The 288,358-nt window shown below is 38.3% G+C and overlaps 1 protein-coding gene across 1 annotated transcript; it reads left to right on the top strand.

Annotated features, from left to right (window-relative positions):
- Positions 1–531: 531 nt before the first annotated feature.
- On the top strand, positions 532–200,423 carry ZNF804B (zinc finger protein 804B; the record flags this gene model as incomplete). The annotated part of the gene is made up of 4 exons (XM_083376835.1): positions 532–639; positions 165,080–165,223; positions 194,512–194,642; positions 196,925–200,423. 4 exons carry the CDS (start codon positions 532–534, stop codon positions 200,421–200,423), a joined length of 3,882 nt encoding a protein of 1,293 aa, XP_083232961.1.
- Positions 200,424–288,358: the final 87,935 nt, after the last annotated feature.

Genomic DNA, 288,358 nt, shown 5'->3' on the forward strand with positions numbered 1-288,358 from the left:
GAAAAGAGCCAGGGCAAAACGCTGCTCCCAAGATCTTCCCCTCTGGATGTCCGTTGTTTCTTAGAACCAGCTCTGGAGGAAAAGGACAAATGCCCAGGGTGAGAGGGAAGCGGGAGGTAGGAGGAGGAGGGAGGCTCAGTGGACCCTTAATCCTGCCAAGTTGAGCGCCAACGCTCTTTCCCCCGAATCTTCCGCGGAGCGATCCGGCGAAACAGTATGCGGACTGGCTTTTCGGCTCCCTCCCGTGAGCTCTGGCAGCTGCCGCCGCCTACACCTTTTACCCATCCTGCTGCTGGCAGCAGCAATCCAGGCGGTGGAGGAAGAGGGGGGAAGAGGCAGGGGGTGGGGTGGGAAAGGGGGGGGAGTAGTGACGGTGTCGTCGGGGCTGCCATTCTAACGGGGCGCAGGAGCAGCGCTTGGTGACTCTGGACGCGGCAGCCGCTATACGAGACGAGTCCGCTCGGTTTTCCCTCCGCCCACCCCGAAGAGCCGGCACCCCACTTGCCGGTTCTTAACCGAGTTCGGACCCGCATGGCGTGCTACCTAGTGATCAGCTCCAGGCATCTCAGCAACGGGCACTACCGTGGCATTAAAGGGATCTTCAGGGGACCGCTTCGCAAAGACGGCTCTGACACCGCGGTAACCGCTTATGCTTACCTACTCAATCGGCGCTATTCGGGATATGTAAACCTGGCAACAAACGTTGCAGTTACGCTGTGGGTAGATCTCTCTGGTTCGGACCAGGCTCGCCCCCCCACCCAAGGCTCACCGGGGAAAAGAGCTTGTTCTTTCCCCGCGATCTGATCCTGGTGCTAGATCTCGCAGCGCGACTTTTTAAAAGCTACTTGTTTTGTTTTGTAAAGTTTATCCCCTCTCCTCTTTTTTTTTTCTCTTTTTGAAATTGCTGGACAGCGAAGATCGAGGGGAGGAAAGGCTTTGAGTTGGTTGGCTTTGGTGGGGAGAAAACGGCGATCGGTATAGAGAAAGGTTCCTGGTTTGGGTATGGTGGTTCTATATTGCACAGGCAAGGTGTTATCCAGAAAAAGTTAATAGTGATTTTTGTGTATAGAAAATTAGGGGCAGAACTGTCCTTTAAAAGGCATTGAAAGGAATAAGGAAAAGTTGAGTTGGAAGCCTCGTGAGCAGCTGAATTACCACCAGAAAGATGGGATCATCTCAGAGATCTACATAAAAGTCAGAATAACCAAAGTAAGAACAGCAGGTAAGAGCATGTGGGCCAGAAGGAATCACAACAACATTCAGTAGAACTAATAGAAAGCTAAACAGATTATTAAAAAGACACACAGAAAAGCAAAATAAAGGTAATGAGGCAGCTGCTTCCTAACTTCACAAGAGGATTTGATTGTACTGTAATCCAGAAGCAATATACCTTTTAAGATGTTTGCTGTCTCAGATGTGCCTTTTTTTCTTAATTAGTGTGTTCTTCCTCTTCTCTTCCCCTTTTCTGGTGCTTTCTTCCACTACTACTAAACTTTTTTTTTTACTTAAAATAAGTACTCCAAATATTTTTCCCCAAAAAAAGTTACCATTCAGTGATTTTGCCCCTAGAAAATGAGGACAGATTACCAGTACCAAATCAATGTGTAGCTTACCTCTGCAAGTAAGTCCTGTTAAAATCAGTAGAGGTGGTTTTCCCACACATAACGGATTGCCTTGATGTCCAAAATAGTTATAAAATGAGGATATCCAAAGCAGAGAGACAGTTCAGAAATCATGTCCAATGTTTAATTAGAATAATTTAAGCTCTCTGAAGAAAGCCCATCTAAAAATATTTGTTTCTTTGTTTGTTTCTGTGGTTAATATGGCATTCCAATCCATTGGAATTTGCATGTGCATTAATATAAAATAATACTGTTTAAAAGTGGAGTGACCACATCATCATTGGAATCCCTGAGCAATTACAATCCCTGTAATTTGTAGATACATGCGTCATAATGCATTTTTGGAGAAGAGACATTGAAGCAATAAATTGTGGAAAAGACACTTAAGAGATTCAGGGCAAATGATGGGAAAGATGTCTGTCTGTTTGAATTTGGTTTAATAAATGGTTTAATAAATTATTAAATTTGGTTTAATAATGTTTGGTTTAATAAAAACTATTTGGTGAGGGGGAAAAATAAGCTGGAAACAATATAATGAAAAAAGGATAAAAAGATGTTGAATTACAAAGTTGAGACTGTACTTATTCAGTGAATTATCAGAATCATCATGAACTAACACTAAGATAGTTGGGATTCAGTGGTAATTACAAGTAGAAGGAATATTATGATATGTTACAAGGATAAAATATCAACATTATTTCATGCAGAATGTATAGAAATGGAAATAAATACAGGATATGAGAATGTAGTTCAATGGTAGGTGCATTTTCAGCAAGAGTAGCAATTTCATGCTTTTAACTTAAAATTGCTCAACTTTTGATTTGTGCGGTCAAGTATTAAGGTATTAAATATCAGTAAAATTTCCTTTTAGAATAAAAAAGTAGAAATTATATAAACTCAGTAAGAACCAAAGCTGGAAAACATGTGAAGTCCAATAAGATTATGAATATTTAGCACCTGTTAATGGATGTGGTTATTCTCAATTCTACTTCATTTTCTCTTACGTATTGTCTTACTTTATAATGTTAGTTTATTATCTTTCTCTTCTGAAAAATATTCTTAAATATTGAAAATTAGGTACAAATTCATGTGTTTCTTGAATTACAAAAAACACAACTTTGTAAGTACACAAATAATTTAGAGCCTCTACAAGCCAACTGCTAAATAAAAGGGTGGCTGAAAAAATAGAAAACATCAAAATATATATGCGATTTTATGAAAAGATTCCAATTTGAGCATATACAAACTAATTATAAATAATATATGCAATGGTCATTCCATAATATAGTCAGAAAATAGTTCCATATGATACTTGTTAGATTTGTAGCCCAATTTGATTAAAAATACTGAAGCTCAATCTTATAATTATCATTTATGAGTATATATGAAACTTTGCAAAGAAGAGATTAAAGAGGCTCTTATCTCAAGGATGAAAATGTGGTTATTTCTATTACATATATTTTAGATTTAGCTGACCTTTATTTCTTTCATTCTGAAGATGTGTAAAACTGAAAAAGCTCAGTTCTGAAAGACTTTTTTTTTCAAGATTTGTTCTATGTTTATGATACTGTAGGGCAAAGTTCTTTAATCTGGTGATGTCTATCTGCGTTAGTACAACAAATAATAGAAGTCCTTCAACACAGTAGTGATCAAAGCTGTTTTTCTTAAGCCACCATATATGTAAGATTTATCTTTGCCATGTTTCTCCCCCATCTCATAGCTAGGATTGCATGAAGTGGTATTCACTGAAGCAGTTGGTTTTGAGGAGATACCATTTCAAAATATTGAATATGAATCTCCCAACCACCGCTGTTGAGGTATGCTGCTTCCTCCAGCTGTTTTGCTTTGGCAGAATTATCTTGTATGTGTTAACTGAAGATTATAAAGGCTCAGCAGTGGCTAGTTCAACTTAACATCTTGTCTCCAATTTGGCACCTAGAAGCAGAGCACCAGTTGGTAGAACTGTATCAAAAGGATGCTCTGTGGGAACTTCTATCAAAGGATAACCCCGCCTTAAAACCTACTTAATGGCTGTTACTTAAAAAACAGCAAAATTCCTGTAAAATGCTTAGTTCAGCGGTCTCCAACCTTTTGGGCACCAGGGACCGGTTCCGTGGAGGTAGGTTTTTCCGTGGACCAGAGGATGCATGGTTTTGTGTGATGCCTGAATCCCACAGATAGGGCTTTGCTTGTTTGTGTGGACCAGCTGCTGGCATGCTACAGCCCGGTACTGGTCCATGGACCGGAGGTTGGAGACCCTTGGCTTACTTTATATCTACATGTTATTTAGTTTGGCCGTTAAATATTTTCATAGAGACTTGATGCCTGGGTGCAGAGACCAGGATCCAAATATTATTCTATTAATGCATCTTATTTATAGATATACACATAAGGCATTTTAATGTTTTGCCATGATAATTGACATAAGGGCTTCTGTTGCTAGCATTATTAGGATTAATAGGGCTCAATAATTTTGGCTAAAATAATTCAAAGTTCACTTTTGACCCTCTTATCTCAAGTACCTTTGAGGAAATTTTTGCCCTTAGTTTTTAAGAAACAAAGCTAATCTAAAAGATGTCTGATGGTTAGTGATTATTTGGAATGATATAAATACTCTTAAAAGGTTGGCTTGCATGCAGAAATCAAGATATTTCAAATGTTGATCTGAAAATATGTCTCTGTATAACACATCTGTATTTTTTTCACCCCAGAAAATATAAAAGAAGGGACATACTTTCTTTATGTGATAATCGCCATGAACAGACTGTCAGCCATTTTTGGATTAACAGATTTTCTTTATTTTTTTAAAAAATAAATGGAAGTATTTTTTGTTTTGTAAACTTTATCCTGATTTTATTTCGTTTTATTTTAGAAAACATTGGCAGATGTTGAAAAAAGGAATCATTGGCATAATTATTTGTGAGTTCCAAGATTTATTTATTTTTTTTATTTTTTAATTTTAATTCCATTTATATCCTGCCCTTCTCCGAAGACGGGCGGCTTACAAGCTTAGCAGTAGTCTTCATTCTATGTATATGCCTGCTTATTAGGGCTTTCACACACACACCCAAGCGGCATTATTACAAAGTCAGCTTAATTGCCCCCAACAATCTGGGTCCTCATTTTACCTACCTCGGAAGGATGGAAGGCTGAGTCAACCTTGGGCCTGGTGGGATGCAAACCTGCACTAATTGCAGGCAGCTGGTGTTACTTAAGGAGGCATTAGCCCACTGCTCCACCAAGGCTCTTTTTAACTTTTGAGACTTAGGCAGTATTTTGAAATTTCAGTTGAATGGTTTGTATATTTTCACATCAACTTAAATGTTCTATTTGAACCATTCAAGGATCCCATTTTGATGCACAGTTGATTCATACATTACACTGAGTAGTTTATATATAATGCATACTTTTTATATTTAAGGGGTTCTTTCATAACTGACCATGAAATGTCACTAAGCTTATGATTATGCTTTTAGATATGAGAACATTAATGAATATTTTAAATACCTTTATGAAATTTGACAGCTGAGTGAACAAAAAAATATCCAACTGGATATTTATGTGTCATTTTGTTTCTTTGCCAGGTATTTCATACAATAATATAATAGTTAGGATTAATTGAATTTTATAGTCATCTTTGCAGATATATATTTTCTACAAATTTCTAGAATTTGGGGCAGTTTGACATTTTTAATATGTACAGATCTAGTATTTATTAGTTTTGTGAAACTGGATATAATAAACTCATATATCATGGCTGAATAAGAATTTGGTCAGTTAAAGAAGTTGATTTTGGACCTCCTGATAATATGAAAGGAAGAAAAAATTCATATTTTTCAGAATTTTGAAACATGATTCAAACCAAGAAAATATATATAGAAAGACTGTATGTTAAAAAGTCTGTATGTATACAGTTTCCTATGGTAATTTTATGCATTAAAGTAGTTATATACAGCTGTTTGAGAAAAGAATACATGAGTATGAATATAGTATACTTGCAATCTTTGTCAGATTTTAACAAATCACAAAAAGAAAACTTTGGCAAAAATAAAGGGAGTATCACTCTTCTGCAGTATGGAAAATGAAAAAATATATATGATGGAATGATTTTTTTGTTTAAAGGCATGAGGGTGGATGCCTTATGTTTATCAAGCACTTTTCATTTAGACTCCGTAGGTACCTTCAGATTATATCTGGGATTGCTATGAATCCTGATTGCACATTGAATAACTGAAGTATGCAATACTTGAACATCTCAGTGGCATAGGCTACAGAATAGAATACTAGGCAAAATAGTTGATATTCAGACAGAAGTGCTAACAATGTTATTAACATTCTGGACTCATTACACAATACAACCAGGGCTTCTTCTGTTCCTTCTCTGGCTTCCTGTGCTTTTTTATTTTTTTTTTTAAAAAGATTAGATTGTTTTATGTTCAGTAAATGAGAATGCTATGGCTTCTTAGATAATAAGTTAGAGTTGTTAGCGCCCTTCCTCCCCCAATTACTGGAAAGAGTTGTAAATTTTGCCATGGGTCATCAGGAACATCTTTTCAGGTCACAAACCCCTAATTTTAGAAGTCCTCATAAGCTATGGAGGAAGCTGAGCAATGTTTTGAGATTTCAATGAATCTTAAGGTACCTTAGGTACCTTAGGTCTAGGACGGAATGTATTTTAAATAAGTGGTACGATAACTATTTTGTATCAATTATTTAATTTAAAAGACAGCCCTAGGAAGCATGGGAAGAGAGAAAAATTTCTGTGTCTTCATTTATTTGAACCAAATGGTATCTGGCATGGCTTTCTAATAATTGAGGTCCTCTGAGGTAAGAGTGTCCTATCAACAAGTGAAATTATTCTGTTAACATTGTATACAATATATAAACTATAATTAAATCAACTACAGTTAGCTGAAATGAACCAATTCCATAACTCAGTATGTTTAAGTAATTAAAGCTAACTTTTTTTTTCTCAGCTGGGATGAATAAAGCACTGGGTGGCTGCAAGAATTTTTGGATAAATATTACAATGGTTAGTTATTTGACAGCATCTTCAAGTATATGTTTAAGACAAATGTGCATGTTTAACAAACATTCTCTTAACATTTAGTCAAACAAGTTCATTTAAAATGTCTGAATTTTCAGTGAATGAACCAACTTACTTCTCGCTCTCTCTTTCATCCATACCAACATAAAAAATTCTCGGCTCTATTGTATATTTTTTGAATTGGGAATTAATTCAACCACCTTTTCTTTTGAACGTTTATTCTTATAGAATAAGAGTGATCATATCCTCAGAATCCAATCTCTGTATTTATACACTTTCATGAGACTAACTCATGAATAGAAGAAGAAGGAAACACTAGAGCAGATATTTAATAGGTAGCTTTTTTTGAAGGAAGGTCACTCTGATGCATCTCTGCATCTAAAGTGATTTATTAATGCAATCATATCTGAGGCAATGTTAGGGCAGCATTACCTTCTTCGGCAGATGATTGAAAAAGACAGGCAGAGTTTCAGCAGACATCCCCTTTAATAGGTGCACTTATATTTGTCTAATTATACTCAGAACCACAGAATTACAAATTTAAAATATCAAATATCCTTCAGTTCATCTATTTCCAGTGCAAAAAATCCTCTAGAATAGCATCCTTCTCAGGAGATTCAAACAAGAATGGTTTTCTATCAGAAATTCCTGATTAATTTTAATAAATTCTTCATTCCTATAATTTAAACCTGTTGCATTTATGTTTGCCATACAACTCAGCAAAAAAAAAAAAGTTCCATCTTTATGTCTATGGAGATTCTCATTCATCCAGGTCATGGTTGTCCCAAAGGTACTTTTTCACGAGGCAGCTGGACTTTCTTTTTTCTCTTTGAAGATGTTTCGCTTCCCATCCAAGAAGTTTCTTCAGTTCTGACTGGATGGTGGGGAATGGAAGAATTTGTATTCCTTGCAGACAGCTGGTCATTTGCATTCTTTTAGCAAGTTGTTGATGCTACCTGGAGGCTTATCTGTTTCGTCAGGGTCACCTGAGTAGTGCAAATGGGTGCGGAGCCTTCTTGGAACTGTTGAAAGAACAATGTGGTATATGCATTACAATGCAGTGAGCCATGTGCAGATCTGTACATTGGGGAAATGAAACAACCACTCCATAAACGTATGGCACAACATAGGAGAACAAACCCATCAGAACATGATTCAGTAGTCCATCTACATTTAAAAGGCAAAGGCCACTCTTTCGAAGACAGCAAAGTTCACATTTTGGACAGAGAGGACTACTGGTTTGAAAGAGCGATCAAAGAGGTTATCTGTATCAAAATTGAACAGCCCTTTCTCAATAGAGGGGGAGGGATATGACACCATCTATCTTCAGTCTACAACACAGTCCTTTCAACAGTTCCAAGAAGGCTCCACACACATTTGCATTACTCGGTCAGGTGACCCTGACAACACAGATAAACCTCCAGGGCATCAGCAACTTGCTAAAAGAATGCAAATGACCAGCTGTCTGCAATATAAATATAAATCCTCCATTCTCTACAGTCAGATCTGAAGAAGCTTCTTGGATGAGAAGCAAAACATCTTCAAAGAGAAAAAAGAAAGTCCAGTTGCCTTGTGAAAAAGCACCTTTGGGACTTCCCTCTTTATGATTCTTTATAGTGAACAAAAAAAGACAACATTTGTACTGTCTTTTAATTGTCTCTTCTCCAGAATCTGTATAATCTTTATTGTCCTCTTTTGCATATGTTCTAATTTATTCAGCAGAATAGATAACATAATCAATAAAGGAGAATATTTGTAGCTGAGGGTTGAAATAGGGTCCTTTGTGCTCTGTGAGCTTGGTTATCTTCATGCAGGTGTTTTAATATCCAAACTAGGTAACATCACCAGAATAACAGAATTGAAAGGGACCCTGGAGGTCTTCTTCCAGTCCCCTGTTCAAGCACAAGAGCCTATACCATTTCAGACAAATGACTGTCCAATCACTTCTTAAAAATCTCCAGTGATGAATACCTGCAACTTCTGCGATGCAAGTCATTCCCCTGGTTAATTGTTCTGTCAGAAAATTTATCCTTAGTTCTAAGTTGGTTCTGTCCTTGCGGGCTAAATCAGTGCTAGCATGGCGTGGGCTTTGTCTCAGTTTCGCCAGTTAAGAAGCTTGACTGATGAAAATAGTTTGGATAATGAAACATCTGTAAACAAACCAGCCAAGCTCAGAGAACACCAAGCACTACTACTCAGAGTAGTATAATTTCTTACTATGATATGATTATTGTAACCTATTGTCATGCACAATATTAGAGCACATTGTGTAACACATAAAGACTAAGACGGATGAAGCTTAGATTCAAGTCCATCCTTAACTAATGAATAATTGTGCTGATACTATAATTCCCTCCCAGGTTAGCCACCTAAGACTCCTAGAGAAAAGCAGAATATATATCTAAAAAAATAAATATAATTTTGTCTCAGTATTGTCTATCTGATCAAAGATGGAGTTACTGAAGCTAATGGCAGAGGTCTTTATATGACATGATTTCTAAACATTTAAATAGTCTGCTTATCAATGGAATAGTCCGCTTATAAAGATATTGTCCTTCATTTGTATAATGAAACATATGCTACATTCCTCTCTATAAAAAGATTCCTATTAGGTGTCTGTATTTAGATGAACAAAAATGTAATACAGACATGCCAAATGTCTATAGGGGTCATGGGGCATGGTTGTCCCAAAGGTGCTTTCTTTCAAGAGGCAACTGGACTTTCTTGTGAGGACTTTGTTGTGAGGACAAGACAATCCAGTTGCCTTTTGAAAGAAGGCACTTTGGGACTACAAATATGACAGTTTAAAATGCTGGTAGAAATTAAAAGGATAAGGGAAGGGGAAAAATCATGTAGGATACATATACAAAGCCAGTCTTCTCAAGTACACCAGACAGGAACCATGATCAGATAAGCTAATTCTAGTTTATTGAAAGGCTACAATAATAGATTCTTTCAAATCTGAAAAATACAGGTTTGTCATCTCTCCTTTACAGCCTGAAATGCTAGAAGAGCCCCTTCTGAGCTTCAGCTGCCCATTATCAGCGGAGGACTGACTATCCGCTCTGCTATCTGATTGTTTTTCAAGCAGCATCTTTTTGGCCCATCTCTTAAGGTCTTTCTTATATGCCATTATATCAGGGGAAGAGAATGCTTTTAAATAGCTGCACCAAGGAGATGATACTATGTACTTCTAGAATTTTAAAGTGGAAAGCATTGTAGAGAGTTGGTATCATGGCAAAGAAAGCTCACTTTGGAATAACTCAAAAAGGAATTATGTAAATAAACATGACTTTGATCATCTCTGTGATTGTTCAGGTCTATCACTGAAAATGATGAAGTTGTAGCCTTGCTACTGTGAAATTATACAGGTAGTTCTCAAAGTATGACCACAATTGAGCCCAACATTTTTGTTGCTAAGCAAGACAGTTGTTAAGTTACTTTTGCCCCAGTTTATGACCTTTCTTGCCACAGTTGTTAACTGAATCACTGCAGTTAGGTTAGCAACATGGTTGTTAAGTGAATGTGGCTTCTCCATTGACTTTGCTTTTTCAGACGATTCCACGACCCTGGGATACTGCAACCATCACAAGCATCTGAATTTTGATCACATGACCATGAAGATACTGCAATGGTATCAGGTGTGAAAAACAGTCAAAATCACTTTTTTCAGTGATTCATTGTCAAGAATAATATTTCAGATGCTAGATTTTATCTCTATAATTTTGAGCATCCAAGATCCCTCCTTGCTGAATGAAACATGTTCCGTATGCAAAACCACAGGTTTTATAGGGTTTTGTAAAGTTCTCTGAAGATTGCTTATGGCTATGAATGTTTTATGTTGACACTGGATTGTCTATAACTGCCAAAGGTTTTTTCTCTTATATCAGCAGTGACTATATTTAACATGCCTTGGCTATAAAACTACTTCAGCTAGTATCTTGCCAGGCTTAATCGGTTTCACAGGAACAAAGTTGTTCTGGGTCCTGCAGTTCTGCTGCTGATTCAGCAGATGGCCCTCCCTTCTCATCCCTTGATCTTGTGCAATTGGGCTGCTTGAGGCTCTTCAGTTCAGACATAAAATGAAGTCATTTTAGTTTTAATTATTAAAAATTACCTCATTTTTTGGTATATCAAAAGTTAAACTTGTAATTCCTGACAGGCATAATGTATATTCTTTTATAAAGTTTTCTTACAGAAGGATGTAGTGCTTGCCTCTTTCAGATATTTATTTTATGAATGATATATTGATTATATTCTGCATCAAAGAAAGGTTTGCTTCAAAGAAGATTTCAATGTTTTCCCCCCACTACAATATTTGATAAAGGATCCATAAAATTTCCTGGGATTCTGTCCTAGGATTTCTAATAAGATTTTCAACACAAAAATTGGTATGCTGTAATAGTCTTAAAGATATCATTTATCAAGAGAACAATAAGTTTCTCTAGTGAATGACTTTATATATAATTTTACCAGGTTGATTAGGCCATAGATCTGATAATACACAAATAAGTGAGATCAATGGCTTATGAAATCATTAAAATGATAAAAGAAAATACTTATCCTGTCAAGTCTACTAGATGCCTTTTTTCAATAAAAATTGTAAAAATGTGCATGAGTTAGAACAAGCTGATTGATTTCAGATGCATTTGAGTTATAGCATGATATGGATTAAGATAGCTCGCTTTCTCCACTGCTTTTTTATTTGATTTTGGGCCAAAATTTACCTACCTGCAGTACAAATCAGATTAAGTTGTATGAACTGTCAGTTGACAGAATGCCATGTGCCAGTGACATGAATTGCTTCTCTTAATTGATCTGTGTGCAGCTACATCCAGTCCAGTGAACCCAGACTGAATAATAGATTCAGAGCAAAGAAGACCACATAGATAAATTAGTAATCCACTCTGAATTTAAGAAATAGTTGTTTTATTCAAGTTATTTCATATAGTATCTTTACTACAATTACACTTTACTACAATTACACTGAGGACTGAGCATACATGTAAGTGTTTTATCGTTTTGCTATTTTGTTTTCAATTCACACAACACTTCCTAACTTGTCATCTTGGCATAATTTTCTTTTACTATTTTTTGTTTGGTTTTCAACTTGCTTTTTATTGTTTTTATTTGGGAGAAGTGTGGCTTTTTTGTGGTGCCGGACTATAATCCACTTACCGGTATTTAACCTTCTGTTGGCAGAAGCTTCAGTCACAGGAAGAGGAAGTTCTTACTTTTAGTCATAAAAAAATCAGTAAACATTGTACATATAGCACATTCCAATGTAATGTACAAAGAACTAAGCCAAAAAAAATCTGCAGGATCATAAATTTTGTCAGAATGATGAAAACAGCATTTTTACATTGTATCACTGGTTCTGCTCTTACATGTATGTGATGTCATAATATACACACAAAAGGGGTAGGGCTTCTCTCCTTGACTAGTTTCCATCCATTGCTTCTTGTCCTGCTTTCAGGTGCTTTGGAGAATAGCTTGGCTCCCTCTTCTTTGTGGCGGCCCCTGAGATATTGGAACACTGCTATCATGTCACCCCTTACCCTTCTCTTAAACTACACATACCCAATTCCAGCAACCGTTCCCTGTATGTTTTAGCCTCCAGTCCCCCAATCATCTTTGTTGCTCATCTCTGTACTCTTTCTAGAGTCTTGACATCTTTTTTACATCGTGGTAACCAAAACTGGATGCAGTATTCCAGGTGTGGCCTTACCAAGGCATTGTAAAGTGGTATTAGTACTTCACTTGATCTTGATTCTATCCCTCTGTTAATGCAGTCTAGCACTGTGTTGGCTTTTTTGGCAGCTGCAACACACTGCTGGCTCATATTGAAGTGATTGTCTACTAGGACTCCGAGATCCCTCTCACAGTTACTACTATTGAGCAAGGTACCACCTATACTATACCTGTGCATTTGATTTTTCCTGCCTAAATGTAGAACCTTACTTTTTCACCATTGAATTTCATTTTGTTAGATAGCGCCCAGTGTTCGAGTCTGTCCAGATCCTCCTGTATTTATCTTCTGGAGTATTGGCTATTCCTGCCAGCTTGGTGTCGTCTGCAAATTTGATGAGTTCCCCATCTATCCCCTCATCCAAATTGTTTTTTCCCCCCCCTCATCCAAATTGTTGATGAAGATGTTGAAGAGCACTGGGCCCAGAACAGAGCCCTGGGGCACCCCACTACACACTTCCTTCCATGTAGATGCAGTTCCATTGAGGACCACACGCTGAGTACGGCCTGTCAGCCAGCTACGAATCCATCTGGTGGTGATGCTATCTAACCCACATTTTTCTATCTTATCAAGTAGTAGGTTGTGATCTGCTTTATCAAATGCCTTACTGAAGTCCAAGTAAATTATATCTACAGCATTCCTCTGGTCCACTAGTTTTGTCACTTGGTCAAAGAATGCAATAAGGTTTGTCTGGCATGATCTGTTTTTGACAAACCCATGTTGGCTTTTAGTGATAACTTTGTTCGCATCAAGGTGTTTGCTGATTTGTTGTTTGATTATCTTTTCCAGAATCTTCCCAGGTATAGAGGTCAGGCTGATAGGTCTGTAGTTTCCTGGATCTATTTTTTCCCTTTTTTGAATATTCCAGGTGTGGCCTTACCAAAGCATTGTAAAGTGGTATTAGTACTTCACGTGATCTTGATTCTATTCCTCTGATAATGCAGCCTAGCACTGTGTTGGCTTTTTTGGCAGCTGCAGCACACTGCTGGCTCATATTTAAGTGATTGTCCACTATATATAGAAGAAAGAGCTTTAACCATGCCCCTTTAGCTAAAATGGATTATCTTAATTTTTTTTAGAAAAATATTTTGTTCGTATCTCCTTAGATCAAGAAATCTCCTGTTCCTACTCCTTTGTTATATAGAAAATAAAAACTCAAAAAATGCATTCAGCAATTTTTTATCTTAAATGTCATCTTGCATATAAAAGAAATGACTGTTTATATACCTGATGAACACACTATCCTAATGGATTAATTTCTTCATTAACAGAATCATAAGACACCATAAAGGCATGCTTGCAAAATAATCTGTCTTGTGGTAGCATAGCACTGAAAAACTCTATTGAGAAAATGACTGTTTTGGGTTCTGGACTATGAATCTCCTTCAAATAAAAAGTGTATTGACAAGGAGTCGAATTTCTGCTCAGAAATGATGAAATTTATCTTGTCATCTTATCCACATTGATCACTTATAATATATCTCCTCTTTACTTGCAGTAGAACTACATTTATTTACTGACTTACTATGTTTCTACCACACTTTTCCTCCTGAGTGTTCAAAATCCAATCTGTGGTTCATTTCTTCCTCCCTTTTATGACAAAGAACAGTACTCTGAAGTTACAGATAGTCCTCGATTTACAACAGTTCATTTAGTGACTGTTCAAAGTTACAATTGCATTGGAAAAAGTGATTTATGACCATTTTTCACACTTACGACCTTTGAACCACCCCGGGATCATGTGATCAAAATTCAGATGCTTGGCAACTTATTCATATTTATGACCTTTGCTGTGTCCCAAGGTCACATGGTCTCTTTTTGTGACCTTCTGACAAGCAAAGTCAATGGAGAAGCCAGATTCACTTAACTGGTTACTAATTTATCAACTGCAGTGATTCACTTAGCAACTGTGGCAAGAAAGGTCATAAAATGAGGCAAAACTCACTTAACAAATATCTCGCTTAACAACAGAAATTTTGGGCTCAACTGTGGTCATAAGTCGAGGACTACCTGTATTTAGGAGACGGAAGAATGACTCTTCTAAAATTTCCAAGTGAGTTTCAGAATGGGGTAGATTTGATTCTTTGCCTTCTCAGCTCTGGGCTGCAGTGTTAAGCACATTACAAATAGAATTGTACTGAATATTCTTTTTCTTGTTAGAAAGAAAATTCAGTGATAGTATATTTTATATTGAATATATAATATTTCTAGAAATGTATATGGAAAAGATGAATAGCATGCCTTTGAAAGAAATAAGATATTCTGAAAAAGTTCTGTCAGATTCCTGATTTTTTTGCTATCATAGATTAATATGACTGCCCTCCTATGATATTATCAGTGGTAAAGGAACCAACTGTTCCTATCAGAGCCCACCTCCCATTCTACGAACAGATTTATGAATATATTTTGACTATGTTCATTGACATGTCTAATGCATTGCAAGAATGATTTGTTTAAATAGTTTGCTTAAAAACTTCTAGGGAAAAAACACCAAAATATAAGATGTCACAATTTAAGGAACTATTATAAGGTACTTTGTTTCCCACAGGAAGAAAACAGAATATTGTTTCCATCTGTGATTTTATAACATGTTCTTTCTAACATCACAAATGAGCATTCACATAGTTGATTTGTTGAAACAGAGCTTTCTAATCAGAAACCAATAATAGAGGTACATTTTGGATGCAAATTGGTTTTTTGTAAGATCATTTAAAAGGGAAGGAAATTTCTGAGTAGCTTTTGTTAAAAAAAAAGACATGCACATTAGTCCACAATGGAAAGGAGTGAAAATATAGTTGTTTCTTAGATGCATGTATACCAAATTTATTCATCTATCCTAATATATATATTATTATTTTATTCAGAAGATATTGAGTACATAAAAAAACTAAATGTCCCATATGTCTTTCTTTTTTCCTGCAAGAGCTGAATATTTGATCCATGATATGAAGGGGGAAATTGCCCAAGCCACTTTATGTGTGGAAACCATACAGTTTACTTAAATCAAGTTTATTGAGCTGTGTGGGAGCCAGAATACAAAGTTGTCCCACTGAAGGAGGCAAAGCTTATGTGGTGATATTTTTTACAGGAAAAAGACAATAGCATCCCTTGACGTTAGAGCCCATCTGAACCCATTTTCATAGCACCCTTCTATTTTTAGCAGTTGATTTCCTTACTCAGCTAATATTGAGTTACAGTCAGTATCAAATAATGATAACTGGGTTTTATCAATATTTTTTTAGCATTAGGTTCTATGTTGACCTTACCTCAAACTTTATTGATGTTTCAGCCACAGATGTAATCTCTCAGCTCCACCCTCAAGAAATCTAAACAGTGCTGGCTGATTTCAAATAGTCTCTCTCCCTGGTTCATGTCCACTAGTGACTCATCCATTTACCTCCAATCTCTCTGCATCTAAGATGTTTGATCCTATGCATGAAACACTTCAGCATATCAATAGTGTTCAGCTAAGCCTTTTAGAATCTGGAAAGTTCTCAAAAGAATATCTCCATGGCTAGACTCTCTAGAGAATATTCATAGCAGACTGGTACATAAAGAAGGAGTCCAAAGTCTGTCCCTTTTCCACCTAAGATTAATATCTCTCATTCCATTGCTCACTTGGTTTTACAACAATAGTGTTATGTACTGGGCTCTTGAGGAATACCACGTGGGTTGCTGGAGCAGCTAACGGCTCTCCAGCAACCCAGACTACAAGTCACCTGTGCTGCAATTGGCTATCTCCAGCCAGCAATGGTTGATTCAAACCTATTGGCTGCCGCCTAGGGACCAGACCACAGGTCTGTAACCTGCAGCTCTGTAACCACATGTGGCTCTTTCAGCCCTCTCCTGCGGCTCCCAGTCCTCTGCCATGTGCAGTCCAAAAAAAGGGAGACTAAAAAAGTTCAACCAATCAATTCAAATATGCAGGGTAGGTGCATATCTCGCCTTGGCTCCACTCTTCAGTTAAACCCTGTTCTGCACATGTGCACATGTACGCACATGCACACATATTTTTTGCAGCTCCCAGTTTTTCCTTTTGTGAGGGAACCAGTTCCGAGTGCCTCTTTCACTGTTTCAGGTTGCTGACCCATGGGCTAGACTATATATTGCAACTAGTTGCAGCCATTTGCCCAGTACAGTTTCTGCACAAAATAAACTATGAGTTACCTTGTACTCAGCTATGCATCTTTTTCCTGTGCCAAAGAACCTGCTATTTAACAGTGGTGATGAAGGTGGGATCCTGCTTCACTGATTAAGAGTTGAAGTCTACGAGGGAAAGGCAGCGCATGCTTCGTAGGCAGTTCTCTTACTGAGATGTAAGGGGTGTGGTGTCAACGATTTTTGCGCCAACTGCAGATTTCGATCAGCCATGTGCAGAGCTTGCGGAAGGACAGGCCACATTGCTGTGGTTTGCAGAGCCCACCAGAGAGACCGGTGACCCAAACACCAGTCGGAAGAAATGACTAGGAGAGGATCTAGGGCCCAGGGTCCAGTTAGTGTGGGTTTTTTCAGAAGCCGTAGAAGCGTATGCCGCACTGGGGATAGACGCCCCCTCAAGCCCAAATTTAAATTCATGGTAGAGCTACAAGGAGTTCCATGTAAGATGGATTTGGACTCTGGCTCTGCAGTTTCAATTATTTCTCAAGACACTTTTAACTTCGTGTGTAGGTGCAGTAACAATTGGGCCAAACTAAGACCCTCAGATATAATCCTAATGGACTTCCAAAATGCTCACGTTAAAGTTAAGGGAGAAGCCACCTTGTTGGTAAAGTTTAAAGGGTTTTGGGGGCACCTGGATGTAATAGTAGTAGGAGGCCAGAGAACAAGTCTCATTGGACTCGATTGGTTTGATGCCTTAGCTATTCAGATTACTGGCATAAACCGGACACAAACTGCAGACCTTGCGTCAGTATGTGAGGAATATGCGGATGTTTTTGATTCAACCCTAGGAACATACACAGGCCTGCCTATCTCATTTAAGTTAGATCCCAATGTAGTTCCAATCAGGGTTAAGCCTCGTATGGTCCCCTTTGCCTTAAAATATAAAATTGATTCTGAAATCGATAAGCTTGTAGAACAGGACGTGTTACAGCCTGTTGGTGGTGGGGAGTGGGAAACTCCTATAGTCACTCCACTTAAAGCCAATGGGGAAATTCACATTTGTGCTGACTATAAATGCACTCTAAATAAAGCCCTCAAGCAACATGCTTACCCGGTCCCAGTGGTCAACCATATTTTAGCCTCCTTGCAAGGGGGTACTATTTTTGCTAAACTTGATTTAGCACAGGCCTATCAGCAATTGCCGGTTGATGAGGCCACAGCCATGCCTCAAACGATCATGACTCACAGGGCAGCTTTCAAAGTTAAACGCTTACAGTTTGGAGTCAGTGTTGCACCAGGTACTTTTCAGGGAATCATGGAGCGTACACTCAAGGGTATTCAGGGCATCTCCCCTTATTTTGATGATGTTCTTATTGCAGGAAAATCCCCAGAAGTGTTGGCCAATAGGCTCAGAGCTGTCTTGCAGAGACTTCGTGAAGCAGGCCTCAAATTAAAAAAGAACAAGTGTAGTATTGGGGTTTCTTCAACAGAATTCCTGGGTTTCCGAATTGATGCTAACGACATTCATCCCACTGATTCTAAAGTGAAGGCCATTGAAATGCCTCCTAGGCCCAAATCAAAAGGAGAGCTACAAGCATTCTTGGGCCTCCTAAACTTCTATCACACATTTCTACCTCATAAGGCAGCAATAGCAGAGCCTCTCCACAGGCTTCTAGATAAGAAAGCTCCATGGAAATTGATTAACTTACATGAAAAAAGTTACCAGGACTTAAAAGCACTATTGTCAGAAAAGTCCACTGTAACTCACTACAAAGAGTCTAAACCTGTATGTCTTATACGTGATGCATCTCCCTATGGGGTGGGGGCAGTTTTAAGTCACATAGAAAAAAATGGGAAACAGGTTCCTATAGCATTTTGCTCAAGGACGTTGTCCTCTGCTGAACGTAACTATGCTCAGATTGACAAAGAGGCCCTAGCCATAATTGCTGGAATAAAAAAATTCCATGACTATTTATATGGCAGGGATTTCACAGTCTACACTGACCACAAACCTCTGTTGGGACTTTTCACAACGGACAAACAAACCCCTCACATACTATCTCCAAGAATGTTGAGATGGTCTATTTTCATATCTGCATACAATTTTAAATTAATTCACAAACCAGGCAAGGAAATGGGCCATGCTGATGGCTTCAGCAGACTACCACTGCCACTAATGGATCCAGATCCGGCTCCAGCTGCTAGAATATTGTCCATACAGGACATACCTGAATTTCCCCTCCATGCAGGGGACATTGCTGCTGAAACTGCCACAGATAAAATACTTAGTTTAGTTTTAGTTTAGTTTTATTAAATTTTTATACCGCCCTTCTCCCGAAGGACTCAGGGCGGTGAACAGGGCATATAATAAAAATACAAAAATACAAAAGTTAAAATAGAATTAAATTAATGCCCAAAATAAAACAATAAAATATACAAATATTTTAAACCCTAAATTAACTCCCCATCAGGCCAGGCCAGCTTGTTCGAATAGGTGGGTCTTTAACCCGCGCCGGAAGGAGCGGAGATCCGGTGCCATCCGGAGCTCAACCGGCAGTTGATTCCACAGAGCCGGGGCACCCACAGAGAAGGCCCTCCCCCTGGGGGCCACCAGCCGGCATTCTCTGACCGGAGGCACCCTGAGGAGGCCCTCTCTGTGGGAACGCACAGGGCGGAGGGGAGTTGATGCCGGCAGCAGGTGGTCCCCGAGGTATTCCGGACCCATGCCATGTAAGGACTTAAAAACCATCATTAAGACCTTGAACCTCACCCGGAAGACAACTGGTAACCAATGCAGCTCACGGAGCAAAGGTGTAACATGGGAGTACCGGGAAACTCCCAAGACAACTCTCGCGGCCGCATTCTGTACCAGTTGGAGCCTCCGAGTGGTCTTCAAGGGAAGCCCCATGTAGAGAGCATTGCAGTAGTCAAGACAAGAGGTCACGAGTGCATGAGTGACCGTACACAAGGCCTCCCGGTCTAGATAGGGCCGCAACTGACGCACCAGGCGAACCTGAGCGAAAGCCCCCCTAGTCACGGCTACTATATGATCTTCTAAGGTAAGCCGCGAATCTAGGAGGACTCCCAAGTTGCGCGCCCTATCCACGGGGGGTAAAGACTCACCCCCCATAAAAAGAGATGGAACATTTTGAATGTCCCGGGATGCCGGAATGTACAGCCACTCAGTCTTGTCAGGGTTGAGTTGAAGTCTGTTCCTCCCCATCCAGACCCGAACCGCCTCCAGGCAACGGGACATCACAGCGAGGGCATCACTGGGGTGGTTTGGGGTCGAAATAAAAAGTTGGGTATCATCAGCATATTGATGATACCCAACTCCAAAACCACGAATGATCTCACCCAGCGGTTTCATGTAGATGTTGAACAGGAGAGGCGAGAGAACCGACCCCTGAGGAACTCCACAAACGAGAGACCTAGGGGCCGATCTCTGCCCCCCTGCCAACACCGACTGCGAACGTCCCAGGAGATAGGAGGAGAACCACCGAAGAACCATGCCTCCCACTCCCAATCCCCTGAGACGCCACAGCAGGATACCATGGTCGATGGTATCGAAAGCCGCTGAGAGGTCTAATAGGACTAGGACAGAGGAACATCCCCTATCCCGAGCCCTCCAGAGATCATTCACCAGAGCGACCAATGCCGTCTCCGTGCTGTACCCGGGCCTGAAACCCGATTGGTATGGATCCAGATAATCCGCTTCATCCAGGACCAGAGGGAGCTGATGCGCCACCACACTCTCAACAACCTTCGCAAGAAAGCGAAGGTTGGAGACTGGACGAAAGTTGTTCAACACAGCTGGGTCCAAGGCTGGCTTCTTGAGGAGGGGTCTCACCACCGCCTCCTTCAAGACGGTGGGGAAATTACCCTCACTCAAAGAAGCAGATATCACCGCCTGGAACCAGCCTCGTGTCCTCTCCCTAGCTGCATAAACCAGCCAGGAAGGGCACGGGTCCAATAAACATGTGGTGGAGCTCAGCCTCCCCATAATCCTGTCCACTTCATCAGGGGTCGTAGTAGAGTGTTGTTATGGGTATACATGGGCTGTTGGATAAACGTCCAGGCTCAGAATTTCAGAGCTATTTTGTCAGGAGACATGAGTTATCTGCCCATAAAGGGTGCATTTTATGGGGAAACAGAGTCATAATTCCCACTTCCCTAAGAGACAAGGTTTTACCATCATTACATGAAGGCCATCCAGGCATTGACAGAATGAAAGCTTTAGCTAGAAGCTACTTCTGGTGGTATGGCCTTGATAAAGCCATTGAGGCTCAAGTCCATGGTTGTTAAACATGCCAGCAATCTAGGCTTGGAATGCCACAGGCTCCAGTTCACAGGTGGGAGGAAATGCACACTCCCTTTTCTAGGGTTCACATAGACTACACTGGGATTTTTCAGGAACAGCTCTTCCTTATAGTAGTGGATAGCCACTCCAAATGGCTGGAAGTAATTCCAGTTCCTAACATGACTACTGCTAGGACTATCCAGGTGCTGAGAAAACTCTTTGCCACACATGGGCTGCCAGATGTCTTAGTTTCAGACAATGGGGCTCAATTCACTGCTGCTGAATTTCAGGCCTTTCTTAGAGATAATCTCATCAGACATGCAACGTCTGCGCCTTTTCATCCATCTTCTAATGGTCAAGCTGAACGCATGGTGAGGACAACAAAGGACGCACTCAAGCGCATTGTCAAAGGTGACTGGCATCACAGATTGGCAGATTTTTTACTCTGCCAGTATTCTATGCCCTGCACTGCTACAGGCAAAAGTCCTGCAGAACTACGTTGGGGGAGACGTTTGTTCACTAAACTGGACAAGTTGCATCCAGATAGAGTGGCAGCAGAAGCCTCTCAACCAAAACCCCCAAGGGGCTGCACATGGGTGATTGGGTTTGGGCCAGGAACTATGGTCATGGGAATCTTTGGGTTCCTGGTCAAATTACCAAGGCATCCGGTCCCCTATCTTATGAAGTGGGGTTGGAGGGAGGGCAAGTTGTCAGACAACAAATTGATCAGCTCAGGAAACGGTTTCCAGAATGGCCACTAAGTGAGGACTGCATCATAAGTCCCTCCCAAGGTCCTCAAACCTGCGGCCATGCCAGTCCTCACATGGACTATCAGGACTTTTCCTTCTTAACTGAGGTGGAAGTAGAAGGAGAACTGGGGAGCTCTGCAGTGCAACATGGACCCCCTGAAGGAGCAAGCCAACCAAACTTCAGCAACTGCCGTGCCTACTCTGCCGAACAGTCTGACTCTGGAGTGGGCCAACCTGGAGAGGCCAGCCAGAGTGCATCGAATCCCCTTGACTCAGGAGCACAAAGGGACACAAGTCTACCCAGCCCACTGGGTAAGCTGGTTGACCACAAAGTGATGGGAACTCCGAGACGTTCCTTTAGGGCATGCAAGCCTCCTTCATATCTTGCAGATTACGTTGTAAAATAAAGAGCTATATATTGTTGTAATTCCTGTTGCCACTACACTACAGTAACTAGTGCTATGATGTAACTGTCTAAAAGTGCCATTTTTGAAGCCTATTCATTGAGATGTTGTTTAATAACATTGTAACCTACATTGTTTAAACTTTTATTATTATCACTTTTACTTTAGTGTGTTTGGATAATGAGTCTTGACAATTGTTGAGACTAATTGGTGTTATTATGGTCTGTTCTAAGAGGGGAGGGGTGATATGTACTGGGCTCTTGAGGAATACCACGTGGGTTGCTAGAGCAGCTAATAGCTCTCCAGAAACCCAGACTACAAGTCTCCTGTGCTGCAATTGGCTATCTCCAGGTGGCAATGGTTGATTCAAACCTATTGGCTGCCGCCTAGGGGCTAAACTATATATTGCGGCTATTTGCAGCCATTTGCCCAGTACAGTTTCTGCACGAAATAAACTATGAGTTACCTTGTACTCAGCTATGCGTCTTCTTTCCTGCGCCAAAGAACCCGCTATTTAACAAATAGAAACAGCAACTTTTTATTTTCAACGACCTGCTGCTACAACTTCCAACTGGAGAAGAAAAATCAGATCTGATATGAATGTTTTAGTGTGATTGTATGGATCATCCCGAAATAAGATAATAGCAAACCCCTGGAATGGAGATACTCATGAAAGTCAAGGTTGACTCAGAAGAATATGCTGAGATTCCTATACCATGTATCCTCTTTTAAATTCATGATATTGAATTGTAGTTGCCTTTTGAAGTTGCCTGTAATGAAGCTGGAGTCTACTTACTGTCAGCTTTGCTTAGCACGATTCCTAGCTCCATCTGTAGAAAATTGGCCTTCCACCTGCCTCAGTAACTTCAGCTGTTCTCAGTTATTCATAGTAGTGTCCTACTGCTTAAGCTGAAGAAGAAAGAAAGAACAGACTTTCAAATTACATTTGGGATATTGTGTGTATATGTGAGAAAGTGACAGAAAAAAGGTAAAAAGAAAAGAAAAACATTGAAGATTTAAGAGTTCTGGGAGCCAGAATCTGTTAAAATATTCCTAAAATATATACTTAATATGGAAAGTTAGCAGACTTCATGGACATTATTGAAGACATATCTCTTTTCGCAGGCATGAATAATTCTTCTGAATATAATAAGGAAAGGAGATTACAGTCATTGTAGAAAATAAGTGAAATCCTTAAAATGAAAAGTTTTTTTTACTGTGGTGAAGAATATACATTAACATGGCTTTTTTTCACAGACATCACAAATTCCTTTTTATATAGAACAATATGCATTTAGAACTACCAGTATGTTATCAGTTCTTTAGTTCTTATTCAGCAATAACTGAAGTTTATGTAAATACAGCATCATTAAATGACTTCTTTTGAATTAATGGCTTAGGATTATATAATATTTCTTTCCCACATTATTCAATAAAAACAAGTGAAACCTATTACAGAGTCAAGTGGATATTCTGAAGCCTCAGCTTTAGGTAACAAATTCAGTCTGCTTCACCACAACAAAGAAGCTACTGTAAATACTATAATTTTCATGGTTGACAAAATATGTAAAACCTTACAGTATTTATATATATAAAAATCTCTTTCTTTTAGACAGCTAGGATAATTCTAACAGTTTAAATTCTGTGAAGCAGAACAAAGACTCCAAAAGTATCAACTATTATAAAAGGCTAGCTTTTTTATAGAAAACTCAAGTTGGCAAAGTACATTTTTAATAATTATGTCAAAAAAATTTCTCATGGTTAAATGCTTTCTCTAAAACTTTTGGAAGTGGTTGCTTTTTCTCCAGTAATAATTATTAGCAATATTATTTTTTGATTATTATTTTAGAAGAAAGTATTTTGTGGATATGGCACATACTGTTATTACTTCTTTGCCTTTTCATTCTGAAAAATTGATTCAGAAAAGTGCTATCAAGTTATATTTATAATCCAGATATTACTTGGTTAACAATCTTAATTGAGATAAAAAGTTCTGTCATTAAGTAAAGCAGTCATTTGGCAAAACATCACATGACCACACTATTTAATGATGGTAATCCTAGTCATTTAGATGAAGACTGCTGTTATTATGTGAGGACCTCACACTTTTCTAGCTCTGCTGTTGTCGTGGCCCAGACACAGTAGTCAGATTGTGAGCCTCAATTTGACCTAGAAGAAGCCTGTAGAACAGACATGTCAAACACAAGGCCCGGGGGCCGGATCCGGCCCGCAAAGTGGTTTCATGTGGCCCGTGAAGCCATCCTGGAAACAGTGAGGGAACGGCCCCCACTGCCTTGGCCCTGGCCCAGAGACCCTCCTCCTGCCAGAGACCCTCAGATCTGTCCCACTCCTGCCCAGGCCCCCATAGGCACCCTTGATGTGAACAATGTAGAGCTGGCCACGCCCACCCAGTAGGCCATATGCACTCTAGCCACGCCCACCCAGTAGGCCACGCCCACCCTGGCCATACCCACCCGGCCCCTTGAGGGCAACCGCAATGCTGATGCGGCCCTCAGTGAAATTGAGTTTGACACCCCTGCTGAGCCTTAGGAATCACATAAGGCTGATCAGACACAGGAGTCAACGGGTAATGTCAGAGCAGGATGACATAAAGCTTCCCAGTCCCCATCCCAGACAAGTAGAGAAGTGAGCAGAATAATAAAAGTCTGTTAAGTTTCTCGCCAATCAAAGGAGTAAACTTTTCGATTAGTGACAGCTAGTTGCAGCCTTATTTAAGAAACAGCTCTCAGGCAGGGTCTGCACTGGAAATAATGTCTAATTCCAATTCCAAAGATGCTTTTTACAAAAGGCAAATGGACTTTCTTCACTTTTTTTTCCTTTGAAAACATTTCATGTCTCATCCAAGAAACTTTGAAGAAGCTTCTTGGCTGAGAAAGAAATATTTTCAAAGAAAAAAAAAACCCATGTCAAATTGCCTTTTGGAAAAGGTACCTTTGGGACTGCGATGACCTGGATGATTGAGAGTTTCATAGATGTTCGACTTGAAGCTTTTATTCTAATCATGAATCTCTGACCTTTAGACTCCTTGACAATCTTGATTCAGCTCTCTAAAACTTGGACTGACTCTAGATGATTCTTCTGCAGCTCCTATTTCAAAGCAGCTCCTATTTCTGCAGCTCCTATTTCAAATGAGGCAAGGCTTTGCTTCATTTATATTCCTTTAATTCATTGTTAACTCTTCAACCTTGAAGTAAAACTGATAATCTTCCAAGGAACTGTGTGGTTGTGTGTGTGTTTGACACATGAAGCAGGGCAGCCATACTCACCTCCCCTTCAACTTCTCCACTTACCTATCTCTCCCCCAATTCTGCCCTTTTGGTTGCTCTGTACTCAGCTACCACCTCTGAACTGGTTGCTGTTTCCTTCCATTGCTGAGCAGGCAGTTGGCTGAGACAGCTATGGTCTTTAAGGAAGCCTCCATGACACTTCAGCACTTATTTCTGAAAATGTTTTTATAAGATTGGCTGGGTGAAAATATTCTAAATAGCATCCATATCCTCTCTTAAGAGCAAAATAGCAGCCAGAAAAATAACTTCATAAGTATTGAGAAAACAATGTGTGTCCTTTTGTTTTCTTCCTAAACTTTTCTGATTATAGGTCACTCTTTTTGAAGGTATTTGGTGCTTAAGAATCATTCAGAGATGCTGTATTTAACCTGAATTTATTTGTATTTGCATGCTATACTCATTTCCATTTTTTCAGTTTCTGAGATCTCCAAATAGAGCTGAGGAATACCTTGTATTAGTAATAAGAAAAGGAAATTATTTTACTGCAAGTTAAATGCCACTTCTTAAAATTCAGTATTGTCTGTGAAAATTTAACTTTTTTCACATCATATTATGTAATGATGATAGGTAGAAGCAGAACTAGAGCAAATTCATGTTTGGATATCGCTGTATAAATTGAAAAGGGAGAAAAGATTAATATATTTTACAATCATTTTAAGTCATTATTCTTGAGCTGGCTGGTTCAAGATTAATTCCTGTACACAGAAAACCTGTTCATGTTAAGTTACCCAGCACATGTACAAACTTGCATAATATGTTTCTAAAGTTCTGGATCTAACAGCAATTGTCACTATAGTTTTGCAAAATTATCAAGAACAGTGACATGCCATACTGAGACACAGAGCCACCAGACCATGTAAATGCTGAAATGTTAGTTATTGAGCTACATTTGGAAATATTAAATGGAATGAATGTACCAAAAAAGCCCATAAGTCAAATGTTGTAAATGAATTTTAGAGCTAACTCTTATCTCAGCATACAAATAGAAATTGCTCTCCAGAGAAGAAAGTAGTGCTTCATTAGCTAAAAAAGGGTATCCACATAAGGCTCATCTAGACCGTTGCCGTAACATGTTATCTTTTAAGTCTATAAGAAATTATGTTAACATAAATTGTACAAGTCTTGTGGCTATGCTTTAGGATGCCTCCACAATAAGTCTAGGAGTTGTTGCTATCCTTGCAGTTTTATTGCAGGACAGTTTCAGAGTATCAACTGGTGGATTCTCTGCTGTCCTTTCCCTTCCCACGTTGGTTCCTTTACTTGCAGCTGACAATATAATTTTTCTACTCTTAGGCCATCAAAAGAGAGCAAACGAGAAGAAGAGAAATAAACAGAAATAAAAAGTGACTGGAAACAGAAGAAACAGTGGGATTTAACTTAGATCAGACATTGAGAATGACTGCAACTTTCCCCACCTGACTCCCTTCAGATATGTTTGATTCTGCTTCTAGTGAGTTCTCTGGCTATACTGCTGGGGTGGTGATAAGAACTGTAGTCCAGCATATCTAGTGGGCACCTGGATGTGAAAATCTGGGTGGCAGCCATAATCTGTGACAAATGCTTTATTGTTGTTCACACTAAAAGTAGGCATCTGCTGATCATTTGGAATGGCAAACAGATCTATTGCAATGAACCCCTCAGATTTTTTTTCAATATGAAGCATGTTATCTTTTTAAGTAATTTCTTTCAAGTAAAAATTTCACACTTCTGTCTTTTAGCAATCTTCTTTTGAGGGATATCTTAATACTTGGTTTTCCCCTCCACATTGTGTCTTTTTGTGAAGTGCTTGGTGTGAAATCAGCCATTAAATAATTCCCTATATGTCCATGTGTCCATGTTTCTGTTAGAATATAGAATATAGAATCACAGGCTGTAAGGGACCTCAGAGGTCTTCTAATCCAAACCTTTGCTCAAGGTAGGAGATCTTATGCCATCCCATTTAAATGGTTGCCCAGAATATTTTTCACAATCTCTTGTAATGAACCACCCACAGCTCTGGGAGGCAAGCTATTCCATTAATTAATTGTTCTCACTGTCAGAAATTTTTTCCTTTTAGATTGGGTCCCTCTTTAACAAGGTTCCACTCATTACTTCTTGTCCTGGCCTTTGGTGCTTTGGATAATAATTCAATCCTTTCTTCTCTATGACAGCTCTTCAGGTCCTGGAACACAATTATCATGTTCCCCCTAATGTTTCTCTTTGATTGGCTAGACTTATCTAGCTCCCATAACCATTCATCATATGATTTAGCCTCCAGATCCTTTATCATCTTGGTTGCTTTTCTTTGCACTCTTTCTAGGATCTTAGTAATTTTTGTATTGTGGTGCCCAGAACTGTATGTAGCGCTCCAATATGGTCTTGCTAGTGCAGTATAAAGTGGTATTATCACTTGTCATGAACCTAAGACAGCAGGTTCAGCTTCTAGGTTTATTGAGGTACATACACCAAGGCAAGGCAGTGGGGTTACAGCTCCCTTATATAGCCCGCTGTTCGTTGGTTCCGCCAATCCCTGGACCCGCTGCTTTCCCGCTCGTCGGATGGGCCAATCGTCTGCGTTGGTTTCTGACAGCTCGGGTCCGCGTGTGGAGCTGTCAACGTTGCACCTGCATATTAGCTGCCGGCAATTTGACAGCTGTCAAATTGCCGCGTGCTGAACTGTCAATGGAGATTTACCTCACGAAGCGTTCTAAAACCATTTCAAACTTGATGTAACATAACTAACAAATAATGTCATTAACATGTGAACACTTAATACAATTAACAGATGAATACATATCACCCCTTACCCCTCCCCCGAACTGGTGCAATTCCTCTCCCTCTGTTGCTGTGTGTTGCCCCGCCATTCATAGTCTCGCAAATATGTTGGTGGTTGTCTCCTTCGGCTGGAGCGTCTTGGAGTTCCATCGTTCTCTTCTTCCCCTTCCCCCGGTGCTGGTTGGTGGAATGTGGGGATTTGACGGGTTCCGGTTGCTATTTGTGGGGGTGATGTGCAGGGCGGGGTTGGTGGCTGAATGTTTTGGGGTTGTCGGTTCCGTAACTGATCTAAGTGTCTGCGGATGTGTTCATTGGATTGAGTCTGTATAATGTATGAGAGTGGTCTTGTTTGGTCGATTATGGTGCCTTGCAGCCATTTTGGTCCTGATGCATAGTTACGGGCCCATACGGTTTGGCCAATGGAAAAAGTTCTAGATGGAAGGGGTTGTTCGCTTTCAATGTTGCCTCTGTCTGGGTGCATTCTATCCAATCGGGTGATCAGTCTTCGTCCCCATCGTAGTTCCGCCGGTGATTTTCCGGTGGTGGTGCATGGTGTGGTGTGCTGAGCGAGAAGATATTGGGAGAGTCTGCGATGCCAGTTGCCTTGTACAATTTTTCTGAGGGCCTCTTTGGTGGACCTTACCATGACTTCAGCCATCCCGTTGGAGGAGGGGTGGAAGGGAGCTGATGTGACGTGTTTAATAGAGTTGCCCCTCATGAATATCTGAAATTCGCGAGATGTAAATTGGGGTCCGTTGTCAGTAACAAGGGTGTCAGGGAGGCCGTGTGTAGCAAAAAAACCCCGTAAAGCCTGGATTGTGTTGGTAGTGGTGGTGCTGTCGACTGGGGCAATTTCAAGCCATTTAGAAAAACTATCTACTGCTATTAGGAATGTTTGCCCCTGGAATGGTCCGGCGAAGTCCAGATGGACCCTGGACCAAGGGTTCTTTGTTGCCTCCCATCTGTGTGGAGTGTTTTGAGGTGGGGCTGATCTTGTCAATTGGCAAGGGTAGCAGCCCGTGACATAATTTTCTATGTTGCTATCTATGTCCGGCCACCATACATAGCTTCTTGCTAGGGCTTTCATTTTTACAATCCTGGGGTGGCCCTCATGAAGTGTTATTAAGGTCTTTTCTCTGTGCTTTTGGGGAACTACCACCCTGTTTCCCCATAGAAGGCACCCTAGGTGTGCTGAAAGCTCGTGTCGTCTAGCATAATATGGTTTAAATTCCTCCCCCGGGCACGAGGTTGGCCATCCTGCGGAGACCCATTAATATATTCGGCTGCATATTCTGTCAGTGGCTGTAGCCGAGGAAATGTCCTTAGCTGTCAGGGGGGTATCTGGAAGTTCTGTGATTGCCAGTATACGCCCAGCTGGAGCTGGGTCTGGGTCTGATTCAGGCAGGGGAAGTCTGCTGAGCCCGTCAGCGTGTCCTAATTCTTTTCCTGGTTTATGGATTAATTGGAATGAATAAGCTGACAAGAAGGTTGACCAACGTAGTATTCTAGGTGAAAGTATTTGCGGGGTTAGTTTGTTCCACGTGAAAATGCCCAGAAGGGGCTTGTGGTCGGTGTATATGGTAAACGTTCTACCGTATAGGTAATCGTGGAACTTCTTGACCCCCGCAACGATGGCTAGCGCCTCCCTGTCAATTTGGGCATAATTTCTTTCTGCCTTTGTCAGGGTCCTAGAATAGAATGCTATAGGTTTTTGTTCCCCTGAGTCTAAGAGATGACTTAATACCGCCCCAATACCGTATGGAGATGCATCGCAGGCGATGCAGAGGGGAAGGTCTTCCCTGAATAATGTAACTGTAGAACTGTGGCACAGAGCGTTTTTGAGTTTGTTAAAACTGGCATCGTGTTCCGATGTCCATAGCCAGGGGCGTCTCTTATCTAAGAGGCGGTGCAATGGTTCGGCTAGAGTAGCCTTATGTGGTAAAAATGCATGATAAAAGTTCAAGAGTCCTAAGAACGCTTGTAACTCTTGCTTATTTTTAGGTGTTGGGGCAGCTTTGATAGCTTTGATTTTGGCGTCGGTGGGGTGGACCCCGTGGGCATCTATTTTGTAGCCTAAAAATTCTGTTGAGGGGACCCCTATTTGGCATTTCTGTTTGTGAAGTTTAAGACCTGCTGTTCTGAATCTTGTCAGAACAGCTGACAGGCGGTCCGCTAAATTTTCTTTGTTTTCGCCGGCGATTAGGACATCGTCAAAATAGGGGCATACCCCAGGAATCCCTTTTAAAGTTTTTTCCATTACTTCTTGGAAGATTCCTGGGGCTGCTGAAATGCCAAATTGTAAGCGTTTGACTTTAAAAGCCCTGCGGTGAGTTACAATCGTTTGCGCATCTGCGGTTTCAGGAGTTACTGGAAGCTGCAAATACGCTTGCGCCAAATCAAGTTTGGCAAAGATGGCACCGGACCTGATCGAAGACAGGACGTCTTTCACCGCAGGGACCGGGTAAGCATGTGCGTTTAGTGCCCGGTTTAGAGTAGCTTTATAATCGGCACATAATCTAATTTGGCCGTTAGGTTTTATAGGGGTTACTATAGGGGTTTCCAAGGTCCCACCGTCGGTGGGTTCTAGGACTCCTATTTTGACGAGGCGGTCCAGCTCGTCCTCAATTTTTTGTTTGAGGGCGAACGGGACCCTTCGGGCTCGCATTCTTATGGGAGGTACTTCTGGTCTTAGATTAAGGGTGATGGGGGGCCCTGTGTAAGTTCCTAGGGAACCGTCAAAGACGTCTGCAAATTGTTTGCAGACGTCTTCGAGGCTTGCGGCCTGTACCCTGTTGGTGCCTGTTAGTTGTATGCCAAGTGCCCTGAACCAGTCTAGGCCGATTAGGTTAGATCTGTTCTCTTGGGTCACTAGGACGTTGAGGGGTCCTCGGAATTTTTTAAATTCCACTAGAATTTTTGCTTGACCCTTCAGGGGTATTGGGGACTTCTGGTAATCCGCTAGGGTCACCTGGGGAGGTTTTAAAGGAATTTGCCTCCTGTTTTTGTGACAAATTTCCTTGAAGGTTTGCCCTGAAATGAGGGTGACTGCTGAGCCGGAGTCTACCTCTAGTTCACAAGGTACCCCTTGTAGTTTGGCTTTAATTTTTACTTTAGGGGTTAACTTGTGGCTGCCCCCCCTCCTACCGTTTTGTTAATAGCCTGTACTAGGTGGCTGGGGGGCCTGATTTTTTGCCTGGTCCGGGATGTCATACCTGGGGACGTTGCTTCAACTTCGTGTAGCTCCCCACGGTTGCGGCTTCTGCATGCTGTTTTGATGTGCCCTGATTTTCCACAGTTGTGGCACCGGGCGTTCCTAAATCTGCAGGAGGATCTGATGTGGTTTCCTCCGCAGCTGGCACAAGTGACTCAGGGCTCTCGGTTGATGTTCTTGGGTCTTGCCCCTTCCCTGTTGTCGGCTTTTCGACTTTGGAGCTTTTCGAATCGACGGTGGATGGCGTCCACGTCGGTGAGATCTTCTATTTCCCCTTGGTCTCTGGGGACTGTTTCCCCTTGATTCACGGCCCCGGTTTGGTTATTTTCGGCCTTGGCGAAGTCTTCGGAGTGGGTGTTTTCGTACGCCTGAATCTCCCTAGTGACTTCAGCTAGATTCAGGGACGGTTTCGCCATTATTTTCCTCTGGAGGTGCTCGTCTCGGAGGCCGATGACCAGTTGGTCCCTTATCCGGTCCTCCAGGTCCGGAAAGTGACACCATCTGGTGGCCTGTCTCACTCCAGCTACAAAGTCTGCTGCCGTTTCCCCGGGTCTTTGGCGACGCCTCGCGAACTGGACCCTCCAGTAGATTTCGGAATGGGTTGGCATGTAGTGCTTGCTGAGCTTTTCAGTTAGCTCAGCGTAGGTCACCTGCGCGACCGGCTCTGGGCTGCATAGACCGACGGCCACGTCGTATACCGCGGTTCCGCTGAGGTACAAGAGTGCTGCTGCCTTAGCCCGGTCGTCGGTTATCTTGCTAACCAGCAGGTAGCCTTCAACTTGGCCAAGGTGTGATTCCCAACGCTCGGGAAATCGAGTGTCAAACTCGCGTATCTGGCCGAAAGCTGCCATGCTGTCTCAGTTATCCTTCGGCTTGCTTGAAGTGGAAGTTACAACTTCCCGTGACTAGCTCAGAGCCTCCAGAAGGAAACCTTCCTAAGCTCAGTGACTTCAGCTTAGCAAGCCGTATCCCACCCTCGTCGCCAGTGGTAGATGCGTGGGACAAGGATTACGCGGAGACAGCAGGTTCAGCTTTTAGGTTTATTGAGGTACACCAAGGCAAGGCAGTGGGGTTACAGCTCCCTTATATAGCCCGCTGTTCGTTGGTTCTGCCAATCCCTGGACCCGCTGCTTTCCCGCTCGTCGGGTGGGCCAATCGTCTGCGTTGGTTTCTGACAGCTCGGGTCCGCGTGTGGAGCTGTCAACGTTGCGCCTGCGTATTAGCTGCCAGCAATTTGACAGCTGTCAAATTGCAGCGTGCTGAACTGTCAATGGAGATTTACCTCACGAAGCATTCTAAAACCATTTCAAACTTGATGTAACATAACTAACAAATAATGTCATTAACATGTGAACACTTAATACAATTAACAGATGAATACATATTACACTCTTTCTAGGATCTTAGTATTTTTTGTATTGTGGTGCCCAGAACTGTATGTAGCGCTCCAATATGGTCTTGCTAGTGCAGTATAAAGTGGTATTATCACTTGTCATGAACCTAATGCTATCCTTCTGTTAATGTAGCTAAGGACTGCATTGACCTTTTGGGGGGCTGCAGCACATTGTTGGCTCAGATGTAAGTGGTGATCCACTAGGACACCAAGATCTCTCACACAGTTATTACTGTTGAGCCAGGGTGCCACCTATTCTCTACCCATGCCTTTGGATTTTTCTGCCTAAGTGCCGGACCTTACTTTTCTCACTGTTGAACAGCATCTTGTTGGATAGGGCCCAATACTTAGGTCTGGTAAAATCCTTCTGAATCTTGAGTCTATCTTCCAAAGTATTAGCAATTCTCCCCAGCTTGGTGTCATCTGCAAATTTGGTGAGTTCCCCTTCTATCCCCTCATCTATATCATTTATGAAGATATTGAATAGTAGTGGGCCCAAGACAGAATTTGGAAGTACCTCATTGCATGTTTCTCTCAATGTAAATGTAGTTACACTCAGGGTGTGGTTTGTGAATCCAGTTGGTGGTATGTATTACATATTTTTCTATCTCATCAAGTAGGACATGGTCTATTTCATCAAATGCTTTACTGAAATCCAAGTATACTATGTCTACAGCATTTCTCTAGTCCATTAATTAGTCATTTTATTAAAGAAAGATATAAGATTGTCTGGTATAATCTGTTTTTAACAAACGCATTCTGGCTTCTAGTAATCACTTTGTTCATTTCTAAGTGCTCACAAATTTTCACTTATTTTTTACATTATATTCCCAGGTACTGATGATTGGTTTATAATTTTCTGGATCCATTTTAGCAGAATGACACCACATCCATTCTTTTTCAGTCCTCTCATAGTTCCCCTGTGCAGGGTTACCCAAGCATTTTGTGCTGTTTTTCCTTTTAGGACTTCTATCCTTGGAATGCTTCCTAATATCTCTTAGCTTATTGAAATCAGTTCTCTTAAAGTTTAAAACACTAGTCTGACTGGGTTCAGTTACCTGTAGTTGCATTATATTGAATTCAGGTATGACCTGGTTGGTTTACCCCAAATTTCTATAACTTTTACTCCTTCAACTATTTTGTCCCCATTAGTTAGGGGGATATAGCTGTCTCTCTTGTTCCTCTGCTACCTTTTGTGTAGTCAGCTAGGCAGGTCAGGAACCCATTGATCTTCTGCTTCTCACAGAGTTTGTTTCCCAGTTGATGTCAGCATAATTAAGGTCCCTCATTACCAGAGTGGTGTTTTTCCTGCACATCTGAGCTAACTGATAAGCAAAGAGTTCATCTGTTTTCTCTGGTTATTTGGATGGCCTGTAATACACACTTGTAGCAAAGTCATTTCTTTTTCCTCTAATATTTCCTCTAATACTTTTAAGAAGAAAGTATTCATCCCTAGTATGGCGTATTTTTATGGAAGTGTAGTAATTCCTTACATACAATGCTCCCTGCCTTGTACACTTCATTTATTGAGGTTGAAGATAAATATGTGCTTGACATTTGGTTTTTAAGATTTTCTAAAAACATTTGATCTATTTCTCATTAATATTGGGGGGAAATCCTTTTGTATGTTTAGACATTTCCCAGACAACTGGCAAGCTACATTACCTTCTATGTAGGAAAGAATATAAAATTGCATCAAGCTGCCAGTTGACTGCCATTTCTTGCTCAGCAGGATGATCTTATTGAAGTTTCCGACAAAATTTAACTTAATTAAATTGGCAAAACTCTTATTTTTAAGATGGCAGGAATGAAATATTGTAACGGAAAATGTATTTAAAATATTATGACTAAAAGATACCATCTTAGTATGTTACAATTTTGAAATTTTAAAAAGTAAAACTTTTTTGATCATTTAAATTTGAAGATACAGTATAAGAATTACACAAACTCTCTAAATAAAAATATGAAAATTTGAGATATAAGGCTATCCTCTTCACTCTACTTGTTTTCCAACTTTGGAAAAGCAATTCTTTCTAGTCCTCTTAGTCTTCTAAGCCTCCTAATTTATGTTTTTTAATGAATATATTATATTTAACTCATGATTCCTAGGATTATATTACCTCTGTTTCTGCTAGGCTATCGTTCCTTAACATTGACAGTTTTATTACATCAAGACTACAGCCACTTTTATCATAAAATGCTATAAAATGTTTCCAGTTGTGATTCAGAGCACTGGTTATGACCTATAATCCCAACATGGTATGGGATCTGGTTATTTATGATACTGCCTATCTCTTGGGATATCTTTCTGGTACAAGCTCTAGATTTTCATCGCTAGACAGTGTCAACTTTCAGGACCCAGGAAGCATGCTTTTTCTTCATGATACCAAACCTCTGGAATTAGGTCCTCTCTGAAATTTGTGTAGTTCTCTTTCTGATACAAATCTGAAAGGTTTTAAGGACTTTTGATGCTTCTCCTAGGCTTGGGATTAGAGTGAAGGGAGACTTTTGGGGGTATGTTCTGTCTGTGTTGTTGCTGGACCACCATCTTCTTGTTGTTCTTTATTTTTGTATCTTAGTCTTGTTCTTTGATTTTGTTCCTGGTTATTCATACTGTATTTTATTGTTACATTATGATCCATGAAATATCTAAATCGAATGAACAAAATAAAATAAAATTCCCCTTTATATGTTATCTCTCAACCCTTAATCCTTCTTTGTCAAAATAAATCAACACATATTGAGATTTTGCAAAGTGTAAATGCATTGAACTGCATTTTTTTATTTCATAAATGTTTATATTGCTAAGAATTGGGAAAATATTACTTAGTGTGACTTTCACTGAGCTTATAATAAAACTTTCTGGTGACAGAGATCAAAGCCACCTTCCTCACATCATTGAAAGAGTATAATAGGCAAGCCTTTGGAAAAAAAAATATGTGGAGAATTTAGATGGACAATAACATGGCATTCTACCTGATAGAGAATTCACAGACTACTTCAAAGGCAGCTAGTTCCTTTGAAAAGGAAGGAAGAAAGATGACTTTATAACTTCCCTTTTTTCAGCAAGAAAGGGCCTAATTCATCTGGTTGGACTTTTTATGGAAAGTTTAATCCTCCCTCCTCCATGAAATGTAATTTGAATGATAGGACGTCCATTTAATTATAAAATTTTAGTAAGGGCAAGCCTTTTTAAAACAAATCTCACAAGAAAATAATCTCAGTTTTAAAAAATTAAGTATATTCATAAAAAAAGTTGTGAAATGTATTTGCCCCTTGAGTGATAGCTTCTTATATACATTTAGAAAAATAAATTATCAATGAATCTGATCTGATTAGTGGAATATATAGAAAAAGCCCATGGTGTTTCTGCAGACATTGCAATGAACACAATGTCTGGAAGGAAATTGTATCTTATAGATCAGAATCTTTTGGGCCCAGTTGTGGTCATAAGCTGAGGACTACTTGTATTGAATAAAAAATAATAATAAAACAAATACTGTAGTATCTTAGCATCTATCCTTCTCCATCAATACAGGATAGTGATTGTGAACTAATAGAACTGAGAGTGGATTGAGAGTTCAGGGGTTTTTTTAGATTATTAATAATTGCCCCCAAATTTATGTCATCCTATTTTTTTTTCAGAGACATGGGATTAAGCTTCTGCTAAAAATTTAAGGAAATAAAATTTTATTATTCATTATCAATACAAATTATGTTTGAGTGCTTTGATGATATTTTATTACTTTATTTAGTCATTGGATCTAATTTAAATCAGTAAATTAAGTCAGTAAAGAAAGAAGAATAAAAAACTGAAAAAGGCAGTGATCTACAATTTACTACACTGGTGTTGTAAATTAAAATTAAAGAAATCTGATGGAGGTCATGTTGTTATTTTGCAGAAGAGGTAATGTAATAAAATGCAGGCAGATGGAAATTGGTTTAATTCAAGTGAAATTATGAGTTGAGTTTGAAAATTATTTAAATCTTTTTTAAAAAAAACTTAAAATGCATAGGTAGACACGTGGTAAGGACACTTAATGCACAGTCCAGAATTGGATTTAAAAATACAGTAATTTGAGAATCCGCTTGTGTGTAGAGAATAGGCATATAAAGATTATTTATAATCTGTTTACATGGAAAAATCTTGCTAGACTTTGAGATAGACCAGATAATAAGTACAACCAGGAATGTGCACTGCCTTCACTGTAAAGCTACACTGAGAATCTTGCAAAACTGAAAGGATTTCTTGCCTTTTGCCTTTTTGGTTTTTGGAAAACTAGAGAGGATCCTTTCTATTTCCCCCATCTGCAATCTGAATTGCTTGATATCAGGTCTGACCATAGATCTTCCTCCTGTCTCACAAGATCAGTCCAAACATTATCACATGTTTGTAACTGTGAATAAAGCCAACTTGTCTCTCCCAATGCTTTTTTAAAAAAATATTTTCACAACTTCTGATGATAGCTGGTATTTATGCAGAACTGTACAATTTATGTGGCATCAAATGAATTATTCAATCTTTATTTTGATCATAGATCAGTACAAAATGTATAAAATTACAACTATAAAAAAGAAAAAGAAAAAAAGATATTAAAACTATATAAAGACTAAAATAATGGTACAGTATGAACAACAAAACAAAGAGGCAGAAAATAAATGACATAAAAGTAGACTAATAATAGCATCAAGAGTCTAGGATGGTCTTCTAATAGATTTCATGACATAGGAAAATCCTAAATGGAATGATAGACACTGGAATTTAATTATAAAGCAACAGATTGGTATCAGTATTACATGTTTTGCTAACAAAAAACTGTAAACTAATAATACTAATATTGACCTATAGGTATAGTAATTGCTAGTAATACTAAGATTGTAAAAGCTGTTATGAAGCTGTAATCAAAAACGTTAAAAGTAGCAGATTATGTATACCATAAGGTATAACAAAAGTAAGAAATTATAATGCTAATATTAAATGAGTAATGTTAATGTAATTCAATCATAGTCCAAAGATATGGAAAAGAAAAAGGATAAAGGCAAATATAACTGTAATATACAACAATTAATCACCAGCCATCAACACACCCATCAACCGATAGGAATTTGCATTATATAAATATGATTCACAGAATATCCCAAAGCACATATTTCAGTAGAAAGAACTTCCCTAAAGATGGCCTCCAGCATAAGTCCAAAAACTTGGAAGAGTAAATCTACACAACAAAGGCTACACAACAACTAAATTATTAAACTAATTTTATTATTGTTTGTTTGTTTGGTTGGTTGGTTGGCTTACGAAACTAATTTTATTATTTACTTATTTGTATCCCACCTATATTAATTTTACAAATAACCTCAAGGTAGCGAACATGTTCAACACCTTCTTATTATTATTTTCCTCACTACAGGTGAAACTCGAAAAATTAGAATATCATGCAAAAGTTCATTTATTTCAGTAATGCAACTTAAACGGGGAAACTAATATATGAGATAGAATAATTACATGCAAAGCAAGATAGTTCAAGCCGTGATTTGTCATAACTGTGATGATTATGGCATACAGCTCATGAAAACCCCAAATTCACAATCTCAGAAAATTAGAATATTGTGAAAAGGTGCAATATTCTAGGCTCAAAGTGTCCCACTCTAATCAGCTAATTAAACCATAACACCTGCAAAGGGTTCCTGAGCCTTTAAATCAGGGGTGTCAAACTCAATTTCATTGAGGGCCGCATCAGCATTGCGGTCGCCCTCAGGGGGCCAGGGTGGGCGTGGCCTACTGGGTGGGTGTGGCTAGAGTGTGTATGGCCTACTGGGTGGGCGTGGCCAGCTCTACATCATTCGCATCAAGGGTGCCTATGGGGGCCTGGGCAGGAGTGGGACAGATCTGAGGGTCTCTGGCAGAAGGAGGGTCTCTGGGCCAGGGCCAAGGCAGTGGGGGCCGTTCCCTCACTGTTTCCAGGATGGCTTCGCGGGCCACATGAAACCACTTTGCGGGCCGGATCTGGCCCCCGGGCCTTGTGTTTGACATGTCTGCCCTAGCCTAAGCCTAAGTCTTTATAATTCTTTGGAACACCAACAGAGTGTGAGTTGTCTGGATCTCAGGGGCACTTCATTCCAAAAAGCAGGCACTGTGATAAAAAAAAGGCATGCTTCCTGTTTTGTACTGAGCGTGTGCTGCTGAAGAACTATTGGTTCTCCAGCAACCCAGACAGGACGTCTCCAGTCCTGGCAGCAGTTAACATGGTGGGAATAATGGGTTCAATCTGATTGGTTGTTCAGAGCATGTGGACTATATATATTGTGCAACGTTACCCAAAAGCCCCAGTACAACACAGTCTTAGTTACAATAAAGCAATGGTTCTTCTGTACTCATCTGCCTGGCATCTTTCCTGCTCTTCAGTACCCAGAACACAACACTTCCTATATACTGTTATTGTTTAATCAAGGGAAGTTAGAATATCCCAACCCTGCCAGCTCAAATAGGCAGGAAATAGTTGGTTCTTCAAGTAACCTGACCCTAAGTTATGTAAAGCACCTTGAATCACACCTGAAAGCAAAAGTAGCAATTGGTGTAGTTGTTTGAACAGAGGTGTTACTTGGGATTCTGAGGCATGCCCATAGTGTAACTGTATGTGGGTTACATTCTGGAATAGTTGAGATTTCTGAATAGCATTGCAATAATTGAGTCATGTGGTGATTAGGGCATGAAAAACTATCTGAAGAATTTTCCAATCAGGAAAAAGCACAAGTGGTGCCACCTCCTTGTTCAACAGTAGCCAAGATCAAAGACTTGGTCATGATAGAAGTGAGTCAGAGATGGTTCCTCTTTGTTTAGGCCCCAAAGATTCCAAGTTCTGGGGTAGGACCTTGACTTTCTCCAACTTTTCTACATTTAGTAACTGCAGTCTCTCTCCCCCCCACTTTTATTAGAGGGTGTATATAAACATCCTTAAAAGCTCAATTTGGAATAATCTGAAAGCTGCCCAGAAATTTTCATTTTCATATGCATGTATGAAATGGCTGAGGGCTTGAGTGCCAATAAAATACTTTCTTCTACACTGGGCAGGTAATTCTTTCCAAGTCCAAATGGAAGCACGGGAAGCATTAATCTGCATTAAGAGTCATGTTTTGTGACATGGGTGGAGGTGTGTGTGTGTGTGTTTAATAAATAAATAAATTAGGTTACTCTTTATTACGCTGTTTCCCTGATTTTTTATTATTCTTTACTGTTTATAGGTAAGAAGATTGATGAATTATTATTTTGAAATCCACTATCCTGTTCCTCTTCTTTTTTGTTGCTGTGTCTCTGCTGAGATAAGGATAGCTATAACTGTCTCAATCTGGGCTCTTTCTTTATTGCTTCTCTTGTTTCTTTCATTGATCCCATAACACTGTAATTGGTTATCCATATATGAACTTCCAGCTCTTTTTCTGTCATTAACAAAATTCATGCTTGAAAAGGATTCTTTAGGTCACAGGTGTCAAACTTGTGATGCCACATGTTGTGTCATGACGTATTGTGACATTTTTCCTATTGCTGGCAATGGGGTGGGTGCGGTTTTGGTGTGATGCATCTGGCCCGCGGGCCTGCAGTTTTACATCCCTGCTTTAGGCTGTCTATTTGAATTCCATCAAATTCTGCATAAATAACTCAAGAACCAGTTTCAGGTTTACAGTTTACAGTCACAGTTCACAACTGTTTAGCTGTGCAGAGATCAAAATTACAGTATCTGCAGAGAAGGCTGTGTGTAGTCAGCAAGAAGACTCTGTGCACAGAGAAAGTTGTGCCTGGTCAACAAGACAAGATCAGAGTTGTAAATAGGTGGTACAACATCATTTGGCAGGAATTTTTTTGCACCAGATATACAATCTGGGAGTAGCAGGACTATTGATTTAGCTCTGTCTACTCTTTATTAGTGTTGTTTTCATGTTCCTCATATAATAAATTCCATATTATTCTGAAAAAAGGGTCTGGTACAACATATTTATTACCTATTATAACTAACTACTAGACAATCCATTCTGCATTGGGTCAAAGCTTCAGAGATATTTTGTTGTTAACAGAATGATCACTGTGGAGAAATAAAACAATGGGAGCAGGGGTGACTTTTGATTTTCTGCCAGCATCCCCATGACTGCAGCAGTAGCCAGTAGAACTGAAGCACAACTTCCAAATGATATTTGGAAATATAATTTCCTCAGAAATCATGGGTCTCAGATTTTGGATAAGTTCTGTAATTTAGCTTATTTTGTTTAACAACACATCACTTACAACACATCACTTAAGGTCACATAAATGAGAATTTTTGCAGTATATAGATCTGGAGATCAATTAAAACATTTAAGATTAATTGGGTCTCGAGAAAGCACCTAACCTTTCATTTTCTGCCATTTTGAGCTATACGTAGGTCGAGCTGCATGATGTCCAAAATTCTTTCTGCAACATTGTTTTGGCTTTTCTTATTCGAGCAACAAGTATTGTAGCTGGACAAATTTCCATTTTTTTATCAGTGTAAACAGGATAAGAAGCTTTTAAAAATCACACTTGCAAGCAGACTGTCAAGTACTCAGAGATATTTTTTAGTGTAGAATCTGCTACAAAGGATGTTGCTATTTTAATACTTTCCCAAGCTTTTTCATAATTGTGAAAGAACTATATAACTATTAAATATATATGAAACTACTGTACTCAGGTATTTAAAATTAAATTTATAAAAATACTTTATTTTTTGTTGGAACAAAATTCTGCATTTTGTTATTTTAACTTCATCCAACTTTTTTGGATATGGCTACTGTATAATGCTCAAAGGCTAAATATTGCTTTCATTCTGAAAACAGTTGCACAACTATGAATATTCTTTTATATTACCCACAACCAAATGGCCCTCAAAAATATTACATATGATCAATGGTGGGATTCAGTCAGTTTGCACCAGTCCAGAAAAACCGGTAGCTAATTTTTTGTTACCGAGGTCCAGAATGGACTTCCAGAAGTGGCAGCCACGCAGAGAACCAATTGTTCACATATTTGAATCCCACCACTGCATATGATCCATGCAACAAATTTGAAATCATTGCTCATGTTTTAATGTATTCCCTGTCCCAATACAAAGATAATGTGGGTAGGAATAACACTACTCTACAAATTTTTACTGCCATAATTTGATCCTCTCCTGCTTTTAGTAAACAGAATTCTATATCCCCACGGTAATCATATTCCTATGAAAATATAAATACAGATGTTAAAAGGTTGTTTTTATAATATAGTTATAAATACTGTATCTGTACATTTTTTAAAGTGCAGAAAACTGATAAGCAATTCCATGCACAATGAAGTCAAAGTTTCCCTAGAGAAGCTGTGACCTCACCTTAAAGAAGGAGCAAGCTAGCCCAAGAAAAATTAGACACTACCCCACAATAGATTTAATTTTTTATGCAACTGCTTTCAATGCAAGGAAAATTCTTCCTCATATTACAGACTTGCATCAACCTAAAGGTTTATTCAGTTTTGTTGGAGTATGATCTATAAGGAGAGAGAGCAGTCTTCCTTATTGATTATGAACCTGTTAACTGTGAACACATAACTTTCTGTTTTCAAAGACACTGGAGATGATTAGTAATTAAGAAATTTTAAGAATGTATTTAATAAAGTAAACATTTAAACATATATATATATATATATATATATATATATATATATATATATATATATGTGTGTGTGTGTGTGTGTGTGTGTGTGTGTGTGTGTGTGTGTGTGTGTGTGTGTGTTAGGCTGAAACAGGAAATAAGATTTGTCCCATCTTAAAATCACTGGTCACTACTGGATTTCATCTATAAATGCTAATCTCTAAAGACTCAGGCTTTATTCAACAGCACTTGTTAAATCTAGAAGAGGCTTCTCTGCAGTATATACACACAGAAGCACCATATTCTGCCTTTTTAAGTGACAAGTAGAAGACTTTGCCAGGCAATAAAATGCTTTGTTGAAGCATATCATGTCTGTTTGTTTTGATAAAGAGAATCAGATCATCTTTGCAGTACAAATCTCTCTGTTGAGCTGCTTCAAATTTATCTTGCACAAGCCCAGTACCTATTTGGTAGAACACATGACTTACATATAAAAGTTCCATGTTTTATCCCTTACATTACCATGTAGGTTTGGAAATAATTCTGTCTATAATACTTGGAAAGTGAGCATAGATCCTATTGAGAAAGGTTAGAATTTCTGATCAATGTTATATTAGAAGCTGCCACATATTAATTGTGGAGAATAAAAGTAAAATAATAGAGATGTGTTTATTGTTTACATAAAATTAATAAGAGAGATCCATATTTTTGAGATGATCTTTTACTTTATGAAAATTCCTGATAGTCTCTTTACAAAGTATGTTGTTACATGACGATTACAAAAAAATATAATGTGACTTAATAACCCAGAAGACAGAAATAAAATTCAAAATAATTTTGACCATTCAGAGAACTATGAATTTAGTAATTACCTAAGGTCCTTGGGAAGGACTTCTTAAGTGGATAAAAATGCCAAATCCCGTCTGAAAAACTGGATGACTATGTGTTACAAACCATAATAGCTTAGAGATTCAAGGTACTAGTAATGGTGTTTAAAGCCCTACATGGCAGGGGGCCGGAGTACCTTAGGGAACACCTGCTGCCGGCATCAACTTCCCTGCGCCCTGTGCGTTCCCACAGAGAGGGCCTCCTCAGGGTGCCACCAATCAAGGAATGTCGATTGGTGGCCCCCAGGGGGAGATCCTTCTCTGTGGGCGCCCCGGAACTATGGAACCAGTTACCGGTTGAGCTCCGGACGGCGCCCGATCTTCGCTCCTTTCGCCGCGATCTAAAAACATACTTGTTCGAACAAGCCGGCCTGGCCTGAGGGGGATTGGTGGGGTTTTTACTGTCATTTTATTGGGGTTTTTACTATGTATTAATTGTTTTTTTAGTGGGCATGTATTTAATTACTTTTTAACTTTTGTAACTCTGTGTTTTTATTCTTGCCCTGTACACCGCCCTGAGTCCTTCGGGAGAAGGGCGGTATAGAAATATTAATAAATTAAATTAAATTAAATAGCAATAATAATATTATTAATTCAGAACTGAAGATGCTTCTTGGATGAATAGCAAAACATCTTCAAGATGTGAAAGTCCAGTTGCCTTTTGAAAAAGCACTTTTCAGATACTCAACTATTAGAAAAAAGAACTGGATGAGCAGTTCAAGTCTAGAACTAATCACCCAGACAGGAGATTAACTTCCACCAAGTGAATTAAAGTAAAAGCTAAATTGCCATCTGTTTGTGATGTTTTCCTTCAAGTTTTTTGCATTGATTAAGGACCTAGTACCTATTCTTTGCTTTTTCTGGTATTTTGACATTCTTGTAAATAGCAATATGTATCTAGATAAACTAGAGAGACATTAGAAGAACTGCAGTTTTGAAGATTTTCTTTGTTTAAAAGAAAAGGTCATATTTTAGCAGATATGCCCATTTTTATCTCTCAGGCTCATATCAGCAGAATGTGATTATTTGGCTTTATTTTATTAGGGTTGATGTTTCAGATCATGTCAGTGAAAACTGAATGTTAGAACCACTTTCCTGTGCCAGTACTTCTATAGCTATTTCATTGACAATGAATATCAAATACATACCTGCTGCATATGGCCTGAGGTATTGATTACTTTGGTGATAGCTGATTTCAGCTGTATTAGGAATCTCAGTCAGAGACAATGTCTTTCTTGCTTTTGCCTTATAGATGTCAAAAGGAAGTGTGTGTGTGTGTGTGTGTGTGTGTGTGTGTATGTGTGTGTGTGTGTGCGCGCGCACGTGCACTTGTCTGAGTGAAAGCTACTATTGGACTCTACTATAACTTAGCATTATTTCTGGCTATTAAGTATAGTTAATTTTTATCACTATCATTACGTTGGCTCTGCTATCTCTTTTGCAAAGAAGATCTTAAGACTGGGGGCACCTAATTGTTCTGGATGGGAAAGGAGTCCGGCAAGGCTGTATACTGTCACCCTGCCTATTTAACTTATATGCAGAGCACATAATGAGAAAGGCAGGGCTAGATAAATCAAAAGTTAGAATTAAGATTGCGGGAGAAATATCAACAACCTAAGATATGCATATGATACCACACTAATGGCAGAAAGTGAAGAGGAACTAAAGAGCCTCTTGCTGCAGGTGAAGAAGGAGAGTGCAAAAATTGGGTTGAAACTTAACATTAAGAAAACCAAGATCATGGCATCTGGCCCTCTCAATTCCTGGCAAATAGATGGGAAAGAAATGGAGGTAGTGACAGATTTTGTTTTTCTGGGCTCCAAGATCACCGCAGATGGGAACTGCAGCCAAGAAATTAAAAGATGCTTGCTCCTTGGGAGGAAAGCCATGGCAAATCTAGACAGCACACTAAAAAGCAGAGACATCATCCTGCCAACAAAAGTGCATATAGTCAAGGCTATGGTCTTCCCAGTTGCAATGTATGGCTGTGAAAGTTGGACTATAAGAAAGGCTGAGCACCAAAGAATTGAGGCCTTTGAACTATGGTGCTGGAGAAGACTCCTGCAAGTCCCTTGGACTGCCAAGGCAATCAAACCGGTCAGTCCTAGAGGAGATCAACCCTGAGTGCTCTTTAGAAGGCCAGATCCTGAAGTTGAAACTCAAATACTTCGGCCACCTAATGAGAAAAAAGGACTCACTGGAGAAGAGCCTAATGCTGGGAAAGGTTGAGGGCAAGAGAAGAAGGGACGACAGAAAATGAGGTGGCTGGATGGAGTCACTGAAGCAGTAGGCGTGAGTTTAAATGGACTCCAGAAGATGGTAGAGGACAGGAAAGCCTGGAGGAACGTTGTCCATGGGGTCATGATGGGTCAGACATGACTTCGGAGCTTTACTTTACTTTACTTTTATTAAATTTGTATACCGCCCTTCTCCCGAAGGACTCAGGGCGGTTAACAGGGCATATATAAATAACAATACAAAAGTTAAAAAGGAATTAAACAAATGCCCAATTAAAAATTACAATAGCAATAAAAGACCCATTAAAAAACCCTAACGTTCCCCATCAGGCCAGACCAGATAATTCAAATAAGTGGGTCTTCAGACCGCGCTGGAAGGAGCGAAGGTCTGGTGCCATCCGGAGCTCAACCGGCAGTTAGTTCCATAGCGCCGGAGCGCCCACAGAGAAGGCCCTCCCCCTGGGGGCCACCAGTCGACATTCCCTGACTGGAGGCACCCTGAGGAGGCCCTCTCTGTGGGCACGCACAGGGCAGAGGGGAGTTGACGCCAGCAGCAGGTGGTCCTCGAGGTACCCCAGACCCATGCCATGTAAGGACTTAAAGATCATAACCAAAACCTTGAACCTCACCCGGAAGACAACTGGTAACCAATGTAGCTCGCGGAGCAAAGGTGTAACATGGGAGTACCGGGAAACTCCCAAGACAACTCTTGCGGCCGCATTCTGTACCAGTTGGAGCCTCCGAGTAGTCTTCAAGGGAAGCCCCATGTAAAGAGCTAAGAACAGAACTATTTCAAAGACTCCATTACAGCAAAGTTTGCCCTCTTCCTCTTCTTCTTCCTCCTCTTTGTCTTCTTCAACTTCTTTTCTACTTCACCTGGCTTTCAAAAAGGTAAATTTTATGTTCTGGACTCAGGCATATTGATATATATTTTTCTTTTATAAAAGTGTGTGATCCTGTACACATTATTGATGTTTCTATTCTTAATGCCTCACTGCATTTTCATGTCTGATGGAAGATAATCCAATATTTGGTTTTCTGACTTAGAATAGACATATTATATCTATGATCTGTTTTAAAAGCATATTTTCCTTTAGATACGAATACTGATGCTAAGAACATGAATTATCTCATTTTTATCTAGATAACTATAACTGTGATAGCAGACAGTAGTTTGTAGTGATTTATCTACAACTATACCTTATTCTTGATTAATAAAAGAAAAGTTCTTATGCTTTCCAACTGCAATGTCACATTCGCAGAATTGTATTTAAAATATTACGAGCAGGGGCACAAGTACCATTGCCCCACATACTGTAGGATAAATAATAAATAATTGCAGCATTGTTGATACTCAATTTATATCCCAAATATAGGTTCTTCTTGCATGAGTCAAACTGGCAATTAGAACAGCAGTAATACAGTTTCAGAATGCATTGTTTTACAGTTCTGTGTCTTGCATTATACATTTAACTACCCATTCAGCTATACTTGGGATTGGCTGCAACTATCCAAAACTTCTCAGGATACAGTTGGTACCTGAAGGACAAATTCTTTAGATATTGATTTCAGTATCATTGCACATTGTAATGAAACACCAAGATCTTAAAATACTGCCCTTGAAATATAGCACTGTAATGAACACAGTTGGATTTAATAAAATGGTTTAAATTGATGGTCTAAACCAGAAGTGGGGAACTATGGCCTCTTAATGATTTGTGGACTTCAACTCCCAGAATTCCTAAACCAGCATGGAAGCCCACATGTTATAAAAGGGCGATACTTCCCCACCCCTGGTCTAAACTGATCCTAATGGCTAAAAGAATATTGTCCTTTACATGCATCCTATTTTGAACACTTTAAAAGAAAAACTGAATAAGAATGTGAAAATATTAGCATGGAGAGAGAAAAAAGTAGAGGTGGAGGTAGATTTATAGATGGCATTTCCTCACTTGCCTACGGCAATGTATGTCTTGGCAATGTCCTCACTTTTTTTGTCATATTCTTATGACATAACTTTTATTTTGCTCGCAGCCATATGTGAAACAGCTTTAAGATGTCCTTACCTATCCAGTATTGAAGTAACCTCTTCTCTTTAAGCTGGCCACAAGCCATGACAGCTCTGCTATCAGTGCAATTAGGTGTTTTTCACTGAACAGATGAATCAACCCTTGAGAAAGAAAAAGGAACAGCAAAGGAAAAAGAATCTTATTGTAGCATTATAGAAAAACATAAACTTTTCCCAAATCATTGCAATGTACATATTTTAAAGAATTTTATTAGCACCACACAACCTGAGAATATCTAGCCTGTAAGTTATTGCAAAAAAATTAATAATCCTTAAATAGTTTCTGTTCATGTCATAGTACATATTAATAGAATAAATGACAGCTATGGCCAGGAGGACTTTTTTCCCCCAAATAACTTTGTTAGAGATTACAGTTAAAAAGAATATAAATTATTTAAACTGATTTTTAAAAAATAGTGTTAAAAAAGTAACTTCTCTCCTTCATCCAATAAGTAGACACAATTTAAGTAGATTTATTGCCATCTCTGGTTACAATATATGTTCTCTTCATCCCATATTTAATCTTTTAGCTAAAAAACAAAATACTCATTCATTTGTCATCAGCAAAAATCCAGAAAAAATTATCAGAAATAGCTACGGTAATTATATATTAACATTGTTCAAGTATGTCAAACTTGTTTTTTTTCCGTATCCTTTTAATAATCTTTATTCTTAAACCTTCGGATCGTGTATTGCAGCTTAATTTCTTGTCATGGTTCTATATCCTTCTGTAAAAAAATCTTTCAGAACTTTAGCAAATCTCTTTTGTATACCCAGGAAGAAGAATTTGTCCTTTTCTGTCACTTCTCAGAAAATCCTTCAAAACTCTTAGCAGATTTCATTTGTACATCCAGTTTCTTTTTTTAAAAAAATCTCTTTTCTGCTTTAGTAGTTGTGTATCTCCTTTAAGCATTATCCTGTTTCATTTGAAAGTCCAGTACTGCATATTCCATTTCTTGCTATATTTATATCCATCTTCAGATTAATTTCAGAGTATCTTGTTCTTCTTCCATTACATCCTTCACTGTCCATCTAAACAGTCTCTGAATTTAACATTTCAAAGGGTCTTTACATTTAACATATACAGTACTTCTAAAAATGCAGATCAGATTACTGGGGATGACAATTAGGCAAGACTACATCATGCCGGAGCTTTAATCTCTGATGACAAAACTTTTGTTATTGTGTTATTGTTAGCCCCTGTAAATATTCAATGGATGAAAAGTTGATATATACATTGAATAAATAAAAAATAAAAGGAGAGTTATGTATAAGTATGTACAGGCAGAATATCTAAAATAATTTTAGAAAAATAGTAACTTTCAGTTGAATATTGTAGTTTGTTTGGGACCACACACACACACACACACACACACACACACACACACACATATTGGGTAGTAAAGTTGTGCAAAGTACAGGAATAAAGATGTGATCACATGATCCCTATTTGCAACCTTCCAATCTGGCTTTCAACAAGCAAAGTCAATAGGGGAAGGTGGTCACAAGTTGTAATCAAGAGATGTCTTGCTTAATGACTATGGCAAATTTTTTTATAAAATTTCTGAGGTCAGATGATGGTCAGTTAATGAATGCACTGCTTAAGGACAAATTTTCTGGTCCCAACTGACCAGGTCAGTTAAGGTCTATCTCTAGTGGCTAAGGCAGAATTCTAGTCCCACCTTAGGCACAAAGCCAATAGGGTGACCTCAGGCCAGTCATTCCCTTTCAGCCCAAGAAAGAAACCAATAACTAACCACTTCCAAAAAACCTTCCCAAGAAAACTTCAGAACAATCCAGATAGTCACTAGGAATCATTATTGACTAGAAGGCACAACCCTCAACCCCCAAAAAATAAAGATATAAAATATAAAAAAGGAATTTTAGTCAAATCTGGATAAGCTTAGGTAAATTTCTACCATTTCCATTCACTATAATTCTCTATATCTTTCTGTCCCTGCAAACCATTTTTGCCATAATTATACAAGAATTCTACAATTCAAGACTATTCATTTTATTATACATTTACTTCTTATAAATCAACAGAAGTACAATAAAGCTTCCTTTTCACATCCATACATTTCTACATGACCTGGTGAAGTACAAAAAAAACTGCTTTCTATGCCGTTTGCCTGGCACAAAGTTCCTGTTATATTTAGCTTGCTATATAACAATGGAATGTTCACAGTCATAAAGCTGAACTACACTTTCCAGATTTTGGTCATTGTCAGTTTTCTTATCCTTTTTATCATAATTCTGTCAAACACCTACACATGCTCTGCAAACAAATCCCCTGTAGATTTTGCATTCATTTCCCTCTGCTTATAAAAACAGTGGTCTCAATATTCCAATTGTAACACTGTGAACACCTTCTTTTTCAAAATTCTCACACTGTTTTATTTTTTTCTTGAACACCAACTTTTCTATTGTAATCTCTAAAATGCTTCTTCCATCATCATTTCAGCATTCTGCTGGAGCTCCATTTTTAGCCTCTTTTTAGCCCTCTTCATCCACTCCCCAAACTTTTTAGTTTCACTAAAAATACTTACTTTTTATGACTCCTTTAATCTTAAGTATTCCTTCCTCTTTTTTGATTACATTATTTGCAATTATCTTTCTCTACCTTTTATATTTTTCTCTCATTTCTGTTTTTGTAGCTGTCTCTTATATACATTTTTCTACATCCACCACATTTTTCATCCACCAAATGTCTTTTTCAAACTTCTATTTATGAAACGCCACATGTTTCTGTCTATTGGACCAGAAAATTCTTTTCACTCTCTTTCAAGTAAAGCATTCTCTTCATGAATTTATTCTACTTTCATTCTAGGTTCCCCCTCCACCCTCACAAACTTTTTTCTTTTTCTTCCTAAATAAAAAATAATAGAAGCAAGATTGGTTTAAATAAAATATATAAGCTCTTTTGGTTTCTAACTTGAATAGGATAATAAGTTTGGCTAAGTAGACATATTCTTTGATTTCAGCCAAGGACTTAATATTCAGAATCTTCAAAGAAATAAAACCATTGTCTAAATAGAACTAAGCTGATACACAAAGACTAGATAATTGGATACCTCACAATGGGTTTTTACTGTTGGATAAAATCCTCACATGAACATGTGTGGTAATAGTTAATAATGTGTTTGCAAATGATCAATGCCCAAATGCTGGAAATTAAAAAAGGGCATTACAGTTGTCTTTATATAGTCTATGATTTTTTTTTCTTAGCCTTGTGCATCACAGCTGAATAAAGCCCTCCATCCCTCCTAAGAAAAACCAGTTGATTTTGTAAGCGCTAGTACTGTGAATATTAGTTAGTTATTTGCTTTTCATTTAATGAGAATTTTCATGTTGCAAAGATATAAAATGTAACAATGCCAGCTGTTTGTAATGTGATTAATTTGTACATAGCTTCTATCTCTAGTACTTTTGTATTACAAAGAAATGAAGGATGGATTGGGTTAGGGAAAAACAGAGTAATGTATGATCACTGTTTTGCATACTAAAAGGTAATAAACAAATGAGTTATCAGTGCAAATAAACAGGTGATAAGATGAAGAGGTAATGTATATTCAGAAAATAGCCCAACCAACTATCCTTTTTCACCAGTAAGTCAATTGATTACAGAGGCAAAGCATATTGGGGTAAAGGGATATGACTTCCAGTCTATAAAGTTATCCATAGATCCATAATTTATCAGCATCTAAAGATTTATTACATTGTCAATTTGAGTAGAAGGGTTAATTAAAAGAGCCAATTTGAGTGCCAATACTGAGCATTCTACATATGTCTAAGCTCTACTGAATCATCAAATTATCAAACTTGGTCAATAAATTATTCTATTCTATTCTATTCTATTCTATTCTATTCTATTCTATTCTATTCTATTCTATTCTATTCTATTCTGTTCTGTTCTGTTCTGTTCTGTTCTGTTCTGTTCTGTTCTGTTCTTTTAGCAGAGCACTCTTGTACAAAAATAATGTCAGGTCTTGCAAGGTTATTGAAGGCAGTTCTGCAGTCATAAAATTGGTATGGTACCTGTATCTGGGGTCTTATATTTTTCTTCTTAAATTGCTCTATAATCTATAATCAGATTATAGTCAGCTATTGTTTCAAGATTCTTCTTAAAGATACCATTACAAAACCAAATGTTCTCCAGTCTAGACCTACAATATGACTTTTTGATTCCTAAGTGAAGAATTTCATGTTTGTTTCTGTTAAATCCTATTTAATAAATATCCTCATTTATCTAAGCTATTTAATAATTATAATTATTATTCATAATAACTCTACCTTCTGGCATGTTAACTATTCTATCCAATTTTGCATTATCTGACAATCTGATAAGTCTAAAGCTGTCAATACTATTTCCAGTTCTAACTGAATCAAATATTATCGCGTATTTTATCAGATGCTGTTATGTCTACATCATTCTCACAATCTATTAAGGAAGCTACCCAACCAAACATGAGAAAAGGTTAACAAAGCAAGACTTGTTCATGACAGCTCCATGCTGATTTCTGGTAACACTCGTATTGTTTTCAAGAGGCTTGTGTGTTGCTTTCTTTATGATCTGTTCTACAGGTATCTTTTTCTGAAACTTTCCTCCTCATTCTTCATTCATTTCTTTCCCATTTCCAAGGCCAAACCTTAGTTCAATTATACATATTTCCTAACCAGGTTTCTCTCAACATTACACTTCAGTTCTGCCTTTTCATCTGCTTTTCACATATCCTTTCCTTTTGAAGGGGGAAAAAATGCAAAAATGAGTTTAGATACTTTGTGTTATCTTTACAAAGCAGGTGATATATTGGTTCTTTTCTTTTCCTCCTATATCTTGAATATAGCCCCCACTCCCGCTTTTAGCATCTTTTGCCAGCCTCAGCTTATTATGGGTTTTACTTATCCTGACAACATTTTGACAGTTCTGAGCTACTTATATGTGTTTAATCTTCCTATTTAAACCTATTTATTTGTAGAGCAAACTTTTATTTAAAAATAAAAGTTAAACAGTATTACAATAGCATGTAAGAATTTCTATTTAAAGAAAAATACCAAATCATGATAATTATCTGTCTTGCTGTTATCTGAATCCAGTCAACTTGTTCTTTGTTTAGGGCAATTGCTTAGGATCCTGTCTCTCATTGATTTGGGCCACATACTGTACATATGCTAAGAAATACTCATTTTCCCCTTTCTTCAAACCATGAGAAGAAGAAAACATTTGTTTCTTTCTGACTAATATCTTAGCAATGTATTTCCTAAATCTATAGGTACAATTTGGTTTTTTGTTTTTAAATTTACTGAATTTCCCTATGAGGGATAAAAAAGACTTTGATTCAGGGTTGGTGGAAGGTGCAGAAGCATTTGTTCTAGATTATTATGGTATTCAAAGTCAAAGCAGGCCAGTATGTATGGATGCTCATCTTACCTGTCAGCAAATTCTTAAACACCTTTTCCTGGTCTTCCCATGGAGCAAAATACAGAAAAATACATTTTTGAGTTAAGGAGATGGCTATGGATAAAAATGAGATTGCAATTTGGATATAAAAATGAAATAGTTTACATTCCCATTGTTGGAAAAGACTCATAACACAGTCTTATAAATATCACTAATAAGTAAGTTCCATTGAGGATTGCAACTTCATTTTTTCTGATTAATTGGTCCTTCAGCAACTGCCTTTATTTCTCTAATGTCAACTACATTGAATGAACGATATATGGAACAGCGAGCTTTTTTTTTAGAAAGTGATGTTTTCTTATAAAGAATAGATAATTAAGGATCTGTCACAGAAGTGTTTTTACCCTGGCACAAAATTCTTTGGGGAAAGGCATGGTAATTAAATTGGAACAAACTTGGTCTTGTACCTAAAACAACAGCTGTTTAAACCAGAAGAAGCTTTTGCAATAAAATACTACATACAGTATGTGTTGAGAAAAAAAATGAAAAGGAATTTATTTCCCACTTAGTTGGCAATGAAGCCAGTGCAATTTAAGATTTATTTTATAATTCAAGCTATTCTTTCTGATTGTGGAAAGAAATGTACTTTACAGTGATATGATTTTAGTTTTGTTTGCAACGATTTATCTTCTAAGTGGACAAGCTGTATAATTTGGATTTATTACTATAAGTTTTAATATTTTTCTATTTTTTAAATTGTACTACATTTTACTGTAGTAATTTGAAGAATTTTGGAAGAATGGGAGTCAATTTCCATTATTCATTATAGTTCTTTGATTCTGTAATTTGCTTATCTTTCTAATTGGAATTATGTTATTTCCAAGATACACAATATACAGTATATCTGTACATTATTTGTTAATGTACAAATGTAATCTTTTATCCTGTTTCTTTTTTTCCAAAACAATGTAGATGAATTTTTGTTTATAAATTTTTGTTATAAATCAGAAAACAACAGAAATTGTTAGCAAATGACTATACGTTGTAGGTTAGGTTTTCATGAATTAAGTTCCACCCATAAACTTTTATAAAGGAGAATAAAAAAATGTAAATAACAGAACCAGTGATTAACAAATGCATAGACCACAACAGTTCTTAAATTTGTGTAAGATATACATAAATAGTAAGAAATTAATGATAACGTTTTGTGCCAAATTTTATCGTGAGAATATAGTTGTACTGTATAATTGATTGACTATTAACAAAATAATGACTCTTTTCTACTTTAGCAATTTTTCACTTGATTTTTAAAAAATCATTTTGTTGTTAAAGATTGCTGACATTAATTTATCACTGTGGGGGTCAGGGTGATAGGCAGAAGTGCTTTACAATCCATAAACCATGACCATAAGCAATACTCCATGACTATTATAATTCTACACCATTGTTAAATGAATGGTTGTAAGTCAAGGATGATCAGCATAAAGAGAGAGGTTTAAAAATCCACCACATTGATCATCTTTAGCAACCACCACCTTTTCCCTCAATGTATTTTCCATATGTTATACTATTTTTCCTCATTTGACTGGAAGACACAGAAGACACAGTAGTGGCACTGATTTATCTTCTCACCAGAATTTTTGGGAATTTTATTAGGTACCTTAGCACTAATATCCATCTGAAATCACTCATAAGTTGTCTCTACAAAAATATTGTGATATTACTCTTTTAAATATTTTCCCTGTGTTACTGAATTTACTAATAAGCAGTGCTTTTTTTTCTTAAAAAAAGGTGCTGGAACTCAGAGGTGCTGTCACTGGGAGCGATGCCGGTGTCTTGCTATGGTGTCCTTTGCACCCCCGACCCTGCGGCTCGGAGTCAGATGCCGTGGGGATTCCCCTCCCCACAGCCGCCGTGGGGATTCTTCTCCCCGCAGTTGCCATGCCACAGCCCATGCTGAGCCCCCACTCGGAGCTGCTTCGAACCCCGACCCAGAGCTGTGGCTGTGGTCTCTGGTGCCAAACAGCCTCTTTCCAACCATATCCAGAAAAATTTGTAACAAACATTGGAATTCTCAAGGCCATGTTTGGTATTTCCCAGCAATCTGTTACTGGAAGGAAAAAGCAATCCCTGCTGTGTTACTGATCCCAGAGAAGCATTTGCATGTATCTTTAGGGTGCCATAGGTATGGATGAGAAATATTGTTTGCAAAGTTGGCATTTCTGGATGTAATACAGATATTTTGGACTTATTTTTGTTTCTTTGCATGTTTGATATTTTTAAAAAGGCATATGCTACTGACTATGCTTATGCACATATGTAACATCTTTTGCTAGGATACATGACCACTGCTTGTCCAGAATGTGAAAAGTGAAAGATTGTGACTAAACAAAATTTTAATGTACAGATAATACCACCAGAAATTATTTTAGCCTTTTTAATAAATGTTGTTATTGATGTTAAGCTCACTATGGAAAACATCATATATTGTTATGTATATAATAGGTTAATTATTTAAAGACTGAAGTGCAACAAAACTAGATTTTAAATAATCTATTTTTCAAAACACACAACAGTCCAAACAGTAAAAGTAAAGTCCAAATTAAGAATATTTCATTCTTAAGAATTGTTTAATTTAAAGTGGTTTAGTTGTAATAGATGGTTATAGATTCAAAATAGTTTTCAAGAGAGTACAAAACATGCTATTTTTTTTCTAGCATCAGCTAAATTAGACATATTACATTGAGAAAAATGTTTCTCATTTCTTTCCTGTTACCTTTATTGATTTCATTGCAGAGATGTTAACATAGGAAATAGATTATTTTGTTATCTAATTTTACCTTCCAAAAGACAGAAGCAGATGAAAAATCTGAGGTTCTTTTCTGTTGGCTTTTTTGAATTAGCTGTTTTATATTCTAAAAGTTTAGTTCCTAAAGAAGTAACCTTGTAAATAATTTTAATGTCCTCCTCTAGTGCAGAGTAGGCAACCTTGGCTCTTTTATGACTCAAGGACTTCAACTCCCAGAATTCCTGAGCCAGCATGGCTCAGCCTGGAAACCTCTCTCTTTCTCCTCAGCGTGGCTGGTCAGGATTTCTGGGAGTTGAAGTCTACAAGTCATAAAAAAGAGCCAAGATTGCCTACTCCGAAAGCCAATAAAGGGAGCTTTTTTTTTTTTTGCAAAAAAGGTGCTGGAATGCTGTTCTGAGCATTCTATGAGAAAAAACCCCCTGCTAATAAGGATTCTACATGGGGCTGCCCTTGAGGACCACCTGGAGGCTTCAGCTGGTGCAGAATGCGGCCATGCGAGTCGTGATGGGGGTCTCCCGATACTCCCATGTAACACCTCTACTCCGCGAGCTGCATTGGCTTCCGGTTGCCCTTCGGGTGAGATTCAAGGTGCTGGTGATGACCTATAAAGCCCTAAATGGAGAGGGTCCGGTATATCTGAGGGAACACCTGCTGCCAGCATCAAGCTCCCTTCTTCCAGTGCGCTCCCACAGGGAGGGTCTTCTCAGGGTGCTGCTGGTTAAAGATTGCCGGCGGGTAACACCCAGGGGTAGGGCCTTCTCAGTGGGCGCGCCTGCCCTTTGGAACCAGTTGCCCGCAGAGCTTAGGACTGCCCCCGATCTCCGTTCATTCCGCCGGGACCTGAAGACCTGGCTCTTCGGGCTCTCTGGCCCAGGCTGAGAATTTTTAATTTTAACTGGGGTTTTTATTTTCTCTCAGGGTTTCATTTAATCTTTTTAAATTGTTTTAACTTTTGCATTGATTTTCTTTTAAATATCCTGCAAACCGCCCTGAGTCCTTCGGGAAAGGGCGGTATATAAATCTAAATAATAATAAATAATAAATAAATAAATGGTGCCATGATGACATTTTGCACAGACTATGTCAGAATTGCTTCATGGCTGATGATGGTCCAGAATTACAATGGCCACACAATAAGTACTTTATGACTTGCAGAATATTACATCACAATGCCTGTGGTGACATGACCATGATCTCTGTGTTTGGCAACCTTTTCATAATTAGAAATGGTTGCCAAGTACCTGTGATCATGTCATCTCCATTTGCAATCTTCTCTGCCAGCTTCCCCTGAAAGTCAATGGGGAAGCTGGCAGGGAAGGTTGCAAGCTACTGCCACCTGCTGCAAAGCTGAGATTCTATCCCAGCAGGCAGCCCTTTGAAAGACAAAATGGTTGCCTGCCAGGAAGTAATTTCAGCTGGGAGGGAACCTCAGTTCCACACTGGGCTTAAGACATATTTATCTTTTGGGAACAGCAACATTTATTTTTAGGACTTGTGGATGGTTATTTTATAGAAAGTTATTTTTTTAATAATAATGATGCACTGCTTTGAACTCCAATGGAAAGAAGATTCATAAATAAAATAAAAAATACAATATTTTTAAAAGTAGGACAGCAGTTAAGATGCCCTTATTCTCTCCTCAGTTTGAAAAGTACAAATCATAGCAAAAAATATTAGACTCTCAGAAAAGAAAAGTGTTTTGGTAATTCATTAAAGATTAAAGCAGCAATTGATGTTACAAATTCAAAATTGCTATTAGGTGAGATACTGTCTCCTATTTTTCATGATTAGAGTACAGTGAAGCACATTTTTCTTAGTTATGCCACTGGAAACCAATAGAAGCCAATGATTTTGTGCTCAAGTAGGCATATTAATTCTAATTAAAGAGTAGCATTGTTGGTTTAAACATATAAATCCTTATTTAGTTATTCTATATCTTTCAGCTAATGATTTTGAAAATGTATTTTCTTGCTTTGACAATATGAAAACAATAACTGAAAAGGGGTTAAATGAGCAAAAATACCAACTTTTTTGCCTTTTCTGTATTTTAAATCAGCAGGTAAGTATTTTTCCCCTCCATATAACAAAGACACCTTTTATGTTTAAATTCTGCATTGGCTGACTGAAGTAAAAACAGAACAAAGCCAAAACTGAAAATATCTATTATTCAGTGATACATATTGGCAGCAAGGTTCTTCATGCAAGTTTGGGGAAGGTTGATGATTTTTCATATATGAGTAAAAAAAAATCTCATTAGATCTTTTTTGAAGCTGAAGGAGAATCTTATATTTGGCTCAGGAGAAACCTGTTGTGATGAACAATTTAAAAAATGGTAAGACAAAGGAAGCTCAAATTAAGAATCAACAACTAGGAGAAACAACGAATGTTTATCCTTTTATTTGTCCCTTTTTGAATTCAAAGCCTTATCACTCTGTTGCTGGAAGTTTTCCATTATTACATGAGTTCAAAATACGGTGTAAAACAGTCCTGTTTCTCGAGATAACCATCTTTCACCAGTTGCAGTTTGTGTAAGTCACTAAAACTTTGGTGCGTAGGAATGGAGTCATATGCAGGGCCCTGAAATCCTGGATAGTGTCCACAGTGATCAATAAGAATTGTTATCAATTTCTAATTTTAAATGTGACAGAGATGGCAATTTTTCATATTGAAAATATTTCACTTTAATTATACTTAAATGTAACACAAACACAAATATATTCTCATATTATATGATGGACAGTGAGGATAACCTTGGAAGAAGAGCAGACAGGGTAGCACTCAGGCAAGAAAAAAATAGGGGTGAGAAAACATCTCAGAAAAGATACCCTAATTTTCTAGGAAGTAAAGGCAAGGAATAGGTAAAGTGCTTTCACTGTAATCTCACAGTAAACCAGTGATGGGATTCATCTGGTTTGCACCGGTTCGGCAGAACTGATACCATATTTTTTGTTGAGTTTGGGGAATCACTTATGATAAATCTGAGTCTCTACTCCTGGCCTTCCTGTCTCTGGTTTTTCAAAGTTTTTCTTTCAATCCGATGCTGAGATTTTCTTTCTCGGCTCCTCCCTTCAGCTGTTTGGGTCTTGCCACTCTCACACTACTCAAGGTGTTGGAGGAGGTTCTCCAAAGCATCAACTGAAGCTGATGCCCTGTTCCCTGCAAGCGGAGGGGGGAGGGGGGAAGACAGGCGATCGGGACTGCATGGCAGCAGCAGGCAGAGGCAGGCATGGGAAGGCAGGTAGGGGAAGACCCTCTGCACAGGCTCCAGACAAAACTCTGGGACTGAAAATGCAGCCATTGGAGCAAAGGGCTGTTCAAAGGAGTAGGAAGAAGGAGAAAGTGGGAGAAGTCACTACCGAACAGGCAAAGCACAATGGGTGTCAGGGTTTGGTAGGCCTGACTGCAGGGGCCCTTCGGCATGGTAAGTGATTGTGGGTTGCATGGGGCATCTCCCCTCTCACCCACCTGCCTTGTGGCAGTGCCCCCCCCGCACTTCTCTCCCTGCAGAGAACCGGCTGTTATATTATTTGAATCCCACCAGGTAGTTTTAGTCTCATAGTTTTAGTTACCTGTTTGGCCTGACATAATTCCTTTTCAGGATAACCAAATAATGTAAAGTACAAAAAGGAGTAATAAATCATAAATATATTAAATTAAAAGTATGAGATAAGAAAAAAAGGGAAGGAAATTAAGTATATAGTGCTACCATTCACAATATCTTCAGATCTCTTTCTGTCCTTGCAAGCTTTCCTTGCCCTTGGCTCTTTAAACTTGTTATTTTACTCATTGTCCAATTACTAGCAGCATCAACTGAATATTTATTGAATTAAAATCAAACAATTTTCTTCTCATAGAGGGTTGCTAGATTTCTCTACCTTTGCCATTTATTTTTAACCTGCATAGTTACAGGCTAAAAAGAAAATTCCAGGAAATATTGAAAGCACTGGAAATATTTATCCCTTGGAATTGCCTTAGTGTGTTATCATGCTTATTTCCTATTTTTCATAAGTGATGATTCTGTAACTTCTTTCAGATCAAATTGAAATACTTTCAGCCTCTTTTATAATGGAGAAACTTTAGCTTAGTAATAAAAACATTGTTTAAAATCATTGGTAATTTTTCCAAGAATGGAGATAAAGCTTAGTATTTTTTAAAAAAATTCTGAAACTGAATAGCACTGTCCTTTTCTGTAAATAAATAGGATTTATAATACATATATACATGTATGTTATTAATGAAAGCATACTCACCTTTTTTATTTTCAACAAAGCAATTACAACTGATCAAATTGGAATGAATTTCTTCCAAGGTGGAACTATTATTTACAAGATCATGTGTGAAATAACCAGCAGTAATGCAAGGGACAAAAATCAGCAGAGTTGGATGAATAATAAGTAAAGGAGAGTTAATTTAAAAAAAAAATCATTTGTAGGTATAATTATATAGCTTAAAGAAAACCTCATATTATTATTGTGCTATAATAAACAAAGTAATGATTTATATAGACAAAGTTGGAATTTGCTTCATCTGAGGGAAACAGATACAATGCGAATTAAATGTACATAAGGCAAATGTGGATAGATATAGTTAAGTGAGAAAATGAGAAACTTCTGCTAATATGTTACCTAAAGCATCCTCAAACTGCATTCAAGAGCTGTTATAAGAATGCTAATGTTTGGAACGTGGCTCAATATCCCAAAACAAACAAACTCACTTGGAATTCTAGCAACAAAGTTTTATTTAAAAAGAAGCGTTTGCAAAGGCTTGGTGAACTGAAAAACACACAGGAGTTCAGTCACACCTTAAACAGCTGTTTGACACATTTTGTATATCCTATCCCTGACGCAGATTTCCCCCTCCCCTATCGCACTCAACGCCCCTTCCCTAATCATCCGATAAACTATCCAGACCGCCTAAACTATCCAGACCGCCTAAAACCACTGTCCCAGAGCCTTGGTGGAGCAGTGGGCTAATGCCTCCTTAAGTAACACCAGCTGCCTGCAATTAGTGCAGGTTCGCATCCCACCAGGCTCAAGGTTGACTCAGCCTTCCATCCTTCCGAGGTAGGTAAAATGAGGACCCAGATTGTTGGGGGCAATTAAGCTGACTTTGTAATAATGCCGCTTGGGTGTGTGTGTGTGAAAGCCCTAATAAGCAGGCATATACATAGAATGAAGGCTACTGCTAAGCTTGTAAGCCGCCCTGAGTCTTCGGAGAAGGGCGGGATATAAATGGAATTAAAATAAAATAAAATAAATAAATAAATAAATGTTCCAGGAAGCCCCTTTGTACACATCCTATCTATCACCGTCTAATTTTCTGTTAACAAAGCTTGGCTCCTATAGTTATTTCTGTATTTCCTTTGCTTGCAGTTTAGGTTAGCTAGCGTTTTCAGCTTGTCACATTTGTACTTGTCAACTTTTAGATGAGATAGAGACACAATTGTTATTACTTAGGATTTTCAGGTGGCTTCTTCTAATGTCCTTTAGACTCATTAGAAATTTCTGAATAATATTTTATTCCTTTCACTAAGTTTCACTCTGAGTAGATAAAAACCAACCTCTGTGTACACAGACAAAGAATCCAATTGTTTATCTGTGTACAGGGTTTCTAACTCCTGCCATTTTGTTGTAAGGATCTGCTTACAGCCTGTTTCTCATTCTGGTCTCTGCATTGTTCCCTACCTTGCTAGCATTAGCCCTCTGATCTATGGGTCAAAATATGTAAAAATTAGCCTTGTGCTATTGTTAGGCAATACTACATAGGCATAGCTAAGAGTAGTAACCTATTATAAACATAATCTACCTAAAACCATAGGTAGTGATCATCAACCATACAGGGTGATCAATGTCAATATGAGCTATCTGGTGATAGCCCTAATGTAGATACGATCAGTAACATGGAAGGCTAGAAGAATAAGTGGTAAAGAAGAAATTAGGTAAAAGGTAAAGGATCCCCCACACATGCATGCTAGTTGTTTCCAACTCTAGGGGCCGGTGCTCATCTCCGTTTCAAAGCCGAAGAGCCAGGGCTTGTCCGAGGACGTCTCCGTGGTCATGTGGCCAGCATGACTAGATGCCAAAGGTGCACGGAAGGCTGTTACCTTCCCACTGTAGTGGTCCCTATTTTTCTACTTGTATTTTTATGTGCTTTCAAACTGCTAGGTTGGCAGAAGCTGTGACGAGTAACAGGCGCTCACTCTGTTACGTGGCACTCGGGATTTGACCCGCCAAACTGCTGACCTTCTGATCGACAAGCTCAGCATCCTAACCCACTAAGCCACCGCGTCCCTGATAAAGAAGAAATTAGTACTAAATAAATCTGAATTGAATACTAGAGTGAATACCAATACAAGTACATTGAAGTGGTTTAGTCATAAAGAACAAATTATTATTATTATTATTATTATTATTATTATTATTATTATTATTATTATTTGTTCTTTATGACTAAACCACTTCAATGTACTTGTATTGGTATTCACTCTAGTATTCAATTCAGATTTATTTAGTACTAATTTCTTCTTTATCAGGGACGCGGTGGCTTAGTGGTAATTATTATTATTAATGGTAATTATTATTATTATTATTATTATTATTATTATTATTATTATTATTATTATTATTATTATTATTATTATTATTATTTAATTTCTATAACGCCCTTCTCCCGAAGGACTCAGGGCGGTGTATAGGGCAATACAATAAAAAATACAATGTACAAAATTTAAGAAGGAATTAAATAGTGTAGCCCAAAATTACAATAAAAATTAATAAAATTAATATTAAAATACCCCACTCCCATCAGACCAGGCTGGCTTGTTCAAATAAGTAAGTTTTTAGGTCACGGCGGAAGGAGCGACGGTCAGGAGCCATTCGGAGCTCAACCGGTAAACAGTTCCAATGGTCTGGTGTGCCCACAGAGAATGCCCTCCCCCTGGGGGTCGTCAGTTGACACTCTTTGACCGATGGCACCCTGAGGAGGCCCTCTCTGTGGGAGCACACTGGACAAAGGGAAGTTGATGCTGGCAGCAGGTGCTCCCGTAGGTAGTCCGGACCCATGCCATTTAGGGCTTTATAGGTCATTACCAGCACCTTGAATCTCACCCGGAGGGCAACCGGAAGCCAATGCAGCTTGAGGAGTAGAGGTGTTACATGGGAGTATCGGGAAGCCCCCGATAAGGATAAGGATCAAATAAGGATCAAATTAGAAAAGAAATATATGAAAGAAGAATGAATGGGTTGAGAGGAAGGAAAGCACTTAGGGTTTTTTTTTTAGTGTTTGGATAAATTGAAAAAAAAATCCTCATAGCAGAGTTGTACAAAGTTTAAAAACGAATTTGAAATATATGAAGTGATATATGGCAGGATGGAAGTAGGGACTGTTGTAAGAATAGGAAACTATGGACCATTACTACAAATGTTTTGGCTACAGAAAGTTTTACATAGATTAAGGACTCAGAAAATCTTGAAATCTTGAGTTTTGAATATTGAGACTTTAAAATTAATTTTTAAAAATAAATGTATTTTCATGGGAAAGAAAAACTGTTTTCAATATTGAAGATACATCAAGACAAGTAGCTTATAATAGTGTCCAGAGACATTTTTGGTTGGGATTTTGGATCAATAATGTCAGCTGTGTTGTTTCTTTTTGGGAACAGTTTGTTCCCAGAAGAAAATGTTATAGAAAAAGATATGCAACAAGGTCTATCTAAGATCAACAATTTGAATGAGAATTCTTCATGAAAAATGGATGAGGCTTCAAATATAAAGAAGGAAATAAAATAACAATTCCAGAGAATGGAACAATTTCTTTTTGCTGTTTACATATCGAAAACATTTGAAACAAGAAATCATTGGGAATGAATGAAAGGGCAAGATTGTTTATACTGTATAAAAAGCAGTACGACAAAGTTTATTTGATCAGGGTAAAAATAGAATATATTATTTTTTTGGTGATTCCTTTTGGATCTGTTGACATTCGGACTGGAAAATGTTATGTATTGGATTTGCTTACAGTCAACATGGTTTTAAAGCTATTTTTCCTAATATTCCAGCCTGAGCTGGAAAAGACACCAAACTGCGCTGTAAGAAAGACCAAATGAAGAATAGAAAAGATAAATGACCAACACATTAAAAAAGAACCTGGAAAGCAAGCAGATAATAACATGAACTGGCAATGGCTAAGAGCAGGAATGTTGAAGATAGAGACAGAGGAGCTAATTCTGGCTGCACAAGATCAAACACAAATGCATAGAAAGCCAGAATTGAAAAGACAGCAATAGACATTAAATGCCACCTCTGCAAAGAAGCCAAAGAAACAGTGGACCAGGTAATTAGATGCTGCAAGAAGATAGTATAGTTTTACTACAAATAATGGCATGACAAAGTAGCAACAATGGTACACTGGAAAATCCTCAAGAAATACTATTTGCTTGCAAGCAAGAACCAGTGTTACCATAAAATAGAGAAAGTTTGCTAAATATTGTTTCTTAAATATTTGTTAAATATTCATCCAATATTGATCCAATCCCAACCCTAAACCAACCCTAAACCAAATCCCAACCCTAATCCCGACCCCACATTATCCCTAACCCTATAAAAACTAATAAAATTTATATAAAAAAGAAATAGAAAATAAAGAAGTTAAATTGCTTTGGGACATTAGACTTCAAATAGATAGGCACATGTCTTATAATACCCCAGACTTAACAATTGTCAATTAAACAGACCAAACAGTCTAGAAAGTGGAAGTGGCAGTATCCAGAGTCAACAGAAGAGAAAATGTTCTGGAGAAATTCACAGAATATATAGACCTGAAAATAGAAATATAATATAAACTCTGGCAAGTTTTTTGGAACAGCTTACATCCTGTAACTATACCCTTAACAGTACTGAACAACAATTTGCCTATTCCAGGTCATCATCATCATCATCATCATCATCATCATCATCATCATCATCATAAGTTGGAAGGGACCTTGGAGGTCATCTAGTCCAACCCCCTGCTAAGGCAGGAAACCCTATACCATTTCAGACAAATGGCTGTCCAGTCTCTTCTTAAAAACTTCCAGTGTTGGAGCATTCACCACTTCTGGAGGCAGGTTGTTCCACTGGTTAGTTGTTCTAACTGTCAGGAAGTTTCTCCTTAGTTCTAGGTTGCTTCTCTCCTTGACTAGTTTCCATCCGTTGCTTCTTGTCCTGCTTTCAGGTGCTTTGGAGGAAAGATAAAATAAGTGGACAAAGATGCCAAATCCTATCTAAACATTCTGTTCACTGTGTGACCAACCATAGGCAGATCCTCAAGGCCTACAAAAAATTAATAGAGTTGGAGTCATCCTCAATTTTGACAAGAGAATGTTCCAGAAAGTAGAGGTATGGAAGAGAAGGCATGACTACTAGTGCCCACAAGCTGATATATTCTTTGGCTGACAGCACATGTAGCATATCCAACCTGCAAATATATTGTGCTAATACATTCCAACATCCTACATTCTTGGGAATGAATGTGGATGAAGGCCAACACCAGTGATTTCAAATTGTTCTGTAAATAATAATTCTAAATGCTGGCAAAGAAGTGATGAGTACACCATGTTGGGGTTAAGCTTATTATGGTATACTTGTCCTTATGTTTAAAATTTATTCCCATTCGTCTGTGTTAAAACTGTCAACTAGACAGATAAAAAAGTCTGAAAAGTGCTGCTTTGAATAATCTTTAGTATGCAGTAGAAAGACATATCTTCAATGTAATGAATAATGCAATAAGTCCAAATGCTCAATGAGGTTATAACTATTCAGAAATTACTATATTGCAGCTGGATTGTGTAGTTAATGTCCCCCTCACTCCTCCAGGGATTTAAGTTATGAAAATATTGTATAATTCTGGAGGGGGTAAATGGTATTTCATTTTTGTTTTTACCATATTTCAAAGTATTATTTCATTTAGGTAGGCTGCTATTGATTTTAAAATATTTTGAGAGTTTTAATGTTGCTTTAATATGTTGATGACCAAATACAGCCTCCCTTTTTTTTCTTTAATACTATTTGCTACACTTTATTTGCATGGATAGTTATTTCATTCAATTATACAGAGACTTGTCATGCTCATTGTGCCTCTGGGATTTTCAAAGCACTTAAATTCACATATTTCTCTCTCTCTCTCTCTTCCTGATTATCGAATGCAGTGTTGGCTTTCCGCTCATTAAAAAAAAGCGATGAATTATTCCTTATGTATGAAAACATAAAGCTGGTATTATTTCATACACTTATGACAAGGACTAGTCTAAAGAAACAGATAAAAAGAATAAACATACTGACTCAGTAGAAAGTGATAAAGTGTAGTTATTGCCTGCAGCTATCACAGCATACAACAGCCATAACCTGTACATGAATTTTATCTCTTTTTGGGTATTTTCCTTTCCTTGCCTTTAAACTAGGTCACTAAGATATTCTGTGTTTCTGGAACAATTTCTGCACACCAATGATAAGCTTCTCACAGTTTGTTTGTAATGAGCTGTGGAGTATGGAGAATTCTTGCTTTGGGGCTGATGGTGACAAAGCTAAAGTCATTGTATTAAGTTTAAGAAGAGAAGTTCTTTTCTACTAGAAGGCGTATTTCCTAAACTGTGTGTTTACTACATGCCTAAATGCATGTCTTTTTCTCTTGGGAATTAAGGAACAGATTCTGTTTTAATAAATATTGAAAAGCACATACTGTAAATGCATGAGTACACTACGAAGAAGATTTTACATAAAACACATGGGAAAAAAATCCAAACAATTCCCTCTCCAACCATTAAAAATGTAAATTTAAATTCATCTACTTAAATTTTGATGTCCTGTAATAAATCTGTTGACAGAATCTTCATTAAGGAGATAGATTTGTTATGGTTGTTCTAGATTTTATTATGAGTGAAACTCATTTGTTAAGTATAAATTCCCTGGTCTTTTGAATTGAATTGATATGTGATACCAATCTATAAACAGAACATTAAAAAAGGAACCTCAAAGAAAACAAACAGTAAGGAACATTAAGAATGGGAAATGCTTTGTAATTACTTTTTTTTAAGAAGACAATGTGGATTTTAGGAAATTGCTCTGGTCAAGAGTGAAGAAATTGGAACTCATTTATATTGCTGATTCTAGAACAAAATCAGACCTTTTCGAGTTTCCTTCACAAGAAATGATGTTTGTTTTTTTAGAACAAGACACTAATGTTCTTGGGATCTGTAGTTGTCTAAACAGAATTAGTTATCTGAACACATACTTTCTTTCCCATGAGGTTGACAAGAAATGGATGCCTTTCTCTACTGACACTTTTCTGATTTTAAATTTGCTTTTTCCAATTATGCATCATTTTGAAATTTTGCTTCAAGTCTATTTGTTGCATGAAAAAAAATATTTTATGCACAAATTTCCCTACATCATGCTTTTTCTACTCATTTAAGTACTTGTTAATTCTAGGTTCCATAAATTTTGCCTTTTTAATATGCCTTTTCACAACTTCTGTGAATTATGTAAAACTCAAAAAACTAATTCTACTCTAATTCAGGTATTACCTGTTAATTAGCACTCCAACAGACAGATCTGTTCACTATTGACATAGCAGCATCCATAAGAAAAAAGGTGCAGCTTATTTAGTTCCCAAGAAAATGGTTTCATTTAAATAATTTGAGTAGTTTTCTCCAGGCTTTCAAAGGCTATGAATCAAGCACTTAAGCCTTATTAATTACAATCCTTCTGAAATAATAGATATTGGCAGTGATCCTTCTTTCTTCTGCACTCTTATTCCTATTCTTTTCTTCACCCAGTTTTTGTCTATTGAACTGGGTATTTTCCACTTTCAGTAACATTAATTTACCAGTAAATTAAATAAAATGAAAAAGCAAATTAAATAGAAAATATCATTCAATAATAAAGTTTAAATACTTCTAAAAGAGCCTGAAGAGAGGTGCATGGAAAAAAGCAAAAGCAAATACAAGCCGAGATAGTTTTGGAGGTCTTATTTAACTCTTATGAAAAGGAATATTCCTTCACACTTCCTGAAGACCACTTCTCTGAAAGGTAAGAACAATCTCTTCTAATAGTTCTGTTTCAAGAACAACCTTCTGGATAAAATTACTTAAGAAGTATTGTAACATAAATTATGTTTACATGATAAGAGAAATTGCATATTTAGGTCCCAAACATATAGCTTTTAAGAATGTAATATGGATAGAATCTGTGGAAAATCAACATCTTTCTTTTAGCTCTGTCCAATTTCTTGAAATATTTGAATTGTGACTATTGATAATGTCCTCACCCATGTGCTTCATTAAATCTTATAGAACCATGTTGGGCCTTTTCACCGAGATATTTGATTATTCTGAGAATTTGAGAAACTGAGTTAATATAGAATTGAGGTAACAATTCGATGCATACTGAAATGTAGATATTTAGGTTGGCTTCTAAACTCTCTCTCTTTCAGATTTTACTTGCATACAGCTTGGTCATTATGAGGCACTATTTTCTTAACAGGAGGAAATTTGTCATTTTAATTAAATACCAGAAGGCAGAGAATATCCAACAAGAGTTCTGATATTGCATATGATTGAAAGAAGCCTAGTGGTCTTGTTGAGACATTTTATTGCTCAAATACCTAGAAATTTCAGTATGTAGAACTCTAAATTATTTTTATCCATGTCTCAAGGAGTCACATAGAGCAGAGTCCCCAACAGTTTGGGCACCAGGGACCGGTTATGTGGAGAGAAGTTTTTCTGTGAACCAAAGGGAGCATGGTTTTGTGTGCTGCCTGCATCCCACAGATGGGGCTTTGCTTGTTTGTAAGGCCTGGTTGCTGGCATGCCATGGGCCGGTACTGCTTCACGGCCTGGGGGTTGGGGACCCCTGATATAGAGGACATTCCTAGAAATGCATGTAATTGAATGATCCTGTCTGATGCATTCAGTATAATTGTGATAATATAGATTCTGATTTTCTTGCTGAAGTTTAAATGTTCTCAAATAGATAATGATGATGATAATGATGATGATAATGATGATTTGAAAATAAATTAAAAGTTCTTGCTTAACTATATCCTATATCACAGGAGTCCCAAACCCCCAGGCCATGGATCGGCACTAGTCCACAGCATGCCAGCAACTGGACTGCACAAACAAGCAAAGCCCCATCTGCAGGATGCAGGCAGTATACAAAACCATACCTCCTCTGGTCAATGGAAAAACCTTTCTCCACTGCACTAGTCCCTGTTGCCCAAAAGGTTGGGGACCTCTGCAATATCAAGTTGTTCCAACTAATCTGAATTGTGTCTTCCAGGAATATAATATTATAATATAATTGTTTTATTCTATTACTTCTTTCCCTACATCTCACATCTGTGTAAATCTATTCTATCTAGCATAGGTTGCCCCATGCATAGTATCCACAGCACAACTACTTAAATCTTTTCATCTTTTCTTATTTAGACACACCTAGACACAACTTGATCCAAAGAAATCCCTAAATTTGTCGGCATGTTTCAGGCAAACTGAAGATCCTTCATTTTAAAAATAGGATTATAGGTTCAATAGCATTCTTGTTGTGAGTACAAGTCTTTTAAAAAACTCTTTATCTGTGTATTTTCTTGCAATCTACTCATCCATTTGCCATCCCACTTTATCTCTACTGTAAGCAACAAAAACTGTGTTTCCAAGATATCTGTAAATTGAAAGTCTTCATACTGACTTTGCTATAAACTTTTCTGCAATGTTTGGATTAGATGGTCTGAAATGGCAGCATCAGATCTATTGCACTGCTTATATATACTGAAAATTCTGTGTAAATAGAGCATAGCAGGCTTGGGAAAATTGAGCTGGGTATATGCTTTCTATAGTAAGCTTATTCATTTTTATAAGCAGGTGTGCATTACATGCTCTATCACACTTTAAAATTTAATACCCAGTAATTATAAAATATGAGATTAAAATAAGAAAAATATTCAGTTTAGAAATGTTATGTACCTCTGGATGGTGGGTACCTAACAATCCAGGAAATGAAAACAAGACTTGCTCATATTTGGCAATTTACCATCTGGTTGTGTATCAATGATCTGAACTATAATGGCAGTTTCATCATAATGATGGATGTCTGTGGAGTTTGGGGACAATAAAGGAATATTTTCAAATATGGGAGTGCAAGAATTACTTGCATAAAAATATTTAGCCATGGAGTAAATCCTACTGAATAAAATCTTTATATAAAAGCTTGTATTTGCTTTTCCAGAAATTATTTAGCCAATGATAATGGTAGTGATTTTTTTCAAAGGAATGTTAATGACAGACACAATAGTATAAATACAAACAGCCTAAAGAGCAAATTATCCTTGTTTTTGTAAAGACCAAAATGTATTGGGAAAAAAGTAACAGTAAAATATATTTTAGCACATAATTGTGGAAAATTGCACATACTAAAACTGTGAAACAGCAAATGACATAATTGAGCAGCCAGCAGTCAAGTTGATGAAGATGTTGGACTGGCACCACAGAGAGTTGGTGATAATTCATCCACAGCTGTGGAATTTCAGTGGCTAATTGCTTTCTCAGCCTTCTCTACTTCACCATGTTTTTATTGTAGAGAAAAATGAGGAATGCATACTTTGAATGATGCCTTGAGCTCCTGAATTAAAGGGAAGATATAAATCTAAGAAGTAAATAAATATTTAGGGACCTGGTATTGACAGTATTATTTTTCAGAATACTAGAAGGATATGACTATAATACACAGATTATTTTCAAGGAAAGCTAAATAAGGAAAGATTACATACTTTTACATATGGCCGTAAGAGTCAAATACTGTAATATTTCAGCTAGTTTTCTCAAAAACTGTTGTGATGAATTTGAAAAAAATTGCCACCTTTGTAGAGTCATGGGTAAAAGAAAATACAGTAATCTTCAAAATTATGAAAAAGGAAGGGGTTTGATTTGTTTGCTTCACAATCTTGCTCATAAAAAAAGATGAACATAATATTTAGAAGCAGTTAAATAAGATGACATATGGTATCCTAGCAACCATTTCTGATAGAAAGAAATAATCAATAAGAAAGAGGTTTGCACCCAGCAAGCAGATAGAAATGCTATAAAATCCTTTTTGGTGATCTGAGGAAGTTTGTAGCTTGTTAATTCAATTTTAAATTTGATTAACAACAGACAAACCAGTGCTTTTTTGTAAAAGAAAAAGGTGCCGGAACTCACACATGTCATACAACCCGCCTTGCCTATCCTACAAGGTTCCATCCAAAAAAGGTGCTGGAACTCCGTTCTGAGCGTTCTATGAGAAAAAAAGCCCTGAGACAAACAAATACCAGTGAATTCCTAGCTAATAAGTAAATAAAATAATTATATGTGTTGAATATTAACTGATTTCTGTATTTCAGTAACCTAGTCCAATCTGAATTGGTTTCAATGATTCATATAATCTGGACGCTATAATGGGAAAAGAAAGATTTCACTTTCAATTCAGTGGAAGTAAGATAAGTGGATTTGTTTGCTTGTTCAATATTTGATGAAAGTATTACAGCAAGATGGTGAGAGAGTGGCAAAAACTGACTTGTATTTTGTTTTGTACAACTAACATATTTCATAAGGATAGAAGAAAGAACTAGGGAAATAATAAATTATATACTATGTAATTCAGTATTCAATAAATGATTAGTCCAGTTTCTCTAATCTTGCAAAACCTATGAGATTTGATTACTTTTTGGCACCTGTAGTGTTTTTTTTAATTTTGTAAAATTTCTGATTTTTGCAGTCAAAAATCCCACACTGTATCTTTAGCTTCTATCATATTCTCTGCATGTTTTTAAGATCAATATATGATTTTTATTACTTTTCTACTGGTTATATAGTACATGTTGCAATGTAGGCCTACATCATATAAGATAATTAAAGCTGAATAATAAACAGGAGATCGTAAATTAGTTACTCTAATTTCCTGCTCATCTTATTAAAAAAGAGTGGTTGGTCAAGGAACTGAAGGGCAATCAATTTAAAGCTTATAAAAGGATATACTGGGGGTATGTAATAATAAATCGGCAGTTTATGGGTAAAATTGTAGTAGAAATTTGGGAGTGCTTATGTGTTAAATAATGCGGTCAAAGACATGAAGTGATCAAGGACACAGTGATTGATTGTTATTGATTATATTTATATGCCGCCCTTCTCCCTAAGGACTCAGGGCGGCTCACAACAATAAAAACTAAAAAAGAACATGAAAAGACAAAATTTAAAAAAGAATTAAACAGTAGATGTGTTCAATACATAGTAATTTAACCCCATAAAACCAAATTTAAAACCATAGTCAGTCCAGGCCCGATTGTTGAAACGGTGCATTGAGAAGGTCAAAAGATATCCCCTGAAATTGAAAAAAAGTATTCTGTTGGTAATCACTAAATATTTTAAGCAAGTTGACTATGTTTTAAAAATAGAAAGTTTCGTTTCTTTTCTTTTCTTTTCTTTTTTTCTTTTCTTTTCTTTTCCTTTCCTTTCCTTTCCTTTCCTTTCCTTTCCTTTCCTTTCCTTTCCTTTCCTTTCCTTTCCTTTCCTTTCCTTTCCTTTCCTTTCCTTTTCTTGGAATGTTCCTTCTTAATTGAAATTGCTTTCTGTTTTCTTTCTTGAAAAGTTTGGCAATTAATTGAATTGCTCAATTCCCTACTACCTCCAGTGTCCCCCAAAAACTTGCGATTTTTGTTGCTTTTATCCAGTGCTTACTGTTTTTCTATAGAAGAACATCTGTTTCTATATAGAAAATCAGTATAGCTTTTATATTATTAACAGTTATATTTTAAACTATCTTATTTTCTGTTACCAAGGAAAATAAAATAGTACAATTAATTATAATTAAATAATAAGTAGCTTCTGTCTTGAATGGTTACAAGAAAAGGTTTGATTCAATCTATTTTATGCTACTAAAATATAAGGGAACACAGAATAATAGCCACCCATAATTATTCATGAATTATAATTTAGTTAGGTGCTTTTACCTGTCTGGATAAATGATAATGTTAGGTATGTTTTTACAGCTAATGCTTTAATTAATTCTAACTCTAATCTCTATGAACAGTGCTTAAAAAAATAGAAAAAGAGTAATTTTAACCAATACCTCCAGATCTCTGACAAGTAACAATTATTTTCATCTATAGCTTTTAGCTTTCTTCTAAAGATTAGAAATTGTCAAAACCAAGAAGAGCAACTCTTTTACCATTTTCCCAGCTACATTCAATGATTTTCTGCAAGAAAACATAACATTTTTGCTTACAGAATTCAAGTTTGATAATTGTGTTTAACTTTATTCTTTTAGTTCTCTTTTCAAGTTTACTCTCAATTTTCCCAGTATGCCTCTGCATGCTTTTTTGTTTATAATCGCAATGAGATGAATATTTATGGTTTTCAGTTTGCAAATGATGGTGATGGATGAGAAGGAGGAGGAGGAGGAGGAAGAGGAGGAGCAGGAGGAAGAGGAGGAAGAAGAGATCAGTCCTTTGTAATCAATAAGACACAGTTTTCTGAGGCAATTTTAAAAAAATATAGAAAGAAAGCCAGCTATAGAAGCACCATTAAAAACCCAAACAGCTATAAATCCAATCAGCAATAACCTATATACCTTTTTATTACATAAAAATAATTTGAAGACTGAGTTGAAGAGGGTAATCTGAAGCTGCTACTGTTGTTGAACTATACTTGAACAACATGAAAGAATGGACATGTCAAAGCAAAAGTACAGATTCACACTCTAAATCTATCTTGATATGCTAGAAATTTAATCTCAGTTGATAGCCACTGAAATTATATTCTGTCAGGGAGGTTGTAGTTTTAAAGGTATATAAAACTCCAATAGGCAACAGTTACCATTGTGGAATTATCTGGGGTGAAAAAGGGATAAACCAAGATTAGATAATGCTACTGGAAGGAATTTGATGGAAAAATAAAATATGTGTTTGAAAATATATTGTAAGAATTTAGTTGATGAATGTCCTGAAAACCATAATTGATTTCTGGATAAAGTGTCTAATTTGGTTTTTGGCACTGCTCTTAATAATGTTGACAGACATTTTAAGGTTGTTTTTGAAAAATGCAATATAACAATTCAGAAGTAGATTGATTTTAGTCAGAACTCTACTGCAAATGTTTTGGAATTTAAATCAAAAGATCTGAATAAAATTATGTACATAGTCATATATATATTCACAAAGACAAATTTATCAATTTAATGGATTGCTTTTAGCAGTCCAAACTATACTAGGAATATTTAGCAGAACTATACTGGGTTATTTTGTATTTATTTTATTTTATTTATGCGTATTTCATATTTCTTAACCTATGTTAATAGTAAGAGAGATTGAAATAAAAATGAATTATGTAAAGCTATAAAACTTTGAATTTGCAAATTAACAGGAAAGTGGCTGGCATATAAATTATGAAAAGAAAGAAGAAAGAAGAAATATTACAAGAGGAAAATCTGTATTAATGGACAATTTACCCAGAACAAAACATTTCATTAGTATTATTCTAATTTGTATAATATCTCTAATTTACTAAAAGACAGTTATAGAACAATGTTAAAAATGTATTCAAATTTGGAATATTTGGAGCAACATAATGAAAAATAAGCTTCATTTATCTTCTTAGGTGCAGAGAAGGCCTTTAACAATTTGAACTGGGCATACATAAGCAATCTAATATTCTCCAAATGTTATGAACTACGAGCCTACTGTCCTTTGCTTTGGGCCGTGGTGGTTAAAGATTATCTGAAATGAAATCCAAAACACTGATGGGTAGCAAACTGCCTAATCCTTAAAAAAAATCATTCCCACATAGATACAAATAAACCTTATCTTAGATGGGATTGAGAGTGATCACAATGTCATGTATGTATTATATTTGGTATACTTTACTATTAAGTTATTGTAATGATTTAATGAATTACCAATTAAAAAAATAGTTATTTGGCATTACATTTTAAAGAGAGACAGGAAAGGAAATGTTTAATCTTTGAATGTCATCATAGCTAAAATTAAGTATTTTAACAGAAGCTAATGTAATGCATATATTGAATTGTTACTCATAATTTTATTAATACTACAATTTGTGATTCATTTATTCACCTTAATTTATACTTTGCGCTTCTCAGCAAGAGATGCTTAAATGGTAAAAGTTAAATTATATGTGCACATTATAAACAAATGTCTTTTAGTCTATATGCAGTTTGCTGCAAAAGTGTCAAAGTACTTAAAACATTATAATTTGGAATACCATGGAAATCTACAGCATAAGTATTCTCTTTGATGAAGGAGCTTGCATAAATTTTAGCTGGAACCTATAATAAGATGAACTATTTTTGCCTCTTAACAAAGATTATTTGAAAAGGAACCAAGGATTCTATTAATGGGATGCTGTACTATGGACTCAATATTTAATTGTATTTGTGACAGCAATTTATAAATCATTAAATGATTCATCAATTTACAAATATAACAAGTTTCTCCAGAGATGACCATTTACTATAAATTGCAATTTATAAAAGTCACATTATTAAGGCTTGTTGCACACAAAAACCACTGAGACAAAATAATTATTTTACAGTATTGCATCAAACCACAGGCTTTTAATGGTATTCTTCATTTCCAGCTATTGCTAGCAGATGTCTTTGGGAAGATAATTAAGCATCCTGAGCTATTACCATTTCTCACTACAATGAATTTCTTCTTGAAAGGTTCTGTTCCTCACAGCAAAGTACATTTGTAACAAGCAAAAATCTTCTATTCAAATCCTGGAAAAGCTTCCGTCTGATAGTCTGGAAAAGTGCCAGTCAGAGCCAGCACTTAGACACTGGGAGTAACTTAGATTGTACCAATAAAAGAAAATATCTGTTGCTCAGTGTTTAACTGTGGAGTCCTTGATGGTCTCTGAGCTTTTTGTTTTCATGCAGACATTTCAATACCACATTAGGTAACATCATAAGTGCTATAAAGGAGTGGGTTTGTTCTCATTGCTCAAACAACAAAGCTCAGGAGCACCATGGATTCCACTTGGCGTTTAAAGTATAAGATAGCTTGTTATGTTGTTGTATCTGTAAAGTCAGTTTATTTTATGTTTACTGAGGCCAGTGTCAAATATACTTTTAGTGAGGAAGATCTTTTGGAAGTATATTGTCAGCTTATGTAAAACCTGGGTTAGAATGAAAAAAATATTTATGCTCAACTCCAAGGGGGAGGATGAGTAAGTTTTTCCTACATTGCAAATATAGAAAGATGCATATTTTTTTTTTTACTAAATGGAAGATTGACAGGCAGTTATTTATATTGGAGAAAGTAAAGACACACACTTTTAGAACAAAATCTCCATTCTCCTGGTATTGTCAAGGCCTGGGGTACATTATGCACAAGGAAGCAGGTAAAATGATAAAATAAGATACACTATTAGAGTGAGCGCCTGTTACTCGTCCCAGCTTCTGCCAACCTAGCAGTTCAAAAGCACGTAAAAATGCAAGTAGAAAAATAGGAACCACTATGGTGGGAAGGTAACAGCATTCCATGCGCCTTTGGTGTCTAGTCATGCTGGCCACATGACCACGGAGACGTCCTCGGACAAACGCTGGCTCTTTGGCTTTGAAACTGAGATGAGCACCGGCCCCTAGAGTTGGAAACGACTAGCACGCATGTGCGGGGGAACCGTTACCTTTACCTTTATTAGATTTCAAAGTTATGGTAGCTATTGTATTATAGTTATACTTCATTTAAGCAATTTGAAATGTGCCTTAAGGAAGACCTCTAAATCCCTTTTTCTGTTTCACTGAAGCATTGGGACTTTTTCTTTATACATCTAAACTTTAATGAAAATCCACAGTTAGCCACCTGGCCATCCCTAACAGGATTTTTGGGATTTAGAAGAAGAGCCTTCTCTGTTGCAGTGCCTTCCCTTTGCAAAATCCTACATTCTTGGGCAAGATCTACCCTCACCTTCCTATCCTTCCACAGGAACCTAAAGACCTGGCCCTGCCAGTGGCCTGGGGACCAGATGAGTGAGTTCCAAGCTGGAGTTGACTGCTGAATTGATGACAGACTCCACCTTCTCTCCTCCCTAGCGCTCTTCTCTCCAACGATCCATCCTTTGGTTATCTTTTCAATGTATTTTCATTGCGTTCTTTTTCATTTTTTTATTTCTTTGTTCTATTATGTTATTTCTGGTTTGTTTACACTCTTTTAATTCCTTCTTTTTATTGTTCTAAGCCACCTAGAGTAGCCCCATGGTGAGATAGGCAGCAAATAAATTTAACAAATAAGTGAATAAAAACCAGCTATACTGAATGTTTTTATCAGTGTCTTTCCCTAGGCTACACAATTATTATATGATCATAGGAATAAATAATCTGAAACCCAGGGCTGCACAGAGTCAGCAAAGCCTTGGTAGTTTCATCACTGAAACATTTCTAAAAGTTGCAGAACTGTGATTATTAATGAGGCAGGTGCTATAATATTTTTTTTACCTTATTTACTTTGGGAAAGTAATCCTAAAAACTCAAAGTCAGAATCTTTTACATCTGCCTTTTCATAAAATAATAGCAAACTTATTATTTGAGCACAGATTTCTAAATTGCTAAGATATCATTATATTGTTCCTGTTGCTGCTGTTATTATTATGGTGATTATTTATTCAAGCATTCATGGATTCATTTCTACTCATGCATGATAGAGGAAGATCATCAGTCCTGGAAAAATGTCAAGAGTTGCAGAAATATATAAACTTTAATAATAAATAAAAGAAGGCTAAAAGAAAACAAGTTAAGCATCAGGCTAGAAACTGGGAACCCAGGATATATGCTAATACGCTGTATGTTTTAATATGCTAAAACATTTCAGTCAAGAATAAGCATTTCAGGGATCTTTGATATATTTGCAAACAAATATCAGAAAATAGGTAGCAATGAACTGAAATATCCTGTAAACGATCATGGTTTAATATGTAGAATCTCAGAAAGAAACAATCCATAGCACAGAGTGTTTTTCTAGATCCCACATTAATTTTCTAATGGATTTTATTGATTCAAAGTTGACTTCACTTGCATTGAACTCTACAGGTTTTAGATAATAGTTGATATTTTCATTAAAATTTAATTTTTTAATAGTCAGCTTAGACAAATGCTTGAAAACATATGCAACAAAATTTTGGCTTACAAATCATCTGTAAGGGACTATGTTAAATGATATAAGTGGAAATAACATTTTATTCAAGTCTAAAGGTTTTTTTTTTTTACTTGAATTAACTGAAAGTTTGATGTCTGTGAGGTGAGGTGGGGGGATAGCTTGAAGAATTTTATCTTCACTAAGGCTAAAGCACTGACTTCTCATTTGCATAATGCTTTGAAGCTTTATTCTATGAACTCAGATCTTTAAGCACTGTGTATTTTATATGCACAGGACTTTCAGCCTGGTCACCCTGGACATTGATGTCAGTTCCTCTGACTAAAACATCAATTCAGATTACTGCCACAATTTACTTGGTAAAAGGAAACTTCCTTTTTTTTTTAGTTTTAACTAGGAAGAAATAATGATGCCATCAGATGTCAATACACAAGCTTGGCCTTTGTTATTATATACAGAAGGAATATTTTTTTCTGAAAGAAAGAGTTTCAGTGGCCCAGTGAAGTTTAAACACCAACATGATAATGGCAGTTTTTGTAAGAGTACGAATAGTACAGGAGACAACTGCAAAATTAGAACACATTTCTCATATAATTTGAGCTGTGAGTCTGATTCAGTAGATATTTTAGATGATTTATTTAGTGATATAGATCTTGCCTTTTTATTACAGGTAACAGATAAGACCCTTTTTATACTGTAGCTTGAATTCAAGAAAATGTATAATATATAAGGGACGCGGTGGCTCAGTGGGTTAGGACGCTGAGCTTGTCAATCAGAAGGTTGGCAGTTTGGCGGATCGAATCCTGAGTGACGCGTAACAGAGTGAGCCCCTGTTACTCGTCCCAGCTTCTGCCAACCTAGCAGTTCGAAAGCACATAAAAATGCAAGTAGAAAAATAGGGATCACTACGGTGGGAAGGTAACAACGTTCCGTGCGCCTTTGGCATCTAGTCATGCCAGCCACATGACCACGGAGACGTCCTCGGACAAGTGCTGGCTCTTCGCCTTTGAAACGGAGATGAGCACCGGCCCCTAGAGTTGGAAACAACTAGCACGCATGTGCAGGGGAACCTTTACCTTATATAATATATGTTTGATTTCTATCCTGAAATATTTTTGAATTATTATTATCAAAAAACCCAACAAGAATGTCATTCCATAAACGTCATACAGGTAGTTCTTATTTAACAATCACTTGCTTAGTGACCATTTGAAATTACAATGGTTCTGAATGAGTGGTAGTTACAACTGGACCTTATTCTTATAATATCACAGCATCCATGGTCATGTGATTATGATTTGCAATCTTTCCTGTCAGCTTCCCACAATCAAAGTCAATGGGGAACCCAGCAGGAAGTTGATAATTGCAGTCACAGGAGGTCCTTACTTAATGCCTTGCACAGTCATTATACAACAGTGGCAACTGGGACTGCCTGAAGTGGGTTTTCTTTTCTTTCTTTTTTTTACTTATGACTGTTTTGCTTAACAGCTAGTTGCTGATCCCAATTAGCATCATTAAATAAGGCCTACCTTATTATCAGTGTTCATCCCTGGTAATATATGACATGGTAAAAGTTGGTGAAAATGGTGGATTACATCTGCCTGGATATAATGATCAAGAGAAAATAAAACAAGCCCATTCAAAGGATTTATGGTCTTTCAGTAATTAAAAATACTTTTCAGTGCCTTGAAGTTAAGACCATTTCCTGATTTAATTTACAGATAATCAAAGCATCGTTCTGTTTCTTCACAGAAACATGTATTTGCATTCTACTCTTTTCTTTTATTATACCAAAAAAAGCTGATGAGTTCACCATTGATACAAGTTCTGCATCCAGGGTAAGTCAGTGCTGATACAGTACAAAGCTTAAATACAGAATCTTTGTTATGTTGAGTGTCAGTGGTGGGATTCAAATATGTGAACAACCGGTTCTCTGTGTGGATGCCACTTCCGGAAGTCCATTCTGGGCCTGGGCAACAAAAAATTAGCTACCAGTTCTACCGGAGTGGTGTGAACCAGGTGAATCCCACCACTGTTGACTGTACATCTCAGGAAGCAGGGATTCAAATGGTATGAATTCTGGTCAGAAAAATGCAGAAATCAAATAATTTATATTCCTGGAAAAGAACAAAGGTGGGACTATAAGTGACTCTTAGATTAATATCTGCAATTTGCCTGTATAAATTCCACAATATCTGAGGGGTTATCATCAGATTCCTGTCCTGCAAAATTGTCTATGTTATAGACATATAACATTTTTCTGTATTTCAGAATGCAAGCTGATGCGAGAAGGAATTTTTTATGACATAACAGAATATGAAAAGGAAATGTCCTGGCAGGTAGCATGTTCAGAGAACAAAGAATTTTCACAATTTGATGATCATAATGACTGGGATGAACAGCATTCAACTTTATGTGAGAAAACATGGCCTAGCGAATGAGAACTGTGTGAATAACTATAAATAAGTGTACATTTCAGTTACATATTTAACTCATATGTCAAACTATTTTCAATTCAAGAGTTTAATTCAAACTATAATAAAGGTAATCTTAATTATTGTAGCAAAATATTATAGCAAATATTTAAGTATTACTAGAAAAAACAGTATATCTATTACTAAAGTAAAAAATATAATAAAATGTTACTCTTGTTTATCATCTTCTCAAACAATATAAGTTTGGGAATAAATCTGAAATGATACCCATAAAAGAATTTAATTTTTTTATGCTTGTTGTTGTTAGCTGCGAAGTCATGTCTGACCCATCGCGACCCCATGGACAACGTTCCTCCAGGTCTTCCTGTCCTCTACCATCTTCTGGAGTCCATTTAAGCTCACGCCTAACTGCTTCAGTGACTCCATCCAGCCACCTCATTCTCTGTTGTCCCCTTCTTCTCTTGCCCACAATCTTTCCCAGCATTAGGCTCTTCTCCAATGAGTCCTTCCTTCTCATTAGATGGCCAAAGTATTTGAGTTTTAGCTTCAGGATCTGGCCTTCTAAAGAACAGTCAGTGTTGATCTCCACTAGGACTGACCGGTTTGAATGCCTTGCAGTCTAAGGGACTCACAGGAGTCTTCTCCAGCACCATAATTCAAAGGCCTCAATTCTTTAGCACTCAGCCTTTTTTATGGTCCAACTTTCACTGCCATACATTGCAACTGGGAAGACCATAGCCTTGACTATACACACTTTTGTTGGCAGGGTGATGTCTCTGCTTTTTTGTGTGTTCTGTAGATTTGCCATGGCTTTCCTCCTGAGGAGCAAGCGTCTTTTAATTTCTTGGCTACAGTCTCCAACTGCAGTGATCTTGGAGCCCAGGAAAATAAAATCTGTCACTACCTCCATTTTTTATGCTAAAAATACAGATTAATTACATTGGTTGAACTGGGATGTATGCATACAGTTTAATGCAATCTTTTATTTATTGTTTATTGAATTTATTTAATTATTACATTGAAATAAAATATAATACTTCAGGACTGAATAGAGGAATCCTAGTGCACTATGAGTTTGGTTGCTGGTTTGCAGACATTTCATTACCTTGTTAAATAATGTCATCAGTGCTAGTGAATGTGGTATTGGTTCCCTGTTTTATTTGTCTTCAGGATGCACTTAACTAGAAAGCATAAGAAAAACTGTTGACACTTCAAGAAAATGCAGCTGATGCTGAATATGTGGAAGGGCAAGCTACTCAATAGTTCACCCCTGTGGAGAACAGAATTTTTCATTCCAGGCAAACTTTCTTGTTCCTTGAAGATACTCTGGGATCTCCTGGTGAGGGAGCAGATGGTATTCTACCACCAGTACTGAAGAGAATTCAACTGACAGACCAGTTGGCATGTGGACATGAAATATCCAGAAACCAGGGCTTTTTTTCCCCAAAGAACACTCAGAATGGAGTTCCGGCATCTTTTTGGATGGAACCTTGCAGGGTAGGCAAGGTGGGTTGTATGACATGTGCGAGTTCCGGCATCTTTTCCTTTTACAAAAAAAGCACTGCCAGAAACTATCATGATAGAACATATAATAATAGGGATGGAATGGACCTTGGAGATCTTCAGGTGTACTCTTGCACAAGATCCTATACTATTCTGGACAAATGGCAGTCTAGTCTCTGCTTAAAAACCTGTAGTGATAGAGCACTAATAACTTCTGGCGTAAGCCGTTCTACTGATTAATTGTTTTAACTGTAGCAAAAAATTCCGTAATTCTAGATTGGATCTCTATTTGATAAGCTTTCATCCACTTCTTGTCCTGTCCTCAGATACTTAGAAGAAGTCAACCTCCTCTTGTCTGTTACAATCAATTATTGGAAGACTACTATCATATCAGCCCTAGTCCTTTTCGTTAGACTTGACATACCTACTTCCCTTAATCATTCATTGTGGTTCTTTCTTGTCTTGAGCCAACACTGACAGATCATTTACAGACTTAAAGAGAATTCAATAAAATCTCAGCTGCAAAAATCCTTTTGCCATTTGTCAGTACAGCAAAGAATAAAAAATGAGTTGAATGATCGACAAACTGAACCTAAAAATCTCTTTCAAACACAACTGCTCTGTTATGGCATACAATTTCTTACACAATGGGTTTTCTAATTTGGCTTTTCACTGTCCCTTAATATTCATATTCATATATCGAAAATCCCCAAAAGCTATCATGAACAGGGAATTTGTTTCTCAGAAAATTTTGTGCTTGCTTTGTTGTCTCTCAGATTGCTGCTGTTCCTAATTGCCTTGTTGATTGATTTTTTTGGAACAACTGATTATACTAGTACATCTAAAATTGGCATATGGCATTTCAATATTTTTATTTTATTGTGCAAGTTATTTTGTTCTAATGAATGCCCAAGTCAACCCAGGCAATTTTTTTACATATAACTCAATGCAGGTGCATGAAAGCATGTATTTATTGTAAATACATTTAACCTGAATAATAATAGCCTTCCTTACAGATCATAGTATTTCCAACTTCAGGATATCAGTCATGCACAATAGTTTTATAGGGCTTTGTAATACTTGTAAAGTTCAGTACAATTGGAACAACCACAATGCCAACAGTGTCACTAATTATATCTGCTTATATGGATAGACAATGTCCAATGTTATTGTTAAAATATGGATATAGAACTAATTGTATTTGTCAAGAGCAAAATGATATCAAAAGCAGGTTTATTTACAGGTGAAGACACTGGATTAGTCTCTAAAGAAGAAATGGCATATAGGAGGAAGATGTAATTATCTGTTAACCTTACAGAGATGAAGAGTCACTAAATTTATTTATACAGTACTTATTGTAAAGAAGATTGAGAGTCACTTATTTATTTATTTCCCCCCCCTAATCTAATACTTTCTATTAGGTATTAATTGTATTGTATTAATATGGATATTGCACTATTGTCTTAGTTTGTCTTCACTTTCTGCCATTAGAGTGGTATCATCTGCATATCTTAGGTTGTTGATATTTCTTCCGGCAATCTTAATACCAACTTTTGATTCATCTAGCCATGCCTTTCTCATGATGTGCTCTGCATATAAGTTAAATAGGCAAGGCAACAGTATACAGCCTTGCCGGACTCCTTTCCCAATTTTGAACCAATCAGTGGTTCCGTGTCCAGTTCTCACTGTTGCTTCTTGGCCCACATATAGGTTTCTCAAGAGACAAATAAGATGGTCTGGTACGCCGTTCTCTTTAAGAACTTGACACAGTTTGTTATGATCCACACAATCAAAGGCTTTAGCATAGTCAATGAAGCAGAAGTAGCTTTCTCCATGATCCAGCGTATGTTGGCAATTTGATCTCTAGTTCTTCTGCCTCTTTGAAATCTTGCCTGTACTTCTGGTAGTTCTCAATCCACATACTGCTGAAGTCTAGCTTGTAGGATTTTAAGCATAACTTTACTAGCATGTAAAATGGTGCGATAGTTTGAACATTCTTTGGCACTGCCTTTCTTTGGAATTGGAATGTAAATTGATCTTTTCCAATCCTGTGGCCACTGTTGAGTTTTCCAAATTTGCAAGCAAATTGAGTGTAGCACTTTTACTGCATCGTCTTTTAAGATTTTGAATAGCTCAGCTGGAATACTGTCACCTCCACTAGCTTTGTTGTTGCTCAGCTTTTCTAAGGCTCACTTCACTTCAGATTCTAGGATGTGTGGCTCGAGGTCAGTGACCACCTCATTGTGATTATCAGGGACGTTAAGCTCATTCTTGTATAGTTCTTCTGTGTAATTTTGCCACCTCTTCTTAATCTCTTCTGCCTCTGTTAGGTCCCTGCCATTTTGATCCTTTATCATGCCCATTTTTGCATGAAACGTTCTCTTCATCTCTCCAATTTTCTTGAAAAGATCTCTGGTCCTCCCTCATCTATTGTTTTCATCTATTTCTTTGCACTGTTCATTTAAGAAGGCATTCTCATCTCTTCTAGCTATTCTCTGTAATTCTGCATTCAATTGGGCGTATCTTTCTTTTACTCCCTTGCCTTTGCTTCCCTCCTTTCCTCAGCTATTTGCAAAGCTTCCTCAGACAGCCATTTTGCTTTCTTGCATTTCTTTTTCTTTGGGATGGTTTGTACAATGTTGTGAACCTCTGTCCATAGTTCTTCAGGCACTCTGTCTATCAGACCTAATTCCTTAAATCTATTTGTCACCTCTACTGTATATTCAACAGGGATATGATTTAATTCATACCTGAGTGGCCTAGTGCTTTTCCCTACTTTCTTCAGTTTAAGCCTAAACTTTGCAATGAGAAGCTCATGGTCTGAGCCACAGTCAGCTCCTGGTCTTGTTTTTACTGACTGTATAGAGCTTCTCCATCTTTGGCTGCAGAGAGCAAATAAATCTCATCTGGTGGTGACTTCTGAGGATGACAGATGAGATTTCGTCAAAACGTTGTCCTGATACCTCCAATTCTACGTGGGGAAAAACCCGCTTCGTTCTTCTGGGAGAAGAATATATATATTATTTTAATTCCATTTATATCCCGCCCTTCTTCAAAGACTCAGGGTGGCTTACAAGCTTAGCAGTAGCCTTCATTCTATGTATATGCCTGCTTATTAGGGCTTTCACACACACACCCCCCAAGCGGCATTATTACAAAGTCAGCTTAATTGCCCCCAACAATCTGGGTCCTCATTTTACCTACCTCGGAAGAATGGAAGCTGAGTCAACCTTGAGCCTGGTGGGATGCGAACCTGCACTAATTGCAGGCAGCTGGTGTTACTTAAGGAGGCATTAGCCCACTGCTCCACCAAGGCTCTTACACACATACATACATACATACATACATACATACATACATACATATATACATACAGGGCTTTTTTGTAAAAGAAAAAGGTGCCGGAACTCACACTTGTCATACAACCCACCTTGCCTACCCTACAAGGTTCCATCCAAAAAAGGTGCCGGAACTCCGTTCTGAACGTTCTATGAGAAAAAAAGCCCTGCATACATACATACATACATACATACATACATACGTATGTATGTATACACACACACACACACACATACACACACACACATATACATATACATACATACATACATATATATTGCCAGTTAACTCTCCTTTGACTGATAATAGAAACTCATGTAGTGGGAACAAATGGATGTAGAACCAAAACAACAATTTGTCTCATTCAATCACTCTTGCATTTTACAATGGTTATGCAAGCTGTTTTCAGTTTATCATTTGTCCTTGGCTTTTGCAACTTAGGTGTCTATTCAGCCACAGGGAATATTGTTAAGTAGCTTCCTACAATGCATTAAACAGACCAGATCTCAGTATAGTGTATTAATGCCAGGAAATCTAATTTGAGATGCATTCAATTGGATTCTTATTGGTTTTCATGAGTGGATAAAGTATTGAATGGAACACCTTATCCACTCATGAAACCAATAAGGATTCCAGTATAGATTTTAAAAAGTATAGAGTTAAAAAGAAAGTGCTAACACAGAATAAATCAATTTAATTTTTATTTCTTTTCAAGATCTATCTCAGAGAGCACTTAAAACAGGGGTCTTCAAACTTGGCCATTTTATGAATTGTGGACTTCAATTCCCAGAATTCCTTAGCATGCCTGCCTGAGGAATTCTGGGAGTTGAAGTCCACAAGTCATAAAAGGGCCAGGTTTGAAGACCCCTGATTTAGAAGAATCACAAAATAACAAAGGCTTAGAGATCTCTAAATATATTCTTTAAAATGAATAGAAACCCTGTGTGGTAGTATCTAGGTTGAGAGAAAGTGACTGGTCCAAAGTTACCCAGCCAGCTTTCATACCTAAGCTAGGACCATAACTCACAAATTTCTATTTCTGAGTGATCGCCTATAAACTGGCTTTCTCTTTTTTTTCCATAGCTTTCTGAAAGGGGTTATTCTCGCATATTAAGAAAATAATCAGTAAAACTTGTAAATAAATAAATATCCTCATAATGCCATTCAGCAGAATAGTCCAACAGAGCCCCCAAATGTACTGGATTTTGTTTTTAGCAAACAAGTAATTTGTGACTGCTCATACCTCCACATGAAAGGATCTCAATGTTCTAATTACAATTATTAAGCCAAAATATTTGACAATTCCTGTTTTAGTGTAATGTTTGAACATTCCCCTGTCATGATTTGCAGCCATTCTTCTATTCTTGTAATTTCTTATCTGAATATTATTTAAAGGAAAATATAACAGCACAGATATTTGTTTCATAAAAAATGATGTTTTACCGAGGTCTCTATTTTCCCCAGCATATACTCAAAAAATAATCCTTTCTTAGACAATGAACAGACATGTAACCTGTAACTTCATGTATTCATGAGATTTCTGTTTTGCAGCAAGTTGCTTGCAGAAGATTAAACACTAATGAATATAATTACCATGCCTTCTTTTTTGAAATTTGTTCTCTGCACAATGTCTTGACATTAGAGAAAATACTGTCAACATTTAACATTAATAACAGAATTCCATATTTTTTCATGCCTTAAGTCTATGGATTAACATTTACAACAATAAGCCTATTTATGAAAAACTCGTTCCCATTTCAGCCCATATTTTAGTTCAGAGTGAGAAGCATCACTGATTCCATTTTTTTGAGAAAAAAAACCCCACTTCACCTATATAGAATTGTATTATGCTAGAACTTGCTAGCATACTGAAGTTGAAATATATTTTTTCTATGGTTCAGTAACTGGGATTTAATTACTCTGTGCATGTCTGAGGCAAAAACCATACTGTTTGTTTACTTGTTTGTTATATATTTTTATTTTAAATCAAGAAAAATAGAGATTTAAGCAAAATTGAATACATTTGTTAACCCTATATAGTGTAGATTGGTTCCAAGATTGATAAATATCAGGAAACTTTATATAAACCAATTGCTTAATCATCCAGGTCATAGTTATAACAAAGGTGCTGTTCAAAATACAACTGGACTTTCTTGTTTTATTCCTTGAAAATGTTTCACTTCTCATCCCAGAAGTTTCTTCAGTTCTGTAGCCATGTCTCAAAGGAATCCTTACGGCAATTCATTGTGAGATGCTAGTATGAACCTAGGCTTGCCTGGCTATCAGCTGAAATGCTTGGAGCAGCACTGCTGATCCTAGAAAAACACTGCACAAAAGGACCACGTAGTTGAGATGAGAGGGGCAGATCTAAAAGATTGAGGTCAGTTGAAAAAAATCAAGATTTGTAATATCTTGTATTAATAGGTTTCTGCTTCCTATTGCCTGCCATTCTCCTACATTTGCTTTCTGGACCATGTTTTATTATTTCTATGGCTTAATATAAGGTCAAATTTTTATCTAGTGATTTTTTTCCCTGAAGTGACAAGGAAAGAAGAGGCCAGAAGGATTATTTTACGATGTGCTGCAATAAGCATCCTTGAATTTAGCATGACATTCCTTTACACCTCTTTAAAATGAAGTTGGTTTTCAAGGCAGGATTATAAAGACAGCATTTGAAATGAATTTCATAGACTTGATTGTGCAATATATCTCACTTTTTTTCTACCTTCCTTGTCCCTGCTGAGTAAAAGTTATTTTTAAAAGGCCACCTTCATTGTGTATAATTAATAAGCAGGAACCATGATTGGAACACGACATAAGCTGCATCAGAGATAGCAAAAAGTAAAAAAAAAATTCTCATAACTCAGCAATTTGCTAAGGAAAACAAAGGAGACAGTTATCTTAAAATAATGATTCAAAGACTGCGCCAAATTTCATATATCTTTTTCCTATGAGAGCAGACATTTACTTAAAGAATAAAATAGTGTATTATCAGCTATTTTTCCACCTGTGGTATAGGTATAAGGCCACACATATATTGTAGATAGATTTTCTTTAAACAAGTTAGGGAAATATGTAGTATAATCCAGCTGGAATTTTTCAACTTCAGGAAATATCTGTATATTCATCCATGCAATAAGGTTTACACACACACACACACACACACACACACACACACACACACACACACGTATACTGTACATACATACACACTGTTCAGTTGTGTCTCATTCTCAGAAACTGCCTGGATAATCCCTTGGCAAGACTTTTCACAGGTTTACCATTGTCTCCTTTCTAGGGCTTAGACAAAGTGGCTGGCCCAAAGTCATCCAGCTGGCTTTGAGCCTAGGGCCATGGTGGCAAACCTATGGCACCCGTGCCACAGGTGGCACGCAGAGCCCTCTCTGTGGGCACGTGCCCCATCGCCCCAGTCCTAGGCCTTCAGCTGGGTTTTATAAAACCTTTACGCTTTAGGACACTGCCGTTGTGTGCAAAAAAAAAAAGGTTCAATCAATCAACCAATTTCAACTTCTTGGGGGAAAAAAAGATCTCGCAATGTTGGAATTGAGTGAATGAACTTTTTAGTCCCACCCACTCTGCCATTACCACCGCAGCCATGCCCACCCAATGGGCTATGCCCACCCAATTGGCCACACCCACACAATGGTCCATGCCCACCTGGCACCCGACGATACATAAGTGGGTTTTGGGTTGCAGTTTGGGCACTTGGTCTCTAAAAGATTCGCCATCACTGGCCTAGGGCATGACTAGAACTAGCCTGGAAAACTTTCTTCAATGAAACTTTTCAAGTAACATTTAATCATTGATCAATTATTCTGTGCTTTTATTGACACTCCTTTACTGTTTCACATTGCTTTTTTTTAAACTGCAAGCTGATTTAATTTTTGTTAGAAGTTTATTTAAAATAAAGATACTGATATCCTAATAACTGTACAACACTGATTCTCTGAAGAAAATAATACTTTTAAAATATCCAATGTCTGTATGATTAAAGCCTATAGTGTACAATAATGTACTTATCTTGCTTATTCTTTCTCCCCTCCAAGATGTTTTCTGTATATTGTAGTCAACATCCAGCTCAAGAATACAAATAAAACTTCGAATTCATTCCGTTTCCAAAAATCTTACTGTTTGTTAAATACATGGCATGGTAATATTGAAGCAAAACTAACTCTGAGTTCCCAGACACCAGTTCATAGAATTAAACAATAATTTCTCTGGCCATACCCCCACTTCTCAAGTAGTCCATGTGAACAATTTCACATTGTTATGGGAACCGTCTGCTTCCTCTCCACACCTGCTGCAGTGTCCTTGGAAAGGTTTCAGTCTCTCACAGTCTTCAGCAGAATTGTAGAGGTTTTGTTTCTCCCTCTAACCCATTCTAAAGCCACACTCCCCCTCTTACTCTAATTGCAAGTTGAAATGAAGAGGCACATAGCTGTCAAAGTTTCATTCTTGACAACTGTATTTGGAGGTCAAAAATTGTTCTGCCTTATACTGTGATTAAAATTTCTTACAAAATCAGGGAATTATAGCAATCTGGTTGCTATTTGTTGTTAAAATCAATTTTGTTACAACAGATTCAGGAAAGCATCAAAGAAGAACCAGATCCAAACAAAGGCACTGGGTTTGTGTAGTAGTCCCAAACTAAGTAGAGTGCTCAGGATTAGCATCTGTCTGCAACTATTTATAGCATCATCATCTTTCTTGTGATTGCCTGACTGCTCTTTACTATTATCATTTGATCATAGACACAATTGTTAAAACAGTAGCATGAAAATGCTATATTGATTTCGCCTGTGCCCACCCCTACCCCTGGAGTCTTTTTTGGAATGAAATCCATAGAATTGCAAAAGACACCCACTAACAGAAAAGGAACTGTGGAGCAATAGTAAATTATTCAGATCTTGAAGATAGATGCTTCCTTTCCAGCTGTAAATATCCAGATATTTTAAACTATGAGTTCCCACAGTATCCATTGCCATTGGGCATTGGGAATTGGAGTGCCCCTGCCACTAGCTTTCTGATTCTTTTTAATAAGAAAATCAGTGTGTGTGTTTGTGGCTGTTATAGTCAAAGGCAGAGTTGGCCAAATCATCTAGCAGCAGACCTGTGACTGATTTCTAAAAAAAAAACGCTGGGAGAAGGATCCAGAAAGATACCTGTGCCATCTGCTTCTCTTTGTCTAAAAATATTTTAAAATAATATCCTTCATTTTCAACCAGTAAAAGTGACAATTACTGGTTGGAGAGCACCAGGTTTAGATATTTGATCTCTTACTGTGGCAACATGGTCAGTATATTACTACAACAAAAACAGTAAGGGCAGAACCTTCCCAGATTTATTGGCTAGATAAAAACTCTAACCCATTTCAAAGCTTTTACCCTTATAAACCATTGAAACCACTGGAATAATTAATTTATAAAGTGCCTTCAACCATAAAAATAATAGAAAAGAGTTGTGGTATAATTTTAGATACTTTCCACATGAAAAGAACTATGCCATTGTTCTTTTAAAGTTTTTTTCCCCTAAGTCACTCTGACCAGCAGCTTCAACAGCAGAAGCCAGCCTTGAAAGCTCCTATGTAGAGAATTCTTTGATATGTAGTTTTATCTCAGTGACAACTTTTCCAAAATTTGATTCACTAAAGCATATTTTGATGCCTTTTTAAAATTTGTTAAGTATTTTTAAATAAATATCTTGAACCTATATAAAGAATTAAGCATGCATCTAGTTCTAGATTCTTAAATTTTGTTAAATCAAATAAATATATGACACTTTGCAGTAACTGAAATATTTTTAGAAAGCCCATTAAAAAAAAACTCTAAAAGTGCAATCAGTTTTATTTCAGAAGGCATTATACTTCTTGCTTATTGCACATTATAATGACATGGGCAGCATACAGTGCTATTTTTTTTACATTCAGTGCTATGTATTTATAAAAACAATGTTTAGACAGCAAGGAACATTTGTCATGCTCTATATTAGGAAGTAATGAGTTTGCCAGAGAAGGTTAATGCAAGGGGTAAAATAAATCAATTTCAGGTTTCCTGTAATGGCCTTAATAGTTGAGCAAATCACTGGAAAATATTTCTCCAAGATAGCAGCTATGGCTTGTGTGGCAGAATGCCTAGTATTAAGAAACAATTACTGATTTTAAAGTTCATCTTCCTTGAAAAGGCAAATCAAGGGACAATAAGATATTATAAGTTGCATGGAAATGGGTTGCTTTCCAAATTAAACCACTTGTTTTGCTTTGTACAGTAGTTTGCCTTGGTGCACTTTGGTTCCACTTCTACCTCAATATGTCTGACATTCATGGGCTAATCTCTGCATTATGGTATGTACAGTAGATATGAATGCAATAAATAAGCCTCTATTTTTGTGAAATATTTATTTTATTTATTTATTTAATTAATTTAATTTTTATACCGCCCTTCTCCCGAAGGACTCAGGGCGGTGTACAGGGCAATACAATAAAATACAATATATAAAAATTAAAAAAAATATTAAATACAACAGCCCAATTCAATAAATTAATACAAAGCGTTAAAATACCCCTAAACCCATCAGACCAGGCCAGCTTGTTCAAATAAATATGTTTTTAGGTCACGTCGGAAGGAGCGAAGGTCAGGAGCCATCCGGAGCTCCACCGGTAAACGGTTCCAAAGGTCTGGCGCACCCACAGAGAACGCCCTCCCCCTGGGGGCCGCCAGTCGACACTCTTTGACCGACGGCACCCTAAGGAGGCCCTCTCTGTGGGAGCGCACTGGACGAAGGGAAGTTGATGCTGGCAGCAGGTGCTCCCGTAAGTAACCCGGACCCATGCCATTTAGGGCTTTATAGGTTGTAACCAGCACCTTGAATCTTACCCGGAGGGCAACCAGAAGCCAATGCAGCTCACAGAGTAGAGGTGTTACATGGGAGTATCGGGAAGCCACCACCACCACTCGCGCAGCTGCATTCTGCACCAGCTGGAGCCTCTGAGTAGTCCTCAAGGGCAGCCCCATGTAGAGAGCATTGCAGTAGTTCAAACGGGAGGTCACGAGCGCATGAGTGACTGTGCGCAAGGCATCCCAGTCTAGATAGGGCCGCAACTGACGCACCAGGCGAACCTGGGCGAAGGCCCCCCTAGTCACAGCTCCTATATGATCATCCAAGGAGAGCTGTGAATCTAGGAGGACACCCAAGTTTTATTTTATTTATTTTTTATTTTTATTCCATTTATATCCCGCCCTTCTCCGAAGACTCAGGGCGGCTTACAAGCTTAGCAGTTGCGAGCCCTATCTACGGGGGGTAATATCTCACCCCCCATAATTAACGATGGAATATTCTGAATTTCCCGAGACGCCGGTATTAAAGAATTTGTTGTGCAGAGGTCTCCTTGTGCTACCAAAGAGTTGCACAGACAAGGAAGGGTACTAAGAGCAGCAAGAGTCACACACAGGAGTACACTGAGTTGTAAAAGCACAAAGTATTTTACTTTAAGGTGGTGTAAGAACAAAAATGCACAGTCAAAAATAAACAGTCCAGGTCATAAACAATAGCAACAGTCCAAGGAGTAATCCAAACTACAAAGTCTTCTTACCGGTCTAGAGGTCAATACACAGTTCAGGTTTATAACAGTAGTAAACCAACAGCAGAGCAAAAACAGTAATAGTAGAGATCAGTGAATTCAGAGAGAGAGAGAAGCTATGTTCCTAGCTTCCTCTTATGGCCATGAGAACACTTACACACCCATTGGCCAATTAACTTCTTAAAGACATAGCATTATGGTTAATATACTTTCAACCCAACATTGTAGGCTAACACCATATGCCTAACACACAGCCACTCAGTCTTGTCAGGGTTGAGCCGAAGCCTGTTCCTCCCCATCCAGACCCGAACCGCCTCCAGGCAATGGGACATCACGGAGAGGGCATCACTGGGGTGGTTTGGGGTAGAAATAAAAAGCTGGGTATCATCAGCATATTGATGATACCCAACCCCAAAACCACGAATGATCTCACCCAGCGGCTTCATGTAGATGTTGAACAGGAGAGGCGAGAGGACCGACCCCTGAGGAACTCCACAAACAAGAAGCCTCAAAGCCGACCTCTGCCCTCCTGCCAACACCGACTGCGAACGTCCCAGGAGGTAGGAGGAGAACCACCTCCTACCACTGTGCCTCCCACTCCCAACCCCCGAAGATGCCGCAGTAAGATACCATGGTCGATGGTATCAAAAGCCGCTGAGAGGTCTAATAGGACTAGGACAGAGGAGCAACCTCTGTCCCGAGCCCGCCAGAGATCATTCACCAGCGCGACCAATGCCGTCTCCGTGCTGTACCTGGGCCTGAAGCCCGATTGGTACGGGACTAGATAATCAGCTTCCTCCAGGAACAGAGGGAGCTGCTGCACCACCACACTTTCAACAACCTTCGCAAGAAAGCGAAGGTTGAAGACTGGATGAAAGTTGTTTAAAACAGCTGGGTCCAGGGCAGGCTTCTTGAGGAGGGGTCTCACCACCGCCTCCTTCAAGGCAGCAGGAAAACTACCGTCATTCAGAGAAACAGTTATCACTGCCTGGAGCCAGCCTCATGTCCCCTCCCGAGCCGAATAAACCAGCCAGGAGGGGCACGGGTCCAATAAACACGTGGTGGAGCTCAGCCTCCCCATAATCCTGTCCACCTCTTCCGGAGTCACAGGGTCGAACTCCTCCCAGATGACATCGACAAGACCACCCATGTTCTCACTGTCAGACTCTGCCCAGTCGGAGGCCAAACCGGTCCGGATCCGAGCGATTTTGTCCGACAGATGCTGGCTAAACTCCTCGGCATGACCCTACAAGGGCTCCTCCCTCACCTCCTGATTCAGGAGGGAGCGAGTCACCCTAAACAGGGTGGCCGGGCGATGTCCTCATGTTTCATAGATTTCATGTTTATCCATAATGTTGAGCTTCTGATGTAAGAATGTGATATTCCCCAGTATAAGAAGTGGTATTGTATGTGTATAACCATCACATTTGATATAAGGAACACAACCATGTCACTGTCAGCAGAATTTGGTGTATATTTGTTGTGATGTAAAGCATCTGTTTTGTGTAACCCCACTGAAGACATGCATCTCTAAGCAATGTGTTGAAGTGATCAAAACAAACCTTCTCTCTATTTCTCAAAGCATTTCATGATTTAAAAACTTTCTGGATATGCACAGGCCTGTAGATGCCTGTCAAACACATTATGAAGCATCTCTGTCTCCCAAATAATATTGCTGCTTGTCCCATTTATACAAGTAGATATAAGAGAAATACCCAAAATACATATTACAAATACAGGCAACAAGTTTTTTAAAAAAATAATGCTTAGGAATAACATGTGGCAGAAATTAAAAAAAAAACCCAAATTGTTAACTCATTCAACAAAATTAAAGCATAGAAATGTATCACTCCTCAAAGCTCAAATGAAAATATATTGTTAAGAAAAACTCCCAAACCAAATAAAAGTAATAATGCATTCTATAATCAATTTTTTTGCAGCAAACTTTTTGGCAGTAGAGGTAATTCCATGTACCTCTGATTTACAAAAAAAAGCCTATAATAATTTCTAACAAATTTGTTCCTTTCTAATCTTGGCAATCAGTAGGGTAAAGTATGGAGTTTACGAAAATATGATTTGTATTTTCTTTTGGTTCTGCTTTTTACAGGCACTCCTTGACTTATAATAGTTTATCCAGTGACTGTTCAAAATTACAACGGCACTGAAAAATGTGCCTGTGATTGCTTTTTACACTTATGACCATTGCAGCATCCCCATGGTCACGTAATCAAAATTCAAACATTTGGCAACTGATTCATATTTGTGATGAATGCAGTTCATGGGGAAGCCAGGTTTACTTAACAACTATGTTACTAACTTAACAAGTGCAGTAATTCACTTAACAACAGTGGTAGGAAAGATCGTAAAATGGGGCAAAATCCACTTAACAAATATTTTGGTCAGCAGCAGAAATTTTGGGCTTAATTGTGGTCCTAAGTCAAGGACTACTGTACTCCATTATTATATATGATCTAATTATTGTGCTTTTATATTGCCTGACAGCTAATCAATAAATTATTATTAATATGAATGATCACAAAGCCAGATATTTAGACTGGATTTGGTATTTTTATCTGCCCATCAAGTTCTTCCCAAAAACCTGGGATAGGCAGAGATTGTGCTACAGGTATCTTTGCAGAATATAAGCTGTTCCAAATAAAGCTGCCCTTTGCAACTGATTGATGGTGATTTTTGCCAGTGCCAAAGGTATTCAATTGGTGTTCCATAAAATACTTACAGACAACAAATGGCACCTTTGCAAAGAAGCTGAAGGAACAGTGGACCCAATCTTTCTGGCTCCATGGACCACCAGGAGCAGTGGAGGTGGCAGCGGCAGAGGGAGGAGATAGTTTCACAAGCACAGCCTATCTCTCACACTTGCGCAAATGAAGCCTTGCAGACTCACCCGCCACTTGCGTGATCTGTTCCCCAACAGGCTGCAGACCAGCACCGGTCCACGGACTGAAGGTTGGGGACTCCTGACCTAATTAACTGCCACAAGATATTATTTCTGCACCCAAAATGTATATATGTTTCTTTGGAATCCATTGGCTGTTAGTACATTAGTGAGAGTGTGTAGTTCGGTTTTTAGGTGTTGTTCGTCAGCTAGGTGTTTTGTTCTGGAGATGAGTGTCTTGGCTACGGAGTTGATCTGTGCTGGGTGGTGGTGTGAGAGTGCGTTCAGATAGCGGTTTGTGTGTGTTTTTTTATGGTAGATATTGTGTCCTAGGGAGCCGTTGGATTTCTTGTAGACTAAGACATCAAGGAAGGGAAGTTGATTGTTAGCTTCTGTTTCCATGGTGAATTGTATTTTGGGGTGTAGGCTATTGAGGTGTATGAGGAAGTCATCCAGTTTTTCTTTGCCGTGTGGCCAGATTATGAAGGTGTCATCTACGTATCTGAGCCAGAGTTTGGGTTTGTGGTTGGATTTTTCTAGAGCGAGGGTTTCAAAGTGTTCCATGTAGAGGTTTGCGATGACAGGTGAGAGGGGTGATCCCATGGGTGCTCCTTCCATTTGTTTGTATCTTTGTCCATTGTAGATGAAGTATGTGTTAGATAGGCAGTGGTTGGTCAGATCTAGGATGTGTTTTGGGGGGTTGTATTTATTTAGGATAGCTGTCAAGGCTTCTTTGATTGGCACTTGGGTGAAGAGGGATACAGCATCGAAGCTCACAAGTAGGTCACAGGGCTGTAAGTTTAGTTTTCTTATGATCTCTATGAATTGGAATGAGTTTTGTACGTGTGAGGTGATGGAATCTGCATAAGGCTGTAGTTGTTTGGCAAGAAATTTGGCTAGATTTTGTAGAGGTGAGCCTATGGAGCTGACTATGGGTCAGAACACACTTGGTCCCCTACCCAATCAGAGCACACCTCCACAGAACACTGGCAGTTTAAAAAAGAGGAACAAACAGCCACATGCTTCTCCCAGAAGAAGGAAGCTAAAGCCTGATGATGACGGATGGGATTCCGTCGAAACGTTGCGCCTACACCTTTAGTTCTACGCGGGGAAAAACCCGAAAAACCAAGGATCCATATATATATATATATATATATATATATATATATATATATATATATATATATGTATATATATATATATATATATATATATATATATATATATATATATATATATATATATATATATATATATATATATATATTAATTTTACACAATCTGGACCTAGTGAAATAATTTGTTTTATTAGTAGAGGTGAGGTGCTATTATTTATCATTTTAACAAGACATGTTCTGCAAAGTTTGAGAATTTCCATACAAGTCATCATTTTCTTAAGTGTGATTTATTGCATTAATTATATAATTGATTTGATCTACAAAAGAGACAGATCATAAACCATATTTTTCTATTACAGGAACACCAGATTCAGAAAACTGATATAGAGGATAGTTCTGGCAGTTATAATAAATAGACAAGGAGAAGGGAGGGAGATAGTTAGATATTTACAGACAATGAAGAAAAAAACCTCATTTGCTTTGAAACCTGTCATGTTGCTACATCACTTTCCCAGGATGTTTCCATCTTCAGGATTCTTTAGAAATACAAGATTACATAAAGTCAAATGTGTTGAAAGGAATTTTTTAAAATGACATAAAGTAAAAAGCTTTCAGTACACCAGAACTCTTTTAGAAGGAGAGCCTCAGTGCTTAATAAGTTAAGATATAATGGAATACATTAAACACAATAAAAATATGCAGGAGAAAGATTTAACTTATGTAAAATCATAATGCATGTTTTCTGAATTAAATAAGCTGTGAAGGCAACATCTATCTGGTATTTGTCTATCAGAATCCAAGGATACAATGTGTTCCTCATAACCATAAAAAGAATTCCCATGCTTCATTAATTTGTCATTTTCATTAGGATTTCTTTCTCCTGGTGCCTATTCAAAACATTGCATAACCCACCTAAAAACTGGTGAAAAATATATTTATTCAAGTGATAAAATGTGATTTGTTTTCCTTCTGCTGTAAGCTTTATTTCTTAATTTTCAAATTAAAATGCTTTGGTCATTTTAATCTATGAAATAAAGCAGTAAGTAGATGTGATTAAGCAGGCTTTATTGCTTGCTCCTCTTTAAAGCTAAAAGTCTTCAATACATCGTGGCGTGATGGTGGAGAGGAAAGGAATTTTGTAAGCTGAAATAGAAAAAAACGATTTATAATAACCTCCAAGTTAGGGAAACAATTCAGTAAATCAAAAATTATCAAGTGTTTTTGCTCTTGTTTTATTTATGTACATAGTAATTGTACATACAATGTACCTGCAAAGTAATTGCATATAACAAAGCTTCCAATATGTATAAACTTTAGAGAGCTTTGCTTTTGGTTCTGTACAAAAGGCTTACTAGAGAACTATTAGTTGACTCACAGGCATATATGGAGGACAACATACACATTAAACAGCCAGTTACTTGTGAAGACTTACTTCCAAGTAGATAATAGCCATTGCAGGTATTGCCCCTTCCATTATCTCTCCTCTAACAGCAGCTATATAAATTAATATAAGTTTAATTAATATTTTTCAGAATTATGTGCATTTGATTAAATATATTATGGATCCCAAACACTTAAATGATAATAATTTGTTAGACTTGGAGAACCTTAACCTTAATGTATACATCTTTATAAATCGAGACTGACCAGTTAGGGCAAGCAGAGAATTTACCCACAAAATTCATTTACCCACAATCAGCTACCTGATTTTTTCCTCTTTACTTACACCAAGATTGCATTTCACAATCTTGCAGCAGGGTCATACTGCAAAGTTAGTGGAGCTAATTTGTTCCTAGAATTGGAGGCAAGATCTTAGTTTTTAAAAGCCCACTGAAGCTCTTCAGGAATTTGTACAGTGTGTTTTCTACTTCAAAAAGATGAAGCTAGCCCCAAAGATGCAGGAGGCTGAAGATTGTCCCATGTCTATTATACAAGATACTGATCAATTGTGGATTGCAAAATTCTTTGCCCTGGCCAACAAGCTCATATCTGTTAGAGATTGGTCTAGAATCAGAACCTTACTGGCCATTTTTTCCTTTGCCCTACCAGTTCCAACTTTCACAACACCTTCAGGATACTTCATCATTAATAAAAAAAATTAGAGGAGGTTTCTGATATGCAGCATCTGCACAGATACCTCTTTCAATTTGTATGTGGAGCTGATTATTTATTTATTATTTATTTTTGCTACTTTTCTCTATGGCTTGAAAATTGGAGGCTGAGAAGGGCAAATCAGATTGGTTTTTTGCTCTGACAAAAGAATCATGAGGGGAATCTTAGTCACCTTGTCCCAGATTAATAATAAAGTGCAGTCTAGCCCTGTTCCTGTTCTTCCCATCCTCTCAGTGGCCACTTCGCAAAAGCCTTACTTTCAAGCTACTTTGTGCAGCAATGAGATGAAATTCTGCAGGCAGTCACCCCGAGCCAATCAGAAGGGAAGTCATATAACAGGAGATAGATTAAAAATATCCACTTGCTCAGAATATGACTTTAAGGGCATCTATCATCTTGTCGTTGTATTTGGAACCTATGTTTGGAGGTGTTCTTACCGTAAGCTTGTTCTTAACTCTGCATTTTCTCCGCATGAGACAATGACCTAATTAGATGATATAGATGGCTGGAAAGAGTGGTAGAGATTATATTTTTCTCCTCCATCAGAGGATCACCAAGAAATAAAGCTATTCAGTTACATGATTTAAAAAAATGTACTACATTTCATGCAAGAGTTCTTAGCTTCTTGCTTAGGAAAAAAGATGAGGATAAAACCAATATCTTATGCCATTGTTTTCCCTTTGCACTATCGGTCTTAACAGGCATTACTTAATTCTGCATGGAAGTAGACACCACTTAATTTAATTGACTTACTCCCAAATAAATTTGTATTTCCTGGTACCTAAAATTATTTGATTGCTTTGTTCTATTCCTACTCACAGTAGTGACTGATAGCGTATCATCATCAACATAATCTATCACTGGTATAAATTGTCTCCTCTGTCCTAATTGATCATAGCCTATGGATTGGCTATGCTTGGTACTTTTTCTGTCTGCCTGACTTCCAATTTTGATAATGGTATTTTTATTATAAGTCAGGATTGACTCTGACTGTATAATCTTAGCTTTCCATTCTACACATTCCATGCTTGGTATTTGAGTTATGTTGTTTCTGTTCTAGTGTATAGTATCATATAGGTTGGTTCCAACAATCCTTTTAAAATCTTATGCTTATGCTCATTTAGTTCATTGTTTTAAATCTGTAGCTATTGAGATTTTTATTCTTGACACTGGGGCTTCTTAGATGTTCATTGGGGTGTGTTGATGGCTGGCTTTTAAGTCGTTAGCTGTTGTTTACTTGTGCTGCCAAGCCCTCACCTTCTAAGTATTTGATAGGCTGGTGGTTAATCAGCACTCCTGTTGACTGACGAGGGGCCTGTTTCCCAGTCTTCAGTCACTTCCCTGGCTGTTTTTTGTGCCTGCTTGTCCAACAATCAGAGAAGCTGCAAAACCAAATGTGTGTTCTTATTCATTGCAGTGTGAGGCTACCAACGAGTTCTGGTCTCCCCATCTGACTGCTCACTTGTCTTCTTGCAGTCTGGTGGTTAGCTTCCTTCCTGTCTGTCCTACATAGTCACAGGGGCAATTCATGCAGGGGATTTGGTAGATTACATTGGAAGTATCTCCCACCTTCAAGTGATCTTTACATTTGTCCTCATATGGTAGCCTCTGGGTGGTGTGTGATGCCTACTTGCAGATCTCAGAAGTGGGTTCTACAGCTTCCAAAATATTTTTGACATATGGCAGGGTGTGCCATGTGGCTGGTCTTATACCTTGTTTCTTCCTTTCTCTCCCCAACATCTTGCACAGACATTTGTGATAAATTATTGTGGGTACCCATTCTGCTTGAATTGTTCACATAGGTACCTGCTCTCCAGCTCTTTGGCTTGCTGGGTATTACAGTGGGTTCTCTGTAAGTAAAAATATCTGCACTTCCCCTTTCCATTTTGCTAGCAATATTTGAAGAAAAGGTAACACAATAAAGGATTGAGAATCACATTCATCATAATTATATAATCTGAAGTTTCAAGGCTGTCATGTCTGATCCTCAGAGGTCTTGTACGTAGATCCAGAGTTTTGAGGGCATTTCATACTGTCTCAGCAAATATTTTCTTTTTAACTTATTACTATTTTTGTCAGGTTCAAGAGCTAGGGCTAGGTCCAAAAGAGTTTATTCCATGCTACCTTTAAACAACAATCTGAACAATTAATACTCAGGGCAAACTGGCATTAGATAAGAGTGAACAGAATTCAAGGAGGACTGAATTTAGATCTCTTATGGGCATGAAGGGACTGATGATGCACTTGACCCCTCCCTCATGCTCAGCCTGGTCATCTACAATTTGCCAGTAAATCAAAATGCATAGGTTACGTTTGGATTCAGTTGAAATAAATGGAATTTGAATTAACCAGTGCATTTAATGAGACCTTGTTTCAATTATATCTTGATCAAATTTATGTAAGACTGTGTATATGTGTGTGTGTGTGTATCTATCTATCTATCTATCTATCTATCTATCTATCTATCTATCTATCTATCTCTATCTATCTATCTATCTATCTATCTATCATCTATCTATCTATCTATCTATCTATCTATCTATCTATCTATCTATCTATCTATCTATCTATCTATAATGTAATATCAATTTATAAGCAATGCAAATGTTCAGGAGAGTTTCAGAAGTTATTTTTAATAATTGAGCAACTGAACATAAAAATTGCTATAAACAGTATATAGTATCCTGCTAAACAAAATGAAGAGGACTTTGCTAATCACAAACAAAGAGCCAGTAGCTACAGCTGGAATAGTAGGGAAAAATTGAAAAGGGGACATCTGTTTCCTGCAATAGTATTCTATTAAGATAATAATACTGACACTAACAACAACAACAAAAACAACAATAAAGTTGGAAGGGGCCTTGGAGGTCATCTAGTCCAACCCTCTGCTCAGGCAAGAAACCCTATTACATTTCAGACAAATGGCTGTCCAGTCTCTTCTTAAAAACTTCCAGTGTTGGAGCTTTCACAACTTTTGGAGGCAGATTGTTCCACTGATAATTGTTCTAACTGTCAGGAAATTTCTCCTTAGTTCTAGGTTGCTTCTCTCTTTGATATTAATAGGCCAGTCCTATGACAATTCCTAGAATCTTCTAATGTCATATGTTAGGCCAGGGGTCCCCAACCTTTCTGGGTTGGCAGCCCTAGGGTGTGGATCCCCCACACACTTGTGAACAGGGACACGCATGCATGAATGGGGCCAAGATTGTACATGCAACACAAATGGGACCACAAGTGTCCACGTGATGCTATTGCACACAAAATGCCACGATGCTAGCGCGTGTGGATATGTTGTACTTGCTGCAACAATAGTGCCGGCATGACACTGTGACTCTATCATGACTGGGGTGTGTGTGCATGACAATGCTAGTACCCACCTGACACTTACAGCATTGCTAATGCCCATGTGACAACGCAATGCTACCATGGGTGGGGGGTGAGAACACACATACATGCATGCACTGGCCAGCCACTCATATGGCCCAGTGGCCAACAGCCCCAGGTTGGTGACCCCTGTGTTAGGCAACATCCAGCCTCCCAGAAAAGAAAATTAGCGACATGCACAGAAAGCATGCTGGAATGTGTCTATATTTCTCTATATTTTGTGAAATTACTGGCTCTTCAAGTTTAATTGCTCATATTGTCTAATTTGGCCAATTTCATTTATTTCATTTTTATAGCTTTTAGTCAACACACATTATTTCAGCTTTTAGATCAAGATATTTTAAAAAGCCAATTTTAATAATTTCAAAAAGATTGACTCAGGAAACCAAATGAACTGTGTTTAATTCAATTTTAAACCATTAGTTACTGAATTTTAATAGTATATTTCACAGGGAGAGTTTAAAGCATAGATGTTTGCAGATGTTTGATTTTGTAATTCTGATCAAAGCAGTGTCATGGCATCATACTATAAGATCTTCCTCTTTTGGACATGTATGTGACATGATGTACAAAGAAAAGAGGCATTTGAATACTGTTGCTTTTATGAGTCTGACTTATTTTGTCTCCAACCTATGAAGTCTGCTGAACCAAAGAAAGTGATCCTAGAACTCTGCAAAAAAAGAAGACTTATTGTTACCTTGATTATTTTTAACACTTACTGTAATCTTTAATTTAGTCAAATATTGTCATATTTGGATTTTATTTTTTTCAAATTCTTCCTGATGTCATTTTGCTAAATGTCACTTTGATTGTGATAAGATAGAGATTACCTCAATAAAACAAATAAATTTGACTCTGAATGGTTGTGCTACAAAATTATGTCCTTTAGGGAGCTGATGATTAACCACAGTACAGTTGTGAAAAATTGAGGAATACAGAGCTCAACACTGAGAAGAACTGTGTTGATGATGTTTACTTTAGGAGGATTTTTTAATTTTTTTAAAATCCTGTCTTTATTATTTTTATAAATAACTCAAGGCATCAAACATACCTAATACTCCCCCCTCCTCCTGTTTTCCCCACAAGAACAACCCTGTGAGATGAGCTGGATTGAGAAAGAGTGACTCGTCCAAAGACAGCCTTCATGCCTAAAGTGGGACTCTTTTCAAATTAGAGAGAGTCCCCTCTCCCCCCAGGAATGGGAAAGCAAAGATTTTTTTTTACAGAAGTTGAGGGCTACAAAGCAAGAATATTAGGGATCTGATTAACTGGCCAATTTTGGAGCCACGAAACAGGTCCTTGTTGATATCCCTGGGATTATTTCTATTGTTAAGCAAAGCAGTCCTTTTAGAAGAATCAAAGTGAGGTCCTTTCTTAAAGGAAATGGGGTGTTGAGGTAATCAGGCTGAATCTTGGAATTTCTCAGCTTGTTATTATACTATCCCTTTTTAAGGCTGCCCTTCAACTGTTCTCTGAGTTTATGAGAAGGCTTCTATTCTTTGGTATAGATGAGACTGCAGAGACCCTGTCTGGGAACAGGAGATTTGGGTCACATAAGATTAGGCAAATAAACTGGTCACATCTAAAAGGCAGAGGAAAACCATGCAGTCTCCACTTTATTTGCTATATTTATTTTCTCCACCATACAGTCAGTAACTTGATTTGTTATTGACAATCTAGCATAAAGCAAAAAGCAAAGAAAATAGATGACAGCATTCCAAACTTCCCACCCCTTCAGCTACAATTTTGAAAGCTTGTGGTCTATATTCAGTTCATGGACTAAGAAATGTCTTCACTGCAAAGCCAGAGTCTTCAACCAATTTTAGTATAACTTTCTATGCTTTGGAAAGGAGGTGGTGTATTTTATTTAAGTAAATTCATTTATGATATCTTGAATAATGCTTATAATAACACAGGGATTAAAAAGCCATTAAAATCTCCAATAAGAATATTCATGAGGATGATAACATAGAAATAGTATATTTGCTTCTGCATTCTGATGACAGAGTGAGGTCTGGAGGCCTCTATGAAAATCATAATTCTAATTAGTCATGAATGCAATCAGCCATGAAGGCTCCTGGGATTTGTGAGAAGATAATAGCAGCAACCTCTATTTCTACTAGTTAAAAAAACATGTTTTGCAAATCACATAAATCTGTACTGTATGGGTAAATATCAGAATAAGATGTTAAATATGCTAATTCATTTCTCTTTTATCAGCATTTCTAAGTTCTGACAATAGAGTGTAAATTACATGACAGGAAATAGAAATGTTGCAGATTGAATTAGCTATTCTGCTAAACAAAAAGCTTTCTCACTGGTGGTTTGGTTTTGATGTTTTATTTTAAGATTATTTTTTTTCACATTCTACCTCACAGTTCAGGTTCCCATGGTCAGTGTTCACTCAGAGTAAGATTTCAAGAAATAAAATAGAACATACAGTAGTTCTTCAGCTTAAGCTAAAATTCATTTTGGCTGGGCTTTTTATTTTACTATAGTATTTTTCTCTCCATATATCACTCCAGACACTTAATGAGGAATTGCAGAGCTGACCATATGATAAGATTCATAATTTTAGTTCCTGAAGCTAGGAAGGAGCATAACCTACTTCTTTTACAGTATGCCAGTTATGACTCCTGAGTGGGAGATAGAGAACTGTCTTTTCAACTAAATTTTCATTTTCAGAACAGATTTTGTATTTTGCATATTTATGTACTAGCTTTTAAATTGAAAATCTACAGGAAGGGAGAGGAGAGAGAATGAGAAGAAAATATTAAAAGCACCTTCACAGCCTTCTGAATAAGTTTAGAAAATAAATACTTCCTGGTCATTGTGGAATTTTTTTTTTATTCTAGGAGCCAAATATGAGAAATATTCATTTCAGACACCATCAATTTTGTAATGGATCTACCTTCAGAAAAGTGTCCTACTGTGTTTCCCTGAAAGTAAGACCTACCCCCAAAATAAGCTCTAGCTTGATTTTTTGGGTGGGGAGCTAATATAAGGTAAATAAACCCTAGTATTGGGATGAGGCACATGCCTAAAAATCAAGCTAGGGCAGGGGTGGAGCTGCCCCATGTGCCCTGCACCCGCTTATTGTTGCAGGCAGGCCTCCCATGAATCAACACCTGCCTTGCCTTGCTGGCTCACTTCTTCTGGGGTGCTACCCGGCCTGCATTTTGCCTTCAGAGGCCTTTCCAGAAGTGGGCCGGCTGGGCAGGGCTGTTGGGGCAGCTGCCATGAGGTGAGAACATGGGAAAAAAAAACTCCCTGAAAATAGGAGCTGGCGTCTCTTTTGGAGGAAAATTAAATAAATAAGACCACGTCTTATTTTTGTAGAAACACAGCACCTTCTCTTTAATCCAGAATCCTAAATGGAAATCTATCCTAAACTTGCTACTAACCATTGCATAAAATGCATAAAATACCATTTTGTATTTCCTTTACTTTCCTCAACACGTTTATTATTTATTCTGGACTGGCATGAGGGCCAGAAGATAATAAACTGCTTCATTTTCTTTCCAAATATATATTATATATAATTCCAGTACTCTGACATTATTATGCTTTGCATCCCTCAAAGTGGCTTCTTTGGCTGCCAGGCTGAAAATATTCAGAATTCCAGTTAATCCAGAATTCCTGAGTTAATATATGTGGGGTGAGAGCATAGTATATAGGATGAAGGGGAAGAAAAATGTCTCTCCCCAAAACAGCACTTGAATTCTGTTTACCACAAAATTCTATTCTACTTTTTTTTTTAAAAAATCCTTTTTTTGAAATTAATACACATTTTCTTAAGATTCTCAAATCCAAACTTCTATTTGTTCTTTTATGTTACATTTTCTTCAGATTGTTCTTTCAAGGACACTTTTTAGTTTAGGACAAATACATCTCACAGAATAAAGCTTTCTTGATAAATAGTTTTTAATGCTTTCATGGCAGTACACTATGTGTGTATATAAAATGTGCATCAGTGTAGTTTATGCTTAAGCCTTAAAGCCATCTCCTTTTCAACATCTTGGTTTTGAATCACATTTCCTTTTGTTTTGGTTTTGTTCTTTGAGCATAAATAAAATATTTCCCGGGTTTTTTAGTCTGCACTTAAAACAGTTTTGATTTTAAAAAGACATAAGGTGCTAAAAGTGATAGGACCAGTAAGACTCACCTGTAATACATTTTGCAAAATATTTCTTTATTTTATAATACGATGCTTAGCTGTAACATTGTTAAGTCAGAAGAGCAAAAGTCCTGTTTTACTTTTATTGCAAAGGATATATATTTGAGGAAGATCAATAGCTGCTTACTATCCTATTCTCTTTGAAAAATAGATCAAGATGAAACAACATACAATACAGTTTTTATCAGAATTTATCTTTTCAGTCCTAAATCATCTTGTTTGTAGTCTTATCTGGATCAGGGTCTCAACTTAAAAAAAAGAAATCTATTGTGTAGCCGGTTCTTTGTAGGCAATAAGCAAGATGAGAGGTTGCAAACAGGAACAGAACTGAAATGGAGGCTGCTGCGCAGCTACCTATATGGTTGGCCACTAGGCGACGGCCAATAGGTTTAAAGGAACCCATTCCTGCCCCAAATCATCCAATGATCTTCTTGGAGACAGTAAGTCTGGCTTAGTCAGTGACCATTACAGACACACCATTGAACAACCATAAGCAGCATTCAAACAGACACGTGAACAGTTCAAGTAAAAAATCCCAATACATTACAAAACCTTTAGTCCTAATTTTGTTCATGCAACAGTGAAACTACGCTGGACCTCAGTACTGAAGATCAGTGTCCTAGAGTTAAGCATATTATTAGAACAGACTGATGTTAAAAGAAATGGTCACTATCAATATGTCAGGAATCACCCTGATTGAAGGTAATTGTACAATAGAAATATATTTTTACTGCATTTTTTATTTTTATTTTAAGTAACAACAGTCTTGGATTCTCCTACTGAGCATTTATATAATCTTCTAAATGCCTTAAATACAATTTCAGTAGATTTCAATTGCTACAGATCTCTATGAGATCTGTCCTCTTGAGCTTAGGGCCCTTGAGGATGGAAGACCAAGACAAGAATGGGTATGGCAATGATCTTTCGAGATACTTTGTTTATGACCAAAGAACATGTCCTCCCTCTCTCTCCTCCTCCTCCTCTCTCTCTCTGCCTCTCTATTCTCGATGTTATGAAAATAGGTTCCACACCCATTTGCACTATTCAGGTAACCTTGAGGCACAGATAAACCTTCAAGTGACCTCAATGACTCTCAGAAAGAGGGCTAACAACCAGAAATACTGCAAGGAATAAAATCTTTCCATTCCCCACAACTCCATCAGAATTGAAGAAGCTTCTTGGATGAAAAGTGAAATGTCTTCAAGGAAAAACAATTGCCTCTTCAAAAAGCACCTTTGGGATAACCATGACCTAGATTATTGAGAATTTTCACAGAAATGTGGCCAGTAATGCATCCAAGGCAGGTGGAGGGAAAATGTTGATGGAATCTCACTGCATCCTGGCCATTAGGATCAATCAAAAATAGAGAATACTTTTCATTGGGATTACAGCAAAGGATAAAATAAAGGCAAGCCTCTCTTTTCCATTTCCTGCTAATTAGATGTCCTTTTAAAAAAATATTTAATTGATTTTCCAGTTTTACATATAAGTATTTAGAAGGCAATGTGGTAATTGGGTTAAACAATAATTCAGTAATACAATCTTTAGTAGGTATCTCAGGTTACATCATCAAATATTTCTTCTCTGTTTCCCTTAACATTTGCTATTTCATATTTAAGCTAGCAAATTTCTAATTGTATCAGAACCTAGTAAAAACTTCATTATTGCATTTATAATATTTTTTCTTATACATATCTTAATAAATCCCACTGAACAATCAATGTCCTGTTATTAAATTTTACCTAATTTTAATTTTTAATTATGTATTTCCAGTTTGATCTTTAATATACATAGTATTTAACTTTCAGGTAACCCAAATTTCCTTTATCTCACTACATATAATGTCTAAAATACACATATTAGTTACTTAACTATATTCTTATTCAATTCCATAAACTTTCTCTACTTCCCACCCTAATACATCACCACCATGATAATAGCGTGTCCTTTATTAGTTCAAATCTATCATCTATATTCTCTGGGCTAGTCAATAATTGAAACCTATTTCTCTAATAGTTAATTTACATTTCCCTTGTAAATTTAAATCTTTAATATTAGAAAGATTAATCCCTTATTTTTCACTGTTTTCCGACTATTTTAAATCTAGTTGTCAAATTTCCCTTTGTCTCAAAATCTCCCTTTAGCCCACTAGCTGACAGTTTAGGGTCCTCTCTAATAAATCAAAAAACCCCAGTTTTTCAACCTAATTCTAGCTTTCTTCTTTTGCCAGCCAGCTTCCATACCAATGCTTTTAAATAATCAGATAGATTTCCCTTCATTTTTGTATATATTATTTGAATTAAAAGAGACCATCTCATTGTCAATTTTCTGAAAGATCTGGCCCATTTATAATCATTAGGCTGTCACCCTGATAGCCTAGATCCCCATGTTTGTTCTGGTATAGTTGTCTTTAATTCAATCTGGTCTTTTCCTTTCTCAGATTCCTTCTGGTTTGCATAGAAGGTCATTTCCAGTTTTGGAGTTATTGTTTTGTTGTCTGGATTTTCAGTAAATTGTGCTTGTTGTTCTGTAAAGCCCTCTGTCTTAATATGCACTTGTCCCACTCTTGTTGTTTTTGAGTTAATAGTTTTCTGGCTGCAATCAGGGTTTCACTTTCTGGGGTAAGCTGGCACCTTTGTCTTTCAGATTAGCTTTGAGTTTCTCAGTGTTTGCCCAAATGCTTTCAAGTAAAGATTTTAACATATCAAGGTCTTTTGCTGATCCTCCTCCATTTCTGACATAGTTAGAGATGGTATTTCTAGTGAAGGCTATTTATTAAACAAGAGTCAGTAAATGTTCACCTCCACTGTTCTTAGAAGCCAATTTCACTACCCAGCTGCTCTCTCAAAGTTAAGTCTCTCATATATAACACCAAGGTCAGATCTGGGCTGTGAACAAGTCTCTTTGTCAGTTAATAAAACTCCTGTACCAAGCTTCACCACAAGATGTCCCCGATAGCATTTAGAGTCTTTTTCAGATCCCAAGCTAGGTTCTTATCTGAATTAAGTTCTTTTTACAAATAAAGTAAAATAACAGGTTCCAGTAAGAATAGGAACTTTTTGGTCCCCAAATTCCAAACAGAAAAAAGATATCCAATTGTGTTAAGTTAATCGTTTCAAAGCTTTGTTAGCCCTGAGTAAGCAGAGGGTGGGGGAAAGGAGTTCTCTTCCCTCTCAGAGGAGAATAGATTTTCAAGAAGCTTTTAACAGGAAAAGTATTTGGGGTAGAGAGAAGGTAAAATCTCACCCAATTTCTCCACATTGCTTTCAAGTTTAACCTCGGCTGTCAGCAGCTTGATGATGGGACATAAATGGCCGATCTTTTCCCTGTCGGTTTGAAGAGCTGCCCCAGATCAAACGAGAGGGCTGCCACCCTTCCACGATCACTCGAGGGTCCTCTTCATGCTTGTTGCCCCTACAGGGTGACTTTCGACCCTCTTCAGGATCCCCCAGCAGGAGAAAACTGGACGGTGGAGGGAGCGATTGCCCTACACATCTGCCAGCACCGCAATCGCAAACTGTAAGCCACAGGTGTCCTTAATGATAGTATTTATGAGGAAAATATGTGTGTTTGTTATATTCATTTGCTTGGTTTTCCTTAAAAATGTTTTGTACACCAGAGATGACTGTTTTGATATTGTTTATTCAACTTCAATAGTCAGGTGTATTAAAGTTCAACTGCCAGACTAGCCAGCTAACATGGCCAAAGGCTGGAGAAGTTATTGGAGTTGTAGTACAACTACGGGTTAGGGAATGCTGGTGTATGCATTGCTATAAATATGGCCTTCCAAAGAGCTCCAAATCAGGTGACTTTTCCATAGAAAATTACTGAAGAAGAAATAGAGGCAAAAAAGACAAATTGTAAGTGCCAGCTTCAGAAAACAATGAATAGAAATCAGCTCTGAATGCAAAACAGGAATAGAGGATTTGAAAAACAAGTTTCATAAATCTCTGGGCATGTAGTCTTCCCCAACCCATTTTTGAACTAGAAGCATAGGTCATCAAATGCAAGCAGTTAAAATGAAGTCTAAATGAGAGAATGCCCTCTGACCTTTCTTTGGAAGAATCCCAAATGGCTGCTCTAAAAGTGCAAAACAAAACAAATAATTGACTAAAATCCTCTGCCCAAAGGTCACTGCTGTACTGGAGGAGAACTTCAGTGATTTAAATTCATAGGCAGTACATTTTATTTTAAAGGAAGTTTTAGATATTTATGGACAGCCAGTGAAGTTTCTGTTACAGTAGATTTTTCATCTATTTAGAATGTTATCTATTTAGAATGATAGAAGAGAAGTAAACATATATACACAGTTCACTTGATTATAAGTAAAATGTCTATGGGGGCATGGCAGTGGCATCGTAACTGGATATCCAATTCATGATGCATTGCTTTATGCAGATCTTCTAAGGCAGGGATATCAAACTCAATTTCACTAAGGGCTGCAACAACATTGCAGTTGCCCTATGGGGGCTGGGTGGGCATGTCCAGGTGGGTGTGGCCTCTGTGAGAGGCTGGACAGGGCTGTGGGGGGACCCAGGGGTCCCTGCTGGCAGAGAAGGTATGACCCAGGCAGGCACCGGACTTGGTTCACCCTTTTGGGCTATGCAGGGGTCTCCTGGTGCAGGCTGCCTGGGGCTGGTCCTTCTTTGTCTCTGATGTGGCCACATGGACTGGAACTAAGCCCATTGTGGGCTGGATGTGGCCCACGGGCATTGTGTTTTACATGTCTGTTCTAGGAACCAGAGAACACATGTTGTGAGCAATCTTGCACAATATGTTTAATAATTTGCATATTAGAACGGAGTGAACATAAACACATGACAATCTCAACAAGGGGAAATCTGATACAGGGCAGAGGCACTTCTTCCAGTATTGGACCTAATTTTGTTCAATTTCATGCAGATGAATTGAGGCAGATCAACCAGGTGGCTTGGTAGAGGAATTACTAATGGTCAGGCCACAAGAAGATACCCTGACCATTCCTCTCTCTAGCCATTATCAGAGTTGAACTGGAGGGATACTAAGTGTTTTCCAAGCCAGCCTACAGGATTTCTATCTTGTGATGAGTAGAAATAGAGTAGATATGATAGAGAAATCATTCCACGATGATTTTGATTCTAGGAATTTTAAAGATAGTGGCAATGTTTTGTTTTGTTTTTCAAAATTCATGGAGATGCTACTGTGACTTATGCAGTCATTGTGCAGTCAAATTTGTTTGCAAGTTCAGCAATCAATGCAGCTCATGCTAATAACAGAAGCCAAGGTTAATACTATGCAGAATATATACCAAAAGGGAAAGAGTGAGAAGGAGGAAACTATGTAAACTAGAGTTCCAAAGAAAACAATAAATACCAAGAGATAAAGTAAAAGTAGTAATTGAAAAGTGGAAGTGGAACAATTTTAACTGGGAAAGATGAAAAGGCAATATACATTTGACTTTTCTTTATAATCATAAAATACTATAATCTACCCAAATAAACACTGTAGCATGAATGGCAACAGTGGATGGGGTCTGCTATGTATTTGAACTATACTGGGTTTCATTAAATTGCAGAAACAAGAAGGTAATCTAGAACAGTGGCCCCTAACTTTTTGGACACCTGGGACTGGTTCCATGAAGAGCTATTTTTCTGTAGACTTGGGTGCGTGGTTTCGTGCACTGACTGGATGCCACACATGCACAGATTGATCTTTGCTCACTTGCTGGTCTACGGCCAAGGAGTTGGGGACCTCTGATCTGGAACATATATCAGATGGATATGTATACTATATTGTTGGGGAAAATGAAGCAATTGCTCTTGGTAATAGACTGGGATAGGAAGAGATGGAATCTACATACTGCCATTTTGATTTAGCTACAAGACATTTTTTTCAATTGTCCCAAGTCAAGACACTATGGAAAACTTTGCTTTTCTTATCATAGCAATATACATGGTGGATGCCCACAGTGGCAGCATAAACAGATATACGTTGTTGGCTCTTCTCATTGTCACAGTTTGCAGATCCTTGTGGCCAAGCAACTATGGAAAACTGCTGAAAACTGTGACAACTGCAGCAGTGGAAAGGAGAGGTTGTGCTATGAGGAGAAGCAGAAAGCCTCATCAGACACAATGCAGATATCCTTTGAACCACTCCTGATATAAAATAATCATATAAATTGTATAGAAAATGTATAACTTGTGGGGAAAATATATTTTAATCCCTATAGAAGGACGTGCAGATTTTTTAAAAATCTGCAAATTAATGGAACATGTTAGAACATTACTATAAGTTGCAGTGACATGAGCTAGCTTTCCAATGATCTGTATTATAAAATCTACCTCTTATCTCTCCCTCCTTCCCTCCCTCCCTCCCTCCCTCCCTCCCTCCCTCCCTCCCTCTCTCTCTCTTTGACATTTGCATAAGATTTATAGGGCTACCTTACACATGAATTCTTGACTCCAGAACTTCATTTAATAAAAATGTATTTTTTAAAGTAATAGATAGCTTATGGGAGCAATTTCAATTTCTGGATTTAATTCTCTCCTCACTCTGTCTATGTTCACTCTTTTCTATTCAATGAAATGCCATTTAAATTTGATGCATGTTACAAATCTCCAATGCCCAAAGCATTTTTGCTGCATAAATCTACTCGTCCCGCTTAGCTGGCTGTTTCTTTGGATTTCTCATATTCTCTTTCTACTTGCTTGTTTCATCTAAGTATAAGCTGCTTCCTCACTGTGCCAAGATTTTGAGGATCGATGCAATCAATTTAAAGGAAAAGTACTGAAACCATTGTTAATACTACAAGCACATTTTAGTAGGCAGTGAAATCTTTGTTGCTATGACTGAACATTTGCAGGCTCTAATTCAGGGGTGTCAAACTCAATTTCATTGAGGGCCGCATCAGCATTGCGGTTACCCTTGAGGGGCTGGGTGGATGTGGCCAGGGTGGGTGTGGCCTACTGGTTGGGTGTGGCTGGAGTGTGCATGGCCTACTGGGTGGGCATGGCCAGCTCTACATTGTTCGCGTCAATGGTGCCTATGGGGGCCTGGGCAGGAGTGTGACAAATCTGAGGGTCTCTGGCAGAAGGACATGGGACTGGGGCAAGTGCCGAGGCATGGTCCACTGGAGGAGCCTCACTGTTCCTCTCAGGCCATGCGGGGGGGGGGAAGGCTGCATGGTGATGCGGAGGTCAAATGCCCAGCCTAGCCCTCAAGCACCCACAGCACTAAGCCTACCCCCACTTCCCCAAGGGGGTGCCCAGCTGCTGTGCTTGCTCTCCTTAGCCAGGTTGCTCATGATGGGTATGAGGGCAACATCAAGAGGGAGGCCCACTTTCTCTCCATGTGAGGAGACCTGGCTTTGTTTCCAAAGCTTCCTTAGCAATAGGATGGGAGACCACCCAGGTTAGGCCAGGAGGAGGGGGCAAGGGGATGGTGAAAGGGCAGCAGGAAAGGACTAAGGCAGGACTTCCCTCAGACCCTCCCTCTCCTTCCTTCCTTCCTTCCTTCCTTCCTTCCTTCCTTCCTTCCTTCCTTCCTTTCTTCCTTCCTTTCTTCCTTCCTTCGAATAGAGTGATGGGGAAATATTTGAGATGAGGGAGGGAGAAAAACAAGCAAGAAACGCAGCTGGGGAAGTGTCATCCTTCATGAGCAATGAAGAAATGCACCATCACCTGGAAGTGACCAGCATATGGCCCTCTCCTCACAGCACCGAGTGGCTGAGCCAGGTGGCACAAATCTGAAGAGAAGCACAATGCTGCCCAGCCCCTAGCCTGCCCGAAGTAGGCAGGGCTATGTGCTGGCCACTTCCAGGCGATGGTGCATTTCTTCATTCCTCACAAAGGGTGATACCTCCCTAGTGTGCACCCAGGGGGAGGGGCTGATGCGGCAGGGGCTGGTCCCTCACTGTTTCCAGATGGCCTTGTGGAGCTAAGACTGAATTTATTTCAGCATAGATGACCACCACAAAATTGTACATTGGCTCCTGGCTGGCCTGGGCCAGAGCCCAGGCAGCAGGGGCCGTTCCCTCACTGATTCCAGGATGGCTTCGCAGGCCACATGAAACCACTTTGCGGGCTGGATCTGGCCCCCGGACCTTGTGTTTGACATGTCTGCTCTAATTGTTCCCAGCATCTTCCTTGTTACTTGAGTGAAGCCCAAGCTTTTGGAAAGGTTCTCATCAGGTCCTTATTTCAGTCAGCATTTCATATGCCCAGAGTGAAAGTCTGATAGTGAAAATAATTTGTTAATCTATAAATCCAACCCAGGCTATGAAGCCTGCTATAATTGCTATATCCCAGGGAAAAATACCGTAACTTTTCTTTGAAAAGTTCCATTAATAGAGAAAGGGTATGTAAATTAATGCATCCTGTTGTGTTTTATAGGTATATAACAGTGGCATTTTAATTTTTAAGTCTATAATATGACTGGAACCACTAAAAATTATCTTTAATTTAGCATTGTTGATTCAAGGTTCTCTGTTAGTGCAGATATTCTAAACTTCATGCCATCTAAATGATACCTGATGGCATTTTTAAGACTATAGTTTCAGCGATGGCCTTGTGATCTCTATTATATTTATTTGTTTATTTAAAATATTCATATGGTTGCCAATCTTAAGAACAGTAATTAGTGATTCTTAAAAGAGGACTATGAAAATTGCTGAACATAACAGATATGAAAGTAGTAGCTGCATGTAGCAGGATCATAAAATATTAGAAGGAAATGCAATAAAAGAGAACTTTTTAAAGCCCTCAGGAACAATGTCAATACACGCAAACTATCCAGTGAGAAACTGAAGAATGCCAGAATGTGTTCAGTGACTTCTTCCTGTCCAAACTAAGCATCCCAAAGTATCACCACTCAGATAAATATTTAATAATACAAAAAATGAAATGAAAATGGAGAAGTTCTCCATGCAATTCGGTTCAACAGTATTACCATAAAACTTATCAAAACTGGTGGAGAAATGCTTGTGAAAACTTCTTAATAATTGTCTAAAAGCAAAGAATGCAACACCTCGAAGACAATAATATTTTTAAAAGGTGACCCAATCAGTATCCAAATACATCAAGTTTTTTGACAAGTAGACACAATCCCTCCAAAATTCTTCCTAGCAATTATTGAATAAATTTGTGAAGAAAATTATCAACTGGATAAATAATTGATGGTGAGAATCTTAATCTATTTTACCAGTGACGTTATGATCATCAACCACATGTCCAAGAAGCAAAGTAATGTTTAAAAGACCTCAGCATGGTGAGCACAGCAATTAGCCTAAATATTTCCTAATGCTTGTAAAACCAGTTCTGTCCATACCATAAATCAAATTAGATTATAAGTCTAGAAAAGTTGTTATATCCTATGTATACCTCATCCAATGTCATATTATCCAAGAAAGACTGTGCTGAAGAATATCAGCATGGCTCACCTTTAACCATATCAGTCTTCCAACTGATGAAAATCTCCTTGGCAAGAGAAACATCTCACCCAGAGATCAAATCCAAACCACAGAAATTCATTGCATAAACATCTTTAAGATGTTATAAAATACAGAATATGAATGGGTGGCCTACAAGGCAACATATGGGCAAAGAATCAGTGGTCCCAAAACTGTAGACACTTGCAAACTGAATCATTTATGAGATGAAGATACAAATACTGAAAAAATGGACTCATTTGGGACACTCATGCAACACAAACAGCTATTGGGTATCACTACAGTGAACCTATTCAAATGAATACAATGACTTAGGAGAAGTTAATAAGATGAAGCATTTCAGAATTGGGAAAGGTCAGGGAAATGGAGAACCAAGATAAAAATTGCATTTGATTTAATAAAAATTGAATTAATTAAATACATTTATTACTTGGTATGTTTTAATGATCTTCCTATTAAAAATCATAGTTAGGGAACAAAGTTAGAAAAAGTTGTGGAATCTCAGCTCAAGACTTTGGGAAATTATTGTCATGTCATAGATGATTATGCAATAAACTCAGCATTCCAGGGATGGGACATTTCAAGAAAGCCTGCAATTTCTGTTTTTCTTCCAGAATAAGCCTTGCTGAGATGAAATGCTTCACAGTATTCTAAATATGATTCAGCTCCAAACAACTATGACACATTTTGCATATTGCTAGACATAGGCATTATGTACTGACCATATGATTTCTACTTCCAAAGAAGAAGAAAACTTCATGCAGTAGAAAAATATATTTTTGTTTGTTTGTTTAAGACTAATGAAATAGTGACCTCCTGCCTAATTCCCAACTGGTACACCTAATGAACAGGCTGGGTGAGAATTATGTTGTTGATTCTAAACCAAATCTCACACACATAATAAAGTAAAAATTGTTCTAAAACCAAAAATACTTTATAGATTTTTATAAAATTTAAAAATTATGGGTTTTCTTGAGTTTACATCTCCATGTCTATCCACATGTATTTCTCTATATCAGTTTTAACTCTGGACAAGAATTATCTGAATAAGTTGTTAGAAAAAATTCTATTTGGTGCCTTAATACAGGATATACCCTCAGGATGTAAGGTCTACCTATCATTTCTGCTGAGCTCCAATACACATATCATTTTCTTAGAAATACTCAGAAATAAATTCTATAGAATTGTGAATGCTTTTTTCCAATTTAAATATCAGTAGATTCTTCATGACTTACCAGGTATGTTTATTGTTTATTGTTCACTGACATGTATTTACAAATATTATTCCCCTGTTTAATACTGTTTAATCCTCTTAGAGATTACTTAGCACTATAGTAAATACAATTTTAGTTTCAACTGACAGTTGTTTGAACAAATATTTGTACAGAGAAAGGATTAAGTACTTTAATTCTGGGGTTGGTTGAAAATTCTCATAATCAGATTCCATAATTTAAACCATCTCAAATTGTTCTATATTTATCATTGACATACATTTTAAATAATATACAAAGGGAATTTTTCCTATAGATGCATAAACTGCTATTATTGAATAGTTTCTGGCTAGCTTGGGAATAAAGTGCTGTAATAACCATGGTGATTTAATGACATTGGCTTCAAGAACTTATGGAGATAAGCAAGAAACTATCAATAAATTGCGTAAGTCATGTAAACCATATTACAATTTTGGAAGAAAGATGTAGTCTCATTTATCCTGCATCCTTAAATGACAAAAATAAGGAGAATGCAATGTTCAATTCTTTCTGTCTTAGGCATTCAAAAAAAGCTTCCACAATCCAAGCAAAACAGAGCAAACCAGATCTCCAAAAAAGGCTTCTTATGCAACCTTTTTATGTCTGGAAATGAGGGCATCCTGAGAAGCTTCAGGAGAAAGGAAATATTGTTGTTGTTAGCTGCGAAGTCATGTCCGACCCATCGCGACCCTATGGACAACGTTCCTCCAGGCCTTCCTGTCCTTCACCATTTTCTGGAGTCCACTTAGGCTCATGCCTACTGCTTCAGTGACTCCATCCACCCACCTCATTCTCTGTCGCCCCCTTCTTTTATTGCCCTCAATCTTTCCCAGCATTAGGCTCTTCTCCAGTAAGTCCTTCCTTCTCATTAGATGGCCAAAGTATTTGAGTTTTAGCTTCAGGATCTGGCCTTCTAAAGAGCAGTCAGGGTTGATCTCCTCTAGGACTGACCGGTTTGATCACCTTGCAGTCCAAGGGACTCGCAGGAGTCTTCTCCAGCACCATAATTCAAAGGCCTCAATTCTTTGGTGCTCAGACTTTTTTATGGTCAAACTTTCACTGCCATACATTGCAACTGGGAAGACCATAGCCTTGACTATACGCACTTCTGTTGACAGGGTGATGTCTCTGCTTTTTAGTGTGCTGTCTAGATTTGCCATGGCTTTCCTCCTGAGGAGCAAGCGTCTTTTAATTTCTTGGCTACAGTCCTCATCTGCAGTGATCTTGGAGCCCAGGAAAATAAAATCTGTCACTACCTCCATTTCTTCCCCATCTATTTGCCAGGAATTGGGAGAGCCAGATGCCATGATCTTGGTTTTCTTAATGTTAAGTTTCAACCCAAGTTTTGCACTCTCCTTCTTCACCTGCAACAAGAGGCTCTTTAGTTCTTCTTCACTTTCTGCCATTAGAGTGGTATCATCTGCATATCTTAGGTTGTTGATATTTCTTCCGGCAATCTTAATTCCAACTTTTGATTCATCAAGCCCTGCCTTTCTCATGATGTGCTCTGCATATAAGTTAAATAGGCAGGGCAACAGTATACAGCCTTGCCAGGCTCCTTTCCCAATTTTGAACCAATCAGTGGTTCCGTGTCCAGTTCTCACTGTTGCTTCTTGGCCCACATATAGGTTTCTCAAGAGACAAATAAGATGGTCTGGTACTCCCATCTCTTTAAGAACTTGCCATAGTTTGTTATGATCCACACAATCAAAGGCTTTAGCATAGTCAATGAAGCAGAAGTAGATGTATAGTTCTTCTGTGTAATTTTGCCACCTCTTCTTAATCTCTTCTGCCTCTGTTAGGTCCCTGCCATTTTGGTCCTTTATCATGCCCATTTTTGCATGAAACATTCCCTTCATGTCTCCAATTTTCTTGAAAAGATCTCTGGTCCTCCCTATTCTATTGTTTTCTTCTATTTCTTTGCACTGTTCATTTAAGAAGGCATTCTTATCTCTTCTAGCTATTCTCTGGAATTTTGCATTCAATTGGGTATATTTTTCTTTTTCTCCCTTGCCTTTCACTTCCCTCCTTTCCTCAGCTATTTGCAAAGCTTCCTCAGACAGCCATTTTGCTTTCTTGCATTTCTTTTTTGCGGGGGATGGTTTTGGTTGCTACCTGTTGTACAATGTTGCGAACCTCTGTCCATAGTTCTTCAGGCACTCTGTCTATCAGATCTAATTCCTTAAATCTATTTGTCACCTCTACTGTATATTCAACAGGGAAAAGGAAATATAATCCCCAATAAATCAAGAAGAAGATGGTAATACCTTTTCCAGCTTACATATTTTATTAAAAATTATAAACTTTTCATAGCTGATATTTTTGCTACCATGGACTAAATATTCTTCTCTGACAAAGATTAGCAATAACATCCTTGCTACCATTGACAATAATATTATTTAAAAAAAACATCACCAAGAAAAAAATTCAAAGACATTTTGGGAATAAAGTAAAATAAATAGCCTAAAGTGAGTGAATGAGAAATACTGCTGTGTGGGAAAACATTTTCCCCAAAGGGAGGCTGATGTCTGCTTCATAAACACTATTTATTTAACTATTTCTATTTTATTTCCTAATGAATCAGCAAAGGCTCTTTGATTTATCAGTTTGAAACCAAGACTAGCCTTTTCCTCTTTGGTTGCATTTTCTGTTGCAATTCAGTGTTCATCTAGGGATAGTACCAAATGCCAAGGTTAAAATCACACAATAGGCAATAATGCAAAGGTATAACATTGTTAAAGTACCACTTAGTAGAAGAAGACCTTAGCTTAGCATCTAAATATATATAATTTGGATGCCAGGCAGACCTCCTTAGGGGAAAAGAGGTACTTTGAAGAAAGGGGTGAAAGTGCCTAAGTTTATTTCCTCAAGTCCACCATTTTTCCTGACAAATGCAACATGACCTATGCTTGCCATTTCTTACATCTTCCAAACTGTTCTTAACATGTTCAAAAGAGGTCAGAGGGCAACTTGATGGAATAACGTAGCATTGCAGCCACAACTATTTTTTATACTACTACTTCAGGGCACAAATGACCTTTCTTGCCCTCAGCACAATAACACATTCTCTCAGCTTTTTTTCCAGCCCAAACTGCAAGTCTTTCATGTTTTGTAACTCAACAATGATTACTTCTTTGGGGACCTCAGTTATTCATGTTGCTGCTATAGCTAAAGGCACAGAAAGCATATCTGCAGATAGTGCTAAAACTTGAGGCAGAGTAAATAATGAGAATCAATGCAGCCAGTTTTAACAGATTTTATTTGGAAATAAAATTTTGGTAACAAGAACAACATAAAGAAAATTATGTTGAATGGTGGCAAATCAAAAATAATATTATAGTTGTAAAGAATCAGTCCATGTGATCTATGTTAAAACCAAGAGTTGATCTGAATACTGAATAGGACGAAAGATTTAAGGTATCAGAATAAGTGGAAAGAAAAAATGGTAGACAAACAGAAATAATTGCTGTATCCAGCTAAATGAACTAGAGGATATGGAAACACTGGTTTAGTCTTGTTAAATAGCGGGTTCTTTGGCGCAGGAATGAAGATGCGAAGCTGAGTACAAGGTAACTCATAGTTTATTTCGTGCAGAAACTGTACTGGACAAAAGGCTGCAACTAGCCGCAATATATAGTCTAGCCCCTAGGCGGCAGCCAATAGGTTTGAATCAACCATTGCCGCCTGGAGATAGCCAATTGCAGCACAGGAGACATGTAGTCTGGGTTGCTGGAGAGCCGTTAGCTGCTCCAGCAACCTACTTAGTATTCGTCAAGAGCCCAGTACATAATACCCCTCCCCTCTTAGAACAGACCAAAATAACACCAATTAGTCTCAACAATTGTCAAGACTCATTATCCAAACACACTAAAATAAAAGTGATAATAATAATAAAAGTAAAAAAAGCAATGTAGGTTATAATGTTATTAAACAACATCTCAATGAATAGGCTTCAAAAATGGCACTATTAGACAGTTACATCATAGCACTAGTTTCTGTAGTGTAGTGGCAACAGGAATTACAATAATATATAGCTTTTTATTTTACAATGTAAAATAAAGATATAAAGGAGGCTTGTGTGAACTAGAGGAAAGTCTTGGAGTTCCCATCACTTTGTTGTCTACCAGCTTACCCAGTGGGCTGGGTAGACTTGTGTCCCTTTGTGATCCTGAGTCAAGGGGATTCGATGCAGTCTGGCTGGCCTCTCCAGGTTGGCCTAACCCAGAGTCAAACTGTTCGGCAGAGTAGGCACAGTGGTTGCTGAAGTTTGGTTGGCTTGCTCCTTCAGGGGACCCATGTTGCACTCCTGGGCTCCCCAGTTCTCCCTCCGGTTCTGCCTCAGTTAAGAAGGAAAAGTCCTGATAGCCCATGTGAGGACTGGCTTGGCTGCAAGTTTGTGGACCTTGGGAGGGACTTATGATGCAGTCCTCACTTAGTGGCCATTCTGGAAACTGTTTCTTGAGCTGATCAATGTGTCGTCTGACAACTAGCCCTACCTCCAACCCCACTTCATAAGATAGGGGACTGGATGCCTTGGTAATTTGACCAGGAACCCAAAGATTCCCATGACCATAGTTCCTGGTCCAAACCCAATCACCCATGTGCAGCCCCTTGGGGGTTTTGGTTGAGAGGCTTCTGCTGCCACTCTATCTGGATGCAACCTATCCAGTTTAGTAATCAAATGCCTCCCCCAATGTAGTTCTGCAGGACTTTTGCCTGTAGCAGTGCAGGGCGTAGAATGCTGGCAGAGTAAAAAATCTGCCAATCTGTGATGCCAGTCACCTGTGACAATGCACTTGAGTGCTTCCTTCATTGTCCTCACCATGCGTTCAGCTTGACCATTAGAAGATGGATGAAAAGGCGCAGACGTTGCATGTCTGATGAGATTAGCTCTAAGGAAGACCTGAAATTCAGCAGCAGTGAATTGTGCCCCATTGTCTGAAACTAAGACATCTGGCAACCCATGTGTGGCAAAGAGTTTTCTCAGCGCCTGGATGGTCCTAGCAGTAGTCATGTTAGGAACTGGAATTACTTCCAGCCATTTGGAGTGGCTATCCACTACTATAAGAAATAGCTGTCCCTGAAAGGGCCCAGCGTAGTCTATGTGAACCCTAGACCAAGGAGTGTGCATTTCCTCCCACATGTGAACTGGAGCCTGTGGCATTTCAGGCCTAGATTGCTGGCATGTTTAACAAACATGGACTTGAGCCTCAATGGCCTTATCAAGGCCAGGCCACCAAAAGGAGCTTCTAGCTAAAGCTCTCATTCTAACAATGCCTGGATGGCCTTCATGTAATGATGTAAAACCTTGTCTCTTAGGGAAGAGGGAATTATGACTCTGTTTCCCCATAAAATGCACCCTTTATGGGCAGATAACTCATGCCTCCTGACAAAATAGCTCTGAAATTCTGAGCCTGGACTTTTATCCAACCAGCCCATATATACCCATGACAACACTCTACTAAGTATTTTATCTGTGGCATTTTCAACAGCAATGCCCCTGCATGGAGGGGAAATTCAGGCATTTCCTGTATGGACAATATTCTAGCAGCTGGAGCCAGATCAGGATCCATTAGTGGCAGTGGTAGTCTGCTAATACCATCAGCATGGCCCATTTCCTTGCCCAGTTTGTGAATTAATTTAAAATTGTATGCAGATAGGAAAATAGACCATTTCAGCATTCTTGGAGATAGTATGTGTGGGGGTTTGTTTGTCTGTTGTGAAAAGTCCCAACAGAGGTTTGTGGTCAGTGTAGACCGTGAAATCCCTGCCATATAAATAGTCATGGAATTCTTTTATTCCAGCAACGATGGCTAGGGCCTCTTTGTCAATCTTAGCATAGTTGTGCTCAGCAGAGGACAATGTCCTTGAGTAAAATGCTATAGGAACCTGTTTCCCATTTTTTTCTATGTGACTTAAAACTGCCCCCACCCCATAGGGAGATGCATCACATGCAAGACATACAGGTTTAGACTCTTTGTAGTGAGTTACAGTGGACCTTTCTGACAATAGTGCTTTTAAGTCCTGGAAACTTTTTTCATGTAAGTTAGTCCATTTCCATGGAGCTTTCTTATCTAGAAGCCTGTGGAGAGGCTCTGCTATTGCTGCCTTATGAGGTAGTAATGTGTGATAGAAGTTTAGGAGGCCCAAGAATGCTTGTAGCTCTCCTTTTGATTTGGGCCTAGGAGCCATTTTAATGGCCTTCACTTTAGAATCAGCAGGGTGAATGCCGTTAGCATCAATTTGGAAACCCAGGAATTCTGTTGAAGAAACCCCAAAACTACACTTGTTCTTTTTTAATTTGAGGCCTGCGTCGCGAAGCCTCTGCAAGACAGCCCTGAGCCGATTGGCCAACACTTCTGGGGATTTCCCTGCAATAAGAACATCATCAAAATAAGAGCAGGCACCCTGAATACTCGAGTGTATGCTCCATGATTCCCTGAAAAATACCTGGTGCAACACTGACTCCAAACTGTAAGCGTTTAACTTTGAAAGCCCCCCTGTGAGCCACGATCGTTTGAGCCACGGCTGTGGCCTCATCAACTGGCAATTGCTGATAGGCCTGTGCTAAATCAAGTTTAGCAAAAATAGTATCCCCTTGCAAGGAGGCTAAAATATAATTGACCACTGGGACCTGGTAAGCGTGTTGCTTGAGGGCTTTAATTAGAGTGCATTTATAGTCAGCACAAATGCGAATTTCCCCGTTGGCTTTAAGTGGGGTGACTATAGGAGTGTCCCACTCCACACCATCAACAGGCTGTAACATGCCCTGTTCTATGAGGTTATTGATTTTGGAATCAATTTTATGTTTTAAGGCAAACGGGACCCTACGAGGCTTAATCCTGATTGGAACTACATTGGGATCTAACTTAAATGAGATAGGCAGGCCTGTGTGTGTGCCTAGGGTTGAATCAAACACATCCACGTATTCCTTGCATACTGACGCGAGTTCTGCAGTTTGCGTCCAGTTTATGCCAGTAATCTGAATACCTAAGGCATCAAACCAATTGAGACTTGTTCTCTGGCCCCCTACTACTATTACAATCAGGTGCCCCAAAAACCCTTTAAACTTTATCAATAAAGTGGCTTCTCCCATAACTTTAACATGAGCATTTTGAAAATCCGTTAGGATTATATCTGAGGGTCTTAGTTTGGCCCAATTGTTACTGTGACTACACATGAAGTTAAAAGTGTCTTGAGAAATAATTGAAACTGCATAGCCAGAGTCCAATTTCATCTTACATGGAACTCCTTGTAGCTCTATCATGAGCTTAAGTTTGGGTTTGAGGGGGCATCGAGCCCCGGTGTGGCATACGCTTCTACAGCTTCTGAAAAAAACCACACTAACTGGACCCTGGGCCCCACTACCTCTCCTAGTCAGTTCTTCCGACTGGTGTTTGGGTGGCCGGTCTCTCTGGTGGGCTCTGCAAACCACTGCAGTGTGGCCTGTCCTTCCACAAGCTCTGCACATGGCTGATCGAAATCTGCAGTTAGCATGAAAATGGTTGCCGCTGCACCCCTTACATCTCGGTAAGAAAACTGCCTTGTAATTGTCCTCTTGCTGCTGGCTGTTTTGGTGTTGTGTGTTGGGCTGCTTTTGGAGTCAGTTGATTTCAGGTTCTTCCTCCTCGGAGAATTCTTTGGTGTGTTTGGCGTCCTCACGGTGGACCGTTTCTTCAAACTTCGTTGATTTGGTGGGCTGCACTGTTTGAACGGTGCCCCCGGCAGCTTCGTCGGCCATCACCTCGTCTTATGCTTCAGAAAATTTTAAATTTGGCCTAGCAAAGAGTCTCTGCTGAAGCATTCTGTCCCATAGGCCGCAGATGAGCCGATCTTGTAGTCGCTCTTCTAAATTTCAAAATTTGCAAAGGTGTGCAGCCTGCCTCAGGCCTGCTATGAACACGGAAGCTGATTCACCCGGTTGCTGCACTCTTTGGTTGAACTTGAATTGCCAAGCCATTTCAGACATCTTGGGCTGGAAATGTCTGGTTAGCTTCTTTTTGAGGTCTGCGTAGGAGACTGCTTCAATCGGTGTCAGCGCGAAAAGGTTCTTGGCCAAATCAAAGTTTGCTGGGCTGCACACACAGAGTAGTGTTGCGGCCTTCAGTCCTTCTTCTGCTATCTGATTGGCCCTGAGGTAGTTTTCTACTTGTTATAGATATGATGACCATTCCTCCAGGTGTTTCATTTTGAATTCTGTCAGTTTCCCAACCTTCGGCATTCTTTTGTTGGTTCCTGCGTTCTTTTGGATCCTGCTTCCAGGCTCAAGGAATGAGTCCACTGAACACGAGGTTGCTAGCATAGCTTGCTAGCTGACCTTGAGGGGGGGGGAATGCCTTTTCCCTCTGGCATGCACTGCCTTTTCCTCATTGACTTCAACTCTTAATCAGTGAAGCAGGACCCCACCTTCGTCGCCACTGTTAAATAGCGAGTTCTTTGGCGTAGGAATGAAGACACGAAGCTGAGTACAAGGTAACTCATAGTTTATTTTGTGCAGAAACTGTACTGGAGAAAAGGCTGCAACTAGCCTCAATATATAGTCTAGCCCCTAGGCAGCAGCCAATAGTTTTGAATCAACCATTGCCAGCTGGAGATAGCCAATTGCAGCACAGGAGACTTGTAGTCTGGGTTGCTGGAGAGCCGTTAGCTGCTCCAGCAACCCACGTGGTATTCTTAAGAGCCCAGAACATAACAATTCTGAACTTCATTGTTGTTCAAATCTATGTTCCTCTGACATATTCTTATTACGTATCTAGCAACTAGTCCAGTATATGATACAACATAGGTTTATATCCATTCAATGGTGATTTTGGTTGATCTTTCCTATGGATATCTCAGAATTACATACAATACCTAGAACTCCTCAAATACCATCACTGAACTGTAATAGAAAATGCAACCAAGGAGGAAAAATATTACTATCAATGGGCAATAATCATGTAATTTCTATGCAGTTAGATAAATATATTTTAATTATGTTTAAATCAAACATTTTCCTAAACTCATGTCTTTGGCATTGCACATTATAAAATATCTTCCCTCAGGTTCCTTAGCTTGAAACCCATTTTCTCATGTGAAACAAAGTACTGTTCTCTTTGCAATGCTGTTTTGAAGATTAACTTAACATAATCCTTCATTGAAACACATTGGTGCTTCAAAGGTTTGCTCAGCCCAGGATTTCCTTTCTTGTGGTGTCAACATGTTATGACAGAACTATGTTACACTTTAAGATATGGTACTCAGTTGTTTTGTTGGAAGGCAGAATGAATTAAATTTACCATGTTGGATAATATACAATAGTTTTATAGCCTACTTCTGTATTTTATAGTAAAGGTCATAATCATTCAAACTGGCATCTTCAGAAAAAATAAATTTGTCATTTTGAATCCTTTTATTGCTGTATATAAGGAGGAAAGAATTGTAATGTGATATTTGGGAACTATGCAATATAGCTGAGGAAAGCAGCTGGCTGTGAATAGAGCCTATAAAGAAAGCCACTGTTTGGCTCAGATGGATGATGAGAAAAGAGAAAAATGTGCTGGGCCAGCTGGCACTTGAATGTCTTCTTGCACATCTTATACCTGCACAAAACCATTTTCCCACAAGATCAGGTGTTCGCTTTACATTCTGGTTAGCTTCCTTGGTCTTGGGAAAGAAGATGTACTGTGATAGCAAGATTCCCTAAGGCTGTTTCCAGCGTATGGTTCAACTTCAGGAGAACCATAAGAAGGTCTTGGTGTTTAGGGCCTTCCATTTATGCTGCCCAATATGCTAATGGTATGGGAGGATCTAAGGCTAAAAATATAAAGGTATAGAGAAAGGGCAGGAAAATATATATAAAAGATGATATAAAAAAGATAGGGGAGAATAGGGAATATACGTGGCTTGTGTGTGAACACTGAAATACTTGGCAAGAAGAGACATGGCTATTGTAGGAAAATGCAAGTAGATTGAGGGGAGGCCTGGCCTGCTCCCAATTCAAAATATCTTATTCTTCAGGCAAGAACAGGCATGTTCAGTTGGATGAAACTGGATGAAAGTGTTATTTTCTCATATATTACAATTATAATAGTAATAGTATGTACATGTAACAAGCATCTAACAAATAAAAATGGGGGGGGGGTTTCTCTCCCAGGAACAGACTGTACAAAAGGCTAGTGTGGCAGGGCAGAGAGAGGAACCAATTGTAGTCTATAATGATGTCATTTTAATCAGATGTTCCATTCAACAATATGCCAGTTTTATGTCTATTGATGGCTAATACGTGTAGAGATGCTATTAGTTTATGATATAAGAAGAGCCTATTCTGTCTATTCTTAAAAGCCTCCAGTGATGGAGCACCTATTGAAAGAAAGCTGTTCCACTGGTTAATTGTTCTCAATTGTTCATCAGTGGTCTTGTGGTTCAGCTCTCTTGCACGTTCTGCTATATGGGTCTTCTGCCCTTCAAAATAAGCCATTGGCCTGAGTGACTTCTTCCTCCTTATTTAGCAGTCTAGCACAATGTCTGTTCTTATAACTATAAATCCAAATAAAAATGGAGCATTCAGCAGGCTGCTCTGTCTCTGAATGGGAAGATCATTGAGCTGTCATATAAATGTTCCAAGCTGAATATTTTTTGATGAAGAAACATTGAATCACCACTCACAGGGAATATTATTACAGTTTTGGCAGCCAGTATAATTCACCTTGGCCAAATAATTTCATTTGACCATTCTTCCAATATTATTACCTATCATTCAAAAATTAACTATTTATGATTGTCAAATAGGACATGAGAAAAATGTTTTATCACAGTGTATGTTTGTGACCTGAATTATGCAAATTGCCCTTGATCCAATTTGAACTATTTGATCTGGATTGTTGAGTTAGTTTGAGCTGAATCATTAAACCAATTCAGACTAAATCTACCAAATTAGCTTAATTTGATACTAGTCCATTCATGCTCATCGAAACTCATTACAAAATTCATTCAAATCAGTTTGAATCAAACAATAGAACAAATATAAATTTAATTTAAAGCAGAATAAGTAACTCAATTCATAATTATGTTGATAGAACATAAAAATAAAATGAGCTACTAAAATAAACTGGTAAACAGTATACCAGATAATTCAATGTTGTATGTTCCCTTCTTTTATAATGCAGTTGAAGAACTAGGCTGATTACAAAATACAATATTATTAACACTGCCTGAGTAAGAAAGAAAAAAAGTCAAGATCTTTTGTGATTTAATTCTTGCCAGTGTTAAATTAAAACAAATAATTCAGGAATTTTTCTTGGTGCATGTATTTTACAAAATGCAAATAACGTTCTTAATTGGATGTTGGTTGCCTAAGCACTCTAATAACAGGTATTGACTATCATTTAGATTGGCTTATAAGCTCCATTAAAATTTGTTTTCCTTTTTCCTTTGAATTAAGAAACGTTCCATATTTCATGTCTTGGCTTGATTTACAAATGATTTATTGAAGAGCAGCACTGAGGAAAGTTACAAAGGCAGGCAGAGAGCTGTCTGTGCAAATGCATACAATGCCCTGGAAAATTCAAGGGAGTGAACCTTGCCTAGCACATAGGCAGTTAGAGATTTAAGTCCAAACAAAGCATAGATTCGTAGAGGCAAAACAGACCATGACAGTCCAAGAATCAAACATTGGAAAGATTAGTCAGCTGATGTGACTAGAGTGCCAAGAGTCAAGAAGTAGAGAAGGAAGCAAGGACACAGGAATACAGATGAGAAGAGGTAAGTGGTTCCCAACAAAGAGGTGCTGCTGCTCTTAAGTAGACCACCTGCCACTGTGACTCAATTGTAGGCAAGGGTACCTTTCTTCTTGAGCAAAGTGCCCCCTTCAGCATTTCAAAGAAATTACATGCCTTCTCCTGCACCTAATCCTGTTCCTGATTTTCTGTAGAATCTACTTCAATCAATTGGCTGATTTTCTGCTAGCTCTGAGACTGGCAATCTGAAGAATCAGGATCCTCAACCTCTGTGTCTGAGCAATTTGACTAGCTCTTAAACATTTCACCTCTGTTTGCTAAAAGTAGCAGGATAGGAATAAAATGTCAAGTTATTGATAAGCAAATCTCTTTTTTGCCCAGTATTACACTACATGATAAAAGTGATTGATCTGATGGCTAACAAGGGTCATAGTTATCTAGCTTATTGTAACTTTTGATAATTATCAGATATTGTTGGGTCTAGATTTCTTTGTTTCCTATGTAGGTTGTTGAACTCCAGGTGACCCAAGAGTTCACAAAGTTAAAAAAAAAGAATAACAATTCTAAAAAAAATCTAAGGAAGCAGAATTGTCTTTCCACATCTCTCTCAATCTTAAAGTGGCCCATTCAGCCATCTTAAACCTAGGGAGGAAGACCCAATTTTTAAAAAAACATAATGCTCGAAGATGAGGGAATTGAAGGAGAACTTATCAAATTTGCAGATAACACCAAACTGGAGGAGTATCCAACACACCAGAAGACAAACTCTGTATCCAAAAAGATCTTGATAGAATTGAACAATGGGCCTTATTCAACAATATGAGTTTCAATGTGGAGAAAAGCAAAGTTTTACATTTAGGCAGGAAAAATCAAAGGTACAAGTACAGATTGGGTAAGACCTGACTTAAAAACAGTAACTGTGAGAGAGACCTTGGAGTCCTATGGACAATCGCTTAACCATGAGCCAGAAGTGTGCAGCAGCAGCCAGAAAAGCTAATCAACAACAACTTTATTGTCACTTTGAATGTACACCAATTGGCATACATTAAAATGAAATTTTGTTACATATAGCTCTCAAAGGGTCACCACCTCTGATATATACTCCTTGTTCGTGGCCAGCTCAAGTTTCAGATCATCCATTTTAGTCTCTAGGGAGCAAACAATGGCAAACAGGACAGATGGAAACAGACCTCCATGTGGACAAGCCCTGAAATTAGCTTGTATTCCTGCATGACAACCTCATCTCCTTTTCTTTTTCTGATCCTGTCTCTTCTACCTTTTCCTTGCTTCTTTTTGCCCCTGGAGCACACTGCCACTGCCACCAACTCCTCCAAAAGCCTCTCTCTTGTCTTCTAGGCCTGCCAACAGCCTCATCCAGTTCCTTCACTCCATAAGCCCCGGGACCTCTCCTCCTCTGCCTCCTTTGGAAACAGCCCTTATTTGCAATAGAATCCATCACTAGGCCAGCAGTCAGATCTTGCTGCTGGCAGAACAAATTCAAACAGCACCAATGACTTTTAATGGTCTCACCAAAGAGTTCCAAAACAGCTAGAAACTCGCCATGCCAGCAAAGATTGTCAGTTGTATGTTACCTTAGTTCCACCACGTTGCTCAAACACATTAAAACCTTCCTGATCGTGTGGACTATATCCCTTAATATCCCTTCCAAAACTATTCACCTTCAAGAGCCAATGCAGCCACAGCCATTCCAGGCGCCGCCATCTTAAGATAATACAATCCTGGGTTGTATAAACAGAGGCATAGAATCAAGATCATGCAAAGTATTAGTACTGCTTTATAAAACCCTAGTAAGATCTCACTTGGAATACTTTGGTCACCATATCACAAAAAAGATAATGAGAGTTGGAAAAAAATCAGAAAAAAGCAACTAAGATGATCAAAGGCCTGGAGACTAAAACATACAAAGAAAGGCTGCAGGACTTGGGTTTGACTAGTCTAAATAAAAGAATAAATAGGGGAGAAATAGTAGTATTCCAGTATTTGAGGGGCTGCCACAAAGAAGAGGGGGTCACATAATTTACCAAAGCACCAGAGACAGGACAAGAAACAATGGTTGGAAACTGATCAAAGAGAGAAGCAACCTGGAATTAAGGAGAAACTTCCTGACAGTGAGGACAATTAACCAGTGGAATATTTTGTCCCCCAGAAATCATGGGCGTTCCATCCCTGGAGATTTTTAAAAAGAGGCTAGACAGTCACTTGTCTGATATGGTATAGGTTCTCCTGCTTGAGCAGGGGGCTGGACTAGAAGACCCCCAAGGTCCTATTCTATTCTATTCTATTCTATTCTATTCTATTCTATTCTATTCTATTCTATTCTATTCTATTCACTTTCTATATTTCTATTCTATTCTATTCTATTCCATTCACTTTCTATATTTCTATTCTATTCTATTCTATTCTATTCTATTCTATTCTATTCTATTCTATTCTATTCTATTCTATTCTATTCTATTCTATTCTATTCTATTCTATTCTATTCTATTCTAAGATGGGTGAGAGAGAAGACAGGCTGACTACAAAATGACCTGTTGCCCTGTCAAAGTCTCTCCCTAGCCAGCACAACAACTGTTGGCTGTAAAAGTTGAGCAGAGGCAGCTGGGTGTGGTAGTGGTGGTGTGTGGGAAAGAGGTATGTGGTCTTCTGTGGAGATAAAGCAGCCTAAAGCAGATAGAAAAGACACTAGTAGTAGGACTCAAGGAGTAATAGTTGAATGATCAGTAGGAGAGTGAAATAGAGAGAGCTTAAAAAAATTCCATGGATAAAAATCCTAAAGGGGAAAACAACTCAAGAAGTGTGGAAAACTCTGAAAAATATGATCATAAAAGCCTAGTCCAAAACAATACAATTGAAAAAGAAAAACAAGAAATCCAAGAAGAAATCAGCATGGTTGCACAAAGATCTCTCTGATAAACTGAAAGACAAAAAGCATAATTACAAAAACTGGAGTTTCTGCCATATAACTAAGGCAGAATATCAGCAGACAGCCTGAATTTGTAAAAATGAAGCCAGGAAAGCAAAAGCTCAGACTGAACAAAGAATTGCATCAAAAGTCAAAGAAAATTAAAAAAAGTTTCTTTAAACATATAAATAACAAGAAAAAAAATTAAGGAAACAGTTGGTCCACTAAAGAGAAAAGATGGCATGGAATTAACAGGCAGTAGAGAGAAGGCAGAGCTGATTAACTCATTATTTGCATGCAAAAAGAAACTATAGCCCAACTTACCAAAAACATAACTGTAAAAGACAAAATTAAAATAAGCAAGAAAACGTAAGACAACACTGTTCTTAATTAATGTAAATCACTGGGAACTGATGAATTACATCCCAGAGTTCTGAAGGACCTGGCAGATGTTATTTCAGAACCATTGTATCATATCTCTAAAAAATCCTGGAGCACCGGGGAACTGCCAGACTGGAAAAGAGCTGATCTGGTTTCCATCTTCAAAAAAAAAAAAAAGGAGAAAAAACAACAACACAGGACTGGAAACTACAGACCAATCAGCCTAACATCAATACCTGGGAAGTACAGGAAAATGTAATTAAAAAAATAGATTTGTGAACATCTAGAAACATAAAGCTATAAATAAAAGCCAGCATGGGCTTGTTAAAAACAGATCATGCCAAACCAATCTTATTTCATTCTTTGACAAAATGACTAAATTAGTAGACCAGCAAAATGTTGCTGACATGGTATATTTAGACTCAACAAGGCATTCGACAAAGTAGACAACAACCTACTTCTAGGTAAATTATAAAAATGTGGGATAGCATCACCACCAGATGGATTTGTAACTGGCTGACAAATCGTACTCAATGAATAGTCCTTAATGGAACTACATCTTTATGGAGGGAAGTAAACATGGAATACCACAAGGTTCCATCTTAGGCCCACTATCCTTCAATATCTTCATTAATTACTTAGATGAGGGAATAGAACATGAAATGAATAAAAATAAGATTTTATAGCTAAGCAGGAAAAATCAAATTTGTACAAGTACAGATTAGGCAAAACTTGGCTCAAAAACAGTAACTGTGAGAGAAACCTTGGAGTCCTAGTGGAAATCACTTAAACATGAGCCAGTAGTGTACAGCAGCCGCCAAAAAAGCTACTACAATCCCTGGTTGTATAATCAAAATCACATGAAGTATTAGTACAACTTTATAAATCCTTAGTAAGATCACACCTGGAATACTGTATCCAGTTTTGATCACCACATTACAAAAAAGAGACTTTGGGAAAAGTGCAAAGAGCAGCAACTAAAATGATTAAAGCTCTGGAGCCAAAAACATCTGAAGAATTATTGCAGGAATTAAGTATGGCCAGTCTAGAGAAAAGAAGGCTAGCAGTATTCTAGTATTTGAGGGGCTGCCACAAAAAGGAGAAGGTCAACTTATTTTCCAAAGCACCAGAAGGCAAGATTTATTTATTTTTATTTTTATTTATTTTTTATTTTAATCCCATTTATATCCCGCCCTTCTCCGAAGACTCAGGGCGGCTTACAATCTAAGCACAAATTAAATATGCTTAGCAATAGCCTTCATTCTGTGTATATGCCTGCTTATTAGGGCTTTCGCCCCACCCCAAGCGGCATTATTACAAAGTCAGCTTATTGCCCCCAACAATCTGGGTCCTCATTTTACCTGCCTCGGAAGGATGGAAGGCTGAGTCAACCTTGAGCCTGGTGGGATGCGAACCTGCAATAATTGCAGGCAGCTGGTGTTACTTAAGGAGGCATTAGCCCACTGCTCCACCAAGATAAGAAACAATGGATGGAAACTAATCAAGGAGAAAAGCAACCTGGAATAGCAGTGAAGACAACTAACCAGTGGAACAGCTTGCCTTCAGAAATTGTAGGTTCTTCATCACTGGGGTTTTTAAGAAAAGACTGGACAGCCACCTGTCTAAAATAGTATAGGATCTCTTGCTTGCTCCTCTTCTGGACTAGAAGACCTCCAAAATTCTTTCCAGCTCTATTCTGATTGATTGATTGATCATACAGATTGTCAAGCAAGAAGAGGTGTGAGTTCCAGGACAAGGAGCAATGGGGTGAGTGGGGTGCTATGCGAAGTAGGAGTACTGCAGGCAGTTGTTACTGAGCATGGGCAGGCTAGCAAAGCCATGGGTGGTGGGAAGTGCTGTGGAAAGACATATGCTATAGAATACAGGCAGGAAAATTCCTGGGATCTTGTACTCTGTTGTGAAGCTTCATGAGAGAAAAGAGGCAAAACAAACTTGTGACTTTCCTGGCTGCTTCTCCAATGACTTTGTTTGTGAGAAGTAGGCAGTAGGCAAAGGGTAATCACATAATCACAAGGGCACTGTGAAACCTGGAACTTTAAGGACCAGAGTACCATTCATCCAGTACCATCATAACTCTGAGCTGTCACTGAATGAGCATTCATAACTTCAGGACTACCTGTATTAATAAGGCTATCGCCCTGTTTAAGTAGCAGAATTATCATGAGCTTGAAAATACGCCCTGGAATTCATATGAATGGCTATCCTAAAAACTGCTTTCTCATTGGAAAAAGTTTGCAACTGACTTTTGAGTGAGTTCAGCCATGATCAACTGAATATACAAGAAAAATGAATATACTCCTGAACTTTTTCTACAAGTCATTTTTCATTGTTTTATTTAGAGCATGAGCATATGAGATTTATCCACATTACAGGGTTGTTATAAGGAGTGTAACATAATCACATATAAGAATATCTTTGAATTTTCCAAACACTATTCTTATGCCAAATACTGAATTATAATTATGGCAAATTATAAAGTAGATTCCATTGTAATCAAACTTCTGTCCATTATATTATGGGAAGAGATTGCAAAATTTGTTTTAGAAGAGTGGTCATTCTAATCTGTTTCAAGAGTGAATTACTTAGCAATAGATCACCTGCTCAAAATGATGTGTACCATGTGCTTGTTTAGCCTCCACAGTTGGCAGCTTCATTGTTCCCCAGGAACAGAGCTGTCAAAGGAAGTCATGGTTTTAGAGAGATAGATGGTCTCTATGGTAGACTGAAACCATGAACAGCTTTGAAAATTAGGATTAAAAGATCAATTTGTCTGAATACTCATCAGAGAAGCAAGTAAAGTTAGGAGGAAATGCAAAGGTTTTGAGCTTTCCATAATCTATGTCACAAAATGGACTGTCTCCTAAATACTTATTACAAAATTTGTATTGGGGCATTATTTTCATTATGTATGTTTAAGCGTTACTAAGAGATTATTCAAGCTGATCAACTGCAGGTAGAAAAACAATGTACTTTGTTAATTGATTTAGCTTTAATGGATTATTGATATATTTTAACTCTGGCTTACTTTCTGTGGGCTGGGTTGGATGGGACCCAGATTAAAATATGTAGTTGAACTAGACAATTAACTTATTTTGAACTGAACCTCTAGCATGGTAGTTCACAGAAAATAAAGAAGTATCTAAAAATAATTGATTTCCATGGGAAGTAAAACAACTTTAGTCTAAAACCAAACTACATAGATGTTTTAATGTTTTAACTTTTTAAACTTTAGGCTTTAAATTTAATTAATTGTTTTAAATTTTTCTTTAACTTTTATATGGTATGATTTTAATTGACCTGTAAACCGCCCTGAGTCCTACGGGAATAGGGCGGTATATAAGTCAAAATAATAAATAAATAAATAAATAAATAAATAGATGGATTGTTCAAAGGTCAGTTGAAAGTGCCTTGGGATAGATTATTTTGTGCTGAATTCAAAGCCCTTCTAGATCAGTAAATAATACATAGTCAGTGGATTCAATATATTGAAATTATTTAGGACTGTCCTCAACTTTTCTTATCTTAATTACATGCCTTCACTGTGGTTTTCTTTCTAGTCTTGCTGAGCTTTGGACCACCACTTTGTTTTATTGTTCTACCATACTCTAGTATATTCATTCTGCTGTCATTTTTCTCTGCCAGCAGAAAAAGTTCTTGGCAAGTGCTTTTTCTTGTTTTTCTTTAAAGATGCTTTTTTTCAGCTCTTGGATGAGAAGTGAAAGTTCTTCAAAAAAAAACATAGGAAGTTCAGTTGCCTCTTGAAAAAGCACCTTTGGGACAACCATGACCTGGATAGTTGAGAATCTTCACAGACATCCAGCTAAAATGATTTCACTTTGCCAAACTGCCTTATTCTAACTCCTTCAAATAATTTATTATGTTTTAGTTAGGCTTGCACCTTTTGGCTGCAATCAACAGAAAACCCACCTGAGCATATGCTTCTTTGAACATGACAGGACTTTTTTGTCAACAAGTATAGTACTTCATTTTTCCCCAATCTTATTTGACTATAGGAGGCCATGGGAAGGCAGGTTTAATTTTGCCAGTGACTGGACAATGGAAAGTAGAGAAATTGCTTCCAAACTAATCTTGTGAAAAATTAAATGTACATCTGAAAACAAGAATCTGTTTCTTAGTGGTTCCAAGTCAGACAGAGGGGAGTCAGGGCGCATTTGTTTGTGTACAACTATAATCTTCCAGGGCGAAAGCTTATGTGAGACCATGGAATAAGCATTTATGTTTGAACTGAATGGAAAGCAATGTTATCAAAGAAAACCATCTGCAGCACTCTTGATGACTGACTGAAAAAAGAAAACCTATAGATTTTGATCACCTTTTTGTGCTGTTGTGCATGAGGTTCAATGTTTATTGAAGGAATTACTAATCCCATTCCGTAGGTCAACTTTTATCTGCTTAACACTTCCAGAATGTCATTCACTACTTCTTCCAATACTGCAAAAATAATTTCTTATAGCTCTTTAGAAAAGAGTCATGCACACAAGTAAGAGATAATAATCCACATGTTCAGAATGCCAATTGTTAAAATAGTTTTAATAATTATAATAATTATGTAGAACAGTGAGAATTCATTAAACTATGGACTTTTTATTAGAACTGATTTAATGGCTGTGCCCTTAAGATCAGGTTAAGTAAAAATCTAGCTAAGTATTTTGTGGCTTGAAAAACTGTTGAATAGAGATATTGAAATAATGGATTAGCATGAGACAAAGTTAGCATCCTTGGGATAGGGGACAAAATTAGTATTTGTTCTGTTAATGCTATAAACTTCTAAGACTAATCAGTTCATCATCAGCTGAAAGAAGATATTAAAAAACAGAGGGCAATTGACTAACACTCAAAGTGGATTCTATATTATTGAATGCTGTAACAAATAATGGATACTAATCTTTCCAAAGGTGTGAATAGATTTACAATGTGTTGTAAGCAACTAATACAATATGGAAAAATGTGTATTATACATGCATAGCTTCTATATGTATTAACTATTGGAGTAACTTGGCTGATGCATGTTTTGTATCTGTTAAAAAATTAAAATATGAAATTTGTGAAAATTATTTATTTATTTATATAAATGTAACTAACTCCAGTGGACTCTGTGCAGGATACAAAAGAAGAAAAAACATAAATACAAGTAAAAATGAAAATCTGGCAGGCAACCCAGACTTAAACAATAAACAACAAAATCAACAGCAACAGCTACAAAATAAAATAAGCATCAATCCCAGGCCTGGGACCAAAGTCAGGGTTAGAGTTTCTGAAATCCTCAAAAATAGTCATATAAAATCAGAAATATATTCATCTTGAATTAGACAAATATATATGTAACTTTATTATTATATATTATATATTTTATTGAAAAGTTTTAACATACATTTTATCTTTAACAGTCCCCCCTCCCCCTCCCCTCTCCCTCCCTCCCTACCCCTCTCCCCCTCCCCCCACCCCACCCCCCGACTTCCCAGAGCTAAGTACAAGGTATAAAAACAAAAAAAACAATTATTAACATCCATATGCTAACAACCATAAACTCTAAAATCTATCACTCTTTGGCTCATATAGGATAATTACAAACACTATTAATATTAAGTATATATAGAAAAAGAAAAGAAAAACGAAAAAAGAAAGGAAGACTTATTCAAATGCTACATGAAACTTTTTAGTCCTATATTTGTTCTGGATGTACTCAATCCATTTTCTCCACTTCATAATATAACGTTCTTGCGAGTGATCTTTCAAATAAGCCGAAATTTTTGCCATCTCTGCCAGGTCAGAAACCTTTAAAGTCCATTCTTCTATAGTCGGCAGTTCCTCCTTCTTCCAATACTGACCTATTAAGAGTCTTGCTGCCGTAATTAAATTCAACATCAGCTTAATGTCCACAACCATAGCATCTGTAATTATTCCCAACAAAAAAAGTTGCGGACAAAACTTTATCCTTTGCTTGAAAATCTTCTGCATATTCCACCAAATTTTTATCCAAAAGGCCTTAACCTTTTTACAAGTCCACCATACATGAAAATATGTTGCATCTTCATCGCCATACCTCCAGCATTTGGGCTGATAGTTTGGATACATACTTGCAAGCTTTTTAGGATCTAGATGCCATCTATAAAACATTTTATAAAAGTTCTCTCTTAAGTTTTGAGCTTGTGTAAATTTTACATTCCTCACCCAAATCTTTTCCCACGTGTCCATTGTAATAACTTCTTGGATGTTTTGGGCCCATTTTATCATACAATCTTTAACAAGTTCTGTTTCTGAGTCAATCTCTATCAATGCAAGATATATCTGTTTAATATGTGCTGGACCCTGATTTCTAATTTGCTTTATCAGATTTTCATCAGTCATTGTAAAACCAGTTTTCTGGTCTTCTTTCCACCTGGCCCGTAGCTGAATATATTGAAACCAAGTTTGAACAATCTTCTCATCTCGCAAGAGGCTATATGGTTTCAGACACCAGACATTTCTTTCCAAACTTAAAATCTCCTTATACGTAGTCACATCATGTTTAAAACCAACATTTATATTTTCTATTGCGTGTTTTGGAATTGCCCACAATGGTATCTTACAGTCTAACTTATGCCTATACTTCTTCCAAACTCTCAACAATGCCTGTCTTAAAATATGCACTCTAAACACATTATCAACCTTCTTATCGTACAACAAATATGCATGCCAGCCAAACAACAAGTCGTGGCCCTCAAGATTTAATAATCTCTCTTGTGTCAAATTAATCCAGTCACTTATTCCTGCTAACGCAGCAGCTTCATAATATACGGTAATTTAAGATTGGGCATTTTAAGACCACCTCTTTCACGAGTATCCTGCATAATCTTAAATTTGACTCGTGGCCTTTTCCCTGCCCAAACAAATTTATTGATACCTCGCTGCCATTCCTCCAGATTAGAATATTTCTTAAGAACCGGTATCATTTGAAATAAGAATAAAAATTTAGGCAGGACATTCATTTTCACTGCTGCAATTCGCCCCAACAAAGACAATTGCAATTTTTCCCAACTCTCCATTTCTTTTTGAATTTTTCCCCATAATTTTTCATAGTTATTTTTATATAACTTTGTATTAGAGGGCGACAGAAGCACCCCCAAATATTTGACCCTTTTAACAATCTCAAATCCAGATAACCCTTCTAAAAGGGCCTTTTGCGATACTGTCATGTTTTTAGCCAGAATTTTAGTTTTTTGTACATTAACTTTAAATCCAGAAACCTTCCCATATTGCATTATTATCTCCATCAGGTCCACAACAGAGTTCTCCGGCTGGGTCACTGTAAAAACCAGATCGTCTGCGAACGCTCTCAATCTATAATCCTGATCTCTAATTTGTATACCCTTAATTCTTTCCGAGTTCCGTATTTTTACCAATAATATCTCCAATGTTAACACAAATAACAAAGGCGATAACGGGCACCCTTGCCTTGTACCCTTCTCAATATTACATGCTTCTGTCAAGCTATTATTAACTATTATTCGGGCTGTTTGTTTTTGATATAATGCCCTAATTGGTTGCAAAAATTTATCCCCAAAATTCATTTTATCTAAAACTTTCATCAAAAATTGCCAATTCAATTGATCAAAGGCTTTTTCAGCATCTAAAAAAATTAGCGCCGCAGGGATCTGGTTATTCCTTTCCAAAAATTCTAACACATCAACTATATGCCTCACATTATTTTTCATTTGCCTACCACTAATAAACCCAGTTTGGTCCCCATGAATCACCTGTTGCAGAACCCTCATCAATCTATTAGCCAACACCTTAGCAAATATCTTGTAATCTGTATTTAAAAGTGATATCGGTCTATAGTTTTTTACTTGAGTAACATCTTGGTCTTCCTTTGGAATCAAAGAGATAAAAGCAGTTCTCCAAGATGGAGGCACCTTTCCCCCTCTCTGAATTATCTGGAACAATTCCTTTAACGGTTTTATCAACTCTAATTGTAAATTTTTGTAGTAAGCCGCAGTCAAACCATCCGTACCTGGCGCTTTATCCACCTTCAACTCCTTAATTGCTGTAAGAATTTCTTCTTCTGTAATCAATTGATTAATCTCCTCTTTTTGTGCTTGCGTAAGAACCGGGATGCTAGCATTCTCCAAATATACATCAATGTCTTTTTCATTAATCTTCTCCTTAGCATATAATTTAGAATAAAAATCCACAAAGGCTTCCTTAATAAGATCCTGTTGAAACACAACCTTTCCCTTATGCTCAATTTTGTCTATATTAGAAGCCCTTTGCTTTTTCCTTAATCTGTAAGCTAGCCATCTACCTGGCTTATTAGCATTGCAAAAAGTATTATGCCTGGCAAACCGCAAATTGGTTGCCACCTGGTCAGCCATTAATTTATCAAATTGTCCTCTTAATAGCTTAATAACCTCCTTAGTCTTCACATCCAATGGGTTCAAAATCAAGGCCTTCTCTTTTTCCTTAATTTCATTCTCCAATTCTTTCCTTCTTTCTTCCAAAGTACGTCTGTGTTTGTTATTCATATATATCAACACCCCTCTCATATAGGCCTTGCTAGCATCCCAAACCATGTAGAAGTATCCTTATTCATATTAATTTCAAAAAAATCCTTCATCCGCTGTTTACATTCTTTCACATTTTTCTGATTTCTAAACAAGTTCTCATTTACGCGCCACGAGCGCCTCTCTCTATTGTCCTTATTGATCTCTAACCATACTGGACTATGGTCAGAAATAGCTCTTGCACAGATCTTTACCTTCTTAATCCTAGAAAAAAAGTCATTAGTCAACAAAATGAAGTCAATCCTGGAAAAAGATTGATGTCTATCAGAAAAAAAAGTATAATCCTTTTCATGCAGGTGTGTGTCACGCCAAATATCTCGCAGTTCCAGATCATCCTTTATTTCAAAAAAAGATTTAGGCAATCTGGCATGACACGGAACACGCTTAAACAAACCAGCCTTATCCATCTGTACATCCAAAACACCATTCCAGTCCCCCATAAAAATAAACGATTTGTACATTAACTTTAAATCCAGAAACCTTCCCATATTGCATTATTATCTCCATCAGGTCCACAACAGAGCTCTCCGGCTGGGTCACTGTAACAACCAGATCGTCTGCGAACGCTCTCAGGTTTCTGGATTTAAAGTTAATGTACAAAAAACTAAAATTTTGGTTAAAAACATGACAGCATCGCAAAAGGCCCTTTTAGAAGGGTTAACTGGATTTGAGATTGTCAAAAGGGTCAAATATTTGGGGGTGCTTTTGTCGCCCTCTAATACAAAACTATATAAAAATAACTATGAAAAATTATGGGGAAAAATCCAAAAAGAAATGGAGAGTTGGGAAAAACTGCAATTGTCTTTGTTGGGGCGAATTGCAGCAGTAAAAATGAATGTCCTGCCTAAATTTTTATTTTTATTTCAAATGATACCGGTTCTTAAGAAAGATTCTAATTTGGAGGAATGGCAGAGAGGTATCAATAAATTTGTTTGGGCAGGGAAAAGGCCACGAGTTAAACTTAAGATTATGCAGGATACTCGTGAAAGAGGTGGTCTTAAAATGTCTAATCTTAAATTATATTATGAAGCTGCTGTGTTAGCAGGTATAAGTGATTGGATTAATTTGACACAAGAGAGATTATTAAATCTTGAGGGCCATGATTTGCTGTTTGGCTGGCATGCATATTTGTTGTATGATAAGAAGGTAGATAATGTGTTTAGAGTGCATATTTTAAGACAGGCATTGTTGAGAGTTTGGAAGAAGTATAGACATAAGTTAGACTGTAAGATACCATTGTGGGCAATTCCAAAACACGCAATAGAAAATATAAATGTTGGTTTTAAACATGATGTGACTACGTATAAAGAGATTTTAAGCTTGGAAAGAAATGTCTGGAGTCTGAAACCATATAGCCTCTTGCGAGATGAGGAGATTGTTCAAACTTGGTTTCAATATATTCAGCTACGGGCCAGGTGGAAAGAAGATCAGAAAATTGGTTTTACAATGACTGATGAAAATCTGATAAAGCAAATTAGAAATCAGGGACCAGCACATATTAAACGGATATATCTTGCATTGATAGAGATTGACTCAGAAACAGAACTTGTTAAGGACTGTATGATAAAATGGGCCCAAAACATTCAAGAAGTTATTACAATGGATACGTGGGAAAAGATTTGGGTGAGGAACGTAAAATTTACACAAGCTCAAAATTTAAGAGAGAACTTTTATAAAATGTTTTATAGATGGCATCTAGATCCTAAAAAGCTTGCAAGTATGTAACCGAATTATCAGCCAAAATGTTGGAGGTGTGGTGATGAAGATGCAACATATTTTCATGTATGGTGGACTTGTAAAAAGGTTAAGGCCTTTTGGATAAAAATTTGGTGGAATATGCAGAAGATTTTCAAGCAAAGGATAAAGTTTTGTCTGCAACTTTTCTTGTTGGGAATAATTACAGATGCTACGGTTGTGGACACTAAGTTGATGTTGAATTTAATTATGGCAGCAAGACTCTTAATAGGTCAGTATTGGAAGAAGGAGGAACTGCCGACCATAGAAGAATGGACTTTAAAGGTTTCTGACCTGGCAGAGATGGCAAAGATTTCGGCTTATTTGAAAGATCACTCGCAAGAACGTTATATTATGGAATGGAGAAAATGGATTGAGTATATCCAGAACAAATATAGGACTAAGAAGTTTCATGTAGCATTTGAATAAGTCTTCCTTTTCTTTTTCTTTTTTTTCTTATTTTTTCTCTATATATATTTAATATTATTAATGTTTGTATTATCCTATATAAGCCAGAGAGTGATAGATTTTAGAGTTTATGGTTGTTAGTATATGGTTGTTTATGATTGTTTTTTTTTCTATACCTTGTACTTAGCTCTGGGAAGTCGGGGGGGAGGGGGAGAGGGGTAGGGAGGGAGGGAGAGGGGAGGGGGAGGGGGGACTGTTAAAGATAAAATGTATGTTAAAACTTTTCAATTAAAAAAATAAATAAACGATTTGTAATCCAACTGAGTAAGTTTTGTATGAAGTAAACTAAAAAAGTCAGCTTGTTGTTGATTAGGAGCATACAGTCCAACTAAAAGCGTTTTTTTGCCTTCTAGCAACAAATCTATCACGACGTATCTTCCATGCTTATCTGCTTCAATTAAGTCCGCTGTTAAAGCACTTTTAACATAAACAACCTCTCCGTTTTTCTTATTCATTGCGGAGGCAACAAATTGCGTGCCCAACCTTGAGTTCGATAAATACTTTTGGTCCATAACCCTAATATGCGTTTCTTGCAAGCATATAACATCAATCTTGAATTGTTTTAAATATTGAAAAACTTTCTTTCTCTTCTGTGGTGAATTTAGTCCATTAACGTTCCAGGTTAGAAATTTAGTCGCCATACGTGTCATCCCGAAGCTGTTGGTTGTTGTTGTTGTTAGCTGCGAAGTCGTGTCCGACCCATCGCGACCCTATGGACAACATTCCTCCAGGCCTTCCTGTCCTCTACCATCTTCTGGAGTCCATTTAAGCTCACACCTACTGCTTCAGTGACTCCATCCAGCCACCTCATTCTCTGTCGTCCCCTTCTTCTATTGCCCTCGATCTTCCCCAGCATTAGGCTCTTCTCCAGGGAGTCCTTCCTTCTCATTAGGTGGCCAAAGTACTTGAGTTTTAGCTTCAGGATCTGGCCTTCTAAAGAGCAGTCAGGATTGATCTCCTCTAGGACTGACCGGTTTGATCGCCTTGCAGTCCAAGGGACTCGCAGGAGTCTTCTCCAGCACCACAGTTCAAAGGCCTCAATTCTTTGGCGCTCAGCCTTTCTTATGGTCCAACTTTCACTACCATACATTGCAACTGGAAAGACCATAGCCTTGACTATACGCACTTTTGTTGACAGGGTGATGTCTCTGCTTTTTAGTGTGCTGTCTAGATTTGCCATGGCTTTCCTCCCCAGGAGCAAGCGTCTTTTAATTTCTTGGCTACAGTCCCCATCTGCAGTGATCTTGGAGCCCAGGAAAATAAAATCTGTCACTACCTCCATTTCTTCCCCATCTATTTGCCAGGAATTGAGAGGGCCAGATGCCATGATCTTGGTTTTCTTAATGTTAAGTTTCAACCCAAGTTTTGCACTCTCCTTCTTCACCTGCAACAAGAGGCTCTTTAGTTCTTCTTCACTTTCTGCCATTAGAGTGGTATCATCTGCGTATCTTAGGTTGTTGATATTTCTTCCGGCAATCTTAATTCCAACTTTTGATTCATCTAGCCCTGCCTTTCTCATGATGTGCTCTGCATATAAGTTAAATAGGCAGGGCGACAGTATACAGCCTTGCCGGACTCCTTTCCCAATTTTGAACCAATCAGTGGTTCCGTGTCCAGTTCTCACTGTTGCTTCTTGACCCGCATATAGGTTTCTCAAGAGACCAATAAGATGGTCTGGTACTCCCATCTCTTTAAGAACTTGCCACAGTTTGTTATGATCCACACAATCAAAGGCTTGAGCATAGTCAATGAAGCAGAAGTAGATGTTTTTCTGGAACTCCCTAGCTTTCTCCATGATCCAGCGTATGTTGGCAATTTGATCTCTAGTTCCTCTGCCTCTTCGAAATCCTGCCTGCACTTCTGGTAGTTCTCGATCCACATACTGCTGAAGTCTAGCTTGTAGGATTTTAAGCATGACTTTACTAGCATGAGAAATGAGTGCAATGGTGCGATAGTTTGAACATTCTTTGGCACTGCCTTTCTTAGGAATTGGAATGTAAACTGATCTTTTCCAATCCTGTGGCCACTGTTGAGTTTTCCAAATTTGCTGGCAAATTGAGTGTAGCACTTTTACTGCATTGTCTTTTAAGATTTTGAATAGCTCAGCTGGAATACTGTCACCTCCACTAGCTTTGTTGTTGCTCAGCTTTTCTAAGGCCCACTTCACTTCACATTCTAGGATGTCTGGCTCGAGGTCAGTGACCACCTCATTGTGATTATCAGGGACGTTAAGCTCATTCTTGTATAGTTCTTCTGTGTAATTTTGCCACCTCTTCTTAATCTCTTCTGCCTCTGTTAGGTCCCTGCCATTTTGGTCCTTTATCATGCCCATTTTTGCATTAAACGTTCCCTTCATTTCTCCAATTTTCTTGAAAAGATCTCTGGTCCTCCCTATTCTATTGTTTTCTTCTATTTCTTTGCACTGTTCATTTAAGAAGGCATTCTTATCTCTTCTAGCTATTCTCTGGAATTCTGCATTCAATTGGGTGTATCTTTCTTTTTCTCCCTTGCCTTTCGCTTCCCTCCTTTCCTTAGCTATTTGCAAAGCTTCCTCAGACAGCCATTTTGCTTTCTTGCATTTCTTTTTCTTTGGGATGGTTTTGGTTGCTACCTGTTGTACAATGTCACGAACCTCTGTCCATAGTTCTTCAGGCACTCTGTCTATCAGATCTAATTCCTTAAATCTATTTGTCACCTCTACTGTATATTGAACAGGGATATGATTTAATTCATACCTGACTGGCCTAGTGCTTTTCCCTACTTTCTTCAGTTTAAGCCTAAACTTTGCAAGGAGAAGCTCATGGTCTGAGCCACAGTCAGCTCCTGGTCTTGTTTTTACTGACTGTATAGAGCTTCTCCATCTTTGGCTGCAGAGCATATAGTCAATCTGATTTCTGTGTTGACCATCTGGTGATGTCCATGTGTAGAGCCGTCTCTTGGGTTGTTGGAAAAGAGTGTTTGCTATGACCATCGTATTCTCTTGACAGAATTCTATCAGCCTGTGCCCTGCTTCATTTTGCACTCCAAGGCCAAACTTGCCTGTTATTCCAGTTATCTTTTGGCTTCCTACTTTAGCATTCCAATCCCCCATGATGATAAGAACATCATTTTTTGGTGTTAGTTCTATAAGGTGCTGTAGTGCTTCATAGAACTGGTCAATTTCATCCTCTTCAGCACTGGTGGTTGGGGCATAGACTTGGACTACTGTGATATTGAATGGTTTGCCTTGGATTCGAACTGAGATCATTCTGTCATTTTGAGGATTGTATCCCAGTATTGCTTTTCCTACTCTTTTATTGACTATGAAGGCTACTCCATTTCTTCTGAAGGATTCTTGCCCACAGTAGTATACCTGATGGTCATCTGAATTAAATTCACCCATTCCTGTCCATTTTAGTTCGCTGATACCTAAGATGTCAATGTTCAGTCTTGTCATCTCTTGTTTGACCACGTCCAGCTTTCCTTGATTCATGGATCTTACATTCCAGGTTCCTATGGAGAAAAAATCTTTACAGCATCGGACTTTCCTTTCACCACCAGACACATCCACAGCTGAGCGTCCTTTCGGCTTTGGCCCAGTCGCTTCATTCTTTCTGGCGCTACTAGTACTAGCCCTCTGCTCTTCCCCAGTAGCATATTGGACGCCTTCCGACCTGAGGGGCTCATCTTCCAGCGTCATATCGTTTTGCCTTTTGGTACTGTCCATAGGGTTTTCATGGCAAAGATACTGGAGTGGGTTGCCATTTCCTTCTCCAGTGGATCACGTTTTGTCAGAACTCTCTGCTATGACCTGTCCGTCTTGGGTGGCCCTGCACGGCATAGCTCATAGCTTCATTGAATTACGCAAGCCCCTGGTAGTCATTATTAACATCATTAATATCATTATTAACACAGGACTATTTTTTGAACCAGGAAAGGAAGCATGAAATCTGTCATCCATTAGGTGGTGTCCCTATTTTTTATAATAATTTAAGAAGAATAGTTTTATAAAATTAAAAAAAATCCTTTTCAGTAATAGTAGTACAAACAAATCTATGACAACATCAGGCATAAAAATCTAAACAATTTCATAATTACTATACATACTAACTGACAATTTATAAAGTGGCAAATTTGAAAATTGTGTTTATAAATTTGATTCATAAATTATATAAACTCATTTAATGATAGCAGATACAGTTCATTGATGGTGCATTCATACTTTGGAGCACTGTTCAGAGAAGATTAAACCAATTTGTGTCACACTGAAAACCAATGACGTGTAAGTAGCATTGGTCTAGTGTAGGACATAATTAGGCAGAGCCTGAAGGTGGGGTCAAATATGTCATAAGTTTGGAATCCTTATTCAGCCACAAAACACCTAAGTTCAGTCTCCTGTGAATTTTGTGGGCTTTGTCTAGCGCCAATTTGACTTGACCATTAGTAATCAGATTCTGGTGTATAAGAAGTATGTAATAAACTTTTAGTGCTTTGAATTCAATTCCTGTTCCTAGTTACTTGCTCCTGACAGCCATTCCAATAGCTACTTAAAGATAAGCTTTGGTGCATTTCTTTATTGTGGACTTTCACTTTCAGACATTTCCCATCAGCAAGACTATTCTATCAATAAAACTTAATAGTGGGTAAAATGACCGAGAGCAATTCATGTTGTGATCACAGTAACTGCTTTGACATCAGAAAGAAGACTGATCCACAATGTTATGCTTTGTTACAATCCCACTGAGAATTTAATTCTTTAGTTACAATGTCTAAGAGTTTAACTAAATTGAACAATAGGGTTTATTTAGCCCTGCACTGATTTTTGTTACTTAGATTCCAAGCTGTTGTTCACGTGTAGATAATCTAAAATAAGCTCTGCCACTTGTTTACAACTGTAAACTGCAGGTCTTAAAATAGTCCACTTTGAATAAAATAGGCCATAATAGCATCGGGTGCATCCAATTTGGATCTTTTTCAAAAGAAAAGAAAAACTTTCCACACAGTTGTTATGCAGATGGTTTTGGATTAGGAAAGGGAATTTTTTATTCAGCTTTCTCCATGTAACATGATTTACTTGAATGCCAGTTTGGCATTGTTTATAGAGCTATTGAAAGGTTATGGTATTGCTTAATATTCCTAGGAACATGACACAGCATAAAATTCCACAGCTTCATAAGGTGCTATGGAATATGAAATCTGTGCTTATGCATTTAGATAGCAGAAGTTTTAGAATGAACTCACAGATGGGGGTATAAATCTAATATGCTTGTAGCTGCTTTTTAAACTCTCTTCATAAAATATGTGCAGTAGTTCTAGCAAATCTTGTCATGCTATTTTTGTATAGAAGCCTGTGTGATTTTAATGCATGAGAATTTCTGTTTATACATTCAACAGAACACTGAGAAGCAGACAAAATGGCTGTTTTATATTCATTATCATCATTAATGACTTTTAGATAAATAATGTTCAATCTATTTTTTTGATAAATTCATTTCTTTGCCATAAATCAATAAGCTCCAAATGAACATGTATTTGCATACTTTCTTTGAAAGCAACATAAATTTTTCAAAATAAAAGAAATAACTTAGTGTTATTTTTTTTAGAAAAAGTATCCCAATTATATTAATATATGTCTGATACACCACAAGCTTTATCTTTTTTCTCGTCCCCTTTGTCTTCTTTACAGCAACTTCATCTGATAAACAAAGACCTTTGTGTTATCTTAAAATATGCACAGTTATTCTTATACATATATTGGTGAACTGCAGTTGATTTGAAACTAAGATGGTGTTATTATACCTAGTAGTCCAAATGTTTACCTATATATTAACACAAAGCATTCAAAATTCTGTTATAATGAAAATTCTATAATATTAAAATATTATATGTGTAGTTGTAACTTTTCTTTTTAGCAATCAGATTATTGTTTTGCTTTAAACCTAAAATAAGTCAAAATTCAAAAAACTATAATTCATATAATTATACTTGTCTTAGGAATCCAAATTTACAAGGGGGATGTACTATAATAAATTTAATTCAAAATGATTTCATATTTAAATAGCCCATCCTGTTGTGATAGAAATTAAAAGCAAGTATATCACATATTTTCCTACTCAGTAGTGATTAGCAAATAATTTTCCTGATAATGATACTAGAGCATGAAAAAACTTGAGTTAGTTTAATTAATTAGCTAAACTGTGCCATATTAACAAAATTTTACTTATGTTTCCTTACTCCTGTCACTCTCTGTCCAATATAGATGAACATAAGTTGGTCTTCTGCAGCAGTGGAAATTGTGAATCACTGGCAATTAAGACTGGATGGTGTGAAAAATGTATTGCAATATATTAATAAGCGAATGGTATTTCATATTTGGAAAGAAACTGCTCACTGAAAAGATATTTTGTGTAATAATGACTCCTTATAGAGAACTCACATGTCAACTCTCCATAGGACTTCAGGTTATCTTAATTCATTCACAAGGAATTACATTTAGTATAATTTAAAACTGCCTCCATTTCCATTCATTTGGATGATCCATCTATGGACTTCAATCTGAATTATTCTGTGAGATCCAAACTCAAGCAGCACATTGGATGCAACAAGGATGTGAGGGATGAATGATATAAACATAATGACAGCCAACAATACCAACGAAGAAGAAAACTAACAGCTGTCAAAAGAAACCAGCATGGCTGCATAAAGCTCTGATAAATTGAAAGACAAAAAAGGACAAGTATAAAAAATGGAAAGAGGGGGCACATAACTAAGACAGAATATCAGCAAATAGCCCAAGCCTGCAAAGATGAAGTGAGGAAAGCTGAGGCTCAAAATGAACTAAGGCTTGCAACAAAAGTCAAAAATAACAAGAAAAAAGTTTCTTTCAATATATAAAAAACAAGAAAAAAAGTTAAGGAAATGATTGGTCCATTAGTGGAAGAAAGTGGCAAGAAGGTGACAAGCAACAGGGAGAAAGCAGAACTACTCAACTCATATTTTTTTGCAATCATATTTACACAAAGGGAAAAAACAACCCAACCTACCAAAAACAGTACCGTAACAAACAGATTAGAAACACAAGTTAAGATAGGCAAGAAAATGGTAAGTGAGCACGTATCCACCCTAGATGAGTTCAAATCACCAGGACCAAATGGACTACACCCCAAGGTTCTGAAGGAACTGGCAGATGTGATCTCAGAACCACTGAACTATATCTTTCAAAGATCCTAGAGCACTGGGGAACTACCAGAGGCTAGAAAAGAGCTGAAGTAGTTCCCATCTTTAAAAAGGGGGAAAATGGATCCAGAAAACTCCAGACCTATCAGCCTAACCTCGATACCTGGGAAGATCTTGGAAAAGGTAATCAAGCAATGAATCAGTGAACACCTAGAGACAAACAAAATCATTGCCAAAAGCCAACATGGGTTTGTCAAAAACAGATCATGCCAGAAAAATCTTATTGCATTCTTTGACAAGGTGACAAAATTAGTGGACCAGAGGAATGCTGTGGATATCATTTACTTGGATGTCAGTAAGGCATTTGATAAAGTAGACCACAACCTACTACTTGATAACATAGAAAAATGTGGGTTAGACAGCATCACCACCAGATGGATTCATAGTTGGCTGACTGGCCATACTCAGTGTGTGATCCTCAATGGAACTGCATCTACATGGAGGGAAGTGTGTAGTGAGGTGCCCCAGGGCTCTGTTCTGGGCCCAGTGTTCTTCTACATCTTTATCAACAATTTGGATGAGGGGATAGATGGGGAATATGGATATGGTTCTGCCCCCTCAGGAGAGCAGGCAAGGTTTTTTTGTTATTAAAAGCAACATGGAAATAATCTATTGGGAGCCAGTGAGGGATTGTTCTGAATAAGGGACGGATAAAGTTTAATACCCACTTTATAATGCCTTGGTAAGACCACACTTGGAGTATTGCATACAGTTTTGGTCACCATGATATCAAAAAGTTATTGAGACTCTAGAAAGAGTGCAGAGAAGAGAAACAAAAGTAATTAGAGACTGGAGGCTAAAACATATGAAGAATGGTTGCAAGAACTGGCTTTGTCTAGTTTAATGAAAAGAAGTGGGGGTGATATGATAGCATTGTTCCAATATCTAAGAAGCTACCACAAAAAAGAGGGAATCAACCTATTCTTGAAAGCACCTAAAAAAAAAGAAGCAATGGATGGAAATTAATCAAGGAGAGAATCAATCTAGAACTAAGAAGAAATTTCCTAACAGTGGGAACAATTAATCAGAACCAGAAGTTGTGAACACTGATATGGTATAGGGCAGGAGTCGGCAACCTTAAACACTCAAAGAGCCATTTGCACCCATTTCCCACAGAAAAGAAAACACTGGGAGCCACAAAACACTTTTGACATCTAAAATGAAGATAACACTGCATATATCATTTTTTACCTTTATACTATGTATAAAAAACTATAGTGTGTTGCATTTATTAAATCAATGAACTGCTACAAAGAAAACAAATTTTTATTTCTGCATGCAACAAAAACATTTTGAACTCCAAAAAAATACTTTGGGTCAAAGGTTACTTTCAAATAAAATACTCATAATAAAATTATCCCCATACCACATCTCTTAATTAAAATTTAATTAAAATTAAATGTTCTTTACTAAAATTCTAGTAAAGACAACCACATATATTCATATTCTCTCTCTCTCTCTTCCCCCCTCTCTCTCCCTCCCTCCCTTCTCTCTCTCTCTCTCTCTCTCTCTCTCTTTCCTCTACCTTGAGAAGAAACTGATTCAAAGGCTGAGAAATTTCATTCAGCCAATTTTGGGGGTCTGGGAGAAAGCCCCCCTTGGAACCCCCTTTTTAGCAATAGATTCAGCTTCACCTGCATCCAAATCACTTCCCTCTTCACACCTGGGAAGGTTCTTGATTTGGGGGAGGGAGTCCAAAAACACCCAAAAACATTAAAACTAAAATTTGGGTCATAAGAAACATATCCTGGAGCAAGTTGTCTGGCACTAAGTTGGGTGTGGCAAGTTGTGTCCCCCTTTCCCCGCCATCCTGGGCAGAAGCTGCAATCAGATAGTGGGACCCCTCCCCACCTCCTTTGTCAGGAATGGCCAGTTCCTGAGGCTGGGAAGGAGGCTGGCCGGCTGCAGGCAGAGAGTGATCTGGGGGGGGGAAATCTCCCACTAAATCCCCCCAAAGACCCCCTTGAGATCCCCCAAAATCTCTTCTGTCCACCCTGCTCTGAAAGAGGGATTTGGGGTTTGTTAGTCTTCAGTTGTGGGGAGAAGCTCTTCCTTCAGGGGATTCTGGCAGTGATGGGGAGCAAATGGCTGCCCCTCATTGGGGTCCTTTGCCCTTTCCTTAAAAATGTCTGTCACACTTTGCATGTTTCCCCCTTCAATCTTCTGCTGGATTTTGCTTATTTGTGTACAGTATATTGTGGGTCACAAAGGCGAAAAAGGGAAAGTGAAAAGGAGAAATTGTCTTTCTCCAAATAAAACTTTTTGAAAAGTGATTGAAACACAGGAGAAAATTAGGAGAAAGATAAGCCTTGGCTTGAACCAATCAAGCTTTTCTTTTTCTTTTCTTTTTTTCTTTATTTTTCTTTCTTTCTTTCTTTCATATTTTTATTGTTATTATTTTAAAAAAGATATATGTGAATCAACACAGTATTATGGAAGGCATAGCATTCTTTCTTCCAGCATTCTGCAAAGTTTGTCCTTGCAGCCTTCAGCTTGCACCCTCATCAATTGTGGCATTTTTATTGATGTGACCCCCAGGAAGGGGAGGTGGAGGGGCAGTGGTCATCCCAGAACCCCTCTTGCCACTCAGGGGCTTTGCTCCGCCCTGAGTTTCCATGTCTGGGGCTCCTGGGGTCACCCAGGAGTGAGGCTGCTGTCCCAGCCTCTGCCCACCATCCGGTCAGTTTCAAGAGCGAAAGAAACTGCTGGGACTTTGTTTCTCCCAGAGCAGAACTGGACTGAGATTAAACCCACAGAGGCACAGAAGTAGCAGAGCCGGTTCTGGAATTTTCGCATGAAAATAGCCTAGGTGAAATCCCTTTTTTCCCCTTGGACCTCTGTCTGCCCATTGTCCACCAATCAATTGCCTTTGTTTCATTTTGGGAAGGATCGGAGGGCTTTGGAGTTTCCCTGCATTTGGCCTGGGGGTGTCTGTTGTGTCCCAGGCTGGGTGAGCTCACATGCCTCCTTCCCTTCCCTCCCAAAAGGCTCTTCCTGTCTGGAATCTGGGATCCCTTTGATTTCACCCCCCAAAAAGAAATCCACCCACACATGAGTTTGGGGGTTGGGATGAGAATCCAGCCAGGTCTCTCTCTCTCTCTGTCTCTCCCTCTCTCTCTCCCCCTCTCCGATCTTCTCCTCACCGGGCCAGCCAGCCCCATGCTCTTCTCCGACAAGCTGACACACTGCCGACATTCTTATTTGGCTGAGTTGCTGGAAGAAGAAGAAGGAGAGAGAGAGAGAGAGAGAGAGAGAGAGAGAGAGAGAGAGAGGAGAGAGAGTGAGAGAGTGAGAGAGAGAGAGAGAGAGAGAGAGAGAGAGAGAGAGAGAGGAAGTGTTCTCTCTCTCTCTCTCTCTCTCTCTCTCTCTCTCTCTCTCTCTCTCTCTCTCTCTCTCTCTCTCTCTCTCTCTCTCTCTGTGCAAATGGTGGAGGAGGACTGGGAGCCGTAGCAAAAGGCTGAAAGAGCAGTATGCGGCTCCAGAGCCATGGGTTGCTGGCCCTGCTTGAGTAGGGAGTTGGACTAGAAGAACTCGAAGATTCTTTCCAACTCTGTTATTCTGTTATTTTATTTCTGAAATACCCTTTTCTCTATTTTATTACCACCATATCTTCTCTCCACAACTTCTTTGTCTTCCAGTAAACTTCTTAAAAAGGTACAGAGGTCTAAGTTATTTGCAGAGGAGGTTTTTTTTTTAGAAATGAGCAAAAGGCTACTAAAAACAGGACAAGTAGCTTTAGGCTTCTAAGTGAGCTCCTATTTTGCAATAATTTCAGATTGTATCGAAAATTCTCCTAAGGCTTTCCAGGAAAAGAAAATATGTGTAAAGATATTTTCACATCTTGCTGAAAATATAAAGTTGAGTTGTTATTCAAACCTATAAGTACTTTCACAATACAGGCATAGCTAAGTCATTTATGTACAAAAGAGTGACCAATAGAAGTTATTACTTTAATTATCTTAAAGAATTAAAAGTATCTAGTTCAAAATGAATTGGTTCAGTGAAATGAAGAAATCCTCAGTGGAGGGATATAACAATTCAGTAATAAATAATTCAAAGTCAATGAATTTTCACTGAGCTATTTATCTTTAAATTCTATTAGTCTTTTTTAATATGAAGTGCCTTAATTTTAGTCTTTTTTAAAACTGCTAATCAATCTCAACTAATGCAATAGCTTAATACAAAGCAAACTGATACTTGGAAATTGTTGCTGATATAACTCAAGAAATGAGAGGATATTTTAAATCAAAGGTTCATTGATAAAGGTAGCCTGAAAAAGAAATGAGAAGATATTGGAATTATTAATCATGAGGTAGCACAAAATTAAACCATAAACCTTTCTGCTGTTGTGATTAGGGACTGCGAAGTATTATGTGCAGTATTACATGCATAGATGTGCCTCTGGTTTGACATTTAAAATAATATAACTATATTATAATATTAAACATCAGTTGAGAAAAGTGAGTATGCTTGGATCTCCAACTAGATCCTTATATTTATAAAGTCTAATTAATGCTTTGTGTTAATCTATTTCTAAATATTGTCCATATTTTATGAGAAAGTCAGCCTTAGATAACTATAAGGACAATCAAATCTTATTATTCAATTGTACAGTAAGTACTATACACTCAAAGTATATAATAAATAATTAATTTCTGCGCAGTTAGTATATACAGTATTTCAGGCGTTATTTAGGAAAATAGCTTATACACTATTGAATCAGAATTTCACTATATTTAAATCCATATCTTTTGACTATGTTCACAGAACATCCTTACCCTAATTAGCCATTAACACTGTCCAATCTTGAGCCACAAACCTGGCCTGCAAAAATTGGGTCATGCATGAGATAAACTATCTCATTCTTTATATATTTTGTCTCTATGATCACAAGGACTTAAAAATGTTATTCCCTTATTGACTTGATTATCCTGGTCATACATTTATACTACACATGAATCAGTTAGTTTCCTAGGGAAGCTGCTGTCCTAATCATTTTACATTCAAGGACTACCTGTAATAACCAAACTCATTGAAGAAGAAAGAAAGGGATGTAATGTTTTAAATTAAATGATTTAAGATTAACTAGCATGCAAATTAAAGGAACTGATAATAAATTAAAAGAGTCTATTATAATCAAGCTCAAGAACTCCCTCCAGGAAATTAAAATATATAGAAAAAACTAAAGCCTGTTCTTTATTGTTTGATATAACACAATGTGGTAGATTTAAGTTAAATGAAGATAAATTACAGTCGAATATTAGAGAAGGTTCCACAGTGGACACTATTACTTCATTTTACTGATAATATTTAAGCAAAAAGTGGAAGTTATTTATTTATTTAATTTTAAAAATGCATACGGCTGCTTACTTTAAGTAGGTATGAGCAGTTTACAATAACCAATTATGCTTTAATTTAGTGAGGCATGAAGACAGTGATCTAAATGATCCCATTTAGGATGAATAAAGACTTATATGAAAAAATGTTTGTATTAAACTTAAAAGTTCAGTTAGTATTCAAATATAATAGTGCATTTACAATTTGAATCAGTACATTATTTTTTGCAGGTTCAGCATATTTTGATGGCTGTGCAATTTCTTAAAAATCCCTCACAAATGTCCATACATGATTTCTGATTATGTATTGCAGCCACATTTGAGATGTCATATTATATTTATTATGTTTATATCAAATAATACCATGTCAGAAGTCATTAATGATGTTATCACTATAAGGACATAAAATAAGAAAGGATATAGAAAGCAAGTGCCCGTTCAAGCAAGAATATATGTGCTTATGACAATTCATCAACATTTACAATAGCATTTATCTTTAAGCTAAATATATTATCTGTTAATCTGGTTGTCTTATTTATAACTTATGCAAAATGTCAGTTTTCATTAACAGGGAGGTCTACTAAATCCTATAATTTTCTGAAATAATATGTAAGCCATGTAGCCAGGAATTTGTCTTTAGTAAAATACATTATAATGAACAGCACATAAAGAATATAAAATAGATTGTATTTTAGGTGGTATCAGTGGAATCTTTATAAATTTGAAATTTCTCACCTCATATTTTTCTGTGGTCTGGTATTACAGCACTGGAGACATTCCAGAATTACTCAGCAAAATACTAAGATGCATTAGGAGAGAAAAGATATTGCTTTGAGATTTCTTTTAAATAGCTGGATATACTGAAGTAAATATGGACTATGCATTCTTCATTGTCATGGGATCGAAGATCAAATGATATCGTTTAAGAGAACATGAGCATGCCATTAATGATTTCCAATATAGTGCAAAATATTAAGATTCCTAGAATTTAAATCTGCTAGAAATATGGAGACCGTACAGTGTTCTTGTTGAATAACAAAGCAAGGGGAACCATTTCAGACTTCTAGGAACTGTATACTTATGTAATCACCATGTCAGATCAATAAACAAACTTGAAAATATAGCTTTTTTTCCCATGACAAAACAAGCATAATTAAATAATCAGGCAATAGAGGTGGATGTTGATTATCTTAAAATGCACATAGGAGTTAATTAGTTGCTATTTTAAACCATCTGTATAGAAAGCAAGTTGTGCAATAATTTCAATAAAAAATAAGTTATTGAAGAAGAAGGTTTTTTGGAATGAAATATTCCAGTTTAACTTATTCATTACAAAGTATGTTCTGTTTAATCCTCATAGAATTAGAATTTTGTCTTCAATGGAATAGAATAAACTTATCTGACCATTTATCAACATAAATAAAAGTGAAAAGATCAGTTTAATGTCAGTATGATAAAACTTTCCTTTTTGACCCATTCTTCCATGGATCTGGCATATGAGGAACCTCTAATGCAGCATGTGTCTATACTTCATTAATGATATACATCCATATTTCAATTTATGCATTGTAATTATATAGCAAAGATTGATGGTATCAAAAAGATCAAGTGCAGGCTTTAAAACAGCAATCGGCAGGTTCAATCATGTTTTTAATGTAAATCAGGATAACTTAAAAACAAAAGAAAAATTAATTATTTCATTAAATAAACAGGCATTTAAATTATGGGGTTAACAGTCATTAATGTGCAATCAAATGCATTGTAGTCATTTGCATTTTTAACATGAAATATTAAAAGCTCAAGATACCCAAAGTTAAATGGCTTGCTAGAGAATCCCTCGGATACTTACTGAGAAATCAAGTCAATGGGTTTCTGTGGAATTTTGTTTCCAATACATGTGATATATGGCTCCAGAGCTTTACAAGGCTAGAAAGGGAAAGCAAAATCATAAAATATATTAGAAGATAAAGGACATTGCTTTGAGATTTCTTTTAATAGGAAGTCATATAAAAACAGTATAAATAAGTAAACTACTGGAGGGAACAATTACAGTATATGGAAATCTCAGAAAGCTGACCCTATTCCTTTCCCAATTAGCAGTATATAATGACATTTTTTGTCTGTGTTACAAATACTAAAGTAGGTTACAGGAACACTGCATCAGAAATTAAATGAAAGAATGGTACAAAGTGAATTAATATGATAGGAAAAAATATTCTGGTTTTAAATGCATATGCATCCATACAATTGCTATGATAATTAGCAGTTAATTCACGGTCAGCTAATAGCAGCAGACAAGGAACACAAGCCAAAACAGAGTCCCTGAAAGGAGACTACCCAAAAGGTTGTTTTTAACAGGATCATGCAGAAGAATAGTGAAAATCCAGCCCAAAGTCAGAATTATCAGCCAGACCAGTGGTCAGAATTTCACAAGCAAAGTCCAAACAAACATCACACAAGAGCCAGAGATCAGATGGCTAATTTCAACAAAGGAACATGAGTCAGGGCTGTCTCTTAAATCAGTCTGCAGCCAGCTGTCTTCAATCAAGCGATTTACTCCCTTGCTTGTCAAGCAACCTCATATAATATCTCTGCTCTGCTCTTTGTTCTACTAACTGGGTGCCAGGTGTATCATCATTATCTGATTGTTCCAGTTGTGGTACCTGTGTTTGATCAGTCTCAGGATATTCTTGGCTTTTTGTCTCTTGATGCTAACATTCGACAAGTTCTGCTGCAGATTTTTCACATTCAGAATCAGTTTAACAGAAGTTTGTTATTTATTTTGTGTATGGCATCTACAGAAGTCATGCAATCACTGATATACAAATATCATCAAATACATTATAAGACTAGATTCAATAAGAGCCCATCAATATATTATGTATATGTGTACTATTTCTGGATTGCAGAAATTTCCAAATTATGTATCACCAGGAAGAAGGAAAAGGAAGATTTTATGGATGCAGAAAATTATTGCTCCAGTAGAGTCAATTAGTTCTGCTTTTGAAACAGGACATTTCAGTAATTGTTTACATTTTCAGAATCTGAATTTATTTTAATGCACAGATATAATATAGGTGGTACCTGATTCAATAATAGTAACTGTGAGAGGGATCTCCGAGTCCTACTGGACAATCACTTAAATATGAGCCAGCAGTGTGCTGCAGCTGCCAAAAAAAAAGCCAACACAGTGCTAGGCTGTATTAACAGAGGGATAGAATCAAGATCACATGAAGTACTAATACCACTTTACAATGCCTTGGTAAGGTCACACCTGGAATACTGCATCCAGTTTTGATCACCATGATGTAAAAAAGATGTTGAGACTCTAGAAAGAGTACAAAGAAGAGCAACAAAGATGATTGGGGGACTGGAGGCTAAAACATATAAAGAACAGTTGCTGGAATTGGGTAAGTCTAGTTTAATGAAGAGAAGGACAAGGGGTGACAGGATAACAGTGTTCCAATATCTCAGGGGTTGCCACAAAGAAGAGAGAGTCAAGCTATTCTCCAAAGCACCTGAAGACAAGACAAGAAGCAGTGGATGGAAACTAACCAAAGAGAGAAGCAACCTAGAACTAAACAGAAATTTCCTGATAGTTAGAACAATTAATCAGTGGAACAACCTGCGTCCAGAAGTTATGAATGCTCCAGCACTGGAAGTTTTGAAGAAGAGACTGGACAGCCATTTGTCTGAAATGGTATAGGGTTTTCTGACTGAGTGGACTAGAAGACCTCCAAGGTCCATTCCATCATCATCATCATCATCATCATCATCATCATCATCATCATCATCATCATCATCATCATCATCCAGGGCTTTTTTTGTCATAGAACGCTCAGAACGGAGTTCCGGCACCTTTTTTGGATGGAATCTTGTAGGGTAGGCAAGGCAGGTTGTATGACATGTGTGACTTCCAGCACCTTTTTTTTTTACAAAAAAAGCACTGTCATCATCATCATTATGAATAATGTATGAAAGTATGAATCCATCAGAAACCATCCAGAGGTACAGTATAGTTATGCTGAATGTGGAGAAAATTCTAAAAGCCTTTCTATGAAACTTTATTAAAATATTAAAAGATAAATAACTGTATAAAAAGATGATTGAACTAAATTGATTTACTTACCACGTTTCTTCCTAGTCTAAAAGGTTATGATTTTTAGCACATATCCTTAAGGGCAAAGAATATATTGCATTATTTCTAAGAAATTTGTATGCTTGTTATGCTCTTATTCATACATAAACTGATGCTTCATTTTGCACCCATTTGTACAGCCTCATTCAGATATTGTTATAACACCTAACATCTGGACAAAGATAAAAAAGAGTGATGGAGCTCTAGGTGATGATGGATCTATAGTGGTTCTCCCATACCATTCTATTTGCAGAGAAAGTCTTAAATCCTAACCATATTCAGATGTAGTTTTATTCCATACTCTAGGTAATCTAGTAACCAAGTAGATTCAGACTGCCCTAACATAGATGTCAGGGCCAGATTGAACAAGTCTTATTGTCAACACTGCTAACATTGGATGTTCCTGCTCTGGCAACTGATGAAAATGCAGCTTTCTTGCTTTTAGAAATCAGGTGCAGCGGGAGGGGGGGTTGGGATGTAAGCTCAGCTAGCCATAATAACAACGCTGCTGTGGGAAACCAAGGACAAGCTGATAACATTTTAGTGGGCTGAGGAGAAAGCCCACACTTTAAGTTAATTGGGGAATGTGATTCATGACAGTTTATTGGGGGTGGGAATTGTACTTTGTTACTTTGTATCTGGGGGAAGGGAATTTAGTTTTGGGGTTCAACTATGTAGTACCGATACTTTGTATCCTGAATAAATGTTCGTTAAGGAAGTATTTTACCTCGAAGTTCTTTTATTGGGTTTCATCTATCAGAACCATGACATTAACCCAAAAACTGACATTTCTACCTTAACCACCTTGGGGTCCTGAGCTCTAATCACTGTCCCTAAGTGAAGGGATAGACTGACAAAGACTCAGGGAAGATCTCAACATGGAGAAGGATGAAGTGTCTGGATCCAGCACACCAGCCATGACGGCCACCTCAGTGGAGGGAGCACAAGCCAGTGCACCGGTGGAGAAGGACTCTTCTCAGGACTTACAGCTGGGGGCAAGACCCAAAATGTGGGAGCTGATTTGGTCATTGGAGTGGACCCCGCTCGGTGGAGACTCCAGTCCCCTCAAGATGATCCTGCCAAAAGCAAGTTTTTTGAAGGTGACCGAAGTAGATTTGCAAGAGGGAACCTCTCAAGAATTGTGTTCCCCAGGCCACTGGAGAATCAGGAAATCGACAGCTACTGAGGATTCCAGAGAATGGAAGTATCTGTCCATGGCCCTTAACCAATCAGTGGAGAAGTTGGTGGAGAGGTTCGAGGGGCTAGAGATGAAGAGTGGGGAGCAATCCTCTCACTCTTCCCATGCAAATGATTACAATTATCGGCAGAGCAGATGCTTGTCCCTACCTAAAAGAAGCCCCATCACTGCCTATGGAGCACAAGTGGCTTCCCTGTCTTCGAAGCCACCAGTACTAACCTCTAGCCCTGCAATAAGGGACAGTCTCAGCTGCCACTCTAAATACGGTGGCCTGAGACATTGTCACTCCTCTAAAAGCCAGGATCGCTACAGGTACTGTGAAAACCCTGACCGTCGGCACCACCCAAGCCCAAAGCCTACATAGGGGGAACACTCAGATGTGAGTGTTCACCATAATGTAATTGAACAGCTGTGCGATCTGTTGAGAGCGCCACAACTGTTGGAGCCCCTGAAACAATTGGGGATGCCACATCCACTGCCACTGGGAGGTCAGTCTCAGGTGGGAACACCACAGCAGTGGGGCTGGTACCAGCCCCTGAATGTGCAACAACTGCTGGGAGGCCTGCACCAACTAGGGATGCCGCAGCCATCATTGGGAGACCAGCTACAGGTGGGAGCGCAGCAACAGTAAGGCTGGCACCACCTTCTGAATCTGCAGCAACTGCTGGGGGGACTGCTGGGAGGCATGCAGCAACTGGGGATGCCACTGCCACCATCAAGAGGTCAGCAGCCATTGGGAGTGCAGCAGCAGTGGGGTTGGCAACAGCTCCTGAATGTGCAGCAACCGCTGGGGGACTTGCAGCAATTGGAGATACCACAGCAGCCACTGGGAGGTCAGCATCCACTGGGGGTGCAACAGTCATAGCAGGGAGGCCAGCAACCACTGGGAATGTAGCCACATGGGGGGAGCAACATTTTAGTGGGCTGAAGAGAAAGCCTGCACTTTAAGTTAATTGGGGACTGGGAGTCCTCCTAGATTCACGGCTCACCTTAGAAGACCACATAGGAGCTGTGACTAGGGGGGCCTTCGCCCAGGTTTGCCTGGTGCGCCAGTTGCGGCCCTATCTTAGCCGGGATGATTTGTGCACGGTCACTCATGCGCTCGTGTCCTCTCGTCTGGACTACTGCAACGCTCTCTACATGGGGCTGCCCTTGAGGACCACCCGGAAGCTCCAACTGGTACAGAATGCAGCCGCGAGAGTGGTGTTGGGAGTCTCCCGATACTCCCGCGTTACACCTCTGCTCCGTGAGCTGCATTGGTTGCCAGTTGTCTTCCGGGTGAGATTCAAGGTACTGGTAACGGTGTTTAAAGCCCTCCATGGCATGGGGCCGGAGTACCTCAGGGAACATCTGCTGCCGGCATCAAGCTCCCTGCGCCCTGTGCGTTCCCACAGAGAGGGCCTCCTCAGGGTGCCACCGATCAGAGAATGTCGATTGGTGGCCCCCAGGGGGAGATCCTTCTCTGTGGGCGCTCCGGAGCTGTGGAATCAGCTACCGGTAGAGCTCCGGATGGCGCCCGATCTTCGCTCCTTTCGTCGCGATCTCAAGACATTTTTGTTTGTACAAGCTGGCCTAGCCTGATGGGGATCGGTGGGGTTGTTTTATTTTTGGTTTTTTAATTTTATCTCGGGGTTTTTTAGAACTGTACTTCTATTGTTTTTAATTAGGGCAATTGTTTAATCACCTTTTAATGTTTGTATTGGCTATTTTATTCTGCCCTGTGAACCGCCCTGAGTCCTCAGGGAGAAGGGCGGTATATAAATGTTATTAAATTAAATTAAATTAAATTCATTACAGTTTATTGGGGGTGGGAATTGTACTTTGTTAATTTTTATCTGGGGGGAAGGGGATTTAGTTTTGGGGTCCAACTATGTAGTGCCAATACTATGTATCCCAAATAAATGTTCTTTAAGAAAGAATTTTGCCTCGAAGTTCTTTTGATGGGTTTTATCTATCGAAACCATGACATTTACCTTCACACAGGACTAATAATAACTGAATAGAAGTTATGGTACAATATTTCATTGATTTTTCAGTGCTTTAGACACTTCAAATTTTTCTGGTTTAGACTCCAGGGTTATTCTTTTGATTATACTATTAGAACCCAATTATTCTACAATTTACCTCAGCAGTAAAAATATGCAAAATGGGAAGCTGTGCACTTCATGGGACCTTATGAAGTCTTATATTGCCTGCACATTCATCACAAGCTGCATCCAACCAACCAGTCAAGAATTTGGGGACAATAATACTGATATCTGGCAAATGGCAACCCCACCTACCCACATTAATAATACTTTAACAGCCACTCCCTTGAGGTAGGAATGGGGGAAGGGAAGAATAAGGACAGACTGATGCCAAGAAATACAGCCACAAAATACTGTTTTAAGTGGAATATATTTTACTTATTGTGTGTGTGTTCAAGACGGGCTATTAAATAAATGGTACAATAAAAATGGAATGAAAAAAGATAAATGAAATAAAAAATGTAATATTGCATCTAGAAAGTGGTTTTAGAAATCAGTGCCTATGTAAAAATGTGTCCTAAAATAAGTCTGGCAACCTCTCTAAGCTGTTTCACTAATCAAAAAGTAACCATTAGCGTTGCCTCAGATAGAATCAAAGTAATTCTGCAGTAATGGAATTGCCATATGACATTACATCCTGGAATTCATATTACAGGCTTAAAACCACTGAAAACATGAATATCTACTTTTATAATTGTGATTGTAAAGGACACACATTGCTCAAATAGAAGCTCTAAGTAGCAGTAAGATTCTTGCCAAATTATGTTCTTTAACATTATTTAAATATTTTGTATTTGTGTGGTGCTTTTTGTCAGTTTTGATTCCTGGCAACATTTTTGACAGGAATTCAGAAGTGGCTTGCCATTGTTTCCTTCCTAAGGTTGAGAAAGAGTGACTGACCCAAAATCACACAGGTTGCTTTTTGACCAAGGGAACAAAGAATTAAATCTCACAAGCTCCTGGGTTTTAGCATCATAACTTTAACCACTACATCAAACTAGCTCTCATTATTAAAAATTGCAATCATTAATGGGAGACAGATGGGTGACATATGTTTACGGATGGTCACAGAGTCAGCCAGATGATTAGTCTAGATTTTCATTTTGTCCACCTACTGAGCCCTTCCCAAGGAGCTGGGATAGGCAGATGTTGTGGTTTGATAGTGTTTGGTTATATTAAAGATATCATTGTAGATAAAGATATCAGCTGCTTTTTGCAATTGACTGCTGGTGATTTTGTCACTGTGATGCTATTCAAATAGTATTCCAGCTGTTTTGGAATAAAAAAAATCAAACTAAGTTTGAGTTAATTGATCTAGCAGTTTTTCCATTTGTACAACATGTTAAAAATTATTGTGCATGGCTCAAATATCTATCATGTAAAAGGATCCCTGAGTGAAAATACTGTATACAAGATTACTGCTTTAATCATGGCAGATTTTGGGTATTACATAGCCACAAATTTAAACTTATATTATTGTGCTTGTTGAATTCTATACTAGTCTTTTAGATTTAAAAGAGAAATTCAATCACTTGAGATGCAATGATACGTAAAATGCTTAGAAAAGCCTAACATAGCTATCAACACTTCTAAGATGATTAACTGATTTCAATCGTATATATGCTTGTTCCTTTTACTGCCCTTAATGTACAAACTGCTAACAGGATTGGGACCATGATCCTTGTATAGTAATATCCTGTTATTATGGTTCTTCTTTTTCTATTCCTGTTGTTTTGCATTGTCATCTGCAATCTTTAATATGGCTGGAGTAATAATTAAGCCAGGTTAATATTTCTTTAATATTCATGTATAGATTTATATCTAGTAAAATATCATGTATCTCACTCAACCTTGACAATTTTTGTGTGGAATTCAACATCTAATATTCCTCAGCCAATATGGTTGAGAAGCACTGTTTTAGATTATCTATGGAGCATTTTTCCCACATCATTATGGTAAATAATGAATCATTCATTCATTATGAGCTGTTCATCACACCTTATGATCTAAATGCTTTTTTTGCTGATGAAAGCTAGCAGAGACTATTTATTCTCTGCAGAAAAAGGGGTACTGCCTCTTTTTCAAACAAGGTCCATAGAAACCCAAATAATTAAGATGATTGGGACACAACATACATTCCACAGGTTTCTCTGCCCTTGCTGCTTGTTTGTATCATTTCTCTCTGTGTAATAACAGCACTGTCCCTTATAAATAGGAAATTATACACACCATTTTTTGATACTAATCAAGTATTATTTCATCTGCTTTTGCCCTTGTAGGATTTTGCTGAAAAGGAGAAGGCAGCAGAAAGGGCTTTGGAAGATGTGAAGGCCAACTTTTACTGTGAATTATGTGACAAGCAGTACCATAAACACCATGAATTTGACAACCACATCAATTCCTATGATCATGCTCATAAGCAGGTAAACCTAAAAAGCCATGTCAAGTATTTTGCTTTATTGCATCAATCTTAGCAAATCAGTCATGTAATCAGCTTGTAGGAGGTGATTACAGTGTATGTTCAAGGGCTGTTACATAACTTGTTGTAGTTAGACCAATTCATATAATCAATTCAATAGTTCAGCCTAAAGTGAAATGACTTATAGTAAGTTTAATGTTTTATCATAGAGAATAAAATTCAGAACAGTAAAATAAACAAACAAAATGTAATAAAACAAAAACATACATTCAACTTTAACCACAACACAAAAAGAAAAAAAATAGTGTACAAAAAAGGAGGAAAAAGTGGTCAATTAAATTTAACACTTAACATGTAGGATTTACTCTGCTTGAGAGCTGAAAGAAAAGGAAAAAAGCAATAAATTCTCCTCCACTTTTAATGTTTGTGTGTGTGTGTGTGTGTGTGTGTAAAAGAAAAAAGAGGAAAAAGCAGTCAATGGATTGAGCTAAACATTATACTAATCTTCAAACGCTCTGTTAACCATATGTTATTATATTTAGCATGTAAAAAGTCCACAAACTGTTTCGAGTTTTTTATAAAGTTGTCTAGTCCATTATCCCTAATGAAAGGTGTGAGTTTCGCCATCTCTGCTAATTCAGTCAATTTCAAAATCCATTCATCAACAGTCGGCATCTCTTTTTCTTTCCAGTGTTTGGCAAGTATAATCCTTACAGCCATCACCATGTGAAAAAATAGCACCCCAAATTATTTTTCAATTCACTTGTCCATCATACCTAAAAGAAAAGCTTCAGGTTTCATTAATATTTGTATCTTAAATATTTTTTTGCATTGTCATTGTTGTTTATGCAGTATGTTTTCACATATTTGTAAGGCCACCACATATGATAAAATAACTTGGATTTTGACTACATTTCCAGCACTTTTTATTTATTTATTTATTTATTTATTTATTTATTTATTTATTTATTTATTTATTTAATTTATTTCATTAGACTTATATACCGCCCTTCTCCCGTAGGACTCAGGGTGGTTCACAAGGTTTTTTAAAAAAACAATACAAGTTACAAAAAATAAAAACAATTGAAATGATTGCACTAGCCTTGAACTAAAAACCCCAATTACAATTAAAATACAATTAAAACTCCAGTTAATACTCTCAGTCTAGGCCAGAAAGCTCGAAGAGCCAGGTCTTCAGGTCCTGGCGGAATGAGCGAAGGTCAGGGGCAGTCCTAAGCTCTACAGGCAGCTGGTTCCAAAGGGCCAGCGCACCCACAGAGAAGGCCCTCCCCCTGGGTATTGTCTGCCAGCAATCTTTTACTGGCGGTACCCTGAGAAGACCCTCCCTGTGGGAGCGCACAGGACGAAGGGAGCTTGATTCCGGCAGCAGGTGTTCCCTCAAATATCCTGGACCCAAGTCATTTAGGGCTTTATAGGTCATCACCAGCACCTTGAATCTCACCCGGAGGGCAACCGGAAGCCAATGCAGCTCATGGAGCAGAGGTGTTACATGGGAGTATTGAGAAACCCCTATCACAACTTGCACAGCTGCATTCTGCACCAGCTGAAGCCTCCGAGTGGTCCTCAAGGGCAGCCCATACATTTTTGCTAGTCTATCTGGGGTCAAATACTAATGATACATCATTTTATAAAAGTTTTCTTTCAGACTATAATTTAATGCAGTGCTTTTTTTGTAAAAGAAAAAGGTGCCGGAACTCACACATATCATACAACCTGCCTTGCATACCCTACTAGGTTCCATCCAAAAAAGATGCCGGAACTCCGTTCTGAGCGTTCTATGACAAAAAAAGCCCTGATTTAATGTAAATTTTAGTCCCTTCATCTATTCATTCTCATTTATCTAGCATTATATTATACCTGTAGGGACGCGGTGGCTCAGTGGGTTAGGATGCTGAGCTTGTTGATCAGAAGGTTGGCAGTTTGGCGGGTCGAATCCCAAGTGCCGTGTAACAGAGTGAGCGCCTGTTACTTGTCCCAGCTTCTGCCAACCTAGCAGTTCGAAAGCATGTAAAAATGCAAGTAGAAAAATAGGGACCACTATGGTGGGAAGGTAACAGCGTTCCGTGTGCCTTTGGCATCTAGTCATGCCAGCCACATGACCACGGAAACGTCCTCTGACAAGCGCTGGCTCTTCGGCTTTGAAACGGAGATGAGCACCGGCCCCTAGAGTCGGAAACAACTAGCATGCATGTGCGGGGGAACCTTTACCGTTTACCTTTATATTATACCTACAATTTTTGCCCATTTTACCATGCATTCTTTAATGTATTCATAATAGCATTTTACATACTTTAAAAACTGTCATCTTCAGAATATAAGTTAACATCCAATTCAGATTTAGTTCCTGTGAAAACAAAACCTTTTTATCAAGTTTAACTATTTCAAAAATTCTATAATAATTAAACCAATCACAAGCAAATTCTTCACTTACTAGTTGTTCTCTTGTTTTTATCTTAAATCCCTCTTTTTCACTTATCAATAAGTCTCAATATGTCATCCATTTACATTCCAAAATTATCTCATTTCTATGTAGTGCTTCATGACGTGATAGCCAAAGTGGCACTTTATCAACTAATCTTCTTTTATACCATACATGTGCAATTGATTGCCTAATAACATGAATGTTAAAGCCAGGATTAACTTTTACTTTATCATACCACAGGTATGCATGTGAAATTACTGAGACTCCCATATCATAGTAAAAACGTTTATTATAAAACAGAGCAAGATTAGTTATAAACCTCTATTGTTCCTAGTCCAATAAAATTTTGGAAATAATGTAAAGGAGTTCAGGATAATGTCTATTTGTCCTTCAGCAAAATAACTTTATAAATACTGAACTGACAAGGGTCACAGTTGGTTTACTGGGGAAAAATAAGGCAGATTCATGTTTTCTATAACCAAAGAGGGATTGAAAAAACCCCTCCAAAAAACTATATTAAAAATGCTTTTCCTTGTTATTCTTTCCAAACCAATGTAATTGGTTATGTAATTAGAATTGGAACCCTCTCTGTATTTCTAACAGCATACATATAGGTAAAATCCCAACTCCAATGACATAATTCTCCATAGCCTGAATAAAATGGGATAAATTGACTATCTGGGGAGGATAAGCTAACAACAACAACAAAATTGAGTTTGAAAGTGAGCTGAATCAGGGCAAGGGTTATGGAACAAAAAAGAATTCAAGGAAAAAATATCACTCAATGCACCCCTAAGAATAGGTAATCAGGCAACAGTAGGAAAGTTGCTGACTTCTTTACTTCTTCCCAGCCATGTGACACAGAGCAGTGATTTTACTAACTATGTGATGTATTTATTGCCGCAAAAAGAGCTTCTTCTAATTATGAAAATGAATTATGCTACACTGATACTGCAACAGAAGAACCAAGATTTCTTCTAGTAAATTGATTTAATTCCATCTACTGGCATCAGGTGATTTCAGATGACTTTGCAATGATTCAGCAGCCATAAAAATGCTATTTTCTTTCCCACTGGCTGCCTTTTTTATGACCAACGAGTTAAATTTAAAATAAAAATATTAAAACTATAGGGACGGATTATTATTTTTTAAAAGAGAAAATGTATCTTTACTTAATTGATCCATAAAATATAAAATTATTTCAGATTCAAATTATATGAGCATAATCCTATAATCACCCTTTCCTACAAAAAACATATATTTCCAATAGCAACTTTCTTTCTGTTAATCAGGATTGTTTGCTTCATATTGATCGAATTGAAGCATTGTCAGCCTTTTCTTCTATTTGCATATAATTTTAGGCCTCCCTACATAATATATAGGCATATATTCTAGCACATTTCTCAGAAATAGTAGAGTTTTTTTCAAAATAGAAATGTCATATTGATGTATCAGTTGGTTTTTCTTGGTTGCTTTCCATCATAAAAGATCATGGTTAAAAGCAATAAAACTCTTTTTAATTTTAAAAGCTGCTGTAAGAGAAATTCAGACTAGTAGTGAAAGAGCAAATGGCCTATATTTTTAATCAGACAACATAAACCTCACGTAGAATAGGGGCACATGTTTTTTCAATGCTGCTCTACAAGATAAAATAATAGCTGAACTAGTCATCTATAGGGTGGAAGATTAAACGTGAAATAGACATCTTTAGTTATCCAATTCTATCAACCATTCAATAATTACCAAAGTTGCAAATGTGTAAATAGAGTAATCTTGAATTTGGTGTAGTTGGCGACTTTATTTGTCTTTATTGTAAATTATACTAAGGCATTAAAAGTTCCCATTAGATCCACCTTAGGTTTAAAATGATTGCACCCCTGGCATATAGAAGGCTAAGTAACAGAGTTTATTAACAGATTGAAATTCATTTTTAAATTGAGCCTGAACAACAGAATTAGTATAGAGGTTCATGAGAAGAGAAGCAATGAAATGCACTTTTGCTTAACTCCTTTTTAAAAGTGTATTATTTTATATCTTCTAAAATTGCTTAAGTAACCTGCAGATGATATTTTTATGCTGCATTATAATCAGAGAAAGTAACAATCCATAGTTCTGCCAATTTTGTTCATAGTTTCTTTGTAGATAACAGGTTAAAGACCACCTTCAAATAAAAAAGTAGCATAAAGGATTTCTTCTCACCAACTAGAACACTGTACTTTTTAGCTAAATTGCACGGCTCAAGGCATTAATCAAAAGCTGACTGATTTTGTGTTCTTGGGCAACACCTTATTTTGATTAACCAATCAGTAAGTGTTCCATGTATATGTCATATAATTTATTAAGGTTAATTGGCTGAATGAGAGGCAGTTTGATGTAGTGATTAATGCACCAGGCTTAAAATAGGAGACAGTTCTAATCCAATCTTAAGCACATAGCCAGCTTGAAGTCTAGGCCCCTCAACCCTTGGAAGAGAGAGGTAAGCTACTTCTGGAAAATACCACCCCCGAAAGGCAACATGGATTTGTTCAGTCAATTACCTGTAATCAAGACTGAATAATTTCACATACAGGTATTGCCCATTTTTGACAATTGTGAAGCATTCCTTAAACTGATTTCAGTGGAAACTATGTTAAAGATTCTTTAAAGACATCATAACATTGCAAAAAGGAGAAATAGTTGTTCCTCTCATAAGTGATGCTTTGATTATGTGCTGTCAAATCATTGTTGACTCTTACAAGGATAAGTCTTTTCTTGAACATCTATTTTTTCAGTTCCATGTGAAACTCTAACCTGCATTGGATGAACCTAATGTGTTTTTTTTCACCAGCATATGAAATTGTAAATATTGTATGATAGTTTGCACAATCTGTGAAGTCACCTTTATTTGGTATTGGAATAAAGATTGATCTTTTCCAGACTTGAGTCCCCTGGATCAGTTTCCAGATTTGCAGCCATAGTTTTATTAAAACCGTTATGGATTCTTCTGTTGCTTTCTATATTTTCCTAGTCTTCCAACTTGGTAATAGCAGTCTTCTAATATCATCACAGTATTGCAAAAAGGGAGTATATTCTAAGCTACCTTGGATATTGATATCTCTACAGAACAGAATTTTAGTTATACTCCTTCCACTTTATTTGATCTTTTTAAAATCAATTACTATTATCCATTGCATCCTTTTTGAATGCCAGTTCAAGATTCAAACCTCCTTCTGAGAACTTCTGAAATTCTTTTTTTCCATGTGTGTTTCTATATTTTATAATTTTAGAGATGTTGTAATATTGATTCTTGTGTCTTTATTAGCTGTCTTAAATTCCAATAAAGAAATTATTTGCAGCTCAGCATTGAAATTAGGATCCTTGATGAATTTGGTGGTTTTCTTGCAGATGACTAGGTAACATCATCTGTGCTAGTAAGGAGTGGGGTTTGCTTTCAATTTACATACTAGTGGCTTGCCCTGTCAGTGTTGGTGGGAGTGGTCTTAGACATTCTTTGGTTGGGCTGTTTACTATTAGCGTGCCTGGCAGGTCCTTGGCTGGGGTATTGTCTACTTCTTGATTGTTGGTCTGATGTTAATTTTGGTTTTAATCTATGCTCACCTGGCTGGTGGGTAGGTTTTTTTGGTCTTTTTGTTCCCTTTTTGGTTTGTTGATTGTCTCTTTTGCACACTATCTAAATGTTGTTTATGTCTTTGTGTTTATTGATGAATAGTACCAGGCTTCAGGAATTCTCTAGCAAATACACAAAGCTTGAAACACCCAGAATCATGGATTTTATTGTCCTTTGCCTAACCATATGCTTACAACTTGACAAACTTATTTGACTATTATGGAAACTATTTTGAAGTTTTATAAGATAAAAAAAATATATCTTTATAGTGAAATAAGAAGGTGAAAAAAAAAGATCCTGGGGAGGCAGGTCCGAATGTTGTAAGGTGGAAATGGTGAAGAAAGGAGGTTTCATCCTAGATGTTTCTGCATCTTTCCATGCCCCAATTTTTATTTCACTAAAAAGCCAGCCTTCTCTTGTATATTTGTTACCACACATTCAGATTAATTACAGCTAATTATTTAATATTACCGGTCTACTACAGAGAGCATCCTCTCATACGGTATTGTGGTTTGGTATGCTGGTCTGACAGCCGCAGACAGGAAAGTATTACAGAGGGTGGTGAGCACAGCACAAGACATTGTGGGCTGTTCCCTGACACCACTGGATGACATCCCCAGGGCCCGTTGCCTTGGAAGAGTGAGGAAGATTCTCAGGGATGACTCACACCCTGGACGGTATCTCTTTACTCTCCTACCATCCGGTAGGAGATATAGGAACATAGCCAGCCGTACCAACAGGCTGAAAAATAGCTTTTATCCGTGGACTGTTAGGCTTTTAAATAGGACATAATCTTATGCAGAATTGACTTGGGAGGCCGGTGTGTGGTGTAGTAGGTTCACATAGTGTGGTGGGATGGAGGGTTTGTTGTCACTGTGTGTTGGGGGGAGAGAGCATGTGGGGAGGCTCAGCTAATTTCAATGTACACATGTTGTACTTTGACAATAAAGGTTTATTATTAATATGCAGAACTGAATTGTTGAATGAGACTCCAGAAAGAGAGACCTTGGTTGCCTTATGAAATTTAAAGTCAACAGTATTTGAAAGAAACAGAGCAGCTGTTTGTACAACATGTTCAGTTGTATATGAGGGCAACATGGAATGCTAATTATCCTAAAGTTTGGGAGATGGATGTTTTATAAAGAGATGTAGAGATTTCATCTATAACGGTAAGCATCTCTAATGGAGACTTAACAGATTTTATCTTTCACATATCTATGAATATTGTATACAGGCACATGGAATCTTTTTACAGCATATGTAAGTAAAACCTTTAAACAGATCAGATTGCAGGTGATCAAATTTTTGAATTGGAATTATATAAAGCATATAACTTAGGTCAATTATTGCTTAGACATTATTAAACAAAGATTAAAATATTAAAAATAAAAGAGAAAATAATTTAAAAGAAATATTTATGGGCACAGATGCCCATCTGTGATATACGGAAAAAGAAGTATGAATTAATTACTGTAATAGCAGACAGAATTCAGACTAATTAGTTTATGCTGAGAAAACAGTAAAAACCCAGTTAAGTTCTTGACTAAAATAGAAAAACAGAGCAACGATTTTAATTATTAGAGGTGAAAAAAATGAAATATATAAATCTTCTATGGATATAGGTAAAATAGCAGGATACTCTATTAACCGGTCCAAATCAAAATGATATCATAAGGTGAAAATTTGGTTGCCCATCCATTTAAGGAATATCATTTTCATATTTGTACCAAATCCATGATATATCTAGGTATATAATGGATATATCCACAGATATAATTCAGCTAATAGCATGTAATAAAATAAAATAGAGAGAGTGATTTCTTCAGATATCACTGATCGGAGTCATTAAATTTCACCCTTTGGATGAATATTATTCCCAGATTCTTATATTATTTATTTATTTATTTATTTATTTATTTATTTATTTATTTATTTATTTATTTATTCATTCATTCATTCATTCATTCATTCATTCATTCATTCATTCATTCAGTTTATATACCGCCCTACTCCCAAAGGACTCAGGGTGGTTTACAAGGCAAAATTTAAAAACAATACAATATAAAATTAAAATTAAATTAAATTAAGTCTAGCCGCAAAAAATATTCTGAGAGGAATTCTAGTTCGTAAATCTGGAAAATAAAAAAATACATTTTTTTTGTTTAGAAAACTTTATGGGATTCTTCAATTCTGAAAATATTTTTACAGAAAGTGCAATTATCAATTAATGAGAAGATTTAGTTTCCTGAATCTGGAGTTATACTGTATCAGCATGATATTAAATACTAGAAGCCAACAACTGAAGTTAACTTTCTAATTTGGAAAACTTTGATGTGCATATTAACAACTTTTGGATGGATAGTTTTGTATCTCTAGAAACAATTGTCTAAATCAATTTTATGACTATCGCAGTTTTAAAAAATTGGGAAAAATTGTAGGGAAGCAGATATATTGAATTTGGACTAATTGAAAGATGACATGGATAAAGTTTGAATGTAACCTGTGTTAACAAATAAATATCATTTATCAGATGTAAACCAATATTTATAGTTACAACATTTGTTAACAACATTGTTTAGACCCGCAGCATTTTCAGCTTCTGTGATATCTGTGATACTAGAACAAAGTATTAAATCCTAAAGATGTCTGCAATAATCAGAATGTTCAGATTTGTTTAGGATAGTGACCTCACAAAATCTATGTTAACTAACAAAGAAAAAATTAACAACACTATCAACACCATTATTATTACTCTGAGAGTTCAAATGGGCATTATATCATAACTGCATACCCATAGCAATCGTGTAAATGAAATTGGGTAGAAAAACAATGTTTGCTGCATATCAAAACTTATGTTCTGGAAGTTCAGGATCATGATTGACCCTGAATTGCTTCAAGGTTAAGAAAAACCCACCTTACTTTGCCAGATTCTTAAATAAGATAGCTTAATCAAACTGATATAGGCACCTTAATTGGCTATTATACAACTGTGTGTAAGAATTAATAAGCTGGCAAAAGAAAAGAAATAATAGATTAGATAATATATAATTAGTATATGTAATATAAGTCCTAGCCATAATTTGAAATTGTAAATAATGAGAAGACCTAATATAGCATCTCTTTAATGAATTATATGTTTTATTTTCTCTATCCCAATATCATTCTGAAATAGAAATCAATACTACATCCTATTCTAAAATGAATTTCTTTCTGAAATATGTTGATAACCTAGTTCCGCTAATATGCTTAACTTCTGCATTAACACAATCACATTTATGAAATCAGTGCTTGGGCAAGAGGAATAAAATTATCAAATGCCACTGAACACAATCTTCTCCCTTGTTATGACTTGAGGCACTATATCCCCATTTTAAATGTCAGTTTATATAAGTCTTTGTTTTAAACTCATAAATCTATATAGTTAGATGGGCTTTATTAAGAAGCAACATACCTTATGCAAAAGACCTCTACTGTTACTTGTTTATTGTGCAAATAAATTAGCTGAAGTCATCCCTAAAGAGACAGGTTGCTCACAGTAATAGGATTTTCTTGCCATCAAGCCCTCAGAAAGCTCTACCAAGAAATGAAAGAATCTTTAGCCTGTAATGTCTTGATAAGCTTTATTGTTAAATGTTTGATACACTGTGAAATTATATTTATCATTTTTGAGAGTGAATTTAAATTTAAATGATAACATAGCAATTTAGTCTTATTGGAATTAGGGAAAGAAAACTCACAAGATACCGGTAGTTCATTTAATGATTAAAGAAATAGCCCTCACTTTACAACAATTTGGTGTATTATGTTATTCACAGAAGTACAGATTCTGTTATCTGATTCTAGTACCTCAAGCTGCTGTGCATGTCAGGACGTGATCAATGAACATTTTTACTATATCCTTTCCCCATTTTTCTTTAGAAGTGCACATTTTTCAAAATGTACTGTGTATCACAAAAAATTAAAAATGGAGACATTAACCCATTGCACTCAAATAGCTACTTGTATAAACTATACCTTAACAATAAAATACTTGTAATTATCAACTATGGTGTTGAAGGTGCCAGGAGGAAATATCTAGGTTTCAATTTTATTTATTAACTTTTTATGCCACCCAGGGAGGGACAATGGAAGGGAGGAAGAGAAGGAGGAAGGACAAAGAGGGAGGGAAGGAAAGAAAGAAAAGGAAGGAAAGAAGGAAGGAAGGGACAATGGGAGAGAGGGAGGAAAGGAAGGCACCCACCCCAATCCCACCCCCCTCCACCAGAGACTCACAGATTCCCCCCCACAGGCACCCTGCAATCTGAATGATGACCCTGGGACACTGTGAACGTCATAAGTATGAATCAGTTGCCAAGCATCCAAATGTAAATCACCTGACCCTGGAGATGCTGCAACAGTCATACATGTGAAAAATGGTCATAAGTCACTTTTTTCAGTGCCGTTGTAACTTCGAACAGTCACTAAATGAATTGTTGTAAGTCAAGGACTACCTGTACTTTTTTTCCTTTTTTTTTTGGTCAAGTTTTTGACAACTTGCTGGGCGACTGGTGGTACTCGGATATTGCCTTATCCTAAAAGTGGTACACAGTTGAAAAGCCCTGACCTGGATGACTGAGAATCTCCAAAGACATTTTCTGTTTCCTCTCATCACCTGTAGTAACAGTCATGCACATGCATTCATACAAGATATACCAAAAGTTAGGCCCTGCAGGCCAATACTGTAGACTGATTAATGGAAATCATCACACAAGAATCTTCAAACATAAGAGAAAATGTTACTTTAAAAAAGTGTTACTGTAGTTAGAAATATTCAAAGGTCATGTATCAAATGTCAGAAAATATGAAAATGGTAACCAATTCAAATATTTAGTGTAATTTATATAATAAATTTCTATGGAGCCTGACATTTGATTTGTGCATATGTGGATGTTTTGTGTAGATGTATATGTGTCATGAAATTTATATTTTAAAAAACCTCTTCTCACCCTTATAGATATCTGTGTCATCCTCAATTTCAGATCCTTCTACCAGAAGCCTGGGAGTTTGAGTATTCTGCGGAGAATGTTAGCTGTTTCTAGCAGCGCATTCTCTTGGACAGAGAGCTTTGAAGTCATTCCTGGCATCTGTTGAAGCCACTCTCCCAGCTTAGGAGTCACAGTCCTGAGTGCTCCTGCCACTACTGGGATCAATTTGCCCTTTACTTTGCACATCATCTCCAGTTTCTCCTTCAGGCCATGGTACTCCTATTCCTTCCCCTGATGTTGCTGTCACTTGGTACTGCTACATCTATCACTACCACTGTCTTCTGGTCCTTGTCTACTGCTTTGATGTCTGATTGGCCAGAACCTGCCCATGTTTGGATCTGAAAATCTCACAGGATCTTAGCCCTCTTATTTTCCATAATGTTGTTCCCAATGCCAGTCTTACGTGGAGCTTACTGCTAGCTACTGGTTCATCTGTGTTGCTAGGTATTCATGCACTGCTGTTAATTTCTATAGCCAGTAGGTATGGATCATATGTAAGGGACATGGTGGCTCAGTGGGTTAGGAAGCTGAGCTTGTCGATCAGAAGGTCGGCAGTTTAGCGGGTCGAATCCCGAGTGCTGCATAACAGAGTGAGCGCCTGTTACTCCTCCCAGCTTCTGCCAACCTAGCAGTTCGAAAGCACGTAAAAATGCAAGTAGAAAAATAGGGACCACTACGGTGGGAAGGTAACAGCGTTGTGCTCCTTTGGTGTCTAGTCATGCTGGCCACATAACCACGGAAACGTCTTCGACAAGCGCTTTGAAACGGAGATGAGCACCGGCCCCTAGAGTCGGAATTGACTTGCACGCATGTGCAGGGGAACCTTTACCTTTACCTTTTATGGATCATATGTCAGCCAATTGCTGTCCAGATTTTCATGTTCTTACCCCCCACTTCCCCGTTGGATGTCTGCTACTCTGATGGTGACTGGTTCATGTTCTGGGAGATTGCTGTGGTCTGCTCTCAGCTTCTGCAGTCACTTTGTGCTGGTGTTACATATCTTCTCTATCTCTCATATATCCTTCAAGTACTGTTCAATTTTTGCTGTTGGTGGCTCTGCTGTTACTGTGTTATTGTATTGCAATTGGGAATGTACTTTGGATTATTCTTTGGAGAAAAGGGCATTTATTTTCTTCGTCTTGGCTTTCCTAGTATATCTAGTAGTCAGTGATGTGAACTTTTGTTTAGCAATCTCAAGGACTTCAGTTCCAGATTCTCTTTCCCTTCTGTTGTGTAGCTGTTTCTTTGCAGGCATTGAGCAAGACAGAAGATTTCAAACAGCAACTTCAATGTTTTATTGAAGTCAAACAGAACAGAACTGAAACAGTGGCTGCTGTGCAGCTATTTATATGGTTAACCACTAGGTGGCGACCAATAGATTTAAAGGAAGCCATTTCCGCCGCAAATCTAACAATGATAGCCCTGGAGACAAGAAATCTGGCTTAGTCAGTAGCCACTGAGCAGCCGTTAATGCAGCATTTAAACAGACATGTGAATCAGTACAAGCAAAAACCCCAATATATTACACCTTCCATGTATGGTTTATTCCAATTACTCACTTATCATCAGATTGTTCTGGTTCCTCAACATCTGATGCATATCCAATTAATCTGGGCAACATCTGAGCCAATATAACCGTCCCAGTTTGAAGTAAGCAGATGAAGCATTAGGGCGGTCTTTACCTAAGGCCCAAGATCTTTGTCAAAGAACCCCTAAGACCTACCAACCAGGATTTGAACCCAGTCTCTAACATCAAAGGCAGTGCTCTAACCACTCAATATGTATATACACCTTAGAAAAGTAAATCAATTCCATATTTCTTTATTTTATGCAGTAACTTATTTTCTCTAAAAAATATAACAAAAAAGTCTTCTTTCTATTTCTTAAACAAATCTTTAAAGCATCATTCAAACTTAATCAAGAAAAATTCTATTAAGAGCTACCAGAAACAACAATGTATTGAAAATTTTAATCTTTAATCCCTTCAAATAATGTACTACAAATTAATTTCTGATCGTCTTCTCTTCATCTTTTCTCCTTTGCAGGTTTAACACTTTCCTCCAATTTTAATACCATAGTTTATCACTTTCTCTAAAACTACAACAAAAATTTATTCTTTCTAAATCATATCTATAAATCAATCTTTAAAGCCTAGTATAGTCCTTTTTTAAAAAAAACTGAAAAGCTACTAGGAAAAAGCCCCACAGCTTATATTTTAGCTTTAATTGAATAAGTCAAATTTATAAACCTTTTTTTTTACTTTTAAAACTCTTGATGTGTATTTCTTTACAGCAACTTCGCCCAAATCTGATTTCATTACATTTTATCTTTATTTTTTCTCAGGAAATCCTTAATAAATATAACACACTTTTTTTGTAAATCCAGAATAAGAAAGTTGTCCAAGTAAATTTTCTGAATTGAAACTGATATATCCAAATACTCTTTGAGTGCTCAGTAGGGGTGGAGGAGACAACACCTTTAAGGGGCTTGTGTAGTGATAAGGATTGTAAGAAAAAGGTGAGCTACTACAGATCTGATTGGGAACCTCTGCACATTCAATTACAACTATAGATCAGATATTTTTATATCTTATCTATACTGTAATTCAAAAATGCACAAATCTCATTGGCCAAAGGCTATACTACTCTTTCAATAGCAGGTCAGAAACCACATTGAGAAAGCATATAGAGTATTTTTTATTAAAAATGGATGATATTAGTCCTTTTAATTAATTCAGTTACCATATTACATGGCCATATTTTAATAAACACATTTATCATTATCCATATCCTTTGCCTATTACCTTCTAACTTAATTGATTTTGAGGTTTAACACAAAATTGACCAAAGAAAGAGCCAGAGTGGTAGGAATTAAAACAATATGGATTGTAAATGAGCTTCAGATTATGCTTTCAAATCCAATTTATTGCCCAAGATTAGCATAAAAGCAAACTTTTATTCAATTTGAACCCTTATGATCTTGCATTGAATTTGAGCCAGCTCTCAAATCTTTTATAAACTCTCATCCATTGACATAAATGGCTTGACATTAAGTTTTCATTTCTGTCATTCAAATTTAGGCTAACTTTAACAGTGATTGTTATAAATTTAACACTGATAAAGCTATTCTGGCAGCTACTTGCCTTCTATATACTGGATCTAATTCATTGTCTTCCTTTTACTGCCATTCTGTGACATTTTAAATGTATGCACTAGTTATATCCTCACTTCTATTCTGAGTAAAGATTGTTGCCATCTATCTGATTAATATGCACAATTTAGCAATGTAATTAAGACCAATGAAGTTTAAGAATTTTGCTGATCTTTGTGCTGTTAATAAATGAATAACAAATCTTCAAGGTATGCTTCCAGCAAAACAAAACAAAAAACACACATGCATGAATGATCTCACTTGAGTTTTATAAAGATAGCAATGTAGACAGAGTCTTTGATGTGTTCTGGAAGTATTAATATCTTTTTAGGTATGGAGAAATATCAAATCGGAATGGGACAACTTGGTGCAGCCAATTCGGCATGGACAGCTTGATGTGGCCAGCTCACCACCACCAAATCTCCTTTGTCAACTCACTGCCACCAAGTGGTTTCAGGATAATTCAACATGGCGAATTCTCCACAGAGACAACTCGCTGCAGGCAGCTAGAGGGAAATCCAGGTGGGCAAACAAGTGGTGGGCAAAGCACAGAGTGGTGGCAGAAGCTTCTCATTTCCACACCCACTGCCGCCACCACTGCCACTGTTACTTTGGGCTGTTTGGCAGTGTTAAGCATATTAAGGCCATGCATGTGGTGCTGATGATGGCAGGTTGAATGGTAAGCAGGTGACAGAGGCCAGGCACATTCCATTTTCACACCCAAGCTACCACTGCTGAGCTACCAACTGGGGAAGTGGCAGTGGCAGCAGTAAGGAATGTGAATATGGGATGCACTCAGGCTTTGCCACCCCCCTGCTGCCCACACCACCCACTGCAGTCCCTGAATGGTCTGAACGCTGTTGCTGCTGCCAAATGGCTTGCAGCAGTGGAGGCAGTGGAGGGTGTGAAAATGGGATATGCCCAGCTACCACCACTGCTTGTACTCTGTTCACCCACTCAGGTTTTCCTTTATCTGCCTGCAGCAAGTTGTCCCCACAGCCAATTGGCCGTGTTGAGTTATTTTACAATGGCTTGGCCGCAGTGAGTTGGTAGAGGCGACTTGGCAATGGCAAGTTGACTGCCCAGAGTTATCCTAGGTCCATAAAGAATATACATTTTGATTTTAAGTGCTACTTAGAGTAGTAATGCCTAATTTAGTTAGATTCTTAAAAGAAATAATGTTTTGTGACTATTGTGATCAAACCCACCATGGGATTTATTACCATAATGCCCCTGAATTTGTGTCACTTCCTTCCTTCCAGATTATTATTGCATGTGCAAAATATATGCTCATCAGGTATGATAAGCAGTATCAGGCAGTTTCTTTGTCATAAGATCTCAGGTGTAATTGAGACCATACATTGCTTTAAGACATGGTTTATGGAATAAGCTATAACTGCCCAGTTGCTGTAATTAAAAGAAGACACAAACCAAAACAATGGTTGAAACAATGATGGGATTCAGCCAGTTCCCACCACTTTGGCAGAACCGGTAGCTCATTTTTTGTTGCTCACGCCCAGAATGGACTTCCGGGAGCAGCATCCACACAGAGAACTGGTTGTTCACATATTTGAATCCCACCACTGGGTTGGAATCGTATACTACGTGAAGAGAAAACCAATTTAAGTGGCTTCCTGGGATGAGGGAACCTAGTCATGCTATCTTTTCTGGCAGAAAGCTGTTTAATATATAAACTTTTCTATGAAGTTTCCTTCATTCTGCCTTATTCTTATTTTAATCTCCAGTTTCCTCTCCTCTTATTCTCATTCTTTTTCTTTTTACTCCCACTTTTAATTTATGGTCATATTTTGGGACATTCTGGACTCTACACTACTGTTTCCAAATGAGGGAAGCTGTTTCCAAAAAAAAAAAGAAAGAAAAAATTAACCTCTCTGATCCTCAACAAGTACAAGATACAGACTGTTTCTAGAGTTTTCAGAAGATTTATGGGAATAGTAGTCAGTTTCCCCATTTGCCTATTTAGGAGGAAATGTGCCCCGGCATGCATAGTCCTCCTTATGTAGATACTCATATAATGAAAATAACTTGGTTTTCACTGCTTGCACTTGGCCACTTTGGGATTCTAGAAAGGCTTAGGCTTATATGAGTACTATTACAGAGGCTAGATGCTAAAATAGCACTTGGCTGGATTTATAACCAGATTACTGAGAAATTTAAGGATGGAGTCCATGAGAAAAAGGTTGTATGTGGAGACATAATGAAGTAGTATATGAAAAAAAGAAACTGAATTAGTAATTGGATAGTGCAACAATACTTTTCAGATATCCTTAGGTTTATGGGTGTGAATTTGGATAGGATTTCTTATAAGGAATTATTTAGATTGGTAGGGAATGATTGGCAAATAAAATCGTTAGCTGAGTTAAAGCAAGAAAATATTGTACAGTCTTGGTTTTAGTATACTCAATTGTTAGCTAGGTGGAAGTTAGATCAAAAGGTTGGTATTACATTAATGAATGAGAATTTGGTAAAACAGATTAAAGATCAAAATCGAGTGCATATAAAGAGAATTTATAATGCTTTAATAGAATTGGATTCAGAAATGGAATTAGTTAAAGATTGCATGGTAAAGTGGGTCCAAAATATTCAAGAACCGATTCCATTGGATACATGGGAGGTAACTTGGGTTAGAAATGTAAAATTTACCCAGGCCCAAAATTTAAGAGAATTTTTTTACAAAATGTTTTATAGATGGCATCTGGATCCTAAAAAGTTGTCTTGTATGTATCCTAATTTACAGCCCAAATGTTGGAGATGTGGCAGTTTGGATGCTACTTATTTTCATATCTGGTGGACTTGTAGAAATATAAAAGCTTTTTGGATTAAGATTTGGTGGGACATCAAAAGATTTTCAAGAGAAAGATAAAGTTTACTCCACAATTATTGTTATTGGGTGTTATTACAGATTGTGATACTAAAGAAACTAACTTGATGTTGAATTTGATAACAGCTGCAAGGTTATTGGTAGGGCAATATTGGAAGAAGGATTGCTTGACTACTGTAGAAGAATGGACGCTTAAAGTGTCAAATTTAGCAGAAATGGCTAAGATTTCTGCTTATTTGAAGGATCATTCACAAGAAAGATACATTTTGGTCTGGAGAAGATGGATAGATTATATTCAGAATAAATATGGGACTAAAAAGTTCCATTTAGCCTATGAGTAAATTTTAGAGTATTATTATTATTAATAGTTTATTATAATGGAATTTTTATTAGTTTTAATTATATGATATTATTATTATTATTATTATTATTAGTAGTAGTAGTAGTAGTAGTAGTAGTAGTAGTAGTAGTAGTATTGTTTAACAATTTGGATATTGTATTGTTTAATAATTAGGATATTAATTTGTTTATGTTTTTATTATTATTATGTTTACTTTTAATCTGTTTATATTTATGTTAAAGGGGAGTTAAAGTGTATTATGGACTTGGTTATTTACATAGTTGGTTATTGTTAGTTAGATTATGATTATTATATTTGTAACCCTGTACTCAGCTCTGGGAAGTGGGGGAGGGAGGGGGGTTTGTTTTGGGGTTTATATTGTAACTTTTATAAAAGTCTTCAATATAAAAAAAAGATATCCTTAGGTTTGTACTCATGAACTGTAACAACAACAACAACAACAACAACAACAATGTGAATCCAAAAGTTCAGGTCAGTTCACTTCAATTATAACATTCAGCTGCCCAGAGTCACTTTGCATACTCATATGGGCAACATATAAATTTAGTAGATACATAAAAAACATCAATTTTGGGGGTGGCAAGTGAGGAGGAGATGTTATCCATCTATCACCCTACAAACTATTGGTACACATAGAATATTTTATGATAAATTCAAGACATACCAAGTTTCCCCGATATCAGTGATTTGATCCTCAAGCAGCTGTAATCAGGTTAACTTCTTTGCAAGAAGAAGGGATGAAAAACTATGTCTGCTAAAAATGCTGTCTCTAGTTTTCAGTAATTGGCCGGAGGAAGAACATGAAGCTTTGTGAGCATAAAAACTGCTTGAGCACCTTCAACTGAAAAATTGCAAGTGAGCATTTGGATATAATTTTATGTTCTAGGGATTTTCGAGATCAGGATATTATCTTTTGAATAGGAAAAGCTCTTTAAAATAAATAATGTTAGTTAGAAAAAAAGACACCTGCATTTATCCACTAAAGAAAATAGATATTCTGCTTTTCCGTATATTACCATTTTCATAGTTTGTATAATTTCATTATGTCATTCCTGAAATATAACAATAATGTTTAAAATAACAAGAACATTGTGTGTGTGTGTGTGTGTAAATTAAAACAAAATAAAGAACAATGAACTAATATAAAGTAAGAAAAAGAAAAAAATCAGAAAGAAAGCTAAAAGTGAAAAAGGAAAAAAATAGAAAAGAAAGAAAAAGATACAAAGAAATGGCTTCCCAATTTCTCTAAAGCAGTTATAAGTACAACAATTATAACCTTTTATTCTATGTTACAACATAATTTTCTTCTTTCTATATATCTATCCTGTCTAATAATCAAAATCATAAATTCACTTTTATCTTTTATGCAAAAAATCCAGAAGGGGTTTCCAGGCAGCAAAAATATGAACATTATCTTTAAGGACAATTTGTTTCTAAAATAAAATAACAACTTAAAAAGAATATAACCCCTAATTTTCCCTTGTATTTCAAAATAATGCTATTTTAGTTCCCCTGCCCACAAAAGATATTAAATCATCAGCATGTTGAATCTGCATCAATGAATATTTTAAGGAGATCATAGTTCTGTTTTGAGATTTAAACTCAAAAATTTTTCCTTTTAATCACAAGTAATTAAAATTCTTGCTTACAAGGAAGGTTGCATACCCTGGGGGAAAACATGTTATGCTTATTCAAATAATATTTTCTACACACAAATTTTCAAGGAACAATTAAAAGATTAAAAGCCCATTTAGAAGCTAATTAATCCAGGGCAGCAAATTAAAAAGAAATGTACATTTAAAAAATGCATTTCTGTCAACAAATATAAATGTCAGATTATAAATTCTTTGGAAATCAACTGGTTTCTAAAACTTATCTTTTAAATATTCCCCTATTTCATATTCACTGTAGATGCTTTCTTACCTCTATATAATCCTAATAAAATCCACTTTTCTCTAGGAACCCAAGCTTGGCCAAAGGTAATATAACCTAATACATTCCAGCAATATAAATTAGAATTTATCACTAGTAATTTGTATTCAAAATGTTGGGGGTGGTGGTATGCAGTTAAATTATTTTTAAAAAAAATGATAATGCAGGAGAGGACTGATGTCAGGTTAGAACATGAACAGCTTCACAAGTGAGATAGCACTGGGGGTTCTGAACTGCCAGCCAGAAGTCAGTTTCTGGCTGAGGAAAATCTTTCTGGGAATAAGGAGAAATCATTAAACTCTGGAAGAGCTACTCCTTAAATTGCTCTTCATGAGGAGAATATAGGAATTCAGTTTCTTTGGGGCTGATCAGGAGTTGAATGGCTTGGCAGCCACACACTTAACTGCTGTGCTACTTTAATAGTCATTAGACCAGCAAAAGCTTCACTTTCTTAAATGCTTTATGACTTAAAATCTTTACAACCTAAAGGAGATATCTGAAATACTACTGAGGATTAAAGACTTTCAATTAATGCTTTCTTTTTGAAAAAAAAGTAGAGGGAGAAAATCCACAATCTTAAAGGATTTTAATTTAAAAGCAAATAGCTTAATAAAATTGTAATCTAAGAAAGTTTTAAACAGATAAAGGGGAAGTGATTTTAAAAAACCACAAGATTTTTCCTTGATACATTAATTAGACTAATAGACTTGTCTTTACTGTTGCTGGTTTATTACAAAACAAAAAGACAATAATGTCAGCTAAAGGTGAAACTGTAAAAAAAAAAGCCTACTACTTACCATAATAATTAGCAGACTTTCAGTTTCTCATTATGGAAACCTCAAGAACAGCTGATAAATCTGGAGAAGGACACAAACAACTTAAAGATTAGGGAATTTCACCAGAATTATTGCAAAAAAGTCTTGAATAGTTTGGTAAAAAGATTATTGCAATAGTTAAAAAGAAAATGGACGAAGGATTTGCAGGGACAAAAAAAATGTGAAAGAAGTTAAGAAGGTTGAATAATCAGTAGGGCAACTGGCTGTAGACTTAAAATAATTTACTGACAATTTTCATACTATAGTGCCTAATTTAAGAAATGTTTCTAGGATTTTAGAAATTTTAGAAATTTAGAAATTAGCAGTAGGGAATTATAGTCAAAAACAAGAATATGCTGAAACCCAAAAGATATACTAATTGATACAGCAACTCATTTACTTTTAACTAGACAATAATATACTCAGTCCATCCTTTAGGTAGGCCATTTTTTTAGAGGCATGTCAAGAAACCGAGTAATTGAATAAAAGAAGGTTGTAGCTTATTGAAGAGCAGAGCAGAGTAATTGAATAAATTGGATAAATTTTCATTTTGGGCAGATTCAAAGGCAAAAATGCCTAAATCAGTAGGAATAGCACTTTTTGAAGATGCTGCATTTTTCCCCATGCCCATGCCTCTTCTTCAAGAGGTTGCAACCATTGCATGCTCTCAATAATCTCTTCAGTCGTTTAAATTTGGGTCAATGCACAACATCACTGTCACTTTTTACAAAAAAAAATACTGATTTAATGCAACTGCAGCAAAAAAGAAGAAAAATATAAAAAATGAAAAAACTTAAAAAAAACCTAACATACAATAATAATGATTATTGCAAAGGACTAGAGGGGGACATGATAGCAGTATTCCAGTATCTGAGAGGCTGCCACAAAGAGGAAAGGGTCAACTTATTTTCCAAAGCACTAAAGGCAAGAAACAATGGATGAAAACCAATCAAGAAGAGAAGCAACATGGAACTAAGGAAAAACTTCCTAAGAGTGAGAATAATTAACCAGTGGAACAGCTTGCTGTCAGAAGTTGTGGATGCTTCATCACTGGAGGTTTCTAAGAAGACACTGGATAATCACTTGCTTGAGCAGGGGGTTGGATTAGAAAGCCTCCAAGTCCTTTCCAGCTCTATTCTGATTGATTGATAAATGAAAATTAATCTGGCTTTTAAAACAATATAATAAATCTTGACCACATGGAATCAGACTATCCAGTCTTTCCTTTGCAACAGTGAAGAATCCATTCAAAGGAATTTAGGCATTTGATGAAGCAATTTGGCACACTGTCACAATACCCTACATGTTATAATCACTAGATTACAACCAGATACGTGTTTATAATTAGCTTTTCATGCTAACATCAGGGTTTTGCTGTCCAAGTTGGTCTGAGGCCTCGATGCGGCCCGTCACACTGGAGGTGGTTAATGAAATGAGGTAAAACTGCACCTCCACCTCTGTGCAATCTTTTGTCAATTTTAATATTAATATTTATTCTTTTAAGGTTTTATCTTGTGGCTTCTACTTGCTTGTAAGCCACTTAGAAGTCATATCCAATCAGGAAGGGTGCCATTTACATTTAATAAATAAATAATAAATATCTGCCTGATGTGAAAATGTCCTCACCCTCACAGAGTTAACGTTTCTGAATCTTATATTTGCTGATGACAAGAGAATGGGTGATGAAAATGGCAACAGAGACTTTTGCCCAAAAGTAAAGTTAATTTTAAAGATTTATCATTGTTTCTGAAAGTCTGCTTTTCTACCATCTATTTATTTTTGTGATAGCTAAACACAGTTTTGGTCATTTTCTCTTTTTTGTGTCCAGCTATTTTTTCTTTGTTTTCTTTTAAGTTTAAGTTTATTATATTTATATACCGCCCTTCTCCCGAAGGACTCAGGGTGGTGAACAGGGCACATATAAAATACAAAGTACAAAAATTAAAAAGAGAATTAAATACAGGGCCCGAGCTAAAACAATAAATAATAATGTAAAACCACAATTAAAAAAAACACGTCCATGTTTTCTTTCCATTGCTGCTGCACCTTTTATGTATCTCATGTTCTGTTGTTTTCATTTTTGTTTCAGTTGCAAGGAAGAGGAGATTGTGTTCATGTGCGGAGAAAGAGAAAATAGCTGGTTGGCATACGGAATTGCAAGATCAGTTAACTTTATAAATTTTATGTTTGGAGGCAATTAATTAGTAATCATTACTTCAACAAATTGTTTAAATTTGTTATATCTATTGTAGACTGTAGACGGCTTTTAAAAATCCAAGGTCAATAAAAACAGTTAAAAACATAAAAACAATGCAAAGAGCCAAAGCAACTCTCAAACATATTAAAGTCAAGTCTTAAGGGCTTTTTGGAACTTTAGATGAGAGAGATGCTGTTCATATCCGTGACAGCCGTGGTGGTGCAGTGGTTAGAACGCAGTAATTCGGGCTAATTCTGCTGACTGCCAGGAGTTTGATACTGACCAGCTCAAGGTTGATTCCACCTTCCATTCTTCCAAGGTCTGTAAAATAAGGACCCACTTAGAGAGGGCTGTGAAGCACTGTGAAATGGTATATAAGTCTAAGTGCTATTGCTGTCTTTGGAAACATGCTGTTTTGGGGGAGAGATGGCCAGCAAAGAAAGCATATTTCCTCTGTAGGATGGTAATATTTGATAAAAAAAGGATATGAAAAGCATCCATTCTGCCAGAAGATAGTGGGCAGAGAGAAACAATTAGAGATTAGCAGTCCTTCAGATATCCAGCCTCTATGCCACAAAAGGCTTTATAAGTAATATTTATATTTATTTATATTTATTAAATTTTTATACCTCTCTTCTCCCAAAGGACTCAGGGTGGTGTACAGGGCAATATATATCAAAATACAAAATACAAAAGTTAAAAAAGATTAAATAATTATGCCCGATATAATACAATAGTTAAAAGCTATGTTAAAACCCAAACCCAAACCCCGAACCCATCAGACCAGGCTGGTTTGTTCAAATAAATAGGTTTTTAGATCGCGTTGGAAGGAGCGACGGTCGGGGGCCATCCGGATCCAGGTCTTGAATTGCACCCAGAAGCCAAATGGCAACCAATACATCTCATGTAGCAATGGTGACATGAGAAACAACTCTTACTATGTGTGCCATGGGATTGTGCTTCAGCTGCAGTTTCCAAATGGTCCTCAGGGGGAGTTCCATAGAGAGTGTATTGTAATAATCCAGCCATGATATGAGAAAGGCATATGTAATTGTCTGAAGAGTTTACCAGTTAAGGAAAGGGTGCAAGTGGCATCCAAGATGAAAATATAGATAAATCAACTGACCAAAAGACCAAGAGATAAAAATACATTATCTTGCTCTTATGGCATACTGTGTATGGCTCCTGGTAGATAAGTATATATATGTACATGCAAATATTTGCTAGAAAGATAATTCCCAGGAATTCCCCTTTGAGGTGATAAAGTGGGAAAGTTGAACATTGCATAAAATTTTGACTCTCTCTTAATGTGTGTGTGTGTGTGTGTGTTTGTGTGTATGTAAAAAGGTAAAAGTAAAAGTTTCCCTTGTCCAGTCATGTCTGATTCTAGGGGACATGCTCATCCCATATTTTAGCCAAGGGAGACAGCATTGTCTGAAGACATTTCTATGATCATGTGACCAGCCTGATCACTATCAAGGCACATAGAATGCTGATACTTTCTTAGTTTAGAAAGAAGGTTGTAGCTTATTGAAGAGCAGAGCCAGACAAAAATGTGACTCTGGGAAAGCTGACCATATGGAGTAGGGAGTGGTGGGTTTTTATACCTCCTTGAGCTTTTGTGTTATGCGTTGTTCCTGTGGCCTGAACTTTGACCTGAGGTTCAGTGTGCCATCCTGGTATTCTAATGGTGGTGGTTTTGTCCTATTATATACTAAAGGTCATTTCCTGCTTCCCTGGCACTGTGGCTGATGGCTATGTCCCATATTGGATTTTTGGGGTGTGTGGGGTTTTTGGTTCTAGGGATCTTTGTCTTTCTAATCCTATCAGCTCCAAGCTTCCTGGCTCCAGTCTTTCCGAAAGGATTACCAAATTTGCATTTCTACAGCGCTGGCCTCTGCCTGGGTTTCTGGCCGGGGTGGGGGGATGGAGAAGTTTCTGCCTTTTTACAATCTTCTCCTTTATTCCTTTGGGAAAACATAATATTCTGCCTTTTTAATATTCCCCAAAATATTTCTTTCTTTAGGGGGAGGGTGCTGTCTGTCCACACTATTTTTTTCTTTTTTGAAAGGATCATCTTTAATTTAGTATTTTCCTCCCTTTAGGTAAATATATTATTATTACTGTGGTTATTTAAAACAAATCAAAATGTATTGGTTTAAGTTAAAGTTACTTTTCTCATACATTTAATCCTGAAAAGTAAAAAGCTTTCAAAGTTATTTTTAGAATATCAGTTACCATGGTAAAAGGAATTTCTCCACTGTTCTCCTCACTGATTGCTTAGATGGCTAATACTGTATGCTTCAGTAATACATCCCAATTATGCTTTTTAATAATTTTACCTTATGCATTTTATGCTTGAGATTTCTGCTTAGTTAGAAAAAGAAATTTTTGTTTTGTATCTGCACATCTAATATACTGTGTTCATCATGTAAACACAGCACGGTATATTCCAAAAATACCTTGAAATCGTTATATATACAAAAACTAGGGTATTTATTTAAAATGAAACTTTTGCTAATAGGACCTACAAAATGATCCCAGCTCATTCACAAAGATACTTAACCCTTGGTATCAGCTAGCCTGCCTGTGAACACATTCCTTTCCCGGTATGATTTTCTGTATACTACTGCTCTTTTGAATGTACTAATGGACTCCAACTCTGGCAATATGATATTGAATTAAGCATCAGTAATATTCTTGTGGTTTAATATTGCTAAGATAAGGCCACAGACTGATAGGATTCAGATGTCTTTACAGCTAATCTTATACAATAGTTCTTTCTGCAAACATCTTGCTATTCTTATTTATAAGAGCCAAAGTACAAGCAGTGGGATTCTATAAAATAAATCATACTTTAGCACATTTGACAAGATTTATCCACCCAGTTAGGTACCCTAATAGCATGTAAAATGTAATTGCACACTTAGAGCTATGTTAATTCTCAAGTTCCTTCTCTTGGTTGAGCATCCATATGAATGAGCACAAGTATTTTAATCTTGTTGAACAGTGTTGGCTTGCTGCCTATAGACTAAGCACAAATCCAGATGCTATTGTTGTATATTTTGTTTGCATGTGCTGTATTTCAAATAGATATACAGTAACTGTTGTTGTTTTAAGCTATTTTTAGTTAACTCTAAAGGTGAGTACATTTCCAACAATGCAATGTATTTCTTGAGTTGTATTCAGTCAAGCTGTTCTAAGTACAGCCATGTACTTAGTATCATAAACAATTATATGGCAATTGATTGTTGGCCAAAGCAGGAAGTTTCTAGCTTTTCAGGCTGCATAATGTTTCCTGGAAACCCTGATCAAGAGACAAAGCTCTAGTGACAGACAATTGGCTGTGTTTGAGTGATTTTCTTTTCTTTTCCTCTTCAGTTCTCAAGAGACTTCAGGTTTTGTGGAATAAAGTTTGAAAAAACTAGGCTAAAGGATGGAAATAACCATAAGGTGTCTGGTAGCATAAAATATGGAAGTGTATGTGTGTATTTTATATCCATATATACAAGTAGATCTCAACATACAATCACAGTTGAGCCCAAATTTTTTGTTACTCAGCAGGACATATTTAAGTGAATTGCACCCCATTTTATGACCTTTTTTGTCCCAGTTGTTAAATGAATCATACAGTTGTTAAGTAAATCTGGCTTCTTCCATTGACTTTGCTCATCAAAATCAGCTAGGAAAGTCACAAATGGTGATCCTGGGACAATGCAACAGTCATAAATACATGCTAGTTGCAGAGCACCAGAATTGTGATCACATGTCCGGTTACAAGCCTCACATTCTTATGATGCCCACTGCTTACTTTATGTATATTTAAGGAAAGAACCTCTACATTTGGCATTCGGCTGTGTGGCAACAGCCCTGCCCGAGCTGCTCGACACTCTCTCAGGGCTGGCGGTGGAGTTCCCCAGGCTTATTGTCCTGGGTGACTTCAACCTGCCGTCACTGGGAGGGTCGTCTGAGTTAGATCGGGAGTTCATGGCCTCCATGACGGCCATGGGCCTGACCCAAGTTATTGAGGGCCCGACTCATGTGGGAGTTCATACTCTCGACCTGGTGTTCCTATCTGGACAATGGTTGGATGATCTGGGAGGGGGTTCACCGACCATCACCCCCCTGTCATGGTCAGATAATTACCTCCTGCCGCTGGTTTTCCGTTATGCCACCCCCCGCCGCTGGGCGGCGGAACCGACCAGGTGGTTCTGCCCCAGGCACCTAATGGACCCGGAACGGTTCCAGAGGGCGCTTGGGCCTATACCCATCACCCTTACCCACAGCCCAGTCGATGCTCTGGTGGATGCTTGGGAAACGGCGGCCGCCGGGGCACTTGACTGCGTTGTACCCTTGCGACCTCTGACCCAGCGCAGATCCCGTTGGGCCGCATGGTTCTCTGTGGAGCTCTGGGAGATGAAGCGTCAGAGACGAGGTCTAGAGAGCGGTTGGAGGTCCAGCCGATCCGAATCTGACCGATTGCAGTTAAGAACCTTTATAAGGTCTTATCTTGCGGCGATAAGGATGGCGAAGTCTAACTACTTTGCTGCCCTTATCGCGTCCGCAGATAATCGCCCGGCTGCCCTGTTTAGGGTAACTCGCTCCCTCCTTAACCAGGAAGTGAGAGAGGATCCTTTGTGGGGACGAGCCGAGGAGCTTAGTCATCATCTGGTGGACAAAATCGCTCAGATCCGGACCGGTCTGGACTCTGACTGGGCAGAGTCTGATGTGGAGGAATCGGGCGGTCTTGAGCATGTTATCTGGACTGAGTTCGACCCTGTTTCCCCTGATGATGTGGACAGGATCATGGGGAGACTGAGCACCACCACCTGTTTGTTGGATCCGTGCCCCTCCTGGCTAGCTTATACGACCCGGAAGGGGACACGAGGCTGGTTCCATGCAGTAATAACTGCTTCTTTGAAGGAGGGTGTCTTCCCTGCCACCTTGAAGGAGGCGGTGGTGAGACCCCTCCTCAAGAAGCCTGCTTTGGACCCAGCTGTTTTAAATAACTATCGTCCAGTCTCCAACCTTCGCTTTTTGGCGAAGGTTGTTGAGAGTGTGGTGGTGCATCAGCTTCCTCTGTTCCTGGAGGAAACTGATTATCTGGACCTGTACCAATCGGGTTTCAGACCCGGACACAGCACGGAGACGGCATTGGTCGCGCTGGTGAATGATCTCTGGAGGGCTAGGTCCTATTAGATCTCTCAGCAGCTTTCAATACCATCAACCATGGTATCCTGCTGCGGCGTCTCAGGGGGTTGGGAGTGGGAGGCACCGTTTTACGGTGGTTCTCCTCCTATCTCCTGGGCCGCTCGCAGTCGGTGTTGACGGGAGGGCAGAGATCCGCCCCGAGGCCTCTCTTTTGTGGAGTTCCTCAGGGGTCAGTTCTCTCACCCCTCCTGTTCAACATCTATATGAAGGTGAGATCATTTGTGGTTTCGGGGTGGGGTATCATCAGTACACTGATGATACCCAACTTTTTCTTTCCACCCCGAACCAACCCAGTGATGCCCTCGCCATGATGTCCCGGTGCCTGGAGGCGGTCCAGGTCTGGATGGGGAGAAACAGGCTTCGTCTCAATCCCACCAAGACTGAGTGGCTGTGCATATCGGCATCTCGGGTCAACCAGACTATTCCATCTCTAACGATGGGGGGTGAGGTGTTACCCCCCGTTGATAGGGCTCACAACTTGGGTGTCCTCCTGGATTCACGACTCAATTTTGAAGACCATATAGGAGCCGTGACCAGGGGGGCTTTTGCCCAGGTTCGCCTGGTGCACCAGTTGCGTCCCTATCTGGACCGAGATGCCCTACGCACAATTACTCATGCACTCATGACCTCCCATTTGGACTACTGCAATGCTCTCTACATGGGGCTGCCCTTGAGGACCACTCGGAGGCTTCAACTGGTGCAGAATGCGGCCGCGCGAGTTGTAATGGGGGTCTCCCGATACTCCCACGTAACACCTCTACTCCGCGAGCTGCATTGGCTTCCGGTTGCCCTCCGGGTGAAATTCAAGGTGCTGGTCATTACCTATAAAGCCCTACATTGCTTGGGTCTGGGGTATTTGAGGGAACACCTGCTGCCAGCATCAAGTGCCCTTCGTCCAGTGCGCTCCCACAGGGAGGGTCTGCTCAGGGTCCCACCGGTAAGAGATTGCCGGCGGGTTACACCCAGGGATAGGGCCTTCTCAGTGGGGCACCTGCCCTCTGGAACCAGCTGCCAGTGGAGCGGAGGACTGCCCCCGACCTCCGTTCATTCCGCCGGGGCCTGAAGACCTGGCTCTTCGAGCTCTCTGGCCCAGGCTGAGGAGTAATTTATTTTAATTGGGGTTTTAATTGCACAGGGTTAAGTTTAATCTTTTTTAAATTGGTTTTAACTTTTGTATTGTTGGTTTTTTAATTCCCTGTAAACCGCCCTGAGTCCTCAGGGAAAGGGCGGTATATAAATGTAATAAAATAAATAAATAAATAAATAATTTTTTTACTTACTTAACTCTGTGAAGAAAATAGAAATTTTAGTTTCTGACATTCAGGTCTTCCACTGAAGAACACATTGGAATCTTGTAATTGCTTTGAGAGCCTTCAGAGTTCCTGTTATCTTCTCAATGTTTCTTGACCTTGGCATCTGTAAGACATGTTGATTTCAACTCCCAGAATTCTGGAAATTTAAGTCCACATATCTTAAAATTGCTAAGAAATGCTGCTCTACATAGTATAGTTAGAAATACAATTTAAGGTCAGGATAAATTCCCCCCCAAAAAATAATACCATCTGTTAAAGTTCTAATTTATTTATTAAATTATACTTGCATAGAATTAGCTTTGCATCTTATATATTTCCAGACTGAATTTATGAGTGCTTGGAACTGCAAAAACATGCTAAGAAATGCATCTTTTTATTCCTTTTTCTCCTCACATAGAGATTGAAAGAGCTGAAACAAAGGGAATTTGCACGAAATGTGGCTTCAAAATCCTGGAAAGATGAAAAGAAACAGGAGAAAGCTCTCAGACGACTTCATCAGCTGGCTGAGTTGCGGAAGCAGTCAGAATGGTGCGTCTCTGGAACTAATATTACATTTTAATCTTGTCTCTTTTTTCCATGATAGTCCCAGGAGATATCTCCATGGCTTTACTTCTACTTCATATAACACAGAGAATTTTCTTCATCCTTCATGCCAACATCCTTATTGTACAAACAATAAAATTGGAAGCCCTGCAATAATTCCTTGGCATTTGAATGTTGGACTATTTATCCTCTCTCTAATCTCTATGAAATTACTTTAATAGTGCTGTGATAAATTTTTTGGAATAAACATTTTCAGTGCCATAAATAAAGAAGTCTGGCTAAATATTCCCTCTCCCACAATAAATTGTTTTGCTCTTAGAAAAGAATATTTGTAGCTCAGAGTTGAACTGTGGTATCCTTGAAACTTTCTGAGCTTCTGGTTTATTTGCAGATGTTTCATTACCAAACTGGATAACAACATCAGTTTGGTAATAAAACCTTTGTAAGAAAACCACCAAAGTCAAAGAGATGCAAAGATACCAATGTTTTACTCTTCCTGTCCCTGTTTGCTGCCCCTCCCAATAAATGTTTTGATTTTTTTTAAAAAAAATTCTTCTTGTTTTCTTATCCAGACAAGGATTATCTCCTTGGTGATGCTCAAACAGCTAATCAGATTTGACCAAGTGATGGTCACAGTGACCAGATATCCCATTGTTTGGGATGGGTAATCATTTAATTCAGTTCCTTTTGATAAAGATTTTTTAGAAACGTTAGACCTCTTCCTAAATGAGATTTGAATGTTTCACTCTTGCATTATCTTGGCACTTATATTTGTGGTCCTAGATTCACTGTATGGATTTTTATAGTCTAGGAATTTTTAATAGCTACAAGTGGCAAGTGGCAATAACATGGTCCCATTCATACTGAATGCATATGATTTGAACCATTAATCCTGAGGATTAGTGGAATTTTGTTTGTTAAAATCTTATCAGTTTTTACAAATTTATTCAAAGGGACAGAAATTTTGAAATTTTAAAAAAATTCTGATTGTTGAAAACATCAAACTGAATCATTTTCACTAAAAATGTAGAGGAAGAAAGAAATATATTGGGACACCATCTTGTCTTCTTCTTCTCATGCTGTACTCTTTATCATAATACATGGCCAAAGTATTTCATTTCATTGAACTGTGGTGGCACAGAGGTTAGAATGCAGTATTGCAGGCTAATTCTGCTGTCTACCAGCAGTTTGATTCTCAGTGGCTCAAGGTTGACTCAGCCTTCTATCCTTCCGTGGTCAGTAAAATGAGGAACCAGACTGTTGGAGACAATATGCTGACTCTGTAAACAATTTAGAGAGGGCTATAAAGCACTGTGAAGCGGTATATAAGTCTAAGTACTATTGCTGCTGGTGCTATTTTCATTGTCCATCAAAGTAACTCAGCTTGGTAAGAAGTACTGAATATACTGTATCAGCAATGGGATGATATATTATTTACTTAGAAACATTTATCAAAACAATTAATTGGCCATCTTACTGTTTTCCAAAGCTAATGTTTTCCAAATGTCCTTTAGTATGATTCCCAACAGCACAGCCAATATATCTGGGATGAGATCAACAGAGGACAGAGTGTATAGATTCACACATGTGAAGGATACCATATTGGGAAAACGTATCTGTATTAATAAACTGTGATTATATTTTCAAGTCATGAAAAAGTTAACTGAAGACTGTAAAGGTCATATGGGCAAAAAAAACCCAACGATACATCAGTGCTAATTGTTAAGTGTTGAAATAGAAACATAATAAAAATCTGGTCCAAAGCTTCTTCCATATGCAAAATTTCTACAAGTATTTGGCCTCTTAGTTTGCTAGTATTAAAGATATGGATGAAGCTGTTCATAATATTGTAATAAAAAGCAAACCTTTGTCAGTAAAAGCAGTGAGGATAGTAAAGTATGTGGATTTTTGTAGATTTGCACATTTATTTTCTGGTCACATCTTTACTAAACTATGCATGCCTGTAGTTCAGCTCGTTGAGCAGCACATCCTATCTACCGCATTAATTCAGGCTTCAGTGTACCTTCACAGCATACTGTGTTCATTAACTACCTCACATGGAATGAGACCAAGGACACCATGTTTATGTTGAATGTGATCAGTTCAGCATGTTATTATTACATTCTTTCCAATGCTATATTGGGTCCCGATGGTGATGAATTCCATTTCACCATCCTAATTGCCCAGGGTAACACTTTCTAAAAGGGTATGCTGGAAATTAAATTCATTTTAACTTAAGTTGTTTTCATTATATTATTTATTTCTAGTGTTGCCGGATGCAGACCCATGTTTAAAAGCCCCCAGGTAGTTGTAGAACAACCACAGCAACAAGCACAAGACACTTTTCCCTTAGCTCAAGAAGAGAAAGCCAAGATTGCAGATGAAGGGAAAAACTCCACCAGCCACCAGTCTGAAAAACTACAGGAACCTTTGTTAAACAAGGATCAATCATGCACAGAGAGACACCATTTGCTTAAAAACCATATGTCTCCAGCATTCCCCTGCAGCACTAATGCTTGTAACAGAACAGGGGTGTCCTTTTCCTTCTCTAAAAAAGTCCACTTGAAGCTTGAGTCATCAGCATCTGTGTTCAGTGAGAATGTGGAAGAAGCACATGGCCGCATGGAGTCACCAAAGCAAAAAGTGAAACAAGCTGCTGAGGAATGTTACACTTGCATCCATAGGAGTAGCAAGAGGAAAACTAATGTACAAAAACCATTAAGCACACTTCAGAGCCACCAAGACAGCACTCAATTATACAATCTGGCTGGAAAAAATAAACCACATAAAGAAAATAACCAAAACAGCAGCAGAGAATCAGTGGAAACTCATCTTCCATTTTATAAGGAGAAGCAGCATTCTCTAGATCTGGAATGTGCTGGCTCTCCTGATATAAAATCAAGACAGCTGGTAAAGACTCGGAAATCTATTCAAGGTTTCATCGCATCTCAGTGCCATCCTACCAGTGCTTGTATACAGCAAAAAGCTTACCGGCACAGCAACATCTTGCTAACAGAATGTGACTCTGAATTCCCAGGCCAACAGTTATCTGAAGGAGGGCATTCGTGTGCAATACACTTTAATCCCTGTATATTCAAACACTCTTCTGATTCTTCAAAAACTATGGCTACGGACAATGAGACATCCAAAAAAGATGATTTGGTTCATGAAATTAAGCCTAAAACATTTCCTTTTCTTCATGTACTGAGTAAAGATGGCAGCACAGCCTTCCATTGGCCCATAGAACTTATTTTGTTTACAAAAACAGAACCTTCTATTTCTTATGGCTGCAATCCATTATATTTTGACTTCAGACTTCCCTTATACCATAAAGACAATGGACAGCATGAAGTCAATCCAGAAATTTCTCAAGAGTATTCAAGAACCATGGATATAGATAAAAATCATTCCTTAGATCTAACCAAGAAGAAGCAATTGTCCAGTAAAAAAGATAACTTTTTAAAGCCAAAGAAGAACAGTGCTTTATATCTCAAAAAGTGCCAGCTAAAATTATATAAAGAGAAAGAAAACAAAATTAATTGTAATGCTTCAAAGTACATTTCGGATGATTTGAATGAAAATATACCTAACGTGCCTGCTTACCTTGATTGTTCACAAAGGCATTGTACAATAGCAACAAGTCACCATACAGAAATGTGTGTGAAATCTTTAGCACAACACTTTCATAACTGTGAAACAACAGCACAGGATGAAGTTGGTGAAAATGTTTGCATTTATCCTTTGGCATCTAGGACAAAAAAGCAAAAATGTGGAAAATGTGATTTAATGTATTCCCAGGAGCAAACCAATCTGGATTTGGTCACTTGTACAAGTAACATAAATGAAAATGGAAAAGATACACTTCTTGGTTGTAAGTTAGACTGCCCTGGTGTGTGCTTGGAAAAGGAAAGCAATGTGAGTTTTGCTAATGATTTTTGGAAATTCTGCCCTTTGCAAAAACCCTTGTCTGACAGACAGTCTAATTATTCTGACATCTCCATCAATAGTGAGACTAGCAACACAAGTTGCTACTGTAATCATAGGTCAAGCAATCATAGTAGAAGTAATTTGTCTTTTTGTTGCAAAAGGAAACAAAAGTCAACTGGAAGACAGAAATGTAAACACAAAAAGCACAACTGCCTTTCATCTTCTGATGAACCAGATGTGGACTGCTTTATCCACAAAAAAAGCCAGCAATCTGCAGATTGTACTCAGAAGCTTCCAATGAAATATCAAGGATATTTGAGATATGGGCACTTGCTACAAGGAGAAAGAGCAAAGCAAAGTAGAAATAGATATCCTGTTTGTAAACACAGCAGGAGCAGGAGATATACCAGTTCCCAAGGTTCTTGCATCCATGATTCAGGAAGCAGTGAAAAATCAACTACCACTCAATCTAGAGATAGCAGTTCAGGATCCTTCATGAAGGAATCGGTGCATATCTGGAACCAACACAAAATGACTATGAGAAGCAATGAAGAAAAAGAATCCTGCTGTACCCATTCAGAGAACCAGAATGTGAATTGTGCCTCTAAGCATAAGCATGGGATTTGCTCTGATGACTGGTTGGAAAAGGAAGCAGCAAGACAGAAGTCATTAACTGCCAAGCTACTTTTACAAAGGGTAAAATCCAAAAGAAACCAGGAACAAATTGGGAGCACTGGTAGCTTTTCAAAGGCTTGCAGGATAGATGTCCCCTCTAATCTGCCTGATACATCTTCAATGGAGAGTGAAACAATACTGCCTTCACAGAACACACACAGTATTGACATGAACTGTGTGTGGAATCATGAAACTGGTGAAATGGAAAACTACACAAACAAACATTTGACCCTAGATAATATTATGGGTAATACTAGCTACAGTAATTGCCTGCTCCAAGACTTAATTCAAAGAGGAACCACCTGCCAAACCCTAAATATGGAAGCAAGCACAACAATAAAGGAGAAGACAGACCTCTTAACTGATGAAACACAACCTCTTCTACAAAGCTGTGATCCAGTGACTGGTGATTTTCCTGGTCCTTTTGTTTCTCATAGATATTCTCTTGCTCCAAATTTTATTGACACCAAAGAAGAATACAATGCAAGTATGGATGTGCATCAAGCAGAAGAGAATCTAAACTATTACCCTGACAATGCTATGCATAAATCCAATGAAACAGAATATAAGACAGATCTTTATAGTAAGTGCATCTCCCCTCCTTTATCACAACATCCTATAATATTTTCCCCTGATGAAATAGACAAATACAGGTTTCTACAGCTACAGGCCCAGCAGCACATGCAGAAACAATTTGTAGCAAAGCATCTCAAGGTTCTGTCTACTACTGGACCAGCCACTTTGTCTGCATCCCCAGCAGTTCAGTCTGTTCCAGTCCAGCAGCACACTTCTGTTGCCACCCTCCACCAAACCTTTCTACAAAGCTTAGCTTTGTCAAATGGGACTCATCCACATAGCAGTAATCTTTCCCTAACCCATATACATCCATTCTCACAGGCTCATCTTGCCCCCATGTCAATTTCGCCATTTGCTTCAACCTTCCTGCCAACTCACACAGCACTACTGTCTGGTCATCCCTTCCATTTGGTATCAGCCACTCCTATTCACCCTGTCACCCAACTGGCAATCCCATCCCTGCCTCCCACTGCCTTTTTTCCTACTTGGTTCACTCCACCATTGAGTGCAACTGCATCCTCCACAATGCATTTCAATCCTTTGATTCATCCATTTTTCCAGGGGCAGAAACTTCCACCTTATTCTTGAATGTGGCATGCACATTGGTTCTCTGACCTGAGGAAACAAAGTAAGTTAAAAAATAAATAGCAAGGTCACTGTCCTACATTCCAAAAAGCAATTTAGAATGGAAAGTCCCATTTAGTAATGTAATTGTTTTCCATTTGAGAAGTCATGGTTTATATACTCCAAATATATCAAGAATGCTGAGTAAAATCAAAGTTGGGCTGACACAGCACATAAATTTGATCATTAAGCTGTTGAGAAGAGAGTTATTTGTCACAAAGCCATGTCTACTTACTGCAGTCTTTTCCAATTTGGTACAGTCCAGATGTAATTTGACTGCAACTTCTAAAATTTCCAAACTATTTGGAAGGTGCCTGATTAGGAGGTATTGTCTGACAACTCCCTTTAAGGTTTAGCATGGTATTTGCACTATAGTAGGTATTTTCTTTAAACAAAATCTATATGTATTTTCAAAAAAGGATGTATGGAAGAATGGTTAACCTTGGAAAGCTTTTGGAGTACATAAACTCCCAATTCTCCCATCATCATGCTACTGAAGTTTGGCAGCACATAACTGATTTTAAGCAATGCATTTTTTCTTGTTCTTTAAAAATGCAATAAAAATGAAATATGTCCCCAACTCTCCCCAGAAATACAGGCTGAAAACTTTGGCCCCTCTCCCTCAGAGAAAAGATTACATCCATGCTCTTGCATCATCATTGCTTGGAGAATCAAGTAATAATCATGAGAGGAGGAGGAGGAGGAGGAGGAGGAGGAGGAGGAGGAGGAGGAGGAGGAGGAGGAGGAGGAGTAAGAAGAAGAAGAAAAAGAATATGTGTGATTCACAGTCTAAAAATGGGGCCTCCCTCTGCCACATGCTTGCATTTAAAGATAAATAAATAAAGATACCCCCAAGGCAAACTTCACTTCTAATGATTACATGGACATAAATATCAGATTTGTTTAACACAAATACAAAAGCAGTTTCTCCTTGCCTTCCTCCAGGATGTTCTTTTGTCTTACAGGTGTGACATTTCTACACATCTATCATCCAACCACTAAAAAAGCAAATAGCAACTGTGAAGGACAAGCAGGGGTTACAGTGACACAAATGGCATTGCTGCAATGCATGTCCTGCCCCTTTTTGTATGATCATGACATTCATCTAAAAGGAGCAGAGCTTTCCTGCTGATCATTTCTGTTTAGCTTCTAAGGCCAGAAATTTTTACTATGGTGCTTCCAGGAATCCTCTACACTTGTGGCCTTGTATTCTAAGAGTAAAATACAGTTTTTTCTTCTCCGGAAAGATTCATAATCACTGAATCAGATAAGCACCCTGTGAATATAATTACATTACAAATGTACTTCTACATTAAGATTACAAATGTATGCACAGATTCTTCAACTAAACTACATTTTCCAAACTGTGTTGGGAGCTCTCCCTCCATTCCTAGTTTCTAATTCATACTTTAAACAAAGATTATACAGATCAAATTTTGTGTGGCTTGTACCTACTAAAAATCCACTAAACCATAATATATATATATATTATATATATATATATATATATATATATATATATATATATATATATATATATATATATATATATATATATATATATAAATCATTACATCTATTATTTTAATACATTTGCATTTCTTTTAGGCTGTAAATATGAATATATATCTTTGAGATTATTAATATAACTGAACCAATTTTTAAATTATGTGGTGCAGGATATATTGCTAAGGACAGCTATTAGAAATTACCCTGATAAACTAAAAAGGGAGAGTGGAAATACTTCATAGTTTTGTTCAATCACAAAGTATTTTTTAGTATTGGTAAGATACAAAATTAGGCAATGCAGATTTTTAAACAGATCCAAGGCTGGTTTATGCTTTAAAAGACAAAATTTAGTCATTTATATTTTATAATTTCCTTTACTTAGAATATCCATTGAAGTTACTATTCGTCAAACTTAAAAATGGGAAATTGTGACTGAAATAAAGTGACTGAAATTTAAAACAAGTCACTTGCCACTACATATACTTCCCTTTTCCTGTCATGATCTAATTTAACAACTAGAAAATTGAATGTACATTCAGCTATTCAAGTTAACTTGTGTTTTGCACATGCTGAAAATCTAGATACCATGCTGATCTCACCATAAGCGGGTAGAAAATAATTGCTTTGTAGTGACATAAAAGCGATTAGATGAAGCAAACTAATGAAGTATAATGGTTTTCCTGTTAATTAAAGTATGTATGTAAACTTCTAAATACAGATATTTGTTATGCAGGTTTTCAAAAAACTTTAAAAAAATAAAAATCATAAATATGCCATTTGATTCATTTTTCAAGTATTTCATTTCTTTCAAAACTAGCTTTCTGGTTAATATTATATATAATTATTATGTTTTTATTCTCTGTATACTGTTTTATATTATACAGTAGCTATGTGAATTGCACTATTGAACATGATATGCAGCTTTTTTTAGTTAATTCAAGTTTTTCTTGGAATGTAGTTTTATGCAATAATGTTTTTCAATAAAAGAAGCTTAATGGTATAAAGAGTGGTGGTAATGCATTTTTAAAATATCATATCCAAAAATGGGATAAAGATACTTTTATTTTAATTCATAGGACTGAAATGGATTTTATTTATCCAAACTGTAATGTTGGTTATTAATGCTATTTCTTTTTAACAACAACATAACAACAACAAAAACAAGAACAATAATACCTGGTGACAAAGAATAGAAGAAAAGAAACTGGAGAAAATCAAAAATACAAAGACTTGCAAATAAAAAGTAGCACCAATAGTAAAGGAAACTGTAGCATCTAGAGCACCATTTGAACATCATCAACGTTAACAAAATCATCATCCGAGAATTACAAAAGAACAGTTTACATTCTGTGATGATACATTAGCATCATGAAACAACAATATCTACATATCCTAGATCCACTGGGAAAGAAATGATAATTGGATTAAAATGCCAAATCAATCTAAACATCTGTTTGACTATGCACCCAACTATAATAAAAACAATATGCTATTGACTGGATGGAAAGAGCATTATACCTTCAACTGGCACTAATAATACAGCCAATAAAATCCAGTTCTGCATAGATCTAATTATTATATTATTACTTCCTGTCATATTCCTACCTATAATGATGAGCAGTCTCCTAGAAAAATAATCCCCTGCCTGGTTGCTTTTCAGCTCTGTAGACTTCACTTTCTAGCTTGGAGAGAAGTGAGTTCCTCTGAGTAAGGGGCTTTTTTATGCCTGGTGACTGCCTGGACAGGTCCCTGCAGTTTTCTTGGCAAGATTTCAGAAGTGCTGTGCTTCCTTCCTAGATCTGAGGAAAAAGTGACTGGTCCAAGGACATCCAGCCAGGTTTGTGCCTATGGCAGGACTACAACTCATGATCTCCTAATTACTAGCCTGAGATTATAACTGCTACACAAAATTGTCTCCATCAACTCCTATAATGTTCAACTATAACACAGTGTCTGGCAATTCTTGGAGTTGGAGGGCCCACATTTCGACAATATTGGCTCCATATCAGAAAATTATAACATTCAGCAGTAGATGTTAAATACAAGCAGGAAGAATATGGAACCTTGAGAAACCCCACAGGGAGGGGTCTAAGGCTAGTTCTTTTTCCATTCAAACACCAACCAAAGTTGGCTCCAAAGGTAGGAGGAAAATCACTAGAACACAATGTCTCCCCTCCTTACTTGCTGAACCAATACAGATGGACATTGGAGATATCAAGGAGAGCCAGTTCTGTCAAAGGTAATCTACACATACATCAATATCTTCTTGATTCCAGTCTAACATCTGAAAAGGATCCAGATAATCTGTTTTTCAGGCATTTTAAAGCAACCACTTCTCAACCAATTTTTCAACTTCTAAAAAAGAATTGGAAATTCAATGAAAATTGTAAAATGCTAACAGATCCAGGGATGAGCTTCTTTAACAAAGGACAAACAACCATCTCTTTATAAACTGGAGAACCCCATCCTCCTCCCGCACAAAGCTGCATTCATCTAATTACATTTCATCTCCTGAAATACCTTAACCAATCATAAGTGACATTAATCTCATATTCAGGTACTTGTACCTCCATCATTGAGGACTTTGCCATTTCTTTGGCAGAACTTAAACTTCTCCATAACTATGCTAAACCATTCTTCAGTCAGCTTCAAAGGACTTGCCCAGCTAGAGTCCAACTCAAAGTGGATCTAAGCAACTTTCTCCACCACATGCCTAATATTGTATTCACAGTAGCATGCATATATGCATAGACATACACAATATGAATGGAAAAATTATTGTTCTATCACCATGAAGTAATCCTCATTAAATTCTTATGTAAAGCTCTTACCTGTTCTTTATCAGATTTATTTTTCAGTTTCCTTCAGGCAGACTCTAAGCATCTCTGTTGCCATTTTTGTCTCCTGGAATTACTAAGGGCAAGGAAGTTCTTGGTAACTCAGAAGTATGGTAGAATGATAACTGTAAAGTTAACAGTATTTTGTGTCTGTTTAAACTAGTACTTGGCTAATTCACACATTCCCAAAACTCCAAGAAGGTTGGTAGGTATATATGATTATTCATCAGCTATTTATCTTCAGAGTTGCCTGGTAAGCTTCATTGCTAATAAGGAATTTTCTAATCTTGCATGATAAGTAATGAAGTTTAATTTTAATTTCAACAGTAAAACTACAATTTCAACTGTGCAACTTCAGTGGGGAGGCATAGATCTAACAGAATCAAAACCCTGCTTGGTGGTTTAGAAAAATATTTAGAGTAATTTATTATCAGTCTTTGGATTTAACAAGTCTAATGACCTCATGAGCAAAGATTGGAATTGCTTTTCAAGCATTCTATAGTCAAACTAATGATAGTACAGTGGCTTTATGACTTGTATATAAAGTCATCAAAACAAAATAAAAGTAAAATGTCTGATAGCCCTTCAGTGATGTGACCATGCATATCTAAAATTATATGGCATATTAAATCAATACTGAATTTTGCTAAGCCATTAAGCTTTCAGTATCAAAGTGTGACCATGGGTTCTTTGAAAATTGTGTGTGCACTTATTGTTGAAGAGAACAATTGCAACATATTGACAGAGACCGTGCAAGCTTTTATGGCTCTTTTACTATATGCAATGATTTGCAGAGAGTAAGAACTTCTATTTACAAACTTCTTTCTCAGTACTATTCACTAACAACCACCCTTTCTTTTGCTCCCTCCAGTTCCCTCCCTTTTCCTCCTTTGTCCACTGCTTTCCATGTGTCCCTGTTAGGAAGGGAATTACTGCAGAATACTGTATGCTCCATGAATCTTGCCTTCTTGGATCTCATCAGCCAACTTTGCATAGATATTGTGTGATGCACCTCCCGCTGAGCCATCTGCTAACCTTCCCAACCATCTCTTTCCTTTCCCCTCTGCCCTGGGTCTTGGCCATTCTTCTGTCTGGGATTTCACTTCTTTTCTGCCAATGGAAGCCTTGTATTGACTTCCTCATTCTTTTCTCCCTCCCAGGGCCAGGGAATCACAACTGCACAAGTAAACTCTCCCACATGCTTACTATGAGGTTTCTTTCCCGTCAAAATGTCTAACACAATCTTTTCAACAATTTGCAATAGTTGCTGAAAGGGGTGATGAATATTTCTCTTTCTTTCCTTTGCAGCTGAGACCAACAGCATATTCCTCAACAATAAAAATAGTGGGCTCCCCTCCAGGGCTTTATTCCCCAACACCTATGCTGTATTTGGGGCATGACCAAAGGGAATACTGTCTCCATCTGCCCCATTAGAATCGTGGCTAGCAATCAGATCAGTTCATAAATTGTTGTGACAGTACATCTGTACTAAGGGACCATAGCTGGGCTTCACCCTCTTCTTTCTCCTTCTGCTTACTCACGCCTACACCATAGCAGCCAAGTTTTAAAAATTCATAATAATTCAGAACAATTAAATATTGCATTTCAACTTTATAAATTGTATTTGTTTATTTTTACTTATGGGAAAAGTTCCATATAGTTGCATGTGCATGCCCTTAAAAAATAACTTAGATAACCTGAGAGCAAAACTAAAAGTTTCTCTTTTGAAAATACTCTAAGAAAAATAAAGGTAAAAAGAATGAGTGGTGTAATTCTGATGTGCAGTGCTGTTATATCCTGCTTGAAAATAATCTAAATTATATTCATAACAATGCTTGAAGGAAAAATATGAGAATTAAAACAGTATGTATCCAAATTAACACTCATAACAGAAAGCAAAGATGAATGAAGCAGGATCTATAGGAAATGATAAAGGAAGCTACTCAGGTAGAAAAATTTGTCATAAAAAAGGGAAGGCTGGTGACAAGATTGATAACCAGAAACGCTTGTAGTTATCTTATATGAGCCAGAGACCGATAGATTTAGGAGTTTATTGTTGTTAGCATATGGATGTTTATGATTGTTCTTTGTTTTTATACCTTGTACTTAGCTCTGGGAAGTGGAGGGGAGGGGGAAATGGGGGGAGGGGCAGGGAGGGATAGGTAGGGGTGGGGGGAGGGGGGATTGTTAAAGATAAAATGTACTCTAAAACTTTTCAATAAAAAAAAAGATTGATAACCAGAAACAAGAGATACTTTGCACTGCTGAAACTCAGAGACACCTTTTTAGGCTTTTGAAGAAGATCCCAGTACTGATCCTTCAGGTGAGAAAAAAGTTGAACAGCAAAAAGCACATAGTTGAATAGGATACAGGATATGATATCCCTGAAGAACAGATGATACATACCTTGTCTTCTGCAAAAGGTTCAAAAATAACATTGCCTAGTCCTCTTCCTGCTAATCCAGGTAGAGATGCATATAATGCAAGAGTAGCAACAACTGATTGGAATGGATTGAAAAAATCCAAAGAAGTTCAAGATCCTGGAGGTTTATTCTTATTCATCCTTCATAATACAGGAAGAGAAAGAATAATTCTGCAGGTGGATGACTTGCTGTGCCAGAGCACAATTGACTTCAATGGTCATGATTCATCTGCATAGTTGAAAACTAGCACAATGTAGGACGCACTTAATATGAGTTAGCAAATACAGGTAGTCCTCCTCTTACAACAGTTTGTTTAGTGGCTGTTCGAAATTACAACAGCATTGAAGAAAGAGAGTTATGACCATTTTTCACTCTTATGACTGTTGCAGCTTGATCAAAATTCAGAGACTTAGCAACTGGTTCATATTTATTATGGTCACAGTGTCTCAGAGTCATATGATCAGCTTTTGCAGTTTTCTGATAAGCAGAATCAATGGGGAAGCCAGATTCACTTAACAACCATGTTACTAACTTAACAAATGCAATGATTCACTTAACAACTGTGGTAAGAAAAGTTGTAAAATGGGACAAACATACATAAGAAATGTTTCACTTGGCAGCCTAAATTTTTGGATTAATTGTGGTCGTAACTTGAGGACTAGCTATATGTCATTGGCTAAAGCCCTACAGGGCTGAATTTTGTAGGGATTAAAAATGAAAACCATCAGATACAGAAATAAGTGGGTGTAATGAAAAAAAAATCAGAGAGTATTTGACCTATAAATGTTTATGGGCTTCTTTATCTATGAAAAATCAGTACTTCCTCTGCTTAAAAACAGAAAACAAATGTATAGATGTAGAATGGGAAACATGATTTTTTTTCCTTACAAATACTTAAAAAGGAGTTAAACAAACTGGAAGTAATAAAATAGGGCAGAAAGGATGATTGGGGAATTAGAAACCAAGTACTATGAAGAGAGTGTGAAGAGAAGATGGGAATATAGCGTTGTTTTTCACCTGAAACATTCTACAAATGAAGACCAAGACCTATTATTCTTCCTCCTACATAGCAGGATATAAAATATTTAGTTACAGAAAGGCAGATCCCAAGTCAATGGCCTTAAAAAACTCATAGGAAAATTAATTTTAAGAGTGGAATCAATGATTTAAAGAGATGAAAAGAAAGACTTTAAACAAAGTTCTGTTTGAACTTGATCTAGAGCTGATCTATATATTCTTTCTGCCTTGAGTTGTGTCTCTTAAAAGTATGGGAAAATATCTTACTAGCCAATTCCAGGCCATCCAATTCTGTGCATATCTATAATAAATAAAATAAATCCATTTGTGAACATTACAATCCCTGTTGAATGTTTTTTAGGAGGTTTCATGTCATTTTGTATATTTACTGTTCTGAGATACATACACAAACATCCATATATGAGTTGTGAAATTTGATATGGAAAATATCCAGCTTATGGGGCCAAAAAGGTTGGGGACTGCTACTTTAGGGACTGGATTACATCTGAGTGAGCTTTTTTATTCAAGCTGGATGGGGCTGGCTGAACTAAACTCAAAACTAGACAGTATTCTATAATATGCATCTGTTTCAGATTACTGAACCATCACATATTCATTCTCACACATATCCCCCATAAGGAAGGCTGATATCATGAGAATATTTATATATTTATATAAAGCAACCATTGTCACTTTGGTCATTATAATCAGTCTTACTTTTACATGCAAGATAGTACCATATAAATTATACATTACCCTAAATATCAAAACAACAGTATGGACGAAAGGAACCATAAATAGTAATGGAAAACACTTCAAATACAGTAGATATAATTAAAATTAAAAAATCACTATTTCACAATTATTCAAATTTGTTAAAGTAACCAATAAAAATATAACTACATCACGAGAATAAGTGAAACTTCCTTCTGAGCAGTCTTATATAAAAAGCAATAGAAATATATCTTTTTTAGTCTAAGCACCACTCTATTAATTAGCTGTACGTGTATGAAGTTAATATATGCACGATATATTTTGTATTTTTTCTTTTGCATTCTAATGCATTCGTGTTAACCTCAAGAAATACTTTAGAGCTGTGAGATATAAACATAAATCCAGTTTTAGTGCATTTTTCTTTCTATAATCTAGTATGAAAGAAATCATTGTAAAATAAATGTGCACATTTCAAAGCTTTTTCCACCTGTTAAATCAATAGTCACATGGATCATCAAGCACTTTGTGTTTTTTTTTTCCATGTGGCTTATTCAGATTTAAAAAATAAATATTCTCAGCAAATAATTGCATGGTGGTCATTTTCCAAAGATAAAGAGTTTCAAAAATATAATTCACATTTGAGTCAATAGGATTTGCATTATTAGGTGTGCTCTGGATATAAACTAGAGCAGTACAGATATTTTTTAAGGTTTTTGTTGTGTTGCTGGTTCTTTGCAGGCATTGAGCGAGATGGAAGGTTCAAAACAGCAACAGGCTTTATTGAAGGTCAAACAGAACAGAAGCGGCAAGGGAGCTGTTGCACAACTATTTATACGGTGGGCCGATAGGCAGTGACCAATAAGTTTGAAGCAAAGGTTTCCCGCCCAAAAACCTACTTAGCCAGCTGGAGACAACAAGCATACACGTGAACTAGCACTTAGAAGTTGAATTCAAGCAATTAGCAAGCAGTGCAACATAAGCAAACACTTACACATATAAGAAAATGCCAATGCATTACACCCCTTCCCCCTGGATGGAACACACATTCATTTGGTTATAAAATCTTGAAGATATTTGGGGGGTCTTCAGGCTCATTCAGAGCATTGGGGGGTTGCTGGAATCTCCTGGTCTACTAGTTTGTCTGCCATGCTAGCTAGACCCGGGCTCTGTGGTTTGGTGGAGTCAAAACAACTCAAGTCCCTTGGGCTGGCCCATCCCAGTCTGCCCATCCCAAAGTCTAACAGTGCCACTAAGTCAACATGGCTGCTGCTGGGTGTCGGGTGACTGCCCGGCCCCTGCGATCTGGTCAGGAGGAGCACTTTTACAGCCTTGTCCTCATTCTCTTTCACAGAAAATGTCTCAGAGCATCCGAACTGCTCTGCTGAAGTGTGAGGTTGTGGACTCCTGGTCTGCTCCCCCTGGATGTCCTGAGCCAACAACTGCTCCGTTAGTCAATGGCGCAACTGATCTATATGTCTCACTCATCTTCCAGGACCACCTCATAGGAGAGTGGTTCTGACACTTTAACAACTTCTGCTGTCACCAACTGCCCTTGCCCATAGTTCAGAATCCAGACCTGGTCCCCCACTTGTAAATGCCTAGGTGCCTTTGGGCATGATGTGTCAGAGGCCACTCAATTGGGGTGCAGTCTATCCAATTTTGTTATTAGTCTCTTTCCCCAATGCAGCTCTGTGGGGCTCTTGCCTGTAGCCATGTAAGGTGTTGTATGCTGGCATAATAAGAAGTTGGCCAGCCTGTGGTGCCAGTTCCCTGTAGTAATGCATTTAAGGGACTCTTTGGTTGTGTGAACCATCTGTTCTATTTGCCCGTTTGATGACGGGTGAAAAGGAGCCAATGTGGCGTGCCTAATGAGATTGGCCCTGAAGAAGGCCTGGAATTCTGATGTGGTGAACTGGGCTTCGTTGTCGGAAACTAAGACATCCAGAAGCCTATGTGTTGCAAACAGTGACCACAACACCTGGGTGGTCCTTGCAGTAGTCATATTGGGAATTGGAACCACCTCCAACAATTTAGAGTGGTTATCGACCACTACTAAAAACAGCTGTTCCTGAAAGGGCCCGGCAAAATTTATGTGGATTCTTGACCACAGTGTGTGCATTTCCTCCCATCAGTGGACAGGGGCCTGTGGCATCTCTGGTCTGGACTGTTGACATGTGTAACATCCGTGTACTTGGGCCTTGAGAGCTTTATCTAGCCCTTGCCACCAGAGGTAGCTCCTTGCCAGTGCATTCATCTAGACGATGCCCGGATGCCTTTGTGCAGAGACTGGAAAAATCTGGGCCTGGAGACTACAACCCTGCTACCCCAAAGGATGCACTCCTTGTGAACCAAAAGCTCATTTTTCTGACTGAATAAACTCTGGAACTCGGGCCCCCCGCTATTTTCCAGCCATTCTGTGTGAATCCAATCAACATGTGACTTAGGATTTTGTTGGCTGCCATTCTGCAGAGACATCCTGCCGGCTACGGTGGCCTCACAGGGCCTTGGGCCCACAACAGCTGTACCTTCGACTCCTGGGCCGCCGGTGGACCTACAACAGCGAACTGGGCCAGAACGGGGGAGTGAAGCTGTTAGGTCAGGGGAGAGAAGCCCGGCCGGGGCTCGCTGGGCCTGCAAAGGGGGGGTGAGCAGCAGGGTGGGGCAGCACTAGAAGCATCAGGGAGAGGGATGCCAGTTCCGGGGATGGGTGTGGGGGTGGCGTCTGGCGGCGACGGGGCGGATGACCGCGAGGGAGCTCACCTGGGGGTGGAGGGTGCCGGGTGTCGGGACGCATCACAAAGGGAGGTGCTTGGGAGGAATGGATCTTAAGTAGAGGAGGGGCGGATGTGGGTGCAGCCGGGTGGGCCGTGGGCGTGTACAAGCAGCATGTATTTAACAGCGTTCGGTGCAGGTAGCAGCCAACGCTGGCTTTGTTCCTTTTGGAGTTTGTTTGTTTTGCTCAATAAACCATTCCTGAGAACTCAGCACTCGTCTCGGTTGCTTGTCTTTCCTGCTCTCCGGACGAGGTTTGAGACATGGAACTTCTTAAACCCAGCCATGATGGCCAAGGCCTCTTTGTCAATTTGCATGTAATTGCACTCTGCTGAGGACAAGGTGACTGTCTCCCATCCACCGACAAGTGACTCAGCACAGCTCCAACCCTGTATAAGGACGCAGCACATGATGCAAACTGGCAGCTTTTTGTTAAAGTGTGTGAGCACCAAGTTAGAGGACAATGCCTTAACTGTCTGAAAATTCCTTTCATGGAGCTTGGTCCACTGCCATGAGGAATTTTTGTCTAAGAGCTGGTATAGTGGCTCTGCCACTGTGGCCTTGTTGGGGAGGAATGATTGATAAAAATTCAGGAGGCCCAAGAAGGCTTGAAGCTCTCCCTTGGACCTAGGGCTTTGTGCCAGCTGAATCGCTTTCAGCTTTGACTCTGCAGGATGGATGCCCTCGGCATCGATTTGAAACCCAAGGAATTCTGTGGATGAAATCTCAATCTTACATTTGTCTCTCCTTAATCTAAGTCCCGCAACATGGAACCGCTGAAGGATGGCTCTAAGCCAAACTTCTGTGGACTCCCCAGCAATGAGTACATCATCAAAGTAGGAGCAGATCCCTGGAATGCCCTTGAGCGTGCACTCCATGATCCCCTGAAAAATCCCTGGGGCTACACTTACCCTGAATTGAAGGCACTTTACCTTGAAGGCCCCCCTGTGCATAACAATTGTTTGTGTGGCTGCCGTGGCCTTGTCCACTGGCAGCTGTTGATAGGCCTGTACTAAATCTAATTTAGCAAACATGTGGCCTCTTTGCAATGATGCCAGAATATGGCTGATGACTGGGACGGGGTATGCATGCTGCTGTAGTGCCCAGTTAATGGTACACTTGTAGTCAGCACATATTGGTACCTCTCCATTGGTCTTGAGTGGCATTACAATGGGGGCCTACCACTCCCCACTGGCTGTAAACCCCCCTGACTAACAAGCTTGTCCAATTCTGCATCAATTTTATGCTTTAACACAAACGGCACATGGCGGGGCTTAGCCCAAATTGGTGTGACCTGGGGATTAAGTTTAAATGCTATCGGAGGGCCCTTGTATTCTCCCAAACATGGGCCGAAAACATCTGCAAATTTCTTACAGACAGAAGACAAATCTGTTGTTTGAGTCCGGTGAATGCCGGTGACCTGAATGCCCAATGCATTGAACCAATTGAGCCCTATGAGGCTCGTTCATTGGCCATCTATCACAATAACACCTAGCAGGCCTGAAAACCCCTTGAACTTTACCGCAAGTGTGGCCTCACCCTTGACCGCCACTCTGGAATTCTGGAAGTCAGTAAATAGGATATTAGATGGTCGTAGCTTGACCCATCTGTTACTACGGTTGCAAACGAGCCAAAAAGTTCCAATGGAGATGAAGGACACAGGCTCCATTTTAATGGAACTCCTTGAAGTTTGACCTGCAGTTGCAACTTCTGTTTAAGAGGTCAGTGGGCACCCGTGTGAAAAATGCTCAGGTGGCTGGAGCAGAATCCTACTCGTTGTTGCCCCAGGGCTCCGGTACCTCTCCTAAAAGTCTCATCCGGCTGGTGGTCCCTCTGCCAACCTCAACAGACAGCAGCAATGTGGCCTGGTTTTTCACACGCCTGGCACATGGCTATCCTGAAACGGCAATCCACACATTTATGGCGGTCTCTGCAGCCCAAACACCTCGGGAACAGAACTGCCTTGTCAGTTGACTTCGTTCCTCTTTTGTGATGCTGCTGAATCTTGTCGACTTCATGATCGGAGCCAGTGTCTTTCACTCATTCGGTATCCTTGTGGTGGATGGTTTCTGTAGATGGTGCACTTTTGGAGGGCCGCAATGCCTTCACAGCCCCTCCAGTGGCTTTGTCCACCATAACCTCCTTTAAGGCTTCTTAAAGAGAGAGAGTCTTCTTCTCAAAGAATTTTTGTTGAAGCTCTATGTTCCTGAGTCCACAGAGTAAGTGGTCTTTTAGTCACTCCTCAAGGTCAGAGAAATTGCAAAGTCACAAAGCTTGACAAAGTGCTGCAATGAATTCTGTCGCCGACTTGCCGGGTTGTTGTTTCCATTGTTCGAAGACATGCCTTCAGGCTATCACCGATAGCTTAGGCTCAAAATGGTCACACAGTTTCTTCTTGTGGTCAGCATACGTGATGGTTTCTAGAAGTGCTGGGGCAACCAAATTCTCAGCGATTTCGAAGGTGTCTGGGCCACTCATGCAGAGGAAGGTCGTGGCCTTCAGCCCATTTTTGATGACTTGATTCGCACACAGGTAGTTCTCCATGCAGGAAATGTAGGATTGCCATCTCTCTGGGTGTGTCACATTGAATTCTTCAAGCTTTCTGACCTTCGCCATAGAGAGCGGTTGGAGGTCCAGCCGATCCGAATCCGACCGATTGCGACTAAGAGCCTATATTAGGTCTTATCTCACTGCGATAAGGGAGGCGAGGTCTAACCACTTCGCCACCCTTATCGCGTCCGCAGATAATCGCCCGGCCGCCCTGTTTAGGGTGACTCGCTCCCTCCTAAATCAGGAGGTGAGGGAGGATCCCTTGCAGGGTCGTGCCGAGGAGTTTAACCAACATCTGTCGGACAAAATCGCTCGGATTCGGACCGGTCTGGACTCTGACTGGGCAGAGTCTGACGATCAGGACACTGGCGGTCTTGTCGATATCATCTGGGAGGAGTTTGATTCTGTGACTCCGGAGGAAGTGGACAGGATCATGGGGAGGCTGAGCACCACCACATGTTTATTGGACCCGTGCCCTTCCTGGCTGGTCTATGCAGCCCGGGAGAGGACACGCAGCTGGTTCCAGGCAGTTATATCGGCTTCTCTGAGTGAGGGTTGCTTCCCTGCTGTCTTGAAAGAGGCGGTGGTGAGGCCTCTCCTCAAGAAGCCTGCCTTGGACCCAGCTGTATTAAACAACTTTCGTCCTGTCTCCAACCTTCGCTTTCTTGCGAAGGTTGTTGAGAGTGTGGTGGCGCATCAGCTCCCTCTGGTCCTGGATGAAGCGGATTATCTAGACCCGTACCAATCGGGTTTCAGGCCCGGGCACAGCACGGAGACAGCATTGGTCGCGCTGGTGAATGATCTCTGGAGGGCTCGGGACAGGGGATATTCCTCTGTTCTAGTCCTATTAGACCTCTCGGCGGCTTTCGATACCATCGACCATGGTATCTTGCTGCGGCGTCTCAGGGGATTGGGAGTGGGAGGCACAGTTTTACAGTGGTTCTCCTCCTATCTCCGGGGACGTTCGCAGTCGGTGTTGGCAGGAGGACAGAGGTCGACCGCGAGGTCTCTCATTTGTGGAGTTCCTCAGGGGTCGGTCCTCTCGCCTCTCCTGTTCAACATCTACATGAAACCGCTGGGTGAGATCATTCGTGGCTTTGGAGTTGGGTATCATCAGTACGCTGATGATACCCAACTTTTCCTTTCGACCCCAAACCACCCCAGTGATGCCCTCAACGTGATGTCCCGGTGCCTGGAGGCGGTTCAGGTCTGGATGGGGAGGAACAGACTCCAGCTCAACCCCGACAAGACTGAGTGGCTTTGCATACCTTCATCCCGGGTTTATTCGGATGTTCCACCTTTGGCTATGGGGGGTGAACTATTACCCCCCGTAGATAGGGCTCGCAACTTGGGTGTCCTCCTAGATTCATGGCTCACCCTGGAAGACCATATAGGAGCTGTGACTAGGGGGGCCTTCGCCCAGGTTCGCCTGGTGCGCCAGTTGCGGCCCTATCTTAGCCGGGATGATTTGTGCACGGTCACTCATGCGCTCGTGTCCTCTCGTCTAGACTACTGCAACGCTCTCTACATGGGGCTGCCCTTGAGGACCACCCGGAAGCTCCAACTGGTACAGAATGCAGCCGCGAGAGTTGTGTTGGGAGTCTCCCGATACTCCCACGTTACACCGCTGCTCCGTGAGCTGCATTGGTTGCCGGTTGTCTTCCGGGTGAGATTCAAGGTACTGGTAACAGTGTTTAAAGCCCTTCATGGCATGGGGCCGGAGTACCTTAGGGAACATCTGCTGCCGGCATCAAGCTCCCTGCGCCCTGTGCGTTCCCACAGAGAGGGCCTCCTCAGGGTGCCACCGATCAGAGAATGTCGATTGGTGGTCCCCAGGGGGAGATCCTTCTCTGTGGGCGCTCCGGAGCTGTGGAATCAGCTACCGGTAGAGCTCCGGATGGCGCCCGATCTTCGCTCCTTTCGTCGCGATCTCAAGACGTTTCTGTTTGTTCAAGCCGGCCTAGCCTGATGGGGATTGGTGGGGTTTTTATTCTTGCGTTTTAATTTTAATTGGTGCTTTAGAATTTGATTCCAACTGTTTTAACATGGGCAATTATTTAATCTTGTTTTAACGTTTGTATTTAGTATTTTATTCTGCCCTGTGAACCGCCCTGAGTCCTCAGGGAGAAGGGCGGTATATAAATATTATTAAATTAAATTAAAATTAAAATATAGTCTTCGCAGCTCCTCTCACACTGCCTCATGCTGCTGGCTTCTTTGTAGGCCCTGGGACTGGTCCTCAGGGCAGGGTGGTCTCCAGTGTGGCTTACTAGGCAAACCGAGGGGGGGGAACACTGTTCCTTACCAGGCTCTGTGCTGGTCTCACTCTCTAGTAACTTCAGGCTCTTACGATGAAGTAGCACAGTGTTGTGTCACTGGTTCTTTGCAGGCATTGAGTGAGACAGAAGGTTCAAAACAGCAACAGGCTTTATTGAAGGTCAGAACATAACAGAAACAACAAGGGAGCTGCTGTGCAGCTATTTACACGGTTGGCCGATAGGCGGTGACCAATAGATTTGAAGCAGAGGTTTCCCACCCAAAGACCTACTTAGCCGGCTGGAGACAACCAGTTTGGCCTGGTTAGCAACCGTTACAAGCTTACATGTGAACTAGCACTTAGCAGTTGAATTCAAGCGATTAGCAAGCTGTGCAACATAAGCAAACACACATATAATAAAATGCCAATACATTACAGTTTTCACAAACCTCACAGTAAAACAGCACAAAATAATCTGGTATTACAATAAAGAGCTACACAGTCTTGGAATAAGGACTATGTAATCTCACTAATTACTCAGACATCCATATTTTCTTTCTTTCCTTCTCTTACTGTCCCATCGTATTCTGAGGCCAAGGCCTTCTAAGCGTTTTCCTTCAGCACTCTTGCCAAATGAAAGTCTCAAAAGTTAGCATGACATGAACCAAACTAGGTGACTCCAGAGACCAGTTTCAGACTACAAAAGCCATCTTAGCTCTACCCAATAATATCCACTAACCCGCCCCCCCCCCCAAACAGCCATACAAATTGAACCATTTTAACAGCAGGAGTAAATTTATTGCTTTTCTCTGAATGTAATGAAAAGGTTTTAAATAAAAGGGGGGAAAGCAAAGCTTCAAGGTTTGCTAGAACATTCTGATTTTGAAGCACTCTAAAAGGAACTCAAATTGTTGTGACATTAGTTAAATTACTTTCCTTCAGCCTTGCTTTACTGTATTTTTGGAATAAAAATGCCTTACAATTTACAGAGTTAGGGGCCTGATTGCAACAAAAACAATTAGGTATTATTTTGAAAAAAAATTCAAAGACTACAAGGTATGAGCAAAATTGCTCTTCCATTAAAGTGGAGAACTTTCTTCGAATAGTTGGGTGAGTTTTAAAGGTAGGAGCAGGCAACTCCAAATGATGTTTATTCACAATATTTCATGTTTTTGACAGGGACAACAGGGCAGTGGAGTAAATGAGTTGCTTTGAAAGATTCCAAATAGTATCTCTAGAACAGTGTTTTTAAACCTCATCAAGTATAAGGCCCATGTTGGCTGGGAATTCTCAGAGTTGAAGTGTGCATGTCCTGAAGTTGCTAAGATTGAGAAACACTGCTTTAGAAGTTTCACAGAGCTTTGTAGTCAACTCGTAATCTCTCAGCTCCCAATTTAACCCCTGGGAATCACAATGACAAATAGTCCTATAGCTAAATTATTACGAGCAACCTCTTTCATGGTTAGCTGTTTAGATCCAATTATATAAGGGCAAGCCTTGTGCCGTTATATGAAGCTCTCTATATGAAATGATTCTCAGTGTGATTTTAACTATTTGTTTGTTTGTATTCTGGCTTTACTATTTTTGCAAATAACTCAAGGCAGCAAACATATCCAACATGCCTTCCCCCTCTTGTTTTCTCCACAACAACCACTTTGTGACATGAGTTGGGCTGAGAGAGTGGCCAACCCAAGGTAACTCAGATGCCTTTTGTGGCTAAGAGGGGACTAGAACTCAAAGCCTCAGACTTTCTAGACCAAACTGGCTCTCTTCTTTCTTTTTTAAATATTTGTTTGCTATAATTGATATTATGTTGGAAATCAGTTCAGTACATGGAACACCTTTTGCCCAATTTCATTTTAACTGGTCATCCATTGGAAAGTATTAAAGGCATTGATGCAATGTTGAGACCAGAGTTTGATTTTTCAAACGATAGGGAAGAAGATCTCCTAGGTTGCACTAATGCAACTTATTTCATTTAGAGTTTTCAATGGTATTAGTAGTATTATGGTTGCTGATTCCTGAGACACTTGATAGTTTTTTTCCCGTATAACATGTTCTTTTCTAAATGCACAAAGTAATATTATTATCTCTTCTTTTGCATTGTGATTTTTATTTCTCCCATTCAAAAGTATAACTTTGTAATTTACATTTCTAGAGGATATTATTTTAAGTATTTATATTATGTACTCAAAAAAAGGTTGAAGATTTAGGAATTGTTTGCAAATGTGTTTTTAATTCTTGCTGGGTACAGCCACCACTATTAAAACTGGCAATAAATTTTTCCTAAGCAAAGTGTGACCAACTGGGTCATCTATAGGTCTAACCCTACAGGAGAAGCTGTCAGACCCCATTTGTCATATTTCAGAGGCAGATACTTTGCCTAAATACACAGCAATTTATCAACAATTATCCAGGGCTAAAGTATGAATATAGAGAAATATTTTTAATATATCCCTTTTTGAAAGTGTTCCTTTTCTCTCCAGGATTAGTCAGTAGCTCAACACAGGGGTAAAGATATTCCCCAGGCCAGGCAAACTTACTCCAGCTTCTAAAGCTCTACATTTATTCAATAATCCAGCCATCAGCAGGCAGATGTCACTGATTAAAACTAAGTCACCTAACGGTGGAGAAATATAAAAATATTCTCTGAGATTCCACAGCAACTTTACATTTTAGAAGTATTTGAAGAGAAAAATAAATAATTTAAGGCAATAGGGGAAAGAGAGTATATAACAAGGAGAGAAGCTGAAACTGACCAACTGATACTTTTAATGACTTGATGTATCATGTTTCCAGATGATTCCTCTAGTACTTATTTATTATGGCTTGAAGCATTGGAAAATTGGGAAAATGGGATATGGTCACATATGGACGTAGACTTTCACATTCCTAAGGATATCCTTGATTAAGGTTCTTCTATAAACGGTGAAGGGAATCGAGATCCTTCATATCATTTTTTCCCTCTTCCTGACTAGGAGCCCATCTACAGCTCATTTTAGATCTGCTTTCCTTGAAATCACTTTATTCTCAACACCTGATGTTATAACGCTGGCCTCGTTCAATAAGCCATAAGAAGGAATCTTGGGGTTATTTTCTAAACTGGATTTATAACAAACAGAAGTGAAAACTTTGACTTTCTCCCATTTGGTTGCATTGCAGTATGAAAGGAAAAGAAGACAGTATATTAACCCAAGAGCTGTAGGTGGTTTATTCATTCTGGCAAATAATAGTTTATCATCACTTTGAAAGGGCCTTAAATAGAGACAGCGTGGGAAGACAAAAAAAGGGAAGAGAAGGAATTAATCTGAGAAACAAAGGAATAAATATGAGAAAAACTAAGTCAACAGCACTTTGATAAAGCTATGTTCTAAACAGTGCTTTCTTTGGTGTAAATCCTATTTATCACAGCAAGTCTTACTTCTGATTATGCCTTAAATAAGAGAATTTGATTGAAAGATCAATTTTGAATTTTAGCTTGGGAATGAAGCCTTCCAACAGTTTGAGTGACAGCTAAGTTGTCAGTATTTCCAGCAGCTAAACTTTTAAATAGGCCTACAAATGTTCTCTTACCAAAAGGTCATATAAATGGTATTTGTTGCTTCAAGGTTATTCTTTTTCCTGAACCATTATAGAAGTTGTATAAAATGCACTTTCAATATATTGTATCAATAGGATTTAAATGGTTATTGCTGCAATTCTCTTTTAATGTATGACTGACCTAATGAGAATAGATTATATGTTAAACATTTCACAAAGCAATCTCATGTAAAGGCCATGCTTTAGATACACAATTATTTTTACCTGCCAGTATATGTGCAGAGATCTGGTATGGATGGTTTCCTTCTTGCTTAAGCAGAAAGGACAGCAACATGCAGAACTGACCTGCTTTATTTTTACCCCTATCAGTCAACTTCAGGAAAGAAAAATCATACTGAATATACATTGAAGGCTTCAAATGTTAGAGAGAGAGAGAGAGAGAGAGAGAGAGAGAGAGAGAGAGAGAGAGAGAGAGAGAGAGAGACTCACTCATAGAATCAAAGTTCAAACAGAATAATATCAAAACACACGAATAGTTTTTAGTTCCATTTAATAATCAATAGAATATGTAGTTCTTGCCACTGCACTGACTCTTAAGTTTTATTGTTTTAGTTGCAGCTTCTAATATCCTTCCGGGAGGGGGAGCAGAAAAAAAATGAGGGTATCCAACACCGTATAGGGTGTCACTGATGCTGTATATTGCAAATCATAATGCCTTCTCACCATTTCTGTTCCAAATAGTGGAGCCATACTGGTTGCTTCCTCATTCCAGCAATGCCTTCCAAACATCTACCATCTTCTCCATTCTATACACAATTGAAAGTAACTGCATCCCTCTGTCTTTATGTTCTTTTGACTGTTTATCATCTACTGTTTAAAACTCTTCATTCTGCTAATGCAATTAGTCATCAAACTTACAACCATAATGGATTCCTGAATTTCCATAGTCATAATGATCATAACTCAAGGCATCCACATAACTAATCTCATTTTATGACCTTTTTTTGCAGTGGTTGACACAGTCTGTAGTGTGATTATGACAGGGTTCAAGGTTGATTCAGCCTTCCATCCTTCTGAGGTTGGTAAAATGAGAACTAGATGATTGGGGGCAATATACTGACTCTGTAAACTACTCAGAGAAGGCTCTAAAGCACTATGAACCTGTATAAAAGTCTAAGTGCTATTGCTCAGTGAATCAGTGCCTACAAGCAGGTTTTGTTGGAAATTGGACAAAAAGGCTAATTTTAGGGGGAGGGGTTGTAATTGTGTCATGTGACCAAAAAACATTGCAATTAGCTATAACAGCAAGTTGGTTGCTAAACACCCTAACTGCAATTTCCTATTATAGCAAGGAAGCTGCACTGTTGGAATATGGAAATGGGTCATATGAGGACTATCTTAATTTCAAATAGTTGACAAGCAAGCAGTCATTAAGTGAGGACTACCTATATTTTAACTCCTTTGGCAACCAGTCAATATTCACCAATTATCCCAGAAGCCATGTAATCCTATGTTACCTACTTACCTTTCCACATCCATGTAGCTCATATAAGCTATGATAGATGTCTTACAGGAGTATGTCACTAAAACTGCCTATATAGGCAAATCCACTTATTTCAAGATAATATTTGTATTAAACTCATAACATGTGTTCACAATATCTTTGGAGCCGTACATAGATTTTAAAAAAAATAGAATTCAAAGGAAGCCAATCAAAACACCACTAACAGATTGCTCTATAGTCCCTGCCTGAACTCAATTAAGGAGAACCCATCATTTATTTTGGCTAATTTATTCTACTGTTAAGTGGGGGGGGGTATTTGAAATATATGGTCATATAAATTGAAATAAATAAATTCAGTTGGAATCTGATTTCTTGTAACTTAAAGTCATTATTTCATGCTGTACTCCGGAAAGTAGCAAATAGTCTTGACCTTCTTACAGATGACATTCCTTCAGGGCTATTTTCAGAGTTAATCATTCCTAGTTCCTTTCATCCCTCTTCATACGACTATTTCTAGCTTAAATAGGCTTAGGTGTGTTGGCTGGGCAGATGACTTCAGAGGAAGTAGCCAGTGATACATTCCCCAGTTCCACCAACAACAGCTATCTGGTGAATGATACATCCAGTTGCTTGACCCACACATTAAGTGCAGTCCTTCTCTGACCACCAACAATAGGTCAAAAGATGCTCATCCTGGAAACAAATGCTGCTTAAAGGACTATGGTTTCTATACCACCAAGTCTTCACTGAGATCTGGCATACGGACATCTGTAGACTTTAGCTGATTTCATTGCAAAGTGATGATTGTATCATATGCTTTGCCTCCTTTGCACAAGTAAGCAACATCACAGAGCAAATCTATAAAGTACGGGTGTCAAACTCGCTGTGTCACATGATGTGTTGCAATGTATTGCAACTTTTTTTGCATTGCCGAAGCTGGAGTGGGTGCGGCCTCCCTATGATGTAACTGGCCCAAGGGCTGTCAGTTTGACACTCCTGTTCTACAGGATAGGAATTGTCTCCTGATGGCAAACACTGCTTTCATAAGACAGATGTGTTTGAAAACATTCAGATGGTGGGCATCACTGTTTTGCTCTTTATCTCATCTACCTAAGCTAATAGGAGTAGGCAGGGCTTCTTTTGTCATAGAACGCTCAGAACGGAGTTCCGGCACCTTTTTTGGGATGGAACCTTGTAGGGTAGGCAAGGCGGGTTGTATGACATGTGTGAGTTCCGGCACCTTTTTCTTTTACAAAAAAAGGACTGGGAGTAGGCATCTGACTATTGACTCTTCCCTCTACAAACCTCGAAAGTTCTTTGAAAATACAATCAAAAGTACCATGAAAAGACAACCTTCCAGTCAAATTGGCTGCAACACCCAGGAAATTCAGCTTACTTAGGAGAGCAACTACAGAACAAGATAGTTCCAAACACAGTTTCACTCTGAGCTACTTTGAAAATGTTTGCATGTCCCTGCATCAGGAAAACAAAAGAGAAAATAGTTATTAATATTATCAGTAGTGTTCTATGAAGCCCTACAGCACCTTATAGAAATAACACCAAAAATGATGTTCTTATCATCATGGGGGATTGGAATGCTAAAGTAGGAAGCCAAAAGATAACCGGAATAACAGGCAAGTTTGGTCTTGGAGTACAAAATGAAGCAGGGCACAGGCTGATAGAATTTTGTCAAGAGAATACGATGGTCATAGCAAACATTCCTTTCCAACAACCCAAGAGACGGCTCTACACATGGACATCACCAGACAGTCAACACAGAAATCAGATTGAGCTGACTGTGGCTCAGAGCATGAGCTTCTCATTGCAAAGTTTAGACTTAAACTGAAGAAAGTAGGGGAAAGCACTAGGCCACTCAGGTATGAATTAAATCATATCCCTGTTCAATATACAGTAGAGGTGACAAATAGATTTAAGGAATTAGATCTGATAGACAGAGTGCCTGAAGAACTATGGACAGAGGTTCACAACATTGTATGACAGGTAGCAACCAAAACCATCCCAAAGAAAAAGAAATGCAAGAAAGCAAAATGGCTGTCTGAGGAAGCTTTGCAAATAGCTGAGGAAAGGAGGGAAGCGAAAGGCAAGGGAGAAAAAGAAAGATATGCCCAATTGAATGCAGAATTCCAGAGAATAGCTAGAAGGCATAAGAATGCCTTCTTAAATGAACAGTGCAAAGAAATAGAAGAAAACAATAGAATAGGGAGGACCAGAGATCTTTTCAAGAAAATTGGAGAGATGAAGGTAACGTTCCATGCAAAAATGGGCATGATAAAGGACCAAAATGGCAGGGACCTAACAGAGGCAGAAGAGATTAAGAAGAGGTGGCAAAATGGAAGCCAAAATGACAGAAACTGAAAATGTGATAGAGAAAATGGATTATGATTTGATTTCGACACAGTATTCTCTAACAATGACATTCAAAGCCCTACATGGCATGGGTCCGGACTACCTACGGGAGCACCTTCTGCCGATGTCAGCACCCCACCGTCCTGTGCGCTCCCACAGAGAGGGCCTCCTCAGGGTGCCACCGCTCAAGGAATGTCGGCTGGTGGCCCCCAGGGGGAGGGCATTCTCAGTGGGTGCGCCAGCCCTCTGGAACACCTTACCTACCGAAATCCGGATGGCCCCTGACCTCCGTACCTTCCGTCGCGACTTAAAAACTTTTTTGTTCCAGCAGGCTGGCCTGGCATGATAGCGTTAATTGGGGTCCCAGTTTGTGTTCATTAGTGTTTCTTATTATTTTATTGTTCGGTCTGTATTCTTCGTCCTTCCTCTGTACACCGCCCCGAGTCCCTCGGGAGAAGGGCGGTTTATAAAAACTAATAAATAAATAAATAAATAAATAAATTCTCAGATGGAGTTTGCTTTGAGAATCAGAGGCCTAAAAGAAAATTCTAAGGAAAATTTGACGAAAATGGTTTCTGAGGTTTTGGAAGGGGTGTTGGAGCGACCAGCAGATGAAATAATGGAAGATATAGATAAAATCTTCCATGTTAATTCGTGGATTGCAAGACAAAGGAAATTACCCAGAGATGTGGTGGTTTATTTCACAAAGAGAAAGATTAGAAATGAAGTTATCCAGGCCTCCTATAATATTGATTTTGTAATGGATGAGCAAAAAGTTTTGATTTTAAAAGAGATTCCTGCAAGAATTTTAAGAAAAAGGAAGGAATTTGCTTTTTTGACACAAGAATTGAGACGACGTGATATTAAGTTTAGATGGCAAATACCAGAGGGTATGGTGGTGACTTATGAAGGTACGAGGCATTGTCTTACCACGGTGATTCAGGCACGTGACTTTTACAGTAATGTTTTAAAAGCAGTCCCCATACCGTCTTTGGAGTCTACAAAGAAAAAAGGTGACAGAGAGCCTCAATGTTCCAGAGAGAATCCACAAGATGTTGAAGGGTTAACGCAGACAGATGTGAAAGCTACAGGAGTGGGTCAAATTTCATCACCACGGGAGAAGGCCAGAAATTGGAAGAGGTGTGCTGTTTCTGGAAGAATGAAGCAAACCTGAGGATTTAGTTGCATAATTGCAAGAGATAATAATGTAATAAGGATGCTAGAAGGATTAAGTATTTGGGGATTCATTTTTCACCCTTATAAAATAATTATATAATATTTTGTGTTGCTTTAGTTTTAAGATGATTATGAAAATTTAATTGGGAAGATTTGTAGTCGTGTTTATTGATATTCTGTAGGTTATGCTTTGTTATTTGGATGGAAAGTTTTAAGCCTGGAAGGTAATGTATGGTATTTTAAGTTGTATAATACATTAGGAGAAGGAAAAGTTGTATAAATTTGGTTTTAGTATGTTAAAGTTTAGTTGGATAGAAGAATAGTTTTATAAAACTGATATAAATTGTTTTATGTGTGATTGAAATTAATTTGTAATACTTTTATGGGCAATATTGGAGTAGGTAATAGAATATAAGAATATAAGAATGATGTGATTATATAAAAAAATTTAAGTTTGGAAGTAATCTATGGTATTTTAATTTGTATAATATATCAGGATAATATGAATTTAAAGCTTAGTTGGGAAGAAGAACAGCTTTAGACAATTGATATAAATTGTTTTATTTGTGATTGTTTTTATTGGGTAGATTGAAAAGTATTATCTTGTTTTTGAATAATTATTGATATGATATATATATATATATATGTTTGGAATTTATCTATATGAGTTAAAAGTTCGATAGTCTATATAGTTCAGGATTGTTTGTGTAAGATAGATTATGATTGTATTTTTATACCCTGTATTTTGCTCTGGGAAGTGGGGGGGGAGGGGAAAGGGAGGGTGGGGTTGGGGAGGGTTGGGGAGGGTGGGAGGGAAGGGGGCTGGGGGGGTGTTTCTTTTTCTTTTCTTTTTTGTTTGTTTTGTTTTTGTTGTTTGTTAAAGATAAAATGTATTCTAAAACTTTTTAATTAAAAAAATAAAAAAGAAGAAGAGGTGGCAATATTACACAGAAGAACTATACAAGAATGAGCTTAACATGCCTGATAATCACAATGAGGTGGTCACTGACCTCGAGCCAGACATCCTAGAATGTGAAGTGAAGTGGGCCTTAGAAAAGCTGAGCAACAACAAAGCTAGTGGAGGTGACAGTATTCCAGCTGAGCTATTCAAAATCTTAAAGGACGATGCAGTAAAAATGCTACACTCAATTTGCCAGCAAATTTGGAAAACTCAACAGTGGCCACAGGATTGGAAAAGATCAGTTTACATTCCAATTCCAAAGAATGTTCAAACTATCACACCATTGCACTCATTTCTCATGCTAGTAAAGTTATGCTTAAAATCCTTCAAGCTAGACTCCAGCAGTATGTGGATCAAGAACTACCAGAAGTACAGGCAGGATTTCAAAGAGGCAGAGGAACTAGAGATCAAATTGCCAACATACGTTGGATCATGGAGAAAGCTAGGGAGTTCCAGAAAAACATCTGCTTCATTGACTACGCTAAAGCCTTTGATTGTGTGGATCATAACAAACTGTGGCAAGTTCTTAAAGAGATGGGTGTACCAGACCATCTTATTTGTCTCTTGAGAAACCTATATGTGGGCCAAGAAGCAACAGTGAGAACTGGACACGGAACCACTGATTGGTTCAAAATTGGGAAAGGAGTCCAGCAAGGCTGTATCCTGTCACCCTGCCTATTTAACTTATATGCAGATCACATCATGAGAAAGGCAGGGCTAGATGAATCAAAAGATGGAATTAAGATTGTCGGAAGAAATATCAACAACCTAAGATATGCAGATGATACCACTCTAATGGCAGAAAGTGAAGAGGAACTAAAGAGCCTCTTCTTGCGGTTGAAGAAGAAGAATGCAAAACTTGGGTTGAAACTTAGCATTAAGAAAACCAAGATCATGGCATCCAGCCCTCTTAATTCCTGGCAAATAGATGGGGAAGAAATGGAGGTAGTGACAGATTTTATTTTCCTGGGTTCCAAGATCACTGCAGATGGGGTCTGCAGCCAAGAAATTAAAAGACGCTTGCTCCTGGGGAGCAAAGCCATAGCAAATCTAGACAGCACACTAAAAAGCAGAGACATCACCCTGTCAACAAAAGTGCGTATAGTCAAGGCTATGGTCTTCCCAGTTGCAATGTGTGGCAGTGAAAGCTGGACCATAAAAAAGGCTGAGCGTCAAAGAATTGAGGCCTTTGAACTGTGGTGCTGGAGAAGACTCCTGCGAGTCCCTTGGACTGCAAGGCGATCTGACCGGTCAGTCCTAGAGGTGATCAACCCTGACTTAGAAGGCCAGATCCTGAAGCTAAAACGTAAATACTTTGGCCACCTAATGAGAAGGAAGGACTCACTGGAGAAGAGCCTAATGCTGGGAAAGATTAAGGGCAATAGAAGAAGGGGACAACAGAGAATGAGGTGGCTGGATGGAGTCACTGAAGCAGTAGGCGTGAGCTTAAATGGACTCCAGAAGATGGTAGAGGACAGGAAGGCCTGGAGGAACGTTGTCCATAGGGTCGCGATGGGTCGGACATGACTTGGCAGCTAACAACAACATTATCAGTAGAAATATTATATTGTGCAATCAGTGGTTTTATTTTTACTGACTTCAAAGTAAAGAAATTCTGCTGGAATTTTTTTCCTCAGAGAATTTGACTTTAATTGTATATGTTTGATTTAAAATGGGTGGTTAATATCATTGGTTGGCCCTATGGACAGACAGACACATACATACACCCATATGGTCAATTCAAAGACTGCTATTTTGTTTAGCAGAATATTTGTGAAATAGTGATGTTTGTTTCAAAAGAAAGAAAAGCAATTTCAAATGAACACTTTGTAGCATAAAGGTTTCCTTCTAAAATGAAGTAAAATAAAATTCAGCCAGCCAGTTTTTGTTAAGTAAAAGCTCTGACTCTGACAATTATAACTAGAAGTGATAGATTTAAAGGGAAAGAGAAAGGATCAGGTGAATATATATTTAAAAAATGTCCCAGAGGTAAGCAGTAATAGACTGTGGAATAATTTCCCTGGGGAGATGGGGAGAGATATATGTTCTTCAAAATCCACTACACAGGACAGAATACTTAGTTATATAATCTCAGTCTGGGAGAAGAATAAAGAAATGGGAGTTTTGCCTTAGGTAGCCCAATCTGATATTCATATATAAGTTGAAACAGCACCCCCGCCCCGCTCATTCCTCTTGAGTCTCAGTGACCCTTAAAATTCAAAACAAGATATTCTTGGACCATCTTGTCATGGTGCCATATTATGTCAGTGACAGAGTGGAAAGACTGTCATATACAATATTTCAAAGACTGGCCTCTCAAAACTCAAAACCTTTTCTATACCCAAGTTATATCAAACTGCCCAAAGTATTTAGATTGGATGCAAACTCTGGAAATTACAGAATTTCAGTCTCATACATGTACTAGATTGGTGGAAGTTAAGGTAGCAGTAAAATAATCAAATGAGAAGCAAATTAAAATTAAAAATTGGGTGTAACACACTTAACTCTGTCTAATCACATCTAATGATAGTTAATCATATCATTTTGCTTTTGTATTCCACAATTTGGAAGTTAATTAATTGATCAAAGACTACCTCCAAAATCCACTACACAGTACAGAACACAAAGTTCTGCCCTGTTTCCTACAAAACAGGAATGAGAAGATTCCAATGTAGTAACACCTCCTTCTCTATCAGTTAGGCAGCGGTGAATGTGGCTGAGGCATTTGTAGCTAATGTTTGGAAGGTCTGCTCTGTCTTGGCAGTGAGTTTCATAATTTTCTGTTGCTCTGCCCTTCTATCTCATGGCCTTAGATAAGGGGTTCCCAACCCCCATGCATGGATCAGCACTAGTCTGCAGCATGTCAGAAACTGGGCCACGCAAACAAGTGAAGCCCCATTTGCAGGATGCAGGCAGCACATGAAACCATGCCCTCAACTGTCTATGGAAAAACCTCTCTCTACAGAACCGGTCCCTGGTGTCCAAAAGTTTGGGGCCACTGGTTTAGAGGACAGAATGGTGAAACTTGGCCATGGTGCATGTTTGATTGGGGTTTTGTGTTTGCACAATATAAATAATGAGAGAGTGTTGACTCATAATTGCCCTACTATAGTTCTGGGGTAAACTGTCTTGCCCAGAACTGACTAAATTAGTGGGTCAATGCCACAAGACAGGCACTAAGTTTCCAAAACATAACAGTAGGAAAACAACTCTTCTATAATAGATTACTAACTACAAAGCAGGAATTGGGCAACTCCATAATATGCATAACTTTGCATCTTTCAGTGTTATGTAGGCAAGAAATCATTGATTTCACATGCATAATTTACACTTGGCTGTAGTAATCCCACCAAATCTGGAGGCTTTGAAAAGTTAATGAGGACATTTGAGGCAAGATACACGAGGATCTCTGCACTTCCAAACCAAGCTGCTGACTATGTTCTTTCCTCCTACTGCCAGCAAAGTTGTCTCTCTAAATTAGTTAATACACAAGAGAAGAAACTATTGATAAAACAAATACTGGTTGTAATTTTGTGTAATACTCAAGTACAGTTAAAGGCAAAGCTTTCTTTCCTTCTGACACCACCACCACAAAAGCATTCAGTACAGTAACTATAAATCTTAAGCAACAGATACTGTCCACTGAAAAAACTGTAGTCAGAAACTTTGCATAAGCAGAAGTCTGGAATCTCTGTAGCTGTTGCTGAACTACACTCTTAACTGCTCTCACTATTGCTCAAAATGACTGGAATTGCTTGATCTCTACTATGGGTGTTGGTGCTATTTAGCATGTTGTTATTCCTCTAGCTTATTATAGTAGAATGCAACTGCTTCAAATTGCAATCAGTTCTGTGATGTAATTTTTGTATCATATATTCAACATGCTAATTGGATCCATATGACTCTGATCTTCTCCCACTTACATGGGCTTCATATCCAGCTGGAGCAAGAAATGGCATTGGGAAACAGCACTGATGATATTACCTAATTTGGGCAATGAAACATCTGCCAGAAAACAACCAAGCTCAGAGAGCACCAAGGACCCTTCATTTCAACTCTGAGCTACAAATATTCTCCTTTATTAGGACTATTTTCTCTCATGCTTCTCTGTAGGTCTTGTTCTATGTCCTGCAATTATACAGAAGTAGTTTGCCAAGGGACATCTGCCCAAGTGACTATTCCTTGTTTATAGTAACAGTTTTAGGCGAAGAGCCAAAATTACAGCTTTTCTCCCTGATGTCTTCTCATCTTCCAGTCTATCCTATAGTCTTGGCATTCTCTGAAAGTCTCCACCCAAGTATTAACCAGACCCAAATCTACCTAGCTTTCATACTCAGTCCAGCTCAACTATATGCTTCTTAATTTGACTTAATATGATTGTTAACACAATTAATAAGGCTTTCTGGAGTTACATTTACATTTACTGAACTAACCAATCATACATACTAGGTTTGTATAACAAATTGTGTGGTTCAGTGTATCATTGAATTACAATTTTATGTCCTACATAGAAATTTCAAATACTTAATAGTAAGAAGCAAGGGATGAGCAGGAATCTGTCCAGATGACTCTTTTGTTTATGGGCAGTAACAGAGTTAGGTTGAAAAAAAGTATAGACATTCCCCTTTTCTAAGTCCATCCTTCAAATAAATGAATTACTTATCAATGGCTTTCAATGTGGGAAGAAGTAATTCAGCTTATTTTTGATTCACATTTTTACCAAATCCTTGAGAGTAGGGATAGTGTAATTTATTTGTTTAACATCAAGTCTAGATCACCCAGTCCTAAAGTATCATAATTATCTTTGATTAGAGAAAGAGTAAAATGAGCCAGTGGGATGCAGCTTTTGCTCAGAGGCAAATGGGATCCTGCCTCCTAAATTGAAATTTTATTCTTGCTGGAACTTAAAAACACATTTAAGCAATATTCTGCCAATAGACCAATAGTGTGGGAGAGAGGAAGACAGAATTTTATGTTCTGTTTATTTGAAGAAGGGATAGTTTTCACCATATAATTAAGGAAGAGGCACTGTGAATATCCAGAGGATGAAGATTCAGTTTATATTTCCAGTCTGTCTTTGCTGTACATCCTTTTATGACCTTTTGGAAACAGAAATCTTTGAAAGCTTTTGGGAACTGGAGAGGCTGAATCTTATGTCAAAGTCTCCAAAACCAATATACATACCGATTCCATCTCTAAACCCTGATATTCTATCACATGGCATCCTGACACACAAAGTGTTTGAAGTAGTCTTCAGTCAAATTCATTTCCTGGTAACCAACAGTATGGACATGTCCATGACATTTTCTTGGTATCATTAATAGACATACTATATTTGGGCTGCAAAACATCTACCATATAGTAGCAAAACTAATTTCCCAAATTATTAATGACATCCGATATGCATCTAGATTTTTGCAGATCACTGACAGCAGTTTGGAAGTAGCTTCCCATTATTATCTTCTGTGATTTCTATTTCACTGCCTACTCTGCACTCGGGGGTTTCCTGGAAAACTCCATCCAAAAACTGTAAAGTAAAAATGCAGTGCACATAAACTTGCTTTGAAATCCTCCATTCATGTTACCTAGTAATAAAATTTACTGAAATGGATAGGAAATGGATAGGATTGACTGCAGATCCCTGCTGAGACCTGGTTTCTGTGAAATGTGTTGACTGTTCAGTGGAAGTCAGAAACATCCTTTCCTTATTTTACCTTCACCCAAAAACTGATGTCAGGTCTCTCTATTTCAGTCATTCTCCAAAGCTCTGAAATTAATTTTGACATCTTAAGCTTCTACTCAGTTATGAATGACCTTTCTAAATCATAGATATTTATAAAGAATAGAATAGAGCTGGAAGGGGGTCTTGTAGACCTTGGGGGTCTTATCCAGCCCCCTGCTCAAGTAGGAGAACCTAGACCATCTTAGATAAGTGACTGTCTAGCCTCTTTTTAAAAATCTCCAGTGATGGAGGGCCCACAATTTCTGGAGGCAAGCTGTTCCACTGGTTAATTGTCCTCACTGTCAGGAAGTTACTCCTTAAGTCCAGGTTGCTTCTCTCTTTGATCAGTTTCCAACCATTTTTTTCTTGTCCTGCCCTGTGGAGCTCTGGTCAATAAAGTGATCCCCTCTTCTTTGTGGCAGGCCCTCAAATACTGGAATACTTCTGTCATGTCTCCCCTATTTCTTCTTTTCTTTAGACTAGCCAAGCCAGGCCTTTGATCATTTTAGTTACTTTTCTCTGATTTTTTTCCAAACTCTCAACATCTTTTTTGTGATATGGTGACCAAAATTGGCTGCAGCATTCCAGGTGTGGTCTTACTAGGTTTTATAATGTTGCAGAATCAAAAGACTCAGACCCCGGAATCAAAAAAAGTTTGTTTTATTTTGCGCAAAAGGTTCAGACAAAAAGCAATATCAATATCTGAACAGGTTTTCATGGAAAAGCAAGTACATATATTGTCTTCAAAAGTAGCAAAACACGGAAATGTAACTTATGAGCATTGATTGGTTACTTGAATTACAGCCCCCAACTCCCCTTGTCGTAAAGCCCCCAGCCCCCCATGTTGCCGTGCTCAATTTAGCTAAATATCTTGCAACCTTTTACTGATCGAGGTCACAGGTTCCTTGTAGAAGCACTTAAGTTTCTAGCACCATGTTTGTGGTTAGCTACAAACGAGACATATGTGGTTAGATGTATCACAGCTCTATGCTTGACTAAATAGATGTGAGAGACAGATGAACTCGTGGTTTGGCATTTTCCATTTCCTTGTTCTTTTCTAACTAATACACGTGTTTTCTTTATGCCTCACTTTTATGTCCTGCCTCAATAAAGTGGTAGTAATACCTCTCATGATCTTGATTCTATGCCTCTGTTTATACAACCCAGGATTATATTAGCTTTTTTGGCGGCGGCTGCACACTGCTGGCTCATGGTTAAGTGATTGTCCACTAAGACTCCAAGGTCCCTCTCACAGTTACTATTTTTAAGCCAGGTCTTGCCCAATCTGTACTTGTATCTTTGATTTTTCCTACCTAAATGTAAAACTTTGCTTTTCTCCACATTAAAACTCATTTTGTTGAATAGTTCAAGTTTGTCAAGATCTTTTTGGATCCTGAGTTTGTCTTCTGGGGTGTTGGCTACCCCTGCCAGTTTGGTGTCATCCACAAATTTGATGAATTCCCCTTCAGTTCCCTCTTCTAAGATATTGAAGAGCACTGGGCCTAAGATGGAACCTTGTGGTACCCTACTGCTTACTTCTCTCCATGTGGATATAGTGCTGTTGAGGACTACTCATTGAGTACGGTTTGCCAACCAGCTACATCTGGTGGTGATGTTATATATTCCACCTTTTCTATCTTACCAAGGGATAGGTTGTGGTCTACTTTAACAAATGCCTTACTGAAGTCTAAGTATACTACGTCCACAGTCTTTTGCTGGTCTATTAGTTTAGTCACTTTGTTGAAGAATGAAATAATATTGATTTGGCATGATCTGTTTTTAACAAACCCGTGCTATTAGTTATAACTTTGTTTGCTTCTAGTTTTTTGCAGATCTGTTTTTTGATTATATAGGATCTTTTGATTTAGAGGATCACCCAAGTATTGATGTTAAACTGATTGATCTGTAGTTCCCTGGGTCTGGTTTTTTTTCCCTTTCTTGAAGAGAGAACCACATGAGCTCTATTCCAATCCTCAGGTACTTCCCCAGTGCTCCAGGATGTGGTACAATGTCCTGAGATAACATCTGCCAGCTCCTTCAGAACTCTAGGATGTAATCTGTCAGGTCCCGGTGATTTATATTCGTCAAGGTCGGATATATGTTCTTTTATCACTTTCTTGCTTGTTTTAACTTTGTTTCTAATTTGTCTTTTGCAGTGGTTTTTTGGTATGTTGGGCTATAGTTTCTTTTTGTGTGAAGACTGATGCAAAGTATGAGTTAAGCAGCTCATAAGATAGGAAGAAGGCAGAGGAAAGATTACATTTTCCTTTGCAAACCATATAGAATCTGTGGTAAGCCGTTGCTTACTGTTCAGAAAGCATTATTCAAACTTAAATGTTGGTGCATCAAGATGAAAAATAATCTTACCTTCATCAATAGAGTAGACAGAGACAGCTGCAATCCCCCAAATAACTACATTTTAAAAGGTTTTTTCCTCTCCTACCTGATTAATTACTTCTTTCCTGCTCTTTTGTGGAACAGAAAACTCTAGAGACTGGCTGTGTTACATGCACAGTTAAATAGGCTTGGGACAGGTTTTTTTACCAGAGCATTAAAGCTATATTCAAGTACATTTAATTAAAATGGTGAGAATTAGCAGACTTGTAACAACTCCCTTCAACTAGCCGTAGCTAGAGTAATAGCCACCACCTCTGGATAGTGAAACATAGATGGCAACAGCAATAGTGGAGATTTGATCCTTAAGAATAGTGGCTACTGCCCATCAAAGAACTTTCCAGATGTGGGCTATTTACACCTGTCAAAGTAGCCAGGAATATTTCTCTCCTGTTACCCAAATATTGATCCATTGTGTCTTTTGTCACTACATTTGGACTTTGCTTCAACATCTGCATCATCATTCTATTCTGCCTTCTGAATTTCCTTCTAATCTTATAATTTCATTTTTAGTTCTCAACTCCTAACTTGTTCCATACCATTATTAAATGGTTTAGCTCAAATAGTACCATACAAGTTCCTTCATCCATCGGTTAACGTTGACAAGAACTAGAGGTACAATAGAACTAGAGATACAAAAGTGAGATGTGATCAAACTCTTAGACTAGAACAATTTACTTCTGTGTCTAATTATTCTGTGTCTGATTATAACAGTGTCCACTCTGCAATTTGATCACTATAGCTGAATAAATCAAGACTATCCCAAAGAGCATACTGTAAAAGTCGCATAGATTTCATTCCTCAAATTTCAGTTCATGATCATATAAATATAATTTTGTCTTTTAACAATCATGTTAAAAGGCGATTTAATGGAGCTGACCATTTAATGACTTGGTGCCCTTCCTGACTCCTACATGGAGTTCGGAGCAGATATTTTCTCTTTGTGCCTAGAGAGAAGAATATGGTATCTGCTGCTACCTAGGATCAAACTCAAAGCCTCCTGATTGTGAGGAGAGAGCTCCACATCTAGGCCACCACACCACTCAATCACATAGATATAATAATTTATCTAAATAAATTTCAGCTACATAATCTATACATGTAATAATTAACAGAATAACAGACTGACTTCAGAGGTCTGTTAGAGCTCAGGCAGGAAGTCCCATACCATTTCAAACAAGTCTTTGAGCGCATTCAATTCTTGAAGGACTGTTTTAGGTTATTTTGCTTTTGATTCTCCCTAAATAATATTTTAAGATCTGAGTAACACATAGGAAACCTTTCTTTTTTCTGCATCAGGACAGACATTTGAAGATTGACTTAACTAGTCATATATTTCATTAGATCACAGTTGGTACAACGTCAGGAAGCAAGGAAAACAAGATAGTCTCTATGGAATCCTTAGTGCTCTTTGAGCCTGGTTGTTTGCTAGCAAACATTTCATTACTTGACCGGGTAACATCACTAATAATGTTACCTAGCTGGGTAATGAAATGTCTGCAAGCAAACAATCAAGCTCAGAGAGCACCAAAGAGTCCATAGTCCAAATGAGCTACAGATATTTTCTTCTTCTCCTTTTCTGCCAAATAAAAAATGGTTGTCAGCAAATAGTCTTCTTTGTCTCCTGAGATCAGCATTCTTTATTGTTTTATTAAGGTAAACTGACAGGCTATGCAGACCAGGGACTTTATTTTACACACATTAAATTGCAACTCAAGGTGCTGTCAAGTTTGGGGTGGGGAGAGGGGCTGGCAGTTAAATTAAATTTACATCGAGCAGCCTATACAAAACACTGACTGATTTAATGTCTTTACAGTGAGTTTGCACAAAAGATTGATTTCCTAGAAACCACTAAACCTTTAACATGACTGGCCTGTTACTTATCATCTTTATCTCAATAATTACAAATATTACCTATTGGTTTGTTTAGACAGCATTCGGCTCTGTGCTAGGATCAATTTGCACAGATTCTAAAAAACAAATCCAGCTATGTAAAATGAACATATAGGTGGCCTTCTCACAAAGTTAGTAAACAGTTTTAGTATGACATGCTTTATGGGCTCATCAGATTATATGTGATACAATGGTTTTATGGAGTTATCTCCCTGACCTTCACATTCACTCCTTGAGGTGGAAAAGCAACACTTTGGCTGGAATGATGTAAGGCAAATAATGCAATATATTTGGAGGCCAGGTCAAAATTTCTAGTACCCAGTTTCAGTGGTGCCGTCAATCTTCATTTAGGAGTCTATTTAGTGAATGACCAGGAGGTTTCACTCAAATGCAGACCTGATTGTGGCATCAGCAAAATATACTGCATGTCTAAAGCAGGCAAATCAGAAGATCAGTATGTCTAAAATTATCTAATTGCACCATCACTGAAATTCATATTAGCTGCTGAATGAAGAAGATTTGAGATTGTAGTCTAATTCACTGAAACACTGCAGAAAATATCACTTTGTGCTTTGGCTTGTCTTTCCCACACATTGATGGAAAAGAATACTAATTCCATTCCTTTGCAGACAGACAATTGGTAGTTCTGAATTCTCACAGAGGATGAGGCTCATTAGCAGAATCTTACATAATATCATGTATCTTGAAACCAGTAGGATTAATGTTGACTTTTAAAAAATTAATGCAATTTTGTACAAGTAGAATTAAATAAAATGTCACAAATGGTTGCTGTTTGCTACAACTGATCTAACAAAACAACTGAATAAGAAACAGCTTTGTGAGTTCTATCATCCATATTTTGCTTTTCAGTTATTATGCAGTTGTTTTTCTTACACTGGAGCAATTGGCCTGCCAGATTATTTCCCAAGACCTTGGATCAGGGTGCTGTGCATACGCATGCTTGCAGGCAAATGTTGCATGGATTACTGTTGTTTTTTTAAATATACCATAAGCATATACATAATTTAGATACTGACATACTGTTCACATGAACTACATTCATTCTCTCATCTTACTCATTTATATAGATGCCCATTTGTGCTCAAAAGAAATTGCCCTTGTTTCTATGGCATAGAGGGAACCAGAATAACCTGGCAATTTTCCCTGAAAATCAGGCAAAGTTTCTGAATTTTTATGTCTGTGGGAAGACCCATTTAGTCTCTTTAATCAACAGATAATCGTTGTTTAGTGATTGCTTTGTTTACCCACCTAAATAAACATTGCAATTATGGTTGTAATGAAAAAATAACTTTGCAAACCAGCCCTCACATTTATAATCTTAGCAGATCCTTAAAGGAAAGAAAAATCAGTTTGTGAAGTAAGATCATAAAAGCACTCATGTTTTCACTTAGCACCAGCTTCACTTAACAATCAAATTGCCAGTCCTGATTGCTAAATGAGGACTACCTATATTTATATAGCAGTTTGCTGACTTATCTCAACTTTAAACTTTCCTTGTAAATAGAGCTTTGATTAAACGTCAAAGCTTTGCTGCACTTTGCTGAATGATTGAAAAACTATTATAAGAGATGGAATAGTTTCTGTGTAGGACAAACAGGCAGAAGACTGGCAGCATCCATAAACACCAACATCAAAAGACATGATGAAAAATCTGTAATTTCACAACATATAGACAGATTTAACCATCATTTCAATTGGGAAAAATATGACAATCCTAGATCAGGCCAAATCCAAAAACACCAGGGAATTTCTAGAAGCCTGTCTCTCTGACAAATCAGCCACCAGTAGACACATATACATTAACAACATCTATAGATTATACAAAAGAGACAATCAACCAGCCCAAAAGAGGAAAAGACTCCAGCACCTCCCCCGTTAAGTATTCGGTTCTTGAAGGTGTTAAGCGAGACAAAGTGTTCAAACAGCAACAAGTTTATTCAAAGTCAGAACAGAACAGAAGCAAGCTAATAGCTGATGTGAAGCTATTTATACAGTTGGCCTCTAGGTGGTGACCAATAGATTTAAAGTAGCAGTTTCCTGCCCCAAACCTACTTAACAGGCTGGAGACAGCAAGTCTAGCTCAACCTAGCAACTGTTACATAACATACAAAAGTAGGTCAGCCATTAAGCAAGCAGTTAGACATAAAACAAATGAATTACACAGATAAGGTCAATACATTACACTCCTTCCCTCTGGATAGCAGAAACTCTCATTTGTTTTACATAATCTTGCAGATACTTAGGTGGCCTTCGTGACTGTTCAGAATGTTTAGGAGCTACAGGGAACTCCCGGTCTACCTGCTTGCCTGCCAGGCTGGGTAGACCAGGGCTCTGAGGTTCAGTGGAATCAGGGTGACTTGAGTCCCTTTTGCTGGCCACTTCCGGTCGGCCCAAACCAAAGTCCAATTGTGCAGCAAAGTCTGCAGGGCTGCTTCTCAGTGCAGTTTGTCTGTCCAGATCCTGGGATACTGTCTGTGTGTCAGGAGGGGACTCTTCGACAGCCATGTTCCCATCACCATTCGCAAGAGCTCCTTCAGAGCATGCAAACTGCTCTGTTGGACCACTGTCCTGTGGACCTTGTGTCTGTCCCTCTTTGGGAGTCCTGAGCTGGCGACTGATCTGCTAGCCACCAACACAGCTGATCAATGTGCCGGTGAATGACTTGCCCATTTTCCAGAACCACCTCATAGGAGAGTGGTTCTGATAATTTAACAACCTTTGCTGCCACCCACAAAGCCCCTTGCCCATAATTCCGGGTCCAAACCCAGTCACCCACTTGCAAGCTTTTGGGTGCTTTTGGCTGTGCAGTGTCTAAGGCGACTCTGTTGGGGTGAAGCCTGTCCAGTTTGGTAATCAAACGCCTGCCCCATTGAAGCTCAGCTAGACTTTTGCCCATGGCGGTGTAAGGGGTTGTGTGTACCAGTTCTGGAAAGAAAAACATTCAGAATCAGAAATAACACAACAGAAGCAGATCAACATCAATTTATAATACAAAATAAAGCATTCAAAGAAAAATTGAAAGAACTGCAAAGGTCTACCCAGAGAAAAGCCTTGTCAGAAGTAGTTCAGACTGTAGAGTCAAATCTGGGGAAATCAGCAGTAGAAGAATCTAGTGTAGCTGTTGAACTGCTTTCGCTTCCACTCTCTCCACTGCCTTTTCCTCAGAAAGAACTAACAAAAAATTTAAACAAAAAATAATTCTTATCTAGAACAATATAAAAATGACAGAATAAGTTGCTTGTTACATAGAAGCAGCTAGCACAAGTATTAAAAGATGTCAATATAAATATAAACATGAGCTCGCTGCAAGGAAAAAAAACAACTAATGTATAACATGGCTGTAGTTATAACTGAATATCTGGGATGAAAAATCAACACAGAAGAAATCCAAAAAAATCCAATGGATTATCAACATGGAAAATCATGCTGGAAAATATGTTCAAATGCTAAGATGAGATGCAAGCAAGCTAGAAGAGATGAAATAAAAGAAGCTGAAGAAAAAGAAGACCAAAGATCACCTGATCAAGAAATATCACCTAGAAACAAAGACAATTAAGAAAACCCTAGAAATAATAAAGCAGCAAATAACAGCCAAGAAGATCAGCAGATAAGAAGCTCAAATTGTATACTAAATGCAGAATCTCCAATTTTCTACCAATCAATCAGCAGAGCAACTGCAGTGAAACAGTCAACACAGAACAAAGAAGAAACATTTAAGTTCTGTGACAACTATAGATACGGGCCAACCCAAAGAAATACAAGAAGAATCTGGCTTGGATAAAAATAGATAAGAATAAAAAAGAAACTGAGATGAAATAACTTACAATAATAGCCAAAATGGTAGAGAAAAAGACAGGAAAGATCAAAAATTGACAAGAAAGTTCAAGAATCAAGGTCAAGATGACCTGTATAATTTTTAATTGAAACATCTGACTGATCTATACCTACTTATAGCCAGGCATTTTAACAACATACTGCAAGGAGGTAAAATGAAGATTGATTAACATCTGTCAAAAGTATGTGATAATGAAATATTCGACAAAAGGGGCAGCACCAGGCAAACTGCAGACCAATCACCTGCTTACCAACCACTTTCAAATTGTTAACGGGTGTGGTTGTTGATGCAGTCCAACGGCATCTAATTGAAAACAAGCTTTTTCTACCTCAGCAGAAAAGAAAGCCATTCAAGATTTTTTTAAAAAAAAATCCTAATTAAGGAGATGATTTTGAGACCATGCAAAAGAAGGAAGATCCACTTGAATGAAGCTTGGATGGTTTTCAAGAAAACCGTTGCCACATGACTGGATAATCAAGTGTCAAGAAATAATAGGAATCAATAGAAACATGAATGACGCAATGGTTGCTGGCCAATGATGGTAGGTTATAATCAAGAGAGGAATCTTTCAGAGAGTCTTACATCACCACTACTGTTTGCCACACTGCAATGATCCCTCTGTCAATAACACTGAACAAGTCAGTTCATAGTTGTAAAGCATCAAAAACATCTGCCAGGTTAGCCCATCTCCTCCATATGGACAATCTGTTGCAATTCCTGGAGGTAGCAGAAGATAAGAGAAAGAACAGGAGAAAATCACAAAATACAAATTGAAGTAGAATTACTGTGACAAAAGAAAGCTAATGTAATATGAACAGTGATAAGTTCTTTGGGTTTTGGGTGTGCAACCCCAAAACATCTGGGGCACCAATGAAAACCATCAGTCAACTCCCAGAAGCAGCTTTATTTGGACCAATTTACATCCTGTGATGATACTTTTAATATTATTTAAACATTTTCCTATCCCAGGTATGTGGGAAGAACTTGATAAGCAACAATTTCTGAGGCTTTTGTGTCACAGCAAAACGGATGCAGAAGGCAAGGCCTGCATTCTGTGCCCAATTTTGCCCTGCTGGGGGTCCTGAAAAGGGCCTAAAGTCACCCCGAAGAGGCGACAAAGAAGGAGGAAGCCTTGTTCATCACAGAGAAACAGCAGTCTTTCTGTTTGATCCAGGGAAAGACTCCAAATTGGTAGGGGAAAGACCGGCTACATCTCTGCAGCAGGCCATTAGCTGCTGACAACTGAGGAACAAAAGCACCAATTAGCACATTGTAAACAGCATGTTTGGAACTGAGTGAGAATATTGATCCTTTCTTTACTATTTTTACAACTGAATTTCCTGGAAAAGGCTCCCAAGAAGCTAAAAACTTCCAGATGTGAACGGAAGCTGCATTTCAAATTTTTTATGGGGAACAGAAATACTTAATACTGAAGTGGAAGTAACACAAAGCTACAGTTTTTATAAATTTGAGAACTGAGATAATTGTTAAAATTTTCTCTTTGGGGAAAAAAAAACCTTGAGGTGAAATATAAGAAATCAACCCTTTGTTTTAAGAGTGGAAAATGGATTTTGAATGACATCTAATGGTGGATTTGACTATAGTACTATAACTAGCTCCTTGGCTGCTTGGTGACTTAAGGGAGAACAGCTGGCAATAAAGGAAAATATTTTGGCATACTTATCATCTTGACTTTCTAGGACTATAAATACTTACTGAGCTTGGACTTTTAATCTCAAGAGCTAGTGGGAGAGAAAGAAAAAAATGACTTTTGAATACATCTGGTGGGAGAAACATTTGAGCTTTTTTCAGGGAGATCGAACTTTTTGAACACTTTGAACATTGTGGATTACAATCTTGCCTGACTGAAAATCTTCAGGATACTTGAGACAAAGGATTACTATATAATATTGCCATTAGGACTGGAATATAAAGGCTACATATAAAGACCAGAAAACCAAAGGAAACTTTGTTCCATTCTTACTGAGACTGATGATACTAACTAGAGGATTTTTAGGAATGATGCCTCAAGAAAAAACAAACACCTTCAGAAAGAATTATATTCAATGTTACAGCTAATTCATCAAACAATTGTTGCACACAAAGAGGACATAAAAAGAAACTGTGATGAGACTAAAAATAACCTAGATGATATAAATGACCAAATCTCCCAATTGAAGCTACAACTGGAAAGTTCCCAGACAATGACTACAAAGGATGAACAAATAAATTAGAAATCAGAGGATGAAGCAAAAATAATGGACCTAGAGACGGAGGAGATAGAAGGAAATATGGACTGCCATACACAAATAAAATATTGCAAGACCTACTTTAACAATGAAAATGCAAAAGATCCTTTACTCCTTAGGTCTCCAAAATACACCTGATAAGGAAGAAGATTTTAAAAAATGGAACATACAGCTGTCAGGGGAAATGTTACAACTTGGGAGACAAAAATAAAAAGAGAAATTGAGGGACAAGGAAGGTAGGAGTTGTTTAGGCAATGTGGATGGGTGGAGTTCCCCTCCCCCCAAAAAATACCCTACCTAAATTGTCTTTCTCATGGAAAGCAGCTTTCACAAAAATAGAAAGAAAATTTCTGGGTGATTTAATTGGCTTGGAAAGCTACTTGGCAAAGAAAGAAAATGAGAGATTTAGAAAACAGAGGATTTGATCTATTAGAGGGGGCATTATCTGTTTAAATACATGTTTGAATATGAGGCAAAGAATGGATGACCCTTAAATATAACTAGATTTTTATAATGGAAGATATGATTTAGAATTAAAATAGCATTGTTTTCTCTTTTTTGATATGGAAAATATAAAAATAAGAGGATTGATATGAATAAGATCTTTAGCTATATAAATGTAATTAATATTGAGAAAATCATAACTGACAAGGATACTTCAAATATTGATGGGAAATCAAACTTTAATGAGAGCGCGGAAAACAGGATACTGATGTATGAATTGACATTATTGTTATTTGCATAATATTAGTAAAATATGATGAAGATGTTTATATCTAACTATGTATATACATCAATAGTACTAAGAATCAAAACTGTGTAATGAGGGGGGGAAATATGGGGAAGAAAGGAGGACCAGGGAAAAAATATTGGATTCTGCTGTACTGAACTTGAAGAAGTTAATGTTAAATAGGTGCACCCAGATAACAGGCTGTTTCCTAAGCACTAAAGATTGTAATTTTTACAAATCAATAAAACATTTTTTTAAAAAGCAATATTTTTTTCATAATTATCAAATATAGGATTTTTTTCCTGCTTTTAATCCTGTTTCTTAGGCAGAATAAATAAAAAGCCATTTTTATAATGGTATGGGGCGGTAGTAGATGTGAAAGAAACCTCAACTAGTAGTTAAGAAAAGCAGCTGGATAATTTTAGTTTAAATTTGTATGGGAAAAAATCATTTTATTCTAGTTGTTGTTTAAAATATGTCTTTTGTTTTTAGACATGATTCAACCTTGCATTTCTTTCAGTGAGAAATATCTCTACCATTTGAAGTAAAACAAATACTTTATATCAGTGGTGGGATGCAAATATGTGAACAACCAGTTCTCTGTGTGGATGCTATTTCTGGAAGTCAATTCTGGGCCTAGGCAACAAAAAAATAGCTACTGGTTCTACTGAAGTGGTGCGAACTGACTGAATCCCACCATTGCTTTATATGCATTTTATATACATTCTACACTTTTATATCTGGGTGATTGATTTAGGCAAAATATTCTCAGGATTCTTTCATTTAAGGTTGGTGATAAATGTGTTTATTTTTAGGAAATCCACAGTTCTAGAGTTAGTCACAAGGGCAGTATAAAAAAATATCTTAATTTTGACTTTATAGTCAACCATATTCTGGGTCAGACTTGTAAACTATGTGACAATATGAGAGCAGTGAAGAGCATTTTGGAGAAGCAACTAATTTATATTGTTAATTTAATGAAAACTGTTGTAAATAATTGCAGTTATACAGTAAGCATCCACTCTTCTGGTTAGTGATAGGCCTATGTATTTGATACTCTTGATCTTATCAACGGAGCAATCTGCACCAAAGCAAGGGAAAATATTGTGCATTTGGGAACACGCACACACACACACACATGCACACACACATTTTATTGAGAGAAGCTGTAACAATAGCAACAGCACTTAGACTTATATATCACTTCATAGTGCTTTACAGCCCTCTCTAAGTGGTTTACAGAGTCAGCATATTGCCCCCAACAATCTGGGTCCTCATTTTACCTACCTCGGAAGGATTGAAAGCTGAGTCAACATAGAGCCAGCGAGAATAGAACTGCTGAACTGCTGGCAGAATTAGCCTGCAATACTGTAGTCTATCCACTGTACCACCACAGCTGTTACACATATAATATTGCATATAATAATATCCTACAAAAGCCACAATTATATTATAATCAGTGAGAGTTGACATAAATATGTCACACCATTTGTGAGATGATACTATCACACATGTGACCATTTGATCGTCCTTCTTTGATTTCTGCTCCAGACACCTGAAGCTTTCTCCATAAATTTGAGGGGTTTTTTCTTTCAAAACTGCTACAATCCAATTAGGCTCCATGGTGATGCAGGTAAATACAGTCTACAGGTAAAACGTATTATAGGCACTTTGGACTGCCTCAAGTCTCCCTTGGATACATCAGCCTTTCCAACTGGTTGCATCAACTACTTTGAGAGGCAGTTTTAATGTCTTAGTCTTAGTCTTTAAAGCCTCTAATTAAAAGATGCAGTTGCTCAATCCCAAAAAGTTATATCGGCTTCTATATCCTTGAATGGCTCAGAGATAAATAATGCACAAAGATTTAATCATCCTTTGTTTCTTATTAAAATAGCCCTGGAGGCCCAAACCTATATTTTCAGCACCAGCCTGAGGTTTTCCTCTTGTCTTTATGCTTATCATTTTAAGAGTCTGCCTTTTCCACCTGCCTGTATTATACTAAGATAGCGCCTTTTATATTTTAAACAATGGAATATTTTCATTATTTTACTTCCTCTTCTGTTTATTTATTTTAATATTTCTTCTCTGTATATTACTGTTTTTATTCTAAAACATACCCAGGACCCACCACGAAAACTCTGTAATTGGCAATTGAAAAACAAAACAAATAAAATAAATGAATTGGTTTATGGACTACAAAATGTGAAGGGATATTAAAGATGTAGAAAACAAAGAGACCCCAAAAAACCCTAGCTACTGTGATGCAGTGATTCTTTAGATTTTTGCTGAGTGAGTAAACTTCTGGGAATAAGAAAGATCTCAAAGTCTCAAGAGTTATAGTCAGTAAATATTGGCTGGGGGGCAAACAGTTGATATTCTGCAAACCACCTCTGAGATATTTGTTCTGAAGGCTTTATATTGGAGGCATGGAGTACATCACTAAGAAAGGTGGGGAAACAGACATCTGTGAATATAAACTGATTTCTTTCCAGCCTTTACATGATAATTATCTACCAGTGACAGCTGTGAAGTCTCTGAATATGAAATAGTTAAATACCTGTCAATTAAACTATAATAGCACACATAAACACACAAAGACCATCATGGAATATTAATGATGATGTAGCACAAACAGGTGGTATTCAAAGTGACAAAAGATGCAAATATGCCTCTTTCAAAATGACAAAATTTAAAGAATGCTTCTGCTCATTTAATTGAAAAGTGGGAGAAAAAAGGGAGATGTCTTGTTTAATGTAAAATGTGTGGCTCGTAATTGCTTAGTTAATGACACAGTGTCACTATTATTTGTGACTATTTTCATATTTTATAGCTGGTTTGCAAGATGCACCATTTCCCTCCAGATTACATAAAATTGGTCATCTTGAAAAATTATAAATGTATGCATACATGCATTATTTCCTTTTGGAGAAAGCAATATTATATACAGAGGGCAGAAAAGGATTGAAAAATAGTATAGTAAGTGTCAGAATCCATTTATATCACATTCATAAATGTATATTTAAAACATTATCCCCCCCATACGGATTCTGCCATCTCCCAAGGAAGGAGGAGCATATGTAGATTCAGCCTGCCTTAGGTTATTTCAAAGACCAAGGAAACCTTTTCAACTGGGGGGATCAAAAGGGAGGGGGAGAGGAATAAGGCAATAACCATAAAGATTCGAAGTTCCTTTTTTTCCCCATGAAAGGGTTGACATGAAGTAGAAGGATGGGGGCTGACCAAATGGGGTTGAGGGAAGGGGGGTTGAACTGGGTACCCTTTATAAAATTTCAATTTGTAAAACAATAGTAAGTCCTGTCTTGTATTCCCACAACCAAGCATGTCCTGGTAAAGATTCCTTTTGGACTAGAACTGACTCCAAGAGTTTTTGTCTTCCTAAGACGTGGATTGGGGTGGGTCCTGACAGTAAGCCAAACAAATTAAAAATACAACTTAAGAAAAAGAAGGGGAAATTAGGTTATACCAAAATTAGTAATTGAATCTCTCCATATCTTTCTATTTGTGCAAAGAAGTCCTGCTTACCACGTTCATATGGTATTTGATCCATAATTTTTTGTTCTTCATACTTCTCTATTTTCTCTTTTGGAGAATGTCACTAATTGTCCCCAAATTACAACTTTCTTGGTTTTTCCATTCTTCCTATCCCATTCCCTTTTCTTTCATAAATCCTTCATACAATTCAGACCATTCTTTCTACACAGTGTAACTACTTCTATGCAGGGCTTTTTTTCTAAAAAAACAAAAGGTGTCGGAACTCTCATCTTGGCAGGAGGAGGGGTTGGGGGTGGTGCTGCTGCGGTCACGGGTGTGAGGGGTGTTGGCGGTGGGCTGTCCCCTGGGGCTGGAGCCGGTGCGGCTGGTGCAGTGGGAGCAGCAGGGCCCGCTCTATATGGCGGGGCTGCGTGGGGCAGGTGGTGGAAGCGTGGCGGGCCAGGCGATGCAAGGTGGCCACTTAGGCTCACAGGGCAAGGCGACGGTGGCACAGGTCCAGCACTGGGTGGGCCACCATCCTGGCTGACACAGGTGAGCACAAGGAAGGACTGCACATGGACTCTTCAGAACCCACCTCCCACTCCTTGTCCTCTCTTACTTACCTAGTTGAGATGGTATAGTTGGGCAGCAGGGAGGGATGCAAACTTCCTGCCAACTCACCTTCGCTGCAGACAACTTGCCGGTGCAACATTTGCTGGCTGGGTCTTTTGGCGCTCTCAGCAGCAATTCCTACTGGCTTTCGAGTAGCATAGCTTGTGGGAGGGAGGGAGTAGCATACCTTGTGCAAAAGCTTTTTTGTGTGTGTGTGCAAAAGAAAGGTGCCAGAACACCATTCAGAGCATTCAATGAGAAAAAAAAGCCCTGCTTTTATGTTTTAATCTTATGATTTTAAAAATATATTTTTTCTGCCCCAAACCTCGCCATGTGGATTGCATACAAATATTATATAATCGGTAAATAAAGGTAGAACATATGTTAAATATACATCAAATGATAATATGCTTCCCTACAAAGTCAATTCTTGCTCAATGACAAACTAAGGAGTTAACTCGGAAAGGCAAGAGGAAAATCTAGAAGAGGTCTGTGCAACTTGCAGAAAGGAAAGGCCCACACTGATAAATTAAAAATCTTTGTGGTCTGCAAAGGAATGCTGGTGGGTTAATCAATGATTTGGTGACTAGAGGAGCATCTACAGTGTTGGAGCTCGTGGTCATGGTAAGCCATGGAGACACTAGGTAACATGACTTTTAGGGCAGTGGTGGTGATTTTATTACTTTTTTTAAAAAAAAAAGTCTGTGCTTTGTCCAAGGGTGCTTGGCAGGTTGCATGTACAGGCCTGGTATAGAATTTATTTTGGAGCATTCAACTATCTAGAGCAGGCATGTCAAACTCATTTTGTTTGAGGCAACTTCTTATAAAAGAATTGCCATTACCGGTAAGTTGTTTTAATAAAATAATTTAAATCAATTTTTCACTTGATTTTAAATTAAATGAATTATATTGGTTGACAATGAGATTTTTTTTAGTACAATTGCCAAATGCAATAAACTGGTTTTAGGTATATGTTACTGGAAGGAAAAAGCAATCTCTGCTGCGTAACTGATCCCAGAGAAGCATTTGCATGTATGCAGGTATCCTTAGTGTGCCACAGTTATGGATGAGAAATATTGGTTGCAAAGTTGGCATTTCTGGATGTGATACAGATATTTTGGACTTATTTTTGTTTCTTTGCATGTTTGATATTTTTAAAAAGGCATATGCTACTGACTTCGCTTATGCACATATGCAACATCTTTTGCTAGAATACATGACCACTGCTTTTCCAGAATGTGAAAAGTGAAAGATTGTGACTAAACAAAATTTTAATGTACAGATAATACCACCTGAAATTATTTTAGCCTTTTTAATAAATGTTATTGATGTTAAGCTCACCATGGAAAACATCATATATTGTTATGTGTAAAGGTAAAGGTTCCCCCGCATGTGCGTGCTAGTCGTTTCTGACTCTAGGGGCCGGTGCTCATCTCCATTTCAAAGCCGAAGAGCCAGCGCTTGTCCGAGGACGTCTCTGTGGTCATGTGGCCAGCATGACTAGACACCAAAGGCGCACAGAACACTGTTACCTTCCCACTGTAGTGGTCCCTATTTTTCTACTTGCATTTTTACATGCTTTCGAACTGCTAGTAACAGGCACTCACTCTGCTACACGGCATTTGGGATTCAACCCGCCAAACTGCCGACCTTCTGATCGACAAGCTCAGCGACATAACTAGATTCTAAATAATCTCATTTTCAAAACAAACAACAGTCTAAACAGTAAAAGTAAAGTCCAAATTAAGAATGTTTCATTCTTAAGAATTGTTTAATTTAAAGTGGTTTAGTTGTAATAGATGGTTAGATTCAAAATAGTTTTCAATAGTACATTTTGTTCATTTTGCCGGGACCTAAAAACCTGGCTCTTTGAGCTATCTGGTCTGGACTGAGGGGTTTAATGTTTCTAAATTGTGATTTTAATTTTTTGGGGCTAGACTTAATTTAATTTTATTCTAATTTTATGTTGTATTGTTTTTAAATTTTGCCTTGTAAACTGCCCTGAGTCCTTTGGGAGTAGGGAGGTATATAAACTGAATAAATAAATAAATAAATAAATAAATAAATAAATAAATAAATAAATAAATAAATAAATAAAATAGTACAAAAGATACTATTTTAGCATCAGTTAAATTAGACATATTACATTGAGAAAAATGTTTTTCATTTCTTTCCTGTTACCTTTATGAAATCATCATTGCAGAGATGTTAACATAGGAAATAGATTATTTTGTTATCTAATTTTACCTTCCAAAAGACAGAAGCAGATGAAAAATCTGAGGTTCTTTCCTGTTGGCTTTTTTGAATTAGCTGCTTTAGATTCTAAAAGTTTAGTTCCTAAAGAAGTAACCCTGTAAATAATTTTAATGTCCTCCTGTAGTGCAGGCTCTTTTATGACTCAAGGACTTCAACTCCCAGAATTCCTGAGCCAGCATGGCTCAGCTTGGAAACCTCTCCTTTTCCCCTCAGCATGGCTGGCCCAGGATTTCTGGGAGTTGAAGTCCACGAGTCATAAAAAAGAGCCAAGATTGCCTAGCCCTGCAATAGGCTTAGGAAAACCAATAGAGGGAGCTTCTTTTTTTGCAAAAAAAAAGGTGACGGAACACCGTTCTGAGCGTTCTATGAGAAAAAAAGCCTTGCTTCTATGCATTTCTTTTGCCATGGTCATTCAGTCTGGTATCAGATCTACATAGATTCAGCATCAATTTCTTCTTCATATTGCACACAATTTTTAAATGCATTAAACTCATTTTTTCTCACATACCCAGTTCTTACTTCCTCAGAATAAATACATAGCCATTTCCTCTACTTTCAACTAGCACAAATTCCTCACAATAGACCACACACTGCTATAAATATTTGCAAGTTTATCCAGGATTTCTTAATTCATTCCTCTCATCTTCAATCAAACTTTGGCCAAAAGACAGACATTCATCTACTTACTTTATTTTTCCATCAGTGTTTTATGGCTTGCATTGCTTATTCCATTTGCCCTGTTGAACACAACTACCTTGGTCTTTGATACATTGGCAATTTTATTCTCACATCCATACAATTTTTGTATCATAAAATTTTCTTAACCTTCATTGCAGTTCATTTGGAGTCTCAACCAACACCATGTCATCACATACATGCATGTATATTCATGTATCTGACTAAACACTTGTTAAGCATTCCATTATTCTCACTGAAAGTTTAATTCCATCATACATCATTCCCCATTTCATTGCTTCTATTTTTAATTTCATCCACTCACTGGAATCCTCTTCTTTGATGTTGCCACTCAAACACCTTTTTAAATATTTCTATCAGAAATGTTTTCTTCACCCCTTTTACTCATAATTGTTTCCTTATTTGTGATTATTTTTGTCTCCATGTCATAATATAATTTATTTCTCTTTCACCCTCATTTTTGTAGTACATATAACTTTTGTCATCCACAGCTTCTTTCACTTCACCTTTTCTATGTCATTTCTGTAGCAACATATTATTTTTCATTCTGTTTGTTCCAAGCAGTTTCCATATTTTCCTACATCCATCCCTGATTCTTTCACTATTACTATTACCTGTAACTGTGGATATCACATAATTATCACCATTCTATAAACATCTGCTTTCACACAAAAGCCACAATAAATTATATAAATTCATATCCCAAGGCATATATTTTTGTTTTTCTTTAATAATCAAATATATATGCCTTGCTGGACTCATTTACACAATGGCTCGCCTATTTTACTCGAGCATTGACTTATTCGCTCTCAGGGGTGCGCCCCCTTCCTGGGTGCGACCCGCTTCTGTTTTTACCTCTCCTCTTGATGACGGGCCCAATTATTGGGACCCTGAGAGATAAATTCAACAAGAGGCCCCTGGTTTGTTTTTTTATCAAAATATTTTGTAGGGTTAGGAAGGGGGGAGGGATTGCAGGGTTGGTCGGAGATTGGGGGGTATCCACCAACCGCTATTCAAGCCAGGCCTGGGATAGATCACGGTGGGACGGGGTGGGGGTTGGTTGCCTCCGGGGCCCCAGAGCGGGGTGTGGGATTATCTATTCCCACGACATTAGGGAATGGCAGCAGGCATCCGAACAGAGGATCGTATCAACACCTGGGAGTGCGTCCCCGCTGTCTTCAAGCAGTGATGTGCTCCGACCCTCTGGTTTCATCCCATGGTTCCAGGAACGAGGATGAGCAGCCACCTGAGCTCAGGCTGGTGTATTTTAATGCCAGGTCTATAGTCAATAAGACTCCTCTCATCCGTGATCTGGTTGATGAGAAGCGTGTGAACCTGGCTTGCATTACAGAAACCTGGTTGGGCCCGGAGGGTGGTGTCCCTCTGGTTGATCTCTGCCCACCAGGTTTCTGGGTGCTTCACCGGCCTCGGGCTCAGGGTAGGGGTGGGGGTGTGGCGGTAGTTGTGAGGGAGACCTTATGTCCGCGGGAGACCACCGTTGTCCAAATATCCGGGTGTGAGTCTCTCCTCCTGAGATGTGGCCCTAGAGCTTAGTTGGGCTTGCTGGTGGTGTACCTTTCACCTAGTCGCATAGCAGCAGCCCTGCCTGAGCTTCTCGACATCCTCTCGGGTTTGGTGATTGAGTTCCCCAAATTTATGATCTTGGGTGACTTCAATCTACCATCCCTGGGGGGGATCATCTGAGTTAGATCGGGAGTTCATGGCTTCCACGATGGCCATGGACCTGATGCAAGTAATTCAAAGCCCGACTCATGGGGGGGTCACACACTCAATTTGGTTTTCCTATCTGGACAGTGGTTAGATGATCTGGGGGGGTTCCCTAATTGTTATGCCCCTGTCATGGACCGATCATCATCTCCTGTGGCTGGTCTTCCACTTTGCCACTCCCTGCTATGGGGTTGTTGAATCAACAAGATGGTTCTGCCCTAGGTGCTTAATGGACTTTGAGCGATTCCAGGCGGCGCTTGGGTTTTCACCTGCCACCCTCACTCACAGCTTGGCTGAGGCCCTAGTGGACGCCTGGGAAAAGGCAGCCAAGGAGGCACTCGACCGAGTTGTACCCATGCAGCCCCTGACCCGGTGCAGATCCCAGTGGGCTCCATGGTTCTACGCGGAGCTCCGGGAGATGAAGCATCGGAGACGGGGCCTAGAGAGCTGTTGGAGATCCAGCCGGTCTGAATCCGACCGATTGCGACTAAGATCCTCTATGAGGTCTTATCTCGTGGCGATGAGGACGGCAAGGTCTAATTACTTTGCTACCCTCATCGCGTCCGCAGATAATCGCCCAGCCGCCCTGTTTAGGGTGACCTGCTCCCTCCTTAATCAGGAGGTGAGGGAGGAGCCCTTGCAGGGTCATGCTGAGGGGTTTAGCCAACATCTGTCAGACAAAATCGCTCAGATCCAGACTGGTTTGGACTCCGACTGGGCAGAGTCTGACGGTGAGGACGTGGGCGGTCTTGGTGATATTATCTGGGAGGAGTTCGATCCTGTGACTCCGGAAGATGTGGACAGGATCATGGGGAAGCTAAGTTCCACCACGTGTTTATTGGACCCGTGCTCCTCCTGGCTGGTCTATGCGGCTCAGGAGGGGACACGAGGCTGCCTCCAGGCAGTGATAACTGCTTCTTTGAGTGAGGGTATTTTTCCGACCACCTTGAAGGAGGTGGTGGTGAGACCCCTCCTCAAGAAGCCTGCCCCGGACCCAGCTGTTTTAAACAACTATCATCCGGTCTCCAACCTTCGCTTTCTTGCAAAGGTTGTTGAGAGCATGGTGGTGCATCAGCTCCCTTTGTTCCTGGAGGAAGCTGATTATCTGGACCCGTACCAATTGGGTTTCAGGCCCGGGTACAGCACGGAGATGGCATTGGTCGCACTGGTGAATGATCTCTGGCGGGCTTGGGACAGGGGTTGTTCCTCTCTCCTAGTCCTATTAGATCTCTCAGCGGCTTTTGATACCATCGACCATGGTATCTTACTGCAGCTTCTCAGGGGGTTGGGAGTGGGAGGCACTGTCTTGCAGTGGTTCTCCTCCTACCTCCTGGGACGTTCACAATCGGTGTTGGCAGGAGGGCAGAGGTCGGCCTCAAGGCCTCTCATTTGTGGAGTTCCTCAGGGGTCGGTCCTCTCGCCTCTCCTGTTCAACATCTATATGAAGCCACTGGGTGAGATCATTCATGGTTTTAGGGTTGGGTATCATCAATATGCTGGGTATCAACCCAGCTCTTCATCTCCACCCCAAACCACCCCAGTGATGCCCTCAATGTGATGTCCCGTTGCCTGGAGGCGGTTAGGGTCTGGATGGGAAGGAACAGGCTTCGGCTCAATCCCGACAAGACTGAGTGGTTGTGCGTGTCGGCATCTCGGGAAATTCAGATTATTCCACCTCTAACTATGAGGGGAGCTATTACCCCCTGTAGATAGGGCCCACAACTTGGGTGTCTCCTAGATTCACAGCTCTCCTTGGAAGATCATATTGGAGCTGTGACTAGGGGGGGCTTTGCCCAGGTTTGCCTGGTGCGCCAGTTGCGACCCTATCTGGACTGGGATGCCTTCCGTACAGTCACTCATGCGCTCGTGACCTCTCGTTTAGACTACTGCAATGCTCTCTACATGGGGCTGCCCTTGAGGACCACGCGGAGGCTTCAGCTGGTGCAGAATGCAGCCGTGCGAGTGGTGTTGGGGGTCTCCCGATACTCCCATGTAACACCTCTACTCCGCGAGCTGCATTGGCTTCCGGTTGCCCTCCGGGTGAGATTCAAGGTGCTGGTGATGACCTATAAAGCCCTAAATGGCATGGGTCCGGTTTACTTACGGGAGCACCTGCTGCCGGCATCAACTTCCCTTCGTCCAGTGCGCTCCCACAGAGAGTGCCTCCTCAGGGTGCCGTCGGTCAGAGAGTGTTGACTGACGACCCCCATGGGGAAGGCGTTCTCTGTGGGCACGCCAGACCTTTGGAACCATTTACCGGTTGAGCTCCGGACGGCTCCTGACCTTCGCTCCTTCCGCCGTGATCTAAAAACTTATTTATTTGAATCAGCCCTGCCTGGTCTGATGGGTTTGGGAATTTTAATATTAATTTTAATTAATTTTACTGTAATTGGACTTAATACTTAATTCTATCTTAACTTTTGTATTTTGTATTTTTATTGTATTTATTGCCCTGTACACTGCCCTGAGTCCTTCGGGAGAAGGGCAGTATAGAAATTAAATTATTATTATTATTATTATTATTATTATTATTATTATTATTATTATTATTATTATTATTATTATTATTATTATTATTTCCCAGCATGTATTCATTTACTGCATTTCACAAGATCTAGCCTTCATTAAAATATTTTACATCTTTCTCCTTTCTCTTAATCTCACAGATATTCATTTATTTGTACTCTTTACCAAATATGTCTATAATTATTGACTTCCACTGTCATTATGGGTTTAGTCAATCAAGACATTAACAAAATACATTCTAATAAGGTAGAGAAAATGTAGATTAGGTTACATTTTTAATGTTAATCTCTAATCTAGAAACTACCCTGAAAGCTAACATATTACAATATACATTGTATTGACATAAACAGAAGCAGAATGGTTAAAAATTTATATTGATAATATAATATTAATAATATAATAATAACAGCCAATGAAATCCTAGGCTGCATTAATAGAGGGATAGAATTAAGATCACATGAAGTTTTTTGTATGGCTTTACAAAGACAACATTTGGAATACTGCATGCAGTTTTTGATCACCACAATATAAAAAAGATGCTGAGACTCTGGAAAGAGTACAGAAAAGAGCGACAAGAATGATGAGGGCGGTAGAAGCTAAAACATACAAAGAACAGTTACATGAATTAGTTATGTCTAATCTAATGAAAAGGAGGACTAGGGGAGACATGAAAGCAGCGTTCTAATATTTGAGGGACTCCTACAAAGACAAGATTTTCCAAAACACTAAAAGGAAAGACAAGAAACAATGGATGGAAACTAATCAAAAAGAGAAGCAAGCTAGAACTAGAGGAATTTCCTAACAAAAGCAGTCAAGCAATGCAATAGCTTGCCTTCAGAAATTACTGCAACATTACTGGAGACTTTTAAAAAGAGACTGGACAACCATTTGTCTGAAATGGTATAGAGTCTTCTGCTTGAGAAAGGAGTTGGACTAGAAGACTTACAAGGCCCCTTCCAATTCTATTATTCTATGTTCTAGAAACTTCTTTATGAAAATCTCACTGATGAATTTAATTTTGCCAAGGTTTTCATAAGAATTCATTGTAAAGGATAAATCCACTCACTTGATCTTCCAAAGTAAAGTACATAAATACATATGATAAGTAAAAACGGTATGAATCAATTACAGGATCTTTTGCAGTTGAACTGAAAATTACAATTAATATTTTATTCTGGCATTCATAGAACAAGCAGGAAAACTTCTGAGATTTTCATAGTGAGCTAGCCCATTTCTCAAATTCATCATTAGTTATGCAGGATTTTTAAAAGGAACTATTTTAAGTTAAAATCACCTGTGAAACAGAACCAGTAATAGTTCTAATTATTTGAAAGTTTGTAAGTTTTTATGATTACACATAAAATTCAGTGAAAGGATTTAAATAGGACTTGGTATTTCAAAACTGAGATATACAATGACATCAGATCCTATCATACGTGCCCAAATATTCATTTCATAGAAATCTTAGTAATGCTATATCTCATTTAAATTACTGAGATGTTAATCATAGCCAATTGGAGCACCAACTGATTTCTAATGGACTTTGTTCACCTTCTGTATTTAATCACAAATTAGCACTCCAGCTTGTCATTGTAGCAGAATGACTAGAATTTTCTTTTTCAGCTGATCCCTCTATGAAAGGTTAAACCTAAATAATTATTTTCAAGAAGGAGATGAAACAATTTGTAATAGAGCAGTACTAAATAACAGGAATACATAAGAAGTTTTTGAAGTTTTATTACCTATTGCTCTGAAAGATGGTGGGCTAAATTAATGGACTCCAAATAAAAAAAGAGTAGATGGACCAAAAATAATAGTACAGTAGTTCCAATAGTACAGATTGTTCTTCAGAAGAATTATCATAGGACATGAGGGAGACTCTTGGGTTTGGGGATAGAGCAAGCATAGGCTGAATATGTGATTATGTTCAGGAATTTTTCCAAGGGAAAGCAGTATGGCAATGGAAGATAGGGTTATTATTTTCACCTTTATGTGTGCAACAATAACACATGCTCTATTTTATTGTACTTTCTTAGCTAACTCCATAATCCATGGCATAAACATTATACAATAGTATTTCAATATTTTCTGAAACATGACCATGGAGATTCATTTAGCATCCCTGAAATTTATTTGCCATGAAATTTTAGAACAGGAAACTGCCTTCTAGTAAACCTATGAAAATCAGTGTGCTTTATTTAGATCACAGCAGCTCTCCTTGAGTCTTAACTAGAGTCTTCCTCAGCCATAGTAGAAGAGTAGCTACTATAGTATAGCACTAGTAGAATAGAATCCTCATGGGGGAAAACTCAAAAAAAGAGTTTTTTAATAACAATATTAGACCCTCACAGGGACTCTGGTATTCTGTTTCTTTTAGCATTTATATAATATCAATATTTATTGGCAGGAAATTTTTTATGAATGTTCAGAAATTAAAAGATAAAAAACACCAAATAGAACTCAAACATACGACAAATCCCTCTCTAACCTCTTAGCCTTTATATTTCAGTTGTAACTTGTTCTGATTTCAGTTTTCTTTTAAAGAGGCAGAACAGATTTTTTTAAGAATAGGATTATTTTCCCAGACACTCAATTATTGTTCAGAGTTTCATTTATACTGAATAAAAAAACTGAGCAGGGCCATATGTGGGGAAAGAGTCTAACCAAAAAAAAAGTCAAGATGGCAACTATGACCCTGTTTTATGTTAATTAAAGTATGTTAGAAAGAGGTGGGGATTTAATTATAAAAAAGGGCTACCATCTTGACTTTTTTGATATCCCTTGTGGAACTTCCTGATACTAAATGCAACAATGATAGCCTTTTAAACAAAACAAATGGGTTTGAAAACCATGTACATATTTTGTCCTTCCTTTCACCTTCTAAGAAGGCTAAAAATTATTTTTTTCAAATGAAAACTGAGAATCTGGGCTTTATGGCACATTGAGATGAAATGTTCTTTCCTTTGCAAATTCCCATGACTATGAGCTCCTAGCATGTATAGAAGGTTGAACTAAATTAAAGCTGTTCAGTTTGAATCTCCAAGGATGCATGTGGACCTTGTAAGACTTAGGAGTTGCCTTCAGAAAACTCTGTTATGACAGGGTTACAACGGTCATTTTGAAGGTGACAAAAATGGGCAGTTCTTGAGAGTTTGGGCCCCTGCTGATCACTGAAAGATTTTGTTCCCCCAAAAGTGTGCAATTAAGTGATCTTTGCAATCCATTTTATATTATAGCTCTAATGCAGAACCAAACTCTTCAAAGATGCAGACATCAACCCAGGGTTATCTTGATTCTATGTAGTTCAAATCAGAAATGAAATGGATTATAGCTATACTGGTTTATTTCAAAATAAAGGAAACACTATTTTTCTGCCATGAATTAATTTTTGTTCCAGCTTCCCATTGTAAAGTTGCCATGAGTGATGGAATCTATTTGATCTCTTCCTAGGTCACATATGCTTTTCCTTTTTACTACTAAAGTTCCTTTCCACATCATGCAGGTCTTCTCATCCCATCTATTTTAACAAAGAAATTCAATAAACCAATGTGATACATTGCTGCTAGTATCATATGCACACACACACAAACATCCATTTCATAAGCTTAGGAACATATGGTGTTGTACGTTTTAAGATATTCAGCCCGTTCTGTTCCAAAATTCTGTGTACATTTTAGATCCAGCTGTGCCAAATGCATTATATATATTAAAAGGAAAAGCAAGAAATCATAAAAGGAAAGCATGAACCTGTCGCCCTACAATTTTGAAATCTTCAGGTACAGTTTCAAAATAATAGCAGCCTTCACAAAATGTATTATTTACTAGGAACAGGAGATAAAAATGGAAAGGGCCATTGTAATTTAGGATACAATAGATAACAAAGCTGAATTCAGCAAAGAACTTAGAGGAAAATTGAAGGGTAAAATGACGGTGATGACAGATGGATAAGATTGCAGTCTAGTAGGGGGCAAAAAGGCACAGCAAGGTAGTGAGAAATGAACCAGATGATCTGGAAACAAACTGAAACTGAAAGTGATCCAGAAACAGAAAACTTTGAAATCTATTAAGACCCTATATCTCATTTGGTCAAATTATGTTTATGAAAGTCAATTGTACAAATTGCATCATAAATGGAATTAGAAGTAAACACAGTAAGGCAAGGAAAATAGTTAAATCAAGATGTTTTGATATCTATTACACTATAGATCTTAACATTCTAATGTTATTATATTGTGCTTGTAATATGAGGTTTTGAATGCTTTTCGTATTTTATAACTCAGAGGTTTGTTTTTGATTATTCAAATGATTGTAACCCCTAGTGCTTACTTCATTCATGTTACCCTCTCCCAATCTATGATTCAAATACAGATCTACGATCTATATACATCTATCTAGCATTTGTCAGAAATATACTTTGAGAAGGACAGGGTCAACTCAAAATATTTTTGCAGAATAAAACAAAGGACAAAAGCTTCCCATTTTCACATACACAACTGTGCCATCTACCTCCACCCTTCTGTTTCTTGTATACGTTCAGTTGTCTTTGCTCCCTTCACAACCATCTTATTCTTTTTAATGGCAGGACCGGCCCTGAAAGATCTTCACCAAACACTTATGGGAAGAAGCAGTAAGTCCATTAAATTGTAATCAATGTCTTTGGTTGGGATTGTCCTACAACAACTTAAGCCATAACTCAGTTTGTTAGGGACTTTTCAAGAAGCTGTGGTTTATATAATTAACTACACAAATGATGACTTAGCACAATAGTGAGAAAATTGTTTGGGCCCTGTGTGTGTGTGGGGGGGGTGAGTTGGCTACACTGTGCATATGAGCATGTTTTGGTGGAAATTTGGAAAGTTTTTAAAATGCCCTTCAAAAATGCAATTTTTTTTAAAAAGGCACAGTTTGAGAGAAACTTTTTGAAAAGTACAATGCATACTTTAAATCACTTCATAGGGACACCCATGGAGAAGAAGTGTAAGAAAAACCAATATGTTAGCCACAATAATGCAATTTTTCTGGATGTCAAGGCTTCAACTGCACAATGATGGCTGCCACCTTGGCTACAATATTTGACTCTTCCTGTTTATGTCCCTGCTGTTTCATGCCTGTAATGAGAACACAACAAATCTCAGAATGTGTGAGGTGTTCTCACAATGAATCGTTAAAGGTGCTTCCAAGCAAAGGCATCACGCAGAGATGCAATCATATTAGCTTTATTCATGATAGATCAAAAAGAAAGAAATACTTGGCATGAAAGCATTCATGCCTGCATGTGAGAGAGAAATAAAATAAAAGGAAACAAGCTAGCATTACATGGCTAAACTAGAGGTTAGGAGTAGAGGTAGAACTAAGAACTAGAAACTAGAGACTAGAAACTAGAACAAAGAGCAGCCCCTCGTGCAGAGGTATTTATGGGGGGTCTTGGTCCCTCCCTGACCATAAAACACTCTCACCAATGGGGCTGTGGGTCCGAGACCCTTGGCTCATCAGTGGAAGCAAAGAAGCCTCTTTGCCTCCATCTGATGACCCTTTTGGGGAACTGCCAATGGCTGGCACTAATCATCTAACAATTCCCCTTCTTGCCAGCCAATGACAGGGACCAGTGAATGTATGTAAGGGGCGAGCAGGTGTCATAGACATGCATGAAAACATTCAGAAGGCCAAACACAAACGCTTACACAGAAGGTTGTGCCGGTAAATGGGAACAGGTTTGGTAAACAGATCAGCTATCTGGTCAGCTGTATTACAGTGCTCAACATGTATAAAACCCCTTTTGGTAAGCTGCCTGACATTTTTATAGCGTATGTCTATGTGGCGAGATCTAGATCCTACTGCATAAGCCTCCGAGATTGTAATTGCGGCAGTGTTGTCCTCTAGAATTTGGATGGGCAGAGGGGGAGATGCCCAGATGCTTGTTATCAGCTCATTGAACCAAGTCAAATCATTGGCCGTGTCTGACAGGCTGGCATATTCAGCCTCGGCCGTGGAGCAAGAAATAAATTTTTGCTGCCTGACATTCCAATGTACTGGGCAGCCATTTAGCAATATGAGGAAACCAGAAGTGCTCCGTCTAGTTTTGGTGTCGCCAGCCCAGTCTGCGTCTGAGTAAGCGGAGAGCTGGGCCGTCTTCCCCTTCTCTGGTTCTAGCATAAGGAGGGCATCAGCTGTGCCCTTTAGGTATCTAAGCACCCTTTTAACAGCAGTCCAGTGGAATTCCTTTGGGTGTTCCACATGCCTGGACAATAGATTCACAGCTAAAGCTATGTCAGGTCTGCTCCAATTGCTGATGTATAGCAAGGAGCCAATCACAGATCTGTAAAGCGTGTTATCTGTGAACTCAGGACCGTCCTTATGGGTGTGGTTGTAAAAGTCGGTTTGCATTGGGCTATGCGTAGGATTAGATTCTGTCATTTTGCATTTGGCCAGTAATTCCTCTATCTTTTCTTTTGAGATAGAGCGAACCCCCCTTTAGTGGCCAAAATATGCACACCCAAGTACTTGTCAACCTGCCCCAAAGATTTCAGAGTAAACTTTTCTTCCAGGGCCTTGGCAAATTCATCACACCTTTCCTTGTTAGGCCCTACATATAATAGGTCGTCCACATAAACTAACACCCGTTCTGTGGTTCCCTTGGAATTGCGTGTGAAAACACATTGATCTGCATGAGATGTATGGAAACCAACTCATTCTAAACTCTTTCTAAGACAGTCATACCATAATTTCCCTGACTGCTTGAGTCCATATAACCCTTTGTGGAGCAACCATGTATTTCCCCCTTCTTGCTGGTAGCCAGGTGGGGCCCTCACGTAGATCTGCCAGTCCAAGTTGGCATGGAGGTAAGCCGTCTGGATGTCGAATTGGAAGACTTCTTCTCCCAGAGCGGCTGCAGTCACGAGGGTGGCCTTGACGCTCTCTGCCCGGACGGTTGGAGAGTAAGTCTCCGAGTAGTCTTCCATATAACGCTGAGCGAAGCCCTGGGCTACCAAACGGGCCTTATACAGGTAGAGACCATTGGCAAGTGGTTTGGGCTTGTAAACCCACCTTGTGCCAATGAGTTTCCTCTCCTTTGGAGGTTGCTGGGGGGTGAAGACCTTAAGTTGTTTTAAGCTCTGCATTTCCTTCTCCATCGCGAGCTGCCATTTCTCTTGCTCTTCGATGGGCAGCTCCTGGATGTCAGAGAAGGATTTTGGGGTGACCACAACACTGTTGACAGACGCGATGTGGCCAATGTCAATTCTCTTTGGCGGGACCCCTTTGTTGGACCGCTTTGACCTCCTTACCTTCTGCCACTCACCGCTCTTTTCTTCCGCGGGTCTCTGAGGTGTCGCAGGGGGTGAAGACGGCTTGTCTTCCTCCATGGGACTGGACGCATCTTCGTCTTGTTCCTCACTTTCGTCGGTGGCAGGGTACGAGGTCGCCTCTGGTGATGTCGCGGTCGGTGTGTCCTTGCTGGGTCGGTTGGCATATGGGCTCAGATCATTTGAGTGGATCTGAGTCCAATTGGAGTCCTCTTCGAAAGAGGCAGATTGGGAAGTCACAGGCCTGCCCCCTTCTCCCAGGAAACGATAGGCCTTGGAGCCAGGAGCATAGCCCAAGAACCTTAGTCTCTGGGAAACAGATCTCCCCTTCTTCTGCAGCTGCTTGGGGATGTGCACCCATGCATAGGAGCCAAACACGCACAAATGTGCCAGATTTGGTTTCCTACCGTGAACCAGGAAATATGGGGTCTGGTTCACAACACTGCTCCAGGTGCGGTTTAAAGTGTAATTGGCATAATGAATTGCCTCCCCCCAGTATGATTCTGCGACACCCACGTCTGCAATCAGACTACGCATCATGGTTTGCAGGATTCCATTCCTTTTCTCAGCTACACCATTTTGCGACGGGGTGAACGGTGCAGTTAGAAAATGGCGGATGCCCTTACCCCTTACCCAGTCCTGGAACTTCTGAGACATGAACTCAGCCCCGCGATCGCTCTGCAATTGTGCGATCTTGGTCTTGTACTGGGTCTCTACGAAGTTGTACAGCGACTTTATGGCGTCAAAGGCTTCAGATTTCTCTGTGAGAGTATACACGTGACTGTAACGTGAAAAATCATCAACGGCAGTGAGGAAATACCTTTTCTTTCCTAGGGATGGTGTAAAAGGCCCAACCAAATCAACATGTACTAGTTGATATGGGTATTGAGTCTTACGGGATGACACCTTTGGTATAGGGGCAGCCTTCCTCTTTGTTTTCTTGCAAATGGCACAGTCCAGAAACACGTCACAGTCCTTGAGCTGGACTCCCTCAGCAAATTCTCCCATCTTTTTAACTACAGGGAAGCTTGCATGTCCTAGCCTTCTGTGCATGAGGTGGACGCACTTATTGTGCATTGGCTTCCCCATTGACACTCTCTTGGCTCTGGTTGCCTTGAGTGGTGCTGTAGGTGCCTGCTGAGATTCAGGCTCCTTGCCCACACTGCCCTTGGAAAGCCTTGGGGCAGGCTGTGGTGGCTTGGGAGAAAAATATGGTAAGCCGTTTATGATTGTAATATTTCCAATGACCCTCTGGTCCCGGGTGACATGACCTCCCCCCTTGCGGAATAAGACTTCCACTTTGTCATCGTCACACAATTTGGTAATGCTTAAAAGGTTGTTGGCTATGGAAGGCGCGTGTAGGACACCTTCAACTTTCCCAAGTCCAGGTACAGAAACAAAACCCTCCCCAACAATTGAAGCAGTATCACTGTTTGCAACCTTGACAGATGAGTTAATTTTCTTTAACCTTTTAAAACCTTGACTCATATTAGTAATGTGAGAAGAAGCTCCAGAGTCCAGTAACCATAAGTCAGTGGAGCTATCAGCCTTTGTTGTGGGTGTGAGGGAACAAGTATGCAGTGAATTTCCCTTGCCCCTGCCATTCCCCCTTCCTTGCCCCTTGCCCCTTATTTGATTGGGACCACGTTTAGGGGCTTGAAGTTGATGGGGGCAGTCTTTCTTGAGGTGCTCCTCAGAGCCACAGGTGAAACACTTAAGTAGAGTATTAATTTGCTCTGAGTTGTGGCGCCCCCTTCTGGCTTGCTGAGTGGTGACTCTGGCGTATTCTCCAGCATCCTGTCTCCTTCTATCTTCTTCGATCAGTCTCCCTGTGAGGTAGGACAGATTTAAGTCTTCCCTCTTGACCGCTTCGAGTGAAACAATGAAATTTCTCCAACTCCTGTCTAGAGAAGTAAAAATTATGGAGAGCATGTTCACATCAGTTATGGGAAAATCTCGGGAAATCAATTCTGCCCTGAGTGCCTTTAATTTTGCAAGATGTTCAGGCATGCTGACACCAAACTTCAGTTTGGTTGTATAAAGTTCAGTTGTATATCTGGTGATGGAACCAATGGTATCGCTGTTGAATAAATTGTATAATTTCCAGACCTGAGCAGCTCTGAGACCGTCTGGGATGCTGGGTAACAAGTTATTGTCCAGAGAACTGAGTAGAGCAGAATAAGCCTGCAAGTGTAGCTGCTCTTCTTGACGTCCCCATGGGGGAGGGGGTGGTTTTTGAACCATTTGTAGAATCCCATTCTTTAAGAGATATAGCTGTATATCTTTACTCCAACTGCTGTAATTTTCTCCCCCTAGTTGCAGTTTTTTAAAATCTCTAGGAAGATCTGTGGCTAGAAACTCAGACCCATATTCAAAAAAATCTGAGACATCCATTGATGTAAACGGGAGCGGAAAAGTGGTGGTTCCTTCAGTGAATCCTTCAGTGAAAGGGGTCCCTCTAGTGGTCGAGGAGGGAATCCTTTCTTGATTATTTAGTAACTCCAGATGGGCGTGCCTGGAAACCATGTGACCCGGGGGAGGGCGTTGTTCAGGGTTTCTCCCTTCTTCCCATGAGGCATTGGGGGGGCGGAGCCCAGATTTACCAGCCCGGAGTTGCTTCAATGAATCCTCCCGAGAATTAAAGGCACATGGATTTTCATCATTGCCTGGCTTGCCTGGCTGGTCCTGAAGACCTGAAGAGAAGGTGGGAGGCCGCAGGGGTTGATTGTTGGGAGGCTGCAGGCTGGATTCCCCCCGGCAGTTGGGCCCTGGGGAGAGGATGGGAGGCCTTGGGGGGGTGGGCACCCCCGACGTCTGTTTGGCCGCTGTCTTGCTGGCCTCTAAGGCAGTGGCCAAGGCTTGCATGGCTGTCTGGAGAGCCGTTGTAACAGTTTTGGCTGAACAGACATCATTGTCATCATAGCACTTTAGGCTTTGTGGTGGGGAGAACTCAGGATTTTGCATGCTGTCTTGGCCGGAAGCCAGGGATTGCATGTTATTTCTGCTGTATGCCAGGGACTGCTGGCTATTTTGGTTGGATGCCAGGGACTGCTGGCTTTCCAGACTTAAAAGAATCAAGTCTTTGTTAGATTTAGTGGGGGCCGCCATCTTGTTTCCTGTGCCAGACCACGTGGGCGGAGCCATCTTGTTTCCGCTTGCCCCAGGAAGCTGTAGCTCACGGCTGGGCAGGGGGGTTCGCGCCAAAAGCCCTGGGGTCCCGGGGTCACTAAGGGTGGCAGGCGCCATATTTGGAGGCCTCGTGGCCGTTAGGGAAAGACACACCAGGGTTTCTGAGGCTTCCTGCGGGGTTTCCCGGGCCGCCCCCCCTTTCTCCTGCATTGCAAAGATCTCTTTAAGCAGCTCTTCACGTTCCTGTGCAGTCAGCTTACTCACGCGGCGTTTGGTTTCAGCCAGGTCCGTCTCTGCAGCATCTGAGCAGTCTTGGACAGTCTGTAAACCTTGTATGCTCTCCTCTGTGGTGTTCAGTTGTAGAGAGGCATGTGAAGGAGTCCTAGACGCTCTGCTGGATCCTCTGACGGGATGAAGGCTTTCATCTGCAGCTGAGGTTGCTTCAGGGGCTGAAGTCTTGGATGTAGGCATCTTTGATTGATGACTTCTGGTTACAATCTGGGATCTCCGGCCATCCATTTCAGTTTCAAATCTAGGCGTTTTACTGCTATCTGCAAGCTTGGAAGCTTTCCTTTAAACCATCCTCTGCTACCAACTTGTGAGGTGTTCTCACAATGAATCGTTAAAGGTGCTTCCAAGCAAAGGCATCACGCAGAGATGCAATCATATTAGCTTTATTCATGATAGATCAAAAAGAAAGAAATACTTGGCATGAAAGCATTCATGCCTGCATGTGAGAGAGAAATAAAATAAAAGGAAACAAGCTAGCATTACATGGCTAAACTAGAGGTTAGGAGTAGAGGTAGAACTAAGAACTAGAGACTAGAAACTAGAACAAAGAGCAGCCCCTCGTGCAGAGGTATTTATGGGGGGTCTTGGTCCCTCCCTGACCATAAAACACTCTCACCAATGGGGCTGTGGGTCCGAGACCCTTGGCTCATCAGTGGAAGCAAAGAAGCCTTTTTGCCTCCATCTGATGACCCTTTTGGGGAACTGCCAATGGCTGGCACTAATCATCTAACAGAATGTCTTTCAGGATTTCAGCATATCTCCTTCTGCACTTAAAAAGAAGAGCTGCCAGGCAGCTATTAATATTTATTGATTTATCAGTCTGTTTCTATATTGTATAGAACATGCTGTTTGTATGTTCTACACAAACATATCTTAAAGATCACAATAAAGCATTCCAATGCAGTAAGAAAAATGAAGAAACATGAAAGTATACTAATCAAAAAGGATGAGGAACGAAAAAAAGAGAGCCAACCCTCCAATAGGCATACTGGTGAATACATAAACACTAGAATCACAATTTGATGATGGTGGTTGATGTTTGATGGGGCATTTCAGAGTGCCAGCACTGTTGGACCATTCATCTTTCATACACAGAATCTGGAACTCAAATTAGAATCTTGTTTCCATACAGTACTTAGTGCAATACAGTGTTTTTAAAGCTTGGCAATTTTACACTATGTGGATTTCAGTTCCCAGAATTTCCCAGCCTGCAAGATTGAGAAACATTGATATAGCATATAATTCCTGTTGCAATTCCACAGAATCTGTCCCCATTCAGAAGACATCTATTTCTCTGTCTGTCTGTCTGTCAACTAGAATGTTCTACTAGCTCTCTAGGATTCTAAGCATTTTATACAAAACCATAAAACTAATGAAGTGCTATTAAACAAAGTTATTAAAAACTTTAAACTCTAAACTAAAAACTTTAAAAATTTAAAAAGTAATTATAAGCCTACTTAATTTTTATTTATTAAACAATCTGATATGAAGCCTTTTACTTTTTCATTAACTGCCTGGTGTTTAATTACAGGACAGAGATTACTGAATTAACACATTAAAATGTTTTCTACTATGGGGGTCCCCAACCTGTGGCCCGTGGCCCAGTAGTGGGCTATGGCCTGCTGGCCACCGGGCCATGGGACAGGCTGGCTGGCCAGTGCACTCACATGTGCGCACACAGACACCCACTCAAATGGGCAGTGGCCACGCTACGGGGTGCAAAACCAAGATGATACTATGCTGTGGGGTACAAAAATGGGACACTGCCATGCTACAGGGCATGAAAACAGGGCGCCACACTGCAGGGCGTGAAAACAGTGCTGCATCATGCAAGAATGGGGAAGGGCTAGCGAGTATCACTGGGGTGCAAGCGCTGCCCCATTTGCATCGTGCGCGGCCCATTGCACGCAGATGTGCTTTTGTACGCATGCATGCATTTAAAATGCTTTCCCCTCCCTTTCCTTCTGGTCCACCAACCGTGAAAGGTTGGCGACCTCTGATCTACTAGTCTGAAGAGCATTAGTTGTGGTTGCATTAATTCGTAGTTTGAATTCGTTCATTTTTTAAAAAAATATTTTAAAAATTAAAATTTAGTAACTATACTTTTTAAATTTATAAAAATTGTTTTTTATTATCTTATTTACTTCCCTCTTTTATTGGTATTATCATTATTGTTATTATTCTCTTTGTTGCTTTGCAAGTACACTGAATGCTTCTGTGCCGGAGACTTTGTGTGTCTAATCACACTTGCCCAAATAAAATATTCAATTCAATTTCATTTCATTTTACCTCCTCTGTTCAGATTTAAAAGCTTAAATGTATAAGTATTGCTACTGGTTATCTTTTGGATTTGCTAATATTTCTCTTTGCTTTGTGGCTTCTCATGATCTACTTGACCTGTAATAACAGATTATCAGAAATACTGCATTGAAGGGCAGACATGATCTACTTATGATAGAAAATTTTTAAAGATATAAAACAGCTGAGAAACAGACCTTGTATCACCAGTCTTGACCTTATATGTCAGGGGTGTCAAACTCAATTTCATTGAGGGCCACATCAGCATTGCGGTTGCCCTCAGGGGGCCGGGTGGGTATGGCCTGGGTGGGCGTGGCCTACTGGGTGGGCGTGGCTACACTGCGTATGGCCTGCTGGGTGGGCGTGGCCAGCTCTACATCGTTCGCATCAAGGGTGCCTATGGGGGCCTGGGCAGGAGTGGGACAGATCTGGGGGTCTGTGGCAGAAGGAGGGTCTCTGGGCCAGGGCCAAGGCAGTGGGGGCTGTTCCCTCACTGTTTCCAGGATGGCTTCGCGGGCCACATGAAACCACTTTGCGGGCCGGATCCGGCCCCCGGGCCTTGTGTTTGACATGTCTGTTATATGTCAATCTTAAAAGTCACCTTAACAAAATCAAGAAGTTTTCCTGCAGTAATCCATCCACTTTGGTCAGGCTTCAAAACCTAAGAAAGACACATAGAGTTACTTCTAAGCAGTTTCCTTTATTATTTCCCACTCATAGACAGAAATCTTGCCAAACTAAAGTGACTACAGATAGTACTCGACTTACAACAGTTCATTTAGTGACCTTTCAGAGTTACAACAGCACCGAAAAAAGTAACTTATGAACATTTTTACAGTTACAATCTTTACAGCATCCCCAAAATTATGTGATAAAAATTCAGATGTTTGGCAATTAGTTCATAGTTATGACCTTTGCTGTATCCCAAGGTCACGTGATCACTTTTTGTGACCTTCTGACAAGCAAAATCAATGGGGAAACCAGATCCACTTAACAACCATGTTACTAAGTTAACAACTGCAGTGATTCACTTAACAACTGTGGCAAGAAGGATCATAAAATGAGGTAAAACTCATTTAACAAATGTTTTACTTAACAACAGAAATTTTGGGCTCCATTGTGGTCATAAGTCACAAACTACCTGTAGTCACATCATTAAAGGTATACTGTACTAGGAGAATTTTTACGGAACAGCTGTCTTAATCCCCTCTCTCCCAACCACACTATCTAAACGTTGTTGCCTTTTGGTGCTCTAGAATGCAATCCCTCCCTCCCGGAAATCTAGACAACATTCCACCATAACTTTGCTCCAGATAGTAACTCCTGATTCATCATACTGTATTTTGCATATTGTATACACAAATATAAATTTGGTTTAGAGACTATTATTTCAATTCTCTTATGGAAACTTTAATTTCAATTAATCATGGAATTATATTGGCTTCTTTAATTGGGTTATTGTGAAAATTAATGTAAATGAGACCAGAGTATTCCGCATAGGAATCCTGAGATGTATGAATGTAAGAACTGTCTCCAAGTGTAACATTTTTTTCCATTCTGGGAATATTATATTTCTGGATTCCAAAACTTTAGACATTAATCTAATTCATGAAAATTATGACTCTAAAGAAATATAAATTGTAAGACTACAAGAAGGTTTCATTTCATTAGGAATTTCAAAGTACTACATTATTTAAATTTGGTGGGACATTTCTTTATATGTCAAATATATAATATTTTTATATTATAACATATTTGCACTTCCAGACAGAATTATGTTGAAGGAAAGCACTGCCAAATAATGCTGTGCATAGATATCAGATATTCATTAATGCTGTCTTATTGTTAGTGGCAATTAGATGCATACAAGTTAACATTATCACTGTTTGCCCTTTGATATTAATTTGCTATGCCTTCATCATGTGCATCTCAATTTAGTAGAATAAGACAAGAGAGAAAATATTAGTTCCAATTTTCCATTTTTTAAATTCTTGGCTAAAACCACCTGTTTTAGATGCCTCTGGGGGGAATAAAAGAAGTCAAGTCAGTAGGCATGATCCTATGATCTACACCCTATACTTTTTTAAAGCATTCTCAGACTTAATCACATCCTCTCTCACAAAAATTCACTTTTCAGAGGTCAGAATTTCCTAATCTCAACAGAAACAAATAGAGAAGTCGGAGAAGACACTGTGGTCCTTTCCTCACCCAACTGGACAGCCAATGCACAGAAACAGATATTTTCTTTTGTTCCCAGTCACTTCTACAAATGTTATCATCAAGATCTTGGCCTACTAAATACGATATAAATCTATTTTTATATAAAGTTTTTAATTATTCGATGTGGTAAGTAATCACACATTTAATTTCTTGTCTCTCTGGCATCACTGTTCTAGGATTTCAGAATAACAGACTTTGATCTGGCTATAAATCTTCTCTACCTATTACTTTCCCTTAATTACTCTTAATCTCCTTATTATGAGATGTAATTTAAGGAAAGGATGCAAGTTAAAGGAAAACTGACCCTACTGTCACATACCCCAAATGCAACATTTTGCCATGAAGGTCAATAAATAATACACATGTAACACAATCACAAAAAATTGGTAACATTATCTGGGCACACTAACTCTAGAATGGACCAAAGCTGAGATAGGGTTTTTTTCTAATCCGGGACTGATTCTCTATGTAGCCATAAAGGAAAGGAAAATTAATGGACTATGCCCATCCTCTGAGACTTGCTATCCCAACTCATCACTTTATTCATTTTTGGTGTCAAAGATAGTTAGCATTTCATTAATATATGGAAGAAAGAAAAGTATGTCAAATTGATGGAACATTTTGTGTTATTATTTTTGACTGATGTATTATAGTCTAGTCTAGTCTTGTCATATCTTGTTTTGTGTTGTATTACATAATAATCTCATACACTGAGATAATATACTGATTTTAAAAGTATTTTCAAAAACACTTTATAATTGTTATTAAGCTGTTTGTGTATGCTTATCCATCCATGTTAATATATTTCATAATAAAAGACATGAAAAAAGAAATAGAACTTGGAAACCTTCTTTGGCACAATTTGTGGTGAATTTTCAAGAAGCTTACAGAATTACAACTCCAAATATAGTAGCCAACCACCCATATGAATTTCTGTTTTAACGGTTTATAGGTTACAGGCAACATGCCTCTTTTCATTCAGAATGGTTGTCTGTTTAACTGTTGAAACTGAATGAGTAGCACAGACATAATTTTCATTGGGCATATTTGGAAACAAGGAGAAAAGCATCCTCTCCAGGTTGTCCTTAATTATAAATAGTAGAGTGGTATGTGCACAAAAATCTAAACCTCTTTAAATGGTGACTGATGGATATTCTCAATTGCCTTGGGGCTGGTGAGCAGACAGGCAGCAAATTGTGGCCTCACTGATCAGAATCTTGTGAGATTTTTGAGATTATCTGAGATTTTATTTTATGAATTACTTCTTTTTTAATGTTGCCCATTATGTATTATAGATTCCACTTCTTGAAAATGTTTCTGTCCCTTGGACTATCCTAACCAAAGGACTTCACTGTCTGTGGTATTTGCCTACAGTTGAAAAATCATTGATTTATTAATTTCAGTACATAACCATGGTGTGTTAGAGGATAGTCCATATAATGTATTGGTCTCAACTGTGTTTAATCACTTGCTTAATCTGTGACTTGATTGCTGTATGTAGGTGCTTAATTGTTTAACTGTTTCTGTTACTGCAACCCAGACTGCCTGTCTCCAAGCTGATAATGAGGTTTGGGGCAGAAAACTGTTACTTTAAACCTATTGGCTGCCACCTAGAGGCCAGGGTATAAATAGCCGCATTCGCAGCCCTGTTTCCCAGTTCAGTTCCTGCAAGCAAATAAAGAATGTTATTGACTGAACTCACTAGCCTCGTCTCGTCTCTCAAGCAACGAACCCAGTACACAACACTGGTGACGAAGGTGGGATCCTGCTCCTCCTGAAGAGCTGAAAGTCACTAGCGGTGAGGCCTGAACACGCCTGCTGGGAAAGCGATTCCCCCCCCATGGCTGGCCTAGCACAGCCACACTAGCGACCACAAGCCCTGTGGTCTCTGGGCCTAAGGAGGAGCAGGACAAGAAGACGACGAGCTCCAGCCACGAAGACTTCACAGAAATGGTGAAGGTCAGAAAGCTGGAAGAATTTGATGTAACTCACCCAGAAAGATGGTCTTCGTACATCACCAGGGTCTAGAACTATCTCTGTGCCAATCAAGTTGCCGAAGACAGCCTGAAGGTCGCAACGCTCCTGTGTGTTTGCGGCCCAGCAACATTTGACATCGCGGAGAACTTGTTCTCTCCGACACAGCTGGAGTCTGTAACGTTCACGGACTTGAAGAAATGGCTCAGCGACCATTTCCAGCCCAAGCTTTCAGTAATAGCTTGGCGGCATGCATTTGAACAGAGGGTTCAGCAGCCGGGTGAAACAGCTTCCGAATTCATCACGGCCTTGAGGCAGGATGCACGCCTGTGTCAGTTCTCCAATGTAGAAGAGAGGCTTCAAGACCAGCTTGTCTGTGGCCTCCAAAACCGAGAGCTGCAACAGAAGCTCTGCACAAAAGAGACTTTATTGTTCCCAGATGCATTGAAGGAGAACATGGCAGATGAAGCCACCGCCGGGGCCATGGAAGCCATGCAGCCTGCCAAAAACATGCAGCACGAGGAGGCCATCCACCATGAGGATGACGCACATGCTGAAGACTCCCACAGCAGCCAAGAAGTGGACAAGCTTCAATGGCACAACGACCAGCAGTGCCGCAGCGACAATGAACGTGGGACAACTAACAAGGCAGTTCCCTTCCTTAGGTGCCCAAGTTCTGGTGGCCGCCACCAACACTCAGACTGCAGATTCCGGACAGCCACGTGTCGGGCCTGCGGGAAGATCAGCCACATCGCATCAGTCTGTAGAGGTCGCCAGAGGGACCACCAACCAAACCGCCATGTGGACATTTCGATCAGGAGAGGTACCCAGGACAATTTAGCGTAGGGTTTTGCTGCAGCCGCCAGAGCATCTGCCACACGGGAGCCCACCATCCCATAAATTCAAAATTTTGACTTCAGGTTGAGCTGCAAGGGGTCCCTTGCAAGATGGAACTGGACACTGGGTCAGCCGTGTCCATCATTTCACTCGATACATTCCAGTTCATTTGCAATCATAGCAAGAGGTGGGCCAAGCTTAGGCCATCTGATATTATCCTGACTGATTTTCAAAATGCTAGAGTCGCCGTCAAGGGCGAAGCCACATTGGCCATCAAATTCAAGGGGTTTTCTGGGCCTCTGGATGTTATTGTAGTAGAGGGTCAGCAAACGAGCCTGATAGGACTTGATTGGTTTAATGCACTAGGCATCCGAGTCACCGAAATCAACAGGACACAAGCCGCGCTTAGCATCAGTATGCGAGGAGTTCGCAGATGTTTTTGACACAAGGGCTCATACCTAGCCTTTAAACTTGACCCTGCCGTAATGCCTATCAGGATCAAACCTCGTAGAGTGCCATTTGCTCTTAAACAGAAGATAGATGCTGAATTGGACAAGTTAGTTCAACAGGGGGTACTACTATTATTGGGGGTGAACGGGAAACCCCAATTGTCACACCACTAAAAGCCAACAAAGAGGTCAGGATCTGTGCTGATTACAAGTGCATGATTAATTGTGCACTTAAACAACATGTGTACCCGGTGCCAGTCATCAGCCACATCCTGGCATCACTACAAGGGGGTACAGTTTTCACGATTTGGCACAGGCCTATCAACAGCTACCTGTAGACGAGGCCACAGCTATGGCACAGAGTATTGTAACACATAGGGGGGCTTTTAAAGTGAAACGCCTCACATCAATTTCACTGGGCCCTTTCAGGGACAGCTATTTTTTATAGTGGTCGACAGCCACTCCAATCGCAAATATGACTACTGCTAGGACCATCCATGTGCTTAGGAAACTTTTTGCAACACACAGGCTGCCGGACGTAGTATCCGATAATGGGGCCCAGTTCACAGCAGCAGAATTTCAAGCCTTCTTGAGGACTAACCTCATTAGGCATGCTACATCGGCTCCATTTCACCCTTCAAGTAATGGGCAGGCCGAATGGATGGTGCACACCACAAAGGAGTCACTGAAGTGCATAGTGACTGGAGATTGGCACCAGAGGCTGGCTGATTTTTTGCTTTGCCAGCATACAACGCCTTGCACAGCAACAGGCAAGAGCCCAGCAAAGCTTCGCTGGGGAAGGCGACTAATCACAAAACTGGACAGGCTGAACCCAATCCAGGTGGCTGCAGACGCCTCTTGCCCGAGGCCTCTGAGGGGGTTGCAAATGGGTGATGGGGTATGGGCCCGGAACTATGGGCATGGGAACTTGTGGGTGCCAGGCAAAAATCTCTAAAATCTCAGGCCCTCTCTCATACGAAGTGACTCTAGATGGCAGGTGAGTCGTTTGCTGCCATATTGATCAGCTGCGGAAGCGGTTCCCAGAACGGCCACAAAGCAAGGACCTCATCACAGGTCCACTTCTAGAGACAGAAACCGGCAGCCAAGCAGAACAATTCACATGCTCTGAGGACCCTAGCAGTCAGAGCAACGGGGAGGTGGTCATAGATGGGCAAAGCCCAGGAGTGTAACATGGGTTCCCTGATGGGGAACGTTAACCTGAACAATACAGCTGCTGTGCTAACTCTGCTCAAAAAATGGACTCTGGAATGGGCCGACCTGGAATGGCCAGCCAGAGGGACTTGAGTCAACCAGACTCTCATGGACTCAAGAACCCTGATCTACCCAGCCCGGTGAGCAAGCTGGTAGCCCGGGAGTTGCCTGGATCCCCCAGGCAATCTACAAGGGTTCGTAAGCCTCCAACTTATTTCCAGGATTTTGTCCTAAAATAATTGTGCTGTAATTACTGTAATTGCTGCCTGCTCAGGACAGTCTCTGTATGAGAGAATACAATTGAACAATACTGTACTTCTGTATACTGCTATCTTGTATTGTTGTAAACTCTGTAATTGCTGTATTTTATTTTCTAATTTTGTTATAATTTGTGTACATTCTAGGGGGGAGGAGTGTAATGTATTGGGCCTTGTTTTGCTGAGTGTACCACATGGGTTTTTGAATGCTGGTAGGTTGCTTAAGCAAGGAGCTGGCTAACGGCTCCCAGCTCCTCAGACAACCCCTGCCTTAACCAGATTATGACCCAGTCTTGGTAATGTGATACTTCACTCTGGCCATTCTTTCCCTCTTTCTTCCATTGTTATAGCTTGCATGGGCTGTTATATCTTCGGTTCGTTAGGCATTGAACGAGACAGGAGTGTTGAAACAGCAACAAATTTATTAACTCAGAACAGAAGCAGCTCTTGCTGTGTACTGGGTTCATTGCTTGAGAGATGAGGCGAGATGAGTGAGTTCAGCCAGGAACATTCTTTATTTGCTTGCAGGAACTGAACTGGGAAACAGGGATGCAAATGCAGCTATTTATACCATGGCCTCTAGGTGGTGGCCAATAGGTTTAAAGCAAACTATTGCCGCCCTAGAGGCAGCCAATGGCAGCACTGGAGATGGGTTGCCTATCCCTGCTTTAAGGTTATATAGTGATTATATTTCACTTCCATAAAGGTATTTGACTCTGAACAGCTGGCCAAAAGAGAATCAGAGGGGGCTTTATTGGGGAAAGTCTACATGGGCAGACAGCCAGTGAAGGGGAGGAGGAACTACTTTCTGCACCTGAACCAAGAGCACACAGGGCAGAGAAAAGGCAGGAGCAATGAAGGTCAGTCAGACTACACAGGAGGAGAGGGCCCTGCCCATCTTGATGGGCTGCATCAGGAAGCTGGCTATTTATGACAGCAGGCAGAGGGAGGTGTTGCTGGGAACAATGTGTTGGTTTGCTTGTCATTTGTTTGTCTGTCATGCTTCCTGCTTCCTGCTTCACTGTGTTGGAATTGTGCCTTTCTTGCTAAGTCAACTTTCGTGTGTGTGTTTAATTTTTGTCTGGTGAATTTAAGCATGTTTGGTGGAGCTATTTATTTGAGCAACTTTCATTTGTTTATGGACTATTGACTAATTGTTTGTGGACTTATCTTGGCTTGCTCATGCCTGGACTTATTGGGACAGTTCTGAGTATTGTTAAGGGAATTACTGAGTATTGTTAAGGGGAACATTAATAAATTCACTAAACCACAGTTACGTGTGTGTGAGTGAGTGAGGCATCACAGATACCTGGAGAAAGCAGCTTGCTAAAACAATGGTCACAATTGTTCTCTAGTATCCCTGTCATCTCAGAATTCTCTTACTGAACCTTCAGATATTCGTTGTAATTGTAATGACCTTGAGGAACAAATGGAAAATATGCTGCCTAGAAAAAAATCAGACAAGAGACACAGGAGCCCCTTGTGGCTCAATAGTCAGAGAAAAAAATTAAGAAGAGCCTGCCCTAATGAATCAGTGCTGGCTGTTTTACCACTAGACTTGTGAAATTGATGTCAGCCCTCCCTGGTACACCAGACAGGAAACATGACTAGATGAACTAATTCTATTATATTGTATGGCTACATTTATTGAAAATTGCAAGTCTGAATGTGCAGACTTCTCACTATCACTTTAATTGTTTGATTAGGTGTATCCTTCCTAAATTTCCTTCTTTGACCATTAAGCCACAGGGGACACCTGCCTCTTGCTTGATTGTTTTCCTAGGCAGCATCACCTCCTCTTGTTCCCCAAGGTTATTCACACATCCCATTACAGTATTATTTTAATTAGTTATTTGCAGAGAAAAATCTCTACATTTGTGGCAGTCTGGATGTTCCCTTTGATGACAATTGGTGTAGAGTTAACCAGGAGCTGTTTGGATTGGTACATCCTGCATCTGGATCCTTGACCAATCTAGCCTGTAATCTTTAGCCAGAATCCTCCAAAGGATTCCTAAAAGATGGGAAAATATGGACTAAGGGTAGTCCTACACTTGCGACCAGTTGAGCCAGACACTTGTGTTGCTAAGAAAGATAGTTAAGTGAGCTTTGCACCATTTTATGATATTTTTTACCACAGTTGTTAAGTTAATCACTACTGTTCTTAAGTTAATAATACAGTTGTTAAGTGAATCTGGCTTCCCCATTGACTTTCCTGTATTTAGAAATCAGGTGCAGAAAGGGGAGGTTGGGATAAATGCTTGAGCTCAGCTAGCCGTAATAATAACGCTGCTTTGTAGGAACCCAAGGACAAACTGATAACATTTTGGCAGGCTGACGAGCTGGGGAGACAGCCCGCGTTTAAGGCTAATTGGAAAATGTGATTTATGACAGCTTATTGGGGGTGGGAATTGCAGTTTGTTACTTTGTATCTGGGGGAAGGGAATTTAGTTTTGGGGTTCAACTATGTAGTGCCAATACTTTGTTTTCTGAATAAAATGTTCTATGAGGAAGAATTTTTGCCTTGATGTTCTTTTGATGGGTTTCATCTATTGGAACTATGACAACATGCTTGTTGCCAAATGTTAGAATTTTGATCACATTACCATGGAGATGCTGCACAGTCATAAGTTTGAAAAATGGTCATGTCACTTTTTTAAGTGCTATTGTAACTTCGAACAGTCTCTAAATAAATGGTTGTAGGTCAAGAACTACCAAGAGACTGGTGGATTTTTGGCTATATGTAGTCTTAGAAGAAACATACAACCTTGAGCCATTTCAAATTGGCTTCAGCATGGAATATGTGGTTCAGACAGCCTTGATGGATGATCTTTGTGTGAAGATTAATAAAAGGAGTGTGCCTCTCTTGTTTCTTCTTGATCTTTCAGAAGCTACTACCATTGATCGTGATATTCTTCTGGATCACCTGAAAGATTTGGGAATAGACTTCAATACAATTCTATTCTTATCCCTTGAGTAGATCTCATTTGGAGTCATTTTATGACAATCACTCCTCAAAACGGGAGAAATTATTTGTTGTCCTTAGAGATTACATTTTATTACCAATGCTTTTTAATCTTTACCTGAAACTGCTTGGGGAAAACATTGTATGGTTTGGAATTTAAGTGTTACCAGCACATTGATGGCACCCATTTTCATTTTCTGTGACATTTCAGAAATTGACTTGTCTCCTTGAATTCTTTTCTGCTCTCATCCCTGCATAAGAGGTAACAGATTGAAATGGAATCTAGAAACAATAGAGGGGCTTGTTGTGAAGAGGCATAATTCCAAATGAACGCTAGTAAGGATAAAAAATTATGCAGTTATGGGTATTATGAGCCAAATGTCTCTCTGATTTCTGAGATAGAAGAAATGGCCAATGTCTCTTTTTAGTTTTGGTTGTTATATATTGTATGTATGTATGTATGTATGTATGTATGTATGTATGTATGTATGTATATATGTATGTACCTATGAAAGATATGTATGTATGAAACATATGTATGTATGAAAGATAACCAATTTAAAACTATGGTGAACGTTCTGTTAACATTCTGAATTGGCTATTTTAAGTATAATGCACAGTGAGGCTCTATTTGTGTGTAATCTGACACCTTTACTTGGTACATAATTCAGCAGCCAGGTTGGATTTGGGAAAAACATGAAAGACATTATCCCAGTTTAAAACAACTGGTTTTTAACAACAATAGAAACAACAGAAATGTGATGATGCTGTTCTACCATACCCTATACACTCAATATGTGACTTCCTTTGCATAGGAAATAGTTAAAGTAAAGCTCTTGTTTTATGTGCAAAAATAAACATGTCCAGTGCCAGGCTCTAATGAACTTTGGCTCATTATCTTTGGCTCTAATGAGCTGTAAAACCTGATTCATAGATGAAAAGATTTAATAGTTATTTCATACTACTATGAGAAGTGCTACTGGCTGCTGAAAAAATTCTTCTATTCTGCCATTTGTTTATTGGTCCTGATATATTAAATGACTATCTACATCTCTCAAAGTTTTATAATAAAAAATCAAATTTATATATTAAGAACAGTTAAAAGAGCAATTAAAACATAAAAAATAAATAGAAATATAATCAACATCAACACTCAGCACATACATTCTTGTGTCTGTACAAAAATATATCTTTTTCAGACTCTGTCAGTAAGCTAATAAGAATGGCTGGCAGATCATTTTTTTCAGAGAATGCATTCCAAAGAGATTGGATGTAAAAAAACACACAAAAAAACAAACCTTGATTCCATATTTCAGCCAGATTAACTTGCAGCAACTCATCCTAAAATGAATTCAGTAAACATAGAGATATTCCCTTAAATCCATGGTCCAATAGGAGGCCACAGAAGCGGCAGGTGAGCAAATGTACTTGCACAGCTCCACATGCACAAAAAGCAGGCACTTGTGCCCGTCACTTGCACAAATGGTGCTGTGTGCACACATTCACCCCCCATTCATGCAGAACCATTCCCTCCCCCACCCAGTGCACAAAGCCGGAAAGGTTGGGGACCACTGCCTTAAACAATCTGAAGGCTGTTGCAGAAAGAGGTGTTGATTCAGGAAATTCCCTCAGGCAGCCTGGATGCTGATAAAGTAGGAGATGTTCATGTAGAACAGGGGTGTCAAACTGCCGGCCCACAAGCCGGTTTCATCATACCGAACATGTGCCCACCCCATTGCTGGCAATGCAAAAAGAGTCACGATACGTTGTGACATGTCATGTGATGTGGCGAGTATGACACCCGTGATGTGGAAGGTGTCCTCTGAAACAGCCTGGAGGTTGATATAGAAGGTGGTGTTCTCTCAAACAGTCTGGAGGTTCATTTAAAGGAATAGTTCTTCTCAAATAGGCTGGATCTAAATCTTATAGGACTTTAAAGGTGACCAGTATTTTAGTTTATATTTCATCTAGAAACAAGTTGACAGCCAGATATATCCACTGCCAAGTATAGCAACAAAAAAAAAAAAAGTCAATATGGCAGGTATAAATATGCCAGTCAAATTCCTCCATTCTTTAAATTGCATTGCACTCATGTTAAAAAGGAGCTAAGTTTTAACTCCATGCCATCTTGACTTTTTTGACTCCCCCATATTTGCCCTTACCTGCATATAAAAACTTACCTCAAAGAAGACTTTGACAGTATCCCTCTCAGACCTTTGTCATGTTTCTAATGCATTCATAAAACTTTGCAATGCATTTCTTCCAATACATGATTCAGCCTTACCTATTTTCAAAATGTTTTTTAAATGCAAATTGCCCTTGAAGTTAAAGTTGCAAACCCTAATTTGAATTAGTTGGTGCAGGAAACCATTGTTCCTTGTGCAGCTATTTCTCACATCTTGTACAATTGCTCCTTATGCAGCACTGAAACCAGAACTGAATGACTGCTGTTTATAAACTGGAAGGCCTTCTCTTGTTGCACATTTATAGTTGCCCTCTATCTTCCTGAATACAGGAGAGGCCACTTATATTTGTCATTATCAGCAAGATAAAATGCCTGTCCTTAACCTTCAGTGGCAATTGGAAGAATCTATTTATGTTAGTGTAGAGCTAGTCAACAATATTTTGCAACCCATACAGATAAACCAGATACTTTCGGAGGCAGATTGCAGACCTTTCTGCAAGGCCTCTAAATATGTTAAAACAGTGCTTCCCTAACTCCTTTCACAAGATATCAAGGGTTCATAAATTGTACCAGTGTGATGACTGTACCATTCAAAGTACATGCTAATAAATAGCACTTGGAATAATCTGTATTAATGTTTTATTTTAATCCAATGGACAAATTTAATAGGGCAACAAACCAGAGGAAGAGGAAGAGGAGGAGGAGGAGGAGGAGGAGGAGGAGGAGGAAGAAGAAGAAGAAGAAGAAGAAGAAGAAGAAGAAGAAGAAGAAGAAGAAGAAGAAGAAGAAGGTGATGATGATGATGATGATGATGATGATGATGATTAAGATTCAATGCAGTGGCCAAAATGAAATAAACTTATACAGCTTTTATAGAAGTATATATTGTGATATTGAGTTTGATATACACATGAGAATCCAGTGATTTCCATTTTTCATTAATTTAGCTTAAAGGAAAAGAGTAATGCTATTTGACAAAAATAGTAGAAAACATAATAGAAACGGTGTTTTCTATAGCAGCTAGTAGGAGGATACATAAACAGATCCTGAAGGTTTATAACTTAGCAGTCCTGGTTATAGAAGTAAAAAGATTCTACCAGCAATATTTTGCTGGCAAAGCACATGGATTCCACTGAGCAGTGTGACTTTCTCACCTACTGCGGCAAAATCTGTGCATTCAATAGATGGATTTTGCAGATGTTGAAATCCTCTTCAACCATAATTCCCAAAATCATTTTGATCAGGAAAGACAAACTGTAAAATGAGATTAAGATTGAGTTTTAAAAAGCAAGTAAACTCTCACCAAACTGAGAAAAACATAGCTACACTCAAACATATGTTCTTCATTTATAAGGAAGCAATAGTACAAGATGTGAATTAACTGTTTATTGAGAGCAAGTGGACTCAACTTTGATCTACAATATAGAATATAGAATAATAGAGTTGGAAGGGACCTTGGAGGTCTTCTAATCCAACCCCCTGCTCAGACAGGAAATCCTATACCATTTCAGACAAATGGTTGTCCAGTCTCTTCTTTAAAACTTCCTGTGTTGTAGCATTCACAACTTCTAGAGGCAGGTTGTTCCACTGATTAATTGTTCTAACTGTCAGGAAATTTCTCCTTAGTTCTAGGTTGTTTCTCCCCTTTATTAGTTTCCATCCATTGCTTCTTGTCCTGCTTTCAGGTGCTTTGGAGAATAGCTTGACTCCCTCTTCTTTGTGGCAACCCCTGAGATATTGGAACACTGCTATCATGTCACCCCTAGTCCTTTTCATTAAACTAGACATACCCAGTTCCTGCAACTGTTCTTTATTATGTTTTAGACTCCAGTCCGCTGATCATCATTGTTGCTTTTCTTTGCAACAAAAGATAATCCCAACATTTTGCAAACAACATCCATTATTCTCCATTCCTGACTTCACTGTAGTCAGAAATGCCAATGCCTCTCAATAGGATTCTGGAACATTGTATATTGTTATATCACACATAAGTGTTAAGATTTTAGAAGTATAACTCATGTCACAATGTATGATTGTTTTCTACAAAACATGTTTTTAGTAGCACTGCAGCCCACATGATGATGGTACCCAACTATATAAAATATTACTATAGTTTCTTATTATTAACTTATTATTTGAGAAGGTCATGAATTCCAGCAGAACGTTTTCAAAATCTGGTACATATATAGCCACTATAATGAAATAGGACTATAGGATAATAACATCATATTTCTTTTCATTATTCCCATCAGGCACTTGGGCAGACATGCTGTGTTCTTAACATGGTACAACTTATAATCCAATTGCAGTTTGAATCAAGGGCAATGTTATTTTCACAGACTAAATTTGCACCATTTTTAATAGTTTTTTCTATGCATTTTAGTAAAACATTCATAAAATCATAACAGTTTAAAAATGTTTGATAAATGTTTTCATAGGGCAATATTTGGTTTTTTTTCAACCTGTAAAATATCTCCATTTTTAATTGGTTTTTAAAAACTTTATTAAAAAATTCTCTTTTCAAAATTAATATCTGTTTACATTGTCTGTAGATAACCACGATATCTTTTAAATTTGATACCAATTATGGCTAATTTTTATTAGCCACACCAAAATTTAGTGTTATCTTTTTGCAATTCAATTCTTTGGCTTCACATATATAATTTATTTAAAGCATTCTTATACTGTTACACATGTACAACATATATATGCTTGAGTAGAGATTGTGATTGGGCCTATGCAGGAACGCATGATGATGCTAATACAGGCAGATTGATACCGTATCATGCCTTGGTTTTCACTTCTCATGTGCATGCAATGTGGTGAAGCAAATTCAGAATATCCCAACAATGCATTGTCATTTGCTCTCTCTCCACCACAATGGCCACTAACACCACCATCTCGTTATCCATTATTATGAGTGAAGATCCTTTTTTAACCTTTTGAAATGTTAAAGGAAATCCTGCTGCCTAAGTTTATGGTGGGTTTTCTCTTCCTTGCTATATGGACATTTTCATTTATGGGTTGTAATATCACATTGTTAACTCAATATGTGCCGCACAGGCAGATGGCCAAATGCAAAAATATGCCCTGTGTTTGTGTATTATAGTCAGGGTTGTTCTACTGTTGAGCTGCCAACAAATGTCTTGCTTTGTTTATTGTTGAGCTCTGTACTGCAGGCAGAGCCAAATGCAAAATATATGTGTTGTGCAACTCTATGCATTAAAAAAAAGTCTCAAATCAATAACAGAGCAGTATATTTCTGTACTTCCTAAGCTGTTCATATTCCCTATCTCTTCTTTGCCTGGCTGAGTTTTATAGCTATATCATGGTTCTACAGGCAGGAGCCCCAAAACAAAACTTAAAAAAAACTTGCTTTCATACAAATCGTGCTATAGAAATCTTACATTTTAAAATTAATAACCCATTTTTTTCTATACATTGTGTGGTAAGTAGCACTCAGCACAGATTACCCTTTCCACTTCCATTAAAATGAGTGCACCACAAAAATTACAGTGGAACACTTGGAGTAGAGTCTTTTTGTTCTGAGTACAGAATAAAATCTTTCTTTTGTGCACATACCTGGTCTTTATATGAAAAATAGTGCTGCCGATATTTTTAACTGCAACACTATCTGTTTAGGTCCCACTAAATCATCTTATTTGTTTATATTTTACAGCTCATTTAAGTGCACTATCACATTTAAGCACACCCTCACCATGTCTCATAGATAATGAAATAGACAGTGTGTATCCTGTGGAGGCTCCTAGAATCCTATTTAATCTCATATTTATTACAAGCTTCTGTTGGTCCTTCCCCTTCTGAGATTATTAGGGCTTTTCTTAATAGCATTTTTGTAAGAGTACTAACTGCCTTTTTAATACAGGTTTTTTTACTCTATCACTTTAGCTCATTAAGTTGACAGAAATATTACAGATAAAACCACATTCTGTCATCAGTAGGAGTAATTATAAGATATTTTCCATCACTCCCCAGGTAGATTTTCTGAGTCACCTTCCCTGTACTAATTTGACTAAATTTATAATCTGCAAGCCTTTATAACAAGAAAGGACTATTAACATAACATAAAGCAGGCAGGTCAAACTGCTGGTCCCTCCCCATTGCCAGATGCATCACGACAAAACTGCCCTCTCCCCATTGCTGGCAATGGGGAAAAAGTCGTGATATGTCATGCAACATCACGTGACGTCATGAGTTTGACATGCCTGACATAAAGTGTAGATTGTTTTCTTTTTCAAGAACCCAAGAGTAGTTAAGGAGGCTGTAAGATTAGCTTCCTTTACATATTGCCTTTGAATCAATCTTGACTTCTGATGATTGCATGGACAAATCTCTGTAGCTTTATTGGCATATGTTTGTCATTATATTCTTCTTCAGCTGAGAAAGGGAGACTGTCCAAAAGTCATCCAATGCAATTCTCTGCTTACAGAAACATTAGAATTTCCTAGTTCTATTCTAGAGCCTTAAACCACGACACCACTGAATTCAATATTAATGCAACTATTGACAGCTAATGCAACACTTAAATGACTTGGTTGACCTTCAAAAGCTAAGCAGGGACATACCTAGTTAGTTCTTGGAGTGGAAACCAACAGGAAAAAAATCAAGGTTGTAAACTAAACTAGGAATTCAAAGGCACATATTAGAAGGCGGTATGGCAAACAAAGTCCATATTGTTGTAAATAAAAAATGCATGTCCATGAAGTTACCTACAGGTTTAGAACTTTATCCTACTGACATCTGTCACAAATATTAAGGTTTTTATGATTTTAGTAGTGTTCTATCAATCTAGAACTTACACAAATACTTTTTCACTTCAGAATAATCTAGTTCTAGCGTCTACCCAAGGGCAACCTATATCAATTTTGCATATATAATTCCTTTTCCTTAATATTTAGTCTGTTAAAGAATCTTGCTAAAGCAAATATAAAAAGCAACCACCTAATTCATAAAATAACTGCATTATGTCATGGAAGATGCAAGCGTAAGAATTACAGGAGAAAGTAGGATAACACAACATAAGCTAAATTTTCTACTGCGCGGCCAACATCATTGTAACAATGTCACCATTATTTTTTTTTAAAAAAATCATACTCAGTTAGATTGACCCAGACTCAAAAGAGACATAAAACACTGAATCTTGGACTGGTGGTTTCTTTATATTTCACTATAAGCTTTGGGGAAGCATTTTATTTTATAAAACCAAACATATATGAATGTGAAATGTGAGTAATTTCTATATTCTATTCTATTGCTATTTCTATAGTATTACTATACTTTTACTATACAATATACCCTTTACTTTGTTAAGACTTCCCACATATTATGCTTTGTGCTAGAATTAGTAGGTTTCTTTCTTAAGCCTGCTATAATGACTGAAGTCACCTCTCTGAGGTTTCTCCTTTTGTCTTCTGTTGATGACCAGCATTTAGAGCGCTTTCACCTTGTGCTTTGTCTTCCTGCAAGGCTACATTTTCCCTCCTTTGGAATGCCCACTCCTTCTGAAGGGAAAACACCTTTGCCATTTGGCTGCTGTGCTTCACGACACAGTTCTCCTCTCGGTCTCCTCCCACCACCTCTGACAAGGTTGCAGCTTTATTGCTAACTTTGCCAAGCTGATGCCAAGAGGAAAGTTCAAATGGGAAGGAAATAAGGAAGCACGACGTCCTGGAATTTTTTCAAGCAGCCTGCTCTTCCACACACAGTTTGCTCTAAAAGCCATGGTCTCCTTAACTACAGATTGCTGTAGAAACTGGTTCGATTTACACACTACAGTAAACCATAAAGCGTGTTGGTTGTGCAACAATTGTTGGTTGTCCACAATCTCAAATCCAGGAAAACTGCAAAAAGTGAAGCCAGTTACTAGATATGCCTTATTTTTTAATTAAAAAAGAGTTCTTTTTAGTATAATTTTATTAAGTTTTATAAATAGCATGAAAACTAAAGAGAGAGGGAGAGAAAGAAAGAAAGAAAGAAAGAAAGAAAGAAAGAAAGAAAGAAAGAAAGAAAGAAAGAAAGAAAGAAAGAAAGAAAGAAAGAAAAGCTTTCAATTTCCTTTGCAGCAAAATATAAGCACAATTACAAAATTAGGTCTTGCCATGATTACAAAAAAGCTTGCTTTTCTAATTCCCAATTTCTCTTTCTAATAAAATCTATAAATCATAAATGCAATTTGTTCTGTTTTATGCTAAAAGTATAGAAGTTTTCAGTCAACCATAAATGTAGAGTATGTGTTTTTTTCCCCTCAAATTAAATCCTATCACAAATTCCATCATCTTCACCAACTATTTCTTCATTGTGGGTATATTGTGCTGAATATTTTTATTTTTTAACAAATAACAGTCTTACTGGAGTTGTCATAAAAAGAAATTCTGTACATTCCAATGACTTAAATTTTAGTTTTCTGAAATAGTAAATATACTACTGTGAGAAATGTGGGCTGAGGTGAGGGTGTGGGAAAATCTTCAAAAGATTTTTAGAAGTCCATAACTCAACCTCTATAGAAAATAACTCTCCGGGTGCCTTTTAAACCTGTACTTGCCTGTAACAAGTAGAAGGTGACATTAACTGTGGCATCATTTATATTCAACATACAGTTGTTATTTTGCCTTTTTATGCTTTCCTGTGGTGGTAAATTTCATTCTTGCAGACATAAGGAGTAATTGCTTTGCTCCATATAATGCTTTTAGAAAGTTTAACTGTGTCATCGCATAACCATTAGTATACACATTCCCACAGATACCACTTTCATATGGACATAAACATCTCTGGTGCTGGCAGGATCAAAGTCAATTTGTATATTCACTAGACAGGGGGAATAGACTGCATCTATTTCATTCCTTATTTGCTTCTACCATATTTGCTGCCTTTGCAGTAAAAAAAAGCATTTGATTCTCTAAAAGTAGAACATTTCTAAATTATATGGGCTGTTGCAAAAACTACAAACCCCCTCTTCCTATACCAGGGGTCAGCAACCTGAAACAGTGAAAGAGCCACTTGGAACCGGTTCCCTCACAAAAGGAAAAACTGGGAGCCGCAAAAAAATGTGTGCGCATGCGTGTACATGCACACATGCGCAGAACAGGGTTTGACTGAAGAGTGAAGCCAAGGCAAAATATGCACCTACCCTGCATATTTGAATTGATTGGTTGAAATTTTTTAGTCCCACTTTTTTTTTTTGGACTGCACATGGCAGAGGACTGGGAGCCGCAGGAGATGGCTGAAAGAGCCGCATGCGGCTCCGGAGCCGCGGGTTAAAGACCTGTGTCCTATACAAACTTCCTAGAGAATATTCATACACGAAAATGTACACATTGCTCTGATGGTTCTTATTGTTCATTATTGTCTAACATTTCCCAGGCTGTAGTGCATTAAGTCTCATTGTTTATTTTGGGATAGTGCAATCTCAGATTATTCTTACTGCATAGATTCTCAGCCCTGAGTCTGTGGTATATTACCTGGATTTTGTGACATTTTCATAGAGCTAAAGTTTATGAAGGATATTTTTTTGATAGAGCCAGAGTTCGGTAATGTTGAGACATTATTTTGTCTGCAGATTTGATTATATAAACAGACTTTCTATTCACTCTGTGTAAACTGTCTTCTGGCCATTATTCTTAGCCATTTACAAGTAAAGCATAACTAATAGAAATGCAAACTGTTCTATGCCTATTTATTTATTTAGCACATGGCACGAAATACATGATAGCAGTGTCTAATTTTAATAGTAGCAATTCTACTTGTTCTGAAGTACATTTCTTAATTGTGATACAAAGAAATATATATATATATATATATATATATATATATATATATATATATATACATATATACATATATACATATATACATATATACATATATACATATATACATATATACATATATACATATATACATATATATATATATATATATATATATATATATATATATATATATATATATATATACACACACACACACATACACACACACTCACAAAATTGCCAAATCTCACTAAATGTTGATGTTCCTTTTAAAATATTAGATTAAACTGTTATTGAAATACAAGTCTCACGAAAGGGGCACCCTGAGATTCCATGTTGCTCACCACATGTGAACATACTCCTTGTTTGACTTTGAGTCATTTACTATCCTTCATCTTGATCTTTGCAGGAGTGTTTTGAGGAAGCAGTGAACAGCCCTTGAAATGTTGATGGAAAACTAGCATAAAGATACAACAAATAGGCAAACAAAGAAATACATCCTAGGAGATTAACAATAGGATGAACATTAAGAGTAACTTCTTAGTTATAAAACCATGCAAAAACTGTTGGTTTTATAATAATCACATATCAGAAATATTAGGGATTATATGATGGGATTTTTGTCAGAACCAATGAGAGATAACTTTCAGTCAGAGTATATGTTACTGGATTCCAAACTTACTTTTTTAAAAAAAATAAAGTGCTGTTCCTTTGCGTGTGATATGGGAGCAATTTATCATTTATCTGAAATCTCATATGGTCCAGCTTTTGCCATTTCTACAGCATTCATTGTTAGACAGTGAAATATTGATGTGTTATATTGTTATACAACATGTGAGTTAACTAAAGTGTCAGCTTAAATATGGTTTATGTACACAATTTTTCAAGAACTTTCAATGTTGCTTTTATCATAGTTTCATTTCTCTGCCTATCGTGTTGTAAAAAGAGGGGAGGCAGGTGTTTCCTATGTTCAGGAAGGTATTATATCTTCACCTGTGATAATTCCAGAGATTTCTTCACATCTCCAATCATTATCTCATCAAAAGCTATTTTTCCCAATATCCAACTAATGTATCAAATTGATGCTTTCTATCTAAGCTAGACAGACTTCAAAAGAAATCAAATGGTTATTTATTTATTTATTTATTTATTCGTTTTATATACCGCCCTTCTCCCGGAGGACTCAGGGCGGTGTACAGAGCAAAGTAAGTATACAATAAACCAACAATAAAAC

Source organism: Vipera ursinii (genome assembly GCF_947247035.1).
Source record: "Vipera ursinii genome assembly, chromosome: Z".
Classification (NCBI taxonomy): Eukaryota; Metazoa; Chordata; class Lepidosauria; order Squamata; family Viperidae; genus Vipera; species Vipera ursinii.